The 228,568-nt window shown below is 42.0% G+C and overlaps 1 protein-coding gene and 1 pseudogene across 4 annotated transcripts; both read right to left on the bottom strand.

Moving 5' to 3' along the window:
• Positions 1 to 23,322: 23,322 nt before the first annotated feature.
• Positions 23,323 to 153,399, bottom strand: RNF38 (ring finger protein 38; the record flags this gene model as incomplete). Of its 3 annotated transcripts, XM_080709602.1 has the most annotated exons (13): positions 23,323 to 23,385; positions 28,520 to 28,619; positions 31,708 to 31,829; positions 36,634 to 36,718; positions 38,019 to 38,125; positions 39,353 to 39,514; positions 44,278 to 44,448; positions 47,545 to 47,712; positions 53,532 to 53,745; positions 62,463 to 62,656; positions 75,694 to 75,843; positions 102,930 to 103,000; positions 153,147 to 153,399. In XM_080709602.1, the coding sequence occupies 13 exons, from the start codon at positions 153,397 to 153,399 to the stop codon at positions 23,323 to 23,325; spliced, it is 1,860 nt and encodes a 619-aa protein (XP_080565728.1). The 3 variants fall into 3 exon arrangements, with proteins under 3 accessions (XP_080565728.1, XP_080565729.1, XP_080565730.1); XM_080709603.1 differs by lacking the exon at positions 75,694 to 75,843; XM_080709604.1 differs by lacking the exons at positions 102,930 to 103,000; positions 153,147 to 153,399 and having other exon boundaries at positions 75,796 to 75,837.
• Positions 140,119 to 141,117, bottom strand: LOC308272691 (glyceraldehyde-3-phosphate dehydrogenase-like; annotated as a pseudogene). The gene has a single exon. The product of its transcript is annotated as a glyceraldehyde-3-phosphate dehydrogenase-like (transcript).
• Positions 153,400 to 228,568: the final 75,169 nt, after the last annotated feature.

The raw sequence follows: 228,568 nt of genomic DNA, 5'->3' as shown, positions 1-228,568 counted from the left end.
CTTTCTCCCTCTCTTTCTCTCCATACTGGGAATTGAATTCAGGGGCATTCTACCCCCGCACTACATTCCCAGTTTTATTTTGTATTTATTTTGAAACAGGGTCTCACTAAGTTGCGGAGGGCCTCATTAAGTAGCTGAAGCTGGCCGCGAAACTCCAATCCTCCTCTCAACCTCCAAGTGCTGGGATTACAGGTATGGGCCACCATGCTTGGTTCACTTGGTGTCTCTGTGGCATATTTTGGTAGTTCTCACAGTATTTCAAACTTCTTTACTATGACGATGATGATGACGATGATGATGATTGTGCCTGTTACGGTGATCTGTGATCAGTCATTTTTTTTTTTTTTTTTTACAACTGGGGATTGAACTCAGGGATATTCTACCACTGAACTATATTCCTTATTTACTTATTTATTTATTATTTACTATTTTGAGGATCTCACTATGTTGCCTAGGGCTTGGCCTTGAATTTGCAGTCCTCCTGCCTCAGCCTCCTGACTTGCTGGGATTAAAGATGTGAGCCACCAAGCCCAACTTGTAATCTCTGTCTGATCTTTGATGTTACTATTGAAATTTTTCTTTGGCCCCACAAACCTTGGCCACACAAACCTTGGCCACACAAGACTTAATTGATAAATGGTGTGTGTCTTCCAACTGCCCCATCTACTAACAACCCCCCATCTCTCTTCTTTTTTATTCTGAGATACAATATTAAAATTAGGCCAATTATTAACAATAAGATGCTGGGCATAGTGGCGCATGCCGAGGAGGCTGAGACAGGTGGATGGCAGGGTTGAGCGATCTTAGCAACTTTAGCGACGGCTTCAGCAATTTAGACACTGCTTCAAACTAAAAAACAAAATCGGGCTAGGGTTTAGCTCAGGGGTAAAATGCCCCTGGGTTCAATTCCCGGTATCACATACAAAAAGAACACCGTACAATGGCTTCTAAGTGTGCAAATAAGAAGCGCCCCACTGCTCTCACTACTTCAGAAGCTAAAAATGAGGAAGCTTGGTGAGGAAGGCAGGTCGAAGGCTGAGACACGATAAAAGCTAGACCTCTTGGCTGAGTGCCAATGAAAGTACTACGTGGTTGGCCAGTAGTGGATGCAAACAGAAAGTTATTGAAGGAAATTTAAAGTATCCGGAGATCTCAGGTGTGGCTGAGAGCATTGTCTTCCTAGCCTCGACAACCTTATTAAATGTAACAACATTTTTTCTTTTTTTGGTGCTGGGGGTTGAACTCAGGTTCATTCAACATCCAAGTACACCCCAGCCCTTTTTATTTTTGAAATAGGGTCTCACTGAGTTGTTGAGGGTCTTGCTAAGTTACTGAGACAAGCCTCAAACCTGTGATTCCCCTGTCTCGGCCTCCCAAACGCTGAGACTGCAGGCACGCACCGCCACACCAGGCTCCAAGTGACATCCTGAAACTTCATGCTGAGGTACCACAGCGAGAGCCTTGGGGAGGACGCCGTGTGGCCCCCGCGGTGCCTGGCAGGGTTGGCAGTCCCCTCCGCAGGCCCGGGTGACCCTCACGAGCTGGAGGGAGGCAGCCACACCACTGGTGCCCTGGGGTAAATGGAAGGCTGAGAGCCCTGGCCTAGTGGGGAAAACATGCTTTTTTATCATTATTATTTATTTATTTTGCGGTCCTGGGGATGGAACCCAGGGGCATTATACTTCCAAGATTTACCCCCAGCCCGTTTTATTTTATTTTTTGCGGGTCTAGGGATGGAACCCAGGGGCATTCGACCTCTGAGCTACACCCCCTGCCCTATTTTTTATTCTTTATTTTGAAACAGGTTCTAAGTTGCAGAGGGCCTCACTAAGTAGCTGAGGCTGTCCACGAACTGTCATCCTCTGGTCTCAGCCTCCTGAATGCTGGGATTACAAGCGTGCGCCACCACGTCCAGCTCCCCAGCCCATTTTTTAATTCTTTATTTTTAAGTTGAGTCTCACTGAGTTGCAAAGGACCTCACTAAGTAGTAACTGAGGCTTTCCTCGAAACTGTGATCCTCCTGTCTCAGTCTCCCAAATGCTGAAATTACAAGCGTGTGCCACCATGCCTGGCTGGGGAAAACATTATTTTGCAGATGGACATACCTGGGCTTAAAGTCTGATACTGTTTATCTACAGCTGGGTCATGGGAAAGCTAAATACAGTTCTGCCTCTTGCCAAGATCACTGAAACCCGCAAATGTGTGAACTCTTAGCCCTGAGTAAATACCACACAGGAGAGGCCATAAAAGAGAGAGAGATTAAAGAAGAGGGGAGAGGAGTATATAAACAATATAAAGGGAAGCCTGGCTGCACAGCCCACGCCAGCCCTACCAGCCAATAAATCTTATCTTTCAGGCCAAGAGATGTTGTAGGCAGGATCCTTGATTTGGGAAATCATAGTCAGGAGTCCACAGAGAGAGCTGAGGGGATCTGTAAACTCAGTAAGGAAAACTATTACAATCATATTTTTATTAACCTCTAACTAAAATTTAGTTTAGCCTTCAGGTAAAAAAGCAGGTCAAAGCCAACCATGGTGGTACATGATTGTAATCTCAGTTTTTGGGAGACTGAGATAGAAGGATCACAAGTCTGAGGACAGCCTCAGCAACTTAGACCTTCAGCAAGACCCAATTTCAAAATAAAAAATAAGCTGAGCATGGTGGCACACGCCTATAATCCTGGTACTTGGTAAGCTGAGACAGGAGGATGCAGGTTAGAGACCCTAAGGAACTTAGACCCTGTTTCAAATAAAAATGTAGCCGGGTGTGGTGGCGCACACTTGTAATCCCCGCGCTTGAGAGGCGGAGACAGGAGTGCTGGCTTAAGAGACCCTGTTTCCAAATAAAAATATAAAAAATAGGTCTGGGAATGTAGCCCAGAGGCAGAAGGGTTTCCAGGAACCCCAGCACCACACACACACACACACACACACACACACACACACACACACACAATAAATAAATAAATAAATAAATAAGATAAAATAAATAAAAATAAAAATTGTAGCCAGGAGTGGTGGGGCATGCTTGTAATTCCAGTGCTTGGGAGGCTGAGACAGGAGGATCACATAGGTTCAAAGCCAACCTCAGCTACTTAGTGAGCCTCTCAGCAACTTAGTGAGACTCTGTTTCCAAATAAAGTATAAAATAGGTCTGGGAGTATAACCTGGTGGTAGAAAAGTCCCTGGGTTCCATACCTAGTACCACACACACACACACACACACACACACAAAAAGGAAAATAGAGCTGGGGGTGTAACTCAAGGTAGAATGTCCCAAATTCAAATGTCAGTACTGAAAAATAAAGAAGTTTGGGGTATAGCTTGAAGGTAGAATTCCCCTTGGGCTCAACCCTTCGGTACACACACAAAAAAAAGTAGGCCACAAAATATAGCGTCTTAGAGGCACCTGTGACTTTGTCGCAATTAGAATCTAAAAAACTTCTTTCACATTGTCTGATTTTTTTTGCAGAAACTTCAAAATATCTCTTATATTTATCCCTCCTTCAAAATCACAGTTACTAGATCCACTGCTAGAGTTTGTCGTTCAATAAAGTCGCGTTTATTTTTCATATCACAAATTTGTGTACATTTTGATAACTGTATTTCAATATACTTATTCTATCTATAGGACTGTGTGCTTATTTTAAACATTAAAAATGAGCTGGGCATGGTGGCTCATGCTTGTAATCTCAGAATTTGGAAAGCTGAGACAGGAGGATCACAGGTTCGCAGCCAGCCTCAGCTACTTAATGAAACTCTGAAACTTAGTGAGATCTGTTTCAAAATAAAACATAAAAATATGGCTGGAGGTGTAGCTTGGAGGTAGAATGCCTCCTGTGTTCAATCCCCAGTACCACACGCAAAAAAGCAAAGCCATTAAATATAGTCCACAGACCTCACCCTATTTGTTTATTTTATGCATTAAAAATGGTCCAAGCTGCGTGTGGTGGTGCACACTTGTAATCCCAGCATTTGGGAGGCTGAGACAGGAGGATAGCGGTATGTGGACAGCCTCAGCTACTTAGTGCGGCCTTCTGCAACTCAGTGAGACCCTGTTTCAAAATAAAGAATAAAAAATTGGGCTACAACTTGGAGGTAAAATGCCCCTGGGTTCCATCCCCAGTACAGAAAAAAAAAAAAAAAAAAAAGGTCCAGCCGGGCGTGGTGGCGCACGCTTGTAATCCCTGCACTTGGGAGGCTGAGACAGGAGGATCGCACAGATTCGAAGCCAGCCTCAGCTACTCAGTGAGGCTCTCAGCAACTTAGTGAGACCCTGTTGCCAAATAAAATATAAAAAAGGTCTGGGAGTATAGCCCAGAGGTAGAAAGCCTCTGGGTTCCACCCCCAGTACCACCAAAAAAAAAAAAAAAAAAAGTCCAAAGAGCCAAGTGAGGCGGTGGAGGCCTGAGACAGCAGGATCACAGGTTCGAGACCAATTTCAGCAATTTAGCAAGTCTCTTGGCAATCTAGCAAAAGTCTGTTTCAAAACAAAAAGTAAAAAGAGCCAGGGTAGTAACTCGAAGGTAGAATGCCCTGGGGTTCAATCCTCAGTAACACACACACACACACACACACACACACACACACACTCACTCACGGCCTCACCAGCCTGCGGAAGGAATGAGTTCGAGGTACCCAAAGGGTTAAGAACCAAAAAGAAGCAGCTGTCTGAGACAGATGTAAAGCACAGTTCCGTTTCCACATCCTTTTCAGAAGACACAAGCCCTTTTGTTGCTCTCGAAAGTTGATTGAGGGCCAACTTGGAGAACAGGATGGATCAAGTGAAAGACCACTGAGGCATACTAAAGAAGGCCGAGGCCCCGCCCCCAACCTCGGCTCCGGTCCTCCGCGCAGGTGCTGACGCCTGCTTCCTGGCCCTCGGGGATCGCCCTCCGCACTTGGCTGGCCCCTGGTGTTCAGCCCGGGTCGGCTTCTCTCCTCTGGCCGGCTTCCGTAGCCCAAGAGCTGCTCTGCCGACAGGAAACCATTCAGCCCCTGGTCATTTGCTCTGGATGGTAAAGGTGGCTGGGCTTGGTGGCACAGGCTCCTAATCCCAGTACTTGGGAGGCTGAAACCGGAGGATTGCAATGTTGAGACTAGCCTCAGCAACTCAGCCAGACGCTTAGCAACTTAGGAAGACCCTGTTTCAAAATAAAAAATAAAATAGGGCTGACAGTGTAGGAAGAAAGTCCCTGTGTTCAGTCCCCAGTCACACACACACACAAACAAAATTAAAGGTGAACTTGACTGGTATTTGTCCCTGAGTGAGCATGCCAGACACTCAATACCCACTTGAACTTCGCCGTTTTCCTGTTTCATTAAGAAGCCTGTTGTAGTCTGGCCCCGGTGGAGGACACGTCAGCTCTTGGTCCTGGGCGATGGGAGGGTGTGGCCAGGAGCCAACAGGAAGTGCACAGGCTTGCAGGGCAGAGGCTGGGTGAGCAGCCCCCCGCCCAGGCAGGCAACTCTCCATGCCCGCTCTGAATATTTTTTTTTACTTTTTTTTTTTTTGTGTGTGTGTGTGTGGTACTGGGGATGGAACCCTTCACCGGGCTACACTCCCAGCCCTATTTTATATTTTTATTTGGAAACAGGGTCTCTTAAGCCAGCGAGGCTGGCTTCGAACCTGCGCGATCCTTCTGTCTTAGCCTCCCAAATGCTTCCCAGACCTATTGTATATTTTTTTTATTTGGAAACAGGGCCTCTTAAATCAGTGGACTCTGGCTTCGAGCCTGCGTGAGCCTCCTGTCTCCGCCTCCCAAGCGCGGTGATTACAAGCGTGCACCCCCACGCCCGGCTACCTCTTTCTTTTTCTTTTCTTTTCTTTCTTTTTTTTTTTCTTTCTTTTTTTTTTTTTTTTTTGGTACTGATAATTAAGCCCAGGAGCATCTGAGCTACACTCCCAACCCATCTTATTCTGTTTTTTTTTTTTTTTTTTTGGTGGTACTAGGGGTGGAACCCAGAGGCTTTCTACCTCCGAGCTATACTCCCAGACCTATTTTATACGTTATTTGGAAACAGGGTCTCACTAAGTTGCTGAGAGCCTCACTAAGTAGCTGAGGCTGGCTTCGAACCTGTGCGATCCTCCTGTCTCAGCCTCCCAAGCGTGGGGATTACAAGCGTGCGCCGCCGCGCCCGGCTTTATTCTGTATTTTGAAGCAGGGTCTCACTAAGTTGCAGAGGACCTCGCAGCAGTGCTCAGGATGACAACATTTAAGAAATACTCTTGCAATTTCCTTTCTGGCCTCAAAGAGGTGAGAGGAAGAGGGCAGGGGAGCCAAACTCCCCAAGCAAAACGCAGCGCACCACGAGGCTCTTCTTTTTATTCCACATTTACAAAGTTAAGATCAGGTCTTGTTTGTCTCCCACTATAGAAGTCAGGCCATAATGTTAGGAATGTTTTAGAAGAAGAGGTTTCAGCCGGGCGTGGTGGCGCATGCTTGTAATCCCCGCACTTGGGAGGCTGAGACAGGAGGATTGCACAGGTTTGAAGTCAGCCTCAGCTACTGAGTGAGGCTCTCAGCAACTTAGTGAGACCCTGTTTCCAAATAAAATATAAAATAGGTCTGGGAGTATAGCCCAGAGGTAGAAAGCCTCTGGGTTCCACCCCCAGTACCACCAAAAAAAAAAAAAAAAAAAAAAAAAGGTGAGGTTTTGCCTGGCAAACTACAAAGGCATGGCTGCCCTCTGCTTTCTCCTTAGGGCTGCAAACCAAGCTGAAACCATTACAGAACAGAGAGAAGCAGCTGAGATAGATGGAGGTCACCACCTCAGCTCCCTCAAGAAAGGCAGCCTTCTGCTAAAGCAAACAAGAAGCTCCTTAAGCCTTTAACCACGTTTACTTTTTAGACTTAGAACAGTTTCCCACACTTGGGTTGTGGGGCTCAGCACCAGCTGGGCTGCGTGGGCTCTTTCTCAGGGCACCCCCCAAGGTGGTTAAGAAGTAGGGATGGTGGGAAGTGAATTGCAGTGTGACCAGAGCCTCCAGGTTTATTTGGTAAAGCTGATGTTTACATGGGGGCACTGTAAGTAGAAATTATGATCTTCATTTTCCCCAGGAATCTAGTGCACTTAAAAAAGTTAAAAAAAAAAACATCCTCAGTCCTCAACAACAAAAAATAAAGTTGAGCTGAAACTGGATGATGAGAGAAGTTGCCTTGGGGGAGGTCTCGGTGAGAGCTGCAGTGTTTGGGAAAAGATCTGAATAAGTGGTCTCTTATCTCAAATACTAGTGTTTAAATACTTGGCCCTGTTTAAACAAATGTCTGTTACTTATGAAATCACAAGCCCCAGAAGACATTTGCCCTAGAAGATGTTTGCATGGTTATATCAGTTAATGACACTTTACTGATGGGGAATGAGCCTGTTTTGATTGTTAATAAGAGCTGTATTACTGGCCTAATAAAAATATGCTTTCATACATATGTAAAACAATAAAATCTTTTTCTCTGCCTCTAAGCTGTCACCAAGAGCTGCAGCCAATATTGACCTCAGTCAGCTAAAAGTTAGCTGTGAGCCCAACTAACCATGGAATGTTAAAACAAATTCTCACAGTAGTTTAAATTAAGGTTAAGAGAACCCCGTATTAATTACCAAGTACACAAAAGAGTTTTAGCCCAAAGTCTCCATATTTTAAAGATTGTGGTTTGAGGACAGCCTCAGCTACTTAGTGAGGCCCTCCGCAACTTAGAGAGACGCTGTTTCAAAATAAAGAATAAAGAATAGGGCAGGGGGTGTAGCTAGGAGGTTGAATGGCCCTGGGTTCCATCCCCAGACCCCACCCCCCCCACACACACAGAAGACAAGTTTACATAATATATAACTTCTAACGGATATAGAAAAAGGCTGAATACTCCCCAAGGACATGGGAGGATGGTACAGGCTTTCTCCAAAGTGGGCACATACTATGTGACCCTGACCTTGTTAACCAAGTAACATATGTTGGTCATAAATCTAACAAGAAAGGTTAACACCATGGCGATAATGGGTGGGCCTGCACCTGCATTAGGTCAGGGGAGGTAAAAAGACTATTGGGCCAGGCAGGATGGGAGAAAGGAGATGATGAATCCTTTTAAAAACTGTTTAATGTTCTAAACTCCAGTGTCTTACTTTCAAGGCACTCAACCGCATACCTCTGATGCAGTGCTTTGATGGTCTGTCTCTTCTTTCTACCTTTGTAATAATAAAATTTGCTTAAGCTTGCAGCAGTAGAGTTCTGGGTATTTTTCTAAACTAGCTAAGTACAAGAACCCACGGCTCCATCTCAAACCATAACATTTACTATGTCAGTTACAGAAAAATCAGGTAAACTATAATGGAGTTTTGTTGGCTCACGCAGCCAGAGGGAGACAGTGTGGCCTTTGCGATTTCTCAGTGCCTCAGACCAACAAAGTTATCAAGGGCCCGTTTCTTGCCAGTACTTCTGTACTTCATGGGGTCAGCTTCACCCTAAGGCCAGTGCCCCTCATAATGGATGGCTGTCAGCAGCCCTCAGGGACAGAGGGCCGACTTTAGGGGAGACTTGGGAGATTCATCTGAATTTGCCCTCCTGGGGTCACGTGACTTTCTCAAAGCCCTCATGTGCCCAGGGGAATGGTAAGTGGCTTTAACCACAGGAGCCCACTCTGACATTAGGCCTGGAATCTTTTTTCTCCTGAACAGTGGTGGCCAGAAGCTGCGAGGAAGTGGAAGTGAGGGAGTAGTTACCCCGTCAACAATGAAAAATGCCCATCAGATGTCTGGATCTGCAAACCAAGAACCTAGTCCAAACCAAATGCTCTAACCCTCTTTTAGGGGGCAAAATAATTGATTTTTTTCACTCCACACTGTGTTCCAACCATCTAGCACCAGTTATGTGAATGATTCCAGAATCTTCTCTCCATCCTTTAGGAAGTTCCTTTAGTTTCTTAGGGAAGGACAGGCATCAGCCTGCCACGTGGGTGATTCTATCATGAACATCTTCACTTACACTAAATTATTTAATTTGGTTCCTTTGGTCTTATGAAGAATCTTATCTCAACCTGATGGATGAGGAAATGATGCCCAAAGAGGCTAAGCAAATTACCCTGGGTGTGTGGTTAAATCATAGCATAACTCTCCATGTTCATGAGGGTTCTCAGTGAGTTAGCTGAATTAGAACATACTAAACGTGCGATAAGGACCCCAAGTGTCTCGTGGAACTTGGATGTCAAGATGCAGGTGAAAGACCAAGGACTAGGGGCTATCAGGATTCTCTTCTTTGTTTTTTATGCTTTTTTTTCTCCCTTGTGGCACTGGGGATTGGACCCAGAAGCATTCTACCTCTGAGATACACCTCCAATGTTTTTTTTATTCTTTATTTTGAAACGGAGTCTCACTAAGGAGCTAAGGTTGGCGGCGGCTAAACTTCGATTCCCCCTGTCTCAGCCGCCCAAGGACTGGGATTATAATCCTAAACCACCACGCCTGGTTTTGGGATTCTCTCCTTTGACCTCCATTCCTCTCATTTCTGCTTTTTTTTTTTTTTTTTTTTAAATCTTCTGTTTTCCTGCAGACTTTCCTGTTTCTCCAGGTCTTGTGGCAGAAAAACAAAAGTGGCCATCAAAGTCAGCGTCCTCTTCTTTCTCCCTCAGTCCCACCAGGGCCTGACGTGAGTCACCTCACAGTGGCTGCTGCCTGGCCCCACTCTGCGCCAGGGAAGTGACGCTGGCTTTGCAGCCCAGCCGAAAGAGGCAGACCTCTGCGAGCCGAGTCAGGCACTTGGACAAAGGTGCTGCTGACTGGACGATGACAGAAACAAAACCAAGTGAGCGCGAGTATCCAGGCCGACTTCTTTTCTTTTCTGTTCTACTTGTATTCATGCACTGCAGTCTCCCATCATAATGAAATTCAGAGTGGCAAAGACGTAACTGCACACAGCACTCGGTGAGCTTCCCCCGGCTTCCTTCCCACCCTCTCCCCTGCCCCGTACATGACCTCGAGATTGGCACGGCAATTTCACACACGCACAGAATGTCAGTGGAAGTGTTTCCTTCACTAATCCCCCCCACACACATACGCCATCCTCTAAACCCCTCCACTGATCCACTGGGGTTTCTTCTTTAACTAAAGTTCCTCTTGAACATGACACGGTGGTACAGGCCTATAATCCTAGTACTTGGGAGGCTGAGACAGGTGGATTGCAGCCTTAGCAAGTAGTGAGACTCTCATCAACCTGGCCAGACCCTGTTTCAAAAGAAAAATAAAATAGGGCTGAGAATATAGCTCAGAAGTAGAATGTCTCTGAGTTCAATCCCCAGTACTCAAATAATGATGATGATGATGATGATACTAATACTACCAATAATGCCCTTCTTATATCCCAGTTACTCCCTAGCTTCTGCAAATGAGAGAAATCATATGACCCTTCACTCTTCCTCTTCCTCTCCTTCTCCTCCTCCTCCTTCTTCCTCTTCCTCTCCTCCTCCTCCTATTTCTTCTTCTTCTTCTTCTTCTTCTTCTTCTTCTTCTTCTTCTTCTTCTTCTTCTTCTTCTTCTTCTCCTTCTTCTTCTTCTTCTTCTTCTTCTTCTTCTTCTTCTTCTTCTTCTTCTTCTTCTTCTTCTTCTTCTTCTCCTCCTCCTCCTCCTCCTCCTCCTCCTCCTCCTCCTCCTCCTCCTCCTCCTCCTCCTCCTCCTCCTTCTTGTGGTACTGGGGATGGAACCCAGGGGCATTCTACATCTGAGCTATACCCTCAGCCCTATTTTTTATTCTTTCTTTTGAAACAGGGTCTCAATGAATTGCAAAGGGCCTAAGTAGCTGAGGCTGCCAGAGAACCAAGATCCTCCTGTCTCAGCCTCCCAAATGCTGGGATTACAAGCGTGTGCCACCACGCCTGGCTGACCCTTCAGTTTCTATGACTGGCTAATCTCACTTAATGTTCTCCAGGTCCATCCATTTTCCTGCAAATTTTGTTCTTTTTTTAAAATTAATTAATTAATTTTTTATTTTTATTTATTTATTTATTTATTTTTTGCTGGTACTGGGGGTGGAACCCAGGGACTTTCTACCTCCGGGCTATACTCCCAGACCTATTTTATATTTTATTTGGAAACAGGGTCTCACTAAGTAGCTGAGGCTGGCTTTGAACCTATGTGATCCTCCTGTCTCAGCCTCCCAAGCGCAGGGATTACAAGCGTGAGCCACCACGCCCGGCATAATTTGTTCTTTTTTATTGCAAAGTAGGACTCCATTGTGTGTATATCCCATAATTTGCATAATTTTGTAAATGATTCATCAGTTGATGGACACCTAGGTTGGTTTCATAATTTGGCTATTATGGAATGTGCTGCTATAAACATGGATATGTGTGTATCATTATAATATTCTGATTTCAGTCCCTTTGGAAAGATACCCAGGAGTGGTACAGCTGGATCATATGGTAGATCCATTCTTAGTTTTCTGAGGAATCTCCACACTGATCTCCATAGTGGCTGCACTCATTTCAGGCAAAACTTTAATTGGGGCTGGGGAGGGGCACTTCAGCTGAAGGGACACAGCACTATTGAGGAGCCAGGCTGCTCTTGGAACAAAGGGAGATGCAAGCTTCGGTTGATTTGCTGGGGCTGGCTAGATTCTGGTAATTTTCCACTGGCCAAGGGCATGGTTTCAAAAGATGCCTTCTTGGGTAAGTCTGACTGCTGGGTGGTCACGGTCGATTTGTCCTGTTGAGTTACTCTTGAAGCTGGCACCATCATCCTGTGCAAACATCCTGGCCTTGTGACTCGACCTGGGCCTCATGAAAGGGCTGAAGGATCTGAGCATTTGGGCTGCTACAGCTGCTGGAAAGCACGAGGCTGGGGTGGAGGAAAACACAGGCCAACTCCACTGGGCAACGGTGTGTCTGTGTGCAGAGCTGAGTCGAATCAGACCCAAAGATTAAGGTAATGAAGGGGACAGACATGTTTTGAAGACAGAGAGCCTATTCCAGTCAACCATCAGATACTTGCAGGCTCAAGCAAGCATCAGTGTTCTTCAGTACAAGCAGCTGAAGAGCATCCTGGGGTTGTAGCTTGGAGGTAGGATGCCCCTGGGTTCCATCCCCAGTACTGAAAATACATACATACATACATACATACATGCTGGAGGTATAGCTTGGAGGTAGAATGCCCCTGAGTTCAATCCCAATGGAAGAAAGGAAGGAAGGGAGGGAAGGAGGGAGGGAGGGAGGGAGGGAGGGAGGGAGGAAGGAAGGAAGGAAGGAAGGAAGGAAGAAAGGAAGGAAGAAAGAAAAGAAGGGCAGACAGGCAGGCTTATGTTTGTTTTTTTTTTCTGGTAACAATTTCATCTCATGCAAACCTGTGCCTGTGATTGTATCAGGGTCTCCCGATGGGTCCACTGGGAAGAGCACAAGGAAGGGAAGCAGTGCCATGCTGCAAAGGAAACAGTTTATAGCACATAAGGGTTGATTTCACTGTCCCAGCTTTTGTCCTGCTCTGTGGCTCCTGACTGCCTGAGAGGAGCCCGAGGCCGCAGCTCTGTGGCTGCCTGCTCTTGCCCTCTGTGGCTGCCTGCTCTTGCCCTCTCTGCAGCCAGGCAGCTGTGCACTGTGCAGCTCACAGAGCACATGCAACCGTAATGAAATAGCTGCCTGGGCCTCAGAGTTTCCCTCCCCATTGCTGGGAGGTGAATTACTTGGGCATTTCCTGCAACATGGCCTTTGGTCCAGGTGGATTTGGGGTGGTGAGTTCCCAGGAAGAGTCATGATGATCCAGTCTGGTGGGACAGGCCAGGGCTGCCTGGACAGTGGCCTCCGCTGGAGCCCGGCAGTCGAGGAGCCGATGGCAATGATGCTCTGTTCATAGGCCAGGCTTGTTTCAGACTGTGGTCCCTTTGTGCATGTGGTGGGTACACGAGTGAGGCTCTCACTCACCTGCCTAGGTTAATACTGACCTCCTTTTTTTTTTTTTTTTTTTTTGGTACTGGGAATTGAACCCAGAGGCATTCTACCTCTAAGATAAACCCCCAGCCCTATTTTTTTTTTTTTTTTTTTTTGGTGGTACTGGGGTTCCTGGAAGCCCTTCTACCTCTGGGCTACACTCCCAGACCTATTTTCTGTATTTTTGAAACAGGGTCTCTTAAACCAGCACGGCTGGCCTCGATCCTCCTGCCTCTGCCTCCCAAGCGCAGGAATTACAAGCGTGCGCCACCACGCCCGGCTCCCAGCCCTATTTTGAAACAAGCTCTCACTAAGTTGCTATGGGTCTCACTAAATTGCTGAGACTGGCCTTAAACCTGCAATCTTCCTGTATCAGTCTCCCAAGTACTAGAATTACATGTGTGTGCCACCAGCTTGGGCTAAACCTTTCAATACACAAATATATATTTTTTTATTTTCTACTTTTTATTTATTTATTTATTTTTGCGGTACTGGGGAGGGAACCCAGGGGCATTAAATCTCTGAGCTAGTGTCCCCCAGCCCTATCTTTTACTCGTTATTTTGAAACAGGGTCTCACTGAGTTGCAAAGGACCTCACTAAGTAGCTGAGGCTGTCCCTGAACCACGATCCTCCTGTGTCAGCCTCCCAAATGCAGGGATTACAAGCGTGCGCCATCACGCCCAGCTCAATATACAAATCTAGGGAAGGCATTTTGTCCAGAATTGGGAGAGCCAGGACAGCTGCAGCAGCCTCTCTTTCCACTTCTCAGCAAAGGAGTGTCTGTTTGCTTTCTGCCTGGCCTCACCTTGCTCAGAACATGCAGAGCCCTGTCCACATCAGCATTGGCCAGTTCCTGAAGAAGGAAGGGCCTCAGGCTGCCGGTCAGGCCACCTGCTCACTGCAGCCCTGGGGCCTCTTTGAAGTAGCTTTCTTTTCACCTGGGACCCACCTGGAGGGAGGCACCTACTTCCAGAGGGAAAGGAATGTTGTTGCTGTCCTTATAAGACAGACACTTCCTCTGAGCCCCCCGCCCCCCCCCCCCAGGTCAGCCTGTGGCAGAGGCCATAGTGAAACGCTCCCAACACCCAGTAGGCCAGGCTTCTGGAACGTTTCCTGTGCCCCAGGATGCCTTGGGAGTTCATGCACACCGCCCTCTCCCTCCTAAATCTTCAAAACCGGCTCCTCTTTCACTCTTCCCTCCGTGAGCAATTGTCTTCATTGGCCACCTTACCACTGAAGCCCAGGAGTTGTTTCCCATTCTTTCATTCAGCAAACAACCACTCATCTGTTCTATTCTGTGCTGAACTCTAGAGGCAGAGGCGGGAGCAGGCACAAGGGACTCACAGGCCAGTGGAAAATGCACCGCACAACACGTCCTTCAGCAGGGGGCTGGGCATCTGGCTGGCATGCCCAGCCCAGGAAAGGTCTTCCGAAAGTGATGACACAAGCCGGGTGTGGTGACGCATGCCAGTAATCTCAGTACTTGGAAGGCTGACACAAGAGGACCACAGGTTCCCAGCCAGCTTCAGTAACTTAGCGAGGCCCTCTGCAACTTAGTGAGACCCTGTTTCAAAATAAAATAAAATAAAATAAAATAAAATAAAATAAAATAAAATAAAATAGAGCTGGGGGCATGGCTCAGAGGTAGAAGCCCCCTGGGTTCTCTCTCGCTTCTCTCTTACACACATGTGACGTTACAGAGTTGAGTCATGAGAGGAGAGGGAGGAGGCTATCCAGGCAGAGGCGTAATCAGGGCAGTGTGTCTGGGGACTGTGAGCAGGCTGAGGCTGCTGGAGGCTAATGTGCAGGGCAAAGGCATCTTGGGAGCTGAGGCTGGAGCTGTAATCAGGAGCGGGCTGAGGAGGCTGTTTTTGCAAGGAGGGGAGCATCAAATATGACAGGACGTTGTCCTGTAGGCAGTGGAGAACCATCTAAGGGCTCAGGGTATGGGTGGGAGTGGTGGTGCAGGGGGCCTTAGCCAGACTCATGCCTGGATGCTCCCTTTGAAGGGTGTAGAGAGGGCTAGCCCTGAAGGTTGGGAGGACAAAGCTGGAGGTGAGATCATGAAAATGCAGCAGTTGATGGAACCTGAGCCAGGGCTGGGGAGGAAGGAGAAACAAAGAACCATTCATGGGGTGGGTGGGGGGAGGCAAAGAAGATGAATGAGCGTAGGGTGAATTTCCTGTTTCTGGGGTGGTTCGGGTACTGAGTGCGTGGCAGGTAAGCAGTGAAACTAGAGCATACAGGAGAAGAAAAGTTTAGGGAAATTTGATGAATTCATATTTGTTTTTAATTTTATTTTGGTTTATTTATTATTGTTGTTTTGGCACTGGTGATTAAACCCAGGGGCATTCTACTACCGAGCTTCACCCCCAGCCCTATTTTTTATTCTTTATTTTGAAACAGGGTCTCAGTGGGTTGCAAAGGGCCTCACTAAGTAGCTGAGGCTGGCTGTTAACCGCCGTCCTCGATCCTCCTGTCTCAGCCTCCCAAATGCTGGGATTACAAGCATGTGCCACCACACCCGGTTTATTTATTTGGGACAAGATCTAAGTTGCTGAGGCTATCCTTGAATTTGTGATCCTCCTTTTCAGCCTCCTAAGTCCTGAGATTACCGGGGTGCGCCACCATGCCTGGCTATGAGTTCGTGTTTGGGTAGCATGACATTGAGTGCCTGCAGGATATTCAGGAGGAGAAATTCAGGAAGAGATGTTCTGCTTAAGCAAAGGCAGAAGCTCAGTCTGGGGAGAAGTTGGGGCTGGAGCTATGAATCTCTGAGTCATGAGGACAGATAGAAGAGTAGGACACGATGTAGTCAGTCCGGGAAGAGATGCAGGATGGGAAAACAGGGAGTGGGGACATAACCTAAGAGGCCCTAATCTTATGGAAGGTAGGGACAAGGCGAGGAAATGTCGACAGGAGAGAGAAAGAACTCCGAGATATACAAAGAAGAGAAGAGTAAGAAGAGTACCATGAAAACCAAAGGATAGAGCTTTGAGAACTAAGCACTAGGAGCTGGGGTGGGGCACAGGCCTCTAAGCCCAGCCACACTGGAGGCTGGAGCAGTAGGACTTCAGTGTGACCTCAGCCTAGGAAGTTCAGCAAGACTGTTTCAAAATAAAAACCAAAGTCAGGTGTGGTGTGTACACTTGTAATCCCAGTACTTGGGAGATTGAGACAGGAGGATCAGAGGTTCACGGTCAAGCTCAGCTACTTAGTGAGGTGCTCTGCAACTTAGTAAGACCCTGTTTTATTTATTTTTTTGGTGGTACTGGGGTTCCTGGAAGCCCTTCAACCTCCGGGCTACACTCCCAGACCTATTTTATACTTTTATTTGGAAACAGGGTCTCCTAAACCAGGTTGGCTCTGAACCTGCGCGATTCTCCTGTCTCTGCCTCCCAAGCACGGGGATTACAAGCGTGTGCCACCACGCCCGGTGAGACCCCGTTTTAAAATAAAGAATAGAGAATAGAGTTGAAGGTGGAGTTCAGAGATAGAATGCCCTTGAGTTCCATTCCCAGTTCCGCAAATAAGTAAATTAATTAAAAAAATAAGCCGGGCGTGGTGGCACATGCTTGTAATCCCTGCACTTGGGAGGCGGAGACAGGAGGATCACGCAGGCTCGAAGCCAGCCGCGCTGGCTTAGGAGACCCTGTTTCCAAATTAAAATATAAAAAAATAGGTCTGGGAGTGTGGCCCGGAGGTAGAAGGGTTTCCAGAAACCCCAGTACCACACACACACACACACACACACACACACACACACACACACACACAATTAATAATAATAATAATAATAATAATAATAATAATAAATAAAAAAGAAAGAATAAAATATAGGTCTGGTGGTATAGCTCAGTGGTAGAATGCCCCTGGGTTCAATCCTCAGTACTGGAAAAAAAATGTTTATTAGACTTGACATTAGCAGAAGCCACAGGTAACCTAGGGTTGGTAGGAGATCTTGGTAGATACAGTAGCTCTCCATGTCCACGTGTCTGTGGAAGGAGCATGGGCATTGAGTTCATATGCAGGAATCGGTCTTTTTCAACATAGATAAAACCTGATTCTAAAGCTAACTGAAGTTGAATGTGAGAACACGTTAGGAAGAAGTTAAATGTTCAAAAACCATTCTCAATTTTGGAAGCCCCATTCTTCAGAAAGTAGACAACAGTGCTCAGGAAGGAATGAGTCAGGTGTAGTAGTTCTGTCCTATTCTGGTGCACAGTTTTCTGATGTATTTCTTCTGTGAATTAAAGCATTAACTGTATCAATCTGATTTGTGATTGAAAGGCTTGTATCTGACACTTGGCTTTGTACATCTCTGCCCCCTGGTGTAGATTTCATGCATAAACACTTCTTTTTATTACCATACGGAGATACTAGGGAAATATTGCTGCTCTTGGTACTTTATTTTTGGTCCTGGGGATTGAACCCAGGGGCACTCTTCCTGTGAGATAAATCCCCAGCCTTAATTTAATTTGGACACTGTGGTAAGTTGCTTATTAAGTTGCTGTGAGCCTGGCTAAATTGCTGAACTTGTCTCAGCCTCCCCAATACTGGGGTTACAGGTGTGTACCACATCTGGCTGCTGCCACTTTTTAACCTAAAAAAGTAAATTCAGAGAACCAGGACAATTTCAGCAACTTAAGAGTCTGTTTCAAAGTAAGAAATAAAAACAGGGCTGAGAGTATAGCTTAGAAATAGTGCCATGCTGGGTGTGGTGGCACACACTTGTAATCCCAGTACTTGGGAGGCTGAGGCAGGAGGATCACAGGTTCATGGATAGCCTCAGTTACTTAGACCCTGTTTCAAAATAAAGAATAAAAAATAGGGCTGGGGATGTAGCTTAGAGGTAGAATGTACCTGGGTTCCATCTCTAGTACTGCAAAACAAAAAAAATCCAGCCATCATTGCAGTACCATAAGATTCCTTCGTTTACCCTTTCAGAGAGCAGCCTTCAAACCATTGTGCTTCAATGTAGGCATATTATGTATTTGAAATGATCCATGTGGTATAAGATGGGTTTCCATTGACTGCTCCACAGTGTGTTCTAAGAGATTAAGAGATTGAATTGTGACACTGCACTAATTTCCAAAAGTCTAGGATCATCAGGATGATGCATTAGTACCTAAGAAATTTCTTTTCTTTTTTTTGCGGGTCTGGGGATGGAACCCAGGGGCATTCGACCTCCGAGCTACACCCAAAGTTGCGGAGGGCCTAAGTAGCTGAAGCTGTCTGCGAACCGCGATCCTCCAGTCTCAGCCTCCTGAATGCTGGGATTACAAGCATGCGCCACCACGCCCAGCAAGTACCCAAGCAATTTAATTCTTAATTTACAGAGGAATGCCAGTAATATTGTTGCTGTTTTCTCTATTGCTACCTACCCATGGATGTGTCCATTTTTCTCTGGCACAGGATTCCCATTTAACAGCTCTACTTCCTTTGCTGGTACCCAGCATTCTGGGACAGGTTTGAAATCCTCAACATTCCAAAGAAACTTTTTTTTTGGTCCTGGGGATTGAAAAGGCATTCTACATCCATTCTACACCCCTAGCTTGATTTAATTTTTATTATTTATTATTAATTTTTGCAGTACTGGGGATGGAACCCAGGGACATTATACCTCTGAGCTACATCCCTGGTCATGTTTTTTAGTCATATATATATATATATATATATATATATATATATATATATATATATATATATATATATTCAGCTCCTTATTTTTATTTTTTGAAACAGTCTAAGTTGCAGAGGCCTAATTAGCTGAGGCTGGCTCTGAACCTGCGATCCTCCTGTCTCAGCCTCCCGAACACAAGGATTATGAGCATGTGCCACTAGGCCCTTCTAAGTTCTTTAGAATGTAGAACATTTAAAACCTTGTCAGCTTGCTTGCTGAGTTTCCTGTCTAGTTGAGCCCAGACACGGCTGATCTGCTGCTTCCTTTTGGTGGGGGCTCATTCACTTCCTCACAAACACGGGGCATTTTCCACTGCACGGAGCCCAGGCATCTTTAGAGGTGGGCCTAAGAAGCTGGTCACCCACTGGGTTCAGGATACTCCACTCCACACATTTACTTAGAACATTTTAAAAGGACTTATAAAAAAAGAAAATGAACTGGCAAGGATAAAGTGCTGATGTTTAATACTCATATTTCACGCCATGTGTGTGTACATGTGTGTGTATGCGTTACGGGAGACTGGATCTATTGCCTTGTTCCTGTTAGGCAAGTGCTACATCCTCAGACTTCTTTTGAGACAGCCCAGGCTAACCTCAAGCTTGTGCTAAGTAGCTGGGATTCTACAAATGTGCACCACTATGCCCAGTTCACACATTTATGGACCTCTATCTTTTGTTCACAGAAACGTGTGAAGTCCCCATGACTTTCTTGGACAGCTCTTCCAGGTAGTGACTCAGGATTTCAGGCTGCCTGAAAATTCACTGCCTTTTAAATGCCCTCACATGGAGAAGTCACAAAAATCTAAAAATCTACACTTAGAAGCCACATGACTCTCCCTGCCTTATTGTTGAGATAGTGTAGTAAAAGCCTGTCATAAGACAGCAGTTTAGGGCTTCTTGAGGCAGTCAACATCTGATACCAACTCTTTGGAGTGTGTTGGAAAAATGAGGGGGGAGAAATCAGGACCTCATCACTTTTCTGAATCTCCCATCATTGAGTCCTGGAACCTGTTACAAGCTTTCAAGTGACACAAATCCATATATAAATAAATAGGCTATTTTATCCCCTCACGTTGACAGTAAGAAGTAACTATAGCTAATCTGGAGAGATCTGACAAATTACCTGTTGTAATTTTTTTCTTGCATCTGATGGTTTAACACATGTTAAATCTAATTACCTACTTAATATATCTCTATTTTTGTATTTCCAAGTTATATACATCAATGCTGAAATACAAAATCTGAAATATAGTTTAAAATTAAATCTGGCAGCCAGTAGCTCACCCTACTTTTCTTCCTGCTAGAATCCCATCTACTACACATTCTCTTTGCCCACTCAATCCATCCCCTTCCCCAACACAGTAACATGAAACACAACAAATGTTTTAAGTGTACATCATACATTTATTACCAACAACCCTCTCAACTCCAAAATTGGGCACAGGGATTAAAAATAAAAATTCATTGCACTACTTAGTAAAGCATTACTAGTAACTTTCATAAAAAATGTACAAACTTTGTTAAAAATTTATCAAGCCTTCAAATGATTTGGTTACAGATATTTATAATACATACATTTAAAACTATATGTTAACTGATACATGGAATATGATTTGAGGAAACGACTCAGCAAATGATTCCAACAAATACCCCTGTGAGCTTTCATAATCTGAAACAAATAGCAAAAATGAGGTCATCAAATGTACCAACAGGGGGAAAATAGCTTCCTAAAGAAGGCCTAAAGATGTCTGTGAAAAATATTTTTATGAGTTGGTAGATCTCATTCAAAATTATTATGAGAGGCCCAAATTTGAGAGTCTTAAATCATTTTTCAGTATATAAAATCTAAATGTACTTTCACATTTTTCAGATTTTGTAAAAAAAATTCAGGACAGAAAATCTTAATATGAGATCTTGATCCTTGGAGGCCTTGAGTTGTTTTTTTGGGGGGTGGGGTGGGGCTAGGACGGGGTGTGTGGGGTTTTCAAAATTCCCAAATAGACAGTTCATATCCCACACACAAACATACACACACACAAAACCCAAAACCCACGGCTGAGTTAAGATGGTAAAGCCAATATTGTTTTAGGAGAAAAGAGGACAAGGCAACAAACCAGTATCTGCTTTCAATCTGTGCATCACCAAGGTGACCGGTGGGCGTGAAGTCGACTGTTCTTTCTCATCTGCTAACCACAGAGCTGCTAGCTGTGGCCAGTCTGAGCTGCTCAGAACACACAGGTGTGCTCCTAGTATGCACTAACCACTTAGTAAGTCTGGATACATTTCCAAGAGCCCTATGCAAAGACAAGGCATTCCCAGAGAGATCAGTCACAACAGTGCAACAATTAAACCCAAAATTTTACCAAAACAGACCCTGCTGCCTCCTAAACTGCCAATCGCCTCTCAAAATTTATTGGAAAAAGGATTTATGACAGAATTATAGAGCAAGGGAAGAAAAAGGTACTTTTTCTAGTCATTAGTACAATGTGCCTTTGTTAATTAGGTATCACTATATAAATTAGAAAAAGTGCTTTACTTGCATGCTTAAATAAAATACTGAGTGTAGTAGTGTTATGTTAGATCTGTACAGATATAAATTTTTTGCAGCTATATAAAAGTCTATAAGATGGGCTTCTGCCATTTTAAACATGATTTTTAATTAAAAAATAAAGATTAAACTATACGTGATTTGTATGTAGCGGATTATTTTATGCCAGTCATTTTGGTCTTTAACAAACCTTTTATTCATCAGGAACAAGAAGGGATTATCCTAATGACTTAAAAGTAAAATGTGCATCTTACCACATGTTAAGGTACATTTCTGATGCACTGAAAAATCGAGGGGCAAACAAAGTATGCAGAATCCCATTTGTATGACTAGATAGAGGCAACAGTGTCTGCAAGAAGACAAAATTGTGCTTCTGTGTGAATTGACTTTACTGAGCTCTAGGCTGTGAGGAGCTTATTGAGACTGGGAGGGAGGGCAAGCAGCATGGCAGTAACAAGTAGTTAACACTGTCTGAGTACAAAACTGACCCAGAGCCACTGAGAGCTGAGTGAGGCTGGCAGCAAGTTACCACAGTCCCGACTAGAATAACGCAGATGTGCTACTACAAATAAGGCAATGACACCAACTGCATGACGAGGCAGGCAATGCTGAAGATCTTAAAAGAGTGAGAAAGGATCTAAATGTTGTGTGAAAAGTGACTTAAAACAATCAGAATTGTGTTCAGTGACCTATTCAAAAGAACATACAGCTATATATTATATCAGATCAAATAAATAAAGGTCAATTTCTTTTTTACTGCATTTTTTATACAAAAATCAAATCTTCATTTATATTGCAAGTATTCTGGATATCTGTTGTATTAAACTTCTCTCACTCAAAAGAAAATGAAAAGCAGTAAGATGTCAAAGCAAATCAGGTTAATGGAACACAAGCTGTCATAGCACTTATCCCATCCTAAAACAAGGATTTCAATCTGAAGCACATTTACTGAGGGAAGAACTAGACAACTTTCAGAATTGTAGGCTGGCAAGTGAATTAATATCAAGAGAAATATAGCTTTCTTAAAACAATTTAAGTTGCCTGTGGGAATTTGAACAAAGAACACACATCAGAAATCAAGCTGAGTTAACAGATCTTGTTCTGGTGGAAGTCAAGGAGGCAAGATTTCATGGGACCAGTGGTATTCTTAGAAATATATTACTCAAATATCTTCAGAATAGACTACAAATCTAAACATTAATAAAAAAATCACAGGTACTTTCTGTAAGAAGCTTACTGGAAATGTAAAGGAAAAACAAGAAAGTATCAACATTCAAATAATTGACTGAAATGCTAATATTGCTAAATGATGAAGTATGATATTGCACCTTCTTTTTGGAAACAGCAAGTTGAAGATTAAAAAATTTTTCACAACAGAATAAAAAATCAGGTTCATGGAGTGAGAATCTGTTACACTTTTTTTCTTAAGTGACCCTGTTAGGACCACCAATGAATAGAAGGTGACAGCTGCCTGAGGCAAAGGAAGAAGGCTTTTCTCATTCCATTCACTGGGAGGAAAGGGGATGGAGTATTCAATGCTTATAATTGATGCACCCTTAGCAATCAGTGTGCAACAGCAAACACAAGGGAAAAAAACCAGTGTACAGTACTAGTGCTGTTTAAATAACACACCAGATTATACATTGCAGCATAATTAAAACTACACACACATTCTTGGTACATGCTGGTATATAGGATCTCATACACACGTTAGCTACCATGCCCTCACTCGAGTACTTGCACACACTCTCTCACACACAGATACACTTACCACCAACAGTCATACGCTGCATTCATTTCCACTCACAGTTTCTGAAGGCTCTAGAGAAGGTAGATTGCTATATCATCTGGAGCTACCACTTTTTATAAAAGCACATGCTAAAAGATCACGTCCACTGTAATCTTGCAGCAACACTCGGAATGATCACACAAAAACCAGGGAATGTTAGTGCACACACAAAATTAAGCTAAAGAAAAATTCTTTGGAGTTCCAATCACACGGTTAGTATAACAATCCCATAATTGTGAAGACTAATTGTAAGCTTTTATAGTTGATTAAGTCACACAGTGCAAAGAAAGGTCCATTGACCCTTTTGGTAAAGGGAGGGCTGGAAGCCACACAGATTTAGTTCAATGGATAGTCCATATATACATGTGATGAGGAACATCCAAACTAAATTTGTGCTCTTAGGTTGGTCATTCTGAATCCCGATGCACTTCTGAAGCATCAGCTCGGCAAATTGGGCAAGTACGATTTGCCTGAAAAACACAAGAGAGAACTTGTCTGCATTGTGACTTATGCAATGAAATTAACTAATAATGAAACTTTTAATCATTACAATTTTTTATAGTCTTTGTTTCTTTAAAGAGCTTACAAAGTATAAATTTAAAAAACTTAAGCCTCAATCAATAGCCCATGAAGGACTTTTTAAATAAGTCTGCTCAAATATACAAAGATTACCCACCCACCACCAGTTCAGATAAATTTTATGATTATTATTTTTGTAGGTCTGGGGATGGAACCCAGGGGTATTCAGCCTCCAAGCTATACCCCCTGCCCTATTTTTTATTCTTTATTTTGAAACAGGGTCTTAATAAGTTGTGCAGGGCCTCACTAAGTAACTGAGGCTGGCCACGAACCTGGAACCTCCTGGCCAAGCCTCCTGAATGCTGGGATTACAAGTGTGCGCCACCATGCCCGGCTCGAATTTTATTTTATGTATGTTACATTATTTTATTTATTTTATTGGGGATTGAATCCACAGGCATTCTTCTTTGTTTTGTTTTGTTTTTTATTTATTTATTTATTTATTTATTTTAATATTTTTTTAAAAATTAATTAATTTTTTTTAAATTGGTGCATTGTAGTCATATATCAATCACATTGGAGTACAAGACTTGAGAGGATATACAAGCACACATCATCCAATTAGCCCTCCTCCAGCCCCCGTCCCATTCCCTCCCCCTCCCTCCATCCCACACTTCTTTGGTGATTTACTTTGATACATTTGTTTATGTACTTCCTGCGTTTTAAAGAGGCTCCGTCCTCCAGTATTACATACCCTCTGATTGGTCACATTAGTTGCTTCACTATAGGGCCCTTTCTATAGCTCAACCTCTTCCTGTTGCCCTTTTCCTTCTAGTTATTGCTGATTAAGAGAAGCGTCTGATTTATATTTTCTGCGATATTTCTCTGTGCATGCTGCGTTGCAAGTACCGATCCCACTCTTGATGGTCCCATTAGTGGCCTGGCTACTCAGTGGACTGATCCAGACCTCGCTGGCTCAAGCAGCGGCCTTGCCTCATGGGAGGCCCCAGTTCTGGTCTCGCTGGCCCCTGAACCGGTCTAACCCCTAAGCTGGCTTTGGTCCCGACCTTGTAGGCCGAATCCACAGGCATTCTATCTATGAGCTATACCTTCACCTCTACTTTTTAAAAAATTTTTGTTTTGAAACAGGATTTCCCCAGGTTGATGAGGGTCTCACTACTCGCTGAGGCTGTCCTTGAACCTGAGATTCTCCTGTCACTGCATCCTAGGCCTTCGGATTATAGGCATGTGCCACCATGCTCAGCTTTACTTTTTTATTTTTTTGTGGGTCTGGGGATGTTTGAAACCCAGGGGCATTTGACCTCTGAGTTACACCCCCTGCCCTATTTTTTATCCTTTATCCTTTATTTTGAAACAGGGTCTCACTGAGTTGCAGAGGGCCTCACTAACTAGCTGAGGCTGTCCGCGAACTGCGATCCTCTGGTCTCAGCCTCCCGAATGCTGGGATTACAAGCGTGCGCCACCACGCCTGGCTTCGGCTTTACTTTTCATTTGGAAATGGTCTTGCTAAGCTGCTGAGAGCCTTGCAAAATTGCTGAGGCTGGCTTTGAACCTACAATCCTCCTGTCTTAGCCTCCCAAGTAGTGGAATTCCAGGTGTGTACCACCACGGTTGGCCATCTTTTCTTTTTGTGGTACTGGGTTTTAAACCCAGGGGTATTCAATCTCCCTATTTTATTTTGAAACAGCATCTTGCTAAGTTGCAGAGGGCCTTGCTAAATTGCCAAGGCTGGCTGAGAACCTTCAATCCTCCTGTCTCAGTCTCCCAAGTACTGAAATTACAAGAGTGCACTACTATGCCCAGCTAACCTTGGCAATTTTTTTTTTTTTTTCAGTACTGAGGATGGAACGCAGGGGCTGTCTACCTCTGAGCTACACTCCCAGACCTACTTTTTTAGTCTTTTATTTTTTGAAACAGGGTCTCAATGAGTTGCAAAGGGCCTCACTAAGTAGCTAAGGCTCTCCATGAACTGCGATCCTCTTGGTCTCCACCTCTCCAATGCTGGGATTACAAGCATGCACCACCATGCCAGTTGACCTTGGCTATTCTTAATGAAATTAAGTCATGTTACATTTAGTAGTACCTAGGAAAGCCTAATTGTAAAATAGGCATTTTATTTTTTCAGTACTAGGGATTGAACCCAGAGGTTCTAACTCCAAGATACACACCCAGCCCTATTTTTTATTTTGAAACAGCAGAGTGAAGCTGCAGAGGGCTTCACTAAGTAGCTGAGGCTGGCTGCAAACCTGCAATCCTTCTGTCTTAGCCTCCCAAGTACTGGGATTACAAGCATGAGCAACCACACCCAGTGAAGATAGGCAGTTTTATTTATACTCATGGCTCTACTTACTCTTTTCCTTGCTCCTAAAACTGCTCTTTCTTTTTTCTTTTTGCAGTACTGGGGATGGAACCCAGGGGCATTGTACCTCCTAGCTACATCCTCAGCCCTATTTTTTATTCTTTATTTTGAAACAGGTCTCACTGAGTTGCAAAGGACCTCACTAACTAGCTGAGGCTGGCTGCAAACTGAGATTCTCCTGTCTCAGCCTTCCGAAGGCTGGGATTACAAGCATGCATCACCACTCCCGGCTCTGTCTCCATTTTTAACAAATGGCATCACCACATGCCAAGTTGCTAACATGACGAACATTTTCTCTTTTACTTCCTACAATCCATTATTCACCAAATAGTCTCATTTTTACATTGTGGTATCTCTCAGAGAAATCATTCATTCCCCGCCCCCCCCCATTCCAATGCTGTTATACATTCTGATTGTCTCATTCTGTCTTTGATTTTCCTGTTTCAGAAATAACCTCTCATTCCATTTTCCAAAAGGTGGCCAGTGATCTTTCTAAAACAATCTCAGTCATATCCTTCCCCATTACTTTCAGGATCAAGTCCAAACAGGCTGATCACTAGTTCCTCTTTTTTTTTTTTTTTTTTGTGGTACTGGGGTTCCTGGAAGCCCTTCTAGCTCCGGGCTACACTCCCAGACCTATTTTTACATTTTTTTAAAATTTGGAAACAGGGTCTCCTAAGCCAGCGCACACGGCTGGCTTCGAACCTGCGCGATCCTCCTGTCTCTGCCTCCCAAGCGTGGGGATTACAAGCGTGCACCACCGAGCCCAGCTCTAGTTCCTCTTTTGAGGACCTCTTCTATTGGTACTCTCCTTGTGGTTTTCTGATCATTCCTTGTTTATAAATCATACAACGCTTTACTTTTTCTAAATAGTTAAGACTCCGTCTTCAGGATTCAGTACGCTAAGCTAGGTATGGTGAACTATGTTCAGTCACAGAACTGATCATGTTTTTTTTTTTGTTTTTGTTTTTTTTTGGTGATACTGGGCATGGAACCCAGGGGCTTTTCTACTTCCCGGCTATACTCCCAGACCTATTTTATTTGGAAACAGGATCTAAGTTGCTGAGAGCTTTACTAAGTCTCTGAAGCTGGCTTCGAACCTGTGGGATCCTCCTTGTCTCAGCCTCCCAAGCACAGGGATTACAAGCATGCGCCACCACGCCCGGATCAGAACTGAACTGTTTACAGTTATCTAAATTAGAACTCTTTTAAAAATAAGACATAAACTTGATTAAATACTTTTACTGTATTACACTTATTCTTATATAATTAAGATTATAGAAAGCAAAAAAAAAAAAAAAAAAAAAAAAGGAAAAAAGCGCCCCTATACTAATTTCATCCTGGCAAAGCTTACTGTTATTAATTTGTGACCTTTGGACTTTTTCCATAAATACGGATAAATTAAATTGGTCAGAATAAAGTAAGAAGCCGGGCATGGTGGTGCATGCTTGCAATCCCAGCATTCAGGAGGCTGAGACAGGAGGATCGCGGTTCGCAGATAGCCTCAGCTACTTAGTGAGGCCCTCTGCAAATCAGTGAGACCTGGTTTCAACATAAAGAATAAAGCCGGGCGTGGTGGTGCACGCTTGTAATCCCTGCGCTTGGGAGGCAGAGACAGGAGGATCGCACACGTTCGCGCACTGGCTTAGGAGACCCTGTTTCCAAATAAAAATGTAAAAATAGGTCTGGGAGTTGTAGCCCGGAGGTAGAAGGGGTTCCAGGAACCCCAGTACCACCAAAATAAATAAATAAATAAATAAAAATAAAGAATAAAAAATAGGGCAGGGGGTATGGCTTGGAGGTCGAATGCCCCTGGGTTCCACTCCCAGACCCACAGAGACACACACAAAAATAAATAAAAATAAAATAAAATAGCCGGGCATGGTGGTGCATGCTTGTAATCCCCGTGCTTGGGAGGTGGAGACAGGAGGATCTCGCTGGCTTAAGAGACCCTGTTTCCAAATAAAAAAATAAAATAGGTCTGGGAGTATAGCCCGGAGAGAGAAGGGCTTCCAGGAACCCCAGTACCTCCAAAAAAAAATAAAAAAAAAATAAATAAAATAAATAATAATAAAATAAAATAAACCCTTGTTGAGGTAACCTTCTAAACTCAGAAGAAATGGTGGCCTAATAAATTCAGATCTTGTTCTTTTGTACCACAAGAAATTTAAGACATGCTGTCTTATCAAGGAAAAATGATCCATTTTCAGGTTTTGCATAATCAATCCCATGTCACTGATTTGCAGTTTGTTTTTAGAGCTCAGATGGAACTGAGGGCCTTGTGCATGATAAGCATGCACTCTACACTTGGCTATATCCCCAGTCCATATAATTACAATTTTTTTTTTTTTTTTTTTGCGGTACTGGGGATTGAACCTAGAAGCATTCTAACTCTGAGCTACACCCCTAGCCCGATTTTTTATTCTTTATTTTGAAACAGGGTCTCACTAAATTGCAGAAGGCCTCACTAAATTGCTGAGGCTGGCCAAGAACCTGTGATCCTCCTGTCTCAGGCTCCTGAGTACTGGGAGCACACCTGGCTTCCTCCTAGTTAATTTTTACTGGCTTTTCTCACCATCTGAAGAGATCGTATTTTGAAAGCTATGCTTCAATACTGTCTCCTATACCCACTTTCCACTAAACCAGAGACTTACTCTAAAATAGAAAATTCAATGTTATTTCCTTTACTGATACCATCACTTTACCTTAAGCCATTTGTCAACACACTTGGCATGGAACTCGTGGTTACAGGGTAAGACTCTAAGTAGCTGCCTTGACTCAAAATCACACATGCATACTACACACCTGAAAGAAGCAAAAAGATACTTTAGCCATAAAATTGAGTAGTCTTCAATTTTGTCATGACTACTAAACTTACATAATAATCATCATTTTCAGTTATCAAAACATCACTTAAAATGTTAGACAAATGACCTATCGATACCCTAAAAAATATATTAGGCATTTAATAATGATGTTAAGGCATTTGCCTACTGACAGATTATCAGAAGATTTCTGACTAACATGCAAGTCAATCTTTTGTTGGTGGTATTGGGGAATGACCCATGAGCATTCTTCCAAGCTACACCCTCAGCCCTATTTTAATTTTGAAACAGGGTCTCACTAGAGTGATGGGAGTCTTACTACTTGCTGAGGCTGTCCTTAAACCTATAATCTTCCTGTCTCAGCATCCCAAGTACTGAGATTATGAGAGTGCCACTATGCCTGGCTATATATGTATATTATAAAGTGCTAGAAAAGCCAGGTATGGTGGCATATGCCTGTAATCCTAGTACTTGGGAGGCTGAGACAGGAGGATTGCAGGTTCAAGGACAGCCTCAACAATTTAGTGAGGCCTTCTGCAATTTAGTGAGACCCTGTTTCAAAATAAAAAATTAAGCCGCATGCTTCTAAGCCCAGTACTTGAGAGGCTGTGACAGGAGGATTGCAGGTTCCCAGCCAGTGGCAGCTACTTAGTAAGAACTTGTTTCAAAATAAAGAATAAAAAAATAGGGCTGGGGCTGGGCATGGTGGCGCACGCTTGTAATCCCCACGCTTGGGAGGCAGAGACAGGAGGATCGTGCAGGTTTGAAGCCAGCTGCGCACGCTGGTTTAGGAGACCCTGTTTCCAAATAAAAATATAAAATAGGTCTGGGAGTGTAGCCCGGAGGTAGAAGGGCTTCCAGGAACCCCAGTACCACAAAAAAAAAAAAAAAAAAAAGGGCTGGGGATGTAGGTTGGAGGAAGAATGCCCCTGGGTTTAATCCCTAACACACACACACACACACACACACACACACACACACACACACACACACACACGTAAAATAAAACAAATAAGGCTGGGGTGTAGTTTGGAGGTAGAATGCCCCTGGGTTCAACCCCAGTACCACAGACATACCCAAAATGCTGAAACAACTGGACATACTCATCGTGAGAAAAAAATGAAGGTAGACATCCTCTACCCTCATACCATATGTAAAAATTAACTGAAAAGAGCAAAATGCCTAGATGTTAAGAACTATTAAACAAAACAGTAATTCTTTTGTGATCCTGAATTAGGAAATGGTTATTTAGAGATGACATCAATGTTGATAGATGCTCAACATTAGCAGCTATCAAGGAAATGAAAATTAAAGCAGCACAGTATCAGCCAGGTAGCGCATGCTTGTAATACCTCTAGTACTTGGAAGGCTGAGAGAGGAGGATCACAGGTTCGCAGCCAGCCTGAGCTACTCAGTAAAGCTCTCAGCAACTTAGTGAGATCCTGTTTCAAAATAAAGAATGGTGCTAGGGGTGTAGTTCAGAGGTAAAATGCCCAAGTTCAATGCCCAGTTTCTAAAAAAAAAAAACCCAAAACAAAATAACAAAAAAACTCACCACCACCACCACAAACCAAAACAAACAAAACCAAAAAGCAGTGCAGTGCCACTTCACACCCAACTATAACCTCTCTGAAAAACCATCTGGCAACTCTCAAAATGAGTAAACAAAGGGTTATAACAAGACACCTAATAATTTGCCTCCAGGTATACACCAAGAAATGAAATCTGGGTGTGATGGCCCATGTTTGTAATCTCAGTACTCGGGAGGGTGAGGAAGGAGGATTTTAGGTTTTCGGTCAGAACCCAGATGCAAAAAAGAGGCCATATACTGTATAATCCCACTTACGTAAAAATCCATGGACACAAAATATACATAATGGATTGGGGAAAGTGTCATGGTAGAGAGGGTTGGGGACATAAAGAGAGTGGCAGCTAGTGGGCATGTGGTTTCTTCTCAGGGTGATGAAAAAGGTATAAATTTGTGGTGATGACTGCAAGACTATGAATATACTAAAACTCACTGAACTGTACACTTTAAATGGGTTAGACTTTATGGTATGTGAATTATATCTCATGTACTCTATTTAATATCACACAATACAGCAATTAATAGCTAGTATGGCTAAGAATATTTTTATTTTGTGGTACTGGAGATTGAATCCAGAGGCATTCTACCTCCCAGCTAAATCCTAGTCCTATTTTTATTGTGAAACAGGGTCTCTCTAGGTTGCTCAGAGTCTTACTACTTGCTGAGGGTGTCCTCAATCCTGTGATTCTCCTGTCTCAGCCACCATTCCAGGCTAAAAATTTTTTTCTTTTAAATGGTAATAAGCATGCTGGGCGTGGTGGCGCATGCTTGTAATCCCCGCACTTGGGAGTCAGAGACAGGAGGATTGCCCAGGTTCGAAGCCAGCTGCGCGTGCTGGCTTAGGAGACCCTGTTTCCAAATAAAAATGTAAAAATAGGTCTGGGAGTGTAGCCCGGAGGTAGAAGGGCTTCCAGGAACCCCAGTACCACCAAAAAAAAAAAAAAAAAAAAAAAAGTAATCAGCTACCTCTGCAACTTAGTGAGACCTTGTTTCAATATAAAGAATTAAAAAAAAAAAAAAAACAAACAAACAAAAAAAAAACAGGGGTGGGAGTGTAGCTTGGAGGCAGAATGCCCTTGGGATTCATCCAATACATACATACATGCATACATAGTACTAGGATTGAACCCAGGACCTGAAACTCACGAGGCAAGCACTCTACCAGTTTTATCACAGTCCTTTCTTAAATTTTACTAAGAGACAGGGTCTCACTAAGTTGTCCAGACTGACTTCAACTTGTGAACCTTCTGCCTCAGTCTCCTGAGTAGCTGTGATTACAGGCATGTGCCCCATGCCTACAATTTGTTAATGTTATTTAGTTTACATAGCTCCATGTGAGAAGTGGCTACCTACTAGTCAGTACAGACCACTAGTATGAAATGAGACAACATTTCATTACTCAGTTATCTCTGATTCCCAAGCTTTATTTCATAAATGTAGAAACAAAAATTAAACACTGATGTTAGAAATTTATACTTACAAAGTCTGTTCTGACTGGTGGTTGTTAGGATTAAACCGGTAAGAAGGAAGTTGTTCAATATCTGCTTTAGTCAGTCCTCGAGGCTTAGCCTCTCCCAGTCGTTCTGCCAGATTTAACAGAGCCTACAAAGGGGAAAGACACATGTTCATATTCCTTTAAAATTTCTATTTCATTAATTTTTTGTTTGTTATGGCAGTACTGGAGATAGAACCCAGGAGCATTCTACCTCCAGGCTATACCCCCAGCCCTATTTTTTTTATTCTTTCTCCTGTCTCAGCCTTCCAAACGCTGGGATTACAAGCATGTGCCACCATGCCCAGCTTCTATTTCATTAATATTTATTTATTTATTGATTGATTGATTGCAGGTCTGGGGATGGAACCGAGGGGCATTCAACCTCCGAGCTATAGCCCCTGCCCTATTTTATCCTTTATTTTTTGAAACAGGGTCTCAATAAGTTATGGAGGGCCTCACTAAGTAGCTGAGGCTGTCTGCAAACAGATCCTCCAGTCTCAGCCTCCCAAATGCTGGTATTATAAGCGTGTGCTACCACGCCTGGCTTTTATTAATTTTTAGAAATTGCCGGGCATGGTGGCGCATGCTTGTAATCCCTGTGCTTGGGAAGCTGAGACAGGAGGATCATGCAGGTTCGAAGCCAGCCTTGCTGGCTTAAAGAGACCTTGTTTCCAAATAAAATATAAAATAGGTCTGGGAGTGTAACCCGGAGATAGAAGGGTTTCCAGGAACCCCAGTACCACCAAAAATAAATAAATAAATAAATAAATAAATAAAACGATTAAAAAGTAATTTTTAGAAATTGGTATTTTACATAGAAAAAATTTAAATACATACAAAAATAGATAAACAGAGGAACAAAATCCAATCCCTCAGGTTCAATAATTCATGGCTAATCTTACTTCATCTATTATTATTATCTATCTTAAACCCCAGATTGTTTTGAAAGAAAATTAAAGGATGGTATAATTTCATGGTAAAAATAGTTCTTTGTGTATTGCGAAAGAGCTTACCAACTCATAGACATTAAACTTGGCTGGATGATTCTTGGCTGTGGGGCTATCGAGGCACTGTAGGATACTGAGCAGCATCATTGGCCTCTACTCACTAAGTGCCAGTAACATCCCAGTTTTAATAATCAAAAGTTTTTGCAGACATTATCAAATAATCCCAAGGGACAAAACTATTCCTATGTTGAGAGGCACTGCTCTAAAAGATAGATTTTTAGCTGCATATGGTGGTGCATACTTGTAACCCCAATACTTGGGAGGCTGAGATAGGAGGATCTCAGGTTTGAGGACAGCCTCAGCAAGTAGTGAGACATATCAATCTAATGAGACCCTGTTTCAGAATGAAGAGGGAGAAAAAAAAAAAAAAAGAAGGACTTTCACTCACAAATCTGTGCCAAGCAGCACATAATCTTTAAAAAAGGGCTGGGAGAGGCAGGGTATGGCGGTGCACACCTGTAATCCCAGTACTTGAGAGGGTGAGATGGGAATCACAGGTTTGAGGACAGTGTCAGTAACTTAGTGAGGCCCTCCCACAACTTAGTGAGACTGTTTTAAAATAAAAACAATAAGCTGCATAAGCTGGGCATGGTGGCGCACAATTGTAATCTCAGCATTTGGGAGGTTGAGACAGGAGAATCATGGTTTGAAGACAGCTTCAGCTACTTAGTGAGGCACTTTGCAACTCAGTGAGACCCTGTTTCAAAATAAGACTAAAAAATAGGGCCGGGGATGTAGCTCAGAGGTAGACTTCCCCTGGGTTCAATCCCTATACCTCAAAACAAAACAAAAACAATAAGCTGGGCCTGGTGGTGCACACTTGTAATACCAGTACTTGGAAAGCTGAGACAGGAGAATACCAGCTTCATAGCCCGCCTCAGTAACTTATGAGATGAGGCCTTTTGCGACTCAGTGAGACCCTGTTTCCAAATAAAAGAATAAAACAGGTCTGGGGTATAGCTTGGTGGTAGAATGCCTGTAGGTTCCATCCCCACTACCATCAAAAAATGTAAAAAAATAAAAGTAAAACATGGCCGGGGCATAGCTCAGTGACAAAAATGCTCCCCTGGGTTCAATCCGTAGTACTACACACACACACACACACACACACACACACAGAAAAACCAACCAGTGTTAATTTTGTTTTAGGTGTGATGTTATTGTGGTTGTATCTTTTAGGAATTATTTCCACAGTAGAAGTTACACCAAGCTACTCTTTTACGTGGTATTCCCAATTTTTAATTGTGGTGCTCCCAATTTTTAATGACTCTACTTTTCTCCATCCTGCCACAGGATTAAGGGAGTGGGCAACAAAGAAATAGCGATGAACAATGAAAGAAATAGAATTAATTCCCCCAGATTTCAATAACTAATGTTATAATAGGTCTGTGTGTTTTATACAGCATCATAGCTTTGCTTTAGGAACAGTTTTAGAGAACTGAGTTATCTAAATTAATGCACTCTTTACACTTTTCAACCCTCTAACCCTTTCAAATGCTGATTATAATTAGCATATAAAATTTAGATTAGACTCATGATATAGTTGATAAACATCCTTACACCTCTATTGTATATATTATAGGACGATGAACATTATATTGGCCTATAACTTGCTATAGGTCAATAAATAAAATTTTATGACAATAAAATATGCTCATTAAAACTTTAAGAGTACAAGATGAACAAGCCCTCAACAAATTTATACAACACACAAAGCAAGACAACTGAAGTCAGGACATGATTAGTGCTTTAAGTATCCTAAGGAAAAAAAAGCAGTGAGAAGCCGAAAGTAGTGGTACACAGCGGCAATCTCAGTACTTGGGAGGCTGACACAAGAAGATTACTGGGTTCAAGGCTGGTGTCAGCAATTTAGCCAGATCCTGTTTCAATAAAAAAAAGTCTGGGGGATTAGCTTGGATGTTGAATGCTCCTGTGTTCAATCCACAGTAACTGTCCTGGCAAAAAAGGAGGAACAGACTCACATAGAGACAGACAGACACAGACACACGTACACATCACAATTTCTTTATCTTCTGGTCATCTACCAGTGACATCTATCTTCTGACATCTACCAGAAACGATATTTCCATATCGTTTGTTTGTTTGTGTGTGTGTGTGTGTGTATGTGTGGTACTGGGGATGGAACTCAGGGCATTCTTCCTCCGAGCTATACCCCTAGCCCTATTTTTTATTCTTTATTTTGAAATAAGGTCTCAATGAGTTGCAAAGGGCCTAAGTAGCTGAGGCTGTTCACAAACCAAGATCCTCTGTCTCAGCCTCCCAAATGCTGGGATTACAAATGTGCTCTACTACGCCCAGCTCTCCAACCCTATTTCTTATTTTGAAATAGGGTCTAAGTTGTGGAGGGCCTCATTAAGTAACTAAGGCTGGCTATGAACTTGTAACCCTCCTGTTTCAACCTCCCAAGTCCTGAGATTATAAATGTGTGCCACCACACCCAGCTCATTTCCATATCTTGATGACTGTGAATAATGTTGCAGTGAACATTTCATTGTCTTTGGCTATATACCCAGCAGGGGAATTGCTGGGCCATGTTCCTGGTATTTCTTGTGTACTTATTTTCCAAAATGGCTGTATTAAGTTACAAGAGTATTAGCCAAACATGGTGGTACAAACTTGTAATCCCAGTACTTGGGAAGTACTTTTCATTTTGATAATCATTTTAATCTATTCCTTTACACTACTACTAGCAAAGTTTTGGCTCCTAGTTGTAGAGATGTGATGCCATAAAAGCACCAAAAACATTTAGCAGGGCACAGACTATATGCTGTTAAAAAATGTCCTGTATTTGCCTGTCTTGATCATTTGCATGAAAAAATTTTCCTATTTTTCAAGATCAACTCAAATATTTCTGTGTGTTAGTTACTGAAGACTGAACTCAGGGACATTCTAACTTTCCATATTATACCCAGAGTCCTTTTTATTTGATTTTTTGTTGTGAAACGGGTCTTGTTAGGATGCTAGAGTCTTGTTAGGTTTCTCAGGCTAACTTAGAATCTGTGATCCTCCTATCTCAGCCTCCCAAGTCTGGGATTACAGGCATGTGCTACCATGCCCTGCTAAGTTCAAAACATTTCTAGTTCCACAAAATCTTTTCAGAACACCTAATGAAAACTCACCATTTTCTCATCTGCATTTTCTCAATGAAATCGTAATTTTGTCAGGCATGGTGGATGTCTATAATCCCAGTACTTGGAAGGCTGAGACAGGAGGATTGCAGGTTTGAGGCTAGCCTTAATAACTTAGCGAGACTCTGTTTAAAAAAAAAAAAAAATAGCTGGGTGTTGGTGGCGCATGCTTGTAATCCCAGTGCTTGGAAGGCTGAGACAGGAGGATGGGCACAGGTTCAAAGCCAGCCTCAATTTACTTAGTGAGGCTCTCAGCAACTTATCGAGAGACCCTGTTTCCAAATAAAGATAAAACAGGTCTGGGAGTATAGCCTGGAGATAGAAAAGCCCCTGGGTTCCACCCCCAGTAGGCCCCCCTCCCACACAAATAAAACAAATAAATAAATAAAGCTGGGTATGGTGGTGCACACCGGTAATCTGAGCATTTGGGAGGCTGAGACAGGAGGATCATGGTTCACGAACAGCCTCAGCTACTTTTCTTTCATAAAAAAATAAAAGGACTGGGAGTATACCTCAGAGGTAAAATGCCCCTAGGTCCAATCCCCAGGATGACCAAAATTAAAAAGAAAAAGTAATTCTAACAGAGCCTCAAAATCTTACTTCTTATAGATACTTGGCACATATTCAACAGTTTTACGACATATTTATATTCTTAAATGCATGAAGTATTACCTAATGTTTAACCAGATGAAAGAGCTGAGTGGAACAGTACTTATGTATACAATACTTAATTAATTCACAATTCATCTACTAACCTCATAGTTTTCTACTTCACCATCTTCCACATCCAATTCGAAGCTGAAAGTTGGGCCCACTGCAGGTGGCACTGGAAGCATTGATCTGCAGTGAAAATAACCACATTAGCATTGATATATTAGTACATTAATTCAATGAACAGGGCAGAAGGACAGAGGTCAGTGCTACAAGAACAGCCAGGGTTTACCAGTGGTCACCCTTTAAAAACAAAGATTTTGCCAACAACAATCAACAATTGACAGCAAAAATATACCATTTGTAATAACATTAAAAATAAGACTGGGATGTAGCTCAGTGGTAAAGTGCTTGCCTTGCATGCATTATGTAATGGCCTAGGTTCAATCCCTAGTACCAAAACAACAAAACAAAAACAAAAACTAAAAAAGTAAAAACCTGAAAGATAAATGTAGGGATAAATTTCATAAGACTTATGTAGGGTCTGTACGATTAAAAGCTGCAAAAATACTGCTAGGATAGTAGGCTTTAAAAATAAAAATTGCTAAGATATCAGTTCCCTCCCAAATGATCTGTTCATTCAATACAATTGCTATCAAAACCTTAGCAAGCTTTTTTTTTTTGGTAGAAAATGACATACTATATTTAAAGTTTATGTAAAAATTTAAATAGAATAATTTTAAGAACAAAGGTGGGAGGACTTATACTATATAATTTTAAGATAGAAATAGAGAAAGAAAGCTGGGCAGTTGGTGGCGCACGCTTGTAATCCCCGCGCTTGGGAGGCAGAGACAGGAGGATCAAGCTGTTCGGGCTGGCTTAAGAGACCCTGTTTCCAAATAAAATATAAAATAGGTCTGGGAGTGTAGCCCGGAGGTAGAAGGGCTTCCAGGAACCCCAGTACCACCGGAAAAAAAAAAAAAAAGAAAAAAAAAAAGTGACAGTCAAGTAATTCTGTCAAAGAAGCAAAAACTTTTCCATTTCTTGATTTGGTAAATGTATTATATGGCTCCAAGATTTCTTCTGCCCCAACTTCTCCCAGTCCTTGGTTCTTTTATACTCAATTGATCTCCTACCCGAAATCCTAAGTAAAAGTAATATCTAACACACCCTATACTAACAGACCATAGAAAATTCATAAAGAAAAGAATCTCAAGCTGGGCGTGGTGGCGCATGCTTGTAATCCCTGCACTTGGGAGGCGGAGACAGGAGGATCGCACAGGTTTGAAGCCAGCCTCAGCTACTTAGTGAGGCTCTCAGCAACTTAGTGAGACCCTGTTTCCAAATAAAATATAAAATAGGTCTGGAAGTGTAGCCTGGAGGTAGAAAGCCCCTGGGTTCCACCCTCAGTACCACCAAAAAAAAAGAAAAGAAAAGAATCTCAAGGTTTCAAAAATTCAGAAGTCATTAGAATAAAAAAAATACTTACAACACATATGGTAGTAAGCTGGGATGGTAAGGAGGAGGTGGTATTGGCTGTTGGGATCGATATCTACTACGTCCTGTGAGCCTCCGAGGCATAAATGGAGGATAAGGCTGAAGAGGAGAAAATGTTAAAAGGATTTACTATCATTCTACATTTACAAATAATCTATCAAATAAAGCCTCTTGGTTATAAAAAATCATAAGTTTATTATTCAGGTAGTATTTAATACTTAATGTTAATATAGATGTAATAACCAATTTTAAACACACACACACACACACACACACACACACACACACACACACACACACACTCTCTCTCTCTCTCTCTCTCTTGCAGTACTGGGGAATTAAACTCAGGGGTATTCTACCTCCAAGTTACACCTCCAGCTCTATATTTTATCCTTTATTGTGAAACAGGGTTTCACTAAGTGGCAGAGGGCCTCACTATTGAGGCTGGCTATGAACCTGAAATCCTCATGTCTCAGCCTCCCATGTACTGGAATTACAAATGTGTACCACCATGCCTGGCTTTAGGTATATTTCTTTTTCTTTTTCTTTTCTTTTTTTGCGGGTCTGGGGATGGAACCCAGGAGCATTTACCTCCAAGCTACATCCCCTGCCCTGTTTTTTATTCTTTATTTTGAGACAACGTCTCACTAGGTTGCGGAGGGCCTAAGTAGCTGAGGCTGTCCGCAAACCATGATCTTCCAGTCTCAGCCTCCCAAATGCTAGGATTACAAGCCTGCACTACCACACCAAGCTTAGGTATATTTTTAAATATAATTTTCCACCTGAATGCCTTCAAGAATAAGTTTAAAATTCTTAACACACCAGGGCATGGTGGCACATACCTGAAATCTTAGTACTTGGGAGGCTGAGACAGGAGGATCGCAGGTTCAGGAATAGCCTCAGCAAGTAGTAAGACATTCATCAACCTAGCAAGACCCTGTTTCAAAAATAAAAATAAGCCAGGCACGGTGGTGCAAGCTTGTAATTTCAGTGCTTGGGAGGCTGAGACAGGAGGATCACACAGGTTCAAAGCCAGCCTCAGCTATTTAGTGAGGCACTCAGCAACTTTGTGAGACCTTGTTTCCAAATAAAGTATAAAATAGTTCTGGGAGTATAGCCCGGAGGTAGAAAAGCCCCTGAGTTCCACCCACAGTACCACAAAACAAAACAAACAAAAAAATAGGACTGGGAGTGTACCTTGCAGGTAGAATGCTCTTGGGTTCCATCCCCAGTTCCCAAATCAAAAACAAAATTCTCAACATGGCTGAAATTATACTTAAATAACTTAAAACAAGTAAGTCATTAAAACAATGTATGAAAACTTACTACTCCAAAGGACACTTCCTGATGCAAAGGATCATGTGTCAAGAACTGCAAAGGAGTTGATGGAGGTAATGTAGGGGGATGGGCTGATGGGGAGTAAGTAAAACTTCCTACTTGAAGATGTTCTCCTAAGAGTTCAACTTCATTTTCTATCCTCTGCAGAGGCTGTGGAGAAAAAAAAAACCCAAACATACATTTCTAGTGTTTCAATTGTACTTCATTAGCCAGGCCTGGTGGCTCACACTTGTAATCCCAATACTTAGGAGGCTGAGAGAGAAGGATCACAGGTTTGTGGACAGCCTCAGCTACTTGGTGAGGCCCTTTGCAACTCAGTGAAACTCTGTTTCAAAATAAGGAATAAAAAACAGGGCTGGGGGTTTAGCTCAAAGGTAAAATGCCTCTAGGTTCAATCCCTAAGACCATGAAAGGAAAAAAAATTGTACTTAATAATAAAAAATTAAGAATCCAACAACATTTTTAAGGACCCACATTTCTCTCTTTTCCTCAGTGCTTGGATCAAACCTAGTGTCTTGCAAATGCTAGGCAAGGGCTTTACCACTGAGCCAAGGCCATATATCTCCTGATGTTCACAGAGCAATCTAAAATTCACACAGGTGGACATAAACTGTAGTAAAATATTTTCTCTTTTGGATGGAACCCAGGGGCATTCTACCTCCGATCTACACCCCTAGCCCTATTTTTTATTCCTTTTTTTTTTTTTTTTTTTGGTGGTACTGGGGTTCCTGGAAGCCCTTCAACCTCCCAGACCTATTTTATATTTTTATTTGGAAACAGGGTCTCCTAAGCCAGCGTGCACGGCTGGCTTCGAACCTGCGCAATCCTCCTGTCTCTGCCTCCCAAGCACGGGGATTACAAGCGTGCACCACCACGCCCAGCTATTCCTTATTTTTTGAAACAGGGTCTGAGTTGCAAAGAGCCTCACTAAGTAGTAGCTGAGGCTGTCTGCGAACCACGATCCTCCTGTCTCAGCCTCCCAAATGCTGGGATTACAAGCGTGCATCATCATGCCTGGCTTGTAGTAAAATCTCTCTACCAAGAAGTTCAATAAGCATTTCCATTATCCATTATAGAATATATTTACTATTTGAACTTTCTCCTGAAATTAAAAGAAAAAAGTCATACAGTAAGGCAGTTATATGAAAGGTAAAATCACTTTTACAGTCATGGTGCTGAGATCTATTAAAAAGCTTTTGAAATACTTTTCCCCTCTCAGATAAAGAACATGGCATATATTTATAAAACAGAAATAGGGCTAAATGGGATAAGGTACAATGGCATTATGTGGTAGTAGAAAGATTATAAGCTCTGACATTAGACAGAATCTTGGCACTGTTACCAGCAATGGGACCTCTTTTTTTTTTTTTTTTTTTTGGGTGGTACTGGGGTTCCTGGAAGCCCTTCTACCTCCAGGCTACACTCCCAGACCTATCTTTTTACATTTTTTATTTGGAAACAGGGTCTCCTAAGCCAGTGTGCGCGGCTGGCTTCGAACCTGCGCGATCCTCCTGTCTCTGCCTCCCAAGCGTGGGGATTACAAGCGTGCGCCACCACGCCCGGCTGCAATGGGACTTTTAGATAAATCACTTAATCTGAACCTGGGGATTGTCATTTATAAAACTGATATGATGCTGGACATGGCACACGCCTGTGATCCCAGTATTTGGGATGCTAAGACAGAATGATTGCAGGTTCAAGGCCAGCCTCAGCAATTTAGCAAGACCTTGTTTCCAAATAAAAAGTTAAGCTGGGGAGACAGCTTGAGGTATAATGCCCCTTGGGTTCAATCCTCAATATCGCATACATACGCATAGACAAATACTTGACATGCTGACATGTTCACAGTCTATTTCAGAAGTGTAGATAAAAACCAAGTCAATATAAATTAAATAAATAAAATGCACAGTGCTGTGTAATGCACATAGCATGTGTTTTCTTTCAGCAACATAAAGAATCTCATTAACCTAATGAGACCCTATCTCAAAAACAAAATACTAAAAGGTGTAGCTTAGAAGTAGAATACCTCCGAATTCAATCCCCAGTACCACCAAATAAAAAATAAATAAATCAGTAAGATATAATTCACATACTATAATAGGAGTACACTAAAAATGAACTTTAACATATTCAGAATTATGCAACATTTATGATTAAAATCAAGAATTTTTTTTTTTTTTTTTTTGGTGGTACTGAGGATGGAACCCTTCTACCTCCGGGCTATACTCCCAGACCTATTTTATATTTTATTTGGGAAATAGGGTCTCTTAAGCCAGCAAGGCTGGCTTCGAACCTGCCTGATCCTCCTGTCTCCGCCTCCCAAGTGCGGGGATTATAAGCATGCGTCACCACACCTGGCAAGTTTGAGAATATTTTTACTATCCTAAAAATAAATCCCACTCCCAGTCCACTATACATTTCACCACCCATTCTATTCAAAATAAGCTACTTTGCTTTTAAAAATGTGTCTCTTCTAGACATTTCATATAGATGAACTAAACAATAGGTGGCTCTTGTGTCTAGCTTCTTTTGCTTAGCATAATTTTTTTTTTTTTTCAGTACTAGGAATGGAACCCAGGGGCATTCTACCTCCGAAATACACCCCCAGTCCAATTTTTTAGTTTTTTTATTTTTATTTTTGAAACAGGATCTCACTGAGTTGCGAAGGGCCTTGCTAAGTAGCTGAGGCTGTCTGGGAACTGCACTCCTCTGGTATCCGCATCCCAAATGCTGGGATTACAATGCAAGCATGTGCCACCATGTCCAGCTACATAATGTTTTTAAGATTCGTTCATCTGAGCTGGGCGTGGTGGCACACGCTTGTAATCCTTGCTCTTGGGAGGCGGAGACAGGAGGATCGCGCTGGTTCGAAGTCAGCCTCGCTGGCTTAAGAGACCCTGTTTCCAAATAAAAAATATAAAAAAAGGTCTGGGAGTGTAGCCCGTAGATAGAAGGGTTTCCAGGAACCCCAGTACCACCAAAAAAACCCAGAAGTGTTCTACTACATCTGAATTATCCACAACCTGACCCTATTTTATTATTTTTTTAATTTGTTTTGAAGCAGGGTCTCATTAAATCCTGAGGCTGGTCTCAAACCTACAATCCTTGTCTCAACCTCCCAAGTACAGGGAATATAAACAGGAGCCACCACATCTGGCTACCTCATCACATTTTATGGCTGAATAATATTCCATTTTATGAACAGATCACTCTTTGCTCATCTATTTATCATGATAAATACCTAGACCATATCCATTTTTTTTAGCTACTATAACTGATTTTATACTATAAACATGTACACATTTATGTGATGTTTTCAATTCTTTTTTTTTTTTTTTTGGTACTGAAGGAGGTTAAAACCAGAGGCATTTTATCTGCAGAGTATTCAGTCTGCTCTTTTTTATTTTTTGTTTTAAAGGGTCTTGCTAAGTTGTGAGGCTGGCCTCAAACCTTTAATCCTCCTATCTCAGCCCAACTTCAATTCAATTCTCTTGGGAACTTGTAATTTTACATGTTAGTTGGATTCTCTCCATCAGTTACAGGATAACAACAAATTACCCAAATATAATCAACTACTAACACCTTAATTTGAAAGCCTATACATGCTTGGGAAAAAAATCACAACTGATGAAACTATGGTAATACTAGTGGACATAAGTCCCAATTTGATTATGTGACAGGTCCTTTAAGGAACTCCAAACTTAGAGACAAGTGACAGCTAAATTTTGCTTGAACCTTGAATTCCCAGATATAGAAAGCTAAGAAGGCATGGCTCCTATCCTGATCGAGACATTTTCTTGTACACAGTTATAAATTTTCATGAGCCAAAAACTTTTTTTTTTTTTTGCGAGTCTGGGAATGGAACCCAGAGGCATTCAACTTCCGAGCTACATCCCCTGCCCTATTTTTTCTTTATTTTGAAACAGGATCTCACTAAGTTGCAGAGGGCCTAAGTAGCTGAGGCTGTCCATGAACTGTGATCATCAGGTCTCAGCCTCCTGAATGCTGGGATTACAAGCGTGCGCCATCACGCCCGCTCCTCATATGAGCCAAACTTCTATCATAATTGCTTCTGTACCTTTCAGGAAGACTAAAAGGTAAACTCATCCTTCTTTGGTTCCCAGCATGGTGTATAAATCCTTAGTAAACAATGTTCCTTTCACAGAGCTGGGATCTTTAGCTTCAACAATTTCTATAAGCTAGTTCTCCTCTTTTCCCTCAGGCCTGATGCCTGATGGTTAATATATGCTGAATTTAGCCTGTTCAAAAAGCAACTCGATGGCCGGGTGTGGTGGCGCATGCTTGTAATCCCCATGCTTGGGAGGTAGAGACAGGAGGATCCCGCAGGTTCGAAGCCAGGCATGTTGTAGCCCGGAGGTAGAAGGGTTTCCAGGAACCCCAGTACCACCACCAAAAAAAAAAAAAAAAAAAAAAAAAGCAACTGGACCTTTTTCCTGTGCCCTTTTATTTACACAGTGCTTATCTATGTCAGCTCCCCCCAAATAATATCTCTATCAGTTATATTCAAGCTCCCCCCCAAAACTAACCGTGTTAAAAGGACTATCTTACTTATTCTAACAAGTACTAATTTTATAATATTTACATTTTAGGCATATATAAAAGGAAATACTACAACTAAGTAAATATTCAGGTTTATGTCATAAAGGATTATAGATATGAAGGAACACTGCAAATTCAAATTAGAAAATTGACATTAAAATAACTAGAAAAATTTAAGAAACCAGGCTAATTTAAAGTTAATATGCTTAATTTGTATGTGGACTTCTTTAATTTTTCTAAGAACCCTAAGAGTGCCTAAATTATAGTGTTTAAGTGGCAAAAACTTACATCTACTAAATTAATCTGGATTCTAAACATTTCGAGAAAATTAAAGACAAAGTAGAAATACCTACCGATCGTGACTGCTGTGTTTGGAAAGGAACAAACTGGCCTGGTGGTGGCAAATGAGGAGGATGATGAGGAGAAAGGTGAGGAGGATGTATAAGAAATGGATCACTAGAAATAAGGGGCGGGAACGCGGCATATGGTACTGGTAAGTGCTGAACTGAACATGCTTGAAGCATCTGTAAAAGAAATCATTTTTTGGGGTTAAAAATGTCAGAGTATAAAACTAATTGAAAAAAGTACATACAGTAGATAAAAATAATTACCGTATCTCCCCGGTTTTTACTTTTTGGCACGGTACTGGGGATGGAACCAGGGATATTTTACCTCCCAGCTACACCCCTAGTCCTATTTTTTAATCTTTATTTTGAAACAGGTTCTCACTGAGTTGCTAAGGGCCTCACTAAGTAGCTGAGGCTGTCTGCTGTGATCCTCTCGTCTCAGCTTCCCAAATGTTGAGATTACAAGTGTGTGCCACCTCACCTGGTACAAAAAATGTTTTAATAAAATAAATTACATTAAGAATATAACATGTACTTTTGCATCTATTAGTAAGGGCTAGTAACTAGTTTATTCTCCATTTTATATTTATTTTCCAAATAACTAAAAATACCTAACTTTTATTTTAGTCTTTTTAACACTGATAAAATGGGGGATATTACCCCAAAACAGAATCTCTACTTGCTTTAAGATGCAGTAGAAGGCTAAGCACAGTGGCATACGTTTGTAATCCAGTACTTGGGAGGCTTAACAGAGGACTGCAAGTTTCAGCAACTTAGCAAGAGCCTGTTTCCAAATAAAAATGTTAAAAATCGATTTGGAGGTGTAGCTTGGAGGTTAAGAACGCCACTGAGTTTCAACATCAGTACCACATTTAAAAATAAAAAAAGCACTGGAAACTGGGCACAGTGGCACAGCCTGTAATCCCAATACTTGAGAGCCTGAAACAGCAGGATCCCAAGTTTGAGGCCAGCCCCAGCAATTCAGCAAGACTATGTTTCAAAATAAAAAAAAAAGGACTGGGGGTGTAGCTTAGTAGTAAAGTGCTCCTAAGTCCAATTCCCAGCACTACAACATACATAATAAAGATGTGGTGGATACTACTGTTATACTAAGAAACTTTGCTTTTTAATCTTGTAGAAATTTCTTTCTAAAATTTTTAAAATAAAAGCTCTATTGTCTCTCACTATTTTGTTTGAAACAATGGTTGTTACTGAGAAAACAAGATTGGGTAAATTAATTTGTTAAATTAGCAATGACATATGAAGTCTGCTTTCACATTCAGACCAGGGCATTTGAACTTTGTCATATTTTTTTGCCAAGTGCTTGGCTTTGAAGACATTTTCTGGCCTTAGTTAAATCATTTAGATCCTCTGGATGGGTTATGAGTTGGTAGCATAAGCTTCAAAGGCAGGAGAATGAGTATGAATCTCTGCTTTTCCATACTGTCTCTATGACATTCAGCAAATCATTTAACTTCTCAGATCAGTATCTAAAAACCCCATTTTTATCACAGGATTCAAAGTGCCCATTAATACCCAATAAGAAGCCAGCTGTGGTGGCATGCCTGTAATATCAGAACTTGGGAAGCAGAGACAGAAGATTGCAAGTTTGAGATCAGCCTCAGCAATGCAGGGAGACCCTGTTTCAAATAAAAAGGGCTGTGGTGTAGTTGAGAGAAAGAATGTCCCTGAGTTAATCTCTAGGACCACAAAACAAACAAAAACCAATCAAGTGAACAAATAAAACCCAGCACATGCTAGTAATCACAGGACTTGGGAAGTCAAGACAGGTGGATGGCAAGTTTGAGGCAAGCCTGAGCAACTTAGCAAGACGCTGTCTCAGAAATAAAAAAAATTTAAGCTGGGCATGATGGCACACGCTTAATCCCAATACTTGGGAGGCTGAGACAGGAGGATCGCCATGTTCGTAGCTAGCCTCAGCTACTTAGGCCCTTCACAACTTAGCGAGACCATTTCAAAACAAAGAATAAAAAATAGGGCTGGAGGTATAGCTTGGAGGTAGAATGCCCCTGGATTCAATACCCAGTACCACAAATAAATAAATAAATAAATAAATAAATAAATAAATAAATAAATAAGCCAGCCAGCAAGCCAGCCAGCCAGCCAGGTGTGGTGGTGCACGCTTGTAATCCCTGAGCTTGGGAAGCTGAGACAGGAGGATTGTACAGGTTCAAAGCCAGCCTCAGCAACTTAGTGAGACCCTGTTTCCAAATAAAGTATAAAATAGGTCTGGGAGTATAGCCTGGAGGTAGCAAAGTCCCTGGGTTCCACCCCCGGTACCACAAAAATAAATAAATTAAAAATAAATAAATAAATAAAAAGGGCTGAGATTTAGTTCGGCGAGTGGTAGAGTACCCCTGGGTTCAATCCCTAGTATGGGGAAGGAAGAAAGTGCTGAGACTATAAACTGTTAAATACTATAGCCTGAGACTTAAGCCAACATTATCAAGCTTTTTTTGATAAAATGCTGATATAAAAAGGAATATGGATTGACAAAAGATATTCTAAAAAAAATATATATATATATAATATAAAATTAAATCATGGTTTAAAGCTAATTTTATTAAGTAGTTACTATAATCATGTTGTTGAGGTGGTTTTTTTTTTTTTTTTGGCAGTACTGGGGATGGAACCCAGGGGCACAGGCATTTTACCTCCAGACTACACCCCCCAGCCCTATTTTTTATTCTATATTTTGATACAGGGTCTCACTTGAGTTGCAAAGGGCCTCACTAAGTAACTGAGGCTGTCGGCAACCACAATCCTCTTGTCTGACTCCTAAATGCTGGGATTATAAGCATGCACCACCATGCCCAGCTTTTTTTTTTTTTTTTTTTTTTGGTAGTACTGAGGATTGAACTCATGGGTTTTCTACCTCCAGGCTACAACCCCACAGACCTACTTTAATTTTATTTGGATTTAATTTATTTTTTATTTGGAAACAGGGTCTTGTCAATTGCTGAGAGCCTCACTAAGTTGCTGAGTCTGGCTTCAAATCTACAATCCTCCTGTCTCAGCCTCCCAAGTACTGGGATTACAAGCATGTGTCGACATGCCTAAAATTTCTGTTGCAGTAAAATTCATCTTTTTACTTGGAAGTGAAACTATAAAAACAGCCTCTTTAAATTTTGTTTGCTTATATGATGCACTTAAGTCATTCTAAAGAGGGATTTATGAGTTGTACATTACAAAGACAAATCAGGGCTGTGTGCTTAACATGTAAGATCTAATGAGAATAAAGCATGGACTTACTGGAGGAGGCACACTACATACAGGGAGGTGTTGTCCACTGAAAACCACAGAGCATCCTGGGACCTGTTGTGTACTGCAAGCAGGGATGTGCTGGCCTGTGCAGAGTGGAATCCCATGTGGTGCCACTGTTGTTACTGTATAGGAAACAGGGACTGTTCCTTGATGGAGCTATTAGGAAAGAAAAATTTAATTCCAGCTCTTTAGATACAACATTAACTATTACAAATTAATATTTAGATATTTCATTTCTCTTCTCAGCTGCATATTTTCATAATGTATTTCCTTTAGCAGTTTCAACCAGAATATTTGTCTTCTTTGTATAGGAAAGCTATTTCAAGAGTATATATGATCCTAGCAGAACTGAGACTAAATCCTTCACTCAACGAGATTTGGTAATCTCATAAGAGCTAGGCATGGTACACACTTGTAATCCCAAGACTTAGGAGGCTGAGACAGAAGAATTGCAAGTTCAAAGCTAGCCTCAACAACTTAGTGAGGTTTTCAGTAACTTAGTGAGACCCTGTTTCCAAATAAAGTAATAATATAGGTCCAAAGGTGTAGCTCAGAGGTCAATGTCTCTGGGTTCAATCACTAGCTCTAAAAAAAAAACAAAATAAAACCTCAGGAGAATAAGCTGCCTACTGTTACATTAATACTTCTAGTTGAGACCCCTTAAAAAAAAAAGCACTAAAAGATAGTGCTGGGGGCGTAGTTCAGAGGTAAAATGCCCCTGGGTTCCATCCTCAGTACTGCAAAAAAAAAAAAAAAAAAAAAAAAAAAAAAAGAAATCATACTACTTGCTGACACTGCCCTCAAACCTGCGATACTCCTGTCTTATCCTCTCAGGTCCTGGGATTACAAGCATGCACCAGCATGCCTGGCAGTTTGCTTTTCAAAATTTGCCTTCCTCCGCCAGGCGTGGTGGCGCACGCTTGTAATCCCTGCGCTTGGGAGGCTGAGACAGGAGGATTGCACAGGTTCAAAGCCAGCCTCAGCTACTCAGTGAGGCTTCCAGCAACTTAGTGAGACCCTGTTTCCAAATAAAATATAAAAAAGGTCTGGGAGTATAGCCCAGAGGTAGAAAGCCCCTGGGTTCCACCCCCAGTACCACCAAAAAAAAAAAAAAAAAAAAAAAAAAAAAAAAAAAAAGGGCTGGAGGTGTAATAGAGGTAGAATGCCTCTGTGTCCACAGTACCACAATAAATACATAAATAGCTGGACATGGTGGTGCACACTTACAATCCCAGTACTTATGAGGTTGAGGCTGAGGCAGGAAGACTGTGGTTTCAAAGCTATCCTTAGCCTAAGCAAGACTCTCAGCAACTTAGTGAGATTGATTCAAAGCAAAAAATTAAAAGGGCTGGGGATGGAGCTCAAGACAGAACGCCCCGGCTCAATGCCTAGTACCACAAAAAAAAAAAAAGGGGACGGGGGGCCGGAGATGTCACTCAAATTCAGTGGTAGGGTACCCTGGGTTCAATCTAGAACTGGAAAATAATTTCACAAATATACTAAAGGAAGCTGGGTATGGTGGCACACGGGATTCCAGCATTCAGGAGGTTGAGACATGAGGATTGTGTTTCGAGGACAGCCTCAGTTACTTAGTGAAATGCTTTCCAATTCAGTGAGAACCTGTTTCAAAATACGGAATAAAAAATAGGGCTGGGGGTGTGGCTCGGAGATAGAATGCCCCTGGGTTCCACCCTCAAAACCACACGCAATATAATACATATATACTAAAAAAATTTTAATTGAGTTCATATAACACTTGAATATTAATAAAAAGTTATAAGTAAAATACTTCACTTCCAAGCTGGGCATGGTGGCGCACGCTTGTAACCCCTGTGCTTAGGAGGCTGAGACAGGAGGATCGCACGGGTTCGAAGCCAGCCTCAGCTACTTAGTGAGGCTCTCAGCAACTTACTGAGACCCTGTTTCTAAATAAAGTCTAAAATAGGTCTGGGAGTATAACCCGGAGGTAGAAAAGCCCCTTGGGTTCCACCCCCAGTACCACCAAAAACAATTTGAAACAAAAAAAAACTTCATTTCTAGAGCCCACCTACGCTGAGTCACTTTCTCTCTTACACAGTACAGTGTTTTTTCTATAAGATGCTCAGTGTCATCCAGGGTGTTGGTGATGCGGCATTTCTTAAAACAATCCATAAACAAAAGGAAGGCTATTCTGTGTTAGATTCTTCACTCAGGTTTGTTATTACATAGAGTTGGTCTACTTTTGAATTCTGCTTGGAGAATGATGCTAACTCACCTTTCTCCCAAACGCAATTACATAATTGCTATGGACTAACTATAGAAGTTTTGGTGCTGGCCATGAACAACTAATAACTGTTACAACTGCTACCTGGTTGACACCAAGATTAAGATTCTATTAACTGTGAGAAACAACCCAACTTCAGTGATATTAAAATATAAAATAATAACATTTCATAATCAATGAAATATAATAGTCCTCTATTTCTTTTTAACACCGCCAATATCCCTATTAAGTTCCATAAGGACTCCCTCCTGGTCAAATTGAATTCAATTACCACTCCCCATCCCTACTACCAAAGTAACCAGTGTCTCAATTTTGTGGTAGTAATTTTTCTGTTTTTCTGTATGGCTCTATCACTTAGGTATGAAAGTTCTTTTTAAGTTCTACATCCAAATTCTATCTCAAATGTGGTATTGTTAATGTTTTCTTCCAGGCAATGATTTGCCTTTTTACTTTGCGAATATTATTTTTGGATAAGCAAAATTTTTAGGGTTTTTTTTTTTTTTTTTGGTGGTACTAGGGGTGGAACTCAGGGGCTTTTCTACCTCAGGGCTATACTCCCAGACCTATTTAATTAAATTAATTAATTTATTTATTTATTGGTGGTACTGGGGTTCCTGGAAACCCTCCTACCTCCAGGCTACACTCCCAGACCTATTTTTATATATTTTTATTTGGAAACAGGGTCTCTTAAGCCAGCGAGGCTGGCTTCGAACATGCGCGATTCTTCTGTCTCCGCCTCCCAAGCACGGGGATTACAAGCGTGCACCACCACGCCCGGCTCTATTTTTTTTATTTTTTATTTTTTGCAGGTCTGGGGATGGAACCCAGGGGCATTCGAACTCCGAACTACACCCCCTGTCCTATTTTTTATTCTTTGAGACAGGATCTCACTACGTTGCAGAGGGCCTAGCTGAGGCTGCCCATGAACCACGATCCTCCAGTCTCGGCCTCCCGAATGCTGGGATTACAAGTGTGCGCTATCACGCCCGGCCCTATTTTATACTTTATTTGAAAACAAGAGTCTCATTAAGTTGCCAAGAGCCTCACTAAGTAGCTGAGGCTGGCTTCGAACCTGTGCGATTCTCCTGTCTCAGCCTCAGTGCTGGGATAACAAGCATGCACCACTACACATGGCCTGCAAAATTTTTAGTTTTAATAAAATCCAATTGTTAGTGTTTTATAAAGGTTAGTATGATAACGCTTTACTTTGTGTAGTATGATAGTGCTTATTATATCCTGATCAAGAAATTCTTGATTATGCTAGGTGTGGTGGCACACACTTGTAATCCCCACGCTTGGGAGGCTGAGATAGGAGGATCACACAGGTTCGAAGCCAGCCTCAGCTACTTAGTGAGGCTCTCAGCAACTTAGTGAGACCCTGTTTCCAAATAAAATATAAAATAGGTCTGGGAGTATAGCCCAGAAGTAGAAAAGCCCCTGGGTTCTACCCCCAGTAACACACACACACACACACACACACACACACACACACACACACACGAAATCCTTGATTATCTCAAAAGGATAATCTTTCATTAACAATTTTATCTTTTACATTTAGATCTAGAATCCAATTTGAAGTTTTGTAAATGACACTAAGTAGAAGCCAAAGTTAAATTCATCCGGATATCCAGTTCTTCCTGTATCATTAATTAAAAAAAAAATCTTTCTTTCCCTTCTTAAAATCCTTTAAAATCTTTGTCAAAAATTAAGCAAATATACGCCAGGCGTGGTGGCACACGCTTGTAATCCTTGCGCTTAGGAGGCAGAGACAGGAGGATCACGCAGGTTCGAAGCCAGCCACGCTGTCTTAAGAGAACCTGTTTCCAAATTAGAAGTAGAAGAGTTTTCAGGAACCCCAGTACCACCAAAAAAAAAAAAAAAACCACCAAACATAGTGTGTACATGTTTGTACTCCCAGTACTTGGAGACTGAGACAGGAGAATTTCAGGTTTGAAGACAGACTTAGCAAATAGTGAGACTCTCATTAACTTAGTGAGAGTTTGTTTGAAAACAAAAATAAGGCTGAGGGTTTAGTTCAGCCTCTGGGTTCCATCCCCATTGCTACAAAACACAACAAAAATTAAGTGAACAGCCAGCATGGCATGGTGACGCATGCCTATAATCCCAGTACTCGAGAGCCTGAGGATCACAGGTTGCAGGTCAGTGCACAGTTATTTAGCAAGAATGTTTCAAAATATAAAGGGCTAGAGGTTTAGCACAAATATAGAATGCCCCTGGACTCAATCCTTGGTAAATAAACACACACACACACACACACACACACACACACACACACACACGAACATATATTTATTTCTGACAGGGAACACGAACACAAACTTTAAGTATGATTTACTATTACTTTTCCATATAATTAGGCTTCTCCCTTTTTTTAGGTGGGATACTAGAAATTGATCCTCTCCAGGGGGCATATTTTGTTTTTTATTTTGCAACAGGATCTCTAAGTTACTGAGAGTCTCATTAAGCTTCTGAGGCTCATCTCCAATTTTTGGTTCGCATGTTTTGACTTCTCAAGTAATGGGATTATAGGTGTGTGCCACCATGTTCAGCTAGTGCTTTTCCTCTTATTTATTTAAAAAGCCTTCCCTATCAAAGGCTACAAAGCTATTTCTATTTTACTTTCTTAAAAGCTTACCATTTTGCCTTTAAGATTTAAGTCTTTTATCTACATAGACTTGACCTCTGTGAATAGATTGAGGTAAAAAGGTCTAGTTGCACATTTTCTTTTGGACATCTAATTGTCACACCATTATTTAATAAAAATGTGCTTTTATCACCTCATCTGCAGTCATTTATTAAATATAAAGCATTTATAAATGTGTTAGCTTATTTCTGGGCTTTATATCCTATTTCATTAGCCTATTTGACTATGGTATAAATGCCTTCATTACTATAGCTTTATAGTAAGTTCTAATAATCGAAAGTGCTACTCTGCCCACTTTGTTCTTCCTCCAAATTATAAAACAGTGGCTTTCTAATTGCATTGTGCATTAGACTCACTGGACGGACTCTCATACCAAATTGCTTGGTCTCACATCCAGAGTTTCCGATTTAGTAGGTCTAGTGTATAGTTTGAGAATTTGCATCTCTAACAAATGTGTAGGTATTGCTGCTGCTACTCAGCTAATTCAGATCACATGCTGAGAAACATTTGGTCTGGATTCTAGACCAGGGTATCAGTTGGTCAATTATTTCTTAAAGGTTTATATAGTGATATTTTAGGTTTGTGACAAAGGTTCAGATAGTGAGTATTTTAGGTATGTGACCACTTTAGTTTTGGTACAAAGTAGCCATAAAAAGCAAACGAACATATGCATGATTGTGTTCTATCAATTTTAAAAACTGACAGCTTTTGCAAAATTGGATCTTTAAAGTCAAACTGTTCACCATTTAAATAGGTTTATATAATCTTCAACAGTGAATTATAATCTTCTACATTGACATCTTAAACTACCTGTGTTAAGACTGTTTCTTAACTTCCTTCATGCTACTGTGATTTTCAGTGGCATTTTTTTCTTTGAATGTTTATTCTGTGTGAAATTTAAATTTCAATTCAAGAGAATGAAGAACTTAATTAAAAGGGCTACATTTCAGGTAAAATTAAAAGAACTCTGCAACAAAGAATCGAATAATTTCAATAAGCTCCCAGTAACCTTTACCTTACTTCCTGAACATTCTGCTACTGTACCTGATCATGTATGTCAACCATTACTGCATTCTGTTGGGGTGGATGAGCAGCAGGATGTAACAGACGGGGAGATACATTCGGAGGGTGGAAGGCTCGAGGTTCCTCTATTGCTTGCTGCTGTGCGTAAGGGAGATGGTGATAGTTTTCATCCTGACTAATGGAATTATGTCGAGACAGACGATCCCTTCTTCCTCTTTGGCGCCTGACAGGAGGACTGAAATATAGTAAATGTCAAAGAGAAGGTAATTTACTATAATGTTGCTATCAAGAATATATTCTTTTTTTTCCCCCCTGCGGTACTGGGATGGAACTCAGGGGCATTCTACCACTGAGTGACAACGCCAGCCCTATTTTTTTATTCTTTATTTTGAAATAGGGTCTCATTGAGTTGCAAAGGGCTTAAGTAATAGCTGAGGCTGTGTGCGAACCACAATCCTCCTGTCTCAGTCTCCCAAATGCTGGGATTACAAGCATGTGCCACCATGCCTGGTTTACCTATCAAGAATATATTCTAGCTGGGTGTGGTGGCACACACTTGTAATCCCAGCATTTGGGAGGCTAAGACCGAAGGATCGCAGATCATGGACAGCCTCAGCTACTTAGTGAAGCCCTCTGCAACTTAGTGAGACCCTGTTTCAAAATAAAGAATAAAAAATAGGGCGGGGGTGTAGGTCAAATGCCTCTGGGTTCCATCCCCAGACCCACAGGAAAAAAAAAATATATATTCTAAGGTTAGGTTAAGTATTAAGTAACTGCTATGATTACCCATCAGCTCTAAAAAGTTACAAATTTAAGTAAGTTTCATCAGCCAGGTGGGGTGGTGCAAGCTTGTAATTCCAGTACTTGGGATGCTGAGACAGGAGGATTGCACAGGTTCAAAGCCAACCTCAACTACTTAGTGAGGCTCTCAGGATCTTACTGAGACACTGTTTCCAAATAAAATATAAAACAGGTCTGGGAGTGTAGCCTGGAGCTAGAAAGCCCTTGGGTTCCATTCACAGTACCATACACACACAAAAAAAAGTTTCATCAAGGCCAGGCTGGATGGCACACGCTTGTAATCCCAGCATTCGAGAGGCACAGACCAGAGGATCACGTTTTGTTGGACTGCCTCAGCTACTTAGGCCTTTCTCAACTCAGTGAGACCCTGTTTCAGAAATGAAAGATTAAAAAATAGGGCTAGGGGTGTAGATTGGAGGTATAATGCTCCTGTGTCCCATCCTCAGCAATTTAACAAAATTCTCAGCAACCTAGTGAGAGCCTGTTTCAAGAAAAAAATAAAAAGAGCTGCAAGTGTATTTCAGAGATAGAATGCTCCTGGGTTTATTTCCCAATATTACACATACAAAAAAAGAAATAAATCTATGTATGCTATCTAAATGAATATGGCAAATATATTTTTATGTATAAAAATATTTTATTTTTTGGTGGTACTGGGCATTCTACCTCCGAGTTATACCCTCAGCCGTATTTGAGGGGGGGTAATGTAGTGTTATTTCTCTCTTTCTCTTTTTTTTTGGTACTGGGGGTGGAACCCAGGAGCTTTTCTACCTCTGGGCTATACTCCCAGACCTATTTTATATTTTATTTGGAAACAGGGTCTCACTAAGCTGCTGAGAGTCTCACTCAATAGCTGAGGCTGGCTTCGAACCTGTGCAATACTCCTGTCTCAGCCTCCCAAGCACGGGGATTACAAGCGTACGCCACCACGCCCCCAGCTCTTTATTTTATTATTCTTGTGGTGCAAGGGATGGAACCCAAAGGCTTTCTACCTCTGGGCTATGCTCCCAGACCTATTTCCTATTTTTTTTTTTTGAAACTGGGTCTAAGTTCCCGAGAGCCTCATTAAGTAGCTGAGGCTGGCTTTGAACCTGCTGATACTCCTGTCTCAGTCTCCCAAGTACTGGGATTACAAGCACACCCTACCACACCCGGTTTTATTGTTTATTTTGAAACAAGATCTCACTGAGTTCCAAAGGGCCTAAGTAATAGCTGAGGCTGTCCCCAAATCAGGATCCTCCTGTCTCAGCCTCCCAAATGCTGGGATTGCAAGTGTGTGCCATCACACCAGGCTATAAGAATATTTGAGAAGATGATGTTATTAGAATAAGACATAACAATTCTAAGTCTTTACCATATGCAAATGAAAACAAATGTGCACATTAAAATCAGTTACTTAGTGAGGCACTCCACAACTAGTGAGACCCTGTTTCAAAATAAAGAATAAAAAAATTGGTCTGGAAGCAGAGTCAGTCATAGAATCCTCCTGGGTTCTATCCCTGGAGGAGGAGAAGGAGGAAGGGGGGGGGGAGAAGAATCAAAATGGAATATACATTCAGACTACCATCCATTCCATTCCTTTATTTTTTTATTTTTTGGTGGTACTCAGGTGAAACCCAGAGGCTTTCTACCTCCAGGCTATTCTCCCAGACAGACCTCTTTTATATTTTATTTGGAAACAGGGTCTCACTAAGTTGCTGAGAGCCTCACTAAGTAGTGGAGGCTGGCTTTGAACCTGTGTTCAAAGAGGTCCCAAGCATGGGGATTACAAGTGTGCACCACCACACCCGGCTCCCATTCCTTTATTTTTAAATAATTTAGTGATACTAGGGATTGAACCTAGGGGTATTCTACCTCTCGGCTACATCCCAGCCCTATATTAAAACAGGGTCTCACTAAATTGTGGAGGGCCAAATTATGGAACCAACCTGGATATATGTCAACAGATAAGTGAACATAGAAACTGTGGTATTTACACGCAATGGAATTTTACTCAGCCATTAAAGAGGGACAAAATCATGTCACTTGCAGTAAAATGAATGGAACCAAAGAATATTATGCTAAATGAAGTCAGCCAGTATCAAAGTTAAGAGTCAGCTGGGCGTGGTGGCGCATGCTTGTAATCCCAGCATTTGGGAGGCTGAGACAGGAGGATAGCGATTCGCGTACTTAGTGAGTCCCTGTGCAACTCAGTGAGACCCTGTTAAAAATAAAGGAATGTCCCTGAGTTCCATCCCCAGTACCCCCCCCCCCACACACAGAGAAAAGCCAAGGGTCATATGTTTTTACTCATACAGAAGCTAGAAGAAAATGATAAACAAAAGGGATTTTTAAATAAACCAGGAGAGATCAGTAGAATAGCAGAAGGGTCTAGGGGAGGAGGGAAAGAAAAAAAGGAGGCTTGAGGAATGACCCAGTTTGAGTAATGCTATGTCCATATGTGAATGTATCACTACTAACCTCACTAACATGTAAGAGTCCGGGAAACACACCAAGCACTGTATGCATGTATGTTTGTATCACTTTGAACCTTATTATGATGTATAATTACATCATATATAATGTATCATTATAGGTATATTTTCTAAAAGCTTTTGAAGAATGAGAAATGATGAAATAAATAAGCATGTACTATTAAATAATGATTACATAAATAAAAATTATATTGAAAAATAAAATAGGGCTGGGTATGTGGGTCAGAGGTAAACCACCCCCCTTCCCCCATTCTAATCTTTAGTACAAAAACACACCACAAAAAAACCTGAAGTACACAAAAAAGCCCCCTTTAATCTGTATTTTTTCCTCACAATTTGTCACTTCCTATTCTCTACTTGAAAATAATTTCAATAGCTCTCAAACTAATCATTAAGATGTAGTCCCCATGCTTACATAAAAGTCTCTTCATAATTTTAACCCCTATCTTTTCTGCATTGCCTACTTTTCATTATATCTATTGCATACCTCTGTGGTAGAACATCTAAGAAGCAGAATTATTGAAATCTAGAGGGGTGGGAGAGACTGAACTCAGGGGCATTCTACCTCTGAGCTTCTCCCCCAGGCCTATTTTATTTTTGAGACTGGGTTTCACTAAGTTGCTAAGGGCCTTGTTAAATTACTAAGACTGGCTTTGAATCTGCACTTTTTCTGTCTCAGCCTCCCAAGTACTGGGATTACAGGTGTGTGCTATTATGCCTGGCTAGAAAGAAATCTACTAAGAAATATTTGATAAAAGATGGACAAATATTTTGTTCAGCTGAAATATTTCCACCAGTGTAAGAAACTTACTTTGTCATTTTGTTTTCATACATGTAAATAGCAGACAAAGTCGTTTCTCTTGGCCTCACTCTTTTTGGTCTTTTTTAGATTGGGGGGGGCGGGTCTGGGGATAGAACCCAGGGGCATTTGACCTCTGAGCTACACCCCCCTGCCCTACTTTTTATTCTTTATTTTGAAAGAGGGTCTTATTAAATTGTGGAGGGCTTAACTAAGTAGCTGAGGCTGTCTGTGAACCACGATCCTCTGGTCTCAGCCTCCTGAATGCTGGGATTACAAGCCTGCGCCACCATGCCCAGCTTTTATATATTATCTATTCAAATGTGATTAGTCTTGTGGGGCGTGGTGGCGCATGCCTGTAATCCCAGCACTTGGGAGGCTGAGACAGGAGGATCACACAGATTCGAAACCAGTCTCAGCTACTTAGTGAGGCTCTCAGCAACTTAGTGAGACCCTGTTTCCAAATAAAATATAAAATAGGGCTGGGAGTATAGCCCAGAGGTAGAAAGCCTCTGGGGAGTTCCACCCCCAGTACCACAAAAACAAAACAAAACAAAACAAAACATGATTAGTCTCAAGTTTTCAAACATACTTTCAGTTTTTTTTTTTCTTAAGTCATCTAATTAACAATCCTGGAGAGGGAAGGATATATACTTTTACTTTTCTTTGTTCTATACCCATATCTTATGTTCAAATATTTTTGTATTTTATTTGTAAACAGTAGGCACACATTCAAACTGATATATCTTTTCTGCTTTTGTTGCTAACCAATAGTTCTGAACTCTTCTTCAGAATTTATCATTCTGCACTGGGCATGGTGGCGCATGGTTGTCTCAGCTTTTGGGAGGCTGAGACCAGAGGATCGCAGTTTGTGGATAGCCTCAGTTACTTAGACTCTTTGCAACTCAGTGAGACCCTGTTTCAAAATAAAGAATAAAAAAATAGGGGTGGGGGTATAGCTTGAAGGTAGAATGCCCCTGGGTTCCATCCCCAGTATTGCTAAATAAATAAATAAATAAATATAAAATCATTCTGCTTCCTGTATATAGTATGATAGCTTATTTAAAAATGCTCTTATATCTTGATGTTATACTAAAATGATAAATCAACTGTTAGAATTCAAAGTTAAAAAATAATTTAACAAATTTGAAGACTTATTACACTGCCACCCTTTAACCAGTGCCTAATAAGAAGCTTATGATTAATTTGGTTTTAATTTCTTTCTGGATGGCTGTGAATTTTTATTTATCCTTGAGATGTTCTGAAACTTCACCAAGATCCTACTCAGAACTCAGCTTTTTCCCAATTCTTGAAATATAACTTTGTATTATTTCTTTTAAGGTTTTCTGCTTGAGCCCGGCATGGTGGCACATGCCTTAAGAATCTCAGGACTAGGAAGGCGGAAAGAGGAAGATCACAGGTTCAAGGTCAAGATCAGCAACTTAGCAAAATCCTGTTTCAAAAATAAAAAATAAAAAGAGTTGGGCCTGTAGATAGTAAAATGCTTCTGGGTTCCATCCTCAGCATCAAAAGGGGATGGAAATAAATAAATAAATAAATAAATAAATAAATAAAGAGACTTCTACTTATACTGCCTCATTATGGAAATGTTATTAGATATATTTAGAACTGGTAGTCCTGTATCAATATTTTAAATTTACTTTCTCACACTTTCCATTTTGCCGTTTAATATTATATTCTAGGAAATCCCCACTTTTTCTGATCTGACCATTAAAAAGTTTTTAAGTTTTATTAGTTGAGACTTCTAATTGATTTTAAAAATATATTTTCTTGTACATCTAATACTTATTTTTAAATTCTACTTTGCCTATTTAATGTTCCGAATCAATGCCCCCATTTATTCAAGGTCTGGGGGAGAAGCTCAGAAGTTGAAGGAAACCAACAAAAAACAACAAACAAGGGAACAATGGCAAATTCCCAGAGTTTACCCTCTAGGAAGTTGGGGGAAAAAAAGGGTAGTACTAGGGGTGAAGAGGAATGATACTCTTTTGAAGGATCCATAATGCTCTATTTTAACCTAGGGGAAGGGCAGATGTGTTTATTATTTATTTGACTAAATATCTGTTTTACATGTTCTGAATGAATGGCACAGGTCAGTATAAAATATGAAGTCTAGAGCAGGTATTCCAATCATATTTCCTCATGCTTGTTACTTAACTGCTATACAATAATTTGACTGGTAGCTGCACACTACTTAAAATTTTCCATATAACTAGTTAATAAGGTACTGGGTAATGTAAAAGTCTTATATCAACAGAATATAGTTTACACACACAGTGTCTTATTTGGAACATAGAATGGTGGTTTTAAGATCTCTTCTGAGCCGGGCGTGGTGGTGCACACTTGTAATCCCAGCATGTGGTAGGCTGAGACTGGATGATCACGGTTCGTGGCCAGCCTCAGCTACTTAGTGAGGCCCTCTGCAACTTAGTGAGACGCTGTCTCAAAATAAAGAATAAATAATAGGGCAGGGGGTGTAGCTCAGAGGTCGAATGCCCCTGGGGTTCCGTCCCCAGACCCACACACAAAAAAAAATCTCTTCTGTGCTAATCTGCTCAGGATGCCATAACAAAACACTACAAACTGGGTGGCTTAAATAGCATCATATTCGCTCAAAGTGCCGGTGCCATCATAACTGGTTTCTGGAGGTCTCCTCCTGGCTTGCAGATGATCATTTTCTCACTGTGCCTGTACATGGCAGAGGCTGAGCTCTTATAAGGACACTATCCTATCTTTCTTACTAGAGGCCCACCCTTATGACCTTAATTACTTTCTTAGAGGTCAAACCCACAAATACAACTACACTGAGAGCTATAGCTTCAAAATATGGATTTTGGAGGTATGCAAGCAGTCCATGACAGTTTCCAAACTCAAGGTTATTACTTTCCTTTGATTAGCAACACTCTGAACATGCAAACAAGGTATCTCACCTCAATTTCACACTACTGATCTACAATAAGAAATGCATGCCGGGCGTGGTGGCGCCCGCTTGTAATCCCTGCGCTTGGGAGGCAGAGACAGAAGGATTGCGCAGATTCGAAGCCAGCCGTGCATGCTGGCTTAGGAGACCCTGTTTCCAAATAAAAATGTAAAAATAGGTCTGGGAGTGTAGCCCGGAGGTAGAAGGCTTCCAGGAATCCCAGTAACACACACACAAAAAAAAAAGAAAAAAAAGAAAAAAAAGAAATGCATGATCTCAGGCAACAACCAAAAAGGAAGAAACTCAGAAAGAAAAGCATTCCCCTCAGAAACAAGGGCAATGCCCACAGAGAAGACTACTGAAAGTGGAACTCAACTTGAGTCATTTTTTCATATCACAGGCTCCACAGTTTTTTTTTTTTTTTGGTGGTACTGGGGTTCCTGGAAGCCATTCTACCTCTGGGCTACACTCCCAGACCTATTTTATATTTTTATTTAGAAACGCGGCTGGCTTCGAACCTGCGCAATCCTCCTGTCTCCGCCTTCCAAGCGCAGGGATTACAAGAGTGAGCCACCACGCCTGGCTCCACAGTTTTTTAAGAAACATTATTAAGCTCCTTATTGCCTTACAGGATACAGAAGGGACAGGTATAGAGTGGAGAAGAGAGAGCTCATTTTTTTGTTTTTGTTTTTTGTTCTTGGGGACTAGACCCAGGGGAATTATTTATTTATTTATTTTTACAGAACTGGGGATGGAACCAAGGACATCTACCTCTGAGCTACACTCCCAAGGCCTAGTTTTTATTCTTTAATTTTGAAACAGGGTCTCACTGAGTTGCAAAGGGCCTAAATAGCTGAGGCTGTCCACGAACTGTGATCCTTCTGTCTAATTCCCTGAATGCTAGAATTAGAAGTGAGCACCACCATGTCTGGTTTACCTTTTATTTTAAAACAGAGTCTTGTGGGTTGCTGAGGGCCTCACTATGTCTCTGAAGCTCCTCCTCTCAGTCTCCCAAAGTACTGGGGTTACAAAGAATGTGCTGAGCCAGGCATGGTGGTGCACACTTGTAATCCCAGCATTTGGGAGGCTGAGACAGGAGGATTGTGGTTCACAGCAAGGCTTAGCTACTTAGTGAGGCCCTTTGCAACTAAGCGAGACTCTGTTTCAAAATCAAGAATTAAAAAATAAGACTGGGGGTATACCTCAGAGGTAGAATTTCCCTGAGTTCTATCTCCAGTACTGTTTAAAAAAAAAAAAAAAAAAAAAAAAGCATGTGCCACCATGCCTGGCAAGAGAGCTCATTTCTAAGATCCCCATTATTTCCTTATAAACTATAGAATGCATTTGAATGCATTTTTTCTTTTGGGGTTTGAACTGAGGACTGAATCCAGAGAGATTCTACCTCTGAGCTACAACTCAGCCCAATTCTTATTTTTATGTTGAAACGGAGTATTGCTAAGTTGCCAAGGCTAGTCTCAAACTTGCAAACCTATCTCAACCTCCCAAGTACTGAGGTTATAAGTGTGTGCCAGGACTCACTTATACAATGAATTTTTTTAGAAATCAGGGTTGTAGACTAGCCCACAAAATGTCTTTAACTAAAAGGTTTGAATTCACACATAATGGCCTAGAGATTGTGGTTTAGTGATACAGTTCTTGCCTAGCATGTACAAAGGCAGGGGGCAGATCCTAGCACTGAAACAATGATAACAGCAAGACATAAATAAACTAGTGATTTTAGGTAAACCACTTCAGCCTCTTTCAAATTCCTTACTTGTCAGTTACAAACTAAATGAACTCTTATAATTTAGTGTGGGATCCTAAACAACTTATAATGTTTTTTATATACAAGTATATATATTTATAAATAAATGAAATTAAATTTTCTTCTATTAGTAGAATTTATGAGTATTTTTAAGAAGTTATAATCAACCAACCTTCTTCTGTTGCGTGCAGGTGTGTTGCATCGTTCCCCTGAGAAGTGATGTTGGCTTGGTCGAACTGATGGGGGCTGCCTATTTGATGTCATCTCCCATGGTCGCATTGGTGGTGAGGGAGCTGGTGATGCTGATGTATAATCAAACACTGAATGAGAGAGGCGTTGTCTCTTAGGACTTGGGCTATCTTCACTCTGCCAATGCAATAAAATAAATTCACTAAATAAGACTTATTTCCCACTACTACATATGTAAAATTGTTTAAACATATTTATCCTAAAAATGTAAAGATTACACAAACACTATCAATAGAAATTAAAAACCCTAACAGAAATGCTAAAGTGAGAGTGGTGGAGAGGAGGAAGTGAGGTGTACAGTATATATTATCACATTAAAAATAAACTTTTTAAAAAAGTCATCATAAAAATGCCAGGTACAACATATAAGGCATGTAAGAGTGCATTAAGCGTTAACATAGTACTTAGCTTTCTCATCTAATTCACCTGAGAAATTCCACTATGCTCTGCCAGTTAATAATTTAAGCATCAACTGTCGGCTGAGTGTTTGGTTTAGGATTAGGCCAAACCCTCAACATGATTCTATATCATACGCCTCTCTTATTTTTGTTGCTTAGGCTGTTATATTTTTTAATGAGGTTATATAAATAAGATTTACAAAGAACAGATAAACATTCAGCTCATCTAGATTATTAGTTCTTATAGTATCAGAGCATTTATAGAGGCATTGTCAAGTTTTCAAGGTCACAGTATAGCTATAAAACTGATATGATCATTTATCTTCATTATTAATTCTCTAGGATCCCCCTTCCCATTTGATTTTCCAATTGAGTTTCATCAAAACTGTCAAAAATACAAATTAGTGGAAAACCTGATATTGCTTTATGTTTTTTTTTTCTGCTGTAAGAAATTCTTTTTTTTTAAATTAATTTATTTTTTAAATTGGTGCGTTGTAGTCATATATCAATCACATTGGAGTACAAGACTTGAGAGGATATACAAGCACACATCATCCAATTAGCCCTCCTCCAGCCCCCGTCCCATTCCCTCCCCCTCCCTCCATCCCACACTTCTTTGGTGATTTACTTTGATACATTTGTTTATGTACCTCCTGCGTTTTAAAGAGGCTCTGTCCTCCAGTATTACATACCCTCTGATTGGTCACATTAGTTGCTTCACTATAGGGCCCTTTCTATAGCTCAACCTCTTCCTGTTGCCCTTTTCCTCCTAGTTATTGCTGATTAAGAGAAGCGTCTGATTTATATTTTCTGCGATATTTCTCTGTGCATGCTGCGTTGCAAGTACCGATCCCACTCTTGATGGTCCCATTAGTGGCCTGGCTACTCAGTGGACTGATCCAGACCTCGCTGGCTCAAGCAGCGGCCTTGTCTCATGGGAGGCCCCAGTTCTGGTCTCGCTGGCCCCTGAACCGGTCTAACCCCTAACATAGGACCTCTGCTATCAATAGAGGTCCTGATAGCATCTTTCCTATCTCCAATCTACTCCTACAAATTCTATTTGGGCATTAAGAGTACAAATTTTGGTTTCAAAATAATCAATGCCTGCTACAAGCACAAAAAATCTTATCAGAACAATAGCAAAAGACTATATGGAGTTACATATTACAATGTTAGGTTTTAAGAGATAAGCATATAAAGTAACTGATTATTTAAGTTGGCAGAAATAAAGCAAATTGCTAAATGATCATATTTATTCATAATTATTTAGCAGAGGAGCCGGGCATGGTGGGACATGCTTGTAATTCCAGTACTTGGGAGGCTGAGACAGGAGGATCACCATTTGCAGCCAGCCTCAGCTACTTAGTGAGTCCCTCTGCAACTTAGTGAGACCCTGTTTCAAAATAAAAAATAAGGCTGGGGGTATAGTTCAGAGGTAGTATGCTCTTGGATTCAATCCCCAGCACCCCCCTCCCCACACACACACACATACACACACTTACTTAGCAGAGGTATTCCAAAAACTATGTCATTCTCCTTCTATACTTAAGAAATAAAATTCAATTTTGTTATGTAATAAAACAGAAAATAGTTCACAGAATATCAAAGTAAGCTTTTATAATTCTCCCTACCACACTAACCCCTCCCTTTCTTCCTTTTCCTTTTCTTTCTTTTTTTTTCTTCTTTCTTTCTTTCTTTCTTTCTTTCTTTCTTTCTTTCTTTCTTTCTTTCTTTCTTTCTTTCTTTCTGTGGTGGTACTGGGAACAGGGTCTCTTAAGCCAGCTGAGGCTGGCTTTGAACCTGAATGATCCTCCTGTCTCCGCCTCCCAAGCTCAGGGATTACAAGCATGCGCCACCACACCCGGCTTCCCAGGCTATCTATCTATCTATCTATCTACCTATCTATCTATCTATCTATATATATATATATATTTTTTTTTTTTTTAATTTGGAAACAGGGTCTCCTAAGCCACCAGAGGCTGACTTCGAACCTGTGTGATCTGTCTCAGCCTCCCGAACACAGGGATTACAAGCATGCACCACCATGCCCAGCTATTCCTTAATTTTAATTTTAAAAAATCTAGTTGATAATCTCAAAACTTAAAAATGGTTAAATAACCATTAAAGTTTTGATACTTTGATTAAAAAGAAAAAAAGCAAAACAAGATCTAAATGAACTACATATGAGCACCAGAAACTATCTCATATTTTTAAAACAGATTTGAGTAACAGTGATTTGTGGAGGGGGGAGAAGAGATTGACCACAGGGGTGGTTTACCTCTGAGCCACAACTCCAGCCTTTTTTATTTTTTGATTTTGAGAAAAGGTCTTGCTAAATTGCTCAGGCTGGCCTTAAATTTATAGTCTTCCTACCTCAGACTTACAAGAACTGGTATTACTTGGGTGCCATAATGCATTCTACTATACTGACTTTTTCTTTAACTGGAAAGTGAACCCATTCCACCTCCAAGCTATACGCTAGCCTTTTTTTCTTTTTAAGTTTTTATTCTGAAACAGTCTCACTGAATTGCTGGAGCTGGCCTTGAACCTGAAGATCCTCCTGTCTCAGCCTCCCAGGTACTAGGATTATAGGCATGCGATACTACACCCAGCTACACTGGCTTTTTGAAGTACTGGGGATGGAACCCAGGGGCTTTCTACCTTTGAGCTACACTCCCAGCCCTATTTTTTATTTGTTATTTTGAAATAGGGTCTCACTGAGTTACAGAGGGCCTCACTAAGTAGCTGAGGCTGGCCGCGAACCTGGGTCCTCCAGTCTCAGCATCTGGAATCCTGGGATTACAAGCGTGCGCCACCACGCCCAGCTTTACACTGGCTTTTAAAGTTAAAAAAAAGTTAGCAGCAATCATGATCATTAGCTCTCACAGGTATCCTACACTGCACATACTAGCAGTGCAAAGTCTGATGCAAGCTATAATAATGAGCTTTGCTTTTTTAAAATTTTATTTGCTGAACTGGGGGTTGAACCCAGGGAAATTTTACCTCCAAGCCACACACCAAGCTCCATTTTTTATTCTTTATTTTGAAACAGGTTCTCAATAAGTTGTGGATGCCCCACTAAGTAGCTGAAGCTGATGATGAAACTATGATCCTCCAGTTTCAGGTTCCCAAGTACTGGGATTACAAGTGTGTACCACCATGCCCAGTGATGAACTTTTAATTCTAAAACTTGATGCCTGATTCTGGCATGGTGGCACATGCTTATAATTCCAGTACTTGGGAGGCTGAGACAGGAGTATTGCAGGTTCACAGCCAACCTCAACTACTTACTGAGACCCTATTTCAAAATAAGAAAATTTTAAAAATAGGAGTGGGTGTGTAGCTTGGAGGTAGAATACCCTTAGGTTCAATTCCCAGTACTGGAAAACAAACAAACAAACAAACAAACAAACAAACAAACAAACACTTGATGCCTAAAAAGAAGGCAACATGATAAAGCACTTGGGCTATAAAGTTTTTTTTTATGGTACTGGGGATGGAACCCAGGAGCATTCTACCTTCAAGCTACACCCTGAGTCCTATTTTTTATTCTTTATCTTGAAACAGGGTCTCACTGAGTTGCAAAGGGCATAAGAAGTAGCTAAGGCTGTTCGTGAACCATCATCCTCCTGTCTCAGCCTCCTAAATGCTGGGATTACAAGTGTGTGCCATCATGCTATAAAGTTTTATATATGTTCAGAGAAGTTGAAATTGTGGGTTAACATCATTCTTATTTTATAGGAAATACAATGCTTTTTGTTTTTGTGGTACAAAACTTTGTACCAGAATGCTTTTTGTTTTTGTGGGGATTGAACCCAGGGACATTCTACCTCTAAGCTGGAAACCTGCAGTCCCGATTTATTCTGAAACAGTGTAAGTTGCCCAGGCTGACCTCGAACTTGTGACCCTCCTGTCTTAGCCTCTCAAGTATTGGGATTACAGGAAGAGTAGAGATAAGGAAAGATGCTGAGAAAAGTCCCTCTCCTCTTCTCTTTGTGCTATGATGGTTTCACATGGGTGAAAAAGAAGACACGGAATAGGAAGTGAAGAAAAGTGATCTATTCATTAGTTTCTGGTATTAAGTCTTGCTTAATTTACTCAGCACTTAGTGAGGCTCAGCAACTTAGTGAGACCCTCTTTTCAAAAAAATATAAAATAGGTCTAGGAGTATAGCCTGGAGGTAGAAGGCTGCTGATTTCCATCCCCAGTACACACACACACACACACACACACACACACACACACACACACAAGCTCCTAAGGATTACTATAAAATAAAAATGTATGGCCTTTTTTTAATAGTATAAGGGATTGAACCCACAATATTCTATCTCTGAGCATTATTTTTCTACCTCCTGGCATTATTCTGCTTTTTAGTTTGAAATGTGGTCTAAGTTACTGAGGGTCTAATTGCTGAAACTTGCCTCAAATCTGTGCTTTTCCTGTCTCAGCTTCCTAAGTACGGGGATTAAAGGTGTGCACAACCAAGTCCAGTAATGTGTGTGTGTGTGTGTGTGTGTGTGTGTGTGTGTGTGTGTGTGTGTGATACTGGGGGTGGAACACAGGGGCTTTCTACCTCTGGGGTATACTCCCAGACCTATTTTATATTTTATTTGGAAACAGGGTCTCACTAAATTGCTGAGAGCCTCACTAAGCTGAGGCTGGCTTCAAAACTGTGCGATCCTCCTATCTCAGCCTCCCAAGCGAGTGCCACCACGCCCGGCTCCAAGTCCAGCAATTTTATATATTTTAAATAATGAATGTGAAAACAATTAGAAAACTAACATACTCTATATCATCAATAACAGAGTTGCTAGTAGGGAATAACCAAGATATCCTATTTTTGGACTGGAAGGACATAACCAGGGAACAGTAGAAAATTTTATATGTCGATCATACAATACAGTTTACAAAATTTTATCTACACATCATCTCATTTAATTTTCCAAAGCTTATGCCTTAAACCATATTGATAATACAAAAAAATGTGTTTCTAGTAGTAAAACTAATTGACAGTTTGGTGAATATACTGCCCTTGAGCTACACAATGTACATAATCCTATTTCACATGGACTTTCATTCTTTGCTATATAGCTCTGATACTCCCAAATTCAGAAGATTCCACTATAAAATCCAATCTCTTGGACAGATAAAATAATATTCTAGGGGCATGTACTATTTGTCTGTAGATCTGAGAGAATAAACTGTTTTTTTCTTCATGAAATCCCAGAGAAAATGTTTTATGTACAGTAAGTTCTTGGGAAGGGATTCTAGTGATATAAGCGCCAACAATTCCATTATAATGAGTAGGATCCAATGATGTATGATGCTGTGTCACTATCATTAGATACATTCCAGAATCAGAACCCTAATTTATAAAGTAGTTTTCTAAGGTTAAGGTAGGTCTGCACGGCTAGTTTTAGACCAGCACAGATTAGTAATGGTTATGTCTTAGATTTTCCTGATTTTGTTTTTTGGGAGGGGGAGTAGTAGAGATTGAACAGAGGGGCATTATACCTCCAAGCTACACTTCTGACCCTTTTTATTTTGAAATAAAAATTTCAAAATAAATTTTCTTGCTAAATTGCTGAGGCTGGGCCGGGCGTGGTGGCGCACGCTTGTAATCCCCGCGCTTGGGAGGCAGAGACAGGAGGATCACGCAGGTTCGAAGCCAGCCGCGCGCGCTGGCTTAGGAGACCCTGTTTCCAAATAAAAAAAAGTATAAAAAATAGGTCTGGGAGTGTAGCCCGGAGGTAGAAGGGCTTCCAGGAACCCCAGTACCACCAAAAAATAAATAAATAAATAAATAAATAAATAAATAAATAAATAAATAAATAAATTGCTGAGGCTGACCTTAAACCTACAATCCTCCTGTCTCAGCCTCCTCAAAGTAAAGGGATTACAGGTGTGTGCCACCATGCCTGGCAATATTCTAGATTTCTAATTATACAAAACACTATTAGGTAGCCGGGCATGGTGACGCATGCTTGTAATCCCAGTATTCGGGAGGCTGAGACCAGAGGATTGTGATTCGTGGACAGCCTCAGCTACTTAGTGAGGCCCTGTTTCAAAATAAAGAATACAAAATAGGGCAGGGGGTATAGTTCGGAGGTCGAATGCCCCTGGATTACACACACACACACACACACACACACACACACACACACACACTCTCTCTCTCTCTCTCTCTCTCTCTCTCTCTCGCGCGCGCGCGCGCTCTCTCTCTCTCTCTCACACACACTCTCTCTCTCTGCTCCCCAAAACTTGATGCTACAATTGCACTGTTTTTAATAACTACATTTAGTTCTATCAGAGTATTGGATTCTATTCATCACATATCTGTAATATTTTAGGTTGTAAATACAGATTAATAGTTAAAAACCTGAACTATAAACATGAAAACATGGAAAAAAGATACTAAGAACAATTTGAAATCAAGAATTCCTTTGAAATACCGACATGGAGGTATTCTGTAGAGAGCTGAAACTCAAAGGCTAGAAATATAAATTAGGGAGCTTTTGGCAAATAGAAAGTTCTCAGGTTAATGAACCTGCAGGCACAGGCAAAATTCCCCAATGTTTATACAGTCATATGCTACATAACAATGGGAACATGTTCTGAGGAATGTGTTGTTAGGCGATTTCATCACTGTACTAACAACTCAGAATGTACTGCCATCAACCTAGATTGTATAGGCCAATCAGTAAACATGCCATCCCCCCATCCCTATGACACTGGGATTGAACCCAGAGGCATTCTTTCTCTGAGCTATACCTCCAGCCCTATTTTATTTTTGCGGAACTGGGGAAGCCAGGGGCATTCTACCTCTGAGATGTACCCCCAGCCCTATTTTTTTATTCTTTATTTTGAAACAGGGTCTCACTAAGTTATGGAGGGCCTAAATAGCTGAGACTGGCCATGAATTTGTGATCTTCCTGTCTCAGCCTTCCAAGTACTGGAACAACCACGCTGGGCTTCCTATTTTATTTTTAATTTCTTTTGGTAGTACTGGGAACTCAGGGGCATTTTACCTTTGAGCCACACCCCCAGCCCTATTTTATTCTGTTTTTAAATTATGAAACATGACCTCACTAAGTTGCACAGGGCTTTGCTAAGCTGCTGAGGCTAGTCATGAACCTGTGATCCTCCTGACTCAGCCTTGCAAGTACTAAGTTTACAGATGTGCACCACTATGTCCTGCTAATGTGAGCTCTTGGTGTACTCAAAAGACACAGTAGAGCTGGGCACGGTGGCGCACGTTTATAATCCCAGTGCTTAGTGAGGCTCTCAGCAACTTAGTGAGACCCTGTTTCCAAATAAAGTATAAAAAAGGTCTGGGAGTATAGCCTAGAGGTAGAAAAGCCCCTGGGTTCGGCCCCCAGTACCCCCCCAACACACACATGACACAGTAAACATAATATATGAGACAGTGCTGCTGGTATAACATGGCACAGTGTTTTACAGGAAAAAAAATTTTTTTGCGATACTGGGGATGAAACCCAGGAGGCATTACACTTCTGAGCCATACCCTCCAGTCCTATTTTTTATTCTTTTTTTTTGAAACAGGGTCTCACTAAGTTGCAAAGGGCCTCACTAAGTAGCTGAGGCTGGCTTCCAACCTGCACAATCCTCCTGTCTCAGCCTCCCAAATGCTGGAATTACAAGCATGTGCCACCACACTAGGCTTTATAAAAAACTTTTTTATAAGCAGAAGCAGCATGCTCTAATAATTGAAAATACAGTATATATAAATACACAAACCTGATTATAAGCATAGTCACTTATAATCAGGATCAAGTATTATGTACCAAACATAATTGTATGTGTGATGCTTTTATATAACTGGAAGTGTAGTAGGTTTACATTGGCATCACCATAAACACAAGTAATGCATTGCACTAGGTCATTACAACAGCTATGTCATTAGGCAAAAATCATTTTTCAGTTCCATACAATCTTACAGAACCAGTGTTGTCATTGTCACATATGTGGTCCGTCTTTCACCAAAAATGGTAATGGAGCTCATGACTATAAAGTGATACGAAAGCCTAATACTGAATCCAGAGAATTCTAACATTAATGCTGGGCAGCCAGAGGACAGAAGGGTAGAGTGTGATGGAAACCAGAGGAAGAGTGTTTCAAGGATCCAAATGAGAAGTTATGTACATTCACTGCATTTACCAACATGGAGGTCACTGACAAAGCTAACTTTTCATAAAATGATTTGATATGTTATGGCATGTCTTCCTTTACAACAATTTTCAGAGAAAACTTCCCTCCTGATTTCTCAATTATCTTCCTTACAAAATTAAGAATAACTACAAAGTTCTATAGACAAAAATTTTGCTCCTGTTTTTGGTAACAATATTATTATGCTCATAAATTTGCTGTGGAATATTTTTACAATATTTTCCTCTTTTAGAAACCTAGTATTTTTCTCTGTAAGTCTTCAAAATTTCAATCACCCAATTAACTTTAGCAAATTAACAAAATACATGCCATTACATAAGCTGTCATTACAAGACAACAAACATTTCTGAAATCAGTGGTTGTGCCAGACATGAAATTCAAGTTCCTCTACAATGCACTTAATTACTTTATGAAAACATATTATCTTCAACCACAATCACTGAATTGGTTGACAGTAAAAAACTGAAAATTTAAAAACTTAAATGCCTATAATTCTAGTACTTGGGAGGCTGAGATTGGAGGATCGAAGGTTTACTGCCAGCCTCAGCAACTTAATGAGGTCCTCTGCAATTGAGTGAGACCGTTTCCAAATAAAAAAATAAAATAGAGCTGGGGGTGTAGCTAATTCCCAGTACCTCTTCTCCCACATACACACAAAAAAGAAAAACAGCGATGGAAGAAAGGATGTGAGGAAATTGGGTTTTGGGGACCGATGAAACATCTAATCCTGAAATTTCTAACCAAGTATCTTAAAAGGTTGAGTTTTGTGGAGCATGGTGGTACATGTTTGTAATCCCAGTACTTGGGAGGCTGAGACAGGAGGATTGCAAGTTTGCAGCCAGCTTCAGCTACTTAGTGAGGCCTTCTGACACTTAGTGAGACCCTGTTTTAGAATAAAGAATAAAAAAAAAAAAAAGGGCTGGGGTTATAGCTGGGTTCAATCCCCAGTGCTGGGGCCAGGGACGGGAGGGAGTTTAAACAATATCATAGTAGGTACTTACAGTCTAATTCTAATATTTGTTTACTTATTTTGCAGTGTTATAAATAAAGACTGACCCCCCCCCCCTTTCAAGCTGCCTAGCACCACCTCCAAGTTGCCTGGTACCTCATGTACCCTTTAAATCCAGACAGGGTCTCTTTAAATTGCCCAAACTGGGCTTGAATTTGTGATCCTCCTGCCTTAGCCTCCCAAATAACTCAAGATCATGTGTACATTTCCACACCCAGAAAAAATATATTTCCACAAATATATGCCTATAACTATATCTCTTCTGTGAGCAATAAATACACAAAACCAATTAGTACATATTTACATTAACATTAAAATAAATATGCATCAAGAAATATATATACTATTATAGCAGCGCTGCTTGCAATAAAAGTTAAAAAAAAAAAGAAAAGAAAAATAGAACAGGGACCAGGAACAGTGGTGCACACTTGTCACCTCAAAGACTTGGGAAGCTGAGACAAGAAGACCGTTAAGTTTGAGGCTAGCCTGTGCGACTTTGCAAGCTCTACTTCAAAACAAAAAATTAAAAATGCTGGGGATATAGTTCAGTGGTAGAGTGCCCTAGAGTCAATCCTCAGTACTGCAAAACACATACACACATACACACACCACTTAACAACAATGATCAACACTTTCTTATTCTTCTATGACTGCTCCCTTAGAGTCCTTGCTTGTGGTAGGAAAAAAAAATTTACCCTTAGAGAAGGATACATTTAGGGGAAGTGATGTTCTGAGAAAAGAGAGGAGTCTTGAAAGTAGAAAGGGTGCTTTAAGAAAAAGTAGGTAAGTGTGTTTAAAATCGATCATTCTAAAGATAAGGAAAAGTAAAGGGCTGGGAGGGAAAATACTTAAAGAGAAAAGCCAAGGATAAGAAAGATTAACACATTACAGGAGTAACATTGTGAGGAGAGGAGATGGCTGTGCAGGTTTTTCTTTTTATGGTAATTAAGTTTTCAGTGAGGAGAAGCATAGCTGAAACTAAAAAGTTATGCCTGACTTTGGTATGATAATTAGATGAGTTATCAGTCTCTCAAAGGATTTTGAGAAAGATCTACATTGTTTTATGCAGAATAGTGGTAGGTCAGTAACTGAGCAAAGTAATCCTCTAGTCTCCCCTGGGAGCAGGGCTTTATTTTTGGTTTTGGGTGTATGTGTGTGTGTGTGTGGTACTGGGGTTCCTGAAAATCCTTCTACTTCCGGGCTACACTCCCAGACCTATTATATATATATTTTTGGAAACAGGGTCTCTTAAGCCAGTGAGGCTGGCTTCGAACCAACATGATCCTCCTGTCTCCGCCTCCCAAGCGCGGGGATTACAAGCGTGCGCCACTGGCAGGGCTTTGTTTTAAAATTAGAGAACCTCAGAGCCGGGAGTGGTGGTGCATGCTTGTAATCCCAGCATCCGGGAAGCTGAGACCGGAGGATCATGGTTCACAGACAGCCTCAGCTACTTACTTTAGGCCCTCTGAAACTCAGTGAGACCCGGTTTCAAACTAAAGAATAAAAAATAGGGCAGGGGTGTAGCTTGGAGGTCGAATGCCCCTGGGCTTCATCCTCAGACCCTCAATAAATAAATAAATAAATAAATAAATAAATAAATAAATAAATAAAATTAGAGAGAACCTCAAATGAAGTTAGTTCTAGCTTCATCATTTTATTCTAGAAATATGGGGTTCAATCTATTGCATTTGGTAGCTACTACCAAATTTAAAATATAAAATTTTAAATTGAAATTAAAATTTAATTTTAATTTAAAATTAATGTTGCGTTAAAGCCTTAAGACTCAAAGGGAATATGGAGAATAGAGAAAACTTAAAATAACTGTTACTGGTGGCAGTAGTAAGGGGATTAAGTCAATTTCCTCCTTAGCAGCCAGGACAGTGGTTTATGCCTGTAATCCCAGTACCTAGGAAGCTATGACTGGAGGATCACAGGTTCACAGCCAGCCTCAGCAACTTAGTGAGACCCTCTGCAACTTAGTGAGACCTGTTTCAAACTAAAAGAAAATAAAGCAGGGCTGAGAGTGTAGCTCAGAGGTAGAATGTCCCTGGATTCAACCCCCAGCACCTCCCCCACACCTTTCTTACCTATCTTCCAGCTACTAAATATCAAGCTGTCCCAGACTGATGCTACATCAGATAACAAACAATACCTCATAACATATACTATACAGTGTTTACAGAAATACCTGTTGCCATTTAAAGCAGTACCATATACTAGACTAGAAAGAGCTAAAGCTGGATGAGTTCCTGCTCTGCCTGTAAGTGGATGTAATTAGGTATACCTCAGTGATTTTTTTAAAAGCCTATTTCCACATCTAGAGCTAGATTAGTTTATTGTGAAAAAACTTAATATGACACCAGAAAGCCAGGCACACATTCTAACAAGAAATAACAGACTGATGAGCCCTGGATCACCTAAACAGCTACTCCAGAAGTCTCACATGCCCAGTTTAATGTGTCACACGCATTTCCCTTCCCAACTAGCTCTAGGCCCCAACCTGTCACTCTCATACAAATGAAAATGAGCTGCCTCTATCCAAAGTCTCAGTTTTGGTTATCAACCATCTCACTATCCCTTCCAGGTTTACGTATGCACAAATGTATGCCTAAACACACAGGCCTTATTGTCCAGAAACAATTGTACTAACTTGGTTTCTTTTGTGGCAGTGGAAACACTGAACTTCTCTTATTAAAACATGATTCTCTGAAAGTACAGACTGAAAGTTTAATAGTGATTTATGTGAGTAGATTCTAATCTAATAATCTAATGATGGTTTTAATCTTTTTCACACCTTATTTTCCTGTTTTCATCTTACATATATATACTTCTATTTAAATCACAAGCCAGGCATGGTGGCACATGCTTGTAATCCCAGTACATGGGAGGCGATGACAGGAGGACAGGTTTGTGACCAGCTGCAGCTACTAAGTAAGGCCCTCTGCAGCTTAGTGAGACTCTGTTTCAAAATAAAAAATAAAATTGGGCTGGGGATGTAGCTCAGAGGTAATATGCCCCTGGGTTCAATCTTCAGTACCGCAAAATAAATAAATAAATAAATAAATAAATAAATAAATAAATCACATTTTATTTACAGGTGCTAAAAGATATGAGGCAAATAGCCATGTTTTCTTAGAAATATATATTACTATATATAGTAGTATATATATTATAGTATATATATATGTTAGGTGCTAAGTAATTGAGTAGTGTGATAGCTTTAAAAATATTTTCATTTTTCCTTTTCTATGCACTTCACATATTTTTTAATTAAGAATAAGACTTAAGTCTTATTAAGACAAGTATTAAGACTAAGATCAAAAACAAGAACATTAAGTGGTCAAATAATTACTAGTAGCTCAAGAGAAGACAAACATTCTTCAGAAAAACTGGCTGAAAGTTATACTAAGAAGTCCTTTAAGAAGAATACTTGCTCTCACATACAACAAAAAATAAGAAGAAGATATTAAGAACTGTGTTTCAAGCCTTCTTAGAAACAATCTGGATGTATCTGTGACTTCCAGCCCTGTGTAGGGTAAGGGTAAATATATAAGAACCTGGAAGAAAGCTTTGAAGTGAGCATCCTCTTGAACGGTAGTGTTCTGATCACTTGGGAGGAGAGGGAACAGGCTCTGAAGTCTCACCCTTTCACAAATCACCTTGTTAGGATGGCCAGGTAGAGGTGCTGAATTGGCCCCGGGAGATATCTGAGAAAAAGAGGGAGAAGAAAAGGATAGTTCATGGCTAGCCACACCAACATGGAGAATCATGCCAATGAAGGACAGTGGATTTTTTAGTATTTGATGATTCTGTTAGCAGAAACTGGAAAGAAATTAAAAATTAACTTTTAACATTAAAATATAAGGAAGACAAGTTTGCCTATGGCAATGGATCTGTCTTACGAAAACTGAGGAAAAAAAGCACAGCTCAAGAACACCAGGTCCTTCTGGTTCCCCAAATACCTATTGGTATCTTCTCTGTTGGTATATTCTAAAATCCTAAAGGTCAGATTTCATATCAAGAAAAGTTGATGTTAAAAATCACAGTAAGTACAGCCAGGCGTGGTGGCGCAAGCTTGTCATCCCCGTGCTTGGGAAGTTGAGACAGGAGGATCACACAGGTTCAAAGCCAGCCTTACTTAGTGAGGCTCTCAGGAACTTAGTGAGACCCTATTTCCAAATAAAAGTATAAAATAGGTCTGGGAGTATAGCCCAGAGATAGAAAAGCCCCTGGGTTCTACCCCCAATACCACACACACACACACACACACACACACACACACAATCTAAGTACTTGCCTAGATTAAGACTAATGGTTTTTCTCATTCTTTTAGTTAACCTTCCAAATGATCATAAGGAAGATGAGACATTGGACAATATTTGTGGCAAAACTTCTATAAACTATCATTCATACACACACACACACATATATATGTATATGTATGTGTGTGTGTGTGTGTGTATGACTGTACACAGTATGATATACAGTAACTTTTTATTTAACTGTGGAGATCTTCACTTTACTCAATACAAACTTAGAAACTTTCTTAAAAAATAAAGGACAAAGCTGGGCTTAGTGGCACATGCTTGTAATCCTAGCATTTGGAAGGTTGAGACAGGAGAACTGCAGTTCTAGGAGAGCCTCAGCTACTTACTGAAGCCCTTTGCAACTCAGTGAGACTCTGTTTCAAAAAAAAAAAAAAAAAAAAAGGCGGGGCGTGGTGGCGCACGCTTGTAATGCGCACACTTGTAATACCCGCGCTTGTGAGGTGGAGACAGAAGGATCGCACAGGTTCGAAGCCAGCCTTGCTGGCTTAAGAGACCCTGTTTCCAAATTTTAAAAAATATATAAAATAGGTCTGGGAGTGTAGCATGGAGGTAGAAGGGTTTCCAGGAACCCCAGTACCACCAAAAAAAAAAAAAAAGGACTGGTGGTGTAACTCGGAAGTAGAATACCCCTGGGTCCCAACCCCAGTATATATATAACAAACACACAAACACACACACACACACACACACACACACACACACACACACACACACACACACACGACAGATTATAAGCCCAAAGTAAATGACTGCATCTTTTAAATGCTTGACATGCTGATTCAGCTAGTAATCCTAGCTACTCGGGAGGCTAAGGCAGGAGGATCACAGATTTGAGGCCAGCCTGGGTGACTTAACAAAACCCGTCTCAAAATAAAATTAAAGCCGGGCATGGTTGCCCATGCTTGTAATCCCTGCGCTTGGGAGGTGGAGACAGGAGGACTGTACTGGTTCGAAGCCAGTCTTGCTGGCTTAAGAGACCCTGTTTCCAAATAAAAATATAAAGTAAGTCTGGGAGTGTAGCCCGGAGGTAGAAGGGTTTCCAGGAACCCCAGTACCACAGATAAATAAATAAATAAATAAATAGGCTGGGAATATATCTCATTGATAAAGTACCGTTGGGTTCAATCCCCAGTACCAAGGGGGAGAAAATAGTTCCAAGACTTGATTAATGGGTTAATCCCTTAAACACATAGAGAAATGTATTAAATCTACAGCATTTAAAAAATCATGAATATCAACTGTTCCATATATGTAACAGTGAAATTCTCTTTGGAGGTTAAGATTTTTAGACTTGTTTGTCCCTATACTAAATATCACATACTTTTAACATTATCTTGTTTTTAGAATTTCATTGCTTCTTCCAGTCTTACATTTAAGTGTCCATTTGACGATAAACACTAAATCAGACAGAGAAAAAGGTTTCTGTCTCCAAAAAATATGTTAAAAAGAAAAACAAAAGTAAACCACCATACAATATTACTACTTTTTTTTTTTTTTAAACGGGTCTGGAGATGGAACCCAGGGGCATTTGACCTCCGAGCTATACCCCCTGCCCTATTTTTTATTCTTTATTTTGAAACAGGGTCTCGCTAAGTTGCGCAGGGCCTCACTGAGTAGCTGAGGCTGTCTGTGAACCACGATCCTCCAGTCTCAGCCTCCCCAATGCTGGGATTACAAGCGTCAGCCACCACACCCGGCTCACAATATTACTACTTTAATAATAATAATAGGCACCAGAGATATGGTCAGTTAACTAGAAAAATACAGTAGTGTAGTTACAAAATTGTGAAATGTTCAGTGTGGCCAGACAGGAAGAAGCCAGAGAGAAAGGCAGGGACAGACCATGATATTGAATGCTCATTATATTAATTTCACCAATGTAATAACTTTCCTAGTCCTTTCATGACTTGTTTCTGGTTTGCCACAGGTCTGGTAAACAGTTAACCATGACCACTGACAAGAGTAACAATACTCTGAAAGATTCTCCTAAGAATAAAAGCAAAACATGAGGAACAAAAATAAATAAATACATAAATATTAGAATTTGTTAGTTACCTATACAAAAAATTTTGGGCATAAGCTAAAGTTTATCTCTGTACTGCAAACATGAATGTGTGCATATCCTCTACCACTATGCAGTAAACATTGCTGAATGAAGGAATATTTACTGATTGTCCCCCATAAGCCAAGAATTATATAAGACAAAGATAAAACTTGGATCCTAACCTCAATAAGATTATTTTAACTAAGAAACAAAACAGATGCTAGCATCCAATTATAGTATAATACTTAAATGCTGTAAGGCAAAAGCTAGAACACAGGAATCCTGAGTTGATCTGAGAGCAAGATTCAGAAAAGGTTTCCTAAAAAGGATGTACTTCATAATTCCTGGTTTTTCAATCTGAGTGCTTTTATCATTTCAAAGCAATTCTCTCTCAAAATGCTTGTTTTAAGTACATTTAATAATCTTTCTAAAACCTCCTTACACTTTTAATTTGCAAAGTAAGTAATCTTTGTATTATGTTTTAATACAGGCACTTGGCCTTTAACAGTTGTGCCTAAACAGTACTACAAATTGCTAATACAAGTAGTCTGGGAAAGAGAAATCAAGGGGTCAGACTTCTCTTTAAGACTTCAGTTACATGTAAAAAATGGGCAATCCTGGCTCTTGTGGCCTTAATAATTTGCAAGCATATCCTCTCGTACTCACAATAGCTTTCTTTGACCAGAAGTTCCATTTGTCTGTTAAAAGGGAAGACAAATAGTCTTCCACAAATAACAGTGGAAGAAAGCTACATTCAAATCCTATAAAGTCTGAGACAAAACCTTAGATGGGCTTGATCAAAATCAGTGCGCACACTACAAACATAAATACTTCATGTATGTATATATGTGGTAGGACCACTATCCATGTTAAGAGTTCCCCCAAGATTCTACCTCCGGTGTGTATCTCCTGTAAAATTCCTTGATTTTATGTGTGGACAGGACTGTGAATATGATGATTTCCCATGATTAGATTGAGCCATATGCCAAAGTAGAATATTTCTAGATATAATCAAGATTTCAAGTCAGTCACTTCTAAAATTGATCCTGGGTGGGCCTGATCTAATCAGAGAAAGCACTTGAAAGAAACTGAAAGGTCTCCTGCCAACTCCTCAAATTATTCTGCAGTATTGTGAGAAGACACACAAAGGGGTTAATAGCAGCAACCTGAGGGAGGCCTCTAGGAGCTGAAGCAGCTATCAGTTGACAGCTTGCAAGAAAATGGGGGAAAGTTCTACAATCAAAACCACCACTTTCTTCCCCACACACAGGGGCTTGAAAGAGGACACCAAGTCTCTGATGAAAGCACAGCTCCATTCTGTAAAACCCTGAGCAGAAGGCCTAGAGGCTAACTCATACCTAAATTGTTTTCCTTTTTTTCCCCAGAACTAGGAATGGGACCCAGGGGCATTCTACTTCCAAGCTACACCATCAGCCCTATTTTTTATTCTTTATTTTGAAACAGGATCTCACTGAGTTGCAAAGGGTTTAAGTAGCTGAGGCTGTCTGTGAACCATAATCCTCCTGTCCCAGCCTCCCCACCTGGCTTATTTATTGTTTTGAAACAGGCTCTGAGTTGCAGAGGGCCTCACTAACTACCTGAGGCTGGCTGAGAACTGCAATCCTCCTGTCTCAGCCTCCCCAATGCTGGGATTTCAAGCATGTGCCACCACGCCTGCCTCATACCTGGATTCTTGATACATACATTGTAAGATGAGGTTTTATATTTTGAATTTGTGGCAATTTGTTACAAACAACAGAAAATTAACACAAGGTGTATATATAAAAAACTAGAATAAAAGTTATTTTATCAAACTCAAGGAAAGTTTTTCAATTTAATTATGAAAAATATAAATTATGACTTTTTACTTGAGTACTATAATAGTTTTTAAAACCTCAATCTGATAATAGCTAACTACATACCACAAACTGAATTGGAATTACCAATGTTACACCCTGTACATCAGGTTTAAATGACTTAAAGCCACATACCTCAGAGAAAGACTGAAATCATAACTTGAAAGCAAGTCTACCAGACACTAAAGTTCATACTCAATTCACTTAACAACCTTCTAGTTTAAGACTTCAAATGTCACATTCTGAGACTGGAGGATATAACCAAAGAAGCCTTAGCTACTAAGTGAGGCCCTTTGCAACTCAGTGAGACCTTGTTTCAAAATAAAGAATAAAAAATAGGGCTTGGGGAACACAGCGTGGTGGCACATGCTTATAATCTCAGCATTTGGGAGACAGAAGGATCTCAGTTCGTGGACAGCCTCAGCTACTTAGGCCCTTTGCTACTCAGTGAGACCCTGTTTCAAAATAAAAAATGAAAAACAGGGCTGCGAGTATAGCTCAGAGGTAGAATGCCCCTGGGTTCCATCCACAGTACAAAAAAAAAAAAAACAAAAACAAACAAACAAACAAACAAAAAACCCCAAACAAGTCATATTCTTTTTCCCCCACTAAATGTCACATTCTTTATAATCTAGTTTGGTTAGATTTAAGTAGGCCTTATGGAACTAACTTCTCATAAAGTTTCATAAATGACTATTCCACAAGGCCTACTTAGTTATTTTAAAACAATAAACATATTCCCTTATAAACTGTTTTAGATATATGTTTTCATTAATTCTCCCTTAGTTAAAATTACTGAAGTTATATGCCCCTGAACATAGATACAATAGTATTTTTGTCTAGTCTGGCAACTGTTGAGCATTACACAGATTTTTCTAACTTCAGCCTACTCAGGATGCAACCTGCACTTGAAAATGCCATGGCAACATCCCCAAGGGATTATTTATTTATTATTATTATTATTATTATTATTATTGGTGGTACTGGGGTTCCTGGAAACCCTTCTGCCTCCGGGCTATACTCCCAGACCTATTTTATACTTTTTATGTGGAAACAGCCAGGCTATGCTATCATATCAAAGCGCGGCTGGCTTCGAACCTGCGCGATCCTCCTGTCTCTGCCTCCCAAGTACGGGGATTACAAGTGTGTGCTACCACGCCCAGCAATTTTTTTGGCAGTACTGAGGATTGAATCCAAGGTTATTCTACCTTCAAGCTACATCCCCAGCCCTATTTTTTATTCATTTCTGAAACAGGATCTCACTAAGTTATGGAGGGTCTCACTAAGTATCTGAGGCTGGCTGAGAACCTCAGATCCTCCAGTCTCAGCCTCCCAGGTACTTGGGATTACAAGTCTATGTACCACCATACCCAGCCTAGAACTTATTTTTAAGGTTATTTTACATATAACTGTATGATCAACCTAGCATAATTGAAAAAAAGTTTCACAAAACTAATGTTTACAAAAAAATCTTAACTTTTTTTGGGGGGAGGAGGGGTACTGGGGTTCCTGGAAACCCTTCTACCTCCGGGCTACACTACCAGACCTATTTTATATTTTTATTTGGAAACAGGGTCTCTTAAGCCAGCGTGGCTGGCTTTGAACCTGTGCAATCCTCCTGTTTCCGCCTCCCAAGCACAGGGATTACAAGCGTGTGCCACCACACCTGGCAAATCTTAACCTTTTAAGCACCAATACTTTCCTATTTTAGGACATCTGTTTAATGTGACCTTTCTGTTTTGGTAACTATAATATAACCGACAATTTAACCTTTTCCTTCGAGAGTGTTATCATCAGTTATTGTGCTAAAAATACCATTTTAGGAGACATTGTCTAGATTTTGTCCCTTCTAAAATTGTTTCTGATGACAGCTTTGTTCTTCATTCATTTACATTTTTCTCATAATGGTCAGATAGTGGATTTGCAGGTACATGGCCTCTAGGCTAGTGTTAAATAATTGTACTTTCTACCAAACAAGTTGCTCAAAGGCCTAAATTCTCCAAACTGGCCAGTAAGGGGAACGGGGGTGTGAGGGGGAGGCGGGGAGGGGCTGCACGAAGGGGGTTGTTTACTGTTACTAGCAGCATATACCAGGGATGGTGAAAATCACTCATAAAAAAAGGGAAATGAGTCCGGAATGGTGGTACATGCTTGTAATCCCAGCATTTGGGAGGCTGAGACACAGGAGGATCAGTTTGAGGACAGCCTCAGCTACTACTTAGCAAGGCCCTTTGCAACTCAGTGAGATCCTGTTTCAAAATAATAAAAAAATAAGGATGGGGGTGTCACTCGGAGGTAGAATGCCCCTGGGTTCCACCTCCAGTATTTCAAAATAAATAAATAAAATAAAATAAAAAGGGAAATGAAACAACAGATGAGTAGTCAAGTGCTTTCTGTTGCCTCTATCATGTCCTTACTCCTCCAGGTCCAGATCTCAGTATCTATAAAATGAAGTCATCAAATCGAAAATGTTTAAAAAAATCTAAATATTTTTGCTGCTTCCACAACGACAAATTTTAATCTTGTGGGAAACAGATTTTATTGACAGTTTAAAAAGCATACCTAAACTGGGCATAGTGGTGCATGTTTGTAATCTCAGTACTTGAGAGGCTAAGAGGAGGATCACAGGTTTGCTGGTGGCCTCATTAACTTAGTGAGGTCCTCTGCAACAGACTTTGTTTCTAAATAAAAAAATAAAATAGGGCTGGGAGTATAGTTTAGATGTAGAATGCCCTTATGTTTTATCTCTAGTAATACACACACATGCACACACGCACACATACCTATAATTTGCATCAATAATCTTTCTTAATAAGTGAATTATAGATGGGCATGGTAGTGCATGCTTGTAATCCTAGCAGTTAGGAGGCTGAGACCAGAGGACTGAAGTTCGCGGAAAGCCTCAGCTATTTAGTGAGACCGTGTTTCAAAATAAAGAATAAAAAATTGGGCAAGGGGTGTAGCTCAGAGGTTGAATGCCCCTGGGTTCCATCCCCAGACCCACCAAAAAATAAATAAACAATAATAAATGAATTATAAGCTGAGCATGGTAGCACATGTTTATAATCCCAGTACTTGGGAGGCCAAGACAGGAGGATCTTGCAGGCTTAAAACCAGCCTCAGTTACTTAGTAAGGTTCTCAGCAAATTAGTGAGACCATGTTTCCAGATAAAATATAAAATAGGCTGGGAGTGTAGCCTAGAGGTAGGAAGCCCCTGGGGTTCCATCCCCAGTACCACACACACACAAAAGTGAATTATATGTTTGATATAGAAATAAATCTTACAATGGTGTGACATTCTGACATAAGATTGATTAAAGTTAAGATGGTGGAAAAGTCACTGTGCTCAGGAAAAAAGGTCTTTGACTTTCAGTCTGATTTCCAGGACAGTAAGTGTAATATTTATATGCTTGTAGCACTTATATGCTACAAGTGTTCATATGTCATTTATAATAATACAAATTCATGCCATGTATCTGTAATCTTTAATCAGATAAACTTTGAGGTTATACTCTAAAATTAGGTAAAAGCAACATAAAAATATTAATCATAATGCAATAATAACAATTTAAGAGAACTAGAAGTTAGCTAAATGTTTAATAAGGATTTAAGTAAAACTATGGTACACTTGTGCTTGGTGAACTCTTATTACACAACCATTAAAAAATAGTAAAAAGGTGTGGTGCCACATGCTTGTAATCCCAGCATTTGGGAGGCTGAGACAGGAGGATCATGGTTTGTGCACAGCCTCAGCTACTTAGGCTCTTTGCAACTCAGTGAGACCTTGTCCAAAATAAACTAAAATAAATAAATAAATAAATAAATAAATAAATAAATAAATAAATAAAATAAATAAATAGGGCTGGGGGTGTAGCCCAGAGGTAGAATGCCTCTGGGTTCCATTCTGTCTGTCTGTCTGTCTGACACACACACACACACACACACACACACACACACACAGAATGGTGGAATATACCTGTTATCCCAGTTAAATGCAAGGCTGAGACAGGAGAATTGGAGATTTGAGGTTAGCCTCAGCAACAGTGAGGTCCTTCAATAACTTAATAAGATCATTTCAAAATTAAAAAAATAAAATAGGGGTAGAGTGTAGCTTGTAAGTAGAATGTGTCTGGGTTCAACCTCCCGTACTAAAAACAAAAATAAAACTAAAAACTATAAAAAATAACAGTACCACTAATAAAAATACAAATACTACTGTGAAAGGGGCACAAAACCAGATAAATGCTACGGTTGGTCTTGGGTTAAATACTTCGACTCTCATAAATTTGAGGTAAAATTTACCTTAGAAGACAATGTAAGAACTCTCTAATAATTAAAGGTATTAAATCAAAGATAATTTGAGCACACCTCCACAAAAGTATACCTAAGACTCAATATGCCATATCTGACACAATGTTACTTCCATCTAGAAAAGTATATAGCATATAGCAGACATTCAACAATTTGTTGGAAGAATAATCTTTCAAGTCGGGCATGGTGGTACACACCCTTAATCACAGAATCTGGGAGGCCAATACAGGAGAATTGCCTCAGCAACTTAGTGAGGCCCTCAGTAATTTAGTAATCCCTGTTTTAAAAAAATAAAAAATAAAATAGGCTAGGCTTAGTGGCACATGCTTGTAATCCCAGCATTTGGGAGGCTTGAGACCAGAGGATCACGGTTCGCAGACAGCTTCAGCTAATTAGTGAGGCCCTTTGCCACTCAGTGAGACTCTGTTTCAGGAAACTAGAGAATAAAAAAATAGGGCTGGGGGTTTAGCTCAGAGGTAGAATGCCCCTGGGTTCCATCCCCAGTACTGGGAAAAAAAAGAAAAAAGGTAAAATAGGGTTGGGGATATAGCTCAGAAGTAGAATGCCCTGGGTTTAATTCTCAGTACCACACACGTACACACCATCCACAAAGAATAATCTCCAAACCAAATGATAGCATAGCCTGATTTTCTACCCTATGTCAAAGCTTCGTATGAATCTGAATTGAGTAATGGGCTAAAGCTTTTTGATTTTGTTACTAGGGATCGAACCCAGGGACATTCAACTTCTCAGCTACATATCCAGCACCTTTTTTTTGAAACAGGATCTACATTGTAGCTAGTCTCCAATCTGTGGTTTTCCTGGCTCAGCCTTCCATTCCAAGTCCTGGGATTACAGGTGTGCTCTACTGCACCCAGCTGAAATGAGCTAAAAGCTCTAATGGGGGAATTGAAACATGATTGAAAGAGGTGTTAATAGATAAAAATCATTCTATTACCTTTATATAATTGTCACAGTTTACCTATCTTTTAAAAAGAAATATATGTTTATTATATTATACGTATATATATTTGGTGGCACTGGGGATTAAACCCAGGGGCATTCTACCTCCGAGCTACACCCCCAATCCTTTTATTTATTTTTTAAAGTTTTGAAACAGGGTCTTACTAGGTTGTTGAGAGACTATTTGTTGAGGCTATCCTCAAATCTGTGATTCTTTCTCAGCCTCTCAAGTACTGGGATTACAGGTGTATACCACCACATTCTGCTTTAGTTTTTTGTTTTTGTTTTTTTGTTTTGTTTTGTTTTTTGTGATACTGGGGTTCCTGGAAACCCTCTACCTCTGGGCTACACTCCCAGACCTATTTTTTATATTTTTATTTGGAAACAGGGTCTCTTAAGCCAGTGAGACTGGCTTCAAACCTGCGCGATCCTCCTGTCTCCGCCTCCCAGGAACGGGAATTACAAGTGTGCACCACCACGCCCGGCTGCTTTAATAATTTTGAAAAGCAAATAGGGAAAATCATTCAAGAGCTGTTACTATCTACCTCAGGATGACTATTAGTGCCCAGCACTGTGACTAATATTATTATTATTATTTTTGGTAATGGGGATTGAACCCAGGGGAATTCTACCTCTGAGCTACACCCAGCCCTATTTTTTTATTCTTTATCTTGAAACAGGGTCTCACTGAGTTGTGAGGGTCTAAGTAGCTGAGGCTGGCCGTGAAATATGATCCTTCTGTCTCAGCCTCCCAAATGCTGGATTTACAAGTGTGCACCTTCATGCCAGGCTTGTGACCATCATTTCTAAAAACAATTATCCCCATTCTTGAGTTAAGGCAAACAACTGGCTGGATATATGTTTTTCTGGCATAACAAAACTAAGGTTGGTAAAAATAGCCTAAGACTCCCCAACTTTTCCTCAGTCCAGAATTCCATTAAATAGTAAGAAAGGGGAAACAAGACACATGTAACAGAGGAACATGAAAAGATGCAAGAATTGGGGAAAAATGAGACTGTGTACATAGTCCCTCTTCTTCATATATTTAAATTTCTTTCTCATTAAGTTCCTATACAGAGTTGCAGCATTTGATTGATAAAGTATCACATAAGGTATTTATTTGCTGGTAAATCAACTAGACCAAATGCAGGATTGCCATCTGCTGCTCTGCAGAGAAAAAGAAAGCAAGCTAAGTTAATCACAGTAAGATAGAAGTGAACTATGCTGTCATATTGGTATATGTACTTAATGGGAAAACAATCAGAAAATTAGGTAACCCAGACACCATGAAACAATCAAGACTAATCAACAATTATCTTCCCAGTAAGATGAATTATAAAATGGTCGTAACTAAACCAACCAGGGACAGCTTGAAAGGTAGAGAAATTGATGGAATAAATCAGAAGTAGAAGACAGATTATATATATATATATATATATTGCAGGTCTGGGGATAAAACCCAGGGGCATTCCATCTCTGAGCTACACCCCCTACCCTATTTTATTTATTTTTTTAAATTTTGATGCCGGGCGTGGTGGCGCACGCTTGTAATCCCCGCGCTTGGGAGGCGGAGACAGGAGGATCGCGCAGGTTCGAAGCCAGCCGTGCTGGCATAAGAGACCCTGTTTCAAAAATATAAAATAGGCCTGGGAGTGTAGCCCAGAGGTAGAAGGGCTTCCAGGAACCCCAGTACCACCACCAAAAAAAAAAAAAAAAAAAAAAAAAAAAAAAATTGAAACAGGGTCTAAGTTGCAGAGTGCCTCACTAAGTAGGTGAGGCTGGCCGCAAACCGTGAGCATCCTGTCTTAGCCTCCTGAATGCTGGGATTATAAGCGTGCGCCACCACGCCAGGCAGACAGATAATCTTGACCAAGAGTCTTTCCGCATTACTCATTTCAGAGATTTTTATCTTTAAAATTTCTCACCCACATCTTCCACTCACCTAAGATTTAAAAAAGGGCACAAAAGCAGCATTCTGGCAATGTAATACTAAAATTCTCATTCAATACTGTTGGCAAGGAGACAATAAATCTACAATCTATAGATTATATCTGATTATGCCACCCTGTTTACTCTTCCTCAAAAATTAATTCCTACCCATATTAATACTTGACAACAGATATATATGTATATACACAAACATATATGTATACACATACATAATCACATATATAGATATTAATTTTAAAAACAGCATAGATATTTAAAACTTAAGAGCAAAACCACAAACTACCTTTTGGAACCACAGAAGGTACCAGAGGTGGAAGGACCACAGATCATATTAATCTAATTTTTTCCTATCTTACAATGGCCCTGAGGTCCACAAGGCCGGTGTGTGGCAGAACTTATTCAACTAAAGCCTAGGACCTCCAGTTCTTTCAGAAATCTTAAAAAACTAAAGGAATTAACTTTAAAGCACCTCTGTAATGAACAGACAGTAGGTTTTCAAAGTATGAAATTATTTACATTAGTACATTTGTAAGACAGGAGAAACTAAATAAAGAGTCTGAAGTGCTATAATTCCAAGTTAAAATTCAAGTTAGAAATTTCATCTTTGATTTAAATTGTGCTCCAAGTTCCCACACATTTTCAGACGCCTGCGTATTTGGGCTTACAGCGTTATTTCTACAAAAGTTATTTTTCTCTAGATGCTGTTTCCTGAAGACAAATTTATTTTTATTTCAAGTGTTCCTGCAGAAACTGATGAGTTTTAAAATTTTTGGAAGGCCTAGTCAGAAAGATTGCTTGCTATTTAAAGAAATTTTAAGCCGGGCGTGGTGGCGCACGCTTGTGATCCCAGCATTCAGGAGGCTGAGATCCGAGGATAGCGGTTCGCGGACAGCCTCCGCAACTTAGTGAGACCGTTTCAAATTAAAGAATAAAAAAAACTAGGGCAGGGTGTATAGCTTAGAGGTCAAATGCTCTCGGGTTCCATCCACAGACACCCCCCCCCCAAAAGAAAAAGTGTTTACTACATAGTATCTACAATCTAGGCTAAATAAGATCTAGCTGGTTTGGTGTTCTCAGTAACATACAGATATGTGTGAGCACTGAATACATTTAAACGTTAAGCCCACTAAAGCGAAAAGAAACAGCGATTCATATGATGAAGTATGATTCCATTTAAACACTCAGTTCTATTTATGGCAGGGTTAGCACACTTTTACTGTGTAAATGCATACATCATTTTTTGCAACTAAGAAAAGCTCCGTCTTATAAACCATACGCACGAAAAGGAAAAACTTTATTCTCTTCGGCTTTGAGTAATCTACCATAAACTCCCGCTTCAAAGACAAACCTCTCTCATTCTTCAGTCCTGAAAGGAAGAACTTCCATCCCCTGAGAACAAAACGCAGCCTGTCCAGAAACCCGCGGGAACAGAAGGCGAAGAGAGGACACTTCCCACCGGGTTTTGCTTCTCCTAGGTGACATCATTACACCTGCGCCTCGGCAAAAAAGGAGGGCGCTTGAGAGCCCGGCCGTCTGCCAAACGGCGGTGGGCAGTGCGCCGCGACCGCAACTCCCCGCCGCTGCTGGGAAACAAAGAGGCCGGGCTGCCGGACTAAACGGCCGCCCGGCTCCCGCAGGCTCCCGCCGGCCCGGCCCGCCCCGCCCTCGCTCGGGAGCCGCCGGCCAGAGCCGCCAGTACCTGCGAGGGGCTGCTCCGCCCTGCGGGGCTGCTCCCGCGGCTCCGCGAAGGGCCGCCGCCTCCAATTGTGACCGCTCGCCGGGCCAGCGGCCAGCTCGCCAGCTCCACGGTCCCCGAGCCGCCTCAACCCCGGAACCCGGGCTCCGACTGCGGCGCTGTCACGGCGCTTCCTTCCTCCCGGCACCATTACACAGGCCGCACCAGGAAACCAAAGCTGCACGCCCAAGCTGCCAGAGTCGGCTAACGCCTCCGAGGCCCCATTCTCTTCGCCCCGCGACCCAACCGCCCGGCCCCGCCACAGCCCCGCACCGCGGCACGAGGGGCCCCGCCCCGCCGCGCCGCACCCCGCTCCGGACCGGCCAGGCCCCGCGCCGGCGCACTGCCCTCCGCTGCGCGCGCAGGCGACGCTCCCCCCACCCCGCCTCTAGGCCGCAAGGTGCGCGAGCACGCGACCTCCCACTTCTGGGCTCTAGTTTCCCGTCCCACTACCTCGCCAGCACAAACCTAGCAAGCCCAGCTCGCGAGACCGCCAGAGCGCTCCTCCCCTTCCCCCACGGCAGGCTCCGCGCGCAGAGCCCCCTTTGTTTCCACCCGCGGGGCGGGGGCGGGGCGCGCAGTCCAGACGCGCATCGAGCCAGTTCCGGCAACAGAGCCCCGCGCAGCGCCACTGCGCAGCCCCGCCCCGCCCCGCGGGCTCCGCGCCGGGATTCTTTGGCTCTGCGCATTGCTGCTGCTACTCAGTGCCTAATACTCCAAGACTTAGCAGCCAAACTGTAACGTCATTTACTTCTCACGATATAATATGTATCCAAGTGGTTCTGGTGGTAGTAATTTTTATCAATGTAGACAGAAATTTCTCACAATGGAGCAAGCCATTTCCAACGAGTGGGACTCTCATATAAGCCTGACAGTTATTTAGACTTCACTGGCTGCATGAAACAAGTTAAGACAAAATTGAAGCCGGCTTGACTCCTGTTCATGTTCAAGATCTAAGAGAGGAAGTAAGACTTTCCATAAAAACCACAATGAATACAAGGAAAAGATTGCTAAATGGCATCGGACTGAATGAGAGAGGGCAGTCAAGGACATTATGGAAGAGGCGTGGCCTTTGCAAAGCAGATAGAAATTAGATGATCCCTACAAGGATGGTGATCAGATTTTTAGCTCAGTAAAGCAAAGTTAAGGACCAGAGAGCAGAAAGCCCAGGTTGTAGTTTCTTTGGTTATTTAAAGCTGTCTACTTCCCTCTCTGGGCCTCTGCTGCTTCCAATAAGAAGTGGAGAGACCAAACTAAAAAGATGTTTCAGGACCCTCTAAACTTTGTTTGTACATTCCATTTATGAGTTAATACTTTGTTAATTACTTGTGTACATTAGTCTACCATATCACAATAGAGCGCCAGGACTCAACTCCAAAGCCCGACCTGTGCCTGAAAGCCAAACAGGTATTTTAGGAACTGCTAAATCAAAGTTCCAGCAATACTTCTAGGAGGAAGGAAACCTGGAAGGAAGACATAATATGAATATATTCCCCTCACTACAGCTCTATGCCCTCATTACATAGACCAATTATCTAGCTGACTCACAAAGCTTGGAAATAACTACCCACATTTTAAAGATTTTTCACTTGATGGTTAAGAGTTAAATCCTAATTGCACCTTTAGGTGCATCCAATGTCATCCATTTCTAACCTCTGGATGCCTCACAATTCCCACCCTACCACTGTGGATTTCTCAGTTTTTGTTTTTTTTTTAAAGCTTCTTTACATAATGCGGTCTACTCTGAAACAGCTTTCCCATCATGCTTGGCTATGAGCTATGTGAGGGAAAGGGGTAGAAGAAATTAGGGAGGGGAAGGAATAGTACCATTTGGGAGCTATCCAATTATATAAGGCAGATTCCTCAAGTGCCAATCTCAAAGGAAAAGTCTCTTAATTCTTCCAAGTTCTTCATCCACAAGCTTAAGTGAATCCCTCTACACTTAAACCAACCTTTTGTGAGGCAAAGTCCTTGAGAATTTCTCAAATGGTTATTACCTTAGCCAAGGGCTCTGTCAGTTTACTCTCTGTCAAGATGTAAACGATCTGCTGCATCCCTCGGTTGGATAGTTTAAACTTTGTACTCCAATGTCTTTGACTTCTTAGCCAGAAAACAGGGTGTCAGTCAAGATATAATTTTTTGAGGTGGTTCACTTTTAACAACTAATGTGACTCCTGAACTTCTACTGAGCAACTACTCGCTCAAGTCTTGATTTTTTTTTTTCAATAATGCTTCACAGTATTCTGTTGTGGTCTTGCCTATTTTCGTTCCATAGGTTTATTCTAGTTTTTTTTTATTTTTTATTTTTTGGTGGTACTGGGGTTCCTGGAAGCCCTTCTACCTTCGGGCTACGCTCCCAGACCAACGAGGCTGGCTTCGAACCTGCGCGATCCTGTCTCCGCCTCCCAAGCGCGGGGATTACAAATGTGCGCCACAACCCCCGGTTATTCTAGTTTTTTATATAATTTGTTAATGACAATACTTTATTCCTTTGAGATTTTTATATATACAATTCTGTTTAAATTCTATCTAGTTGGCAGAAAACAATGACTGTTCAACACATTTTCATTTTCTTGTCTTATTGAACTGGCTAGAACCTTTAGTACGGTGCAAAACAGACATGGAATGAGAAGTTGTCTTTTTCTTATTCTGTATCTCAATAACACTTAAGTATGAGGTTTACAGTAGGTTAAAAAAAATAGGTCCCTTTACCCAGGCGTGGTGGCACATGCTTGTAGTCCCAGCATTCTGGAGGCTGAGACTGGAGGATCATGGTTCATGGACAACCTCAGCTACTTAGTGAGACCCTTTGCAGCTGAGACCTCGTTTCAAAATAAAAAATAAAAAATAGGGCTGGGCGTGGTGGCACACGCTTCTAATTCCTGCGCTTGGGAGGCGGAGACAGGAGGATCGCGATGGTTCGGAGCCAGCCTCAATGGTTTAAGAGACCCTGTTTCCACATAAAAAAGTTAAAAAAAATAGGTCTGGGAGTGTAGCCCGTGGGAGTGTAGCCCGGAGGTTGAAGGGCTTCCAGGAACCCCAGTACCACCAAAAATAAATAAATTAATTAATTAATTAATTAAAATTAAAATTAAAAATAGGGCTGGGGATGGAGCTCAGAATTAGAATGCCTATTTCTAATTGTGAAAAAATATAAATGGACATTTTGCCAAAATTTTCTGCATCTATGAGATGATGTTAATGTGTGAATTAGATTGGCTATTGGATGTTAAACCAATTTTATATTCCCAATAAGTCCACTTTGGTCTTCTTATATTACCCTTTTAACTTATTGGTGGATTTGATTTGCTAATACTTTGCTTAGGCTTTTAATATCTGTGTTCTCAAGTGAGGTTAGTAGTAATTTTCCATTTTTTAAAAATCCTTGGCAAGTTTTATTACAAAGATTTTCAATTGGCCTTGAAAAATGCATCAGGGAGTAGTATTCTCTTTTTTTCTCTTCTCTAGAAGCACTGCAGTTAAGATTACTATTATGCCTTCTTTAAATGTTTGGGAAAATTTATTGGTTAGCCAAATGTACTTGAAATTAAATTTCTTTGCGTGTCCTCTCAGATTTTCTGTCTTTTCTTTATTTCTTTTCTTTCCTTTTTCTTTTTTTTTTTTTTTTGGTGGTACTGGGGTGGAACCCAGAGGCTTCCTACCTTTGGGCTATACTCCCAGACCTATTTTTTATACTTTATTTGGAAACAGGGTCTCACTAAGTTGCTGAGAGCCTAAGTAGCTGAGGCTGGCTTTGAACCTGTGCGATCCTCCTTTTTCAGCCTCCCAAGCTCGGGGATTACAAGTGTGCACCACCACGCCTGGCCTTCTTTATTTCTAACTAAGGAAGCATAACCACAACCTCAGGACATACATAAGGAAGATCTCATCCTGAAATTCATTCTGCTTCTGGAAAACCATCTCTCAGTAACCTTAACACCTTGAAACATTTATTATATTTCCCTTTAAATTGTAAGCCACTTGAGGGAAGATCATATTTCTGCTTTGTCTATCACTGATGCCTATGTTGGGTTAATTCTGGATGGTAAAGAATGTAGAGATAGGAGGGCCATCTCCTATTTTAAGACATTAAATTTACGATCAAAGAGCTGCAGATATAAAAGCCAGGCATGGTGGTGCATGCTTGTAATCCCAGTACTTGTAAGGCTGAGAAAGTAGGATTGTAGGTTTGCAGTCAGCCTCTGCAGCTTAGGCACTCCACAAGTTAGTGAGACCCTATTCCAAAATAAAAATAAAATAGGGTTTGGGTGTAGCTCAGAAGCAAATTGCCCCTGGGCTCAATCCCCAGTGCTTAAAAAAAAAAAAAAAAGCTACAGATAAAGAATCACTTGTCCAGACGAGACACCATTTATGTAGAGGGAAAATGCCAAAGATGTTGCATAGAGAACAACTTTCTTGCTGGAAGTCCCTGACGTCTGCTAATACAATGTTCTCCTCTGGTTAAGAGTTAGGAATAGGGCCACATTCTGCTATCACATCTATTGCCTACTATCCTGGTTATAACCTCACTCCAACTCTGACCACCATTCCAGAGTTAGTAGCCTCTATTGTGTGTACTAACATAGTACTAATTACTCTTTCTAGGAATTTTGTATTTACTTGACTTTTCTGCACAATGCAGAGTAAGCTCCTTGAAGCCAAGGATTCTCACTGAATCTGGCAAGGGGTCTAGCACATGTTGTATATTCAAACACTAGTTCAATTAATAATATGTAAATATTTCGCAGCTGTAGTTACTTACATTTTATCAATAGGTAAATTCCCAATGAAAAATGAGGTGCAAAGGCAGAGAAAAGTGGGCAGTGAAAAAATACTGAAAAAGGCAAAAAAAAAAAGTTTTTCAATAATTTCCCTAAAATCGGCTTTGATCACTCTCCTTTCTAAGTTTCCTTCCTTCCACCAAAAGCTAAAAGAATTTAATAAGACAAAGTTTCACTGAGAAGTATGTTAAGCATGCTAAAACCTGATTTAAAACAATCAGCATAAGTAGTTTCACTCAGAAGTGCTAACACTTGTCAAAGCAGAAAATGTGTATTAGCAGCAGCTGCCAGTTATAGCTACTAAATACCAGAAGGGGGCAGCAAAGGGCCACCCAAATCCAAGTCCACCCAAAGCCACCCTTAATAAATAGCCAGCTATTTGGTTTTGTGATGGGAGAATGGCAAGATGCCATTTCTACAGTGCATATGAGATAATAGGGACAGCGCTGTAGCAATTGGGATGATAAAGGAAAGTTACACCACTGAAGGTGTGAAGGGGCTAAAGCAAATTCAGGGTGAAAAGTCATCAGCCAAGGAACTAAGAGGAAGGAATGAATAAACCTAAATGCCTAGGATAATTGGAGTCAGAAAAGAAAAGTAGAAACCCACACTATATTAGAAGGGTGGAGAGCCATGGGTGCACATTATAGAATAGTCGATCTCTACAGCATAGTGGATGAATAGACAGTAACCCTGAGGAAGTAAGGCCACGTCTGTTAGGCCTACCGTTATGTATACCCTTTGAAGCAGAGCTCTTGCTCATTCTTGTTCTGATGAACAAAGAGCGTCTTGGGAGCAACTGTAGTTGCTATAACTCTCACTGTAATATCAGCTTAATCTCAGGGAATATATTCTAATATTATATATAGTTTTACCAAATCCACTGGACAGCCCGAGGCACAGAAAAAAGTTAACTACATGTAAATCTAGGTTATGAGCCATCTCTTATTTTTAAAATCTTGTCTTACATTTAGGTTCTCCGTGTTTTGCTATTGCAAAGAGATCATGTATTCTGTATACATGTGTACTTCGGTATGTATTTGAAAATATAGCCATAAAAAGTAAATTTCTAGCAGTAAAATTGCTGGTTCAAAGGATATGTGCTTAAACTTTTTTTCTAGATAATTCTAAGCCAGGTATGGTGGTACACGCCTATAATCCCAGTACTTGGGAGGCTGAAACAGGGGGATTGCAGGTTCCAGGCCAACCTTAGCAACGTAGTGAAACCCTGTTTCAAAACAAAATACAAAACACAAAAAAACACAGATTATATTCTAAATGCATCTTAAAGGCAGTACCAATTTTTATTCCAACCAAGAATAAATAAAAGTAGTTTGAAGTCAATTTGCAGTGGAAAACAACCTGTGTAAAGAAAGGATAACTCTATAAACAATAGCAAGCCAAGCACTAGGGAGAAACCCTAAAGCCAAACTTTGGGCTAGTATACTTTGAGAGCAGCCATATTTTACATTGTGCTTTTTAAGTTCTCTTTGTTAAAATGCCTATTTGTTAAATCACTGAGCCTTTACTGTACTTTATTAAGTGCAATAACCTAGGAACTGGGCCAAAATTGAGCCAAAGGGATATTGGTTAGAACAGCAAAAGCTTATGAAAGTTGGTGACCAATAGGCCCTGGGTCAAAGAACTGGCAAGAAGGGTATGCTCAGAAGACACATAGGAGCTGGGGTGTGGTGGTGTATGCATGTAATCCCAGTACCTGGGGAAAGCCAAACAAAGCTGGTCAACTGCAGTTAAGAAGAACAGTTCAAATCATTAAGAACTGGGAACATAAGGGCACTCTAACCTGAAAAGCCAGTAAAAAAGGGATTCAAGTGGATTATACTTAACATATGTGCTTCAAAAAAATAAAGGATGGTAATAAGCACTGATTAAAAAACAGAGAAGCACAAGACAACTCCTTCATTGTGGGGAGGACAATGAGAAAGCAGTCGCTGAAAAGGAATGAATGGAAATGAGTGACAGTCTTTAAGATGCAAGGAATATTAGAATGCTCTTAGTGGACCACACCATATAAACATCTTGTTACTTCCACTATGTTTGATGAGGGATAGACTCAGTCCTCTAGAGTATCCTATTGAATCTCATTGACCTGAATAGTAAATAACTTGCTCAGGATAACACATTCTGCTATAGAGCATTCTAACATCTGACATTCATTAAATGCTACCAGCTTACTGAAACTACCAAGGTCATCACAGCAGCTTCAACTGATGATACATTTTTTGGAGAGGGAGGAGGGGGTGCTAGAGGTTGAACCAAGGGACATTATACATCTGAGCTATACCCCCAACCCTATTTATTTTATTATTTATTATTTATTTATTTATGATCTGGGGGTGGAACCCAGGGGCATTGGACCTCCGAGCTACACCCTCTGCCCTATTTTTTATTCTTTATTTTGAAACAGAGTCTCACTGAGTTGCAAAGGGGCTCACTAAGTAGCTGGGGCTGTCCATGAACCGCGATCCTCCCGTCTCAGCCTCCCAAATGCTGGGATTACAAGCATGCACCATGTCAGGCCTTTATTATTTTATTTATTTATTTATTTATTATCATTGTTTTGGCGGGTGTGGGGATGGAACCCAGGGGCATTCGACCTCTGACTATACCCCCTGCCCTATTTTATATTCTTTATTTTGAAACAGGGTCTCACTAAGTTGCAGAGGGCCTCGCTAAGTAGTAGCTGAGGCTGTCTGTGAACCGTGATCCTCCAGTCTCAGCCTCCTGAATGCTGGAATTACAAGCGTGCGCCACCACACCTGGCTTCTATTATTTTATTTTGAAACAAGGTCTTGCTAAATTGCAGAGGCTGTCCTTAAATCTGCGATCCTCCTGTCTTAGCTTCCCAAGTACTGAAATTATAGGTGTGTGCCCCTATGTCTGGCTTGATGATATAATTTTTGGGCTTTGCCTAATCTGAGTTGTTTCATACAGATGTGTGTGACATATGGCCCATCTTGATAAACTGAGCACCCTTCTTCCTATGCCACAGGTATAGACTTTCCAAGACTTGGTATCTGAAGGAAAGAAGGAATCGTATTGCCTGAGTAGAATTCTACTCACAAAAACCTTTAGTAAAAACCTAAAGTAGTAAAACTCTTACAAAATTTAAGCACCTACAAGAAGTTTATGTATCACCTCCTGCTTGCTTGCTTGCTCCTGTTACAACAGTGTCTTGTAAATGAAAACAAAATTTAGTAGGCAAGGACATTTTAAAGGCCAACATGAATGTCTCTGGGTTCAATCTCCACACCTCCTCCACACACAAAATTCTTAAAATAGTAAACTTATTTTATGCGTATTTTACCATAGCTTTATTTTCAGCAGGGCAGCAAAAGGGATCGTTGGAAAATATAAATCAGATCATGCCATTTCTTTGCTTAAAAACCTCCAATGGGACTCAGGAGTAAATAACACGACCCCTGCATAGAGAACAGTCCAACACCTCAGCACACCAGGACTGGAAACAGGATACTGGGAGCAGAAGGCAACCAGCATGGGTCAACACCACGGGCTGCCAGAGCGCCTTTCAGGGAGCAATCAGTGCACACAGGGTGGCCTGTCACCCAGTGAAATGTTTTGATGGGCGGGGGTGGGGGAGAGCCTCTCCAATTTCCCAAACCAAGCAGAATAAAATTTAACTTTTTTCTCTAGATTACAAAGATTTATATAATCTGGTTTATGCCTATGTCTCCAACCTCATTTCTCATCTCTCCCCTGCTCTCATTCACCTTGCTTGCACATGTGACAGTGGTAGCTGACTTGATCCTTCTTGTTATTTTCCCAATCTTTTTGGCCTTAGAGCTGTATTTCCTCCCTGGAATGTTTGCCCTTGGCCCTTACACTGACATGACTTATTCTTTCTTATTATTCAGACTCTAAATGTCACTCTCTTAAAGGCCTTACCCACTTTTAAACTAGAATAGCCAACTGCTCAAGTATTTGTATAGCAGATACTCTTAAGAATATCTCCTTATTGGTTTACATTTTCAATATATTTTCTGCTCCTTCCACAAAAATAAGCACTACAAGAACAAGGACCTTCCTTGTCAAACTTTTCTCTACTACATTCAACAGTGCCTTAAAGAGTAGATATTTCAAGAATTTAAAAAATGCATAATAGTTTCTTTAAAATGACCTACAGCCAAGCGTGGTGGCACATGCTTGTAATCCCAATATTTGGGAGGCTGAGACAGGAGGATCATGGTTGCAGACAACCTCAGCTACTTAGTGAAGCCCTCTGCAACTCAGTGAGACCCTGTTTCAAAATAAAGAATAAAAAATAGGGCTGGAGCTGCTGCTCAGAGATAAAATGCCACTGGGTTTCATCCCCAGTACCATAAAATAAATAAATAAATAAATAAATAAATAAATAAATACATAAATAAATAAATACATAAATAAAATAACCTACAACTCCACAATTACTGATTGGTTAAATAAATTACCATATACCCTTACGATGGAACATTATGCAGCCTTTTTCCTTTTTCTTTTTTTGGTGGTACTAGGGGTGGAACCCAGAGACTTTTCTACCTCCAGGCTATACTCCCAGACCTACTTTATACTTTATTTGGAAACAAGGTCTCACTAAGTTGCTGAGAGCCTCACTAAGTAGCTGAGGCTGGCTTCGAACCTGTGTGATCCTCGTGTCTCAGCCTTCCAAGCACGGGGATTACAAGCGTGCGCCACCACACCCAGTTTGCCTTTTTGTTGTTGTTGTTACTAGGGATTGAACCCAAGGGCATTCTACTCCCAGCCCTATTTTTTTATTTTGAAACAGGATCTCACTAAATTGTTGAGGGCCTTGCTAAGTTTCTGAGGTTGGCTATAAACCTTTAATCCTTCTGTCTCAGCCTCCTGAATACTGTATTACATCTAGCTTATGCAGCCATTTTAACTGAAGTTTCATGTGTACCTAATGGATTATATTATCCAAGATAGCCACAATATCCTACATTCTCTTATAACATTATACTGATATTCCTCCCAGTGGTCTGGCGATGTTGCTCCTCTGAATTCGAGCAGGCTTGAGACTGTTGGATATGACGAGTTGTGACTTCTAAATCGAGGTCATAAAAGGCCATACAGCATCTGCCAGGTCCTTTGGGGACACTCACTCTAATCAAACTGCCATGCTGTTAAGAAGCCTGGACTACATATACAGTGCTTAGGTTGAGAGCCCCAGAAAGTACCACCTGACAGCCAGCAACCACCAGACATGAATGAGGAGGCCTTCCTGATGACTCAAGTCTCAGTCATTTGACTGCAACTGCATGACAGACTTTAAGGAAGAGCCATCTAGCTAAACGCAGGAAATCCCGGAACCATGAAAGATACTACTATATGCATGATTTGCACCACTGAGTTTCAGGATAATTCATTACACAGCATTAGAAAACCAGAACAGCCAGGCATGGTGGCATATGCCGTAATCCCAGCATTTGGGAGGCTGAGACACGAGGATCACTGTTTGAGGACAGCCTCAGCTACTTAGTGAGACCTGTTTCAAAATAAAGAGTTAAGAATAAAAGATAAGGCTGGAGGCATAGCTCGGAGGCTAAATGTCCCTGGGTTCCATCCCCAGGACCAAAAAACAAAAAACAAAAACCCCAGAACAATTTAGTTTGATTTCAACCACATAGAGAATGCAGAGAGAATGCTAAGTAAAAATGCTATGTTAAGAATGGTGGCGCACGCTTGTAATCCCAGTACTTGAGAGGCCAAGACAGGAGCATTGTGCAGGTTTAAAGCCAGCCTCAGATTCTTAGTGAGGCTCTCTCAGCAACTTAGTGCAACCCTGTTTCCAAAAAATATATAAAATAGGTCTGGGAGTGTAGCCTGGAGGTAGAAGTCCCCTGGGTTCCATCCCCAGTACCACACACACACACACACAAAAGACTGGTTATCTAAGCCAGATGTGGTGGTGCATGCCTGTAAGCCCAGTACTATGAAGGCTGAGACTGGAGGACCACAGGTTTGAGGACATCCTCAGCAATTCAGTGAGGCTCTCAGAAAATTAGCATTATCCAGTTTCCAAATAAAAGACCGAATTGGGTTGGAGGTATAGCTCAGATATAGAATGCCCTGTGTTCAATCCCCCCACAAACACAAAAGAATGGTTATCTATTGAAATATGGTGATATTACTTATGATACAGTCTATTTATATATATTTCCACAGTTTCTGTAATAGACACATGTAATCATATAACTGTGAACATGGGGAGGGCTGTGTGTGTTGCTGGGGATTGAACCCAGGGGAGTTCTACTTTTGAGTTACATCCCCAGCCTTATTTTATTTTGAAACTGGGTCTTGCTATGTTGATGAGTCTCACTACTTGCTGAGGCTGTCCTCAAACCTGTGATCCTGCTGTCTCAGCCTCCCAAGTACTAGGATTATAGGTGTGCGCCACAACTTCTGGCTTTCCATTTTTTTTCTTTCTTTTTGGTTGTTGTTTTTATTTTTGAGCACATGAACAGAACAATAAAAAAGGGTTTTAACTGACTTTTCATTTAATTGTGCACTGAAATCCATAGTCAAAGACTATATATGACTTAGGTCATTTGCCAAAGATGGTTTAGGAATGGTCAATAAGCATAAAAAACACTCAGTATCACTAGTCATTACAAAACTGTGATAAACCAGGCCTGGAGGTGCATGCTTGTAACCCCAGTACTTGGAAGGCTGAGACGAGGATCGCAGGTTTGTGGCCAGCCTCAACAACTTAGTGAGGCTCTCCACAACTTAGTGATACCCTGTTTCAAAAATAAAAAATAGAGCTGGGAGTGTAGCTCAGAGGGAGAATGCCCCTGGGTTCAATCCCCAGTATTGGAAAGAAAAGAGAAAAGAAAAAAAGAAGGAAATGTGATAAGACTACATGAGATGACACTTCAGACTCACTGAAATGCTTATTTTCTAAAATACGTAAATATGTTGGTATGGCTGTGGGAAAATGGAAATTCTAGTATGTTGTTGGTAGAAATATAAAATGGCACAGCCACTTTGAAAATGGTTTGTCTGTTCTTAAAAATGTTGAACAGCTAGGCCTAGTAGTGGAACATTTGTAATCCCAGTACTTGGGAGGCTGAGACTGGAGGACTATAGGCTTCAGGCCACCTTCAGCAACTTAGTGAAAGCCTGTTTCAAAATAAAAGAATAAAATTGGGCTGGTGATGTAGCTCAGAAGTAGAATGCTGGGTTCCATCCTCAGCGAGGAAGAAGAAGAATTAGAATTAGAAGAAGGGGGGGGGGGAGGAAGGGAGAGGGAGGGGAAAGTAGAAGGGGAGGGGGAGGGGGAGAAATAAAGGTTGAGACATTGGAAGAAAAATACTTTTGAAAGAGATGGGAAAAACTTGGCAGACGTAGACAGAAATCTTATCCCTAGACTTGAAGACTTAGAGATTTGGCTTCTATTCCCTAAATAAACAGAAGCATAAGTCAAAATATCTGACCCAAAAACATCTTCACAATAATTTGTATTTTCAGTGACATAAAGTGGTTTTGCCTTTTCCCTCTATCATCACTCTTTTTTTTCAGTGCACATTTCTAAACTCTGTGGTACACTAAATTTTAGAAACTCTATATTCTGAAAGTCTCTGTCAGTAGTTTGCCTCTAAAAGTAGTTAAAAGTGAAACCCATGCCTCTTGATTACTATTACAATAAAAAAGATGCTGAAATGCTATGAGCATACCACTACCTTTGTAAAAACAGTAAAATCAGTCTGAGAGAAATTCACAGACAGTGAGACCAACACACAGAACAAAAAAAGTCATTTGGAAAATCCCAACGTTCAACCAATTTCTTGACCTAGCTCCAACAGGATAAGGGAGGAAATTTTTGATAAAAACAATGGAGAAAAATATTGCTTGGAATAGTCTGCATTGGAAACTAGCAAGGGAGTGATACATTCCTGCATAAAAGACACAGGAAATGGGAGTAAAGCCTCTGGAAACTGATGCTGGAAAAGACTAAATTTAAGTCCATCCAGATCAGCAGCCAGATGTTCCAAATATCCAGCCCACAGAAATACTTTCTGCAAGGGCTAGGCCATCAAAGATGCTAATGAGTGCTGGAAAATCTCTAAAACCGGGTTTCTTTAGGGATTAAAAAGAGCAAACAAAAATCAGCACAATGAAACAAATCTACCACCAAGCTACACCACCAGCCCTCTTTTTAATTATTTATTTTGAAACAGGGTCTCACTTAGTTTAAGAGGGCCTCACTAAGTAGCTGAGGCTGGCTGCGAACCTGGGATACTCCTGTCTCAACCTCCCAAGTCCTGGCATTTACAAGCATGTACCACCAGGCCCAGCTTTTTTTTTTTTTTTTTTTTTTAAATAAATCACGCAGGTCCCATTCTCAATTTGAGATTGAGAAACAAAGTGGGAAAAAAATTTTAAGGTAAAGTATAAGAAAACATGGCTTAATATAATTAATCAATTCTACAATGAAGAAATTGGAATGTCTAAGATATTTCTAGCTAGAAACAAATGAGTTGCTGAAATAGCTTTAAGTTGAACAGCATAAGTCCATGTATCACCAGGCTGTGCAGCAGAAGTAGAGAGACAGAAATAGGGAAATGGAAATCTAATTAGAATCAAGCCTACCTCTTACTGAGGAATTATCCTCAGGTTTTCTAGAGCAATCTAATAATCTGACGCAAACTAGCAAAGTCCTCTCCATCAACACTGTGCCCATCAAGTCACTATCTAAGCTCCATGTACTGAGTTATGCAAGTGAATACAGTAATATAAGGGTGGCATTCATTTTCATGATAGTAGACATCAACACAAACCTCACCTTGTCACTGTCATCATGACAAATGTGGTCGTGATGGATGGACTGGCACTGAAAAGAAGCACCAACACTACCTATAAGAAAAAGGGAGGAAAAGTTAAGATGCAATATTTGCTTACATTTAAACTGCTTTAACCAATTACAAGTGCTTTTATATCCATAATCCCATCTAATACTCAGCAATACTTAGAAACTGGCAGGATAGGAAGTATCATTCATGCATTTTAACAGAAGAAAACAAGCCACAGGCTGGACAAAGTGAAGTGGCAAAACTGAAACAAAACCCTGTTATTCAAAACCTCAACTTACCACTTTATAACATATCAAGTGTTCTACTTTCAAAGTAAGTAGGTCAGGGTGGTTGTGCACACCTGTATTCCCAGTTTTTGGAAGGGCCTTGGAAACTTAGCAAAACTCAGCAGCCTAACAAGACCTTGTTTCAAAATAAGAAGAAAGAAAAAAAAAAAAAAAACAAGCCGGGAATGGAGGTGTACACCTGTAATCTTAGTACTTGGCTGGCTCAAACAGGAGGATCACAGTTGAAGATCTGCCTCAGCAACTTAACAAGACCCTCAACAATTTAATGAGACCCTGTTTCAAAACAAAAAATAAAAAGAGATAGGGGTATAGCTTGGAGGTAAAATGCCTCTGGATTCAATCTTCAGTATAAAAAAAAGTAAAAATAATCTTACTCATAAACACAGGGATAAAAAATAAAGCTACAAGTATGCAGCATAATAAAACATGTAATATCTGGTATCACCATAACCTACTCAGCTTTATTTATGTGGAACCAAGAAAAGCACAACTAATCCAATAAAAGAAAAATTTAAATGCCAGGCATGGTAGCAAACTCCTTTAATCCCAGTACTTGGGAGGCTGAGACAGGAGTATCACAGGTTCAAGGCCAGTCTCAGAAACTTAGTGAGACCTTGTTTCAAAATATAAATAAATAAATAAATAAATAAATAAATAAATAAATGGGTTGGGGTGAGACAGGCATGATTGTACATGCCTGTAATCCCAATACTTGGGAGGCTGAAACGGCAGGATCTCGGGTTGGAGGTCAGCTTAGAAACTTACTGAGAGCTGGGCATAGTGATGAACGCGTGTACTCCCAGCATGTGGAAGGCTGAGACAGGAGGATTGCACAGGTTCGAAGCCAGCCTCAGCTACTTAGTGAGGTTCTTAGCAACTTAGTGAGACCCTGTTTCCAAATAAAATATAAAATAGGTCTGGGAGTATAGCCCGGAGGTAGAAAAGCCCCTGGGTTCCACCCCCAGTACAAAGGAAGGAAGGAAGGAAGGAGAGAAAGAAAAGAAAAGGAATGAAACTTAGCAAGACCCTGTTTCAAAAATCAGAAATAGGACTAGGAGTACTGTGTGGAGGAAGAATATCTCAGGGTTCCATCCCCAGTGCCACTAAAGAATTCTGAACCTGATGAGACAACCAGCCTGAAGGCGGCAAAAGATTCTAAAAGTACCCCATGACCATGAACAGGATCCCTGAGGTAAACTATACATCATATTTTTATTTCTCTGCTTTGAGACCCGACAAAATGATTTGCTGGCGACTTGCTGCTGTTAGGGTACAACTGTTAGCATAAGTGCGGGCAGAGATATTATACTATGTTAAATTTTGTTTATTTATTCATTTGTTTATGTATTTATTTATGTGGAACTGGGGTTGAACCCAGGGACATTCTACCTCCGAACTACACCCCCAGCCCTATTTTTTTAATTCTTTATTTTGAAACAAGGTCTCACTAAGTTGCAGAGGGCCTCACTGAGTAACTGAGTCTGGCTGCAAACCTGTGATCCTCCTGTCTAAGCCTCTCAGGTAACTGGGACTATAAGCATATGTCACCACATCAAGATTTTCATTAATTTTATTAAACTCCAGTACATATCCCTAATGGCTTCTGACAAAAGTACCTTAGAAGAAGGCAGTCATAATTAGGCTGACAGGAGGATCAGTCAACTTAGACCCTATTTCAAAATCAAAGATAAAATAGGGGTGGGGGTGTAGCTCAGAGATAATGCCCTTGGGTTCAATCTCCATTAGGAACTGCTGGAAGAAGAAGAGGAGGACGGAGCAAGGAAGCAGAGAGGGAGGGGGCAGCCACTGAGACCAACCTGGTCTATAAAACTCCTCAGAGGCACTCTCTTTCTTCTATCTCTTGTGCTACACCCCTGCCCCACCCTGCCCCCAACACATAAACAAGTTAGGGAGAAGAGATACTTACTTTCTTCTTTGTACTAGAACAGCATGGAGCCTCTAAGTGCTAAACTCCTTGCCTACATGATCTAACCAGGTCTATTTATCAATTAAGCACACAGCTGATAATCAATGTTTGGATCATCTACTATCAGTATATCCCAAGAACTCTAGGTGGTAAAATAGAATCACATTTGGGCCAAGACAGAGGCCAGACTGAGTCACCTTGACCAATGCAAAGATATATTTATGAAGTGGAACTCAACCATAACATTAGCACATAGATTTATAAGTTCCCTTAGGTTAAAGTTGATATTTAAATATACAAACTTTATGCTGCATTTAGATCCTTTAGTAGACTAGTACAGAATCTTGTATTACTGGCCTGAAATGTGGTTATTTTCTAAGGTAGTAAAGACAATCTCTTCCCAAATGAATCTTTTAAAAACTTAGCCTACCTACCAGTCACCATAATCCAAATAATGGTATAAATATAGATGCTAAAAAAAACATTTAAACTCAATCAATAATATATTAAAGAATTAGTCAACTACATTTTTTTCATTCTACACTAATAGTGACAGGTAAGCCAGACGTGGTGGCGCACACTTGTAATCCCAGCATTCGGGAAGCTGAGACCAGAGGATCGCGGTTCGTGGACAGCCTCAGCTACTTAGTGAGGCCCTCTGCAACTCAGTGAGACCCAGTTTCAAAATAAAGAATAAAAAATAGGCAGGGGGTGTAGCTCAGAGGTCAACTGCCCCTGGGTTTCATCCCCAGACCTGTTAAAAAAAAAAAAAAAAAAAAAGGGACAGGTAGACTACCCCCTTCAGTACTGGGGATAAAACCCAGGGGTGTTTTACATCTGAGCTACACCTCTAACCCTGTTTTTGATTCTGCATTTTGAACAGTCTCACTGAGTTGCAAAGGGTGTCACTAAGTAGCTGAGGCTGTCTGTGAACCTGGATCCTCTTGTTTCAGTCTCAGCCTCCAGAATGCTGGGATTACAAACTTGTACCACCACACCTGGCTGGTAGACTTTTAAAAAAATCAAGTCCCTAGAATACTGCAATAACTGTCATTGCAATTATTATCCAAAAGCAGGTCAGCACCTAAGTCTTTTTGTTCTGCTTCCATTTACTGTTCTCAAGGCTCTTTCACTCTAGTTGAAATAAAATTTAAGTGCCTAATTTTACAGCAGGACATGCAAACATGTTGAGCTTCATTTAATACTTGGGTCAGAGGTTACTAATTTCTGAAACATGACCTCTCTCGGTTTTATATATCCATCCATCCATCCATCCATCCATCCATCCAACCACCTGAGTTTTGAGAGGATTTTTCTGTACTGGGGATTGAACCCAGGTACATTCTACCTCAAAGCTGTACCCCCAGCTCTTTTTTTAATTTTGAAACAGGGTCTCACCAAGTTCCTGAGGCTAGCCTCAAACCTGCAATTCTCCTGTCTCAGATCAAAATATGATTCAGGCATTTACAGACTAGGTGATAATAGGCAAGTCACTTAAATCATATGCCTTCCTCATGTGTAAAATAGGAATAAATTAACTGCTTATATGTACTTTGAAATCTGTTCTGAGTGTTAAGAAGACTATACACATACAAATACAAAAGCTCCCAGCACAGTGTCTGGCACATAGCGATTCAAGAAGTAGTAATCCCCTTGCTTGGGAGGCTGAGACAGGAGGACTGCACAGGTTGGAAGCCAGCCTCAGCTATTTAGTGAGGCTCTCAGCAATTTAGTGAGACCCTGTTTCCAAATAAAAAAATATAAAACAGGTCTGGGAGTATAGCCTGGAGGTAGAAAGCCCCTGGGTTCCACCCCCAGTACCATAAAAAAGTAGTATCACTATTTATTATTATTATTACTAAATAATAAAATAATTTTGTGAATCTGAGGGTTGAACTCTAGGGCACTCTACCTCTGAGCTACACCCCCAGCCCTATTTTATTTTTTATTTTTTAATTTGGAAACAGGGTCTCACTAAGTTGCTGAGGGCCTCACTAAATTGCTGAGTCTATTCTTAAACCTGCGATTCTCCTGTCTCAGCCCACCAAGTATGGGGATTACAAGTGTTCACCAGGATGCCTGACTAAGAAATAGTATCATAATTAATACTTCTATACAACCAACGCTATTGATTTGCCTGTGAAAGATGTCTAAGCTCTTAATATTTATTTTTGTCAGAACTCTTTGAATATATATAGCTGAACATGATGGCACATGCCTATAATCCCAGTGCTTGGGAGGCTAAGACAGGAGAACTGCAGGTTTGAAGCCAGGGCATGGTAACTTAGCAAGACCCTATTTCAATATTTTACAAAAAGGGAGTACTGGGGTTATAGATGAGAGATAGAACCTCCCTGAGTTAATGTACACACACACACACACACACACACACACACACACATACATACATACACGTGTGTGTGTGTGTGTGTGTGTGTGTGTGTGTGTGTGTGTATATATATATGTAGATTAGATGTCTCTCCAACCAGACCACGAGCTCCTTAATTTATTTTTTCATCTTTCAGTATGGAGCCTATTTCCTGGCTATGGCAGGCACTAACTAAATGCAGGAACAAAGGAAACAGAAAGGGAGGAAAGGGGGGGAGAGAGGAAATGAAGACTTCATTTACTTATCTCCTCCCTTCTCTGTTCTAGACTTCTGTCAGTCCTTCCCCTCTTCCAGTCCCAAAGAGATCTAATTTCATCATCCTTTCTTCTACACAATATGTTTAGGCCTTGCTCTCAAAATTTGAATGTGGAAACCTAATTCCTAATGTGGGGGTATTTGGAAGGCGATAAGGTCACCTTCCAGGGCCTTCATGAATGGGATTAATGTCCTCAAAGATGATGCTCAAGAGGACCCCCTCACCCTTTACACCATGTGAGGTTATACAAAACAAATCCTTGCTAGATAATCAATCTGCCAGTGTCTTGATCTTAAGACTTCCCAGCCACCAGACTGTGAGAAATAAATTTCTACTCAGAGGTAAAACCCTCCTGGGTTCGTCCCAATACCACAAAATGAATGAATCAATGAATGAATGAATGAATGAATGAATCAATGAATCAATGAATGAATCAAAGAATCAATGAATGACAGGCAAACAATATAAACACAATTTTTTTGGTGTGGGGTACTGGGGATTGAACCCAAAGGTATTCTACTTCCAAGCTAGTACCTCAGCCCTTTTATTTTTGAACAGGGTCTCGATAAAGCGTCCAGGCTGGTCTTGAACCTGGATCTTCTGGCCTCAGCCTCCCAAATCCTGGGATTACAAGCATGCAACACCATACTGACCACTTTTTTTTTTTTTTTTTTTGCGGGCCTGGGAATGGAACCCAGGGGCATTCGACCTCCACACTACACCCCCACCCTGGTTTTTTTTTTTTTTTTTATTCTTTATTTTGAAACAGGGTCTCTAAGTTGCGGAGGGCCTCACTAAGTGGCTGAGGCTGTCTGTGAACCGTGATCCTCCAGTCTCAGACTCGTGAATGTTGGGACTACAAGCATGTGCCACCACACTGGACTCTGACCACAATTTTAAAATAAGATGTACCTAAGAATTGTGTGCATCTTTTTTTTTTTTTTTTTTTTTTTTTGTAGGTCTGAGGATGGAACCCAGGGGGCTTTTGACCTCCGAGCTACACCCCCTGCCCTATTTTTTTATTCTTTATTTTGAAACTGGGTCTCACTGAGTTGCAGAGGGCCTCACTAAGTAGCTGAGGCTGTCTGCGAACCACGATCCTCTGGTCTCAGCCTCCTGAATGCTGGGATTACAAGCATGCGGCACCATGCCTGGCTGAATTATGTGCATTCTAGCCAGGTGTGATTGTACATGTCTGTAATCCCAGTACTTGGGAGGCTTTGACAGGAGAATTTGTAGATTCCCAGGTTTGAGGCCAGCCTCAGCAATGAATGTAGTGAGACTCTCAGTAACCTAGTGAAGCCATGTTTCAAAATAAAAACTAAAAAAGTGCTGAGAGTATAGCTCAGAGGTAGAATGCCCCTGGGTTCGATCCTCTGTACTGCTTTAAAAAAAAAAGAATTATATGTATTGTATATTCTAAAACAAAACAGGCTTGTACTCCTAGTACTTGGGAAGCTAAGGCAGGAGGATTTCAGGCTTACGGCCAGCCTCAGCTACTTACTGAGGCCCTCTGAAACTTAGTGAAACCCTGTTTCAAAAAAGAATAAAAGAGGGCTGGTGGTGTTGCTCAGAGGTAGCATCAATCTCCAGGGCCACAAAAAATAAAATAAAAATTATATATATATATATATATATATATATATATATATATATATATATTTTTTTTTTTTTTTTTTTTTTTTTTTTTGGTGGTACTGGGGTTCCTGGAAACCCTTATACCACCCGGCTACACTCCCAGACCTATTTTATATTTTTATTTGGAAACAGGGTCTCTTAAGCCAGCACAGCTGGCTTCGAACCTGCGCGATCCTCCTGTCTCCACCTCCCAAGCACAGGGATTATACAAGTGAGCTCAATAGAATACAAGTAAAAGCTGGGTGTGGTGGCACATGCTTATAATCCTAGTACTGAGAGTCTGAGACAGGAGGATCTCAGGGTCTCAGCCAGCCTCAGCTTCTTAGTAAGACCCTCTGGAACTTAGTGAGACCCTGTTTCAAAATAAGGAATAAAACATAGAGCTGGGCATATAGTTTGGAGGTAGAATGCCCCTGGGGTTCAATTCTCCGTACTGACAAAAAAAAAAAAAAAAAAAAAAAAACAAGTAAAATCAACAAATCAACTCAAGAAAACCTACTTAGCAGCCGGGCGTGGTAGCGCATGCTTGTAATCCCATCATTCGGGAGGCTGAGACCTGGAGGATCGCGGTTCGCGGACAGCCTCAGCTACTTAGTGAGGCCCTCTGCAACAGTGAGACCCGGTTTAAAAATAAAGAATAAAAAATAGGGCAGGGGGTGTAGCTCAGAGGTCAAATTTCCATTCCCAGACCCGAAAAAAATTTCGGTTCCATTCCCAGACCCGAAAAAATAAATAAAGAAAGAAAATGTACTTAGCTTGAATGTCTACTATTAGCTATTCTCACCTAAAATTACACATTCTGAGTTGTAAAGCATTTGCCCTCTATCCAAAGAACTAATTTTTTTTTTCACTTGAGTTCAAATCTTTGTAAGTGCAACACTCTAAAAAGTAAAGGCAGCTGGGCATCATGCTGCATGCTTGTAATTCCAGTACTTGGGAGGCTGAGACAAGAGGATCACACGTTTATAGCCAGCCTCCAAAACTTTGTGAAACCCTGTTTCCAAATAAGAGATAAAACAGGGCTGGAAAGTAGCTCAGAGGTAGAATGCCCTGGAATCAATCCCTGGTAACACATACACATACACACACACACACACACACACACACACACACACACACACACACACAAAAGTAAAATGAGCCACATAGACTGTTTCATCTTACTATATTTCAAATCCATGCTATGAATGAAAAGCAATAGGGCGGAGCTATCAAACTCCAATAAATAAGAAGTGATTTTAAGCTAGTTGTGATGGTGCATGCCTGTAATCCCTGTACTTGGGAGGCTGAGACAAAAGGAACCCAGGTTTGAAGCCAAAGGATAGTAACTTAGAAATCCTATTTCAAAATAAAATAGGACTGGCAGTATAGCTCAGTGGTAGAATGCCCCTGGGTTGAATCCGCAAGTACCACCAAGAAAAAAGAAGAGGGAGAATATAAAAATTTTATTTAAGCTAATTTTATCACTGGCAGAAAAAAAAACAAAAAACCTTTTCTTGCAATAGTATATTTAGACCTAAAGATGAGACATGGAAAAGAAAAAGATTTTTGCAATGAGAAAGGCTTGAATTAGTCCTTATTCTTCCATTCATTTGACCTTGGACAAGTGACTTCTTTATTTTCCCCTAACCTGCAAAGCGATATAAACCCACAACACAGAGTTGTTGCAAAGCTTTTATGATGTATGTATGTATGTAAGAATTTAGTATTGTATCAAGCAAAATAAAAACTGGTTAAGTGGTTATTCTTACATCAGTAGAAAAAGCTAACAGTATCGATCTTTCCCCAAATCTCCAAAAATTGCCTGGCATAGAACACAGCCAGGTAAATACTATTAGTATCCATCAACAGCAGAGTGGCTAAATAAATTGCTATTCCTTCCTATGGACTACTTATTATATAGTCCTCCTAAAAGTTACTGACAAAAGCCACCAAGATATAGTATTAAGTGAAAAAGAAAATTGCATAACAATAAATAAATACATTAAGGTCCTATTTATCCAAGCTTAGAGATTGAAAATAAGCAAAAACTATTTTTGTTTGGTTTTTGTGGTTCTGGGGGATTGAACCCAGGGTCCCAAACATGATAAGCAAATGCATTACCACTGAGCTATACTCCCAGCCCAACATATACAAACTATTAACTGTAATTATCCTTGAAAAGGATAATGGGACTGAAGACATTTATATCTTTTGCATTATCTTCATCTTTTGTAATTATAAGCTTTACTTGTATAATTAAAAACTAATAAAAGAAGCCGAGAGTGGTGGCACACGCTTGTAATTCCAGCATTTGGGAGGCTGAGACCAGAGGATAGCGGTTTGTGGACAGCCTCAGCTACTTAATGAGGCTCTCCGTAACTCAGTGAGACCCTGTTTCTAAGAATAAAAAACAGGGCAGTGGGTGTAGCTCGGAGGTCAAATGCCCCTGGGTTCCATCCCCAGACCCGAAAAAAGAAAAAAAAAAACTAATATAAGAAAAAAGCACCAGTTGTATAATTAAAATGAAAATGACCCATAAAAGGTGTTTACATAACTCAGATATTGATTTAACCTTTCTATCCAAAATTTTCCCCTTTTAAGTACCTCATGTTCAGACTGTTGTGAAAACCAGCCAATCTCAACACAATCAAGGTGAAGCTGGGCACAGTGGCATATGCCACTGCCCAGCTTCTAATACCAACATTTACCAAAGCCTTTGCTCAAGCCACCTGTCAATTTCCTATTCTCTAAACCCAGTTTTATCTGAGTAATTTACTCATACTATTCAATCCACTTTTAAAACCCTAAGGGGGCCTGGGGATGTAGCTTAGTGGTACAGCACTTGCCTAGTATGTGCAAAGGCCTGTGATTCAATCCCCAGCACTGGGGAAAAAAATAAAAATGTGTTTAATAAAGAATAAAAAATAGGGCCGGGGATATAGCTCAGAGGTAGAATGCCCCTGGTTGAATTCCAAGTATTGCAAAAAAACAAAACAAAAAACTCTACTTGAATTGCCAGCTCTCAATACCCAACTGAACCCTCAAAAAGCTAGGAGTGATTATTTCTCCTATGAAATGTTTAAGAATGATTTTTAGGGCTCAGTAGATTAAGTAAAATCCTTCCCATCCACTTATCCACCAATTTCTGGAATAACTATAAAATATGCAAAAGGTCAAATAGATGGTGATCAAACTACCAGCTTTATTATAGATAAAGCTATATTTTTATTTATTTTATTTTATTATTATTATTATTTTTTTTTTGGTGTTACTGGAGGTGGAACCCAGAGGCTTTCTACCTCTGGGCTATACTCCCAGACCCATTTTATATTTTCTTTGGAAACAGGGTCTCACTTAAGTTGCTGAGAGCCTCACTAAGTAGCTGAGGCTGGCTTCAAACGTGTGTGATCCTCCTGTCTCAGACTCCCAAGCGCGGGGATTACAAGCGTGCGCCACCACGCCCGGCCTAAAGCTCATATTTTTAAAATGTAGATTAAAGACACAGCAACAATAAGCTTCCTAAAATTTTATTCCAGAATGGAACCAATTCACTTAGCCAATATCAATCACAATTGGAAAACCAGAAGCCTACTCACAAAGAGGTCTGTTTCCAGAAAACTTATAGTTGGAGGAATAGGCTACAAGAAACAATCTCCCCAAGAAAGGAACTAAGCTGAACCCTATGGAGTTCCTCACTCGAATTCTCCAAGATTAGTTACTCCTCCCCTGGGTAGAGACACCTAAGTAATTACATGGGATGATGTCACTTTACAAGGAAACATGAAGCTAGGGGAAAAGATGTATCCACCTCTCCAGTAACAGTTTAAATAATAGGCAATTTTTCAAACATCAATTTGTGCCACTTCTTCTATGGAAGCTTTAAAATGTTATTTTTATTTAAGTATTTTTACTTACCATATTTGTTATCTCCAAGTGGATTTTAAGCTGCTAGAGGGTGGCATATTAAGTGGATTATCCACTGGCACAGTAATGACAAGACAGGGAAGGAGGGATAACAATACTCTGGACCAGATGTAAAATCTCTGCTGAACTGAGGGAAGCAGGACAAGAGAAACGTTTCTGCCAGGAGTTTTAGTAGATGACAGCAATGAGAGGTAAAAAGTGAAACAGGAAAGCAATGGTGAGAAAGTTCCAATAGTGAGTAAAAATGAAGCTCTATACTTACATTTAAGAAGAAAAATAAAGCAATTTTATCTTTATATCATTGTATGCACAACACACCAGTCAGTTCAGTCACAGAAGATGCCAATGACATTTGGGAATCAATCCAAGCAGATAGTCTTAATTAACACACATTGCTACAAAATCATTTTAAGCCCTCAAACTAGACAGACCAGAAGGAAACAAAAATGTCATTAAAATACAAAGAAGGGCCAGGCATGGTGGTGCACGCTTGTAATCCCAGCATTTGGGAGGCTGAGACCCGAGGATCGTGGTTTGCAGACAGCCTCAGCTACTTAGTGAGGCCCTCCGCAACTCGTGAGACCCTGTTTCAAAATAAAGAATAGGTAGGGAGAAGAGGTCCCAGAGAAAAAGCAGTTGAATGAACACAGTGGATATAAATTGAAACTAGTCCACCCAAGACATACAGTACCCCACTATGGTCCAGAAGTTGTGAGCTAGAGGTGCAGAGCACTTGACTAGCATGCACGGGGCTCTGGTTCATTCCCTAGCCCCTCTCCCCCCACTTTGCAAGGATGTGGACCACCTCACTATTTACCTTTACCATGGGAGAGAAGTTATGACACAGTCTTTCCACCCTAAAGTGACAGAGAACGTACATGCTTAAAGAGAACTTATCAGAAATAAACAGCAAGTTTTAGAACCAAAGATAAAGAACACAAAAGTCCACAGGTAAGCTAATCATGAAAGGCCGCCTGAGAAACCGGGAACACCATAGAGAAACTGAACATGATAGGGACACAAACAATAGACATATGAAGGAGATTCTGTGGCCACACAAAACTCTAATTTTGAGATGCTATGTTTTCATGTAACTTTTTATTTTTAATAATGGTTATTTGCTAATTACATAATTAAATGGACTTTTCACTTGTTCTAGTCTTTTCCAGGTTAATTATTTTTTACCAATAAGTCCTATTGTCAGACCTTGTTCACTGGTCACCATGTGAAGGCAATGAAAACTACCTTTGTATGGATATGCTTATGAATACATTACAGAGTTGGGATGAAGGCAGTGCAAGCAAACAGTCCATGCTAAGAGTCAAACCACAGACTAGAAGATCTAGGAATAGCAAAGGGGATGGAAAACAGCTGATGAAAGACTTCAAAAGGCACAGAGACATGTGGCTCTCTGAAAGCCAGCCTACAACCCCTTAATCCAGCTTTCCAGCTTAGTACTTTAGACTGTCAACCGATCTCAAGGAGTCTCATGACAGCCTAGGAAAAGACAAACATATTGACACTTGACAACTAGGATGTTTCACCTTACAGTGGAATGTGAAAGCCATTCCCACAAAGTGCAGTACTAGGACTTGACTTGTCTAGTTCTTCCACACTCATTCTTTTTTTTTTTTGTAATACTAGGGATTGAACCCAGAGGAATTCTACCTTTGAGCTACACCTCAAGCCCAATTTTATTTCTTTATTTTATTTTGGTGGTACTGGGGGTGGAACCCAGAGGCTTTCTACCTCTGGGCTATACTCCCAGACCTTTTTTTTTGTATATTTTCTTTGGAAACAGGGTCTCACTAAGTTGCTGAATAAGGGTCTCACTAGGTTGTTGAGTTGCACTACCTGCTGAGGCTGGCCACGAACATGCAATTCTCCTGTCTTAGCCTCCCAAGTGAAGGAACTAGAGGCATGCGCCATCATGTCTGGCTCCTCATTCTGCTTCTGTCTAGTCCTTGTCTTCCATTCCTTCTTTTCCTCCTCCCAAACAGTTTTGGCTCTTGTACAGGAAAGCCCAAACTTTGCCACATGCTAAGAATTCTTAAATTGTTCTGTGGTCCATGTGTACAACTGAGCCTGTGCTCACATCAGTAGCCTGCTCACTGGGTTAGCCCTGCCTACCTACTAACCAGGAGAACCTCTGGCCCTCCCTCCAAGTACAAACTCTGGCAATGTAACGCTGATTTGTATCACTTGGAAGGTTAATTTCTGTTCCTGAAATTTGAGGGGAGGGAACTGATAGAAACAACTCATAAAGATTCTCCCAAAAACCTCTAAAAGTTGAGGACAGTAAGGACACAATTTGACAACTGTGCTGCCATCCATTTGTAACAATACTTCCCAGTGCTTTTCTTCTTCTAGAACTAGCTGGCTGCCTGAGAGCAGATGTCATGGCTTACATGTCTTGATATATCTGGTGTAGCACAGTACTGGAAACAAAGTAGGTGTTGAAAACTTCTGAATGAGCCGAGCATGGTGGCACATGCCTATAATCCCAGTACTTGGGAGGCTGAGACAGGAGGATCTCAGGTTTGAGGTTCTGAGTGTGAGACTTTCAATAACCTAGTGAGACCCTGTTTCAAAATAAAAAATTAAAATACAGCTAGGGTTATAGCTTGGAGGTAAAATGCCCCCAGGTTCTATCCCCAACAACCCCCACCACACACACACAGCCAACTTCTGAATGGGAGAATCACGGTTCGAGGACAGCCTCAGCTACTTAGTGAGGCCATTTGCAAGTCAGTGAGACCATTTCAAAATAAAGAATAAAAAACAGGGCTGGGGAGTGTAGCCTGGAGGTAGAATGCCCCTGGGTTCCATCCCCAGTACAGAAGAAGGAGGAGGAGGAGGAGGAGGAGGAGGAGGAGGAGGAGGAGGAGGAGGAGGAGGAGGGCGGCTGGAGGGGGAGGATGACAGATTGAATCAATCGTCATATTCTTAGATGCAAAAAATAAGCTATTTTTTTTTTCTTCTTGGTACTGGGAACTGAATCCAGGGGCAATCTACTGAACTATGCTCCTAGCCCTTGTTTAGAAACAGGGTCTAAGTTGATGAGGCTGGCCTCAAACCCGTGATTTCTAGTCTCAGTCACCCCCACAAGTACTGGAATTATAGATGTGTGCCATCACACCCAGCTAGTATTTTCTCTTTGATAATCTTTCCCATAAAGTAGTGGTATAGTACAAATAGCTCAGCCCTACCACTGACTGACTAGCTATGTGGCATTATTCAAGTCTACCTCCCCACCTTAGTTTTCATATTTTTTCCAGTGATGATATTGGAGGTTGAATCAAAAGACAATGTACCTCTGAGCTATCTCTCTCCAGCAGCACCACCACCCCCTTAGCACTAGGAATTTAACCCAGGACCATTCTACCTCCAAGATATGCCCCTAGCTCTTTTTTAATTTTGAAACAGTGTCTCACTAAGTTGGTAAGTCTGGCCTAGAACCTGTGGACCTCCTGTCTCAATCTCCCAAGTACTAGGATCTAAGGCATACACAACCAAACCTAGCTACCTCCAGCTCTTTTAATTAATTATCTTATTTATTTTTTGTAGTACTGGGGATGAAACCCTGGAGCATTATACCCCTGAGCTACATTCCCAGCTCTATTTTTTTTTTTAATTCTTTTATTTTGAAACAGGGTCTCACTGAGTTGCAAGGGACCTCACTAAGTAGCTGAGGTTGGCCATGGACCTCGATGCTCCTGTCTCAACCTCCCAAATGCTGGGATTACAAGCATGCACCACCATGCCCAGCTTTACTTTTTTGTTTTGAAACAGAGTCTTGCTAGGTTACTCAAACTGTCCCCAAACCTTTGATTCTACTGTCTGAGCCTCCCAAGTACTGAGATATGCTGCCACCAGGTGGCAAGAGAATTTCATGGCAGTCCAAGACCAGGAGGGAAGGCAGGCAGAATGATAACTTCCCCCATTAAAACCACCTATATGCCGGGCATGGTGGCGCACGCTTGTAATCCCCGTACTTGGGAGGCTGAGACAGGAGGATCGCACAGTTTCGAAGCCAGCCTCAGCTACTTAGTGAGGCTTTCAGCAACTTAGTGAGACCCTGTTTCCAAATAAAATGAAATTTTAAGAAGGGCTAGGGATGTAGCAGTGGTAGTTTGCCTAACATTCTTGAGGCCTTGTGGTCTTTTTTTTTCAGTATTAGGGATGAAACTCAGGAGCATTCTATCTCCAAACTACCAAGCTACACCTCTGGTCCTATTTTTTAGTCTTTTTTATTTTTTGAAACAGGTTCTCACTGAGTTGTGAAGGGCCTTGCTAAGTAGCTGAGGCTATCTGCGAACCATGATCCTCCAGTCTCTGCCTCCCGAATGCCAGCCCGATGCTCTGAGTTTAATGGCCAGTTAAAAAAAAAAAAAAAAAGCAGTATGCTTATTTTCAAGAATTGGATAAGTCACATTTAACAATCCCTAATAGGTATAGGCAAAGATATGTCTTCTATCATCACGAAACTGTGAGGCAATCACACATCTTAAGTTTCCTGATGAAAAAAACACAACACCTTAAGATGTATTCTTGCAGCTGGACATGATGGTACATGCTTATAATCCCAGCACTTGGGAGGCAGAGACAGGAGGATTGCAGGATGGAGGCCAGTCTCAGCAATTTAGCAAAACCCTGCTTCAAAATAAATAATAAAATGAACCTGAGGGTATAACTCAGAGGTAGAATGCCCCTAGGTTTAATTCCTAGTTATCATACACACATAAAAAAGGAAAAAAAAGGAGGTATTATTGCATTTTTCCACATTAAAAAAAAATTGTGCCTGAGTCTAGTTAAACCTCTCATTCTACCAAGCAATGAACAGCCAAGAGAACAGACAAGGAGCTGCATTAACAGACATCTTGTGAATGCAACTGGCAAAAATTAGTAAGAAAAACAGAATACTGCTAGGTGTGGGGGACATACCTGTGATCCTAATATTTGGGTGCCTGAAACAGGATTGCAGGTTTAAGCCTAGCCTCCAGCAACTTAGCAAAACCCCTGTTTCAAACAAAAAACAAAACAAATACAAGGGCTGGGGATTAATTCAGAAGTAGAATGTCCTTGGGTTTAATCCCCAGTACTCTATCCCCAAAAGACAGACACAAATAATGACTGAATATTGATTTGTCCATTTAACAGTTTTACTGAGATATAATTCACTTATCATAAAATTCACCTTTTGAAGTTTTATCTTTTTGTATATTCATATAAAATGACCACTAATTTCAGAGCACTTTCATCACCCCAAAATGTAATGCTACACCCATTAGCAGACACTTCCATATTTTCTCTATGTATGCTGGCAATTTTCCATAACAAATGCTAAAATATAACTATATTATCACAAATATATATAATGGTTTGTTGCATTTTCTTCTGTGTGTATGTGTGTGTGTGAAGGATGCTTTATCTCTGAGCCCTTTTTATTTTGTACTGGGTCTTATTAAGTTACAGAGGACTTCACTAAGTAGCTGAGGCTGATCTCAAACCTGTGATCCTCCTGTCTCAGCCTTCCACATACTGGGATTAGAAGCTTGCGACACCATGCTCAGCCAGTATTCTTTATAAACCCTGAAAAAAGAGCCAGGCATGATGGAGCATGCTTGTGATCCCAGTACTCAGGAGGCTAAGATGGGAGGATCACAGGTTTATGGCCAGCCGCAACAATTTAGGCCCTCTGTAATTTAGTGAGCCCCATTTCAAAATAAAAAATAAAAGCTGAATGACATGGCGCCCACTTGTAATCCCAGTACTTGGGAGGCTGAGACAGGAGGATCTTCTGGGTTTGTGGCCAGCCTTAGCTACTTAGTGAGGCCCTCCACAACTTAGTGAGACCCTGCTTAAAAATAAAAAATAGGGCTGGGTGTGTATCTCAGAGGTAGAATGCCCCCATGTTTAATTCCCAGCACACACACACACACACACACACACACACACACACACACACACACACAAATAAATAAATAAAATAAATAAATAAAACAAAACAGGCTGGGGATGCAGCTCAGAGGTAGAATACTCCTAGGTTCAATCCTCAATACCACAAAATATAAGCCTGAGGAAAACACCCAATAACTAATAAAACTATCAGTTATGCAATAATCTCAAAATCTATAACTACTAGATTTTCAATGCTACATACTTAATACTAGTTAACAAAAACTTTGTGTTTTACTCAATTAAACCTCATTGGCTACAAATGTGAAAATGGGCAAATTTATCAGTATCCAACTCACAGGTATAAAGGAATAAATTCTTATGCAGTAATATACTTTATCTCAACTGATAAGGTTTTGTTTCTTTAATGGTAAGCACAACTGTACAAAGGAGTCAACTCTCAAATATCTCTAATGGAAGCTAAAGGAAAAATGAGCCAATAGTTTATGCTCTTATGCTTAATTTTCTTTCATGAATTGCCATCTAACCAAATCTCAAAAAAAGGTAGCCTGGCAATTTTTTCTTTTTCCCATCATGGGAATATCACTCATTTGAGACCATTCTTATGTTGTTTTTTTTTAATTGACAGATACAATTTTATGTAATTATTGTGTACAACATGATGTTTTAAAGTACATACACTCAGCCAGGTGTAGTGGCACACACCATGATCCCAATACTTGGGAGGTTGAGACAGGAGGATCGCAGGTTCCAGGACAGGCTCAGTAAACCAATGAAACTCATCAACCTAGTGAGACCCTGTTTCAAAATAAAACTAAAAAACTGGGCTGGGAGCCGGGCGTGGTGGTACACACTTGTAATCCCAGTACTTGGGAGGCTGAGCCAAGAGGATTGTGCAGATTCAAAGCCAGCTTCAGTTACTTAGTGAGGCTCTCAGCAATTTAGTGAGACCCTGTTTTCAAATAAAATATAAAATAGGCCTGGGAGTGTAGTCCAGAGGTAAAAGGGTCCTGGGTTCCATCCACAGTACCATAAAAAACAAAACCAACCAAACAAACAACAAACCAGGGCTGGGAGTATAGCTTGGGGGCAGGATGCCCCTGGATTCAATCTCCAGTATCATAAAAGAAGGAAGGAGCCGGGCGTGGTGGCGCACGCTTGTAATCCCCACTCTTGGGAGGCTGAGAAAAGAGGATCGCACCGGTTCGAAGCCAGACTCAGCCACTTAGTGAGGCTCTCAGCAACCTAGTGAGACCCTGTTTCCAAATAAAATATAAAATGGGTCTGGAAGTATAGCCCAGAAGTAGAAAGCCTCTGGGTTCCACCCCTAGTACCACAAAAAATAAATAAATAAATAAATAAATAAAATAAAAGAAGGGAGAGAGGGAATATACTTCATGGAATCTAGCTAATTAACAAGTACTCTGTTTTACATAGTTATCATTTTTGTTGTGAGACACAATTCTTCCAGCATCAGAGGGGCTCAGAAGCTCCACCTACATGAATATTTTTGATACAAGAGGACCCCAAAATATTTTTTATACTTCAACTATCTTTATTGAAATTATTCCAAAATATAATTACACATTTCTTTTTTTCTTTCATAACAGCACTGGGAATTTAACCTAGAGGTGCCCTGCCACCAAACTACCTCTCCAGCGCTTTTTTTTTCTTTTCGGGTCTGGGGATGGAACCCAGGGACATTCAACCTCCAAGCTACACCCCTTGCCCTATTTTTTATTCTTTATTTGGAAACCGGGTCTCACTGAGTTGCAGAGGGCCTCACTAAGTAGCTGAGGCTGTCCGCGAACCGTGATCCTTTGGTCTTAGCCTCCCAAATGCTGGGATTACAAGTGTGTACTCAGACCTTTGATTTTTCTCTTCAAGGACCTTAGGAGGACAGCCTCAGCAACCCACTGAAGCCCATTTCCAAACAAAAAACTAAAAGGGCTAAGATGTAGCTCAGATGCCACTGGGTTCAATCTCTACCAAAGGAAGAGAAAGAAGAAACGGAGGGCAGGCAAGTGAAAAACCTATCTTGTTCTTAGGCTCAAGCTTAACAGGGAAAACACTGGCCAGACTGCGCTACATCTGGAAGCAAGATTAAGTATTGGGCTGAATAGGGCCGGGCGTGGTGGTGCACGCTTGTAATCCCCACGCTTGAGAGGCAGGGACAGGAGGATCGCGCAGGTTTGAAGCCAACTGCACGCGCTGGCTTAGAAGACCCTGTTTCCAAATAAAAATATAAAATAGGTCTGGGAGTATAGCCCAGAGGTAGAAGGGCTTCCAAGAATCCCAGTACCACCAAAAAATAAAAATAAAAAGTATTGGGCTATTCAGGAATAGAGAAGCATGTAATGAATGCCCACTGCTTCTCTATTCCGGAATAGCCCAATACTCAATCTCCTTGCTTCCAGAATTATGTCCTACGTTGTGCCAACTATGAAGATCAACAGATTGACCTATGCTAAACTAATCGTGTGTACATTTTAGAATCATAAGATATAAGAACTTAATGAGAAAAGTGAGAAGAGCCTAATTTCCCTGTTTTTGTTTGTTTGTTTGTTTTCTGCTTTTGTGTTACTGGGGGTGGAACCCAGGGGCTTTTCTACCTCCGGGCTATACTCTCAGCCCTATTTTATATTTTATTTGGAAACAGGGTCTCACTAAGTTGCTGAGAGCGTCACTAAGTAGCTGAGGCTGGCTTCGAACCTGTGTGATCCTCCTGTCTCAGCCTCCCAAGCGCTGGGATTACAAGCGTGTGCCACCACGCCCAGCTCCCTGTTTTATAGATGAGAAAATCCTACGAAGATTAAATGATCCACCCAAGGCCACAGAGTTGAATAGCAAAAAAAAAAAAAAAAAAAAAACTAAGAAGGTATTATTAGAACTGCTGGTTTCTGCTTCAATTTTTTTTTACACTATTTTCATCAATACCACATCCTATGAGATTATCATGGAATAAAGGACAAACTAATGACACCATTAAGGGGTCAAGTTTTGTCCTTTTTTAGGGGGAGGGGATGCAGATACGGGACACTGCTACTACAGGTTGGACCTGGGCCTCATGCATGCCAGGCAAGCACTCTACCACGGAGCTACATCCTCAGCCAATACTCTAAATTTTTAAATTCATGGATGCTGTTCATCCTAGGAATAAAAAGTTAGCAACTTCTAAAATCTGATTTCTAGATGAACTTGCATTTACTCCCCATACCTTTCACCCCACCACCACACCACCCTGAACATGGAGGCACTGAACTAACAGAAATCTGTCATCTTCAAACACAAGTTAAAACAGTGTTGCAGAACCATACAAAGAGCACAAAGGTAACAACTTAGGGAAGGGCAGACTTTGAATGAATTTAAGTCATTTAATTAGAAAAGAATCTATTAATTTTAAATTTTCTACTGATTTATAACAAAAAGACATGCTTATATACTTTCGACTGAGCTATGTTTATACTATGAGACTCTGAGGAGGTTTGTACATAGACACCTCTATAAGAATAGTTTTAAAGTTCTTATATATACATCTTATAATATTCCTTATCGATGTAAATCTTTCAGATGTGTTCAAAAAATAAAGTCCTCTGGCTTAAAAAAAGAAAAAAAGTTTTTCAAAGACTCAGGAGCCTGGCAGGGTGGCACACACCTGTAATTCCAGTACTTGGTAGAAAGGAGGATCACAGGTTTGAAGCCAGTCTCAGCAACTTAGCAAGACCCTCAGCAACTTAGCATGACCTTGTTTCAAAATAAATGATAAAATAGAGCTAGGAGCCTTAGATCAAGGTAGAATGCCCCTGGGTTCAACTCTAGTACCACATACAAAAAAAATTAGAAGCCTTTAAAGCTGTACACAAAATTTAGAATGTATATTTACATGTGTTAGGGAAAAAGATTTATAGGTTTTTTTTTTTTTTTTTTTTTTTTGGTGGTACTGGGGTTCCTTGAAGCCCTTCTATCTCCCGGCTACACTCCCAGACCTATTTTATTTTTGGAAACAGGGTCTCTTAAGCCAGCGCAGCTGGCTTCGAACCTGCACAATCCTCCTGTCTCTGCCTCCCAAGCGCGGGGATTACAAGCGTGCGCCACCACGCCCAGCAAAAGATTTATAGTTTTTATCAAATCCTTAAAAAAAAATCCAGGACGACAAAAAGGTTAAAAATCACTGCTTTAAGTAAAACAAAGGTAATGTGTTTATTCTGTTCACATACAACCCTTTCAAAATGTAGAGCCTTAGCCAGGCATGGTGGCCCATGTTTGTAATCCCCATACTTGGGAGGCTGAGACAGGAGGATCACGCAGGTTCGAAGCCAGCCTCAGCTGGCTTAAGAGACCCTGTTTCCAAATAAAATATAAAATAGGTCTGAGAGTGTAGCCCGGAGGTAGATGGCCCCTGGGTTCCACCCCCAGTACCACCAAAAAAAAAAAAAATATATATATATATGTATATATATGTATATGTATATATACATACACACCCCATTATGATGTATGAATACAGTGCACCAATAAAAAATTTAAATATATATGTATGGGGGATGGAACCCAGAGGCCTTCTACCTCCGGCCTACACTCCCAGACCTATTTCATATTTTATTTGGAAACAGGGTCTCACTAAATTGCTGAGTGCCTCATTAAGTAGCTGAGGCTGGCTTTGAACCTATGCGATCCTCCTGTCTCAGCCTCCCAAGTGCAGGGATTAGAAGCATGCACCACCATGCCCGGCTCATGGTAGCAATATTGACAAAGTGCTAGTTCACCGATTGCAAAACAGGGAGACAAGTCTACTATAGATCCTGACCAGCATATCACATTTGCTCTCCCAGACTAGAGAATAAAGATACTATGTAAGAAAGCAAGGTTACTGCCAGGAGTCTTGGCACACCCTTGTTACCTTGAGAGGCTACAACAGGAGGATCATAGGTTGGCAGCCAGCCAGCCTCAACTACTTAGTGAAGGCCTCCAAAATTTAGTGAGACCCTGCTTCAAAATAAATAAAAAATGGGGCTAGGGTTGTAGCTGGAAGGTAGAATGCCCCCAGGTTCAATCCCTAGATCTAAGGGAAAAAAAAAAAAAAAGGTTGCACTCCATGGTCACACATTGAAAAGATGAAGGAAGGGTCAAGAGATGTGATGAGGAAATCCCCAAGATAAAAAAGGCCTTCCAGCATTCATGAACAGGCAAAAAAAAAAAAAAAAAAAAAATCCCAAAATCACTTTAGTATTTATTATTATTGTTTTTTGGTACTGGGGATTAAACCTAGGGACATTCTACTTCCAAGCTACACCCTCACCCCATTTTTTTCCTTATTTTGAAACAGGGTCTCTGTAGGTTGCTCAGGGCCTAAGTAGCTGAGGCTGGCTGGGAACCTGCCATCCTTCTGTCTCTGCCTCCCAAGGACTGGGATTACAAGCATGCACCACCACACCTGGCCTACTTTATCTTATTTCTTTTAGTACTGAAGATTAAACCCAGGGGCATTATGCCTCTGAACTACACCCCCAGTCTTTTTGTTTTGTTTTGAAACATGGTCTCACTAGATTGTTAAGGGCCTCAATAAATTGTTGAGGCTGGCCTCAAACTGCATTCCTCCCATCTTAATCTCCTAGGTACTGAGATTACAGGTGTGCACTACCATGCCCAGATGATAATGATTTTTTTGAAACAGGGTCTTGCTAAATTGCTGAGGCTGGCTTTGAACCTGCGATCTTCCTGTCTTAGCCTCCCCAGTACTAGGATTACAGGTGTGCCTCACCATCCCAGGCTCTGAAATTACTTCATCTTAACTGGTATTATTACTTTTTATGGTTGCTCAACTTTAATAACCTTGCTAAGATATTAACTCCTCTAATTATCCAGAAAGAAAACATCTCTCAAAAATCAGAGGTGGGATATTCGTCTTGTCAATTTGGTACTTCGAATGGTTAAAGTAAGAATAAATCCATTATCATGGTTTTAAACTTTTAACAAATTCTAACAGCATTTTTCAATACCAAAGAATTACTTTAACAACCTGTATGTGATAGGTATGTAATGTACACACTCTGTTTCATACCAACCACGCAAAAAATTATTATATGGTACTTAGAGTGAAATCGTTTTCCTTCTACCACCACTAAATACTATTATTTCCTCTCTTTAGAAGTTTATGGATTTGAGCCGGGAGTGGTGGCACACGCTTGTATTCCAGTACTTGGGAGGCTGAGACAGGAGGATCGCACAGATTCGAAGCCAGCCTCAGCTACTTAGTGAAGCTCTCAGCAACTTAGTGAGACCCTGTATCCAAATAAAGTATAAAAAATAGTCTGGGAGTATAGCCTGGAGGTAGAAAAGCCCCTGGGTTCCACCCCCAGCACCACAATAAATAAATAAATAAATAAAGTTTATGGATTTTAGAAAAAATATTTATTTTCATTTACTGCCATCTACAATATTAAAAATCAGTTTTCACTGAGTTTATAGTTATTCAAAAGAAAATGAAAAAGGATTAGTCAAGAAATCTGTGTGGCTGGGTGTGGTGGTGCATGGTTGTAATCCCAGTACTTGGGAGGCTGAGATAGGAGGATCCTGGTTCGTGGACAGCCTCCTGAAGACCATACTCAGAGTCATAATCAGTGCTAGCAATTAGAGATCAAGGTCACAAATAGCTACCCATCAAACATGGAGGATGTTGCCTAGAAGTTGTTGAGGACTGTATACAGTAAGAAACAATAAATATACTACAGTTCCAACTCTCCATTTATTGACACAACAGAACTATTTGATATAAGCACATAGAATTAATTACATAAATACCCTCTTCATGATTCCAAATATGTTTCTACAGAACAAAGAAGGTAATGGGGAAAATTAAAAATAAGTTATTCTCAGTTTGTAAAACTGATAGCTTACTTCTCTAACAAGTGGTTACAGGAAGGAAGAAACTAACCCAAACCAAATTTAAGCAATCAGGAAATATAAGCAACCAAACAGGAAATTTGGAGACAGAAATAAAAATTGCTTTTATCAATACTGCTTTAGTCAAGCTATCATATACATATACATATACATATACATATACATATACATATACATTGGAATAAATGGAGGTGACACCAGTAAGTGTGTGTACAAATGTCCCTACTGCCAAGAACAGAGTTGATCAAAGAGTGAGGTAAATTACAGTGGTAGGAAACAGGCTTTTCCTCGGTCCAGGACACCTACTGGACTGAGAGCAACAACTCGTGTTAATTAGTGACCTTAGCACATATAAAAGTAGATGTCACCTGAAGGTGTCAGTCAGCAACCAGAAACAGTAGACACAAACTTTGGTCATATCTAGGAGGTGCTGGTGGTATGTTAAAAACAACCATTCTAAATATCAGAGGCATCTGCTGCTGAGAGAAAGTCTCACCATCACTAAGACGAAGTTCTTACAAAATAAGCACCTGCTTTTGCTCCAGTCCTACCCCATGCCTAAGTGCCAGACACTGTAAGCCCCAGAGACACCATGATGATGACAGATTATCTCTTCATACTACAAGCAGCCTAGAAGATAATTTAAAAATGAGGGAGGAGTGCAGGACAAAGAGACCCCACTTCCCTTCATTCCCCATTCTTTCCAATGTCAAACTCCTGGTCAGAAAGAGGTACTTTAGGATAACATATCAAAGCTCTATTAGGCCAGGTGTGGTGGCACACACATGTAATCCCAGTATTTGGAAGGCTGAGACAGAGGATCACAGGTTAGCAGTCAGCCTCAGTAACTTAATGAGGCCCTCAGCATCTTAGTAAAACTGTTTCAAAATAAAAAATAAAGTAGGGATAAAGGTATAACTGTGAGATAGAATGCCCCTGGGGTTCAATCCCCAGTATCACACACACACACACAAAAAGTTATATTAGGAGATGCAGCCAAAATGAGGGAAAAGTCTGTCGATGTTCAATTCTAAAGAAAATGATGACAAAACCACTTAATGGATGGAGTCAAGATCAGGTCTTCTTAAGCCTGAACACAACCTTAGACAAAAGGAAAGTGATCACAATAGAAAGAAGAAGGATAAAAATAAAGAAAGAAGAAAGACCAAGAAGAATGGGCTTCTGGAATCTCACTCAAGGCAAACAGAAAAATTATTTGTAGAATCTTTTGAATTCACTTTCCCTGTGATTCATTAGAGTTAAGACTTTTCTGCTAAAGGACTGATTCACCTGTCCTGCCAGACTTAGAGGGACAAATATATGGACCAGATATGTAAACTCATAAATGATTAATGGTAAACTATGGCTCAGTGCTAGCACTCTGAAGGGGAGGCGTAAAATGAGAGAGAATAGAAGCAGAGCAGTCTTCCGAATGAGTAGTTAACAAGAGCCTCAGAGGAAAGCTTAAACCTTATGAATGAGTAGGAACTGAAGTCTCAAAGCTATGAAAATACTTTATACACAGAAAACAGAAAAAAGCCTGATGGGAGATAGGAAAAACTAAGTTCAAAGGTAATGGGCAGCCAGTGAATGGCTTTAAGAAGCCATATGACTCTTTTTTTTTTTTTTTTGGGTGGAATGGAATCCAGGGGCATTCAACCTCCAAGCTACACCTCCTGCCCTATTTTTTATTCTTTATTTTGAAACAGGGTCTCACTAAGTTGCAGAGAGCCTCACTAAGTAGCTGAGGTTGTCCGCAAACCAAGATCCTCCGGTCTCAGCCTCCCAAATGCTGGGATTACAAGTGTGCACTACAATACCCAGTTTCTTTTTATTTTTGAAACAGGGTCTCACTGAGTTGCAAAAGGCCTCACTAAGCAGCTGAGGCTGCTGGCGAACCATGATCCTCCAGTCTCAGCCTCCTGAATGCTGGGATTACAAGCATGCACTACCATGCCTGGCCTTATTCTTTTTTTTTTTTCTTTCTTTCTTTTTTTTTTTTTTTTTTTTTTTTTTTTTTTTTTTTTTGGTGGTACTGGGGTTCCTGGAAGCCCTTCTACCTCTGGGCTACACTCCCAGACCTATTTTTATACTTTTTTTTTTTTTTTTGGTGGGTCTGGGATGGAACCCAGGGGCATCTGACCTCCGAGCTACACCCCCTGCACCCCCTGCCCTATTTTTTATTCTTTATTTTGAAACCAGGTCTCACTGAGTTGCAGAGGGCCTCACTAAGTAGCTGAGGCTCTCCGCAAACCGTGATCCTCCAGGTCTCAGCCTCCCGAATGCTGGGATTACAAGCATGCGCCACCACGCCCGGCTTATTTTTATACTTTTTTATCTTGGAAACAGGGTCTCTTAAGCCAGGGTGGCTGGCTTCGAACCTGCGCGATCCTCCTGTCTCCACCTCCCAAGTGCGGAGATTACAAGCGTGCACCACCATGCCCAGCATTGGCCTTATTCTTTATTTTGAAACAGGGTCTCACTGAGTTGCAGAGGGCCTAAGTACTGAGGCTGTTCATGAACCACGATCCTCCTGTCTCAACCTCCCAAATGCTGGGATTACAAGAGTGTACCACTACACCTAGCTAGGACCCATTTGTCTAAAGACTCTCTCTAGCTGCTAGACACAGAGAAAATGGGAGAGAGGCCAGAGAAGAGGTATAAAACCATCTACCATGGTGGGTCAGGGGGAGAGAATGGTTTCAAAAGAAAGAAAGAAATGGAAGGATACAAGATATGTTTGGGGGATGGGTTAGAATGGACTTGCTAAAGAATGTGGCAGGGAGAAATATGTGAGAAAAACAAAGTTGCCAAAAATGACTCCTAGGTTCCCTGGTTTAAGCAACTGGATGCCATTTTCTGATGGAAAAAAACTACACAGGAAAAGAGTAGTATGGCTAGATATAATTCCAGTTTGGGACATGTAAAATATGAGATTCAAGTAAAATATAAATTTGAGAATTCTCAGTATATAAGTGATATTTATACCCTTAGGAACAAAGGCTGTATCTCCTAGAAAGAGAACACAAAAGTGAGATGAGGCCACAAGCTTTGGAACTGTGGACATGAAGAACTCAAACATGAGTGATTGGAGAAAAGAGACAGATAAATGTCTATCAAAAGAGGAAAACTAGGTTTATGAGAGTCCAGAAGGCAAGACCCTGGAATCCAAGAAGAAGGTAAATTCTGTGGATAACTCTGTCAAATGCAGTGGGATGTGGCCTAAAGGTGCAACCCACCATTTATGATGACTCTGGTAAAAGCAATTTCAGTGAAGAAAGGATCAAGCTGGTAAGGGCTGAAGAGTGACTGAAACTACACTAAGCAGCCTGTTTCTCACTTAGCCAAATTCCTGTCTCTAAACCAGGCATGGTGGTGCACACTTATAAACCTAGTACTTGGGAGGTTGAGACGGGAGGATGGCAGGTTCTCAGCCAGCCTCAGCTATTTAGTGCCCTACACAACTCAGTGTAGGGCACTGAGTAGGGCACAGTGTAGGGCACTCAGTGTAGGGCATTCTCTTTTTCCAAATAAAGAATAAAAATGATGCAGGAGTGTAGCTCAGAGGTATAGTGTCCCTGGGTTCAATACCCCAGTACTGCAAACAAACAAACAAAAAATTCCTGTCTCTAACCAATTAGCAGATGAATCACCTTATCTTTCTCCTACTCTACCACAAACCTCCAACTTGCTTTTCCTGCTTCAACCCTTTCTCAGCATAGAAGCCTGAATGATCCTTCTTTTTGTGTGTGGGGGGGGTAGTTCATTGGAGATTGAACTCAGGGAAGTCCTATATCCAACCTATGCCCCAGAACTTTTTATTTTGAAACAGGGTCTAAGTTACTGAGGCTGGCTTCAAACATGCTATCCTCCAGTCTCAGCCTCCCAAGTACTGGGATTACAGGTGTACCACCATACGTAGCTTACCTTCTAAAAGGTAAGCCCTACCATAGCACTAATCTTCTGTTCAGTGATCTCATTTCATTCAACAAAAATTTTAAAAAAGTATTTCTAGAGCTGGGGATCTAACTCAGTGATATATCACTTGCCTTGTATAGTGAGGCCCTGATCCCCAACACCTCAAAAAAAAAAAAATGTCTAATAGAGTATATGGTCACCATCCTACCTTCAGTAACTTCACTCCTCCCCTCTGGCCAAAGTCCCTCCTGCTCCTTCAATACAAGCACACTTTTGCTTCAGGGTTTCCCTACTAACATAACTCAGTTCTTCACTTCCTTCAGATCTCTGCTGAATGCCACCATACCAAATAAGGCCTCTGCCCAGAGGTAGAAAGCCCCTGGGTTCCATCCCCAGTACCACAAAAGATAAAATTAAATAGCGTAATATTTATTTATTTATTTATTTATTTATTGGTGCTACTGGGGATGGAACCCAGGGGCCTTCTACCTCTGGGCTACACTCCCAGACCTATTTTATATTTTATTTGGAAACAGAGTCTATTAAGCCAGCTGAGGCTGGCTTCGAACCTGTGCGATCTTCCTGTCTCAGCCTCCCAAGTGCGGGGATTACAAGTGTGCGCCACCACGCCTGGCTTAATAGAGTAATTTAAAAAATATGCCTGGTGTAGTGGTGCATACCTGTAATCCCAGAACTTGGGAGGCTGACACAGAAGGATGACAGGTTCAGCTAGGCATGGTGCTGTACAACTGTAATTCCAGTATTTGAGAGGCTGAGACAGGATGACATCAGGCTCAAGGCCAAACTCAGCAACTTCAAAAGGCTCTTAGCAACTCAGTGAGACCTTGTTTCAAAATAAAAATAAACTCAGTGTGATGGCCCATGTCTATAATCCTAGTACTTGGGAGACCAATACAGGAGGATTGCAAGTTTGCCGCCAGCCTCAACAATTTAGTGAGGTCCTCAGCACTTAATAAGACCAGTTTCAAAATAAAAATTAAAATAGGACTGGGGGTTTAGGTTGTAGATGGAATGTTCCTGGGTTCAATCCCAAATACCACACACAAACAAACAAGAAATTAAGCCAGGTATGGTGGCACACACTTGTGACCCCAGTATTTAGGAGGCTGAGACCAAAGGTTTGCAGTCAGCCTCAGCAACTTAGTAAGGTCTTCTACAATTTGTGAGACCCTGTTTCAAAACAAATAAAACATAGGGCTGGGTGGGGGAGCTCAGAGGTGGAAAGCCCTAATTCCCAGTACAAAACACATACACAGACGAAGGAAGGAAGGAAGGAAGGAAGGGAAGGAGGGAGGGGAGGCATGTGGCTCCAAGGTGTTCAATCTTCAGAACCCAAAAAGGAAATAAAAAAGATACTTACTTAGCTTTGCATCTGACAATTACAAAAAGTTTAAAAGCCTTTTAAAGATCCACATGGACCAATATCATTAGCCATTAGGGAATGCAAATCAAAATCACCAGGAGATACCATTTTGCAGCCAGTAAGATAGTAACAAATCTAATGCCAGGGGCAGTGGCCCACACCTGTAATCACAGTACTTGAGAAGCCTGAGACAGGTGAATGACAGGTTTGAAGCCAGCCTCAGCAACTTACTGAGACACTGTCTCAAAATAAAAAATAAAAAAGGGCTGGGGGTATAGCTCAGAGATAGCATGCTTCTGGGTTCAATCCCTAGTATCCCTCTCCCACACACACACACACACACACACACACACAAACTAATGAAGAATATGGAGAAACCAGAACTCTCATACATTACTAATGAGAATGCAAATTGGTTCAACCACCCTGAAAAAGTTTGGCAGTTCTTCAAGATGTTAATTTAATATGGAATTACCATTTGGCCCAGAAATTCCAATCCTAAGAAAACTGCTTATAACAAAAGAAATGAGCTGAGTATGGTGGAGCACACTTGTAATCCCTTTACTGGGGAGGCTGAGACTGGAGGATCACAGATTCAAGGGTAGCCTCAGCAAGCAGTCAGACTCTCATCAATCTGGCAAGACTCTGTTTCAAAATAAAAATAAAATTGGGTTGGGGCCAGGTGTGGTGGCGCACACTTGTAATTCCAGTACTTGGGAGGCTGAGACAGGAGGATTGCACAGGTTTGAAGCCAGCTTCAGCAATTTAGTGAGGCTCTCAGCAATTTAGTGAGACCCTGTTTCCAAATTAAAAAAAAAAAATTGTGTTGGGGATATAACTTGGAGGCAGATGTCCCTGCGTTCAATCCCCAGTACCAAATAAGTAACAAAAGAAATAAAAAATGTACATACATGCAAAACTTATATATAAATGTTAATAGAAGCATTACTCACATTGTCCAAAAGTAGATATAACCCCAATGTTCCAATAACTGATAAGTGGATTAATAAAATGTGGTATAATCATACAACAGATATTATTTGGCTTTAAAAAAGAATAGTGTGTGTGTATGTCTCCACCATTTTGCATTCCATTAAAATGTATGAATACAATGCACCAATAAAAATTTTTTTTAAAGAATAAAAAAATAGGGTTGGGGGTGTTGCTCAGAAGTAGAATGCCCCTAGGTGCCATCCCCAGTACCACACACACACACACACACACACACACACAAAAAGAATAAAGTACAGATGCATCTTACAACATTGATGAACTCATATATTAAGCTAAGTAAAAGCCAGGATTGTGCATGAGACTATGTGTTGAATGATCTATTTACAAAAAAATATAGAACAGGAAATCTATAGACAAAAAGTAGAGGCCCTCTGCAATTTAGTAAGACTATGTTTCAAAATAAAATAGAACTGAACTGGGCATGGTGGTGCACACTTGTAATCCCTGAGCTTGGGAGGCTGAGACAGGAGGATCTCACAAGTTCGCAGCCAGCCTCAGCTACTTAGTGAGGCTCTCAGCAACTTAGTGAGACCCTATTTCCAAATAAAATAGAAAATAGGTCTGGGAGTACAGCCTGGAGGGAGAAAGCCTCTGAGTTTCACCCCCAATACCACCACCACCACCAACAACAACAACAAAAAGGGCTGGAAGTGTAGCTCAGAAGTAGATTGCCCCTGAATTCAATCCCCAATTTAAAAAGTAAAGAAGTAAACCTTGCCAGGCAAGGTAACACATACCTATACCTGTAATCCCAGAATGATCCTAAAACTGAGGCCTGTCTGGGTAACTCAACAAGATTGACTCAAAATAAAATAAAAAGGGCTAGAAATATATTCCAGTGGTAGAGCTACTAGCACAGCATGCACAAGGCCCTGGTTTCAATCCCCAGTACCCAAACAAACACTTACCTAGACATATGAAGTCCCACCCTTCATAATCCTAGATTTTCTCCTCTCTAGAAATAATCATCCTTATCCGGCATGGTGGTGCACACCTGTAATCCCTGTTTCAGAAATAAAGACTTAAAAAAAAAAAAAGGGCTGTGGGTGTAGCTCAGAGGTACAATGCCCCTGGGTTCCATCCCTAGTACAGCAAAAAATAATAAAATAAAATAAAATAAAATAGGGCTGGGTTGTAGCTTGGAGATAAAATGCCCCAGGGTTCCATCCGATATCGAAAAAAAAAAAAAAAAGTTGACTCAAGTAGACCCCAGTAGTGCATGCCTATAATCCCAGCTACAGAGACGGCTGAGGCAGGAGGATCCCAATTCCCAGGCCAGCCTGGGCAATTTACTAAGACCATGTCTCAAAATATAAATTTTAAAAAGGGCTGGGAATATAGCTCAGTGGTAGAGCACTTGCATAGCAAGTGTGAAGCTGTGGGTTTAATCTCTAGTACTGAAAATAAAAAGGTCTTGATATATTTCTGCTATTAACAATCAACAACAGCTTCCTTAACAGCCCCCAAATATTAAAGTCTAGATATATTATGAGAATAAGTTTACTTAAGAAACTCAAATCAGCTGGCGTGGTGGCACATGCTTGTAATTCCAGCATTCCGGAGGCTGAAACTAGAGGATCACGGTTTGTAGACAGCCTCAGCTCAGTGAGGACCTCTGCAACTTAGTGAGACCCTGTTTCAAATCAAAGAATAAAAAATAGGGCAGGGAGTGTAGTCTGGAGGTCGAATGCCCTGGGTTCCATCCTCAGGCCCACCAAAAAAAAAAAAAAAAAGAAGAAAAGAAAGAAACGCGAACCAGTGAATATATGCAAACCCCTCAATTATCTGAATTAATAAATTTTTACTCTGTCTATAAGGAAAGAATGACTTTCTCCTATGGATTAATTTCATATTGTTTAATGATTTTTGGGTTTTGTGTGTGTGTGTGTGTGTGAGTGGTACTGGGGATGAAAGCCAGGAGCATTCTTCCTTTGAGCTACACCCCCAGCCCTATTTTTTATCCTTTATTTTATTATTTATTATTTATTTTATTATTTTTTTTATGGTCCTGGGGTGGAACCCAGGGGCCTTCTACCTCCAGGCTATACTCCCAGACCTATTTTATATTTTACTTGGAAACAGGGTCTCGTTAAGTTGCTGAGAGCCTCACTAAGTGGCTGAGGCTGGCTTCGAAACTGCACGATCCTCCTGTTTTAGCCTCCCAAGCGCAGGGATTACAAGTGTGCGCCACCACACCCGGCTTTTATCCTTTATTTTGGAACAGGGTCTCACTGAGTTGCAAAGGGCCTAAGTAGCTGAGGCTGTCCATGAACCGCGATCCTCCTGTCTCCACCTCTCAAATGCTGGGATTACAAGCATGTGCCACCATGCCTGGCTTCCTTTAATAGTTTTCAAAGACAGAAAACTTATTTATCCTTTCTAAGTATCCATAAAAAAAATTAGGGGATGTAGTTCAGTGGTAAAACACTTGCTTAGCATGCATAAGGACCTGGATTTGATCCTCAACACTCAACATCACAAAAAGGAAGAAAGAAAAGGAGAGAGGGAGGGAAAAGGTAGGAGAAAAAGATGGCAGTTCTCAACTCAAAAAAACAGACCACACTTCAAGTCTGGAAGTACTGCACCTGGTATGAATCTTAGAATCCAATTTTCCCACAGAACATTTTCTAAATGGTAAATTCCCAAAATGACCCACCAATGCCATAATATTAATATAGATATTAGAAATACTATCTAGTCTATGAGAATTTTTTTTTTTGGTGGAAGCCCTTCTACCTCCGGGCTACACTCCCAGACATATACATACATACATACATACATACATACATATATATATATATATATATATATATATATATATTTTTTTTTTTTTTTTTTTTTTTTTTTTTTGGGAAACAGGGTCTCTTAAGCCATCATGGCTGGCTTCGAACCTACGCGATCCTCCTGTCTCCGCCTCCCAAGCACAGGGATTACAATCATGTGCCACCATGCCTGGCCTATGAGAAAATTTAATGTAAGATTCCAACATTAGGCCACCCCATGACGCACCTAATGACAGAGAATTAAGAAGCATTCTAGCCAATTTTGAGGCAGTTCATTTGGGAAACACTAGATTATCTTGCTCAAATAATCTACTATCTTAGAGAGACAGCCAGCATCAACACAACACTAGGCTCTTCAACTAATACCTAAAATGTTCATACTCCATTCTACTAAACAAAGGGATATTTGTGCTTAACATGTGACAGTTTATTACAAAAAATGAAATTTGTTGTCTATCTCTGAGCTACATTAGTCCCCCCCCTTTTTTGAGACAGGGTCTTACTCAGTTCCTGAGACTGGCTGTGAACCCATGATCCTTCTCTGTCTCAGCCCCATGCACCACACCAGGCCTGAGGCTATTAAATGAAATGCAGTAAAGCATAATGGCTAAAATTACAGATTCCAGCACACAACCAGAATGCCTGGTCCATATTCCAGATAATACTTCAACAGCAGTATTATCTCTAGTAACTTTTTTTTTTTTGCAGGTCTGGGGATGGAACCCAGGGGCATTCGACCTCTGAGCTACACCCCCTGCCCTATTTTTTATTCTTTAATTTGAAACAGGGTCTCACTAAGTTGTGGAGGGCCTAAGTAGCTGAGGCTGTACCCGAACCAAGATCCTCTGGTCTCAGCCTCCCGAATGCTGGGATTACAAGTGTGCACCACCATGCCGGCTTCTAGTAACTTATTTAACCTCTTCATGCTCCAGTTTCTTCATCAACACAGTAAGTATAGCAGTAGTATCTACTTTAGAGGACTACAGTGAGGATTAAATGAATTAATCCATAAAAAGGTCTGATTTGACCTTAATAAGATTAATTATCAAGATTATATCATATCACTACTATTAATGCAATCTTGACATTCTCTGCCCTCTTTGTTCAGCTAACACAGTCAGAATCTATCATTGAATTGTTATTACTGCATGCCTGAATCATCTCTGAAATCCTAACTATGTCTAGTACATAGTAGGCATTCAATAAATGTTTACCAAATCATCACTTTTAGTGGCCACCAGAGATAATTATCCCCTGGCACAACAGTGCCAGGGGATAATTCCCAAAAGAAATAAGCACAATAAACGAAGCAAATTATGTAGCCTAGATAGTAGCTGACAAGTTAAAATGTAAGTTACTGATGACCAACATATTTGACTAAAACAGAGGTATTTTTAAAAATCAACTTTATCAGACACAGTAGTAGCACATGCCTGTAATCCTAATACTTGGGAGGCTGAGACAAAAGGATTGCGGGTATGAGGCCAACCTCAACAACAAAGCTGCCCTTAACTTAGTGAGATTCCTATTTCAAAATAAAAAATACAATAGGGATAGGGATGTAGTTCAGAGGTAGAACACCCCAGGTTCAACATTTAGTACCAAAAAGAAAATTAAAAACAACATAGGTGCCACCTGTAATCCCACCCAGTACTAGGGAGGCTGGGACGGGAGGATTGCAGGTTCAAAGCTAACTTTACTATCTTAGTGAGACCTTTCCAAATGAAAAATAAAATAGGGCTGTAGGATGTAGGAGGCAGAACGCCCCTGGGTTCAATCCCTAGCACCACACAAAAAAAAAAAAAAAAAAAAAAGAAAAGAGACATTTTACCTCCGAGCTACATCCCCAGCCTGGTTTTTTGTTTTGTTTTTGCAGTACTAGGAATTTAATCCAGGAGCATTCTACCTCTGAGCTACACCCTACCCTATTTTTTATTCTGCATTCTCCTATCTCAGCCTCCCAAGTACTGGGATTACCAGTGTGTGCCACCAAGTCCAGCTGGCACAGCCTTTTTGAAGGATTACTTGGACAAGATCTTTTAAATGGGCTACCCAGAAGTCTTATGTGAAGATAAATTTAAGGTAGATTTCCTCAAACCATGATAAAAATCATGCTAGACAGCAAGAATAAAGGTCCAAGTCTTGACTTGACTCCAAGGAATTGGAGGAAAGACCAGTTTCCAGTAGCTGTGGGTTTCCATGGGGTATACACTACCTGTAGACCATAGATGTCAGTGCTAATTATGGCAACAAAAAGGCCCCTTCCCCTCACCCTAAAGACTACTGGAGTCCAGTATCCTAAAATTCTAAAGATCACTTCTGCAACTAATTATTTGGCTTTTTCTTTCTTCCCTCTCTCTCTCCTCCCTCCTTCCTATCTTCCTTTCTTCCCCTCACTCCCTCTCTTCTTTCTTCCTAGGGTTTGAACTTATTTTCCTTTCCTCTCTCCCTTCCTTCCTTTTTTTCCTGGCACTGGAAATTGAACCCAGGGGTGTTCTACCTTGGAGTTACATCTCCAGTCCCTTTGATCTTTTATTCTGAAACAGAGTCTCACTAAATTACCAAGTAATGGCTGGCCACAAACCTTTGATCCTCCTGTCTCAGCCTCCCAAGTACTGGGATTACAAGCATGTGCCACCATGCCCAGCTATTTATTTATCTGCTTACTTATTTACTTATTTTGGATTCTAGAGACTGAACTCATGGGCACTCTACCTCTGAGCTATACCCCCAGCTCTTCTGTTCTTGTTGTTTGGAAATAGTATCTTGCTGAGTTGCTGAAAATCTCATTACATTGCTGAGGCTGTCCTTGAACCTACCATTGTGCTGTCTTGGCCTCTCAAGTACAAAAACTACAGGTATATACCACCATGCCCGGCGTTTTTTTTGTTGTTGTTGTTTGTTTGTTTTGTTTTGTTTTGTTTGCGCGTCTGGAGATGGAACCCAGGGGTATTTGACCTCTGAGCTACACCCCCTGCCCTATGTTTTATTATTTTGAAACAAGATCTCACTAAGATGCAGAGGCCCTCACTAACCGCGATCCTCTGGTTTTAGCCTCCCGAATGCCGGGATTACAAGTGTGCGCCACCACACCCAGTCCAGCTTTCATTTAATTAATTTTATTTTATTTATGAGGGGTACTGGGGATTGGACTCAGGAGCATTTCACCTCTGAGCTATACCTCAGACCTATGTTTTTATTTTGAAACAGGACCTCTCTAAATTGCAGAGGGCCTATCTATAAACTGTGGAGGCTGGCGGCAAACCTGTGATCCTCCTGTTTCAACCTTCCACCACATATGGCTTCATTTCATTTTAAGACAGAGTCTCAAGTTGGGTGTGGTGGCACACATTTATAATCCCAATTCTTGGGAGGCTGAGACAGGAGGATTATAGGTTTGAAGCCAGCCTCAGTAATTTAGCAAGGACCTCCACAACTTAGTGAAAACCTGTTTCAAAATAGAAAATAAAATATTAAATTGCTGAGGGCCTCATTAAATTGGTGAGGCTGGCCTCAAACCTGTGATCCTCCTGTCTCAACCTCTCAAGTACAGGGATTACAGGCATGTACCATCATGCCCAGCTTCTTTTATAAAGTAATTTGACTAGAATACTAGTAAAAAAATAATAGACTAATGGTTAACACGTGAAGAAAAAAGTTTTCAGTAAGACTGCCAATGGAGCTTAGAAGCACATTATAATAGATATAAGAGTTTACTAAAGCTAAGCATGATGGCAAATGCCTATAATTACCAGCTACTCCAGAGGCTGAGCCAAGAGGATTGCAAATGTGAGACCAGCCTGGGCAATAGTGAGACTATCTCAAAATATTTTAAAATGAGCTTAGATGGACACAGTGGCACATACCTATATCCCAATACTTGGGAGGCTGAAACAGGAAGATCCCAGATTCAAAGCCAGTCTCGGCAACTTGGAAAGATCTTGCTTCAAAAAAATAAAAAGAAAATAGGGCAAGCCAAGCATGGTAGCACACACTTGTAATCCCAGCATTTGGGAGGTTGGGACATGAGGACTGTAGTTTGTGGACAGCCTCAACTACTTACTGAGGCCCTCTGCAATTTAGTGAGACTCTGTTTCAAAACAAAGAATAAAAAATAAGGCTGGTGGTATATCTCAGAGGTAGAATGCCCTTGGGTCCCATCTCCAGTACCACAAAAAAAAAAAAAAAAAGGAAATAGGGCATGATGGCACACACCTAGTACTTGGGAGGCTGAGACAAGAGGATTGCAGGTTTGTGGTCAGCCTCAGAAAGTTAATGAGGAACTCTGAAACTTAGTGAGACCCTGTTTTATTTATTTATTTATTTTGGTGGTACTGGGGTTCCTGGAAGCCCTTCTACCTCCGGCCTACACTCCCAGACCTATTTTTATATTTTTTTATTTGGAAACAGGGTCTCTTAAGCCAGTGTGGCTGGCTTCGAACCTGAGCGATCCTCCTGTCTCCGCCTCCCAAGCACGGGGATTACAAGCATGCGCCACCACGCCCGGCTTCTTTTTTTTTATATTTATTTATTTATTTATTTATTTATTTATTTATTTATTTATTTATTTTGGTGGTACTAGGGATGGAACCCGTCTACCTCCAGGCTACACTCCAAGACCTTTTTTTTTTTTTTTTGGGTGCAGTGGATTTTATTGATGGTACATTTGACACTAGGGCTCCATAGGCCCCTCCCCTTTTTCAGGGGGTCTGGGATGGAAACTGGGAGGGGAGATTCTCAGTGTGTTGGGAACTGAGTTGGGGTGGGGGCTCCCCAGCAGCTGAGGGCCTCGCTCTCTTCCTCTCACATTCTTGCTGGGGCCGGCGGTTCAGGGCTCTTACTCCTTGGAGGCCATGTGGACCATGAGGTCCACCACCCTATTGCTGTAGCCGAATTCATTGTCATACCAGGAAATGAACTTGACAAAGTGGTCGTTGAGGGCAATGCCAGCCCCAGCGTCGAAGGTGGAAGAGTGGGAGTCGCTGTTAAAGTCTCAGGAGACCACCTGGTCCTCAGTATAGCCCAGAATGCCCTTGAGGGGGCCTTCAGACGCCTGCTTCACCACCTTCTTGATGTCGTCATACTTGGCAGCTTTCTCCAGGCTGCAGGTGAGGTCCACAACGGACACGTTGGGGGTGGGCACACGGAAGGCCATGCCAGTGAGCTTCCTGTTCAGCTCGGGGATGACCTTCCCCACGGCCTTGGCGGCGCCGGTGGACGCAGGGATGATGTTCTGAGCGGCCCCACGGCCGTCACGCCACAGCTTCCCAGAGGGGCTGTCCACGGTCTTCTGAGTGGCAGTGATCGCGTGGATGGTGGTCATGAGTCCCTCCACGATGCCAAAGTTGTCATGGATGACCTTGGCCAGGGGGGCCAAGCAGTTGGTGGTGCAGGAGGCATTACTGACAATCTTGAGGGAATTGTCGTACTTCTCATGGTTCACACCCATCACAAACATGGGGGCATCAGCAGAGGGGGCTGAGATGATGACCCTCTTGGCGCCGCCCTTCAAGTAAGCCCCAGCCTTCTCCATAGTGGTGAAGACACCAGTGGACTCCACAACGTATTCGGCACCAGCCTCGCCCCACTTGATGTTGGCGGGATCTCGCTCCTGGAAGATGGAGATAGGCTTTCCATTGATGACAAGCTTCCCGTTCTCAGCTTTGACGGTGCCCTTGAACTTGCCGTGGGTGGAGTCGTACTGGAACATGTAGACCATGTAGTTGAGGTCAATGAAGGGGTCATTCATGGCGACAATATGCACTTTGCCAGAGTTGAAAGCAGCCCTGCAGACCAGGCGCCCGATACTGCCAAATCCGTTCACTCCGACCACCATGGTGTCTCCGGAACGCGGCTGTTCCGGAGACTGGGAGCGGCGCTGTCCGTCGGCAGGAGGAGCAGAGGGCCTCCGAGACCTATTTTATATTTTTATTTGGAAACAGGGTCTCTTAAGCCAGTAGGCTTCAAACCTGAGCAATCCTCCTGTCTCCGCCTCCCAAGCATGCGCCACCACGCCCCCCTGAGAGAGACCCTCTTTTAAAATAAAAAAAAAAAATTGCTGGGCGTGGTAGTGCACACTTGTATTCTCATTCCTTGGGAGGCTGAGAGGAGGATCACAGGTTAGTGGCCAGCATCAGCTACTTAGTGAGGCCCTCTGCAACTTAATGAGAATTTGTTTCAAAATAAAGAATAAAAACTAAGGCTGTAGGTATAGCTTGGAAGTAGAATATTCCCCGGTTCAATCCCCAGTAATCCCGCAAAATAATAAATAAAATAAAACAGGGTTGGGAGTACAACTCAAATGTAGTTCAAAGCTCCTAGACTCAATCCCTAGTACTATTAGGAAAAAAAAAAAAAGGAGAACCGGGAATGGCAGCACAACCTCTAATCCTAGTACTTGGGAAGCTGAGAAAGAATGATTTCAGGTTCAAGACTTGCCTCAGTAATTTAGTGAGACTCTTTGCAATCATGTTTCAAAATAAAAATTTTGAAAAGGGCTGGGGTTATAGCTCAAAGGTAGAATGCCCGTGATTTTGACTCCCAGGACCATAGATAACAACAATAATTTAAAAAAAGGGCTGGGAGTGCAATTCACTGGTTAAATGTCCCTCAGTTCAATCTCCAATATCACACAAAAATAAAGAGGCTGGACATATATTTCAGTGGTAGAGTACTTGCCTACCCTATATGTGAGGCTCTGGATTTAGTTCTACTGCAAAAATAAAGTTAGTAAGCGCCGGGCGTGGTGGCGCACGCTTGTAATCCCTGCGCTTGGGAGGTGGAGAGAGGAGGATCACCCAGGTTAGAAGCCAGCCACGCTGGCTTAAGATACCCTGTTTCCAAATAAAAATATATTAAAAAAAAAAACAGGTCTGGGATGTAGCCCGGAGGTAGAAGGGCTTCCAGGAACCCCAGTACCACCAAAAAAAAAAAAAAAAAAGTTATTAAGCACATATCCCATATTAATTGACTTTTTTCTGGTAGTGATAGGAGGAAATCAACTTCACAAAAACGTAGTCACTGCTTATTTTAAAACAAAACAAAACAAAAAAATGCCAGTTAGTGGGAGTTAAACCCTGGAGAGTAAGCAAGTTATATATTTGGCTTTCTAGAATAATCAATCATTTTGGCAAATATAATGCAAAGTAGATCCAGACTTTTAGACCTTCTTCTAAAATACTTTTCTTTTTTTTTTTTTTTTTTTTTTTTTTTTTTGGTGGTACTGGGGGTGGAACCCAGAGGCTTTCTACCTCCGGTCTATACTCCCAGACCTTTTTTATATTTTTTATTTTGGAAACAGGGTCTCACTAAGTTGCTGAGAGCCTCATAAAGTAGCTGAGGCTGGCTTCGAACCCGCTCCCAAGGGTGGGAATTACAAGCATGCGCCACCACGCCCGGCTCTTCTAAAATACTTTTCAATTTCAGAGTAGAAAAAAATTCAGGCTCAATCGTGTGCATTTTTAAAACTTCAGTAATCTTGAAAGTAGTAGAATTTAAAGCTCTGTAATATATTCACTTAAACACATTCTTGTCACCATTACCAACAACATTCCATTATCCACTTTTGGATACTGTTTCCAGATGATTTTTTAATCCCCACTGACTTTTCCCTACCAACAAGTACTTGGATACCATCTTTACCCTGTCTTCCCCCATTACTTGCTTGTGCTTAGGGAATTATAATTACAGTGATCCCGCCTTTTAGAACATCCTCAGAGCACAAAGCCTCTTTGTATGAAAGGGAAGAGGGTGCTTTACAAGCTCCAGAGCAAAGGGCAGATGGCAGCAACAGAGAAAGAGGAGTTGGATCTGCTATGGTGGACCTCGGTTCAGATTCAATATTGATTATAGGGGTTTCCTTGTGGGTGATCAGCAAAGATTCTGCTGAGCCTCTGTACCCCTATCCCAAGAGGGAAGGGGTGGAGCCTGCCCTGGCAGATGGGCGCAATCACCACTAACCTAAAGACCAGGGGAAGAAGAATTGAGGGAGAAAAGCAAGCAACAGCTGCAGAAGTACACCCCTTTGTACTGTTCTCAGAACATCGAGGTTTCTGACAATGAAGGCTATTACTCCCTAGGAATCAGTAGTTAGTACTGGCATTACTGACACCTGATATGTACCGAGATAGCAGTAAAAATCTACATTGGAAGACATATCCATTTAAAACTTTTTGTGTGTGTGTGTGGTACTGGGTATGGAAATCAGGGGCATTCTACCTCTGAGCAACACCCCTCAGCCCTATTTTCTATTCTTTATTTTGAGACAGGGTCTCAGTTTGCAAAGGGCCTCACTAAGTAGCTGAGCCTGTCTGCAAACCGCAATCCTCCTGTCTCAGCTTTCCAAATGCTGGGATTACAAGCATACACCACCACGCCTGGCTAAAACTTTTTTTAAGCTTGACAGTCCAAATGAAAAATACTTTTTGTTAATTATGAGAGTCCCAACTCTCCTCTATTTGCAAAATTATGAAATTAATACTTTTACTTTCAGCCTACCCTACTTCAGTTTAATCTAAGGAACTTCTCACTTTATAATTTTATGACAATAAAACACGTTTCAACAGAAGCTCAATAATATCTGTAGATACTAAAATCAAAGGCGCTGAAGCAAAATAGACAGGTAACTTTCTTCAACTCCAGGCTCAGCCCAAAAGCACTCAGAATGTCCTACGATCTGCTTGCTATTCTTTCATCCATGTACACCATTTCTTCCAACCATTTTTCTTTCGACAAAATCAAATTATATACCTCAAAACTTGCAATCTCTCACTTCCTTACTTCTATACATATTTTACCACAAAAGCAGAAAATGCAGCGGTGGCTTCTTAAACCATGACTTGAAGGAATAAGAACCACCCTAACAGAATCCCACCATTCTCCACCTGCCCTACATCACTTCAGTTAACTGTTTTACTCAAAGAATAGCACTAATACTCATTTAAGAACAGTAAAAAAAAAAAAAAAAAAAAAAAAAAAAAAAATCACTTTGGGTAGTAATATCTCTCTATTCTCATTGTGTGAGTATAAAGGCCATTTTCTTAAACAGTTTTTGTTTCATTTACATATAATTCTTTAAGATGGGTGTGGTGGTGCATGCTTGGGAAATGGAGACAGGAAGATCACAGCCTCAGCAACTCAGCGAGGCTTTGAGGAGCTTAATGAGACCCTGCTTCCAAATAAGAAAATTAAAAACCTTGCCTGGCAATGGTGGTGTATGCTTATAATCCTAGCATTTGGGAGGCTGAAACAGGAGGTTTATGGTTCGTGGACAGTCTCACCTACTTTCAGCTCTTTGCAACTCAGTGAGACCCTGTTTCAAAATTATTTTTATTCAAAAGAATAAAAAACAAGGCTGAGGTGTCACTCAGAGATAGAATGCCCCTGGGTTTTACTACCAGTAATGTGAAGAAAAAAAATCTAGAGCTAGGGGTGTAACTCAGAGATAGAATGCCTCTGGGTTCAATCCCCAGTACCAATAATAATAATAACTTCTTCAAAAATTTCCTTAAAAGCAGCAGCAGAAGCACAATAGAATTTTCTGATCACTACCCTCAAGCATGTTCAAAAATAATTTTAAGAAAAAAAAAGACAACAAAAACTACTTCAAATACACCTCTCTTCTGAGCTGGGCATGGTAGTGCATGCCTGTAATCCCAGTTCTGGAGAGGCTGAGACAGAAGGATCACAGGTTTGAAGCCAGCCTCAGCAACTTAGTGAGGCTCTCAGCAACTTAGTGAGATCCTGTTTCCAAATCCTGAGAGTATATCCCAGAGGTACAAAGCTGGGTTCCATCCCCAGTACCACAAAAAATAAAAATATATACCTCTCTCCTAAGACCCCAGAATATTATTTGTCCATGACAATTGTTTTGAAAAACACTGCCATTATTTGCAAAAGCTGTAGAAAGTCCAGTCTTGTCCTTGTCCTCCCCTCTCTCTCTCCAAGAAAAGATGAAGCAGCAGGAAGGATAAGCAATCACTTAATGAAAAATACCAATGGGTAAATATTTTCAAAATTGGCTAAAAAACCTTAGGTCTTTAGAAGCTCAGGAATGCTGGTGTATGGGTAAATCAAAAAAGAAAAATAGCACCCGGGAGTGGTGGCGCACACTTGTAATCCCAGCACTTGGGAGGCTGAGACTGGAGGATCGCAGTTCACGGACAGCCTCAGCTACTTAGTGAGGCCCTCCCCAACTCAGTGAGACCCTGTTTCAAAATAAAGAATAAAAAATTGGGCAGGGGGTGTGGCTCGGATGTCTAATGCCTCTGGGCTCCATCCCCAGACCCGCAAAAAAAAAAAAAAAAAAAAAAAAAAAAAATAGCCAGGCTTCTAATCCCCGCTCTTGGGAGGCTGAGACAGGAGGATCACACAGGTTCAAAGCTGGCCTCAGCTACTTAGTGAGGCTCTCAGCAACTCAGTGAGACCCTGTTTCCAAATAAAGTATAAAATAGGTCTGGGAGTATAGCCCGGAGGTAGAAAAGCCCCTGGGTTCCACCCCCAGTACCAAAAAAAAAGAGAAAGAAAGGAATAACACTACATTCCCCCCTTCAAAGTGAGCACTGTAAAAGTATAGCGCAAATGTGACATATAGGTACTTTTTCTCCTTCATTTACCATGGACTTTTGTATTTTTAATGCTTCCCGGTCATTATGGTTTTCCATAAATAATGGTGACCAAACTGTGGGCCTCATGTACACTAGGCAAATACTCTACCACTGAGCTACATTCCGAATCCAGTATTGATGTTTTCTAAGTAGTTTATTGGGTACCTATTTCTCTAGCTTCATAATAAATAAATAATAAAGTTTGCTATTTTAAGCTGGGCTCTTTGGTTCAGGTGGGCATGATGATGAAAATCTGGGAGCAGGCTCTTTCTCATGAAAAGTTCACAAGGAAAACTCTTTTGAAACCCCAGGTCCAACACCAACTCAACCTTCATCACAGAACCACAATGAGTATGGATGACCTGGTTAGTTGCAGCTGATCTAGGGTCCCAAAGCTGGTGGGCAGTGCTATGTTCACTATGCATCTTTTTGAAGATCAGAAAAAGAAATTCCTGAGCGCACACAGTTCCAAACCAAGTACTCACTTTAGTAATTGATTTCCACACTTACTTGCTGCCCCCAACAAGTATCCTTGTGCTAGAAGCAATCTAAAGAGTCCTACACAACAGCCTGGCTAATAAAAAGCATTACCTTGTACAACACTGCACCTCTAAAGCAGGTTTACAGAAAAAAAGAATGTCAATAAAAACAGGCACTTCACGCCAGGCGTGGTGGCACACACATGTAATCCCAGCATTTGGGGAGGCTGAGATAGGAGGACAGCAGTTCTCGGACAGCCTCAGCTACTTAGGGAGGCCCTTTTTTTTTTTTTTTTTCCCTTTTGTGGTGCCGGGGATGGAACCCAGAGGCTTTCTACCTTTGGGCTACACTCCCAGACCTATTTTGTATTTTATTTGGAAACAGGGTCTCACTAAGGTGCTGAGAGCCTAAGTAGCTGAGGCTAGCTTCGAACCTGCGCAATCCTCCTGTCTCAGCCTCCCAAGCGTGGGGATTACAAGCGTGCGCCACCACGCCTGGCTTAGGGAGGCCCTTTGCAACTCAGTGAGACCCTGTTTCAAAATAAAGAATAAAAAATAGGGCTGGAGGTGTTGTTCAGAGGTAGAATGCCCCAGGGTTCCATCCCAGTACCAGGAAAACACACACACACACACACACACACACACACACACACACACACACAATAAAACAGGCATTTCACAAATTTCATTATCAAAAAGCCTTGTGTAAATAGAAGTTCATCCCTAAACAGATTAAGGCTAGAGCAAAAAGAAATCGAGTAGAGAAAGAAAATTTCTTCCAATTGAGTTGTTTTCTATAGACAGGAATCTTTGACCACAGGTTCAAACAGCTAAATAGGTTCAAATGTAGGTTATAAGATAAAACACTACAACAGTCACTATCATCTTGCACCTGTCTTTAAAAAAAAAAAAAAAAATGAAGCCGGGCGTGGTGGCGCACGCTTGTAATCCCCTCACTTGGGAGGCTGAGACAGTAGGATCGCACAGGTTCGAAGCCAGCCTCCGCTACTTAGTGAGGCTCTCAGCAACTGAGTGAGACCCTGTTTCCAAATAAAATATAAAATAGGTCTGTGAGTATAGCCCGGAGGTAGAAAGCTTCTGGGTTCCACCCCCAGTACCACAAAACAACAAAAAAAAAATGAGGTGGCACACTCCTGCAATCTCAGTACGTAAGAGACTACAACAAGAAGATCACAGGTTCAAAGCCAGCCTCAGCAATTGAGTTTCTGAGCAATTTAGTGAGACTCTTTCCAAATAAAAAGTAAAAAAGGGCTGGAGGTATAGCTCACAGGTAGAATGCCCCTGAGTTCAATACCCAGTACCAAAACAAACAAACGAGGGCCAAGTACAATGACACACTCCTGTAATTCCATGGACTCGTGAGGCTGAGGCAGGAGGATCACAAGTTTAAGACCAGCCTGGGCAACTTACAGAGACCTTGTCACAAATAAAAAAAAAAAAAAAAATACACAGGGCTGAGACAGAGAAATAGTTCAGTAGTATGGTACTTGCCTACCATATGCAAGGCCCTGGGATATGGCTCATTGATAGAGCACCTGCTTAGCATGCACAGGCCAGAGGTTTAACCCCTAGCACCAAGGGAAAAATAAAAGGGCATGATGCCTGTTTACCTTCCAATTTTACTTTCTCCAAGTTTGCTAATTTTCCTTCTGCTGATTTTACTTTTTCCAGTTTACTAATTTTCCTTTTTGCTCCTATACTAATTATAAAAGTGCTAACACTTGCCAGCTACTCTGGAAGCAAAAAGGACTGAAGTTCCAAGCCAGCTTCAGCAACTTAGGGAGGCCACTGCTCAAAATTTTAAAGGGGGCTGGAGGTGTAGCTCAGTATAACTGAGAGTGTTCCTGGGTTCAATCCCCTGTATTGGGGGGGAGATACATACACGCACCATACATGCACCACACACACACACACACACACACACACACACACACACACACACACACACACAGAGGAGCTTTCTCAGAATCAGTTGTCTGGGTCCCTCCCTATACCTAATTAATCAGAATATACTGGAGCACTTATTCTGACAAAGCTCAAACCCCTGACCTAGGTCCACTAGAAAGTTTATAAAGACTGAAAAATTCTCCACACCTATCAGCAGTTCCAAAATAAAAGTTAACTAGGTTTAGCAGGTCAGAAAGGGGTGGAAAAACATCATCAGCCTGCATGCCTAATAGGCTGTGATGGGCTGGAGCCTGTATCTAAAGTTCCATTATTATGGGACTAAAACTCTGTGTTCTATAAACATGAAAATGTTTTCAATATGAGAAATATTTCAAACATCTAAAAATATTTAAATATACTTACTATCTGTACTCCATGCCCAACATTAGCAAATCTTAATTTGCAATTGCTTGGTTCAAATGTTTTTAATATTATAGGTATAATTAAAGGCCTTTGCAGCATATCCCTATTCAATCCTTTTTTTTTTTTTTTGATACTGGTAAATGAACATCCCCAGCACTATTTTTTATTTTGAAAATGATATCACTAGGTTGCTGAAGGCCTCCCTAAATTGCTGAGGCTAGCCTTGAACCTGCAATCCTCTTGACTTAGCCTCCAAAGTACTTGAATTAAAGGTGTGAACCATATCCAGATTCCCAGTCCTCATTTTTTCTACTCAGAGATTCTACTTGTGAATATGGTGTAAGATGTTCCCATTAGTGTTTTTACACTATTACTTCATATGTACATAACCACAAACTATTATTTTGCATGTTTTCAGATCTTACACAAGTGGAAAAACTAAGAATTTTTCTGGGTCAGCCTCAGCAACTTAGCAAGACCCTCCCTCAGCAATTCAGTGAGACTATGTTTTTGTTTTTCGTGGTACTAAGAACTGAATACAGGGCATTCTACCTCTAAGCTATATCGCCAAAATGATTTTTTTATTTCTTATTTGGAAACAGGGTTTCACTAGTTTGCTGAGAGCCTCACTAAATTGCTGAGGCTGTCCTTGAACCTATGATCTTCTAGTCTCAGCCTCCCAAGTACTAGGATTACAAGCATGTACCCTACACCCAGCTGAGACACTGTTTCAAAATAAAAAAAAAAAAAAATGAAAAGGTCTGGGGGTGTAGATTGGAGTCAGAATGCCCTGGGCCCAATACCCAGCTCCCCACAAAAAAATTTTTTTTTTTTTTAATTGTGGCATTCTCTTGTACCCCTAATGTTTCTTAAGATTTGTCCTTTTTTTTTCTCTCTCTATCTTAAGTACTGGGGAACTGGGCATCGTGGCCCACACCTGTAATCCCAAAACTTGGGAGGCTGAGAGAGGAGGAAACAGGTTCATGACCAGCCTCAGCTACTTAGTGAAGACCTCTGCAACTTAGTGAGACTCTGTTTCAAAATAAAAGATTAAAAACTGGGCTGGGGTTATATTTTGGAGGTAGAACACCCCTGGGTTTAATCCCCAGCACAAAAAAAAAAAAGAAAAAAAGAAAGATCAGCCTCAGCAATTTAACAAACCCCTCATTCACTTAGCAAGACCCTGTTTCAAAACAAAAAATTAAAAAAAAAAAAAATCTGGGAAGCCAGGCATGGTGGCACACACCTATAACCCCAGTATTTGGGAGGTCAACACAGGAGGATCACATGTTCAAGGGTAGCCTAAGCAGTTGAAGTGAGACTCTCAAGCAACCTAGTGAGACTGTTTCAAAACAAAAACATATAAAGGGCTGGTGGGGAAATAGCTCAGAGGGATTTAACCCAGAGCCACATCCATACTATGCTAGCACTCTACCACTGAGCTACACAGCCAGGCAGTTTTTGTTTTTGGAGACAGGGTTTTAATAAATTGCCTAGCCTGGCCTCGAATTTGCCATCCTCCTGCCTTAGCCTCCCAAGCAGGGTGGCTGGACAGATGTGTGCTGGCTATAATTTTAATGAACTGGCTATAATTTACTTCTCACAGTGCTATAATCTATTGTCTAGATTTTTTTTTTTTTTTGGTGGTACTGGGGTTCCTGGAACCCCTTCTACCTCTGGGCTACACTCCCAGACCTATTTTTATATTTTTATTTCGAAACAGGGTTTCTTAAACCAGTGAGGCTGGCTTCGAACCTGCACAATCCTCCTGTCTCTGCCTCCCGAGCAAGGAGATTACAAGCATGCCTCACCACGCCTGGCTTATTGTGTAGGTCTTTCTTAAAAAAAAAAAAAAAAAAAAGTATTGTCCTGATGCTACTGGTTAAAATGGAATGAGCATTCTTAACATTGTTTTTGGACTTATTTTCTTGGAAAAATATTCAATGGTTTCTTTGGGTATATACTCCCCAAATTTCTGGGTATATTCCCAGAAATGGACATCTTATTTATTATTTTTGCAGTACTGAGGATTGAACCCAGGGGCATTCTGCCTCCAAGCTACACTCCCAGCCCACTTTTTAATTCTTTATTTTCAAACAGAGTCTCCCTAAATTGTAGAGGACCTAAGTAGCTAAGGCTGGTCTTAAACCTGTGATCCTCCTGGCTCAGCCTCCCAAGTACTGGGATTACAAGCATGCACCACCACATCTGGATATTTTGCCGGGCGTGGTGGTGCACGCTTGTAATCCCCACGCTTGGAAGGCTGAAACAGGAGGATCGCACAGGTTCAAAGCCAGCATCAGCTACTTAGGCTCTCAGCAACTTAGTGAGACCCTGTGTCCAAATAAAATAGAAAAAAAATAGGTCTGGAAGTATAGCCCAGAGGTAGAAAGCCTCTGAGTTCCACCCCCAGTACCACCAAAAAAAAAAAGAAAAAGAAAAAGAAAAAAAAAAAGAAATTGACATTTTAAATAGATGGGTATATCTGCCCACTGTTTTGGGGGAAGGGGTTAGCCAGAGATTGAATCCAGGGGTATTCTACCTATAAGATACATTCCCCAGCCCTTTAAATTTTGAAACAAGGTCTAAGTTGCTGAGAGTCTCTAAATTACTGAGGCTGGCCTTGAACTTGCCATTCTCCTCAGCTTCCCGAGTACTGGTATATAGGCAAATTACACACCTGGCTTGTTTGCCCACTTTCAAGTAGACATCGCTATACTACTACTCCCCAAGTTGGTTGCACCCATTTATATTCCCACTAGCAATATATAAAAGTGTATTTCCTCTCAACCTCACTAATACTTAATTATCACTATTTAATTTTTGCCCATATGATGAGTTTGAAATGGCATCCACTGTTGTTTCAATGTGCATTTCCCTAATTATAAATCTTTGACAAGTAAAATTTCTTATACATATATGTGTACATATCTGTCAAATGTTTCTTACAGTTTTTTAGGAGAAAAAAAAAAAACCTAACCCATTTTCTCTGAAGGATAGTTTTTCAAAAAACACCACACCAAGATCCACCACAGCTGGAAAGCTGAGGTGCTGGAAAACAGCAAAAAAGACCGCTGACCTAAACAAGGAATCACCATGGACAAAGGGCCTTAATGAATGCATTAGCTAATTAATCTTTCCCTTTTCTCTTTTGTCAAGCCTTACCTTACAAGAGCAAGAATAAGGAGGTACTAAAGCTAGAACATCTCTATAAAAATATTACAACTGTCTTGTTCTTAGTGATTGCATGACCAATACATAAACTCAACCTATCCACCTCAAGGAGACTCCTCTTAAACTCATCACATTTGGCTCCCGTTTTGAAACATCTCAATATTTATCTCTGGACTAGACACCCTCCTTCCTCCCTTTAGCAACACTTTTCTCTCCCTTTCCCCACAGTTACTGAATCCCCTCTGCTTTTACCCATTCCACAGTTTCTATTTTCTGGCTCCCTGAGAACCTCTACGATTCTTGTAACATGCTGCTCTCTCCTCTACAACTGCACCTCCTCTCCCTTTTCCTTCTCCAAGATGCACCTCAGGGGATAAAAGACAAAACCAAACAAACAAACACCGAATCACGCACTCCCAACAGAAAGCGGGTTTCTCATGCTTTACAAGCCAGGCAGGAGAGTGACCGGTCCCAACCCTTCCAGCTTCCTTCCCACTTGACGACTGGAATCACTGTTCTTTCTCTGGGAGTTCTCCAAGTGCGGTACGTCCAGACCACCTGGGGGAAAACGCACAGGGCCTTCCACTGCGTAAATGCCTTTACCAGGGCCATGTACGTGCATTTCTGGTTTGGGCAAGAACGAAACTCGGGCCATTTCGTGAAAAAGACACCGTACGGGCGTCTCCGCAAAAGCGAACAGGCCTCCGTCCCATTGAAGCCGGACCGGCCGGGCGTAGTCGGTGCCGCGGTCGGGAAGGCGCCGGGCGGAGACCGAACGGTCGCCACCCAGCAGAGAAGTTTCCGACGCGCTGCCCCGCTCACTCCGGCAGCGCCTCGCCGAGCCTCTCGCCCGCGGCGCCGGGCGCCCGCTCCTCCGTCCCATCCCCAAGATCTGTTCTACTGAGCAGCCCGAAAGGGCCAGGCGGTGCGCGGGGCCCGCCCTCCTCCGCGCCTCCCCGGCGGGCTCGGGGTCCTGGCTCGGGCCGTGCAGCCCGGGGCGCCGGGGTCCCGGCCCGGCGGCGGCTCCCGCGGCTCCGTGACCTTGGGCGAGTCACTTCCCGCCCAGCCTCGGTCTCCCCGGCCGGAGCCCGCGAGGTCCTGCCCGGCCCACCGGGGAGGGGGCTCGGCGCGGGGCGACGCTTTGTGAGCGCCCGGCGCGGCGGGCGAGGCGCCGGCTCGGGCTCCCGGCCGGACAAAGCTGACCGGCCACGCTCCTCCCCTCGGCGCGGCCCCGCCGGCGGCCCACGCCCCTCCCGCCGCCCGCCCGGCCCCCGTACCTGCTGCGGGCGCTCGGCCGCAGGCGCCGCCGGGCTGCGCGCCCGCCCGGGGAGGCCCGTGGCCCGGCGGGCTGAGGCGGCCGGGGGCGGCGGGCTCGGGCCGGGGCGGCGGCGGCGGGGGGCGCGGGCGGCGCGGGGGCCCGGGCTCGGCGGGGCCCGGCCTGGGAGACGCCGACTGAGGCTGGAAGTGCGCGGCGGCGGCTGAGGCGGCGGCGGCGGCGGCGGCGACCGCGGCGGCGGCGCTTCCGCTCATGGCGGGCCGCGGGCAGCGGCTCCGGCCGAGGCTCGACTCCGGCGCGGCGGGCGCTGGCTGGGCCCGGGCCGGCGGCGGCGGCGGCGGAGGCGGAGGCGGCGGCTCCCGCGGGGGAGGCGGAGCCGGGAAGCGCCGGGGGCGGGGCCTCCGGGGGCGGGGCCTCCGCGCCGCCGGCCAATGGGCGCCGGCTCTGGCCGCGGCTCCGGGGCGGCGGCGCCGAGGGGATCCTCCGCCGCGGCCGCTCGCGGGGCCGGGGAGGCCGCGCCGCCGGGACAGCCCGGCTCGAGGCCGCCCCGCCTCCGGCCCGCCCCCGGGGCGCGGCCGCGGCCCCCGCGCAGGCCTCGCGCTCCGCTCGGCGCCCGCCGGGCTGCGGGGCTCCGCGGAGCTGCAGCCTCGGCCTCCGGCCCGCTCGGCCCCGCGCTGCGGCCCCCTCCGCCCGCTCGCTCTTGGCTCTCTCCTCAAAGTTTCCCCGGTCAGACAGGCAGGAGAGAAACTCTGCCTTCTCTTCTTGGGCTGTGTTTCTCTAATAGATCAGTCCCCGCGGACCCTGGGAGGCCAGCAGAGGCGGAAACGAAAGAGATAGAGGGACTGCCGTCCCTGAGTCCTGCAGACCCATCTTGAATTCTGAGCAGAAACTAGTCGAGCTCAGCCCTGGACCCTCACCCCCTTCTCTCAAACTTTCTCCTCTTCTTTCTCACTTTAAATGCTCTCGATTAAACACAGGAAGTCATCCAGCCCAGCTAGGCCTGCTCTCAAAGGAGGGAGAGGCGAGGTAAAGCAAGCCTTGAGCTGTGCTGGCTGACCGCCTCTTAAGAGAGGAGGAATTCTGCGGATTCATAACCTCTTCTTGGATGTGATGTTGGTCACTGAACCCATTTCCTTCCGATGTTCCTCTGACCCTCATCTCAAAGCTGGGAGGAGCAAAATAACCATGTACCGGCATGAGTATGGGTGAGGATGCAGCTAAACTGAAGAGAGCATTTCAATGAAGTGTAATTGTAGCCACCAATTGGAGACTGGGGGTAGAGAGAGTGCTACAGGGTGACAGGGCACCGTGCTGGGTGGATCGCAGAAGAGATGGGTGCCTGAATCACTGGCAAAGGAAATATCAGATTCCACCCTGAGCCAGATGTGGTGACGCATGCCTGTAACCCCAGTTACTTGGGAGCCGGAGACAGGAGGATCACAAGTTCAAAGCCAGCCTCACTCAGTAACCTAGTGAGACTGTGTGTGTGTGTGTGTTACTAGAAATTGAACCCGGGGCATTCTTCCTTCAAGCTATACTCACAGCCTTATTCTTTCTTTCTTTCTTTCTTTCTTTCTTTCTTTCTTTCTTTCCTTTTTTCTTTCTTTGAGTACTGGGGTTGTTGGAACCCAGAGGCATTGTACCTCCGAACTACACCCCTAAACCTATTTTTTATTCTTTTGTTTTTGAAACAGGGTCTCACCGAGTTGCAAAGGCCTCAATAAGTAGTAGCTGAGGATGTCTGCGAACCGCGATCCTCCTGTCTCAGCCTCCCAAATGCTGGGATTACAAGGATGTGCCACCACGCCTGGCTCTATCTTAATCTTTATTTTGAAACAGGGTCTCACTAAATTGCAGAGGGCCTCACAAGTTGTTGAAACTGGCCTTGAACCTGTGATCCTCCTGTGTCAGCTTCCCAAGTATTTGGATTACAAGCATGTGTCACCACTACCTGCACCCTGCACCCTGTTTCCAAATAAATAAAATTGGGCTGGGGGTATAGCTTGGGGGTAGAATACTCCTAGTATCACGAAATAAATTAATAAATATCCTGTTATTTACAATAAAATAGAACTGGAAAACATTATGTTAAATGATATAACCAAGACACAGAAAGACAAATAGCTCATATTCTCTCTCACATATAGAAGCTAAGAAAGTTCACCTGAAAGTAGAATGATTACTAGAAAATGGATAGGGGGGAAGGGGCTGAGAAAAAGAACAGTTGGAGCCAGGCATGGTGGTACACACTTGTAACCCAGCATTTGGGAGGCTGAGACAGAAGGCTCACAGTTACCCTCAGCTACTTAGTGAGGCCCTTTGCAACTCAGTGACACCCTGTTTCAAAATAAAAAGTAGAAGTGTGGCGTGGTGGTGCACGCTTGTAATCCTCGCATTTGGGAGGCTGAAACAGGAGGATCCCAGAGGTTTTAAGCCAGCCTCAGCTACTTAGTGAGGATATATATATATATATTTTTTTTTTTTTTTAAATAGGACTGAGAGTATAGCCCGGAGGTAGAAAGCACCTGGGTTGCACCCTCAGTAACACACACACACACACACACACACACACACACACACACGGGGCTGGAGTGTAGCTGGGAGGTAGAATGCCCCTGACTTCGATCCCTACTATCGTAAAAAGAAAGAAAGAAAAAAAGAAAAGAAAAAAACATTTGACTTCAGTGCACCCTGTATGTATATATGGAACTATCTCACTGAACCCAATTAATTTGTACAATTAGGCAAGGAATAAAAGAGCTCCAGACTGAGAAAGAGATAGTGAGACTACAGAGATATTTAGATGTGTGTGTGTGTGTGTGTGTGTGTGTGTGTGTGTGTGTGTGGTGCTGAGAATTGAACCCAGGAACATTCTATCTCTAGGCTATACCCCCAGCCTTATTTTGCTTTTTATTTGGAAACAGGGCCTTGCCAAGTTGCTGAGGCTGGCTTTGAACCCACAATCCTCCTGTCTCAGTCTCCCAAGTACTAGGATTATAGGTGTGCACCACCATACCCAACTGCTATGCTTAACTTTTTAAGAAGTCACCTATCTTTTCCACAGAGGCTGCACCTTTTACGTTGGTTCAATTCTTCTATATCCTCATTGACACTTGATATTTTCCTTTTTTTTTTTTTTTTGTAATAGCCATCCTAATGGATATTTAAACCGGGGATTGAACCCAGGAATATTCTACCTCCTAGCTATACCCTCAGTCCTATTTTTTATTTTTTTATTTGGAAACAGAGTCTCGCTAGGTTACTGAGAGCTTAAGTTTCTGAGGTTGGCTTCAAATCTGCAGTACTCCTGTCTCAGCCTCCCAAGTACTAGGGTTACAGGTGTGTACCATATAATATGTCATGGCTTTGATTTGCATATTCCAGTTTACTTCCAAGCCCAGCACAAGGTCTGTTACTTGTATTTGTCTCCCAGCACAGCTTACAAGTTATTTTATTTGAGAAAGAAAAGTAGAGTGAAAGGGGAAAGTTATGAAGAAATACTGAAAGAGCTTTTTCTTTTCTTTCCTTTCTGGTACTAGAAGTGGAACCTAGGGCCTTGCACAAGCAAGACACATGCTTCACCACTGAGCTACATCCTCCAGCCCCTGAAAAAGCTATTTCATAAAAATTTAAAAAAAAAATCTCTGACAAACTGGGCATGGTGGAGCATGCTTGTAATCCCAGCATTCTGGAGGCTTGCAGTTTGTGGACAGCCTCAGCTATTTAGTGAGGCTCTTTGCAACTCAGTGAGACTCTGTTTCAAAATTAAAAGGCTAAAAAAAAAAAAAAATAGGACTGGGGGTGTAGCTCAGAAGTACAATGCCCATGGGTTCCATTCCCAGTACCACACACACACAAAAAAACCCTCTATAGTATGTCAAAGTATACTAGTACATCAAACCAAGAAAAGAGAAAGTATAATAAGTATTACAGAATAATATTTCACAGGTTCAGCAACTAAAAGATTCTAGGTAAGGTAGAATTCATGAAAATTGTCACCATGCCCAGTAAGGCAGTAGAATCAGCAATGCCAAATGAAAGGCCTGGAGTGGGAGATGATGAATTCAACCAATAATACCACATGGCTGTGCTTACTCACAAGCACATGCGAGACTGCTGGAACAGAGTCTTTCTTAAGTTGCAGAGGGCCTCACTAAGTTGCTGAGGCTGGCCGGGAACCTGATATCCTCCTGTCTCAGCCTCCCATGTACTGGGATTACAAGCATGCACCCCCATGCCCGGCTCCTATTTTATTTTTTATTTTGAAACAGGATCTCACTAAGTTGCAGAGGGCCTCACTAAATTACTGAGGCTGGCTGTAAACCTGCAATACTCCTGTCTCAGTCTTCCAAGTACTAGGATTATAAGCGTGCACCACCATGCCTGGTTTAGCTCAATGTTGTTTTGTTTTTGTTTTGTTTTGATTTGATTTTTGGTGGTACTGGGGTTCCTGGAAGCCCTTCTACCTCCGGGCTACACTCTCAGACCTATTTTATATTTTTGAAACGGGGTCTCTTAAGCCAGCGCGGCTGGCTTCGAACCTGGGCGATCCTCCTGTCTCCGCCTCCCAAGCGCGAAAATTACAACCGTGTGCCACCACACCCGGCTAGCTCAATGGTTTTTTTTGTTTTGTTTTGTTTTGTTTTTGTTTTGTTTGTTTGTTTTGTTTTTTGTGGTACTGGGGTTCCTGGAAGCCCTTCTACCTCTGGGCTACACTCCCAGACCTATTTTTACATTTTTATTTGGAAACAGGGTCTCCTAAGCCAGCGCGCGCGGCTGGCTTCGAACTTGCGCGATCCTCCTGTCTCTGCCTCCCAAGCGCGGGGATTACAAGCGTGCGCCACCACGCCCGGCTAGCTCAATGTTTTTAAAGATTTTGCTTTCCAGAGAAATTGTAGCAATTGATTTCTTTAGTCATTTGTTGTTTATTTTTATTTAAATACAAGAAATTAAATAGATTATATTCCTCTCTTCAGGGACATTTTTGGTTTAATTTTGGTTTTGCAGTGCCAAGGGAGAATCCAGGGCCTGTATGTGCTAAGCAGGTGTTCTACCACTGAACTGCATCCCCTGTCCTTATTTATTTTGTCTATGTATTTATTCTTTCACTTTTATCCACATTCTCTTTTTTCCTTTTTCTATTTCAGGAAGTCAGTTCAGTGTATATCAAGTACGTTGTTTTGTTTTTAGGTATTTATTAAAAACACATACTATTGTTTTAGATACATATATTTCTTACTTACGTAAATATTATTGTAAGATCTTTTTCTTTTTTCCCGTCTGGGGATGGAATCCAGGGGCATTCTGCTTCGGAGCTACACCCTCTTCCCTATAGCACACACACTATTCATGTATACACACACACACACACACACACACACACACATATATATATATATACACACACTATACACATATAAATACATACCTATATACATGTATAGTTGGGGATAGACTGAACTCAAGGACACTCTACTACTAAGCTATATCCCCAGTTCCCTTTTTTTTTTTTTTATAGTAACAGGATTGAACCCAGGAGTATTCTACTTTTGAGCTATACCCCCAGCCCTTTTTTGTTTTTGAAACAGCATCTAAGTTACTGAGGGCCTTGTTAAATTCCTGAGGCTGACCTCAAAACTTCCATCCTCCTGTCTTGGCTTCCCAAGTACAGGGATTATACACAGGTGCTACCATGGTCAACTATTTTTTATATAATTTTTAAATTATTTTTGGTGGTACTGGGATTGACCCCAGGATTGAACTCATTCTACCTCTGAGCTACACCCCCAGGCCTATTTTTTATTTAATTTGGAAACAGGGCCTTACTAAATTGCTGAGACTGACCACGAACCTGCAATCTTCTTGTCTCTGCCTCTCAAGTAGTGAGATTATAGGCATGTGCCACCTGGCTTCTCCATCCCTTTTTTTAAATTTTATTTTGAGACAAGTTATCTCTAAATTGCTCCATCTGGCTTTGAAATTATGATTGTCCTATCTCATCCTTCCAAGTAGAGTAGTTAGGTTTACAGGCATGAGACACCACACCTGAACATTTTGTTGTTATGGTTATTACAGAGAAGGATAAACGAGTGTTTATGTGTATATTTATGTTTCATATTAGAGCTTGAACCAAGGAGCATCCTACCTCCGAGCCACCCCCACCCCCAGCTCTTTTTATTTTTATTTAGCAAGAGTCCTTATTTTTATTTAGCAAGAGTCTTGCTAAGTTCCTAAGGGCATTGCTAAATTGCTGAGGCTGGCCTCAAACCTGGGATCCTCCTGTCTGTCTTGCAAGTACTGGGATTACAGGCATATGCCACCACGCCCCACTATGTGTGTGTATTTCTTTGACCACTATGTTCTTCTAAAGATTCTCTGATCATATCCTTATCCCTATCTTTCATTGCTTCTTTAAAGACAATTGTAATAGATCATAATACATTGAATAAATGTGCTACATGAGTCCATAATGATATTCAAAGAGAGAGAAAGGAGGAAGAAATTTATTTGTCACTAGGGTAGAGAGGAATGCTATAACACCAAATCCTTTGTCAGGAAATTAGTAATTATAAAAAGAAAGAATGAAGCATTAACTTGCTCTTTTAGGAATAAATTAGGTTCTTCCCCATTTGATGAAGAGAAACTCTATTTTTACAGAAGAATATTCGCTAACGAATGTAGTAGGATTGATAAAAATAATCACCATTTTGAAATATCCAGCTAGATAATTGATTTAGGCAAGAATCATGAGTAAATGTTAAACTATTAAAAAAGACAGAAAAAATCAATCTCCCATTGTGTCTCTTTCCCACCATTCATTTCTTCTGCTCTTTCAATTTCTCTTCTACTCATTCTAGTGAAACTGGATGTTTGAGAGACAATAATCATTTCTCAGTTGCCAAGCACAATGACCTCTTCTCACGTTTCTTCCATGATCTCTTCATGGAACTGACATTAGAAACCACTTCTCTAATAACCTCCTCCTTTCTTTGACAAAAGACTGGTTGTCTGTTATTATATAAATAAGTATATTTTATGTAGGAATGGAGTGCATTGGCTAATCTGGTTAAAGAGTTAAAAGAGTTTCTAGTTTTTATTTTCTTTTGTGGTTCTAGGGTTTGAACCCAGGAGCATTCTACCTCTGAGCCCATCTTACATTTTATTTTGAAACAGGGTCTCTCTAGGTTGCTGAGAGTCTCATTAAGTTCCTGAGGCTGTTTTTTTTTTTTTTTAAGAACTGGGAATTGAACCTAAGGGTATTCTACCTCCGAATTACACTCCCAGCCCTATTTTTTATTCTTTATTTTGAAACAGGGTCTCACTAAGTTGTAGAGGGCATCACTGAGTTGCTGAGGCTGGCCATGAACCTGCAATCTTCCTGACTCAGCCTTCCAAGTACTAGGATTACAAGCATGTACCACCACACCCGACCTGAGGCTGGTCTTGAACCTGCAATCTTTTTGTCTCAGCCTCTTAAGTATTGGGAGTACAGATGTGTTCCATCACACCTGGCTCAAATATATCTTTTTTTTTTTAACATTTTGACTGGAAGAAACATGAACAACCTGAAAACCTTAAGAAATACAGAATTTCTAGTCACTTGGGAAGCTGGGGTAGCAGGATCATAAATTCAAGGCTAGCCTAGGGAATTTAGTGAGACTCTGTCTCAAAATAAAGTTATAAAAGGAGGGATGGAGCCAAGTATGGTGGTGCATCCTTGTAATCCCGGACTTGGGAGGCTGAGACAGGAAAATCACAGGTTCAAAGACAGCCTTGGTAACTTAATGAGGCTCTCGGGAACCTAGTGAGATGCTGTTTCAAAATAAGAAATAAAATCAGAGCCGGGTGTGGTGGTGCATGCTTGTAATCCCAGCATTTGAGAGGCTGAGACCAGAGGGTTACAGTTCGCGGACAGCCTCAGCTACATAGTGAGGCCCTCTGCAACTCAGTGAGACCTTGTTTCAAAAATAAAGAATAAAAAATAGGGCAGGGGTTGTAACTTGGAGGTCAAATGCCTCTGGGTTCCATCCCTGGACCCGAAAAAAAAAAAAGAAGAAGAAAAAAAGAAAACAAGCCAGGTGTGGTGGCGCACGCTTGTAATCCCGGTGCTTGGGAGGCTGAGACAGGAGGATTGCACACATTTGAAGCTAGCCTCAGCTACTTAGTGAGACCCTGTTTCCAAATAAAATATAAAAATAGGTCTGGGAGTATAGCCTGGAGGTAGAAAGCCTCTGGGTCCCACCCCCAGTACCACCAAAAAATAAAAAATAAAAAGAAAGAAAAGAAGAAAGAAAAAAAGAAAGAAAGAAAGAAAGAAAGAAAGAAAGAAAGAAAGAGGACTGGGGATGTAGCTCAGAGATAGAAGGCTTCTGGGTTCAATCCTCAGTGCAAAAAAAAAAAAAAAATAGGGGTTGGGAATGGGGAGCCAGGTGTGGTAGCACAAGCCTGTAATGCTAGTACTTAGGAATCTGAGGCAGGAGGATAGCCCTTAGTAAATGAAAGAGGGGAGAAGGAGGAGGAGGAGGAGGAAGAGGAAGAAGAGGAGGAGGAGGAAGAGGAGGAGAGGAAGGGAGGGAGGGAGGAATGGAAGGGAGGGAGGGAGGGAGGGAGGAAAGGAAGGGAAGAAGAAATAAGAATTGTTGGCTCATATAATCCAAAATTTGGAATGACCTGGATGTGGTAGTTCACACCTATAATCTCTAGGATTTGGAAGTCTGAGGCAGGAGGACCACAAGTTCCAGTCCCACCTGGGTGATTTCAGGAGACTTTGTATCAAAATAAAAAATAAAAGAGCTGGGGATGCAGTTCAGTGGAGCTCAGTGGTAGAGCTCAGTACACACACACACACACACACACACACACACACACACACACACACACCTACACACACCTGGGAATGGATCTGGCAGAGCTTGATGCTTGATTCAGGGGATCAAATGAGGCTCAAATGACATCATCAGTCCCCAAATCCCACCATCAGCCGGGCATGGTGGCGCACACTTGTAATCTCAGCATTCAGGAGGCAGAGACAGGAGGTTCGTGGTTTGTGAACAGCCTCAGCTAGGCCCTTTGCAATTCAGTGACACTCTGTTTAAAAAAAAAAAAAAAAAGACTAAGAAAAAAAAATAGGGCTGGGGTGTAGCCCAGAGATACAATGCCCTTGGGTTCCATCCTCAGTACCGCCAAATCCCATTTCTGAGCTGTGTTTACTGCGATGACAAGGTAGTAATGGCAGCTCCAGGCACAGAAGAGAGAACCTGTATCCCTCTCAACAAGCCAAGCAAAAGTGTCACTACTGAGCCATGCGTGGTGGCGCACGCTTGTAATCCCAGCATTCGCTAGCTGGAGACCGTAGAATCGTTTCCAACAGCCTCAGCTACTTAGTGAGGCCCTTTGCAACTCATTGAGACTCTGTTTCAAAATAAAGAATAAAAAAAAAAAAATGCTGGGCGTGGTGGCGCACGCTTGTAATCCCCTCTCTTGGGAGGCAGAGACAGGAGGATCGCGCAGATTCGAAGCCAGCCGCGCACGCTGGCTTAGGAGACCCTGTTTCCAAATAAAAATGTAAAAATAGGTCTGAGAGTGTAGCCCGGAGGTAGAAGGGCTTCCAGGAATCCCAGTACCACCAAAATAAATAAATAAATTAATAATAATAATAATAATAATAATAATAATACTAGGGATGGGGTGTAGCTCCGAGGTAGAATGCCCCTGGGTTCCATCCCCAGTATCCCACCTCCCAAAAAAGTTTCACTACTTCTCAGTGGTTAACACTGGGCGTGTGTCCATCCCTGTGCTGACCTGTGGCCAGAGCAAATGGAAAAAACTGACTGAGGGCTGAGTCATTTCCCTCAGCCACCCACAGAAGTGCCCTGGAGCTTTCCAGCATGCTATTATAAAGGCCCATTCCTGACGTAGTGATTGGAGAACCTGATGCTGCTTGAGGGCAAGTAGAGCACCAGGTTCCTCTCTTCACCCCTACCTTGCACACCCAGCCCCCAGCAGGTGTCCTGCACAGAGCAAGCATTGCTTGGTGTTAACCAAAAGCCGGCAAGTCATCTTCCTCTTCACTTACAGTGCACCTTTCCACAGTTTATACATGGTTTGCCCTGGCTGAACAAAATATCAGTCCTCATGTACCTGAGTTTCATCATCTTTTAATCTCTTATGTAGTCAAAAGGCCTCAAAGCATAGGTTTGAGCCAGGTATGGTGGCACATGCCTGAAATCCCAGGCTGAGACAGGAGGGTCACAGGTTTGAGGCCTGCCTTAGCAGCTCAGCAAAACTCTCAGCAACTTAGCAAGATCCTGTTTCAAAATAAAAAAAATAAGAGCTGGATGTCGTTGGTGCAGGCTTGTAATCCCAGTACTTAGGAGGCTGAGACAGGAGGATCACAGGTTCGTGGCCAGCCTCAGCTACTTAGGCCCTCCACAACTTAGCGAGCCCCTGTTTTAAGATAAAGAATAAAAAAATAGGGCTGGAACACCGGCCATGGTGGCACACTCTTGTAATTCCAGCATTCAGGAGGCAGAGACTGGAGGATCGTGATTCGTAGACAGCCTCAGCAACTTAGAGAGGCAATTTGCAACTCAGTGAGACCCTGTTTCAAAAAATAAAAAGACTAAAAAAAACAGAGGGTGTAGCTCAGAGGTAGAATGCACCTGGGTTCCAAAAAAAAAAAAAAAAAAAAAAAATTGGGCTGGAGGTGTAGTTAGGATGTATAAAGCCCCTGGGTTCAATCTTTAGTACCACAAAATAAAATAAAAAATAAAAATAAATAGGACTAGGGATGCCAGGCATGATGGCGCACACTTGTAATCCCAGTATTTGGGAGGTTGAGATCGGAGGATCGCGGTTCGTGGGCAGCTTTAGTGAGGCCCTCTGCAACTCAGTGAGACCCGGTTTCAAAATAAAGAATTAAAAAAAAAAAAATAGGGCAGGGGCTGTAGCTCAGAGGTCGAATGCCCCTGGGTTTCATCCCTAGACCTGCAAAAGAAAAAAGGAGTGGGGATGTGGCTTAAAGGTAGAATGCCCCTGGGTTCGATCCCAAGTACAAACAAACAAACAAAATAAATGAATGAATACATACATACATAAAGACATAAATAAATAAAATAAAGGTGAAGGTATGAATGGAGTTTGGAGCACCACAGAGCTGAGCTCTTTCCCTAAGGAAAGTCTTTCCTGCTGAATCTCAAATCTCCTGTACTGCTTTATCATGCTAGTTATGGTGCAGCTGCAGTTTCAATTTCACATTTTGGGTTTGTACTATAGCCAGTTTTAAGAACTCTCTTTGGGTCTTTCCCCTATCCTCCCCCTGACCCCCACTTCCCTTGGTCCCTCTCTTCCCTGCAGTCACAGCTGCCTGGCTGGAGGGCACTCAGGCGGTGCTGTCGCCTAGGCAACCCAGAAGGGGGCTTCAATCTACTGTCTCCCCAGAGAGGCTGAGCTGGCCCTGAGCCAAGAAGAGGCAGGGGGCAGGGGACCTGACTGGCCCTGTGCAGGGCATGACGGGAAGTAAACAGACTACTGGTGAGCTGCCTGCCTAAAGAGACAGGGGAATGCCATCAGTGTGATTGTGTGTCCAGCAAGCAAACAACCCAGGATGCCACTGTTTGCTAAGAGAGCAGGAATGGGATAGAAGAAGGCTCTCCCAGGCATCTTGGGCTTGTATCTGTAGAGTTGGGGATAAAGAGCAGAAGCTTGGTATTGATTTCTAGGGCTGCTGTAACAAAGTGCCACAAACTGGGTGGCTTAAAACAACAGAAATGTATTGTTTCACCAAACATGGTGGTGCATGCCTGTAATCCTAGGACTTAGGAGACTGAGACAGGAGGATAGCAGTTTTAAAGACAGCTTCAGCAATTTAGCAAGACTGTCAGCAAATTGGCAAGACCCTGTTTCAAAATGAGAAAAATTTAAAAAGGGTTAAGGATGTAGCTCGGAAGTAGAATGCCCCTGGTTCAAGTCCTAGTAAGAAAGGAAGGAAGGGCTAGAAGTCTCTAAATCAAGGTTTCAGCAGAGCCATTTTCCCTCTGAAACCTCTAGAGAAATTCCTTGCCTCTTTATTATTTATTTATTTATTTATTTATTTATTTATTTATTACAGTACTTGGAATGGAACCCAGGGGCATTCTACCTCTGAGCTACACACTCCCAGCCCTGTTTTTTATTTGTTATTTTCAAACAAGTTCTCACTAAATTGTGGAGGCAGTCTGCGAACCTGTGATCCTCCAGTCTCAGCCTCCCAAGTACTGTGATTACAAGTGTGCGCCACCACATCCTCCTCCCTTGCCTCTTTCTAACTCCTAGTGAGTGGTTTGCTGGCAACTTTGGCTTTCCTTGTCTTGCATCTACTTGATTCCTATCATTACTTACTTTTTTTTTCTTTTTCTTTGCCTTTTACCCCACCACTGTGTGTGTATGTGGGGGGAGCGGGGGCGTCCTGAGGATTGAGGCCAGGGGCCTTCTACTTCTGACCTATACCCTAGCCCTATTTTATTTTTTTATTTTGAAACAGGGTCTAATTCATGAAGTTGCTGAGGCCTTCCTAGGGTTACTGAGGCTGCCTTTGAACCTGCAATCCTCCTGTCTCAGCCTCCCAGGAACTAGGATTACAGGCATTTATCAACAGTGTACTCTTTAAGTCACAGCCCAACCACATAGTTGAAGCATGGTAAAAACCTCCACAATGAAAAGCACAGTGTTCAGAATGGTTCAGAAGTGAGACTGTCACTTATCAGCTCCGTTGGTGCCAGTTGCATACTTAGTCAAATAAGAATAGAAAAAGAGTTGTTAGAGGGATGACATGTGTGTGTATATCTGTGTGTGTGCGTGCGTGTGTGTGTGTGTGTGTGTGTGTGTGTGTGTGTGTCTTAGAAGAATGTCAGATAAAGAACTCAGTAAAAGTTCACAGCTAAACCGGGTATGGTGGCTCATGCCTATAATCTCAGTACTTGGGAGGCTGAGACAGGAGGACCACAGGCTTGAGGTCAGCCTCAGAAAGGTAGGAGACTCTCAGAACCTAGTGGGACGCTGTTTCAAAAATAAAGAATACCAGAGATAGTGGCACATGTTTACAACCCCAGTACTTGGGAGGCTGAGACAGGAGGATCACAGGTTTACAGACAGCCTCATCTACTTAGTGAGGCACTCCACAACTTAGTGAGAACTTGTTTCAAAATAAAAAATTTTTAAAAGGGCTAGGGGGTGTAGCTCAGAGGTAGAATGCCCCTAGTTTCTATCCCCAGTACCACACACATGAAAAAAAAATCATTAAAATGTCTGGGGGAGCCGGGCGTGGTAGTACACGCTTGTAATATCCCAGCATTGGGAGGCTGAGACAAGAGGATTGTGGTTCACAGACAGTCTCAGTTACTTAGTGAGGCCCTTCGCAACTCAGTGAGACCCTGTTTCAAAAATAAAAAGACTAAAAAATAGGGCTGGGGGGTGTAGCTCAGAAGTACAAAACTCCTGTGTTCCATCCCCAGTACCGCAAAAAAAAAAAAAAATAAATAAATAAAAAATAGAGCTGGGGGTGTCACTTGGAGGTAGAATGCCCCTGGGTTCCAATTCCAGTACAAAAAAAAAACAAAAAAGGCTAGGGGTGTAGCTCAGAGATAGAACTCCCTTGGGTTGAATCCACAGTACACACACACACACGCACACACACACACACACACACACACACACACACACATTACAGCTAAACCAAGCCTACTGGTGCACACTTGTAATCTCTGTAATCTCAGTACTTGGGAGAAAGGAGGATTGAAGGTTTGAGTTCAGCCTCAGCAATTTAGCAAGACTCTATTTCAAGATTAATAAATAATAAACAAGGGCTGAGGGTATAGCTTGGGGTTAGACCCTTGGGTTCAACGCCCAGTACAAAACAACAATAATGACAAAACAAAACTATTCTGCAAAGGTCTATTTGGCTATGGAAGGCAGGAGGAGCTATCGTTATTAGTGCTGGTTGTTATATTTTAGACCCTGAAACAAGTGCCCTGCTTTTCGTCTCCCCAGAAATAACAATCTTTCACATTTACACAGCACTTTTCTGTTTTCCACATACTCTGACATCCATTCTCCTCTCTGTGTAATCTTCATGACAACCTCATGAGGTAGTCAGGGCTGTCATTATTGTCTCCATGTTGCAGACAAGAAACTGAGACCCAGGAGGGTTAAATCAGCTGCTCTGAACATTTTTTTTCTTCAGGGACACATATGACAGATGATGCTTTTGGGCAAACACACTCCCGTATGTAATTTCTGCCATATCTTTATCCTTTTTCTCCTATTGGAAAATATTTAACATTATGTAGCTCTTAAGAAGGGTAAAAGTAGCCGGGTGTGGTGGCGCACACTTGTAATCCTAGTGTTTGGGAGGCTGAGACAGAAGGATCACAGGTTAGTGGCCAGCCTCAGCTGCTTAGTGAGGGCCTCTGCAACTTAGTGAGACCCTGTTTCAAAATAAAGAATAAAAAATAGGGCTGGTGGTGTAGCTCGAAGGTAGAATGCCCCTGGATTCCACCTCCAGTATCACACACACACACAAAGGGCTGAGGGTGTAGCTCAGAGGTAGAATTTCCCCTGGGATCAGTCCCCATTAAACATACACACACACGCACGCACGCACACACACAAACGCCACAAATCAAATAGCAAATTTACTATTTACAGAAATATTCTATATTATTATTTCTGTTTAATACATGTATGTTTAGCTGTGCATAAAGTTGTCAGAAAGGCCACATAGGAAATATTTAACAAAGACAAACCCTGGAATTGAGGGGTGAAAGGCGGTAGAGCAGGGAGAGGGAGCTTGCACTTTTACTGTATGCAATTTTTTTTTTTTTTGGTAGTGGTATTGGGGTTCCTAGAAGCCCTTCTGTCTCCGGGCTACACTCCCAGACCTATTTTATACTTTTTTTTTTTTAATTTGGAAACAGGGTCTCTTAAGCCAGCGAGGCTGGCTCCAAGCCAGCGCGATCCTCCTGTCTCTGCCTCCCAAGCGCGGGGATTACAAGCGTGCGCCACCATACCCGGCTACTGTATGCAATTTTTTTAAAGCATGTATGTTAGGCCGATCATGGTAGCACACATTTGTAATCCCAGCATTTGGGAGGCTGAGACAAAAGGATTACAGGTTTGTGAACAGCCTCATCTACTTGGTGTGCCCTTTATAACTCAGTGAGACCTGTTTCAAAATAAAGAAAAAAAAAAGAGATCAGGAGGCTGAGACCGGAGGATTGCAGTTTGCGGACAGCCTCAGCTACTTAGTGAGGCCCTTCGCAACTCAGTGAGAACCTGTTTCAAAAATAAAAAATAAAAAATTGGGCAGGGGGTGTAGCTCGGAGGTCAAATGCCTGAGTTCCAGCCCAGACCCGAAAAAAAAAAAAAAAAAAAAAAAGGCCTGCGGGTGTTGTTTGAAGGTAGAATGCCCCTGGGTTCCATCCCCAGTATCACACACACTAAAAAAGCATGTGTGTTGAGTGTGGTGGCACACAGTTATAATCCCAATACTTGGGAGGCTGAGACAAAAGGATCACAGGTTTTCAGCCAGCTTCAGCTACTTAGTGAGGCCCTCTGCAACTTAGTGAGGCCCTATTTATTTCAAAATAAAGAATAAGACGGATGTGGTGGCATACGCTTGTAATCCCAGCATTTGGGTGGCTGAAACCGGAGAATTGCGGTTCGTGGGCAGCCACAGCTACTTAGTGAGGCCCTTCACAACTCAGTGAGACCCTGTTTCAAAAATAAAGAATAAAAAATAGGGCTGGGTGTGTATCTCGGAGTTAGAATGCCCCTGGGTTCCGTTCCCAGTATCACACACACACACACAAAATAAAATAAAATAAAAATTAGGGCTGGGGGAGTAGCTCATAGGTAGAAGGCCCCTGGGCCCAATCCCAAGTACCACAATAAATATATAAATAATAAATACATAAATATAGTTTTTTACTTAATTCTATTTTGAAAAAGAAATAAAGCATCCACTATGCAAACAACATTATAGGCAGACCTTAAATCTGTTCTGATTTTCTTCAAGGAAATCATCCATGAATATGCATAGGCTGTCTCTGGAAAGATATTCAGAAAGCTGATCACAGTGGTTGCCTCTAGAGAGGATGTCTGGGGAACTGCTGTTTAGAGTCAGGGAGGAAGGAAAGGGGACTTTTCACTGTACACTCTTTTATACGATTTAATTTGTTTTCAACCAAGTGCATTATTATGAATTCCAATAAACTAAAAGAATATTATTAAAAGCTTCAGTGATTTGTAATTACCAGTGAATAATTTGTAATTCACCTATAACTGATTACAACACACCAATTATTCCTATTGGATTAGATACTAAGCAGAGTGATGACATTCAAACTCAGGACATTTGAATCCAGGCCCATGGCTGCTGCTTCTACATCACCAGTGTGATTGCACCCTCACACGCCCACTATCTCCAGGCCTAGCCCCAGGCTCAGGGAGCCATGCAAAACCGTCACAGTGGCCTTAGCAGTGGCTGTGGAATTAACCTGTCAACCAGTCTTTAGTCAGCCACATTCTGTATTGTTTACTCACTTCCTTTTTTCTCCCTTAAAGTATCATTTACATGTGGCAACTGGACAACTGACCACTCAGCTCAATGAATTTGCCTATGTGTTCACCTACATACCAAACACCCAGATCAGAATGCAGCCAGCTCTGGAAGACTTCTCTGGAAGACTCCCTCATACCCTCTCCAGCCCACACCATTCTCTAAATGTAACCACTTCAGACTTCTAATCATCACAGGTTAATTTCACCTGTTTGGGAACTTTATATATAGATTCACACTGTAGCTGCTCTTTGGGCGTCTGGTTTCTTATGCTTCACACTATTTCTTGAGATTTATCCCCATTGTGTGTGTAGCAATTCTTTGTTCTGTCCTGGGTTGGAAGCACTGAGTCATGGGGTATACACATATATTTAGCTCTATATACTCTGTTAAGCTGTTGTCCAGTTTATTCTCCCACCAGCAATGTAAGAAAGGTCCAGTTGTTTCACATCCTCACTGCACACTTGGTACCGCCGGTCCTTTTAATTTTAGCCATTTGGCAGGGGTTACCGCCTCTGTTTTGGCCCCCTCCTGGTTCTGTGGCTCCCCATCTACTCAGTCCTCTGATCTGACAGCCCCTCATTGGACTTTTTAGACTCCAGACCAACCCTTCCTGCCCACTCCTTTCCTGGAATAGAGCCTTGTCCTTCTGTGACCCCAACCCTGATCAAATCCTAGTGCTCACCACAAACAAATCTGATTTCTGCCACAGTCTGAGATCTGATTCCAGTGTAAATTAAGCCCTAATGCTAATCACAGACTGGTCTCAGCCTAACCACAGTCTATGCTCCTGGCCCACCACACACTGAGCCCTAATCACAGCTACAGGGTGAACCCCAATCCCCACCACAGTCTGAGCCAAGACCCCATCAATGGACTGAGCTTTCATCCGAGAGGGAGGCTTGAACTGACCTGATCCAAACTTAGCTTGGTAAATACAAATGCCAAGCACAATGTCAGAAACATTAGAAAACGTGGAATTGCAAGAATCAAATGCATCGTAAAGCAAACTACTCTCAACAGAGTCGCCTCTGTTCACTTCAAAATTTTAATTGTGACAACTTCGCGAAGTTAGAGAAAGAAACTACAATCAACCCCACCCTGACATGTGATCAAGAACAGGCTGGGGGTAGGAGCGGGTGTGGGGGGCTCAAGGAAAACCAAAGCTAAGCTAGTCCCGCAGATGGTGGTGGAAAGACGAGTAACCTTCTTCCTGTCCTCACAAGATGGCAGGTTTATTTTAAGGGTGTTTTTAACAGCTTAAAAAATGGATTCAAAGAACACTGGGGGAAGCCTCTGATTTTTGGGTTTCTGCCTATGGTGCCTTTTTTCTTCTTTTCCTTTAAACAATGGCATTTGACTCCCAATGGGATTTGTTCCTTCATTACATTCTGGTCGTATTGCTGTTCACATCCCCTCCCCGCAGAGGCTATTAGGGAGGAAAAAGGAGCCAGAGGCTTCAGGAACAAATGCTTAGAGGTTCTGTTTGCCCTGTGTCTGCTAATCAGCAGCAAGCAGAGAACATAATTTTTACTTTTCTTGTGCCCTTGAAAAAATCTTGATTTTCCCCCTTCCTGTGAGGAGAAGTGCCCCAGGAAGGACTGGATCTTATGAAGGATGAATGAGAAGTCCTTAGGACAAAGCCGACCTTCATGGAATTTTTCTCTCCAGGACAAAAAAAAAAAAAAAAAAAAAAAAAAAAATCTGATTAGTTTGAGATTTCTGAATTCTTCCACATTAACTGGGTAAAACTATTTGTGAGCCACATGGCACTGTGGAAAAGACACTGGGATGTGAGTCAGGAGACCTAAACAGTTCTACCACCATATGTGACCTGGTACAAATCCTCTTTCTCTGTCTCCTCTCACAATCTATAACAATGAAGTGCAGCTTTTTGTAAAGTCTTCTACATACATGACCTCATTTGGTCTTCTTCATCATGTGTGTATGTGTGTATGTGATACTGGGGATGGAACCTAGGGGTGTTCTACCTCCAAGCTCACCCTCAGCCCTACTTTTTAATAATTCTCCTTCTTCTTGTTCTTGTTCTTCTTCCTCCTCCTTATCATCATTTATTATTATTATTATTGTTATTATTATTATTATTTATTATTATTATTATGGTGGCACTGGAAATTGAACCCAGAGGCATTCTACCTTCAAGCTAAACCCTATTTTCTTTAGAAACAGGGTCTCACTTAAGTTGCAGAGGCTGTCGAGGCTGCTTTGAATCTGTGATTCTCCTGTCCCATCCTCCCACATACTGGGATTACAAGCGTGCGCCACTACACCCGGCTCATTCTTTTTATTTTGAAACAGGGTCCCACTAAGTTGCAGAGGGCCTTACTAAGCCGTTGAGGCTGGCCATGAACCTGTGATCCTTCTGTCTCAGTCTCCCAAGTGCTGGGATTATAAGTGTGAGCCACCACATTTGATCTTCTTAAGGATCCCAATGAAATGGGAACTATTATTCCAATTTTACAAAAGAAGCACCAAGGAATTTAGACAGATTAATATTTTTCAAAGGTAACCTACTAATAGAGAAGTTTGGTTAGGTGTTAGTTAAACGTCATCCTTTAATGTGGCTATTTGTCATTAGTTAACTTATTGACAAACATTTATTTTGTGGGGTTTTTTTTGTGTGTGTGTGGGACTGGGGATGGAATCCAGGGGCATTCTACCTCCAAGATACATGTTCAGTCTTATTTTGTTCTTTTTATTTTTAAAAAGGGTTTCACTAAGTTGTAGATGGCCTAAGTTTCTGAGGCTGGCCTCGAACCTGAGATCTTCCTGTCTCAGCCTCCCAAGTACTGGAATTACAAGTCTGTGCCTTCACACCCGGCTCAAACATTTATTTTATTTTATTGTTTTATTTTATTTTATTTTATTTTATCTTATCTTATTTTTGTGGTACTGGAGATGGAGCCCAGGGGCATTCTACTTCTGAGATTCACACCCAGCCTATTTTTTTATTCTTTATTTTTTGAAACAGGGTCTTACTGAGTTGCAAAGGGCCTCATTAAGTAGCTCAGGCCGTCCTCGAACCGTAATCCTCCAGTCTCAGACTCCCAAATGCCGGAATTACAAGTGTGCGCGACCACTCCTAGTTTATTATTATTATTATTATTATTATTATTATTTATTATTATTATTATTATTATTATTATTATTGTACTGGGGTTCCTGGAAGCCCTTCTACCTCCGGGCTACACTCCCAGACCTATTTTTTATATATTTTTTGGAAACAGGGTCTCTTAAGCCAGCTCAGCTGGCTTAGAACATGCGCAATCCTCCTGTCTCCTCCTCCCAAGCACGGGGATTACAAGCATGCGCCACCACTCTGGGCTATTTTTATTATTTTAAATACTCATGTACCAAGTACTATTTTTTGGCTCCAGAAACAGGGATTTGGAACCGGGCATGGTGATACATGCTTGTAATGCTAGCACTTGGGGGGCTGAGACAGGAGGATCATAGGTTTGTGGCCAGCCTCAGAAACTCAGGCCCTCTGCAACTTAATTAAAAATAAAATAAAATAAGGCTGGAGGTATAGCTCAGAGGTTCAATCCCCCACAGGAAGGGGCAGGGCAAACAAAAATAAACAGACACTATTCAGAAAGTTGGTTAACTGCTCTATAAAGATCAGTTGAAAGGGTTTATGAGTACAGGGTTTTCCCTTTCTCTCTCTTTTTTTTTTTTTTATGGTGCTGGGGATTGAACCCAGAGGCATTCTACCTCTGAGCCACACCCTCAGCCTGATATTTTACCCTATTTATTTATTTATTTATTTATTTATTGGTACTGAGACCTATTTTTTATTTCTTTCTCTCTCTCTCTCTCTCTCTCTCTCTCTCTCTCTCTCTTTCTTTTTCTTTCTTTCTTTTTGTAGTACTAGGGGTGGAACCCAGAGGCTTTCTACTTCCAGGCTATACTCCCAGACCTATTTTATATTTTATTTGGAAACAGGGTCTCACTAAGTTGCTGAGAGCCTCACTAAGTAGCTGAGGCTCGCTTCCAACCTGTGTGATCCTCCTGTCTCAGCCTCCCAAGCGCAGGGATTATAAGCATGTGCCATCACGCCACCATGCCCGGTTTATTCTTTATTTTGAAACAGGGTATCAAGAGGTTGCCGAGAGCATCACAAAGTAGCTGAGGTTGGCCACAAACCTGCCATCCTCGGGTCTCAGCCTCCCAAGTACTGGGATTACAAGCATGTGCCATCATGCCTGGCTTAATTTTTATTTTTGAAACAGGATCCCACTATGTTGTGGAGGGCCTCACTAAGTAGCTGAGGCTGGCCAGGACCTGGACCCTCCTGTGTCAGCCTCCCAAGCACTGGGATTACAAGCATGCGGCACAATGCCCACTCCCCTTTCTCCTCTTTTTATTGGGGTGGGGAGAGTACTGGTTCTCTCTCTTCTTTTGTGGTACTGGGGATTAAATCCAGGGGCATTTTACCTCTGAGTTACACCCCCAGCCATATTTTTTATTCTTTATTTTGAAACAGGGTCTCACTGAGTTACAAAGGGCCTCACTAAGTAGCTGAGACTGTACGCAAACTGCGATCTTCCAGTCTCAGCCTCCCGAATGCTGGGATTACAAACATGCACTGCCATGCCTGTCTCCCTTTCTCCTCTTAAAACAATTTGGTTTAGCTCTCCAGCTCTGTCATCCTGAAAGTCTAACAGAGAGGCAATGTCACCTATGGTATTAGGCAGCATTGCTTATGTTAAAAATAACTTCTGATTGGTAAATTGCCTCTAAGCCATGATATATAATATAAGCAGCTGGTGGAAAGCCATGGCTTTGGGTCTCCCTAATTGTAATGACTCTTATAACTAGGTTTATCTCTTATGGGGATCTTGAAAGCTACGTCCATGGGACACAAGATTTTAATTCCTATTTGGGTCAGGGCATTTATTTATATAAGTACTAGGGACTGAACCCAGGGGCATTCTACCTATGAGCTACATTCCAACCCTATTTTATTTTTATTATTTATTTCTAAACAGGATGCCATTAATTTGCAGGGAGCCTCACTAAGTAGCTGAGGCTGGCCGAAAGCCTGCAATCCTCCTGCTTCAGCCTCTCAAGTACTGGGATTACAAGTGCGTCACCACGCCCAGCTTTATTTTTTAACTTTGAAACAGGGTCTTGCTAGATTGCTGAGGTTGGACTCAAACCAGTGATCCTTTTGTCTCAGCCTCCCAGGTGTTAGGATTGCAGGTGCGTGTCACTGTGTTCTGACTGGGACAGGACATTTCTGAATTAAGGTTGTTACCACCCCCACTGATGTGATCTTGCCTCCTTGCACTTGAGCTGTCACTTGGGAAAAAGAAAAGAAAACTAATCACAGGATAACTACAATAACTTCTGTGGAAGAGAAGTGACAGAGCTGTCCTGTGGGCATGGTGTTTCTTATTTTGGACCCTTCTGTTGCCAAGTGAGCCCCATGGTAATTGAGTAAATACCATTTGAGCCCCAAGCTCCCTGATAGTGGACTTTTCAGGGGCAAATTTGGGCCAAGTAATTTTTTTTTGTACTGCAGGTTGAACTCAGAGGCATTCTACTTCCAGCTACACACCTAGCCCTACATCATCATCATCATCATCATCATCATCATCATCATCATCAGTAGTAGTAGTAGTAGTAGTAGTAGTAGTACTTGGAGTGGAACCCAGGAGCCTTCTACCTCCAGGCTATACCCCTGCCCTATTTTATTTTTTATTTGGAAACAAGGTCTTGCTAAGTTGCTGAGGCTGTCCTTGAACCTGTGATCCTCTTGTCTTAGCCTCTCAAGTACTGGGATTACAAGCATGAGCCACCATGCCCGGCTTATTTTTTATTTTGTAACAGGGTCTTGCTTCATTGCTAAGGCAGGACTCGAACCTGTTATCCTCCCATCACAGCCTCCCAAGTACTGGATTACAGGCATGTGCCACCACGCATGGCTTAGGTCGTGTAATTTTGAAGCCTGTTTTGTGTGTCTCTAGAACCGTGGTTCTAAATCTCAGCCACATTTTGGCCTCACATGGAAATGATTCTGGATCACTTGCCATAACCGACACAGCAATGGAAAAGAACAAAATATTGCTAACACCCCAGGGATGGATCTCTCAGACATAATCGTAATGGAAAGAAGCCAGACAAGGGTACAATGTGGATAATTCCACTTGTCTGAAGTTCAAACACACCCAACTAACCCAAATAGTGGTTATCAGAGAGGAGTGGGGGCAGAAATGAACCTTCTAGGGAGCTGTAAATATTCTGCACCTTAATCTGTGTGGTGCTTACATGGGTGGATGCATCTCTTTAAGATGTGAAGACAGCCTTAATCTGAGAATCTGAAAGCAGAAAGATAGACTGGATCCAAAGGTAAGTAGGCTGTTTAATTGGAGATTTGAAATCTTGGGCTGAGGGTTGCATCTTAGTGAAAATCTCTCAAGGACAATCTCACAGACATGGAAGGCTGAGACAGGAGGATCACAGGTTTTTAACCAGCCTCAGAAACTTAGTGAGGATCTTTGCAACTTAGCTTTGTTTCAAATTAAAAAATAAAATAGTACTGGGGTGTGACTCAGAGAAAGAATGTCCCTGGGTTCAATTCCAAGTGACACACACACACACACAGATTAAATTGAAGCCAGGTATGGTGGTGCACCCCTGTGATCGCAATACTTGAGAGACTGAGACAGGAGGATCACAGGTTCAAGGCCAATCTCAGCAGCTTATCAAGGCCCTTGGCAACTTAGTGAGACTCTGTTTTAAAATAAGAAATAAAATAGGGCTGGGGATATAGCTCAGTGGTAGACCACCCCTGGTTTAATCCCAAATAACACACACACACACACACACACACACACACACACACACACACACACACCACCAAATTGGAAGAGAAAACCCAGAAGTTTTATGGAAAAAATGGCTGCAAGGATATTTGCCATTGTCAGAGGGGACAGGGCATGAGAAGTGTCTGCATATAGTTGAAAATTTGTCATGCAAGGAAAAGTCAGATTTACCCAATGTGACTGCAGAGGAAAACAGAGTAGTGAGTGCATTCTCTTTCCATCCTGGGAAAGAGAGTGCAATGGGAAGAACCCTTCACGGAGGATCAGACGTCTCATGATTTTCCTACAGTGCAGCCTATTCATGCATCCATTCATTTCCTGTGCTAGGCTCTGAGGTACAGAGAACAGCACAGCCCGCAGGTCCCTAACAGAGGGGTGTAAGACTGAAAAGCGATGGCTGAAGTTTAGTTGCAACCTGGGATCATAAGAGGTCCTGCAGAACGGAAGCCACCAAGGAGGGTGGAAGAAAAAGACCTAAGTCTCTTATGACTGTGGGTTGTCCATTTCAGCTCAAAATTGACTATTTCTGGACCTCTCTTACATGAAAGAAAAAGTTTGACTTTATTCTTGTTATTTGCTTAGTTTTATTTTTTGTTGAACCAATCCTAATCCTGATACAGAAAGCAAAAAAAAAAAAAAATTTTTATTGGTGGTACTGGGAGTGGAACCCAGGGGCTTTCTACCTCCGGGCTATACTCCCAGACCTATTTTATATTTTATTTGGAAACAGGGTCTCACTAAGTTGCTAAGAGCCTAACTAAGTAGCTGAGGCTGGCTTTGAACCTGTGTGATCCTCCTGTTTCAGCCTCCCAAGCAAGGGGATTACAAGTGTGTACTACCATGCCCGGCCAGTAAAGAAAAAAAAATTTTTTTTACCTCCAGGCTACTCCCAGACTTATTTTATATATTTTTTATTTGGAAACAGGGTCTCACTAAGTAGCTTAGGCTGGCTTCGAACCTGTGCGATCCTCCTCTTTTAGCTTCCCAAGCACAGAGATTACAAATGTACACCACCACGCTGGCTGCAAAAAGTTTTTGTGTGTTTGTGGTACTGGGGTTCCTGGAAACCCTTCTACCTCTGGGCTACACTCCCAGAGCTATTTTATACTTTTATTTAGAAACAGGGTCTCTTAAGCCAGCAAGTCTGGCTTCGAACCTATGCGATCCTCCTGTCTCTTCCTCCCAAGCATGGGGATTACAAGCATGCACCACTATGCCTGTTCTAAAAATTTTTTTTTTTTGTGTGTGTGTGTGTGTGTGTGTGTGTGTGTTTGTTTTGGTGGTACTGGGGTTCCTGGAAACCCTTCTACCTCTGGGCTATACTCCTAGACCTATTTTTATACCTTTTTATTTGGAAACAGGGTCTCTTAAGCCAGTGAGGCTGGCTTTGAACCTGTGTGATGCTCCTGTCTCCACCTCCCAAGCACAGGGATTACAGGTGTGTGCCACCACGCCCGGCCTAAAAATGTTTTTATTAAAAAATACTTTGAGGGTACTGGGGCTTGAATCCCAGGGGCATTCTACTCTGAGCTACACCTTCAACTCTTTTTCTTTTTTTCTTTTATTTATTTTTCTTTTTTTTCTTTTTCAGTACTGGGGATGGAACCCAGGGGCAATCTACCTCTTTACTATACCCCAGCCCTATATCTTATTCTGTGTGTGTGTGTGTGTGTGTGTGTGTGTGTGTGTGTGTGTGTGTCTGGGGATGGAACCCAGAGGCATTCGACCTCTGAGGTTCACCCCTTACCCTATCTTTTATTCTTTATTTTTATTTATTCTTTATTTTTTTAATTTTATTTATTATTATTATTTTTTTGTGTGTGGTACTGGGGTTCCTGGAAGCCCTTCTATCTCGGGGTTTCACTCCCAGACCTATTTTATATTTGGAAACAGGGTCTCTTAAGCCAGCGAGGCTGGCTCCGAACCAGCGTGATCCTCCTATCTCCGCCTCCCAAGCACGGGGATTACAAGCGTGCACCACCACGCCCGGCTATTCTTTATTTTTGAAACAGGGTCTCACTAAGTTGCAGAGGGCCTCACTAAGTAGCCAAGGCTATCTGCAAACTTGCAATCCTCCTTTCTCAGCATCCCAAGTACTGAGATTACAAGTGTGTGCACCACGCCCAGCTTATTTTCTATTTTGAAACAGGATCTTGCTAGGTAGCTGAGAGTCTCACTAAGTTGCTGAGGCTGGCCTGGAACCTGAGATCCTCCTGTTTTAGCCTCCCAAGCACTAGGATTACAGGCATGTACTGCCACACCTGGCTTAATAAAAAAATATAAAAACTAAAATTGGATAAAATGAACACTGAGATATTATCACACACCTGAATAATGACTATCCTTCTTCTAGGTTCCAGGGTGAGGTCATCTACACGAAACTTTCCCGGATGAAAGACTCAGTTTTTCCCTCCTTGGTCCTACAGCACTTTGCTTATTCTTCTGGGATGACACTTCTCAAATTAGGTTTTATGACAGGGATCTGACACACACAGATCTGTGATTACTACCCATCATGGCTCTGTTCAGCACAGTGAGAGTGCTCCGATGGGAGGCAGGCGTGCTGCTGTCCAAGGTTCTGAACCTTCAAAGCACACCATGCCACACCTGCTTTCTCTGGCTCTGAGACACTAATTACACCTGCCCAACCTCACTGCTATGACTAAGCCAGGAAGAGGAAAAGACAGAAGACAGTGAGAACTAAAAGAAAGAGACTGAGAACAGAGGATGCTCTATACAAAGCCCCTGAAAGAAGGCCAGGCAAGAAATAGGAAAAAAGAAAAAGAAAAACTAACAAAACAAGAACCCGCGCACAACCTTTTCTATCTATTTTTTTTTTTATGGTACTGGTATTGAACTCAGAGGCATTCTATCTCCCAACTACACCCCCAGCTTTATGTTATAGTTTGTTTTGAAACAAGTCCTCACTAGGTAGCTGAGAGTCTCACTACATATCTGAGGCTGACCTTGAACCTACAATTATCCTGTCTCAGCCTCCACAAGTACTGGGATTACAAGCGTGTGCCACCATGCCTGGATTCTTTTGACATTTTAAAATAATGTTATCTGAGCTAACAAATATAGAGAGCTAAAGATGAAAGATATATTTGTATGCAAAATGAGGCAAGGCTGTGTAAGTATTGATATGAGTAGCTACATTTTGCAGACAAAGAAGCAGAACATTATGTAGGTAGAGATACAGGAGGACTGATCTTTACTGCGTGTGTGTGTGTGTGTGTGTGTGTGTGTGTGTGTGTGTGTTACTGGGGATTGAACTCAGGGGTATTCTACTTCTTCTTTTATTTTGTGGTACTGGGGTTCCTGGAAGCCCTTCTACCTCCGGGCTACACTCCCAGACCTACTTTTTTAAAAATATTTTTATTTGGAAACAGGGTCTCTTAAGCCAGCGCGGCTGGCTTCGAACCTGCACGATCCTCCTGTCTCCGCCTCCCAAGCGCAGGGATTACAAGAGAGCATCAACACGTCCAGCACTTTTTTTTTGAAATTGAGTTTTACTGCACTGATAAGAGTCTTACTTCTTGCTGAAGCTATCCTCAAATCTGCGATCTTCCTGCCTCAGCCTCCCAAGTACTGGGATTATAGGCATGTGATACCATGCCTGGTATCTAGTTTTATTTTTAAACAAAGTCTTACTAGGTTTCTGAGAACCTCACTAAGTTTCTAAGGCTGGCCTCAAACCCATAGTCATCCTGTCTCAGCCTCCCAAATACTACAATTACAAGCATGCACCACCAGCCCTGACTCTTCGCCGGATTACTATCTGCATGTCCATGCTTTTCCTTTTCGATCTATTTGATTTTGTTGTGATCCTGGAAATTGGACCCAAGGGTACTCCAACACTGAGCTTCATCCTAAGCCCTTTTTATTTTTTTATTTTGAGATAGTCTTACAAGGCTACCCACTGGCCTCAAACTTGTAATTCTCCTGCCTCAGTGGTGACAGTTTTTCACCACTCGGCCTGGCTCCTTTTCAGTCTTTTTTGGTAATATGTGATTTTTGAAAATAGTGTCACAGGACTAGGGATATAGTTCAGTGAGGACTTGCCTAGTATGCAAAAGGTCCAGGTTCAATCCCCAGCACTGCAAATGATGATGATGATGACGATGATGATGATGATAACAATAATAACAATAATAATAAATAAGAGCGAGGTGTGGTAGTGCATGCTTGTATTTCCAGTACTTGGAAGGCTGAGACAGGAGGATCATAGGATCAAGGACAATCTCAGCAAGTAGTGATATTCTCAGTAACCTAGCAAGACCCTGTTTCAAAATAAAAATAAAATAGAGCTGAGAGTGTAGCTAGGAGATAGAATGCTGCTGGGTTAGTTTCCCTAGGACCACAAAAAAATATTTTTTGTTGGAAGGAGGGTCTTGATAGATTGCTCAGTCTTGCTACCTTGCTGAAGCTGTCCTCAAACCTACAATCCTCTTTTCTCAGCCTCCCGAGTACTGGGATAACAGGTGTGTGCCACCATGCTGGACTCTTACATTGCTCTTGATTCAAATTTATCCTAGGTTTTTAAAAATGCTTGATCTAGGTGGGTGTGGTGGTGCACACCTGTAATCCCAGTACTTGCAAGGCTGAGACAGGAGGATCTCAGGTTTGAGGACAGCCTCAGAAAGTAGTACAATTTTCATCAACCTAGCAAGACCCTGTTTCAAAATAAAAAAAATAAAACAGGGCTGGAGGTAGAACTCTGGGTTCTGTCCCCATGGTAGTGCACCCCTGTAATTCCAGTACTTGGGAGGCTGAGACAGGAGGATAACAGATTTGAGGCAAGTCTCAGTGGCTTAGAGAGACCTTCAGCAACTTGAGAAGATTCTGTTTCAAAATAAAAAATAAAAAAGGAAGTTGGGCATGGTGGAGCATGCCTGTAATTCCAGGACTTGGGAAGTTGAGACAGGAGGATTGCGGTGGCTTAGGAGACCCTGTTTCCAAATAAAAAAGTATAAAATAGGTCTGAGAATATAGCTCGGAAGTAGAAGGGTTTCCAGGAACCTCAGTACCACCACCACTAATAATAATAATAATAATAATAATAATAATAATAATATAAATAAAATAAAAAATAGGGCTGGGGTTGTCTCTCAGAAGTAGAATGTCCCTTGGTTCCATCCTCAGTACTGCAATAAACAAACAAACAAACAAACAAACAAACAAATAAATAAATAAAGTAAAATAGGGCTGGGAGTGTTGCTTGAAGGTAGAATGCCCATGGGTTCAAACCTAATACTGCAAAAAAGGAGAAAAAAAAGAAAAGAAAAGAAAGGAGGAGGATGGTCTCAGCATATAGTTTAGATGCAGAATGCCCCAGGGCTTAATTACTAGTAAAAAAAATAAAATAGAAATAACCATGCTGTGGTAGTGAATGCTTGTAATCCCAGAATTTGGGAGGCTGGGACTGGAGAATTGAAGTTTGGAGGCCAGCCTCAGCAGTTCAGAGAGGCACTCAGTAATTAGCAAGAACCCGTTTCAACATAAAAATAATTAAGAGAGAACTAGGGATGTAGCTTGGAGGTTGAATGCCCTTGGGTTTGTGCCCCAGTACTGAAGAAAAAAAAGAATAAAAATGCATTATCTCAGTTAATCCTCTAAACAGGCCACAACATCACTATAATTATTCTCATTACAATTAAATTCATGTCATGGATCTTTGAGGCTGTTTGTGAATAGCTGAAACAATGAACAGTAATTCATAAATGTCAAGGGTCTATTCTAATTTACCTGTCTCCCAAAATAGACTCTGAAGACACTGAAGTTGTGAAACGTTCTTATTCATCATTGTATTCATAACAATACCTGGTATAATTCCTGACACATAGTAGGGGCTCTAGTATTGTTTGAAGAAGTGATCTAATTAATGGAAATGTAGAATTAGCATTCCACTCAAATCATCTAAATATGCTGCATTTCTGCAAAATAAAGATACATAAGGGAAATCTCAAAGGTCTTTAAACAGAGTAAAAACATTAGAAAAAAGTTTCTATGTGATATGTCCACTATATGAAATAATGCATACTTCAAAATAAGGACAAGGACCAGAAACAGTTAAATAATCCCTCTTCACATCTGGTTATCACTCTCTTTTTTTGTGGTACTAGGGATTGAACACAGTGCATTCTACCTCTGAGGTATAGCTCCAGCCTTTTTAAAATTTTTATTTCGAAACAGGGTCATGCTGAGGCTGATCTTGAAACTGTGATCCTCCAGTCTCAGCCTCCCAATTACTGGGATTGCAGGCATGTACCACCACATCCTGTTTGAGAAGAAAAATTCTACCTCTGAGCTATACTCTCAGCCCTAATTTTATTTTTTATTTAGAAACAAGGTCTTCTTAAGTTGCTGGGGCTGGCTTCAAACCCATGATCCTTCTGTCTTAGCCTCCCAAGTACTGGGATTACAGGAGAGGTCACCAAACCCAGCCTCAAGAAGAAAACTTTTTTTTTCTTTTGTGGTTCCGGGGATGGAACCTATGGGCATTCTACCTCTGAGCTACGCCTACAGCCTTTTTTTTTTTTTTTTTTTTACTGGGAATGGAACCCAGGGGCATTCTACCTACAAGCTACACTCCCAGCCCTATTTTTCAGTCGTTTTTTTTTGTTTTTTTTTTAAATAGGGTCTCACTGAGTTGTAAAGGGCCTCGCTAAGTAGCTGAGGCTGTCCACAAACTGCTATCTTCTGGTCTCTGCCTCTCGAATGCTGGGATTACAAGTGTGCGCCACCACGCCCGGCCTCCAGCCTTATTATTTATTCTTTATTTTGAAACAAGGGTCTCTCTAGGTTGATGAGAGTCTCATTACTTGCTGAGGCTATTCTTGAACCTGAGAGCCTCCTGTCTCAGTCTCCCAAGTACTGGGATTACAAGCATGGACCATGATGACTGGCTAGGAAGAAAACTTTTTAATGTGAAAGTGATGACTGAATAGTTTAATTCAATATAATAATATAATGATTTAATTCAATATAATAATATAATGATTTAATTTAATAGATATAGGCTAGATACATTTAGAAGTAGGTATCTTAGCTGGGAGTGGTCATGTACGCCTTAATCCCAGTACTTAGGAAGCCACAAATTTGAGGACAACCTCAGCAATGTAGCAAGACTCTCAGCAACTTAACGAGACCCTGCTTCAAAACAAAAAATTTATTTTTATTTATTTTTTTGGGGGGGTGGTACCAGGGGTGGAACCCAGAGGCTTTCTACCTTCTCAGCCTCCCAAGCACAGGGATTACAAGCGTGCGCCACCACGCCAGGACAAAACAAAAACTTTTAAAAAAGAAGCTGGGCATAGTGATGCACACTTGTAATCCCAGTATTTGGGAGGCTGAGTGAGACAGGAGGATTGCGCAGGTTCGAAGTCAGCCTCAGCTACTTAGTGAGGCTCTCAGCAACTTAGTGAGTCCCTATTTCCAAATAAAAAAATATAAGGAAAATAGGTCTGGGAGTGTTTCCTGGAGGTAGAAAGCCCCTGGGTTCCATCTCTAGTACCATGCCTGGCAACACACACAATTTAAAAAGAGAAGTAGGTGTTTTATTCAGTAAGAATAAAAGACAACTGGCTGGAAACTGTGGATTAACTGTAGTAATCCCAGTTACTTGAGTGGTAGAAGCAGGAGGATCACAAATTTGCATTCAGTCTCAGCAACTTGGAGAGATAGTGTCTCAAAAGTAAACATTAAGTCGGAGCCAGTGCGGTGGCACACGCTTGTAATCCCAGCGCTTGGGAGACTGAGACAGGAGGATCACACAGGTTCAAAGCCAGCCTCAGCTACTTAGTGAGGCTCTCAGCAACTTAGTGAGACCCTGTTTCAAAATAAAGAATAAAACCAGGTGTGGTGGTGCATGCTTGTAATCCCAGCATTTGGGAGGCTGAGACAGGAGGATTGCGGTTCACGGACAGCCTCAGCCATTTAGTGAGGCCCTCTGCAACATAGTGAGACCCTGTTTCAAAATAAAGAATAAAAAAATAGGGCAGGGGAGCCAGGCGCACGCTTGTAATCCCCGCACTTGGGAGGCGGAGACAGGAGGATCGCGCAGTTTTGAAGCCAGCCATGCTGGCTTAAGAGACCCTGTTTCCAAATACAAAGTATATATATAAAAAAATAGGCCTGGGAGTGTAGCCCTGAGGTAGAAGGGCTTCCAGGAACCCCAGTACCACAAAAAAAAAAAAGGGGGGGGCAGGGATGTAGCTCGGAGGTCGAATGCCCCTGGGCTCCATCCCCAGACCCTCAAAAAATAAAAAAATAAAAAATAAACCAGATGTGGTGACACACACCTCTAATCCCAGTATTTGGGAGGCTGAGACAGGAAGATCACAGTTTCAAGACCAGCCTCAGCAACTTGGGCCCTTAGCAATTTAGTGAGACCTTGTTCAAAATAATAAAAGAAGGGCTGGGGGAGTAGCTCAGAAGTAGCTACACCCTAGCTCGGTGTGGTGGCACACACTTGGAATCCCAGCTTTTGGGAGGCTGAGACCGGAGGATTGCAGTTTGCAGACAGCCTCAGCTACTTAGTGAGGCCCTCTGCAACTCCGTGAGACCTGGTTTCAAAATAAAGAATAAAAAATAGGGCAGGGGGTGTAGCTCAGAGGTCAAATGCCCCTGGGTTCCATCTCCAGACCCGCAAAAAAAAAAAAAAAAAAAAAAAGTAGCTACACCCCTACATTTAATCCCAGTACCTAGCTTAATATCCATGGATTAATACCCCAGTACCATAAACTAAATAAATAAATAAGAAGATCTAGGGATGTGATTCAGTGGTAAAGTGCTCTTGGTTCAATTCCCAGGACTGCAAAAATAAATAAAATAGAACATAAAGAATAGAAGGCCACTAGATGGGAGAGTTAGGCCTAAGTTTTGGCATCTGCTGAAAATGACCATGTTTTCAAATATGCACTCTTGGATTAGCAAAGGCCCAACAGAAACCCTGTGATCTCTTGTTGTGTTTTCCAATATGACCATTTGTCAGAAGAGCTGAGTCTGGATTTTTTTTTTTTTTTTGGTGGTACTGGGGTTCCTGGAAGCCCTTCTACCTCCAGGCTACACTCCCAGACCTATTTTTACTTTTTCATTTTGGAAACAGGGTCTCCTAAGCCAGCGCACGCAGCTGGCTCCGAACCTGCGCGATCCTCCTGTCTCCGCCTCCCAAGCGCGGGGATTACAAGCGTGCGCCACCACGCCCGGCGCCTGAGTCTGGATCTTGATCCTGCCACTTGGCCTGTGGCCTCTGTGAATCACTTAACCCCTCTGAGTTTGTGAAAAGCTGTGTCGTAGGAAAAACTATGAGAATGTGAGAAGGGTTTGAAAGGTAGAGTGAGAGCAAGACTGAAAGGCAGAGGAAGAAAGAGATGACAAAAGAGGGAAGGCAGATCTAGAGGGACTGTAAGAAGAATGGGAGCGGGCGAAATTATTTCAGACTTCATGTGCTGAAATAGTCATTCTTGTCACAAGCTGCTAGATTTTCTTCTTATGAAAACATTTCTAAGGTGGCAGATGAATATATTTTTAAAAATTTTCCTGAAACATAACACTCTAACAGGATGTGCTAGAGAAATGCCAAGAAAAGAAGACAGAAGGGGAGGTAAAGTCCTTGAATGAAGACCATAAAGGGATTCATGCACATACCTGGGGAGGCAGATGTCCACCTCCTCCCCGTAGCCCTCTGGAGCCGCTGGGTGGAACTTACCATGTGTCGTTCGGACCCCTGCGATGCTTACACACCCTCAACTGGGACTGGGCGATGGTTTAGGAGCCTCTGTGTTTGCCTATCATTTCCATCAGATGATGAAACCCAAGTGTGTGGACTGTATCTTCTTTATCTTCTAAATTCACAGTACTGGGCCGGACGTGGTGGTGCACACTTGTAATCCCCGCGCTTGGGAGACTGAGACAGGAGGATCACGCAGGTTCGAAGCCAGCCTCAGCTACTTAGTGAGGCCCTCAGCAACTTAGTGAGACCCTGTTTCCAAATAAAATAGTTAAAAAAATAGGTCTAGGAGTATAGCCCAGAGGTAGAAAAGCCCCTGAGTTCCATCACAGTACCACAAAAATAATAAATAAATAAATAAATAAATAAATAAATAAATAAATTCCCAATGCTTCCCATAGAAGCATTGAGATATGGTTGCTGAATGTTTGTTGAAAGAATGAGTCTGTGTCTAGAAACTTGAAACCATGGCCTTTGAGAAGTGAATGAATAAGATGACAGGTATGTGCCGCCCGGCTGGCTCATAAAGCTTCTGCTTACAACTTCTGCTTACAACTTCTCGGTTCCACCATGAAAGAATAAAAGCAGCCATAAATAATAAGCAAGTGCATAAACCTGGCTGTGTTTTAAGGAAATTTTATTTATTTATGAGCCCTGAAATTTTATTTTCATAAACTGTTACTCTCACTTTTACTTTTATCACTCAATAAAAAATGTAAAAACTTTTCTTAGGCTGGGTGTGGTGGTGCGTGCTTGTAATCCCAGTACTTGGGAGGCTGAGACAGGAGGACCACAGGTTTGAGGGCAGCCTCAGCAATTTAGTGGGACCCTGTTTCAAAACAAAAAGTAAGAGCTGGGGTTGGTAGTGCACACTTGTAATCCAAGTACTTGGGAGGCTGACATAGAAGGATCTAGGTTCGTGGCCAGCCTCAGCTACTTAGTGAAGACCTATGCAACTTAGTAAGACCCTGTTTAAAAAAAAAAAAAAGAATAAGCTGGGCGTGGTGGCACACGCTTGTAATCCCAGCATTCGGGAGGCTGAGACCAGAGGATCGCGGTTTGTGGACAGCCTCAGCTACTTAGTGAGGCCTTCGGCAACTTAGTGAGACCCTGTTTCAAAATAAAGAATTAAAAAAAAAATAGGGCAAGGCAGGGGGTGTAGCTTGGAGGTAGAATGCCCCTTGGGTTCCATCCCCATACCCCCCCACACACACACAAAAAAAAAAGAATAAAAAATAAGACTGGAGGTGTATCTTGGAATTAGAATGGGTTCGATCCCCAGTACCACAATAAGTATGTAAGTAAATAAATAAATAAAAATAGGGCTGGGTTGTAGCTCAGATATAGAATACCATTGGATTTAATTCTCAGTACCATAAAACAAACAGCAACAACAAAAAACAAAGTCTCACTAAGTTGTTGAGGCTAGTCTCAAACCTGCCATCCTCCTGTCTCAGCATCCCAAGCACTGGGATTACAGGTATTCCCTACCATGATTTTTTTTCTATGAGAAACAATTCTGCCTGACCCCAGTGTCTGCCTCCGTGAGGACTTCACCTGCACTTACTTATTCATTTTTTGGGGGGTGGTGGTGCTGGGAATGGAGCCGGGAGCGTTGCATTCCCAGCGAGTGGGAGCACAGAGCCTTGCCCCGCCCCGCCCGCCCCGCCCCGCGGCCCTCTTCAACTAGCTGACGCTGCATCTTCACTTCTCTCTATGAACCTGTTTTTCCATCTGTAAATGAGGCAGGAAAGGAAGAATGTCTACTTTCTATTTATAGCAAGTCATTGCTACAAGTATTTCTTAATTTTATGATGTAAAGAAATTAAAGATTTTAAAAATTGGACTAGCCAGCATGGTTGTGTATGCTTGTAATCCCAGTACTTGGGAGGCTGAGACAGGGGAATCACATGATTGCAGCCAGCCTCAGCAACTTACTGAGGCCCTGTCTCAGAATAAAAGGGTAAAAGCCGGGCGTGGTGGTGCACGCTTGTAATCGCAGTTTGTGGACAGCCTCACTTACTTAGGCTCTTTGCAACTCAGTGAGACCCTGTTTCAAAATAAAGACTAAAAAATAGGACTAGGGGTGTACACTGAAGGTACAATGCCCCTGGGTTCCATCCCCATTACAAAAAAAAAAAAAGCCACAAGATACTTTCTCAAATTAAAATGTTTCAGCCAGGTGTGGCGTCCCACACCTGTAATCTCAGTACTTGGGAGGTTGAGACAGGAGGACCACAGTTAAAGGACAGCCTCAGCCATGTATCAAAACTCCTAGTAATCTAGCAACCCTGTAAAGCAGTCTGTGTGGTTTCTACTCAGCTCCTTATTTTCCTAGCCAGAGAGTGAAGGGAGCAGGAAGAAGTATTTGAAATGCTTACATGCAGTCTTCTTTTCTTTATCCTTATTCTGATTATTAATATTTGCAGAGTAATTCCCAAGACAGCCACAGAGATCCTTCACACATTTTCAACTGTTCCAGAAGGGAGTTCCTATCCTTTGGTGTGGGTTAAGAGCCATAGTAGAGGCTTTTACAGGCCCATTAGAGAGAGGAGCACAAGTGATGTAAATTGGTGAAATGCAGACGACGTCCCTTCTCCTCCACTCCCTCTCCCCTAACAGCCATCCCCAGCCTCCACAGTGAGGGCAGCTTCCGGGGCTCTGGAGCGGGAGTTTCATGCCTGGAGGAGTCACCCCTACTTGGCTTGTGAGAAGAGCGAGGAGCCCAAATGTCCCGCAGCACAGTTCAGCATCGAGAAGCTTCTAAGATCCACTCCGTAACTTCTGCTCCCTTTCATAAAATTTGCCCCTCCCCAGGTCCAGCTCCTTGTCTCTCTTCCTTAAGTACCCCTTTACTGGGATCTCTTTGCAAACAGCCTGAAAGCCTCTCTGTGTTATTCTTTTCACTTTTTTTTTTGTACTGAGGAGTGAACCCAGGAACAATCTACCTCTGAGCTATACTCCAGCACTTTTTTTTTGCAGTACAGAGATGGAACCCAGGGGGATTCTACCTCCAGGTTACACCCCCAGTCCTCTTTTGTTCTTGATTTTGAACCGGTTTCACTGAGTTGCAAAGGGCCTCACTAAGTAGCTGAGGCTGCTTACCAGCGGGGGTGGACCCAGAACTTCCGATCTCAGCCTTCCAAGTGCTGGGATTACAAGCGTGCAGCTGCTATGCCCAGCTACATTTTTTGTTTTGAAACGGGGGTCTCAGTAACTTGCTGAGGCTGTCCTCAAACCTGCAATCTTCCTGCCTCAGCCTCCTAAATACTAGGATTCCAGGCATGCACCACCATCCCTGGCCTTTTTTTTTTTTTTTTTTTTTTTTTTTTTTTACTTCTTTTCCTCTGCTACAGTCTTCTCAGAACCACATTGAAGTCTTTTTTTTTTTTTTTTCCCCTACTGGGAAGGGAACCCACAAGTATTCTACCTCGGAGCTACACCCTCAGCCCTATTTTAGGTTTTTTTTTTTTTTTTTTTTTTGAGATAGTATCTCACTAGTTGCTAATGGCTTCACTAAATTGGTGAAGCTGGCCTCAAACCTGAGGTCCTCCTGTCTCAGCCTCCCAAGTACTGGGATTACAGGTGTGAGCTGCCTCGGCTGGCTGCAGGGGAATCTTTGAAATGGCCAACTTGAGCCTCGTCCTTGGCCCTTGGCCCTTGGCCCTTGGCCCTTGGCCCTCGGCCCTTGTCCTTGCAGCAAAAAGTAACAGGACTTGAAGGAAGTGTGCATGTGCTGGCAAAGTGGCTGTGAAATCACATCCCTCACTCAGACTCCTCCTCTAGACCAGCCTCTGGTGAAGACCCTCTGATTATTAGCACCCAGGAGCAAGGCGTTCCCATCTCTCTCCTGGGAGGCACTGATTTTCACCTGAATATAAATCCTCTTTACCCCCAATCATGATGCTCTCTTGAGATGTCTCTCATTCTTCTTTGAGAGTTTATCTGCTTTTCTTTCTTTCCTTCCTTCCTTCCTCCCTTCCTTCCTTCCTTTCTTTTGGTGGTACTGGGGTTCCTGGAAGCCCTTCTACCTCCGGGCTACACTCCCAGACCTACTTTTACATTTTTGTTTGGAAACAGGGTCTCCTAAGCCAGCGCACGCAGCTGGCTTTGAACCTGCGCGATCCTCCTGTCTCTGCCTCCCAAGCGCGGGGATTACAAGCGTGCGCCGCCATGCCTGGCAAGTTTATCTGCTCTTCTAAATAAATCTGTCTGTATCTCTGGGACGTGCTAAAATTCTTTTCTGTCAGGTATGCCAAGAACCTCACTTGTCCAGATCAGGGTCCCCCTTTTCAGGAGGTTTAATTGGATGATTCCCCCTTTCTTCTTTACTTGTTTCTTCTGCCAGGAGGCTTTATTTGTTATGATGATGATGATGATGTGTGTGTAGTATTGGAGATTGAACTCAGAGGCATTCTACCTCTGGGCTACACTTCCAGCCATGTTTTATTTTTTTATTTGGAAACAGGGTCTCACTACATTGATGAAAGCCTCACTAAGTTGTTGAAGCTGTCCTTGAACCTGCAATCTTCTGGTCTCAGTCTCCCAAATACTGGCATTACAGGCGTGTGCCACCATGCCCAGCTTTCTGGGAGGTTTTAATTTCTCACCACGTGGACATCTCCTAGGGCTGTTTGCGTGTCCTCACAACATGGGAACTGGTTTCCCCCAGCGCAGATGAGCCAAGAAAGAGCAGAGCAGAAGCCACGCTGTCCTTTATGACCTAGACTTGAAGCCGCACTGTCATTACTATAGTTTTCTGTATGTTACACGGGCGGGCTCTCTTGACTCGAGATAGCTTTCGTGAACACCAGGAGAGAATCACTGCGGAAATCTCAGAAGCTGGTTACTCTAGGGCCCTTGGAAAACATGGGGTACCTAAAGTTGTGGGTTCACTTCATGCTTTTGTGACGATTCTCTCTGCACTGCCCCGTAGTCTGCCCCTCATCAAACCTTATCTTGGATCTCTGTCCTGTCACTATTTTTCACACATATAAAAATGCAATCACACTTATTACTACAGGATAAATGGAGGTAGGCTGTTATCACACAAAAAGCAACTTGTAACCGTCTTTGGCGGTGTCTCTGGCACTCCGCTGTGTTCCTGACAGCCTCTCACTATCCCGCCTGCTTCTGCAATAGAGCAGGCTCGCGTGTCCTTCCCAGTCCTCCAGGAATTCGACTGAAAAATGTTTTCTCCACCTCAGAACAGAAGTGTTTATAAAGCGGGAGCCCAGAGGACGCTGTATGAGGATGAGGGCAGGGCACCACAGGGCTCACTGCCGAGGACAGAGCGTCTTATTCAAGGCTCCCTGAGTTCACAAGGAGGACCCCCTCCGCGGGGATGGGGCTTACGTAATTGGGTGATTTCTTCGTTCGTTCGTTCCTTTGTTTCTTCCTCCTGTCTCTTCCTTTCTTCCTTTCTTTCTTTTTGCAATATTGCAGGTTGAACCCAGGGGCATTCTACCTCCAAGCTACACCCCCAGCCCTATTTTCATTGTTTCTTTTCAAACAGGGTCTCAGTAAGTAGCTGAGGTTGGCCGTGAAACTGCGATCCTTGTGTCTCAGCCTCCCACGTACTGGGATAACAAATGTGTGCCATTATGCCCAGTATCATTTGGTAATTTTGAAAGAAGAAAGGCATATATAGACCTCACCAATTACCTCTTTCTCTTTTTCTTTGGCACAAGCCCACACATGTATCTGTCACACAGTGTGTGTGTGTGTGTGTGTGTGTGTGTGTGTGTGTGTGTGTGTGATACTGGGTTTGAGCCCAGGACCACTCTACCTCTGAGCTCCACCCCCAGCCCTATTTTTATTTTTTATTTGGAATTGGAGTCTTGCTAAATTGACACCAGCCTCACTGACTTGTTGATGCTTGCATATGCTGACCCTGTGATTCTCCTGATTGCCTCCCAAGTACAAGGTTAACAAGTGTGTGCCCCCATGCCCAGCATGTCAAATATTCTGATCGGATTCTTTGTGTGTGGTGGAGGGAGGATGGTACTGGGGATTGAACCTAGGGCATGTTCTACCTTTGAGCTATACCCTTGTCTTCCCTTCCACCCCTTCCTGTGTGTGTGTGTGTGTGTGTGTGTGTGTGTGTGTGTGTGTGTTACAGGGGATTGAACCCATGGGCATTCTACCTCTGAGCTATACTTCCAGCCCTATTTTAATTTTTGTTTTTTGTTTATTGAAACAGGTTCTCACTGGGTTTCTGAGAGTCTCGGTACATTGCTGAGGCTGGTCTCAGACCTGTGATCTTTTTGTCTCAGCCTCCCAAGTTTTGGGATACAGGCATGCATCACCATGCCCAGCCTTTTTAAATATTTTAATTTTGAAACAGGGTCTCTCCGGACATGGTGGTGCAGGCTTGTAATCCCAGCATTCGGGAGGCTGAGACAGGAGGACTGTGGTTCGCAGACAGCCTCAGCTACTTAGTGAGGCCCTCCACAACTTAGTGAGACCCTGTTTCAAAAATAAAAAATAAAAAATAGGGCAGAGGATGTAGCTTAGAGGTCGAATGCCCCTGGGTTCCATCCTCAGACCCCCTCCCCCCAAAAAAAGAAACAGGGTCTCTCTGAGTTGCTGAGGGTCTTGCTAAATTGCTGAGGCTGTCCTGGAACCTGCAATCCTCCTGTCTCAGTGCCCCCAAGTGCTAGGATAACAGATGTGAGGCACAGCACCCAGCTTGATCTGTTTTTTTTCTTAAATATCTTTAGTGTTATGGGCAACCAATGATTTAATGAACTGGAGTAAGGCAAGATAAGAGGATGTATTACAAAAGGCCAAAGGAAGCTAGGAGTGGTGGTGTACACCTGTAATCCCAGTCCTTGAAAGTCTGAGACAGGAGGATCACAGGTTCAAAGCCAGCCGCAGCAAATTATTGAGGCCCTCAGCAACTTAGTAACACCCTGTCTCAATGTAAAATGGAAGACCTGGCATAGTGATGCACACACGTAATCCCAGTACTTGGGAGGCTGAGACAGGAGGCCCATAGGTTAGAGGCCAGCTTCGGCAACTTGTGAGGCACTCTACCACTTAGTGAGACCCTGTTTCAAAATAAGGAATAAAATAGGTTGGGGTGTAGATAAGGGGTAGAAGGCTCAATCCCCAGCCCCATTACCACAAAATAAATAAATAAATAAATAAATAACCGGGCATGGTGGCACATGCTTGTAATCCCAGGATTTGGGAGGCTGAGAGGATCATGGCTGAGAGCCTCAGCAGTTTAGTGAGACTCCGTTTCAAACTAAAAAAAATAAAGTCTGGGTGTATAGCTCAGAGGTAGAATGCTCCTGGGTTCTACCCCTAGTACCACAAAAAATTAAATATTAAATAAATTAATTAAAATTAAATAAATAAATAAATTAGATAGCTGGGCACGGTGGCACATGCTTGTAATCTCAATATCCTTGTGGGTGACAGGGTGCGTGTGCCTGATTCAGTTGCCATAGTTTAGCCCCTCAATATTTCTTCCAGGAAGAATATAAAGGACATTCAAAATGCTTTTGGTCAGCCGGGCGTGGTGGCGCACGCTCGTAATCCCCGTGCTTGGGAGGTGGAGACAGGAGGATCGCGCAGGTTCAAAGCCAGCCTCGGCTACTTAGTGAGGCTTTCAGCAACTTAGTGAGACCCTCTCTCCAAATAAAATATAAAATGGGTCTGGGAGTATAGCCCGGAGGTAGAAAGCCTCTGGGTTTCACCCCCAGTACCATGAAAAAAAAAATGCTTTTGGTCATGGGCCACAAGCTCAGAAATCTCTAGGTACGCAGCCTGTGGCTTTAAAAAAAAAAAAAAAAAAAATATATATATATATATATATATATATATATATATATATATATATACATATTGAGGATTGAATCCAGGAACTTTCTACCTCTGAGTTACATCCCAGCTGTATTTTATTTTTTATTTTGAAACAGGGTCTCACTATGTTGTGAGGACCTCACTAAATTGCTGAGGCTGGCCTCACACCTGCTATCCTCCTGTCTCGACTTTTCAAGTACTCGGATTCTAAGTGTGGGCCACAACGCCGGGTGCCGTTGGCATTTAAACCAGTAAGCGCGGCAATCAAGGAGAGGCCACGGGCGCACTAGACAGAAGTCGAGTGCGTGTACTTAAGTCAAGTGTGTGCAACATGTGAATGAGCAGAAGCGTTAAACATAACCTTTAGGAAAAGACGACAGGCAAATGCAGACAAAAAGAAAGCAGAGTATGCATTGTTCATATTACAAAACAAATTCAAGGAGAGCAAAATCTATTTAGATATTTACCAAAAGAAGAGTACTACATAACAAAGCTCATGGGAAAGGGCCAAATCTACACTTACAATAAATTAACAATCGTAAATTTTCTTCTTTCTTTCTCTTTCCTTCCTTCCTTCCTTCCCTCCTTCCTCTCCTCTCCTCTTTCTCCTGTTCCTCCTCCTCCTTCGTCTTTTCTCTCTGTCTCTCTGTCTCTGTCTCTCTCATACTAGAGGTTAAACTGAAGGGTATTATATTACCAAACGACACTCTCTACCCACTTGATTAATTAACTTCTGTGGTACTGGGGGTGGAAACCAGGGGCATTCTACCTCCAAGCTACACCCCCAGCCCTATTTTTTATTCTTTATTTTGAAACATGCTATCATTAAGTTGCTGAGAACCTCACTTAAGTAACTGAGGCTGGTCACAAACTTTTGATCCCAAACACTGGGATTACAAGCATGCACCACCATGCCCAGCTCATACCCTATTTATTTTTTTTAAATTAATTAATTAATTAATTAATTAATTATTTTTTGGTGGTACTGGGGGTGGAACCCAGGGGCTTTCTACCTCCGGGCTATACTCCCAGACTTATTTTATATTTTATTTGGAAACAGGGTCTCACTAAGTTGCTGAAAGCCTCACTCAGTAGCTGAGGCTGGTTTCGAACCTGTGCGATCCTCCTGTCTCAGCCTCCCAGGTGCTGGGATTACAAGCGTGTGCCGCCACGCCCGGCACCCTATTTATTTTTATTTTGAAACATGGGCTTACTAAGTTGCTGGAGGCATTGCTAAATTGCTGGGACTGTCCTGAAACCTGTGATTCTCCTGTCTCAGCCCCCCAAGTACTAGGTATAAAGGCGTGAGCCACCATATCTGGCAGAAAATAGAGTTTTGTTTTGTTTTTTTTTTTTTTTTGGTGGTACTGGGGTTCCTGGAAGCCCTTCTACTTCCGGGCTACACTCCCAGTCCTATTTTTACATTTTTATTTGGAAACAGGGTCTCCTAAACCAGCACACGCGGCTGGCTTCGAACCTGCACGATCCTCCTGTCTCAGCCTCCCAAGCGCGGGGATTACAAGTGTGCACCACCACGCCCGGCCTAGAAAATAGAGTTTTAATGACTAAGTAATGAGTTGTAGAAGGGAGGTAATAACAGTGTCAAATACAAATGTGAGTTGCAATAAGAAAACAGCTGGGTTGGGTGTGGTGGCACACACTTGCAATCCCAGCTACACAGGAGGCTGAGGTAGGAGGATTGAAAGTTCAAGACAAGCCTAGGAAATTTAGCAAAACCCTGCCTCAAAGCAAAAAGTAAAAAGGTTGGGGGTGGCACTGGGGATGTAGCTCTGGACCTGAGTTTAATCCCCAGCACCACACACACAAAAGAAAACTTAAATTTTTACAGAACTTAGCAATTACCAGTAAGAAGTTACTTTTGAACATCCCACAGAAAGAAAATACTTAGCGAGGCGTAGTGGTGCTTGCCTGTAATCCCGGAATTTGGAAGGCTGAGACAGGAGGATCACAGGTTCATGGCCAGACATGTTAACTTAGTGCGATTCTGTTTCAAAATACAATAGAGCTGGTGGTGTAGTTAAGAAGTAGAACTCCCCTGGGTTCGATTCCCAGTACCACACAAAAATAAAATTAAAGTTAAAAAGGCAAAAAAGAAAGAAAATGCTTTTGCAGTCAAATGTTTTATCGCTGTTTGTCATCAGCACCTCATTCTTCTTTTTATCTAAGGTATTTTGATTTATTTCACAGTCCCTTTATGTTTGTGGGGATGGGGGAACAGAACTAGGGATTGAACCCAGGGCTTCACACATGCTAGGCAAGCCCTCTACCACTGAGCTACATACCCAGCCTTCTTTATCTTTTATTTTGAGATAGAGTCTTGCTAAATTGTCCAGGCTGGCCTCAAACCTGTGATCCTCCTTGTTTCCGCCTCCTGAATCAGCGAGATCACAGGTATGCGCCCCGCCCCACTGCCTGGCTGGTTAGTCTACTTAGGTAAGTGTAGTCTTAAGTTTGCATGGTAGAGACGTCCCTTCTTTCTTTCGGTCTTGCAGTTCAGGTGAAGCTGACGCATTTCCGTGAGTTGGATAAGCAAATCCCATTCCCAACTCTCTTCTCCTTTGCCTCCCTTCCCTGGACTCAGTTTACAAGGCAGGGTGGTATTGGCACAAAAGAGACATGCTGTTCAGGGGGACATGGTGACTAGAATTGGAGCATCCTCCTTTTAAAAAAGGTAAAGAGATCTAGAGGATCTCCGCCAGCCCTGAATCCTTAAGCCACTGGACCAACAGCGGGAGCTATGTGACTCTAGGCTTTTTGTGATGTGACAAATATAAGTCTCTGACATCAACTATTCATTTATTTATTTATTATTGCAGTACGAGGGATTGAATCAAGGGGCATTCTATCTCTAGAACACATCCCCAGCCTCGTTTTATTTTGAAACAGGATCTCACTAAGTTTCTGAAGGCATTGCTAAGTTGTTGAGGCTGGCTTCAAACCTGAGTCTCCTGTCTCAGCCTCCCAAGTGCTGGGATTACCGGTGTGTGCCACCATGCCTGGCTTGATGTCGACTCTTGATGTAAATTCTGTCCTTGGAGCTAAATTTCTATTACAGAAGACTTATGACTTGTGATGCTGCTGACTTTGTCCCTAGCTCCTGAGGTAGATATGACTCAGACCTAAGCCAATTCATAAAGAACATCTCCTTGACAACAGATGATTGTTTTGGGATGGCCGCAATGGCCAAGTCAGGACACAAATTAAAAAAAAAAAAAATTCCAGGACATTTGTGTGAACTATGTCCTAGAAAGATAAGCAGAGAAGCAGATATCTCTTTTACTACAGTAATTGAGCAAGAGAAGATATGTGTATGGAGCTTTGGCAGCCTTGTGCCTTCGTGACTGGGAGAATTGTTTGGTGTTTCAAACCACCATAGAAGAAGCTGAGCTCAGAGATGAAAAGAAACTGTTGATATAGCTTGAGAATTATTCAAGCCTTGCCTGGTGTGAGCCCCACCAATGGAGTTTTCAATGAATCAATAAATGTCTAGGCTTAGGTTTTCGGTAACATAAACAGTAAAAATCTGTAGAAGATTATATTTTCAAGGAGCTGAATGTGGTGGTGCACACTTGTAATCCCAGTACATGGGAGGCTGAGACAGGAGGATTGCATGTTTGAGGACAGCCTCAGCAACTAGTAAGACTCTCATCAACCTAGTGAAACCCTGTTTCGAAATAAAACAGGAGACCAGCGTGGTGGCGCACGCTTGTAATCCCCGCACTTGGGAGGCTGAGACAGGAGGATCACACAGGTTCAAAGCCAGCCTCAGCTACTTAGTGAGGCTCTCAGCAACTTAGTGAGACCCTGTTTCCAAATAAAAATATAAAATAGGTCTGGGAGTATAGCCTGGAGGTAGAAAACCCCCGGGTTCTACCCCCAGTGCCACCAAAAAAAAAAAAAAAAAAAGAAAAAAAGAAAGAAAAAAAGAAATAATACAGGGTTTTATTTTGTACTTGGTTCCCAAGTACTCCTGTAGCTCAGAGGTAGAATGCCTCTGGGTTCAGCCCTCAGTGCCACACACAGAAAAATATTATATTTTCAAAATATGGCTTTATTGATATAATCATCCCTTCCCGTGTGCTCTTCTTGTAATGTGATTGATAATCCTCCCACCAAGAGGTGGAGTATATGTTCCTTTTTGTTTTGTTTTGTACTGGGGATTGAACCTAAGGGCATTTTACCTCTGACTGATTTTATTTTTTATTTTGAAACAGGGTCTGGCTAAGTTGTCACAGGCCTCACTACTTTGCTAAGGCTGGGTTGTAACCTATAATCTTCTTGTCTCAGCTTCCCAAGTACTGGGATTGTAAGTGTGAACCACTACACCTGGCTCTTTTTATTTTGAAACTGGGTCTTGCTAAATTGCTGAGGCAGGCCTAGAATCAGCCTGCATCCTTTTTTGTTGCTAAGATTATAAAAAGAATCCAGACGCCTACCTGGAATTTACCTGGCTCTGGCACATGTTCAAAGAAAGAAGAGCCTGGCACAGTGGCACGCCCCTGTAATCCCAGTATTTAGGAGGATGAGACAGGAAGATCACAGGTTTGAAACCAGCCTCAGCAACTCAGTGAGGCTTGCGTCAATTTAGCAAGACCCTGTCTCCAAATAAAAAAATAAAATAAAGGGTGAAGGTACAGTTAGTAGTAGAGTGCCCCTGGGTTCAATCCCCAGAGCTGGGTGAGGGAAGTCATCTTTATTTCTTATTTTAAGCTAATAATGGAAATATCCCATGCATTTTTTTGTTTTGTGGTATTGGGGTTGAACCCAGGGGCATTCTACCTCCAAGCTACGCTCCATCCCTGTTTTATTTTTTATTTTGAAACAGGGTCTGACTAAATTTTGGAAGGCCTCACAAGTTGCTGAGGCTGGTCGTGAACCTGCAATCCTATCTCAGCCTCCCAAGTACTGGGATTTAGTTTTTACATTTTTAAATGACGGATGAAAATCAAAATGAGATGAATAATTACATTAAAATTAAATTTCAGGGCTCATAAATAAAATTTCATTAAAACACAGCCATGAGCCGGGCGTGGTGGCGCACGCTTGTAATCCCCTCGCTTGGGAGGCGGAGACAGGAGGATCGCGCAGGTTCGAAGCCAGCCGCGGGTGCTGGCTTAGGAGACCCTGTTTCCAAATAAAAATGTAAAAATAGGTCTGGGAGTGTAGCCCGGAGGTAAAAGGGCTTCCAGGAACCCCAGTACCACAAAAAAAAAAAAAACAAAAAAACCAAAAAATCAAAAACCACAGCCATGTGCTGGGCGCGGTGGCGCACGCTTGTAATCCCTGTGCTTGGGAGGCGGAGACAGGAGGCTCGCGCAGGTTCAAAGCCAGCCGCGTGCGCTGGCTTACGAGACCCTGTTTTCAAATAAAACAGTAAAAATCTAGGTCTGGTAGTGTAGCCTGGAGGTAAAAGGGTTTCCAGGAACCCCAGTACCACCAAAAAAACCCCAAAAAAACAAAAACAAAAAAACAGCCATGTGTATTCACTTACTTATCATGGCTGCTTTTAATTCTCTGATGGTGGAATTTAGTAGTTGTAAGCAGAAACTGTATGACATCTCCAGGCTGATGGTACACATCTGTAATCTCAGTATTTGGTAGGCTGAGACAGAGGGATCATGGGTCTGAGGCCAGTCTCAACAACTTAGGAAGATCCTGTTTCAAAATAAAAAATAAAATCTGGGCATGGTGGTGCACACATGTAATCTCAGTACTTGGGAGGCTGAGACAAGAGGATTGCAGGTTTGCAGCCAGCCTCAGCTACTTAGTGAGACTCTCCACAACTTACTGAGACCCTATTTCAAAATAAAGAATAAAAAGTGGGGCTGGAGGTATAGCTCAGAGGTAGAATGCCCTTGGTTCAGTCCCCAGTGCCACCAAAAAAGGGAGGGTGTGGGGGTGTAGCTTCTTGGTAGAGAGCCCCTGGGTTTAACTTTTTTTTTTTTTTTTGCGGATCTGGGGATGGAACCCAGAGGCATTTGATCTCTGAGCTACACCCCTGCCCTATTTTTTATTCTTTATTTTGAAACCGGGTCTCACCGAGTAGCAGAGGGCCTTACTAGGTAGCTGAGGCTGTCCGCGATCCTCCGGTCTCAGCCTCCTGAAAGCTGGGATTACAAGAGTGTACCACCATGCCCGGCTGGGTTTAACCTTTAGTAACACACACACACACACACACACACACACACACACACACACACACACACCTTTTATTTGATCAACATTAAGAGACGTTTCCCAGAGAATTATAATTTTAAAAAAGATGAAGTGTAATTTTTTTTTTCTTTCCTAAAGGGGAAACGCCTTTAGTCCCTTAGTCATTTGGAGAATCATAATTTCTTCAGACCACCTCAAAACTCAGTGGCTGTTACAGTTAGGTAGAGAGGGCCCCTTTATGAAGAGCCCAGAAATTGGTGTTTGGAGTTGATATGATTAAGTCTTGAGGGTTGTAATCCCAGCAGCAATGCAGCCTCGGAGATTATGTATGGTTCCTCCTCTATCCCCTGGCTCTAGCCAGCTCTGGGCCTCCATGCTGTGAGGAGCCCAGCCCCTCTCTGCCTCCCACGGCCACGCCCTGAGATCCGAGTTCCCTGGCCTCAAGTGGACTGAACCTGCAACCATAAAAAAAATTTCTCTCTTCTAAGTTATGTGGTAATTTTTTATATTATAGCTGCAAGATCATTGACAGGACAGTGGCTTAAAACAACAGCAATAGGCCGGGCGTGGTGGCGCACGCTTGTAATCCCAGCATTCAGTAGGCTGAGACCCGAGGATCCCGGACAGACTCAGCTACCTAGTGAGGCCCTCTGCAACTCGGTGAGACCCGATTTCAAAATAAAGAATAAAAAAATAGGGCAGAGGGTGTAGCTCGGAGGTTGAATGCCCCTGGGTTCCACCCCTGGACCTGCAAAAAAAAAAAAAAAAAAAAAAAAAAAAAAAAAAAAAAAAAAAAGAAATGAAGTCCATGTGCAGTGCTTCTGTTCCACATGACAGTGGCTGGGGTCACCCAGGTCCTTAGCTCAATGCTTGGGTTATGTTAGTCCTATCCTTTCAGGATCCTATGAGTGAGATTAGTTCCAGGGTTGAGATAACTATCTCCTGAACAAGGCAAGATTTGATATTCAGAGCCAGAGTGGTGACACACCCCTGTCATCCCAGTATTTGGGAGGTTGAGACAGGAGGATGGCCGGTTGCAGGCCAGTCTCAGCAATGTGACAAGAGTCTCAGCAATTTAGAAGACCTTAGGCCGGGTGTGGTGCTACACACTTGTAATCCCAGCATTTGGGAGACTGAGACAGGAGGACTGAGGTTCAAGGACAGCCTCAGCTACTACTTAGTGAGGCCCTTTGCAACTCGGTGAGACCCTGTTTCAAAATAAAGAATAAAAAAATAGTGCTGGGGTATAGCTCAGAGGTAGAATGTCCCTGGGTTCCATCCCCAGTACCACACACACACACACACACACACACACACACACACACTACAAAAGAAAAAGAAAATAGAATTTGTTTCAAAAACAAAAAAATAACAAGGGCTAGGGGTATAGCTTAGAGGTAGAAATTCAGAGTTTCATTACTTTCCTAGAGGAATGTTGGTAGAAATCTAAGCAGGAGTAGAAGTGACCAAGGCCTAACAAGATGTGTTATAAGAAGAAACTGTTACAGACGTATGAGAGGCTAAAACTAAATTCTATAAAAACAAGCCACAGATGCCTGGGACAAATTTCAATTTCTAGAAATATGGTATAGTGATAGAGAATAGGTTTTGGAGTTAAAAGTCCTCATTTCAAGTTCTTGTTTTTAAATTTAAGAATTATGGGACCTAGGCCAGGCATGGTGGTGCCTGCCTGTAGTCTCAGCTTCTAGGGGGTTTGAAGCTGGAGGATTGCAAGCTAGAGGTCAGCCTCAGCAATTTAGTGAGAGACTGTCCCAAAATTAAAATAAAATAATGAAAATGGCTGGGAGTGTAGCTCAGTAGTAGAGTTGTTGCCTAGTACGTGTGAGGCTCTGACTTCAATTTGCAGTACCTTAAAAAATAAATTAAAAAGAACTATGGGATGTTCAATGAGTCATTTGGCCTCCCTATACTTCAGCCTCCTTCCTTCCTTCCTTCCTTCCTTCCTTCCTTCCTTCCTTCCTGTCTTTCTTTTCCTTCCTTCTCTTCTTTCTTTTCCTTCCTTTCTGTCTTTCCCTTCCTTCCTTCCTTCCTTCCTTCCTTCCTTCCTTCCTTCCTTCCTTCCTTCATTCCTTCCTCCTTTCATTCTTTCTTAACTCAAGGGACATTTTATCTCTGATCTACACCCCTAGCCCTCCTTTATTTTTTTATTTTGAAACAAGTTCTAAGTTGCAGAGGGTCTCACTAAGTTGCTGAGACTGTCCTAGAACCTGGGGTCCTCCTGTTTCAGCCTCCCAAGTACTGACATTACAGGCCTTAGCCACCGTGCCCAGGCTGTATTTTTGGTTTTTTGTTTTGTTTGTTTGTTTTGGTAGTACTGGGGATGGAATCCAGGGGCCTTCTACCTCTGGGCTACCCTCCCAAACCTATTTTATATTTTATTTGGAAACAGGGTCTCTTAAGCCAGCTGAGGTTGGCTTTGAACTTGTACGATCCTCCTGTCTCAGCCTCCCAAGTGCGGGGATTACAAGCGTGCGCCACTACGCCCAGCACGGGCTGTAGTTTAAAATTTTTATTGTTTTTTGCTGTACTAGGGATGAAACCCAAAGGTATTCTACGTCCAAGCCATACCCCCAGCCCTATTGTTTGTTCTTTATTTCAAAACAGGGTTTCACTGAGTTGCAAAGGGCCTCACTAAGTAGTAGCTGAGGCTGATGAACTGCTATTCTCCTGTCTCAGCCTCCCAAATGCTGGGTTTACAAACTTGTGCCACCAAGCCTGGATCTGGGCTGTATTTTTTAAATTGTTATTTATTGTAGCAATTTCAAATATAAACAAGGGTGGAAAGAGCACCTTGGTACTTCTCAAGCTTCAGTGAGTTTCAGATTCAGAATCTTCAGTGAGATCTTATAAACTGAAGATTCTGATTCAGCAGGTCAGAAGAGAGGCCTGGGATGCTGGGTGCCTTACAGTCTCCCGGAGAACACCTTGGCAGCTGGTCGGCTGATACTGTGGGTAGCGGGTTGGGTGGGGTGCCCATGCCTGTAATCCCAGTACTTAGGAGGCAGAGACAGGAGGAGCTCTGGTTTTAGGCCGATCTCAGCAATTTAGTGGGACCCTCCACAATTTAGATTCTGTTTCAGAATTTGAAAATTTGAAAATTAAAATAAAATAGGGTTGGGGGTGTAGTTCAGAGATAAATGTCCCTGGGTTCAACTCCTAATACCACCACCACTAAAAGAAAAAAGAAAAAAAATGAGTGGTGATTATATAAAATTATTATTCTTCCCTTTTTTTGGCACTGGAAACTGTATCTAGAGACATTCTACCTCTAAGCTATACCTCTATCCCTTTAAAATTTTTTCGTTTTGTTTTTGTTTTGAAACAGAGTCTTGCTAGTGAGGCAGGGCCAAGGACACACGAACAGGAGGGGTTACAGAAGGCTATTGGCACTGCCTTCTGTGAGGTGGGAGCTGAGCAGGGAGGTGAGAGACTGGAGATCAGTGCCACGACTCACAGGATAACAGTTCAAATTAAGGACTGAAGCTGGGCGTGGCGGCGCACGCTTGTAATCCCAGGACTTGGGTGGCTGAGACAGGAGGATCGTGGTTCGCGGCCAGCCTCAGCTACTTAGTGAGTCCCTCCACAACTTAATAAGACCCTGTTTCAAAATAAAGAATAAAAAATAGGACTGAGGGTATAGCTCAGAGGTAGAATGCCTCTGGGTTTCATTCCCAGTACTGCAAAAAAAAAAAAAAAAAAAAAAAAAAAGAATAAAATAGGGCTGGGCGTGCAGTTCCGAGGTCTTCTTGCATCAGCCTCCTGAGTAGCTGGAATTATAGGTGTGCTCCTCCACCTCCACACGTGGCACCTTTAGCTGCCTCCTCCTCCTCCTCCCCCTTCCTCCCTTTCCTCTTCTTCTTCCTCCTCCTTTTTGTGGTACTTGGGATTGAAATCAGGGGCATTCTACCTCTGAGCTAAATCCCAGCCCCTTATATATATATATATATTTTTATCTTGAAACAGATCTCACTAGTTTGCTAAGGGCCTTCATTCATTGCTGAGGCTGACTTTAAACCTGTGATCCTCCTGCTTCAGCCTCTGAATAGCTGGAATTACAGACATTCACCTCCACACCTAGCACCTTTTAACAACAAAAACATTACCTCTCCTCACTCTTCTTCCTCCACCGCCTCCTCCTTTCTTCTTAAAGAAACTAGGTGTTTGTCCTGTACTTTTCCATACTCTGGATGTTGCCGCTCGCATCCTCGTCCCTTTCGCTCATGATTTCCCTGATAAACTGATATCTAGATCCAGAGGCTTGACTGGGTGTGGAGCTTGTAGTCCCAGTACTTGGGAAGTTGAGACAGGAGAATCACAGGTGCCAGGCCAACCTCAGCTATTTAGTGAGGCCCTCCACAACCTAGTGAGACCCTGTTTCAAAATAAGAATAAAAAAAATAGGGCTGGGGGCGTAGCTTGGAGGTAGAATGCCTTTGGGTTCCATCCCTAGTACCGCAAAAAAAAAAAAAGAGTCCAAAGTCTTAATCAAATTCAGATTGTGTGTGTGTGTGTGTGTGTGCGCGCGTTCACACAGCTTGCACACGTGTTACTAGGAATGGAATGGAGGAGCATTCTACCTCCAAGCTCCACCCCAGCCCTCCATCCGTTTTATTTTTGTCTTGAAACACAGTCTCACTAGGTTACCGAAGGTGTCCTCAAACCTGCGCTCCTCCTGTCTCAGCCTCTCAAATACTGGAATTACAGATGTGTGCCATGATGCCTTACTAGGTTTTTTGTTTTTTGTTTTCCTGTGCTGGGGATCAAACCTAGTGCCTCGTGCATGCTAGGTAAGTGCTATACTTCTAGCCGTAAGACTATTTTTGTTTTTGGCAATAGTACTTCACAGAGGGTGCTGTGCATTTCCTTCCGGAGTTATATAATGCTGCGTTGTCTTTCTGTCCAGAATCTCTTTACAGGAGTAATCTCTCTAAGCAATGGAATCCGTGATTGGGGTATGCTGCCACCGAGTGGAAGTGGCATGCCATAGCAACAGGTCTAGGTAGGAAAAGAAGAGGACCTGCTCTGCGTGGTGAGGCATGTCAGTAATCTCAGTACTTGGGAGGCTGACACAGAAGGAGCACAATTGTGTTCAAGGCCAGCCTCAGCAATTTAGCAAGGCCATTGGCAATTTAGTGAGAATCTGTTTCAATATTTAAAAAAATAATAAAATAGGGTTAGAAGTGTAGCTTCGAGGTAGAAGGTCTCTGGGTTCAATTCCCAGTACCCCCACAAATGTGGCACACACATGTAATCCCAATGCTTGGGAAGCTGAGACAAGAGAATTGCAGGTTCCAGGCCAGCTTCAACAATTAGCTAGATTCTTGACAACTTAGGAAGATCATGTTTCAAAATAAAAAAAATATGCCAGGTGTGGTGGCCCACACCTAGAATCCCAGTACTTGAGAGGATGAGACAGGAGGATTGCAGGTTCAAGGACACCACAGCAACTTAGTAACCTAGTGAGACCTTGTTTCAAAGCAGAAAATTAAAAGGGTTGGGCATATAGCTCAGAGGTGAAATGCCTCTGGTTTCAATCCTCAGTACCATGTACATATATACATAATACATACATATAAGACAGATGGTGTAGCTCTGAGGTAGAATGCCCTTAGATTAAATCCTGGTATCAAAAAGAAAAGAAAAACTACTTTAAAGATAAAATAATGCTGTATCAGCTGGGTGTGGTGGTGCACGCTTGTAATCCTAGCATTTGGGAGGCTGAGATGGGAGAATCGTGGTTTTTGGACAGCCTCAGCTACTTAAGTGAGGCCCTTTGCAACTCAGTGAGACCCTGTTTCAAAATAAAGAGTAAAAAATGGGGCTGGGGTGTAGCTCGGAGGTAGAATACCCCTGGGTTCCATCCCCAATACTACAAATTTTAAAAAATGCTATGTTTCTATAGCACATTATAATAGCTATAAGTTATTAAGTCCAAGAATGTTTCATCTTTGATCTAATTTAGGTTCATGAGAAACCACTGTGTTCATGCTAGAACAGAGGGTAGGGTGGGGTTTAATGTCAAGAGCTATTTTCCTAACCATTTCTGTGACTATTGCCTTCCCTTTGGGTCTGTAATGAAGTCACCATACTTCTTATTCCTACCACCCCCAGATCATGGCTGTGCCGACCCCCACCCCCATTTGCCCTGCTTCCCTCCATCCCGACCTATTCTCCACCACCTTCATCCCAGGAGATCAGCCTCTGTGCGCTCTGTCACCAGGTTGCCTACTGGCTTCCAGATGAGTTCGGCTCAGCTTCTCCCTTACCTTGCTGTTGTGCTAGTTAGCTTTATGTCACCTTGACCAAAATACCCGACAAGAACAACGCAGAGGAGGAAATGTTCATTTTGCTCATGGCGTCAGAGATCTCAGTTCGTGGCCAGCTGAGCCGGAGTCATTTCCTTGGACCTGAAGTGAGGCAGAACATTACAGTGGAAGGACATGGTGGAGGAAAAATGCTCAGCTCAAGGCAGCCAGGACGGAGAGGGAGAAGGAGAAGTAGAGAAAGAAAGAAAGAAAGAAAGAAAGAAAGAAAGAAAGAGAAGAAGGAAGGAAGGAAGGAAGGAAGGAGGCTGGGGACAAGGTAAACCTGCCAGGGCACACTTCCATTGACTTACTTCCTCCAGTTAGGTCACACCTCCTAGTTGCCTGTCAGTTATCAATGGATTCATCCACTGGCATGATTGGCACCCTCACGATCCAATCATTGCCTACGAACCCACCTCTCAGCCTTGCTGCACTGGGGCTAGGCTTTTAGCACATGGGCTTCTAGGGAACTATTCCAGACCTAAACCATAACACCTGTTGTGTGTGTGTACGTGTGTGTGTGTGTGTGTGTGTGTGTGTGTGTGTGTGTGTGTGTGTGTTTCTGGAATTGAACTCAGAGACATTCAACCACCAAACTACACCCCTTGCCCCATTTTATTTTTATTTTATTTATTTATTTTTTTGGTGGTACTGGGACTGAATGCAGGGGCATTCTACCTCTGAGCTACACCCCCCAGCCTTATTTTTATTCTTGATTTTGATTTGGGGTCTCACTAAGTTGCTGATGTTGGCTAAGAACCTGCGATCCTCTGTCTCAGCCTCCCAAATACAGGGATTACAAACGCGTGCCACCATGCTCAGCTGCTGCTGCTGCTGCTTTTGTGGTACTGGGGATTGAACCCAGGGGCATTCTGCTTCTGAGCTACACCCTCAGCCCTATATTTTCTGTTTTTTTATTTGAAAGAGGGTCTCACTAAGTTGCGTAGGACCTCACTAAGTAGCTGAGGCTGGCTGCTTACATCACCACTCCTGGCCTCCTCCTCCTCCTCCTCCTCCTCCTCCTCCTCCTCCTCCTCCTCCTCCTCCTCCTCCTCCTCCTTCTTCTTCTTCTTCTTCTTCTTCTTCTTCTTCTTCTTCTTCTTCTTCTTCTTCTTCTTCTCCTCCATGGTATTGGGGATTGAACCAAGGGGAATCTTACCTTTGAGCTACATCCCCATTTTTATTTTCTTTCTTTTTTTTTGTGGGTCTGGAGATGGAACCCAGGGGCATTTGATGTCCGAGCTACACCCCCTGCCCTGTTTTTTATTCTTTATTTTGAAACAGGGTCTCACTAAGTTGCAGAGGGCCTCACTAAGAATCTGAGGCTGTCCGTGAACCGCGATCCTCCAGTCTCAGCCTCCCAAATGCTGGGATTACAAGGGTGTGCCACCACGCCCAGCTTTTTCTATTTTTAATTAATTTTTTTTTTTGTGGTATAGGAAATTGAACCCAGAGGCATACTACCTCTGAGCTACACCCCTAGCTCTATATTTATTCTTTATTTAGAACAGAATATCTCATGAAGTTATGGAAGGCCTCGCTAATTTGCTGAGGCTGGACTTGAACCTTCAATCTTCCTGTTTCAGACTCCCTTGTATTGGGATTACATGCATGTGCCACCATGTCTGGCTTTACAGAGTTATATTTCAAAAACAAAGTTTAGTGAGCTCTGACTAACAAGTTGCGATCAATCACCCAAACACAGCCTTTGACCTCCAGTGTTAAGAGTCTTGTCTGGGAGAGCAACATTTGACCAACTGGCTAGTGGGTGCTGAGTGGCATGCTGGGTGATCCCATAAAGTCCACAAAGCTGGGTGATCCCAGAGGTGAAGAAACTTTATTCTAGGAGTCAAAGCTCAGTCTTAAGAGTTTCAGAAGATCACAGTTTTTAGGGTACTCACTACTACCACTAAACTTCCAGAGCTTGTGGATTAAGTCACAAGAGGAAGGCAGACAGACCCTTTGAGGACTGGCTACAACTGACCTCAGAAGGTTGCTTAGACAATGTACTTTTTTGTTGTTGTTAGTGGTGATTGAACCCAGAGGCATTCTCCCTCTGAAGTACACCAGTCCTATTTTATTTTTATTTTGAAACGGTTGATGAGAGTTTCACTATTGCTGAAGCTATCCTCAAACCTATGATCCTCTCTTCTCAGCTTCCACATTATTGGGATTACAGGCTTAGGACACTGCGCCGTGCTCCCCTCAGAGGGTTTTTTTTTTTTTTTTTTTTTTTTTTGGCAGTACCAGAGATGGAACCCAAGGGGCATGTGGCCGGCTTTCCCCTCAGATTTATAAGGGCTCAGGCTTAGAGAATTCACCCTGTTCCTTCCTGATACTGTTTCTTCTCTGGTAACAAGTGCTCTACCCACAGGGACTAGACCCACTGTGTGCACTTTTTTTTTTTAAACTGGGGATTAAACACAGAGACATTCTGCCTCTGAGCTACACCTGCAGCTCTTTTTATAGTTTATTTTGAAACAGGGTCTTACTAAGTTGCTGAGGGCTTGGTAAGTTGTGGAGACTGACCTTAGTCTCAGCCTTGCGAATAATGGTATTTTACGGGTGCACTGCCATGCCTGGCAAGCACCCCCATTCTTTAACAAAGTTAAAAACTAGTCCTTATTGATGGACACGTAAGTTGTATTCCTTTTTTCTTCTATACAAGACAACACTACAATGAATATTTTTGTTATTTATTAGTTTGTACACGGACAAATATATCTGTATAATAAATAACTAGAATTGAAATTTCTGTGCCAAAGCCACATACTTTTTTAAATTTTGTAGATAATAGCACAGTCGTGTGGGTAACAACTTACACTCCCATAAAAAATGTGTGACACTGTTCCCTCATCTCTGTGAATACAGTGTATTATGAAACTATTTTTTTCTTGTTTGTCAGTATTGGAAATTGAACCCAGGAGCTAACTTACTTGCTTTCCTCCTTTCTTTCTTGCCTGCTTGCTTTCTTTCTTTCTTTCTTTCTTTCTTTCTTTCTTTCTTTCTTTCTCTTTCTTTCTTTTTCTTTCTCTTTTTTGCAGTCCTGGGGATTGAACCCAGGTGCATTCTACATCTGAGCTATACCCCAGCCCTGTCATTATTTTATTTATTATTTTTTATTTTTTTGAAAGAGTCTTGCTGAATTGCTGAAGTCTGCCTGGAAACTGTGATTTTCCTATTTCAGCCTTCCAAGTGCTGGAGTTATGGGAGGATGCTACCATGCCCAGCTCCAGGAGCATTCTACCTCTGAGCAATATCCCTGGCCCTCCCTGCTGCTTTTAAAAATTGGGTTTTTGCTTTTTTTTGTTCTTGGTGTTGTTTTTTTTTTTTTTTTTTTTTTTGGTAAAAAGCAGGGTTTCACTGAATTTCCCAGGTTGGCGTGGAACTATCATCTTCCTGCTTCGATTCTGGAGTAGCTGGGATTACAGGTGTGTCCACTGCATCTGACGTTGACGTATTTTGTGTGTGTGGTACTGGAGATTGAACTCAGAGGTGTTCTGCCTCTCAGCTATACCCCCAGTCCTATATATTTTTTTTTTAAATTTGAAACAGGGTCTCAGTAAGTTGTGGAAGGTCTCCTTAAATGTCTGAGGCTGCTCTCAAGCCTGTAATTCTCCTCTCTCATCTTCCCAAGAATTGGAATATCAAATATCAAGTGTGCACCATTACACCTAAGGTGTTTTTTGTTGTTGTTTTTTTTTTTTTTTTTTTTTGGCGGGTCTGAGAATGGAACCCAGGGGCATTCAACCTCCGAGCTACACCCCCTGCCCTATTTATTATTGTTTATTTATTTTATTTTTATTTTTTAGTGGTACTGGGGTTCCTGGAAGCCCTTCTACTTCCGGGCTACATTCCCAGACCGATTTTTATATTTTTATTTGGAAACAGGGTCTCTTAAGCCAGCACAGCTGGCTTCGAACCTGCGCGATCCTCCTGTCTCTGCCTCCCAAGTGCGGGAATTACAAGCGTGCGCCACCACGCCCGGCTTATTATTTATTTTGAAACCGGGTCTCACTGAGTTGCAAAGGACCTCACTAAGTAGCTGAGGCTGTCTGTGAACCGTGATCCTCCGGTCTCAGCCTCCCAAATGCTGGGATTACAAGTGTGCGCCACCACGCCCGGCTTCACCCAACTAAGTATTTTTAATAGCCCTTCCTTCCTTCCTTCCTTCCTTCCTTCCTTCCTTCCTTCCTTCCTTCCCTCCCTTTTCTCTCTTTCACTAACTCCTTTACAAGAAGGACTGTATTTGTAATCCCAACATTTGGGAGTTGGAGACCGGAGGATCCCAGTTCAAGGTCAGCCTCAGCTACTTAGTAAAGCCCTTCGAAACTCAATGAGAGCCTGTTTCAAAAATAAAATAACTAAAGAATAGGGCTGGGGGTGCTGCTTGGAGGTAGAATGCCCCTGAGTTCCATCCCTGGTACTGCAAACAACAACAACAAAAAAAAAAACAACAACTCCTAATTGTGTGTGGCTTCCCACTTGCTGTTGGATTGGATGTAAAAATCGGGTCGCGGTTTGCAGCCTGCGGTTGGCTAGCCTGGATGGCTAGAGAAGGCAAAGAGCGTTGTTATACTTGGCGCCTGCAGAGACTGAACTGCAACCTGTGTTTCCTGCTCCACTAACAACTCTGCCACTCATGTTTCTGAGATTTGTGACATTTATTCTGTCACCAGAGACACAGAGCACAGCTCTCGGATGCCTGGGCAGGTCTGGCGCACCCTGAAGCTGGTGCTGTCGGTGCTTTGGCTCATCAACTGCTCCCTTTCCAGGCCAGCGCCTCTCCCAAGTCTGGCCTGGCACAGCCCCGTCCTTTGGGGGACACCCTCTCCACCCTCTCCCTGGTGCTCCTCCCAGGCTTCTGGGCCCTTCCTTTGGGGCGGCCTCCTTCCTGCGGCCTGTGCTCCACCCAGCTTGCCTTCCCCCACAGAGACTTGCATTTTCTTGCCTCTGTGCTTCTGTGCACAGAGCTTTCCCTGCTTGGGGAATGTTCTTAATTCCCTTGTCAATGTTTTTTTTTTTTCTTTCTTTTTTTTCTGTTTTCAAGGCCTAGCTCCAAAACAATTTAGTTCCCCGAATAGAGTTAATTGTTCCCCCTTTTAGGCTCTATCCTGCATAGCTGCATGTTCTTGCACATAGCACTTCGAGGTCTTTTATTAGCACTGGTGGTCTGCGGGTCTGCCTCCTCTGTTTTTGAACTTCCTTGGGTAGAAGCCACGTCTCTTTTCTCCCATCCCCTGGCATTGCCTTGAACAGGACCTGGCATAGATAGACACAGGTGACTGATGAAAGAACGAATATTACAAATTGCCCTGTGTGACGGGGCAGCCATTAGGGTATAAAGATGATGCATGTAAGTGATCATTCAGTGTTCAAAAAATGGTAGCGGGTTTTATTATTGCTGCTAATGGTGTTATTATTGGTAGAGATGTTACGTCTCTAATGGCTTGATCCACCCAGTTAGTGACTCTTGAAACAGGAGCAGCAGAATTCTGATCAAACTTCCTTATTGTCTGTGTGAGGAAATAGACCCAGAGAGGGCCAGGCTCTTCTTTGAGGCCCCATAGCTCAGAACTCCTGCTTCCTTGCCCTGGGTTGTTTTTATTTTATTTTATTTTTAAAATTTTTTTTGGCGGGTCTGGGAATGGAACCCAGAGGCATTTGACCTCCGACTATACCCCCTGTCCAATTTTTTATTCTTTATTTTGAAACCGGGTTTCACTGAGTTGCAGAGGGCCTCACTAAGTAGTTGAGGCTGTCCGCAAACTGCGATCCTCCGGTCTCAGCCTCCCGAATGCTGGGATTACAAGCCTGCGCCACCACGCCCGGCTCCTGGGTTGTTTTTTATTGTTGAATAATTACTGTCTTTAACTCAGTGATATTCAAATTGCTTTAATATGTCCACTTAAATTAACCTCGAAAAATTTTGAAAGTCAAACCTGGTTGCACACACTTGTAATCCCAATACTTGGGAGGTTGAGACAAGAGGACCGCAGGTTCATGGCCAGCCTCAGTTACTTAGTGAGGCCCTGTGCAACTTAGTGGAACCCTTTTTCAAAATAAAGAAAAAAAATAGCCTGTGGGCATAGATGAGGTAGAATGTCCCTGGGTTCTATCTATATTTCTGCAAAAAAAAAAAAAATTTTGAAATGTCTAAATTTTTTATCATAGTTTTGAAGAGTTGCAAAGAGTGTAGTTTCTGTATTATAAATATTTTCATTTTTCAAATTTATTATTTTTTGTGATACTACCTCCAAGATATACTCCCAACCATTTTTTATGTTTTTTTTTTTTTTTTTGGTGGTACTAGGGGTGGAACCCAGAGGCTTTCTACCTCCAGGCTATACTCCCAGACTTTTTTTTAAATTTTATTTGGAAACAGGGTCTCACTAAGTTGCTGAGAGCCTCATTAAGTAGCTGAGGCTGGCTTCGAACCTGTGCTATCCTCCTGTCTCAGCCTCCCAAGTGCGGGTATTACAAGCGTGCGCCACCACGCCCAGCTTATGTTTTGTTTTGAAACAGGGTTTTGCTAGGTTGCTGAGTCTTGCTAAATTGCTGACATTGTTATTGAACCTGCAATCCTCCCGCCAGCCTCCCAAGTACTAGAATTAAAGGTGTTCCCCACTATGCCTGGCTTATAAATATTTTTCTTTTTCTTCTTTCTTTCTTTTTTTCTTTTTTCTTTTCTTTTTTTTTTTTGGTGGTACTGGGGTGGAACTCAGAGGCTTTCTACCTCCAGGCTATACTCCCAGACCTATTTTATATTTTATTTGGGAAGGGTCTCACTAAGTTGCTGAGAGCCTCACTAAGTTGCTGAGGCTGGCTTTGAACCTGCACGATCCTCCTGTCTCAACCTCCCAAGTGCAAGGATTACAAGTGTATTCTATCATACCTGGCTAATATTTTTAAATGCAAATTATTAAAACTATTTTCAAAGCCAAGTGTGGTGGCAAATGCTTGTAATCCCAATTCTTGTGTGGCTGAGACAGGAGGATTGCAGGCTTGAGATCAGCCTCACCAATTTAGTGAGACCTTGTTTCCAAATAAAAAATAAAATCAGACTGGGGGTATAGCTCAGAGGTAAAATGCCCCTGAGTTCGATCCCCAGTAACACACACACACACACACACACACACACACACACACACAATTTTCAGATAAGATTGGGTCTGTTCAGGGTAGTATGGTCATAGGCATTACAAGCATCTTCAAATTGAAGCTGTAACATCAGTGTTTAAAGGTATCTAATGAGCCACGTGTAGTGGTATACTTTTTTTTTTAAGGTTTAAGGAGTTTATTAAAAAGATAGAAATACAGAAGACAGTCACAGCCCCATGCTATAGCATGAGGAGGTGGTTCAAACAAATTCACCAAAATACAAAACACGGAACAGCCTTTTTATAGACATAGATAAAGTCCGTCCTCTTAATTTTTCCCGCCTAACTTTGGTCTATGCCCAGGTTTCTCCTTTCACGAAGGTCACCCAGGTTTCTCCTTCCATGAAGGTCAATTCCCTCCTCCCATCCTCTTAACTAGATATCAATTATTATGTAAACCTGTCTTTATTTATTATTTTTTCTTTTTTTCCTTTTTTTTTCTTGGTGGTACTGGGGGTGGAACCCAGAGGCTTTCTACCTCCGGGCTATACTCACAGACCTTTTTTATATTTTATTTGGAAACAGGGTCTCACTAAGTTGCTGAGAGCCTCACTAAGTAGCTGAGGCTGGCTTTGAACCTATGCGATCCTCCTGTCTCAGTCTCCCAAGCGCGGGGATTACAAGCGTACGCCACTATGCCCGGCTAAACCTTTCTTTAGAATGAAGAAGTCCTAGCTCCCCTCCCTGTATACTTGCTAATTCCTTTTAGCTAGGTTAATTTACATTATATTAGCTACCTGACTGCCTGGCAGTAACCAAGTCCTGACTTGTCCTTCCGTAGGTCTGCTCTTCATCTTCTACAAAATGATTTTTGAAATATATTTATTCATAATCAGAGCTTTCTCAAATCTTCCTAGGCCTTTCCCAATACTGGAACATTCACCCCTCTGTCTAGTAACTTCCTGACACCTGTCAGGCCACAGGTAAATATAGAAAATAACATTTTGACTTTTACAATTCTAGTAACATTTAACATGAGCTTATTCCCCATCAGTTTCTCCCTAGTATTACTACATACATGTACCCTTAGCAAAGGAATAAGGACGATGACATCTGGCTTCTTCAAGCTGAATAGGGGTGACGTAAGGTGGGCCCTAACTTTAGGCTACAGGCATGCAGTTTTGCATGGGGGAATCAGATGGGTCGGTGTCATGTGTCTCTATAACCATCCAAAGGGCTTCAATAAATGTCCTTCTTCGATTCCATTTGTAACACCATCTGAAGTCTGAAAGCTTCAAGCCTATGAGAAACACACCTTACAATACAGTTTAGCAGGCATGCCCAAAAATAAAATGAAAAAAAAAAAAGAGAATAAGAAGGAGAATTACAAAGGGCATAAGCCATGCCATCCATGATGAACCATGTATCAATCCAGGGATGGTTAGTAACAGCAGCCTTGGAAGCCTTTAGGGATGATGGAATAAGTAAAATTAAACAGAAAACCGACCAGCCTAAGGGGAGATGTAAGTCTGATGCTGAGACCGGACTGTCTGTAGTATGATTGCATTTGAGATTACGTGGCGGACTTCCGGGAAGATGGCGACCGAGAAAAGCGGGGCTTAAGAGTACCGCTAACAACCAATCTCCATTACCACAAAAAGAGCGCCTTTCATAGCCAGAAAACACCATCACCAGAAAAACAAAAAAACCACCAGGCTCCAGAGAGAAAGCGGACTGAGAACAGAGCTCAGGGCCACAGAGGAGACACACGTGCCCGAGGACGCGGCAGCAGCGCCATACTGCCGGCGGCAGCGGCGAACTCAGCGGACGGCTACAGCAAGCCAGGTGAGCCGCTGCGGAACAGCCAGGCGGGATCTTTCAGCGCAGAGAGGATTTAAAGCTCCCAGTGGCTGAGCTCAGCACACGCTGCAGGGATTCAGAGTGGAAACCAAAACCAGAGAAGAAAAAATACGCCAGCCTCATGGCCGAGGGCGTGGCTGCGGCGCCATATTGCCACCGGTGGCGGCAGCAGCAGTGAATTCGCCGAATCCAGTACAGCTACATCTGCGTACTCAAGAACAGTGAGTCAAATTGTGGGCCACAGAGGAGAAATCGCAGTATTGGGCCTCCTGGGACTTGACCCAGTGAGGGAGTGGTGGTGGCAGAGATATCACACCATAGGAGAACGTGCAAGCTGGCACCCCCCATAGTTTAAAGCAGCCTCTATCGACTCCCTGGGTCGGAGACTCTGTGATACAACCCAGTAAAGGAGTAGTGGGGTCTGAGATAATACAGACTCGAGATCCAGAGCACCTTAAGTGAAGCCATAGTGACCCAAGGGAAGAACCCAGAGAAGGCACAAACCTCCGAAATCATGGGAAAGAGGAATAACACTGGAGTAATGAATGTGCACAACCCCACAACATCAGAACCTGATAAAACAGAAAATCAGAGATTTCTAGAAGATCAAATCAGGAAAATAACTGTAGAAATAATAGAGGTGCTTCAAAAAGAACTCAGAGAGAGCCAAAAAGAGATAAAGGATGCAATTAATGAAGTAAAGGCCTCAATTCAAAGCACAAACAACCGATTAGACCACATGGGGAACAGAATCTCGCTCTTAGAAGATGAGCAATCCAAAAATGAATGCATAGTTTCTAATCTAGAAAAAAATATCCAACAGCAGGAATCTGACATTGAAGAAATATGGGCCCATCTTAAGAGAGCTAACCTAAGAATAATTGGAATAGAGGAGGGAAAAGAAAGTGAAACCAAAGGGATCAACAATCTCTTCAAGGAAGTAATAGCAGAAAATTTTCCAAATATAGAGCAAGAGGTTGATACACAGATCCAGGAAACTTATAGAACTCCCTTTAGACGGGATCGGAGAAGAGGATTCCCACGCCACATAATTGTCAAAATGATCAATGTGGAAGCCAAGCAGAGAATCTTAAAGGCAACAAAAACAAAGGGCCAAGTGACATTCAGAGGCAAGCCAATTAGAATCACTCCAGACTTCCCAAACCAAGTCATGAGAGCCAGAAGGGCTTGGAGTAACATATTCCAAACTCTGAAAGAAAACAACTTCCAGCCAAAAATTTCCTACCCAGCAAAACTTTCTATCAAATTAGAAGGAGAAATAAGAAGCTTCCATGACAAACAGAAACTGAAGGAATTTATGTCTTCAAAACCAGCGCTAGAGAAAATACTCAAAGAGATTAACTACAAAGAAGAAATAGGTAACACACACCAGAACCAGAGAAACAAGATTTTCCATCCAAAAGACACCTAAGATTGGTTATCTGTGGAGATTCATTATTTATGTTAGTCTTTTACCTATCTCTAAATGGTATTGTTTGCCTTTATTGTTGTTAATTTTTAAGATTTCTAGTTGGAATATTAATATACCTTCAGATATAGCATTTGGAAATATTTTATCCCATTCTATTAGTAACTGTTAACTCTGTTTACATTGTCTTTGGATATACAATATTTTTTTTATTTTTTAGGGAGTTTGTATACTCTTCTGTTGCCTGTGCCATTGAAATCATATCCAAGAAATCACTGCCAATTTCAATGTTGTGAGGTTTTATGACCCAGATTTTCTCCTAAAAGTTTATAGTCTTAAGATTTATATTTAGGTCTTTTATCTATTTTGAGTTAATACTTGTATATGGGATTAGGTAAAGGTCCAATTTTATTCTTTTCCATGTAATTATTATTTTTCAACAATATTTAGTTAAAAGATTATTATTTCCACCACCAAATGTTCGTGGAAACCTTGTCAAAAATAACTTGACAATATAGGGAAGAATTTAGCTCTAGGCTTGTATTTAACTCCAATGGTCTATATATCTTCCTTTAGAACAGTACTACACTGTTTCAATTATTGTAGCATTATATGGTTTGAAATCAGAAAATATATATCTTCTAGCTTTGTTCTTTTTCAAGATCATTGTGGGTATCTAGAGTCCATGTTCTATATTAGGATAGATTTTTTTTCTGAAAAATAAATATATAAATATATGATAGTTTCACCTAAAAAATAGAAAAAAATATTCTCTGGTAAGAAAGAAAGCAAAAAGAAATATTGAAATGTTATCTTTAAGTCATCAAAAGCTTGGTATCAGACAAATGAAACTGTTATGTGAGATTATCATTTTTAATTTTGGATAAATTGCTATAATACTAGATGTCAACCACTAAGCCAAGCATGGGAGGGAGGGATGGGGAGAGAATGGGGTGGGGATCGGGTGGGGGCTGACTGGGCAATGTGTGCATGTATGTCTACAAAAGTTTGTATCCCACTATGATGTATGAATACAGTGCACCAATAAAATAAAATTTAAAAAAAAATGAAAAAAAAAAAAAAGAGATTACGTGGCACGGGTCCCACACACAGTCTCCTGTGGTTGGAATGGGGTCTTCCACCGTTTGGACATTTTTAACCATGAAAACCTAAAATGACATTAGATTAAACCAATTAAATGAGAAGTTAAATCCTGTTTTGATGACTTAGGCCGAAACACACAAAAGTGAGATGTATTTAGTTTATTTTGTGCCATATGAATCCAGAAATTCATGCTGTGGAGACCTGAAATAGGCTTTGGGGTAATTTGAATAAAGATTTTAGATGCTTTGATTAGTACCAGCTCACCTGGAGAAAACAAAGGCTCCCCCTTTCCCAATGGCACTGTTTGGAGTTTACTTAAAACTTGCTGGTATACTGCCAATTGGGTAACATTGTTATCTAGGACTATATCTCAGTCAAAAAGATCTAAAAGTTCCCCCTGGCATATGAGTGAAACCAAGCTGACAATCTTCACCTGGACATGTGCCTCTAGATAGCTTGCCTGGTGGCAGTGGTGCACACTTGTAACCCATACTTGGGAGGCTGAGACAGGAGGATTGCAGGGTCAAGGTGAGCTTAAGCAACTTAGTGGGGCTCTCAGGAACTTAGTGAGACCCTGTTTCCAAACAAAAAATAAAATAGTGTAGTCCAGAGGTAGAACACACCTGGGTTCTACCCCCAGTACCACACAAAAAAGGCATCTAATTGGTTGGAAATACACCTACCATCATATATTAAAAACAAACAAGTCAGGCGTGGTGGCACACACTTGTAATCCCAGCACTGGGGAGGCTGAGACAGGAGGATCGCGGTTCACAGACAGCTTCAGCTACTTAGTGAGGCTCTTTGCAAGTCAGTGAGACCCTGTTTCAAAATAAAGAATTAGGCCAGGCTTGGTGGTGCACGCTTGTAATCCTCGCACTTGGGAGGCAGAGACTGGAGGATCGCGCAGGTTCGAAAGCTTAAGAGACTCTGTTTCCAAAAAAATAAATAAATAAAAATAGATTTGGGAGTGTAGCCCAGAGGTAGAAGGGTTTCCAGGAACCGCAGTACCACCAAAAAAAAAAAAAAAAAGTGCTGGGAATGTAGCTCGGAGGGAGAATGTCTCCACGTTTCATCCCCAGTACGGCACAAAACAAAACAAAACAACACAAACAAAAATACCCAATTCCTCCCTTGCTTCTTCCCTCCCAGTACTGGAGATCTAACCCAGGGACTTATCCAAGCAAACTACCGCTGAACTATATCCTCAGCTAACATTCACTTATTTTTCCATCCTTATTCATATTTCTATACTACAGAATATACTGTTGTGTTTGTGTATGTGTGGGAGGGGAGTACTGGGGACTGAACTCAGGTGCATTCTACCACTGAGTGACACTCCCAGCCCTAATTTATTTATTATTTTGAAATAGGGTCTCCCTAAGTTGCTGAGAGCCTCACTAAGTTGCTAAGGCTGGCTTCAAACCTGTAATCCTTCTGTCTCAGCCCTTCAAATACTGGGACTACAGGTATGCACCACCATGCCTGGCTTTTTTTTTGGGGGGGGTACTGGGGATGGAACCCAGGGGCGTTCTACCTCCAAGCGACACCCCCAGCCCTATTTTTTATTCTTTATTTTGAAATAGGGTCTCACTGAGTTGCAAAAGGCCTCACTAAATAGCTGAGGCTTTCTATGAACCGCTATCCTCATGTTTCAGCCTCCCAAATGCTGGGATTACAAGTGTGCACCACCATGCCCGGCTGCTGACTGGCTTTTTAAAAATGAACTTGGGCTGGGCTACTTAGGCCTCACTAGACACATTGAAATCATATACAATTTTACTTCTTGTGGTACTGGGAATGAGAACTAAGGCCCTGGCAATGCTAGGCAAGTATCACTGAGCTGTATCTCAGCCCCCAGAATGTTAGCTCTTTTTTTTATTTTTCTTTCCTGGGCTTGGTGGGGACTGAAGGCAGGGCAGAATGCTTTATTTATTTTGTTACTGAAGGTTGAATGCAGGGACATTCTACCTCTGAGCTATACACCTAGCCTTTTTTTTTTTTATCTTGAAACTGTCTAGCTAAGTTACTGAGGGACTCGCTAATTGCTGAGGCTAGCCTTGAACTTGCTGTCCTCCTATTTCAGCCTAAGTACTGGGATTACAGGAATATGCCACCACACCTGGCTCAGAATGGTGTGTGTGTGTGTGTGTGTGTGTGTGTGTGTGTTACTGGGGATTGAACTCAGGGCCATTCTACCTCTGAGCTACACCCCCAAACTGATTTTTTTTTTTTTTTTTGCAGTACTGGGCTGGAACCCAGGGACAGTCTACCTTTGAGCTGCACCCCAGCCCTATTTTTTTATTCTTTATTTTGAAACACGGCCTCAGTAAATTGTGGAGGCCTCTTAAGTACAGGCATATGCCATCATACCTGACACAGGGTATTATTTTTTAATTAAAAAAAAATTTTTTTTTGAGGGACTTCCGGGAAGATGGCGACCGAGAAAAGCGGGGCTTAATAGCCCCACTAACAACCAATCTCCATTACCACAAAATCAGCGCCTTTCATAGTCAGAAAACACCATCACCAGAGAAACAAAAAAATCACCAGGCTCCAGAGAGAAAGCCGACTGAGAACAGAGCTCAGAGCCACAGAGGAGATAACCGGCCTCACGCCCGAGGACACGGCAGCAGCGCCATACTGCCGGCGGCAGCGGCGACTTCACCAGACGGCTACAGCAAGCCGAGGTGAGCCACTGCAGAACAGCCAGGCGGGATTTCTCGCCGCAGGTAAAATCTAAAGCTCCCAGTGGCTGAGCTCAGCACACGCCGCAGGGATTCAGAGTGGAAATCAAAACCAAGAAGAAATACACCAGCCTCACGGCCGAGGGCGTGGCAGCGGCGCCATATTGCCACCGGCGGCAGCAGCAGAAAATTCACCGAATCCAGTATAGCTACATCTGCGTACTCAAGAACAGTGAGTCAAATTGCGGGCCACAGAGGAGAAATCCCAGTACTGTACTCCCTGGGACTTGACCCAGTGGGGGAGGGGCGGTGGCAGAGATATCACACCATAGGAGAATGTGCAACCTGGCACCCCCCACAGTCTAAAGCAGCCTGTATCGACTCTCTGGGTCGGAGACTCTGTGATACCACCCAGTAAAGGAGTAGTGGGGTCTGAGATACTACTGACTAGAGATCCAGAACACCTTAAGTGAAGTCATAGTGACCCAAGGGAAGAACCCAGAGAAGGCACAAACTTCTGAAATCATGGGAAAGAGGAATAACACTGGAGCAATGAATGCTCACAACCCCACAACATCAGAACCCGATAAAACAGAAAATCAGAGATTTCTAGAAGATCAAATCAGGAAAATAACTGTAGAAATAATAGAGGTGCTTCAAAAAGAACTCAGAGAGAGCCAAAAAGAGATAAAGGATGCAATTAATGAAGTAAAGGCCTCAATTCAAAGCACAAACAACCGATTAGACCACATGGAGAACAGAATCTCGCTCTTAGAAGATGATCATTCCAAAAATGAATGCATAGTTTCTAATCTAGGAAAAAATATCCGACAGCAGGAATCTGATATTGAAGATATATGGGCCCATTTTAAGAGAGCTAACCTAAGAATAATTGGAATAGAGGAGGGAAAAGAAAGTGAAACCAAAGGGATCAACAATCTCTTCAAGGAAGTAATAGCAGAAAATTTTCCAAACATAGAGCAAGAGGTTGATACACAGGTCCAGGAAACTTATAGAACTCCCTTTAGACAGTATCGGAGAAGAGGATCCCCACGCCACATAATTGTCAAAATGACCAATGTGGAAGCCAAGCAGAGAATCTTAAAGGCAACAAAAGCAAAGGGCCAAGTGACATTCAGAGGCAAACCAATTAGAATCACTCCAGACTTCCCAAACCAAGTCATGAGAGCCAGAAGGGCTTGGAGTAACATATTCCAAACTCTGAAAGAAAACAACTTCCAGCCAAAAATTTCCTACCCAGCAAAACTTTCTATCAAATTAGATGGGGAAATAAGAAGCTTCCACGACAAACAGAAACTGAAGGAATTTATGTCTTCAAAATCAGCGCTAGAGAAAATACTCAGAGATTAACTACAAAGAAGAAATAGGTAACACACACCAGAACCAGAGAAACAAGAGTTTCCATCCAACAGTCAACTAAGATTGGTTATCTGTGGAGATTCATTACTTATGTTAGTCTTTTACCTATCTCTAAATGGTATTGTTTGCCTTTATTGTTGTTAATTTTTAGGATTTCTAGTTGGAATATTAATATACCTTCAGATATAGCATTTGGAAATATTTTATCCCATTCTATTAGTAACTGTTAACTCTGGTTACATTGTCTTTGGATATACAATATTTTTTTTTATTTTTTAGGGAGTTTGTATACTCTTCTGTTGCCTGTGCCATTGAAATCATATCCAAGAAATCACTACCAATTTCAGTGTTGTGAGGTTTTATGACCCAGATTTTCTCCTAAAAGTTTATAGTCTTAAGATTTATATTTAGGTCTTTTATCTATTTTGAGTTAATATTTGTATATGGGATTAGGTAAGGGTCCAACTTTATTCTTTTCCATGTAATTATTATGTTTCAACAATATTTAGTTAAAATATTACTATTTCTACCACCAAATGTTCGTGGAAACCTTGTCAAAAATAACTTGACAATATAGGGAAGAATTTAGCTCTAGGCTTTTATTTAACTCCAATGGTTTATATATCTGCCTTTAGAATAGTACTACACTGTTTCAATTATTGTAGCTTTATATGGTTTGAAATCAGAAAATATATATCTTCTAGCTTTGTTCTTTTTCAAGATCGTTTTGGGTATCTAGAGTCCATATTCCATATTAGGATAGAGTTTTTTTCTGAAAAATAAATATATAAATATATGATAGTTTCACCTAAAAAAAATAGAAAAAAAATATTCTCTGGCAAGAAAGAAAGTAAAAATAAATATTGAAATGTTATCTTTAAGTCATCAAAAGCTTGGTATCAGACAAATGAAACTGTTATGTGAGATTATCATTTTTAATTTTGGATAAATTGCTATAATACTAGATGTCAACCACTAAGCCAAGCATGGGAGGGAGGGATGGGGAGAGAATGGGGTGGGGATCGGGTGGGGGCTGACTGGGCGATGTGTGCATGTATGTCTACAAAAGTTTGTATCCCACTATGATGTATGAATACAGTGCACCAATAAAAAAAGAAATTTTTTTTTTTGTGGTACAAAGGGTGGAACCCAGGGGCTTTCTACCTCCAGGCTACATGTTATTTTCTTTCTTATTTTAAAGCAGGGTCTTGTTAGATTGATGAGAGTCTTATTACTTGCTGCCCTCAAACCAGTGATCCTCCTGTCTCAGCTCCCGTAAGCTCTGGGATTACAGTCGTGCACCACCAAAGCGTGACTATAATATTTGATCTTTTCTTTTGGATGTAGTTATCACTACAATTGTAATTTGTCCAGTAGATCAAAATTATATAAATAGTTGGGATGGTAACTCACAACTACAATCTCAGCTACTTGGGAGACTGAGCAAGAGAATTAATTGCAAGTTAAAAGCCGGCCTGGGCAATTTAGCTAGATGTTGTCTCAAAAAAAAAAAAAAAAAAAAAAAAAAAAAAAAAAAAAAAAAAGGCTGGGATGTAGCTCAGTGGCTGAGTTGTAGAGGTCCTAGTTCAGTACCTTAAAAAGAAAATAAACAGTCACATAAATAATAACCAAACAGTGTATCAGAAAATTTGGCATGCTGGGGTTCTGTTTATGGTGACATGAGTTATCTAATGGACAGCTACTAATGTGTGTGTGTGTGTGTGTGTGTGTGTGTGTGTGTGTTACTGGAGACTGAACCCAGGGACATTCTACCTCTGAGTTAATACTCTGGGCCCCATTTTTATTTATCTTTTTCTGGTACTTGGGAATTGAACTCAAAGTCATTCTACCTTTGAGATACACCCATAATGCGAAAACTTATTTTTTATTTGGAAACAAGGGCTCATTAAGTTGCAGAGGCTTGATCTCGAACCTGAGATTATCCTGTCTCAGCCTCCCAAGTACCAGGATTACAAGCACATGCCACCATGCCCTACTGATTTTATTATTTCTATTTTGAAATAGTCTGGCTAAATTGCTGAAGCAACTTCCCTGGTAGATCAATTTTAGGAAAAAGAACCAAAGAAAGCTGTGTGCATAGAATCTCCGCGTTTTACAGGCCACCCGGAAAATCCTCCCGCACTCTCCCGCACTCTCCAGGGCATCCAGCTTCAATGAGAGGAGCCTGGAAGCCATCCTCCGCCCCGAACGCTGCAGCGGAGCCCAGGCGCTCGCTCCCGCGCCCCCGGAACCCGGCGTCGTGCGCGCCCCCGCCCGCCGGCCGCGCGCACGCTCGCGCGCCCCGCCCCGCCCCTTCCGGCCCGGGAGGTTTGATTTCCTTGGCGGGCGGAAGCGGCCGGAACCTGGAAATCCGAGGGGTTCCTAAGGTTTTCTCGCGCCCGCCTCTCGGTTCTGGACGTCTAGCTCGCTCTCTGTCCTTCTGTCGGCCCCGCCACGCCCGCCTCCGCTCCTCAGGTCAGTTTTCCCGCCTGCCCGCGGCTGCGGCGGGTCTGGGCTGTGCGGGGCGCGGGGAGAGGCCGCCCGAGCCCACTCGGCTCCTGGCTCCCCGGAGCCCGCGGAGTCGTCGAGCGCCGCCGCCAGCCCTGCCCGCTGGATGGGAGTCGTGGCCCTCCGGACTCCGGGCTCTCTCCTCCGTGAGGATAAGGCTAGAGCCTGCCTCACAGGGCTGTCGAGGAGCCACGCCCGCAGAGCGGCGGCCGCCCTGGAGGCAGCGACCGACGTGGGTTTCCATTCCTGGTTTCGTGACTCGAATTATATCCGTGAAAGAAGTTCAAAGAAGGGGCTTGAATGACCTCTGTACAACTCAGTTTACCGGGGTACTCCAGAAAAAAACAAGGGAGCCGGTCGTGTGGTTCACGCCAGGATTCTTAGTCTTTGGGACCCTGAAACAAGAGAATCAGGTTCGAGACTAGCCTGAGCAATTTAACGAGACTGTCTCAAAAGAAAAAGTAAAAAAGCGCTGAGTGTGGCTTGAAGGTAGAATGCTCCTGGGTTCAATCTCCAGTACTAAAAAAACAACAGCAACAAAATGATCACTTCCTTTGGTAATTTTTTTTTTTAACCAAAGGTCCACATCCTTCCCTCACTTTCTCTAATACTGGCTCAAGAGTTTTAGAGAAGGCGCACACCTATAATCCCAGTACTAGGGAGGCTGAGACAAGAGGATAGCAGATTCGAGGATAGCCTCAGCAACTTAGGACCTATACAACTTAGTGAGACCCTGTTTCAAAATAAAAAAGTAAAATTGAGTTGGGATTGTAGCTCAGAGGTAGAATGCCCTTGGTTTAATCCAAAGTACCAAGAAAAAGAGGATCACACTAAAAGGGTGCAACCTTGCTCCCACTAAAGCTTCAGGGGAAGGGGAAAGAAACTCCCCAGACAAAGTATTCCAAGAGAGTGATTAAGACCCCTCATATGTAGGATGAGTAATTGTTCTCGAGTTTCACATTTGGTATTTCTTTGGTTATGGGATAGAGAGGAGGTGGGGATATAAGAGGAGCCTGAAGTTTTCTTTGGAAGGCAGTATTCCTAACTTTTTTTTTTTAAATCATATTTGGGTTTCAGTTTCCCACGGGTATGGGAGAAACCAGAAGAGGCCTTATTTGCATCTTCATGGGCTTGTTTCACTAGGCAATCTCTCCATCCTGTATAAGTGCTGTGGATGAGGTTAAGTCGGCAAGCCAATCCTTAATGCCTTTAGGAATGAAGGCTTTATTGTTGCCTCCAGAAACCTCTGCAAGGGAATAGGGCAGGGTGCTAATTAACTCCAATACAAGGCTATATTATAAGTCATTCTGTATTCTGTATTCTTTTTTGGTGGTACTAGGAGTGGAATCCAGGGGCTTTCTACCTCCGGGCTATACTCCCAGACCTATTTTATATATTATTTGGAAACAGGGTCTCACTAAGTTGCTGAGAGCCTCACTAAGTAGCTGAGGCTGGATTTGAACCTGTGTGATCCTCCTGTTTCAGCCTCCCAAGTGCACAGATTACAAGTGTGTGCCACCACGCCCGGCATGTATTCCGTATTCTTACTAGTAATTGTCCTCAGTATCAGTGTCTTACCAAACTCACTCGCCAAGATAAATGTATTTTGCAGCAGGTAGTAGTATGACCCCAATAATACTGATAGTAAAAAAAAAAAAGTCCCCAATTTGTTGATATTCTGTATAATTTAATCATAAACTTTCATTATTTAGCCAATTTCTTGCCTCCAGTACTTAATTACGTAGCCTCCTCCAGTTCTACTGTTTAGTCGCATCGGGAACAGCACTCATGTCCAAAATGGGGTCTTGTTTCCCTCTTCACAGTCTAGAGGCTGTGTTCCACATTGACTGATAATATAGTTGAGTCACTGCAAGTCTTTCTGTATTATGTATCCCAAACTTTAGAAGGTAACTCTCCTGAGTTCAATCCCTAGTACTTAGATTTTTTTTTTCTTTTTCCATTGCTTTTTACAGAGCCGAGGATTGAACCCAGGGCTTTGTGTGTGCTAGGCAAGTGCTCTACCACTGAGCTAAATCCCTAACCCCTCAATGTCCAGTACTGCAAAAAAAAAAAAAAAAAAAAAAAAAATTTTTTTTTCTGAATTATTGTTGCTAAGAGTATTTCTATTCCTGTGCCTTCAGGAACCCAGTGAGAATCAATATATCTTCTCTGTGTCACCTTGCTTTATCTTTTGCCATTCAAGTGGAAGCAGAATTTTTTTTCTATATCACCAATTTTCCTTCAGCACCAGGACCTGACTTTGCTTCTGATGTTTGTCTACCCTGTTCATGGAGGTTCAGCTAGATTAAAAGTTTATCCTAGGCCAGCCATGGTGGGGCATGCCTATAATCCCAGCACTTGGGAGGCTCAAGCAGGAAAATTGCAGGTTTTAGGCCAGCCTCAGCCATTTAGTGAGACCCTGTTTCAAAATAAAAAATAAAAAGGCTGGGGTTTAGTTCAGGGGTAGAGTGCCCCAGGGTTTAGTCTCTAGTATGACAAAACAAAAATCCAGTCAGGTGTGGTGGTTCAAGTTTGTAATCCTAGTACTTGGAATGCTGAGGAAAGGAGGATCACAGGTTTGCAGCCAATCTCAGAAACTTAACAAGGCCTTCAGCAACTTACTGAGACCGTTTCAAAATAAAAAAAAATAGTGCTGGAGGTGTGTGGAGGTAGAATGCCCCTGGATCAATCCCTAAACACACACACACACACACACACACACACACACACACACACACACACACACACACACACACCTCTCAAAAAGTTCAACCTGCTTATTAAGTTGATCCAGTGTCATCTCTTCCTGGAAAATGGCTGTCTTTTTTTTGAATCAGAATGTCTTTTGCTCATTTCCTTTTTCCTATTTCTGCTTTATGTGGAGACTAAAATCTCACATTATGAATGTGCTGGTTATTCATCTCTGGATGAGAACAAGATGGAAAATAGAGAACTTGAAGGTAGTAAACATGGTACCTGCCATGCATCTATCTCAGCTTAATGAGCTTGCTGGATAGAGCTTTGCCTGTTGATGAAGTGAGCCTGGCTCTTGAAGTGAGCTTTAGCACCAAGTGTCCACTACTGGGAGGAGGTGATCAAGATACACGGGCTTTGCTCTTTCCAGGTGGAACTGAGTTTTCTAAGCCCCAGCTGGCTATGTGTCCTGGGATCCTGAACCCTGTGCTGTCACAGCTAGTTTAATGTTATGTTTCTAAGAGATCTTTTCATACCAGAGGCAGACCAGGCAAAGGAGGACTTCCTCATCAGCTGAGTCTTTCCTCAAACCCCTTTTGTGAATGCTGTGCTGGACTGTGGGAAATTTTTTGTGACTGACTCAGTGAACACTGTTTTCCTTGGGTCCCTGTGATTCCTGCTTGGCTTTCTAAGGGATATGGGAACCTTTCTTTCCAAGGTCGAGATCCCAAGGCCTGTCTTTTCATACAGCTTTTGAGAAGAAGAGCCCTTTTGAGAAACATTTCTATGTAGGTTCAAGGAGTTTTAACTCCATGTCTTGTTATATAAAGAAATCTCTTTTGCAGTACCTAACTCAAGTCTATGGATTTGACCTATGTAGAAACATTTTTGGAAAATTTATTTATATATATTTATATCCTAGGAACTTTCTTTTGTTAATTTGAGGTTTTCCTGGGATTGAATCTTGGGGTACCCTACGACAGATATACATCCCCAGCCCTTTTCATTTTGAGCCAGTGTGTCACTGAGTTGCCTAGACTGGCCTCAATTATTATTATTTTTTGCTGGTCTGGGGATGGAACCCAGGAGCATTTGACCTCCAAGCTACACCCCCTGCCCTATTTTTTATTTTTTATTTTGAAACCGGGTCTCACTGAATTGCAGAGGGC

Source organism: Muscardinus avellanarius (genome assembly GCF_963383645.1).
Source record: "Muscardinus avellanarius genome assembly, chromosome: 13".
NCBI lineage: Eukaryota > Metazoa > Chordata > Mammalia > Rodentia > Gliridae > Muscardinus > Muscardinus avellanarius.
This window is presented reverse-complemented; position numbering and strand designations above follow the sequence as displayed.